Genomic DNA, 288,358 nt, shown 5'->3' on the forward strand with positions numbered 1-288,358 from the left:
AAATAAAAGTTTGCTATGTAAAGCTAGCTTAGGCAGATGCTCATTCAGTTCAAGCAATCAGGCCTTCTTTTGGTGTTGAAGGTCCCAGGTTCAATCCCCATTGACAACAGTGGGATCTGTATGCATTACACCTATGTAAATTTTGTCCTAAAAACAATACCTTTGCATAGCTCATTTGGTAATCTGTACCTGTCTCTCCTTTGCCCAGGTTTTTGTTTTGTTTTTTACCTTTGCACATCAACATCCAGACAGAGAAGCAGAGCTCTGCACTTTCAATAGCTACTGTATTTGAAGGCCAAAGAGTGACAGTGTTTAATAAAAGAAAATATACATTTAGGCACCAATCCTGCAAACACGCACACACTTTTTTCCACCAGATTTCAGCTAGACCAGCATCCAAACTGGCCAGCATGGGTCTGTACCATTGCCCTCACTTGGATAGAATCAGAGCTTCTTAGCTGTGAATAGTTCTGTTTTGGCTTCAATGGAAGGGATCATGCTTTTGCAGCCAGTGGCTTTGACTTCTATCCACACTGTTGCCACTACGTTCTGAACGGCCATGGTGTGTAGCACACTGCAAGCCATGAGTTCAGTTATGCACATGGATTGAGGGCTGGATTTTACTTTTTTTTCTGATCAAAACAATATTATAATAAGCTTATGTTTTAAGTTCTGGTGGACCAGCTATTCTCAGGGACAGGTACAGTTCTGATAATAAGCAGTTCTCCTGGCATGCCACATCTAGAACTCAGAAGCACTTGGCATACCACCTTTCTCATTTTAATCAATGTAGTTATAATGGATTTATTACGCTGATACTATACCTTACATCAGCCAGCATATTATCTGATCACAGCTCACGCACCACAGTTGGAAAACCGCAGAACGATTAACTATCACACATTTGTTATTTCCTTTTAATTAATTAAAATGTCTTTGTATTTAGCTACTATCCTTGAATATTAAATATTTTCAGAGTCATTTAAAAATACATTACAGATGAGTCTGAGCCTCAAAATTCAAATCTAAATGCAAAATAATTGACATGAGAATGGAATGGATCTTGTAGTATATATTGTTAGTTTCTGTCTCTATCCCATTCTAGAGCACAGATCAGACTTGCATGTAAGAGTTGCCAAATGATTCTCATTAAGAGGATGAACATATTTTCAGTGACATATGTCTGACCGACTTAACTTACTTGGCTGGGCACTGCAGCCAGTGACACCAAAATAACATACAGCTGGCAGTCTTTGTTCAAATACACCTAAATTAAATTTAACACCATTAGAAGATGGCCTCACCCTGGAGTAGGTTTAAGGTCATCTGCAAATCATTGCAGTGTTAATCACCCCCTTGGCCCTTACAAGAGTTGTATTCATTGTAATATATGTAGTTCCTCATTCTCCAAAGGCAAGTAATGGAAAACACACAAACTGGCAGGTCTCAAGGTTGATTTCTGTTGCACTCGATTTATTTGTAACATAGAATGGCTGATAAACATTTTCATGATTAAAAATGTACTTTGCCAACAAATTATTATGAGGGGGCTCAGAGCATCACATCTCACTTGTTATTCTGCATGCACACAATCCACACAACATAGAATCATAGAATTGTAGGACTGGAAGGGACCTTGAGAAGTCATCTAGTTCAGTCCCCTGCATTCATGGCAGGACTAAGTATTATCTAAACCCTCTGAGCCACATACGACAATCTTCAGAAGTTCGAGAGCCAGGGCACACCTGCCGGGAGCCGGGGGCTAGGGCTTCAGCCCATTCCTGCTGAAGCCCCGAGCCCTCGCAGGTGTGCCGCACAGGGCTGAAGCCCCAAGACCCCCCCCCTCCCTGTTTCTGGGACACCATGTTGTTATAACTACTATTACAGTACTGCCCCTGCACAATCACATAGCAAAGCAGTCCCAGCCTTGGTGCACTTCCAATCCAAATAGAACAGACTGACAAAGGATTTTCCAGATGAGGACAGAGGTAGAGAGATTAAGGAAATCATCCAAGGTCACACATGAAGTCTGTGGCAGAGCCAGCAATTGACACCCCCCTCCTATTCTCCAAGCGCTAGGCTACTGCCTTAACAGCAAGACCATCATTCCGCCACGTACAACTGAGTCTCTTGCAAGGTCCCAGGATTTATTCTTGGGATGCAGAAGCAAAGCTACAGGCGTGGCTGACAAGAGCGGGGAAAGGGAGGGCCCTGAGTGCAGGGTCTGTAAAATCTGTGTAAATACAGTGAAATCGGAGGGGCCCCAAATCTCTCTCGATGGGCCTGGGTTCAGGGCAGACTTACAGTTGGTGTTTGGAGTTTTAAATGAGTTGCTCAAACTAGCTGGCATTCAAGGTTTGATTTTTTTTTCTTAACTTCAGCATTCCAGCTTCCTCACTTGCAAACATTTCTTTGTGTAACCTGTGTGTGTGTGTGAGAGAGAGAGAGAGAGAGAGAGAGAGAACACATAACAACTTCTCTAGCAAGTGTCAGTTGTTGCAATCCCACAAATCAGCAGATAACTCAGCCCCCTCAGGAAAGGTTGACAATGTGACTTGGATTATGACAGCTAGGCCACTGTGGGGGTGTTTATCTCTCTCGCACACACTTATACAAGCAGCCTAGCTCCTTTATTTATTTATTTACCACAGAGCACTGAAGTGGAGTGAAACCATTCATCAGCGAATCAGAGCACTTGCCTGCTTGGTACAGTTTAACATACAACAGCAGCTGTTCCCAACCTAGGGAGAAACATGGAACACCTGACAAACAACAATGCAAGGACAGTTATTCACAATTTTTTTTTCTATTGACACTTCAGATTCTTTTACTGGCAGAATTTCAAAACAAACACACACACAACCAGGAAATGCCAAGAGTACATCTTTTTGAAGATCAACAAATAGCAGCGAGAAAATTATTTCAAATCCACTGTTATTTAATTAAATTCATTTGCTAATGTGTTTATTTTCACTGATTTCAAGGATTCATCCTCTGTTCGGGGTGCTTGTTTTTAACCAACATTCAAACAAATCATTATCTCTATAAAATAAACTCCCCTGGCTGGACTTTTTTTTTAATGTGTTCAAGTTCTGTTTATGATCATAGAGGTCAAGTTCTAGAGAAACAGCCAGGTCAGCTACCAAATCAAAAGTTCATTAATATAGATGACATACGCAAATTACTGGCACCGTCTGAAAATCCACACCGGAGCATGGGAAAATTTATTCTAAATTATTATACCATCCTCCCACCGTCTAATATATTATTTAGCCCCCAAATCCATCCAATCTGCCGGTCTCTGTAGCTTTCTTCCATAGGTATCTAATCCCATAGCTATCTATCCAATCAATCTATTTAGCTCCCTGTAGCTCTGCATCTACGCAGCGTATCCATCCGTCCCATCAGTTTATCTATCGATCTATCTGCCCACCTTAGGAAATAAAGACTGCAACGCCCTGCGGAAGAAGAAGGGGGAACGGCTGGAATTAGATGGGATGTTTATTGACAGACATTCATTTTTATTCTTGTTATTCACACTCGCTCGCGGCAAATTCAGGGACACTTGGCAGCCCAGCGAGCACAGAGGCCGGGTCTGAAGTTTCCACTGGGGATGGATTGTGCAACAAGCAGGAGGAGCCGAAGAAGACAGTCGCGAGCAATAAACAAAGCCACGTGTCTCCCCCCTGATCTAGGGGCCGGGCTAACGCCGCTCTTCCGGCAACAAAGAGCCCTCGGATAAATACAGCCGCGGCCGCTGCGAGGACACGGACACGGATCGGAGCGACGGTCGTACAACCCCCTCCCCCAGCCACGCAACTGGGGACCCCCCCTCCCCGGCGCGCCCCTTCCAGGCTCCGTAGGGACCGGGAAAGCTCCTTGGTAGAGCTCCCCGCGCCGCGATGCCTTTTCTGGGGCAGGACTGGAGGTCCCCGGGGCAGAACTGGGTGAAGACGGCGGATGGCTGGACCAGGTTCCTGGAGGAGAGACACAGCGGCTATGTCAGTGATATAAACAGGTGCGTGGCACAAAGATGTTGCACTAGGGGGAGGAGGGAGTTGGAAACGCTGCTGTTGAGCGGGGGGGGGGGTTATTGCATTATGGTGGGTGGGGGGATTATTATTATTATTTGGGGGGGGAATGCGGTCTTTGCAAATATTGCGATGTCCCACTCTACAACGATTGTTTAAAAAAAGCCTGTTTTGCCCTAGGTGCCAAGCTGCCCGTTGTGTGCGTGCGCGCAGTGCCTTTGTTTCTGTTTGTGTGCGTCATTAGGAGAAGGAAGCTCATTACCAGAGCTAAAGCCAAATACTAAAAAGGAGAGAAGCAGAGGGGACAGGAGCAGCTGGGCTGCATGGGGAGGGAATGGCCCGCTGTGTCCGAAAGCTTCCTCGCTCCAGATGTGGGTTGCGCTTATCCGTGTGGTGTGTGTGAGTTCTGCTTTTTTAAACGGGCTAAGGTTTGGGAGACAACACGTCAATAAATTCCCAGACGAAACCTCATCCTGCTGCTTTGTTTTTTATTTTCTGCTTGTTAACTGTAGTTTCAGTAAAACTTAATTGTGGGTATTTAATAAGCAGCGCTGTTTTTAGAAAGCTGCTGAAGTCAGTAATATCTTGTCAGACCTCTGAGTTCACTGCAACGTTCCCAGTGAGAGCTGGAGAGTTTTGAAACACCAGACTACAGATGGTTGGTTTTTGTTGTGGGTTTAGGCTGAACATCTCCTTTGGCCACCAGGGGGAGCTCTTTGGAGAGGGGGATCTAAATTACTCCACATTTGGCTGAGGAGCAGGAACTGGGTCTGGCAAAAGCCCGTCTTCCATTATGTCTGGTTAAAGTTGGCAATGAGCTGTCAGATGGTCTAAGATGGCTTCACTATGAGAGCCAGTCTTCCAATTTATTAGAGCCTTTGAAATATTTTTGGATGAGTGCACTGTATTAGCCTACAAGGAAAACCAGCAGAAAGTGTGGTTGTTTTTGAAGGTTTTAACCGCTGGAGCCCTCATCTGCTTATTGTTTGTAAGGCATCACTCCTTTATCTCTGCGCTCCAAAAAAAAAAAAAAAAAAAAAAGGCTAGTTATTTAATCTGAGGATTAGTTATACAATCCTTTATTCTGTAGTAGGCACTGTGGCAACTATGAATACAGAGACCAATTTGGAGCACTTGTCCCACAGCAATTGAGTTACAAGCAATCCGTACTAATTTGAGTGGCTTCTGTAATTTCAAAGCATACCATATTTAAAAACTGAAATTAAACAAAATGTGCAGGTTCTGTTTTTAAACATTAGGGGACTTTGGTTTTTTTTGTAAGCATAACTGACGTAGGCTTGTTATGGCAAGCTCTCCTGGTTTATTGCTTTGGCATATACTTGAACATGGGCCATTAAACAGAGATCTGCTTTTTGTTCATTAGATGCTCGGATGCATGAAGATGTCTAGTCACTTTTAACTCTAAAAGTAAAGATACATGTTTTTATTTTATAGCCATAAATGTAAAGCTATTGAAGGGTTAGGATCTCTACCTCTTCTTAATCTGTTTAATGGCCATTTTTCTTCTAAATAGGGGGGGAATTTTGGGCTCCCCACTTTAATGCTTCATGATCTTCCTATCCTCTGATGTTTGCAGCCTTTGGCACTAGTGACTTTTGTGCTCTGTCTGAGTGAGTAAGTTAAACTCCATTACCAACGATAACACCAAGCAAAAGCATGTAAGGATAGTGAAGCACTGAAACGTCTGGAGCTTATTTATCCTGGAAGGGTTGGCTCATATACAGCATCTCACTGTCTGTGAGGTCCTCTCCTAGTTGAATAATCAAGGTCCAATGTAATTTGCAGGGTCATGTGGTCAGTCAGTGGCTCATGCCACTCTAGAACCCAAGATCTGCTTGGGTCTTGGGCCTTTCCTTTAGCTACTAAATCAGGCATCCATGGATTTAAAAGAAAGATTGATAATCTACAGCCAAATTCACTATCTACATAATTCACATTTACGGGAATTGTACCTGCTCATGTCAGGGCTGAAATTGGATCCAGGGTATTTACTGACTGAAAATTTTATCCCAGCCTCACCACCTTGACAGCATAGACCTGGGCCTGGAATCTTAAGACCTCTATTGTAGCCAATTTTGGATTATGTGGTGCCATTCTGTGGAGCACCAGTGAGTCATCTGGTCTGCTGACGTTTCTGTGTTCCAGTAAAATAAGCATGTAAACAAAGATACAACTTCTGTTGAAGAGAGGGATTAGTAAGACTCTGACTCTGGCTAAACACATTGGGCCTGATTCTCCAGCTACTACATGTGTGCACTTACCATTGGGAGGTGCTTGTGTTCACCAGCTGCAGGACTTGGTCCAGTAAGTATATGGGCACTAGAGAGCTACTCCACTTCTCGCTGGCCACCCAAGTGTGTGTGGTTCTGCCTTCTTATGAGAGAGTGAACAGTAACTTATGTCTGAGAAAAGCAACAGAGGGTCCTGTGGCACCTTTAAGACTAACAGAAGTATTGGGAGCATAAGCTTTCGTGGGTAAGAACCTCACTTCTTCAGATGCAAGTAATGGAAATCTCCAGAGGCAGGTATAAATCAGTATGGAGATAACGAGGTTAGTTCAGTCAGGGAGGGTGAGGTGCTCTGCTAGCAGTTGAGGTGTGAACACCAAGGGAGGAGAAACTGCTTCTGTAGTTGGATAGCCATTCACAGTCTTTGTTTAATCCTGATCTGATGGTGTCAAATTTGCAAATGAACTGGAGCTCAGCAGTTTCTCTTTGGAGTCTGGTCCTGAAGTTTTTTTGCTGTAAGATGGCTACCTTTATATCTGCTATTGTGTGTCCAGGGAGGTTGAAGTGTTCTCCTACAGGTTTTTGTATATTGCCATTCCTGATATCTGACTTGTGTCCATTTATCCTCTTGCGTAGTGACTGTCCAGTTTGGCCAATGTACATAGCAGAGGGGCATTGCTGGCACATGATGGCATATATAACATTGGTGGACGTGCAGGTGAATGAGCCGGTGATGTTGTAGCTGATCTGGTTAGGTCCTGTGGTGGTGTTGCTGGTGTAGATATGTGGGCAGAGTTGGCATCGAGGTTTGTTGCATGGGTTGGTTCCTGAGTTAGAGTTGTTATGGTGCGGTGCGTGGTTGCTGGTGAGAATATGCTTAAGGTTGGCGGGTTGTCTGTGGGCGAAGACTGGCCTGCCTCCCAAGGTCTGTGAAAGTGAGGGATCATTGTCCAGGATGGGTTGTAGATCACTGATGATGCGTTGGAGAGGTTTAAGCTGAGGACTGTAGGTGATGGCCAGTGGAGTTCCGTTGGTTTCTTTTTTGGGCCTGTCTTGTAGCAGGAGGCTTCTGGGTACACGTCTGGTTCTGTTGATTTGTTTCTTTATTTCCTTGTGTGGGTATCGTAGTTTTGAGAATGCTTGGTGAAGATCTTGTAGGTGTTGGTCTCTGTCTGAGGGGTTGGAGCAGATGCGATTGTACCTCAGTGCTTGGCTGTAGACGATGGATCGTGTGGTGTGTCCGGGGTGGAAGCTGGAGGCATGAAGGTAGGCATAGCGGTCGGTGGGTTTTCGCTACCCCTCTGATACTTATGTCTGAGAGTGGGGTTGATCACATTTTTTGATGTGCTGTAATTTAGAAATATACATGGCAGCATCAACAAGTAAGCCCTGATCTTGGCTCATTGAGGACTGTGTCAAAACTACCATTGACTTCAGTGGTGCAGGATTGTGCCCTTAACAAGTGTCACTGAAAATCTTTTGAACCACTGCCAAACTGCCCCTGGAGAACTTCCAGGGAACTGCTTCCCCTCCTCCCCCTCTTTTTCCAGAAGTAAACACTTCCTAAGGCTTCCCAGTTCCTGAGTTTAAGAAATATGATACCCCTGAAGCCATTAATCCTTCACAGATCATAAATAATATTCTTCGTGGCTGAGTGGCTTGATTACACTGCATTCAAAGAAAACATCGGAAGGCAGGCAGTTAAGCTGGTTACAGTGTTGCATAGGTTGTAGGCAGGAAGACTTTGTTGCTACTTGTGGGGTGATGACCAACTGGCTTTGAAACAAGGGATTGGGCAGACCTTTCTTGCAAGGCCAATTCTTGTTTTTAAGGAGCACAGAGCGAGGATTGTGTAGGCTGATGACCTGGTCTGGAGATGAAACAATAGCATGCATTCGCACACACTGTCGTGATGGAAACGACTAAAGATGACTTGAAGGAAACATGATCTTGCTGTAAATTGCAAAGGGAACATGATCTCTTTGCAGTGGTGGTTTTCATCGTACTTTTTTTTAACAAGCTTTTTAAAAGAAACTTTGGATTATAAACTATCAGATCGATATGTAAATAGGAAGAATGTCTGGACTGGTAGAAATAACTGTTGTTAACTGCAAAATAATTAGATTGGTGCTGTTCTTAAATTCACTTTGAAAGAAAGGGTCTGATCCAGTTAACAACAGTTCCTCTTTAAAGTTCATCTAGTCCAGTATCCTGTCTCTGACAGTGGCCAGACCAGATGCTTGGCAGAAAGGTGCAAGAACCCCTTAGTAAGTAGATTGGCATGGGTGTAAATCTGCCCCATGCACTAGGTCTCAGCCACTAATGGTATAATAAAGGTTTCAGATTATAGAATCATCAGTAAATTCACAGTCAGGGTTGTTGAGATTTTAAGTTTTAAATCGGGACTGAGATCCCTCTCTTTCACAGTTTAATTATTTGAATTTAATCTCTGAATCTGGCACAGTAATTCATCATAGGACAATTACATGTTCTGTGGAATTTGTTTTTAGTAAAGTTTTGACTTTTGTGCAGGAATTTTCTTAAAGTGCTCCCTTCTTGATATTTTATTCTGGCATTCTCTCACTTTTCTTTTAGTTCCTCTAGTTAAACCACAGTTACCACAAAATCCAGACTTCACACACACCTGTCTCCGTCTCTGACATAGACCACTTTTAACCTTCTAAAACCAAGTGCCTAGAGAAGTATATCCCTAATTCAGAACATCCTAATTGAGCTGCACCGGTAATACCCAGCGGAACTGCAAGTTCCGTCAGCTGTTTCCGTTTTCCAATGCTGCCAGCCTGACTCACTAGCTCCACTCCTTACAGAGGTAGGAAGCCAGGGAGGCAAGCTAGACAGCAGAGGATATAGAGGTGGGCTCCCAGAGAGGTGCTGCTGTAGGGGGCCATATGGATAAGAGTGGTTGTGGGGAGCAAGTAGAGTGAACAGGAGGGTAGAGAAAAGAGTGAAGATGTGTGGGGAGCCACCAATTATCCCTCCTTATATCCCATTAATACCTCCATGTCCCCAGGCTCTGGGGGAGGTCTTCATTCTCTCTAGCTGCAGTCTCGTGGATCCACTTATATGCATCAGACCAGAACACTCCTCATGTGCTTACTACAGGAAGACACTGCCTCAGAGGCAGAGTCATTAGCTCTGTACAGTATTAGTCAGATGACTAAGAACTAGACTTCAGACTGTCAGAGCAAGGATCTGTCATGTAATTTGTCTGCACAGCCCCACATTCTCAGTGCCACTGCAGAAAAGCTGATAACTAACCTTCCATACATTACTGTGATACACTGTCTTTTGTTAGTTATATATCCTTAGTCTACACTTGTTTTTGAGCAAGCTGATCTCTTTAAGTTACTTTGTTTTGCAGCAGAGAGAGGTGGGAGAAAAATTCTATCTTTATTGGGGCTTTTCCTTTTTATTTATCTAGCATCAGATATTTTAAAAATGTTATTTAAAAACTGGAACAATAAACAGCACACAAGTGCCCAGCTAAGGTTAAAGGTGAGCTTGGTAGGAAGGGAAACAGCTTAATTATTTAACATCATACCAAAAGGGACTGCTTATGTGCACACATCTCAGACAGGAAGCTCTCAGTGCAGTGTACAAAGCAGTAGATTGGAGCATTTTTTGAGCCTCCAGGAGTGTAATGAGATTGGCCTCTCTCTTGAAAGAGGAAAGCAAGAAACAGGTACTTTACAGGCCCGTATAAGTGTAACTGAAGCCAGTGATGATAAAACCGAAAACACAGGACCAGACTTTCAAACCAGGCCCCTCCAGTACAGATCTCCTTCTCCTTTCTTTCTCCAGGCTCCTAGAAAGGAGGACGCTCTTTTTGTCACTTCTATTTCCAGCCCCAGAGTCCCCTGATGTGATGCTTCTCTAGCTGTTCTGTAGCCACCTGATTCCTGCCAGGATGTGTGTATCTCTACTACTCTCCCCATCACCCGCAATCCTCCCATTATATAAACGGCTTCAGTGCAGTGTCACCTCCGCTGCTGCTGCTCACAGCTCTCCCTAGCAGCCGGAGCATCTGCTGACTTTCCCTGCTCTCCACAGGATTCTGAACAACAGCAATGAAACTGACCAAAGTCTTCTCGGTTTCACTCTGCAGCTTGGCAGTGCTTATTCAGAGTTAAGCAAACATCATTGGGCTTTGGATCAAGCTCTTAAAGTCAGTGAGTCTTTTTCCACTGACTTCAGTGAGTTTGGGATTATACTCTTAAAAGGAAAAAGAAAGAGCTCTAGGTCCCTTTGCCAGATATTCTACATTCAAACAAAAAGACATGCACAGCCTTTCTAAATGCAGGAAGGGGAAAAATACACTCTGGCCACAGATCCCAACCCTTCATACATATCACCCACTTGTCTACAGGTTCTGGAAGACAGCCACCGAAACATGAGTCAGGGTTATGTTATCTTTGTATTCATAAAAGTTAAAAGTTATGGTTGGTTTGTTTGTTTTTAATTAAAGCTTAGTTTTCTCCCCAGCCCTTCCAGTAATTGGCAGGAAAAGCTTCTTACTCACAACTAGATGGTGAATTCTTCAAGCACTCTGGTTATACGCCTTCATAGGTGTGCATTGCGCTTTATAAAACCTAGCATACCCCTGCGGGAAGGAGTTGCAATCTAAGTTAGGTAGAGCATATGGTAGGAATTGATGACATCAGACAAGCAGGCAGAGGTAAAAGGAAGGACAAGAGTGCTCTACTACAAGGTCATGAAGTTGATTGTGTAACATGCTTTGGGTGTGCTCCTATTCACTATAATTATGTATATAATCTAGCACAAGAATTGGGTGGGTGAGGTATTTGAATGTTTTATGGGAAAAGGTCTTCATTATTGGACTCTAAAACTGCTTATAGTTTTCTATAGAACAGCACTAGAATGAGCTGTTTAACAGCAAACAAACATGGGTTCCTGGAACCAGATATGTGGAAAGAGTAAAATATAGTTCTTACAGTAAAAAGTTCCCCAGACCAAAGAATAAACAGACTCTCTGCCTTGTGTCATTCACAGTTACTGCAAAAAGGAGGATTACAACAAGGAGAATCTCTTCAACAGCATGAACTATGATGTTGCTGCCAAGAAGAGAAAGAAGGACCTGCTGAATAACAAGACAAAGATCCAGTGTAAGGCAGCAAATGGGGGACTTTTAAAACCAAAGTTGCTTGAGGATGATTATAAAACACACACACACATATATAATCTCTCAGAAAGTGTATGAGACACTTGTGTGTGCTGCAGCACCTCCAGAAGTCTCTTGAGAGTCTCTGCACCCATGTTTGACCTAAGTAGAGAACTTGGATACATTTTAATATGAAGATATATGCCTGTATTATTAATCCCTTCTCCAAGTGTTTGTACTTGTGTTCAAATTTTTGTCATTTGTATTTGGCAGAGGGAGAGTAATTTTTTCCTATGGCACATTCCAGTGAACCAGTTCCAATTTTTCCCCTCCTATAGACTTCCTTGTGTACAACAGATTGAATTCATTCTCCTGTCCACATATGCACTTAAAACCCATTTATGTTAATGGAGGTTCCAAGCCTGAGTGTGAATTCTGATCCTACCTCTGCTACACAAAATGCATGCAAAATGAAATCTAGGATTCAGACTCGCTCTCAATAGAGGACGGTTTGAACTCTGTTATATGCACAGTTAAGGCCCCTATCTCTCAGTTGGCTTCATGTGGTTGGATCCATGGTATTCTGCACAGACAGAAGGGTCTGTGTGGATCTGATTGCAGGATTGATACCTAAATGTAATGCATGTGAAGGCTACAAACATCAACATACACAGAGAGGAAGTGAAATAGGTTATGATTCTCACTGTATTATTGGCTCACTATGCAACCTCCAGGATCTTTTCAACAGCTGATGTGAGACTTTAGTCCTGGATATGATTGTAGTTAAATGTGCAATGTGAAGAAGTTGTTACTGTGACAGTCTTTGGCCAGATATGACCTTAGTCACTGCTTTAAATGGAGTGATTCAGGATCTGCACTGGTGTACACGTGTAACTTTTGTTTCCAGACTTGAGTGCATATATCTTTGCATTCAGTTTCCTCTCTGTGGAAATCAAGTGTGTGTTTCTGGGAGTGGGGGGAAGTGGGGGAGCTTTTCATCTCTAATAATGTTAGTTGATAAATGGCTACTGTGTAATACACTGAATGTCCTAGTTCAGTGAGGTGAATGGGATGGGGAGAGGGCTGCGTGGGTTCCCATCTCTTGGATCGGCTATTATATAGCTGGAGATATCTTTCTGCACGGTTGGGTTAACAATACAACAGCATGATGTGTGTTTGGGGGGAAGGCGGTGGTGTCACACTAGGGAGGAGAGGAAAGGTGTTTATAACTCCTCTTTTTCAGAGGGCTGAAAGGGAAGCTTTTGGGAAGGGACCTCCCACAAAACATGGAATGTTTCAGGCCCAAATGAGATTTTTGGTTTTCTGTTTAGAAAGGATCATGCAAGTGATGAAAGCCATTTCTAATGGAACTGCCTATATAATTCTAACTCTAGCACTCGCTGTTATAAACACTATAGTGACTGTTAGTCTAGTGTCTTATGACACGTTAATCCAAACTCTGTAACTGAGGTAATGAGTAATTAATGAAATCAATAATAAACTCTGGCTGTCAGCCACGCTTATTGTCAGAGAGCAAAGAAAACAAGGGGCTGTAGTATGTTCACAGCATATAGATTAAATATCTACAGTCTTGGACTGTGTCACTGAAACACAAATCTTTTCTAGGATCCTGGCTGTTGCCTTAGATAAACGAATGTGGAAACAAAGCAATTCATTGATGGTCTGATTCTGATCTGTGTTACACTGGTGTAAATCGGAAGCAACTCCACAAGGGTCAGTGGAGTAGTGCCATTATAGAACTGTTGTGAGAGTAGAACTGGGCTTCATCTTTCTGCAAAGTTAGGTTTTTATTATATATAAAATAAGTGAAGAAAATCTGTCTTTGTCTCAACAGATTTCCATCAAGAAAAATGGATTTATGTCCACAAGGGAAGCACAAAAGAAGTAAGTACCCACTGTTTTATTTCCCCCATACCATTTGTCCAAACATCGTTTTTTATGGGGCCAAATCCTCAGGTGGTGCAAATCAGCAGAGCTCCGTTGAAATAAATGGAGCTATGCTAATTTATACCACCTGACGATCTGGCCTATGATTACTATTGCAGTAGTGACTACAAGCCCCAATTAGGGCTACATTGGGCTAGTCTCTGTACATATTTAAACCAAAAAGATGATGTTGTTTGCTTGCTTTTACCAAAATCTAGTGGTAAACTAAGCAGCAACACAACTGTTGCAGTTCAGCAGCACAGGTCTGGTGTGTGGGGGGGGGGGGGAAAGGGAGGGAAGAGGAGCAGCTGCAAGAAACCACATTGTACATAGGCCCTTCATGTTGAGCCCTAGGAATGTATTCCTTTCCCTGTCTTGTGAAATTATTGAAAGAGATCAAATTGAGCTATTTGGAGGTCATGGATAGGGCCGAGTTCTCTTCTTAGAAACAGTCATAACTCCCATTGGGCTGCATTCTCTGGGGACATAAATAGACACAATTCCATTGAAGTCATTGGAGATGTGCCCACTTACCCCAGCAATGAGTTTGTCCTGTAGCATGCCCACATAAGTATGTTAAGATGCTATGCTGGCCTGGACCACATACACCCATGACTCTCTCTTCAGACTACTAAACAACAAAACGTGACCCAGCTTTGTTCTTTTTCACTCTCAGCGTCATGGCTACTGCACCTTGGGAGAAGCTTTTAACAGACTTGACTTCTCAAATGCTATCCTAGACTCCAGACGGTTCAACTATGTTGTAAGGGTGAGTATACGGCCATAACTTACTTCGCTGTAACTTCTAGTGCAGACACCAGTTGCTTAACTTAACTGAGCTGAGAACAAATTCTGCACTGGAAAAGATCTGCACGACTATGCTGTGGTCTCCTTGAGTGCAAGAGGGAAGCTTCAAGAACTAGTTAATGAAGCATTTTCTGATGCATGGAAAGGAGGGTCCATCTGTTAGAAATTGCTGCATGGGCAGGATAGATCACACATAGCCTTCCTTCAGATCCAGTGAAAATGGGGGCTAGTGTGGGGGCGTGGAACAAGGTCTACACTTCCTCCAGATTTCCTGATCAAACTGTTTATTTTGAAACTTCTTAGGTGTTAAGTCTGTATGGGACCAGGGTGGAGGCAGTGTTTGTTATTGCCATCTGCTCAATGGCCTCTCTGAAGTGAGATGGCCATCTCAGCTGTGTTCCCAATGAACAGGTCTCCATGTCACAAGCTGATAAATGAGGTAGCAATTTTCTTGGCAGTCTCAGCAGAGTGTGCAATAGTCACAGGAACTGACCACGTCCTTGCTTCTGGAGGTGGTCCATTCAGCTCATGGTTGAAGCACTCTGGCAGGGAACTGTGGAAGAACTTTGTAATGTTGATGCTTGTGCTGTATCTGCTCTTGGAGAGCTTCAGGTTGCCAATCCGACTCCTTACTGAAAGCTAAATTCAAGTTCTGGTTGATGTAACTCCACCTTTGGTGTATGCTACAAAGTATGAGATGAAATCCTGGGCACCGCAGAGGGCCCACGGTTCCCCTGCATGGCGCGTTTGAGATGCAGGTGAAGGTTACAGCTCCCTGAATGCCATGGACACTAAACCTGCGGTGACACACTATGGGATGGGAGAAGTTTGAGAGTGGGGTGTATAGGATCCTGGCTAACTTCAAGGAATCTCTGGCTACAAACTGTGAGAAAGCAGAGCTGCTATTACAGCTCCATATGTTATGGCAGCTTTAACAGACCAGCTGTTCTGTTGCCCTTGCATAGCCTCTTATTTAATCGAAGGATAAATTAGCCCCAAGCTTCTGTGTAGGTTCCCCATGCCAAGCCCTCTTACTCTGGGTTTTCACAGAAGACCAAGAGTTCATCTCACTTTCGCAGCATTCAGAAGGTGTCATTTTTATTCCATGATTCTGTGTGCAGTAATGTGTTTATGTGCACATTATCCACAAATGGATCCGTAATTTCAGAATATGCTCATTGAGACTGAGAATTCTATCAGCTAGTTTTTAATGGCAAAAAAGCAGCTAGAAAATCTGTTTAAAAATTCAAGGTTGTCTATAAACGGCTCCTTTTCACATTTCATCAGCCGTTAATCTTTGGGGGAGCACCAGCTGTTTAGGTTTTAGATTCTGGTGCAGAGTTTTTGCTGGCATGTTGCTCTTCCCCAGTGAGCCAAATGTTATAAAAGAGTCAGCCAAAAAGATGATACTCGTTAGGCTAGCCTTGGATCCCTCACCTGTTGTCTAGTCAGATGTAGGTCAGGCATCCCAAACGTCCAATCAAAACCTCGCAGTGTAGGATAGAAGTGTCTCTGTTACTCAAATCACCATGCGGTTAACCTCTTGCTGCCCAGTGGGGTCACTGTTAATTGCATGAAACTTAATTTAGGCCCCTTTTTATTTTTTTTGTCCTCTTTAATTCATTTTATAATCAACCCCTCTGTGCTACCCTTAGTGTAGTATGTTGCCCATCACCCACCTGTGTAATGAAGTGGCATTTCTTTTTAAATACCAGTTATGGAACTAGTTAAGCTATTGTGCAAGCTACCACAAATCGGGTCAAATGCAGTTTCTAGACTCATGGCAGATTTTTATGGGCACCCCTCCAACATAATCATAATCCTTCATTGCCTAGATGTTGGGCATGATACTCTCTTGACATTTTAAGAAAGGACATTCAAATAGCTTCTTAAATTTAGATTGGAATAGGGATGGGAGGTTGACCTGATGTCTTTCCCCTGCCCCCCTCTTTCACTTGTGTTGATAATTGATGATGGGCAGGGGAGTAAGGGAATCGCTTCTCAGCTCCTGCTGCCCATCACTTCCCTAGTTACGCACTTATGATTCATCACTGAAAGTTGAGATATTGTCTTCTAAAGCTTCCGTGCAAGTGGAAAAACTCTGGTATAGTGAGTATTCCAGGTGGTGTCTAATGCTGTATATCTAACATTACATGCAGCTTTGTACCCTTTGATTAAGGTAAGCTCCGGAGGCAATCTTAGTAGGAAGAGCTACTGAGGAGCCATTCACTAAGCACCCTTGGCTTGATTTTTCAGAGGGGCTGAGCACCTGCCGCTCCTGCTGACTTGAGTTGCCATTGTGGGTGCTCTGCAGTTCTGAAAATCAAGTCCCATATGTGAGACACAGAATTCCTAAAGGATGGTTGTTCCTTCTGTTTAGAAATGTCTCTAGCACTTCAAAGAACACTCTACATGGTCTGAGATACCATTTGGTAAAGAGAAAAGGGCCTGACTCTCATTTACATGCCTCTTCACATTACAAGAGTGGCATAAAGGGGGCCTTAGTGTGAATGCGAGTCAGGCCCAAAACAGTGGAAAAGCATCTTTCTGACATTAGGCTAAATTCATTAATGGAGTTGCACCAGAAATCAGCTTGGCCCATGAAGTTTTAAATCTTGTTAATTTAATTTTGCAGGGCTCTGCTCTGTGACAGCTTAAAGCTTTGACCAGGAGATAAGTAAAATGAACTGTGGCATTTCCATAGTGGAAGTAACAACATTAAAGACTAAAATCAGTGCATGTTCTCATTTGTCTGAATGACCTCCCACCTGAGCTTTATGAAGTTTTTTCCAGTAGTCTTAACAAAGTATGAAACTTTCTAATTTAAGATGACTGGTGGTTTGTTTAGTTTTTTTAATCTGCCAATCTTAAATGCGGGGACCATGGTTCAAATGTAAAACTGGTTTCTTCAATGAAAGCTTTCATGAGCCAAGTCTCTGGTGGATAATAGCTCATAAAATACCACGTGCACTGGAGTTGCTCATGAAAGGCCCTTCCTGGAGATGGATTTCCTCTTTAGATCCACCATACGGTCTGTTGCAAGACCGGATGAGGACTTCTAGAGCACACAAATGAGCCATACACTCCCTGGAACATGCCTTGACTAACAGCAGGCTAACGTCCCCTCCTACCCCTTTCCCCAAATGTCCATGGAACTACAGGAGTCTGATTAATTCCGTGGTAGCATGTGGAAGTGCTTCCCAAGTAGTAGCATTTCCGTATTGGAGCTGGGAAGCAGAGGGGAGAAAAGCCACAGATGAGCTTGGAGAAGGAATGGAGAGGCAAACAGTGATAGGCCTAAAACATTTTTACTATTGTATCTCTAACTTTTAGTCCACAATTTTTGTAATTATCTAAAATGTATCAATTTTTGTATAGCTCAGTGGGCTCTCATGCTAACAGTTCAACGTGCTCATGGACTGCCTCTAACATATTTACTTTGCATGAATTTTATGCAAAAGAGTCAACATAAGAAACATATACAGGCTTAAGACTTCTTACTTTCGGCTGCTGGATCTTATTAGATAAGTAGGTTACAAAAGAAGAATCATGTTATTTAGGAGACTCCCGGACTAAAAAGCCTAACAGTGCATTGATTTGCTAAGTTTGAAGGTTTTACAGGCTTATTAGCGACTTGTTAGATTGAGGTGGAGGTGGTTTGGAAATATTCAACAGGTGTTACTATTAATGCCTGAAACAAATTCTTGCAAGTGTCACGTTAAAATGACCCATGTCTTGCTATACATTATTTAGGCTCAGAGTAAACCCTGCATATTTTCAGCTAGTTGGGTCTACATAGTAATGAGAACAATTTGGGCCCAGTGTTTTAATCCTGATGTGGTCATGGTTACAGTGCTATTAAAAATGGAAAAGGCACAAAAGTACATGCCATATAAACAAGTAAAATGAGATGAGACCTTTAAACAGTACAGCAGCCTCCAAAGCTGTTGACCATTTTCTGAAATGGTCACTTATCAGATGACAGTGAGATTTTGCAGACTTTCCTTGCTTCGGAAGGATTTACCATGCGATAGTTTCATAGCAGCATTTTGCAAGAGATGACAAGCTGTCACTGTAACACTGTATTTCAGCACATAAAAGCTCAGGGCTTGATCCTGATCTCAGGTACGTGGGTATAGATCAGTAGAATTGTACGATCTGGACAGCTCATAGTTAGCCTAATGTGCACTCTTCAATTGATGTATTTTTTAAATTTCTGTTAGACTTAGTATTGGTAGTCCTGGATTTATGCCACATAGCAGCATCTGTTAGTTAAATTATTATAACTCATGGTACAGACACTGACATATTCACTATCACATTCACTTCAAGCTGAAACTTGGCATATGAGGCTTCAGCCACAGAGCAAATAGAAGTGCTGGGAGTGGGGGAGATTTGTTGTAGTTTGGATGTTAAAAGCCAGATCCTCAGCTGGGGGAAATCAGTGTAGTTCCTTTGATTTACACCAGCTGAGGATCTGGCCCTAGATGTTTAATTTTGCCCTCTGACTTTTCTAGTTTGACTCGTTTTCACACTTCTATAAGCTGCCCTTTAAGAACCACGTAATGCATATGTACTTCATGAAAACTGGGCTTTTAATGAGTTCAGTTCACTTACCTGTGCAGTTCAGCAGCAAAGGTTTTAGAAGCTCTAGCTAAGCAGTGTTTTAGAGTACGGCACTAGGGCATATACATCACTACAGGAAACTAAAACTGTTCCAAAAGTAGCTATTCTGTTCTCACATGTCAATTGCTGATGCTGTGGTCTGTACTCTGGCATATGCCATAATGGCTTTAATAGGAGTCCCAAAGTAAGGTTTGACTAGTGCTGGGCAGCCCTTTTTGTATGTTTGTTTGTTTGTTTGTTTTTGGCTGAAACCAAAAGTTGCCTGGCTTCACCTTTGGAGCACATTTTGTTCCCAGTCCCAACCCACAAGTCTCTTCACTTGTGGCCCCTCACACATTCAGCCCTTGCTGCTGTTTGTGGAAGGAGACCCAGTAGCCTTCCCACTCTTAAGGTCTTCAGGAGGCAGCAGCAAGCTGGCCTGCTCCCTTTTAAACATTCCAGTCTGGGACTTTCTGGTTGGAGCTCAGGGGTTGTTGGGCTGGAGTATCTTCTCTCTCCACCCCTAATAGCCTAGAAACTCTAAAGTATCTTGTACTGCTACAGGATAGTTGCCCTCCTACCACCTACTCAAAAAATCCTAGACCAGGGAGATTAGGAGGTGTGGAGCTACCTGCAGTTTCTCATTTACTCCTCTTACCCTCCACAATCCCCTCAAGTAAAAAGCATCAGAATGGGGCAAAGAGGCCAGAGGGCTCTTCCTGGAGACGTTGGATGGGGGGAGTCACCAAGCCTCTCTTTCCCCTCCCCTATCACTAGGAGTCTGAAGTCAATAGGAATTGTAGGTGTTTAGTGTTGTCTTTTAGGATTTGGTCCTTAGTACCTGTTTTTTCAGAGGTGCTGAACACTCACAATTCCAGTTAAAATCAATGGGAGCTGCAGGTACTCAGCATCGCAAAGAATCAGGCCCTAAGATTGCTGTTACTAACCTCTTTTCCCCTGCACTCCCTCCTACCATCTGTCTTCAAACAGTGTTACTGGAGCATGGTCTGGAATTAACGCAGCCACATATACAGTTACAAAATGCTAGCAGGTCTAATATCTCCTTATTCCACCAGGCATTATTCAGAGTGCTCTAGCCTTTTTGTTTGGTTTTCAGTTTGCACAATCCATCACTCAAAGACATTTTAGGTGGGTTTTTTGTTTGTTTGTCCAATCTGGAATGACACCATTGGCTTTGAAGGAATTACACCAGTGTATATCTGGAGTAACCGTGAGCAAACCCTACATACACCTTTATTACTGCCCTGGTACGCACATCATTATACTGGACAAGAAAATTAGTTTTGTTCACACATCTGGGGTTTGTTTTTGTTTGGGTCTTTTTGTGTGTTTGCTGTTCATTCTTGGCATAGCAGTTTGCTATGGAATGCAATACCCAGGAGGTAGTCACGACATAGTAGTCATATAAAATTTCATCCTTTACTTATTGCTGCTGAAAAGGTGGTACGCTATAGCTGTGCTAATTTACTTTCTAAATGTAATTGACCCTTGATAAACATAGTGAAAGGCATGGGCTCTAATGCATCTTGATTGCCTAATTTTATTATTTAATTTCCTATATACCAAAGCACAAAATGTTGGTAACACAAAGAATCTAACTTTTATTTTAATTTGAAAAATCAGCTACAATTTCTTAATTTTTTTTTTAATGGTATTGCACCACTTGGTGTTTTTGACCTGTGCAAAGATGACTGATTTTGAACATATTTTTGAATATCCGCACAGTTTTGCTTACATATAGTGAGGAAACTGTCCTGTATGGGAGTTCTAGAACATTACAAACTGGGGACATAATTTGTGTATACATAAAGAAATCCAAAGAAGCTGACCTGGGTGCTCACATTACTGTGTGGACAAATGGAGTCTGGCAAGTTGATCATGATAATTGAAGGTCACAAGGTTAAACAATTCAGTACTAGGAGATTATTACTAAGGCTATTTTGGGGCAAGGACATGTTCTTGTTTGTACATTCATTGTTCTAAGAAATCTTGGGAAAATTTAAAAATATTTCCAACGTCTTGCTAATTAATTTATGCTTCAGAGCATGTAATACGCCAGACCCTCCTGTTTAGGTGAGAGCCACCATGGAGTTTTGTTACAATATATGTACTAAATATTACCTCACAAGACTATTCTTGCATATTTTCTCCCCACCCCCACCCCCCAAATGATGTGTCATGATAGAAGGCAGACTGCCCTCCATGAAAAATGTGAGACTGTGTAGGGTTTTTTTTTTTTCTTTCCTCTTGCTTTATACCAGTCATGTGAGGTTTAAGATATTAATAGAAAGTAAACTCAGAAAGCCATCTGTTGACGTTTAAAGTTGGCCTGGAAGATAAATGGAAGAGGAGACCAGTCACTCGGGGCACTTTGCAGCTCCTAGGTGACAGTCACATGCTGGTAACAGAGCTGAGTAAAATGGGCAAATGGTTGCAATAATACCCCTATGAGCTCATGGTTTATGGCAAAGTACCAATAATTTTATGGCTACATTCCTGTCATTCTTATAGCTAGGCAAACAATTCAACTCAAGACTTACCAACTCTTGTCAGTAACCATCTTAGCTATTTGACATAAGGAATTGCAAGTTCTCTGCACTCATCCTTTTTGCCAGCAATGGGATAGCATAATCGCTGATGATAACGGATGAATAGGCTAGTCCTGTGATAATATGTGTAGATTGATTGTAAGATAAAGGTTTTCTTACTCCTTTCTAATTTAGAAAGGAATCTAAACAAGTGGAATGGTATGTAGAAAGTGTGTATTTTATAAAATACGTTAAAAGGCTTAAAGGGTTACTGCCAATTAACATTTTGGCCCACAATTTTACAAATCCTAAAGCCAACAGAAAAGCTTCCTATAAAATTATTTTTCTACTGGAATTAAAAAAAGGAGAGGAACATCTTCAGTAATTGTAACCCAAACACTGCAGCACTGAACGAGTACATGGGAACCAAAAAGTCACACTGACTAGGAGTGCATCTTAATCAAAAGGGAAACTGAGACAGTGAGTTAGAAAGTAAACCAAACAGCATAAATAGGGAAAAGTGAATTAAATTGTTAACATTTTTTCAGATCTAATAATAACTTAATAAAAATGAAGGAACTTTGGTTTGTCTTTTTTTTTTTTTAAACATGACTCTTAATCTTTCCTCTTAATGAAAATTCCAGTATAAAACACATATAACAAAAGAGTGAATTGGATTATTATATGTAAATTGTAGGATTAGGTTTATAAATAAGATTCTCTCAGAAACGAGTCTCTGCTTCTTGTTCTCTTATCACACTATTTGTTTATGTACTAGTGAAAGACACTGACATACCATTGTGCTTTCAGTATGACTAGTCATTGTCTGTTAGTCTGAACAGTAATTCATGGCTTCCCTACACCTTTGAACCATGAAGCAACATTTCGGTTTAAAGAAAGTAGTTTAAATAACAACCTGTTTTCCTCCACTGTGTGCTTAATTGTTTGGCTCTTTTCTCCCCTTGGATCTGTCTTCATTGTGGTTCTGCCTGCCCTCTTTTATTCCAGCAGTAAACAAGTATCTGAACTGTTTTGCTGTGTCATGTGACTAGAAGTCAAGATTAGAAAAATATCTTTGTACTCTAGCTGGCAACTTCTATTTTTATCCACAGCTGTTGGAGCTGATAGCAAAGTCTCAGCTAACATCACTGAGTGGAATCGCCCAGAAAAACTTCATGAACATTTTGGAAAAAGTGGTGCAGAAAGGTAAAAGAAATGTAACAATCATGGTTTGTATCTAGTGTATCCAATGATCACCATGTCCATGTTGATCAGTGTGCAAGAGTTTTTTGCAGGGAGGGGCATGAAAACAAAACACTGGGCTAGTTCATTTTCCTCTGTCCCCTTCTGGAAAGGGACTCTCAGGGGTTTGAAGGGGAGATCTTAGTAGATCCCCCTTGTGGAGATTCTTCCTCCTCTAACTCCTGGGGGGGATTCTGCACCAAAAAATTAAAAATTCTGCAAAATTCTGCAAATTTTATTTGTCAAAATAATGCAGTATAATCACACCAGTTTCAATTGTTTTGATAAGTTATTTAAACTACAATACAGAAAAAAGTCACTAACTATTCATTTCCTAAACACATGAAAGTTAAGTTATAAAATACTTGGTAACTAATACTCTGCATTCCAGTTACAATCCTGGATTTTCATTTAAATTACATTACAAAACAACAAACGGAGGGCGGGGGGAAGTAGAATGTCATTTTAAATTACTCAGACTTTCACACATGAAAATCATACAGTTTTGCTAATCAATGTCCTGGACCTAGCTGGGTACTTTGGGAAGTGCTTGGTTCTGATTGGCCTGACATTTTATTGACTGGCTTGGTAAATGTTTTATTTGTCCTCAAAAGTCTTTTTTTTTTTTTTTAGAAAAGCTATTTTCTTTAACTTAAAAACAAACACTTTTCAGTAACATGATACTACTATTTAATTAAGTGGGTTTTTTTTTTTCAATTCTCAAGAAGTTACATTTTACTAGGCAGGCAGGCGGCTATACTTCTGCCTCGGGGACAGAGTCTTCCTCCTGCATAACAAAAAGACCTACCCTCCTCCATGCCCCTTGAGCCACAGTATCAAGAGAGAGGGACAGAGTCTCTCGCGCTTGTTGGCCAGCCCTGCCCCCTGATGGTGATCAATGTCTCCCCCACAGGCACGCACACCCAACCCCCCCCCCCCCCCCTGCAGTGATTTGCGTCTGAAGCTGCTCCAGGTATGCTGGAACAGATGCGCTGCCTGGACTGCCGGGGAACAGATGTGTCTCTCCCTCCTCCCCCAGATTTCTTTTGCATTTTTCTGCATAGGGGGCACAGAAATATGCAGGCCATATGAATTCTCTGCCCCCGCATGGGCACAGATTTCTGTCAGGAGTATCCTCTCCATCATCCAATTGGGAGGAAGGTCAGGGTCCCACACACCCCTATCTGCAGAATAGGCTGTTTAGTCCTGCCTCAAAAGCTGGCAGACTGGAGAGGAACTGCAGGAGGCCAAGGCTGGCTGCATAAAGGCTCTGTGCTTCCTTCTTAACGCTAGGCCCTAGTCACTTCCAAGGCTTCCTAGCAGCTGCACCACCAAGGGCTCCCACTGGCCAGGGCTGCCCACCAAGGGAAAGGAGTGCTTCAGGGCCGACATTACTTTTTTTCTGGAAATCTCTGTGGGGTCACAGTGTATTTAGTGTTTTGGGGGTTCCCCCTTCCCTGGTCAACCCAATCTCCACCCCCTCTCCTTGTGTGGACTCTCAACCTTCAGAGCACCCTTGCATGAGTGGGGGGGGGCGGGAAGAAGAGCTATAGAGGTGGCTGAGCCCCTGTTTCCACATGAACTGGTTGGAAGCAGGGCAAGAGCTGTGTGTGGAAGGTCTCCTCCAAGCACCGATCTAAGGGGGACAAGTTGGCCAGTGTTCCTAGAGTGGCTGTTAGAAGAACTGTAGAAAGGCCAAACATCTTTCCTCAGCAAAGTTCCCTCTAGCTGCGCGGCCAAGCAGCAGGCTATCAAGGGCTGCGCAGGAGGGGAGAAGCGCCTCTCCGCCGGTCCCAGCCTTGGAGCTGCCGCAGCAAGAGGTGCCTCTCCCCCAGTCCCAGCCTTGGAGCTGCCGCAGCTGGTGGAAAGGGCTGGGGGGAGTCCTCTCTCATCTGCCACAGCCCCAGGGAAGCCTGCACCCCAAACCCAAAATCCCCAGCTGCAGCCCTCACCCCCCCACACACTCCAATCCTCTGCCCTAGCCCTGAGCCCCTCCCACACCCCAACCCCTCATTCCTGGCCCCACCCCAGAGCCTGCACCCCCCCCAGCTGGAGCCCTTATCCGCCCCCACACCCCAACCCCCTGCCCCAGCCCTGAGCCACCTCCCACATTCTGAACCCCTCGGCTCCACCCCGGCTACACATGACCTCCATATGTAAAAAATTAGAGGGAACATTGTTCCTCAGGTCAATCTCTTGTACAGTTATTAGGGGTTTCAGAGTAGCAGCCGTGTTAGTCTGTATCCGCAAAAATAACAGGAGTACTTGTGGCACCTTAGAGACTAACAAATTTATTAGAGCATAAGCTTTCGTGGGCTACAACCCACTTCTTCGGATGCATAAAGAGTGAACCATATATTGAGGAGATATATATACACACACATACAGTTATTAGGGGACATCTCTGACAAATGTTTCCTATCTGATAACCTGTCATGTCTAGACAGAGCAGTCCTCCTCTACCCCCTCCTTCCCCCCAGGATTCCAGATTTGATACCTTTTGGCCTAAGATCATAGAGAGTAATTCTTACAAAGCCTCCAGAAGAAAGTAGATACTGAGAATGTATTTAAACATTATAGTCCCTTTTTAAAATATTTTTTTCTTCTTCTCTCTGCCTCCAAAGTCCTTGAAGATCAGCAGAACATCAGGCTAATAAGGGAATTGCTGCAGACTCTCTACACGTCACTGTGCACCCTGGTGCAAAGGGTTGGCAAGTCTGTTCTGGTTGGAAACATCAACATGTGGGTACACAGAATGGAGACTATTCTTCACTGGCAACAGCAACTGAACAGCATCCAAATCACAAGAGTAAGCAAGAATCCAGGCCCTCACTTAGAGGCAAATGATACATTGGCTCTTTCATGCAACCTTATCATGCAGCTGCAGCTCCTGCCTGTGTAATTGGATCATAATGAGCATTCCTAGACTTCACACAGAGCCTGCTGGTGGAGAGAATTTGGATTAAGATTTGAATTCAATTGGATTAGACATGGGGAGGCTTTTTTTAATTATTACTTTTATTCCAACTTTCAAGTGGAAAATTAAACCAAGATGCAAAATGTTTTTCGGAGTTACATGCCTAACATTGCATGTTTCTCTGAAAACAGCTTCATTTAGAAAAGCTGACCGCATGATGAAGCCTGGCATCTTCAAGTGCTCCTCAAGGGCCCAGTCCTGAATTACATGTGTACTCAAATCACCCACTAACTCCACAGTCAGACCTGCTGTTAGTAGTAACCAAAACCAGTTAGGCCTCTAAATGGTCATCAAATGCTGTGTGAGTAGAGTTTGGTCTCACTTCAGTTTCTTTTGGATAGATGCTCACGTTTCAAAAATCTCCACTACACTGGCCGTCTCAACAGAGGGTCAGAGTCAGGGCTAAGGCAGAATGATGAGACTCGAATAGCACTTGTACTGGTATTGTCTTGTCTGTGACTCAGTACTGGACTTTAGTTTCCAATGTTGCCAATATATCTGTCCCCTTTCCTAAGAGTCCCACTCTCACATTGAAGTTAATTGCAAAATTCCCATTGACCTTAGTGACATGGGCCTAAATTAATTGAAAAGCAAATTTTTTCCCACTAGGCTGCTAAAGAGGCATCATGCTTGGCTGCTGCTAATAGGCAAGAAAGGTGCTTGTGCTTGCCTAAGTAATTTCAAAATGTGTGCAGGGTAAACACTATCTAGGGAACCCTGAAAGAGCGTAGCTGCAGTGCAAGGACCTTGGGGTGAGGAGAGGGAAGTTAAGGGACAATGGGGAAAGGAGGCTTCTCTGGACTCTGTGAGAAAGTCTTAAGTAAAATCCACAGCCCCAATTCTGCAATTATCTCTGACGCCAGACACACACTGACTTCCATGGGACCATAGGTGCTGACTCCATGGGTGCTCCAGGGCTTGGGCACACACACACACACAAAAATTAGTGGGTGCTTAGCACCCACTGGCAACCAGCTCTCCCTCTCCCCCCTCCCCCCCCCAGCACCTCCTGCCCACTGGGGGCCCTTCCAATCAACTGCTCCCCCTCCCTCCCAGCACCTACAGCCTGCCGTGATCAGCTGTTCCATGGCGTGCAGGAGGCACTGAGGGGGAGGGGGAGGAGCAGGGATGGGGCATGCTCAGGGAAGGGAGCGGAACTGGGCAGGAAGAGGCGGGGCAGGGTGGAACAGGAGTGGGAAGGGGCGGGACAGGGGGCTTGGGATAAGGGGTCCAGGGTGGGGGGTTGAGCACCCCCAGGGCCCAGAGGAAGCTGGCACCTGTGCATGGGGTTTCTTGAGGGTGCAGGTTTCTGCTTGCACAGAGCTCACTGCAAGATCAGGATCCAGCTGCTTGACTCAATACTTAAAACTATTTTATCTCAGCACCGGGCCAGTATACCATCAGGTTAGAAAATCCTGAAGATCAGTTCAAAAATCTATCAATCCCAGCCAAGGTTCTGTCATAGCACCACTTGTGAACTGAAGTGTGTGTGTGTGTGTGTGCGCGCATGAATGTGTTACATACATTTATTTACTTTTTGGCCTAAACGTGGTTGGCTGGCCTTTCTTTTAAAAAATTGTTTAATGTCTCAAGCTGTAGAGCTTGCAAAAAATGTAATTTTCATACCGCTGAAGATGATTTCTTGTCAAGCTTGAACAAAAGCAGCTGTGTTTAAAGGGGTGGGGGGGAAGAGCAGTATTACAGGCAGTTGGCCACTTACTGCAAGTAGACCAAGTGCTTTTGGTATTTCAGAAGGAGAAAAAATGTCTTAACAGCCAAGGAGTCTAAAGCTTGAGAAATATATACTGAGCATGTGTAGTACTTACTAGCTTAAAAAAAATCCTGTCAAGAAAATGAAAATTAACATAGGACTCCTCTGATCTAGGGTGTGTTCTTTTTAAAAAAAAAAAAAAAAAAAAAAAAAAAAAAAAAAAATCATGTTTGAAATGTAGCAGAGAAGTCTTTGGCCCTGATTCAGCAAAACCCTGAAGAATGTGCTTTAGTCACATGGACTTCGTTAGTAAGCTGCGCAGGTGTCTTATTGAGTTCAAGGCATTTGAGCCTAGTCCTGCACATTTTACTCATGTAAAACCCCCGTTGATTTATATGGGTATTTCATCTGTAAAAAGTGCAACTTTATTAGTGAATGGAATTTGAGGGCACTAGTAAATTATATACAAGACTTCTGTGTTATCCACAGCAAACTTGACCTAAATTCTGCAGCCTGGGATAGAGATCTCTCACACCCCAATGGAGCAGACAGGACTGTTGCACCAACTCTAGGTCAATAAAAACCTTGCTGGTTTTTTTTAAATTTAATTGAAATACACAAATGAAACAATCTTTACAGTATGCTCTGTGTTATTTAATTCCATATGGAATTTAGTTATGCAATGTACTTATATTTCTAATTTGTAGTGTGCTTCAGAGTTTTGTATTGAGGATGCCAAAGTGCATTGTAGAAGTTGTCAGAGGGAAGTTGAGTAAGAAACCGTTTAGGTTGGGGGGGGGGGGGTGTATGTGGGAAGCTGCTTGGGATCCTGGGATAAGAATATTGGCTAGATGTCTCTATTACAATGACCAGCAGCAAAATAGTTAACAGTAGTTCTCCTAAATTATCACCCTTAGAGTTTAGAGTCAACACCCCACTGAGATGAGTGGGATTGTTCACTCCTTTTGGAGCTATTGTTTCAGGCTACTGGCAGATGCAATTGTGTCTGTTTATGGTGTTCCTGGCAACCAGAAGGACTAGAAAATTAATTATTAATGAAAGATTAGCAGAGTTTTGTCGCAATGGATGGGCTGTGCAGCATATGCTGCTGCTGTGGAGTTGCAGAGTACACCGGGCCCTGTTATAGATTAATAACTATGGCTTACTGAAGGGTTAAGAAATGGGAACTTTTGTGTCTAAATAAATATTTATATTATGCCTTTGAGTGGCCAGACACCATCCACACACTGGAGACAGGGTCATATTTTTAAAATAGTCCCACAAAATTTTACTTAGCTGATCAGCTATTTGTATTTTGTTTTAAACAGTTAACTGCCCTGCCAGTTGCATGTAGGGTGATGTGACTGCAACTTAAAATAGAGGCATCTCGGTGCAGGGCAACTAAAGACTTGGCACATTTATTTGACTCTCTTAACATTGTTTCACTGTTGGAGCCCAAGCCTGCAAACCTTTACTCACGTGAGTACGGAGTGGGCACTAGTGTAGCAGTTGGAGCCCATTTCCTGGTTCTTAGGTCTTGATGGCAGTGGGATTTTCCCTGAATTCAACAGTCTGTATCCTGTTACCAATGTAACTGCACAGGTGCAAACCTCTAGTGTGACAGACAGCCACTGTATGGAGCCCAGCGGTAAGGGCCACTGGTAGAGATAGTGACTTTCATTGTCTAGATCAGGGATTTGCATTGGTGTAGCTAAACTGGTTACTAGGCAATGATGACTGTAATTGAGGCAAATCCACAATGTAGACACAGTCCTAGAAGTATCCCCTGTAGGAACAATTTAAAAAAAAATACTCTTAAATATTTCCTGGGTAACGGGTAGCATTGCCAGCAATGTTGTAGGAAACAATTATAGGGAAATCTTGATTGGTACCATTACTAGTGAACATCTCTACTTGGTTAATATAGGATCATGTGACCCTGCAAAGTAAAACACGGTTGTCTTAGTAGAACATGAAATTTCCAAGGGACTTAAACTGTATAGACTGGAGGTTTAACCTGTTAGGGAACAGTATTGCCCCTCCAGTTATCTGAAGTGACCTACAGACAGTAATGCCCTGGTCCGCTATAGTGGAGCTTTGGCACCATAAACCTCCTCTCCAGTGGTGAGGGGAGCAAACCGTGCAGTTAACGTTTGATAGCACAACACAGTTGTTGCTCTGCCACAGTAAACCGTGGATACGGGTCCTTTTCTCACTGGAAGTAATGGCTCAACAACACCACAGCCCATCATAGGATCTCCTAGGAAAACTGATCTGTCCCCTGGATGGGAAATTATCCAGTGTCACTGCATCTTGTGTATATAAAATATTTAGCAAGTAGTACATTGCTCCCATTTAGAATTGCCTGCTTTTCACTAACTGAGCTCTTACACTCTTTTTCCAGCCTGCCTTTAAAGGAATGACCTTTACGGACCTGCCGTTGTGTTTACAATTAAACATCATGCAGCGGCTAACTGATGGAAGAGACCTTGTCAGCCTTGGGCAAGTGGCCCCTGAACTGCAAGTGCTCAGTGAGGACCGGCTGCTGTGGAAAAAGCTCTGCCAATACCATTTCACAGACCGACAGGTAATGGGATGAAAGTTAAACCTCAATCAATCTCCTATTGTAACCCATTTGTGATTGAACACACATAGACAGATCTTCCTCGTTTGACTGCTTCTTTGTTCTGAGGGGCATGCTGTGAGTTTCTAATATGGGCTGACAAGACAATGGCGATAAAGTTTGTCCCTGAGGGGAAGTTTTGATAGTGTTGTAAATGCCACAATACTGGTGCCTGAAATAGAAGGCTGCAACATCAATAACATGCGCACACACACCTCCTCCAATCTAGGCTGCTAACCAATCCACATGGCCTCGGATGGTAACACTGCTATTTGTACCATAGGTTTAGGGAGTTCTGTGTCTGTGTAGTTCCCAACAGTAACTGCCCACATCAAAAAACCCATCATCACAACTGGCAGCGTTGCTGACAGTCTCCATGGAATGGCCAAGGATTGATTGGACCATGAACTATCCTCTCTTGCCCTTTAGTGGGAAGATTTCCCCCCCCCCCCAAATCTGAGTTGTTCACCATTGGTGGCAAGCTAACTCTGTTGCTATACTGGATCTGTTTTGAGGGTAAAGGTTTTCAGTCTCTAGGGCTGCCAGTCTGGCACCATTCATAAGCACTAAATATACACACACAAACTGGGGGACCAGATCTTCAGCTGGTGTGAATTAGCATTGTTCCAGTGACTTCAGTAAACCTACACAGATTTACATCTGCTGAAGATCTGGCCCTGGATTCTGGGAAGGTGGTTTTTTTCCCTATATTGACTATATGTCACATGGTGTGACAAATAGATCCAAATCTGATCTCCACCGCTAATGAACATGTCCTAAAAGTGAATGTCTCACAAGCAAATATTGCAACTCCAGGTTTAAAGATATATCTGTGCAGAAAAGAAACGTAGTTTCATTCCTGAAACCACTAGATGGGATAAAGTTTGTTATCCTGATAGTCATTTTTAGAGTTTCTGAATCATGGTGATGTGTGGTAGCATGAAGCCCTTGGAGCCATTGTATAGCAATGTGCAACAGGAAGGAATCTGTGTAAAAGATAAGATTGGTCTCTAGTATTGATATTGTGTAGTGTATTTAGAATAAGGAGACTGTTAATGTGGAGAGGCTCAGAACAGATTATCTTGCCACTACAGATGAGATCATGTGGAGATCAGCAAAAATTACATGCTGGCTACTATGTGCAGGAGGAGGAAGGTCTTGAAGTGATATTGCCAACAAAACTAAGCCCTCGTGTACACTCAGTCCACTCTAACTCTGATTTTTAGATTCGTAAACGGATAATCTTATCTGAGAAGGGGTTGCTGGATTGGAAGAAGATGTACTTTAAACTTATAAGGTGTTACCCGAGGAAAGAGCAGTATGGAGACACACTGCAGCTCTGCAGACATTGCCACATCCTCTCCTGGAAGGTATGGCTATTTTGCTGGTATTTGACTGAGGGCCTGATTTCTCAGAAGTGCTGAGTGCCCACAACTCTAATTCAAGTTAACAAGAGTTGCAAGTGCTGACCTCCTCCAAAAACCAGGCCAACACCACTTAAAGCTTGCTTGCTCTCTATCTTAGGAAGTTCCTTCACATTTTTCTGTTACTCCCTGGGGCCTTATCTTTTCCCCACAGGATCTAGTGGGGGTTTCTCACCCTGTGATGGGAGAAGAGGGTCCTTGGAGTGCCACAGCAAATTTGAGGCATTTACAGAAACCTGGGGCCAAATTCTGCTGTCCACTACAGTGGTGTAAATCTGAAATAACTCCATTGACTTCAGAGTTACTCTGGTGTGACAGTCAAATCAGGTCTCTGTCCTTTGGAGATGAGTGAGAGAGTGATTTTGAATCCTTGTCCTTCATCTCCCTTGAACTGATAACTGACCCTAAAATCTAAAGCCCAGCCTTGACCTGTTTGTTGCCAAAGGAGAGTATAACATTTGTTATAGAATCCTATAAGAGTAGAACTGGAAGGGATCTGAAGAGCTCATCTAGTCCATCCCCCTGCACTGAGGCAGGACCAAGTAAACCTAGACCATCCCTGACAGGCATTTGTCTCACCTGTTCTTAAAAACCTCCAATGATGGGGATTCCACAACCTCCCTAGGTAATCTATTCCAGAGCTTAATTGTCCTTATAGTTAGAAACTTTTCCCTCATATCTAACCTAAATCTCCCTTGCTGTATATTAAGCTGATTACTTCTTGTCCTCCCTTCAGTGGACATGGAGAACAACTGATCACGGTCCTTAACGTATTTGAAGACTGTTCTCGGGTCCGTCCGTCCCCCCTCCCCCAATCGTCTTTTCTCAAGACTAAACATACCCAGGGTTGGATGGTTTGTTTTTTTACTTCATAGGTCAGATTTTTTTAAACCTATTACCATTTTTGTTGCTCTTGTCTGGACTCTCTCCAATTTGTCCACATCTTTCCTAGTGTGTGGCACTCAGAATTGGACACCGTACTCCAGCTGAGGTCTCACCAGTGCCGAGTGGAACAACTACCTCCCATGTCTTAGATACAGCACTCCTGTTAATACACCCCAGAATATTAGCTGTTTTTGTATCTACATCACATGGATCACAAATTGAATATGAGCCATCAACTATGACCCCCATCAGAGGCAATGCATAGGGGGGCATGTGGGGTCAAGTGCCCCCCCTGCTGGGGAGAGAGGGAGAGGGGCTCTGTCTTCCTGCTGCACCTGCCCCCCAGCATGTTCAGCCCCAATCCCTGGCAGCTGGGCCTGGGCGGGGAGCGGAGGGGGGCGGGACCAGCTGCTTCTCATGCGAGCCACTCTGGATCCAGCCACTCTGGATCGCTGCTCCGTGGGTCACTCCCTGCCTGGGCCTGGCTGACGGAGACATGGGCTGAGCGAGCCAGAACCCCCTCCTTCCCCCATCCCCCAAGCACGTTTCTGGCTCGCTCGGCCCCTGTCTCCGTCAGCCAGGCCCAGGCAGGGAGTGACCCACCACCGCCTCCCCAGTCAGGCTCTCTCAGGCAGCTGCTGCACTGCACGGAGCAGTGACCCGGAGCAGCCAGCTTGAACCGCATGAGAAGTGTCTCCCTCCCGCTCCCCGCCTGGGCCCGGCTGCCAAGGAGAGCGGCCAAACGTGCTGGGGGGGAGGGTGGCGCAGCGGGAGAAAGACAGAGCCCCCCCCCCCCCCCCCCCCCCCGCAGATAACATGGGGAGTGGAGAGCGTGGCGGCCCTGGGCTGGGCGCAGGGGGCGGGGTCACTGGGCAAAGGAGATAGGTGGGGCGATCACGTGTCCTCCCCTTTACATTATGCCACCCCCCCCCCCGCCAGTATGGGGAGGCACAAGTCATCTGTGAGCCTCCAGATCCTTTTCAGCAGTGCTACTGCCTAGCCAGTATTTCCCCATTTTGTATTTGTGCATTTGATTTTTTTTTTTCTTAACTGTCGTCCTCTGCACTTGTAATTATTGAATTTCATCTTGTTGATTTCAGACCAGTTCTCAAATTTATCACACTCATTTTCAAATCTGTCCTTCAAAGTGCTTGTAATGCCTCCCAGCATGGTATCATCCCCAAATTTTATAAGCATACTCTCCACTCCATTCTCCAAGTCATTACTGAAAATATTGAATAGTACCTGACCCAGAACAGACCCCTGTGGGACCCCACTAGATACATCCTTCCAGTTTGACAGTGAACCATTGAGAACTACTCTTTGAGTACAGCTTTGCATCCAGTTGTGCATCCCCCTTATTGTATTCTCAGTTATCCACTCTAATCTATCAGTTTGCAAACTGGATGTGCAGCATGTGGCACACAGAGCATTGTAAACCACTTAAAGCTGTGACACTAGTTCTGTAGCCTCTCTAACCGGATTATTTTTTTTCAGGGTACTGATCATCCTTGCACAGCCAACAACCCAGAGAGCTGCTCCACTTCTCTTTCCCCCCAAGACTTTATCAACTTGTTCAGATTCTGAACCCTGGTTCTTCACAGCATATCCTGTTCTTACAAGACACTTGATAGCGCTCAGCTTGGACACTGAACTTGTAAATAGTGTAAATGTTGATGTTTGTTTGAAGTTCCTGAGTCAAGCAAACAAGAGGATCTTAGAGACGAAAGGTGAAATTGCTCGTTGACATGGACTTCTAACAAGACTGGTGTGTATAGGCAATATTGTAAAAAGTCACCTTTTTATTATCCGAGTACAAGATACAGGGCAGACATTTCTTTCTGTTTAGAAGTTAAAACTGAATTTGCCCCATGGCCCTTTAAAAACTTTCTATATTTTTTTTCAGTTTCTAATAAATGAAAAGAAAGCAGTTTGAGACTAGGACTGTTTAACTGCTCCTCCGTCTGGTTTTATTTACAATAGATATTTATAAATATGACATTTTAAAAATGATATTTATGGGGAAAAAATTCCCTGCAATGAGTTTTAATAATACCTGTATGTAAAAAAAATTGGATGCATTCAGAAATATGCATAACATCTAGGATTTGATCCTAGTTAAAAATGAAAATAACACACCACGCCATTTTCTACCTCGAATAAATAGAGTACCTTTGAAACAACAATCCATTATGCAATGTGAACTATTATACTTTGTACAATGATTTAAAGAGAAATGATGTTTATGACCGTAAGCAAACTTCTTCTTATGTTAATGCTTACTTTTTTAATTCGTTTTCTTGCTGTACTCAGTGCTTGAATGCCCAGAAGATGAGCGCCTTAGAATACCTAAGATTTTACTCCATCCTCCTTTTAATTTTGTTGTCTTTATAAAAGATTAAGCAAAAAAACAAACCAAGGGTGAGGATTTGTATTTAAGGAGGGTGCATGATGGATGACTGATAAGGGGCCAGATCTAACCTCTCATTAGTGTAAATTCATAGCTCCACTGATTTCAGTGGAATTAGTCTGGATTTACACCTGTCTGAGATCAGCATCTGGTTCACTGGGTCTGACTCCCCCCACCCCGTGTAACTCCACTGAAATAAAGTCAAAACTGGTGTAACTGAGAGATGACTCAGCCCCATAGGACCAGGTTCCTGATAGGTTTAAATAGGTAAATCTCCACTGGGGCCAGTGGAACTGTGCTGGTTTACATTCACTGAGGATCTGGCTCATAGCATGTAAGATAAATACTATTTGTTTGTAACTGCTGTTAGAAACAGAAAGAGCAGCGAGGAAAGCCAGCCATAGAGTCCTAGTGTAATACGGGTACAGTCAATCCTTAGGGTAAATAGGATTTCTAATCACCTGACATCCCATATCATTTCTATGTATCATAGAAATGGAAAATAATTTATCTAATCCATCTCCCTGCCAGTGCCAGATTAACAGAGATACAGTGAGAATTAGTGCTTACAAATCTTGGTCCCACTGAAATTAATGGCCAAACTTCTAATCTCCTTTATTATGTATAACTCATGAATTTGACAAACTTGATCTGGCAGATTCCAGTCCATGTATAAAAGTTTGGAAAGCCTACACAGGAAAAATCCTTGCAGTTGTCCTATAGCAGCGTTCACATACAGCACTTTCCCAACACTGTACGCAGAGCGCGTAAGCAAGGTGCCTAAGAAAGACAAACATTAATAGGTTGTATGGTATGGACAAAAGAGTTGTGAGGATGAGGAATACTCAGGATAAATCAGGAAGAACTACTTGAGTTTAATTAATTAAATAGTCTGTTCCTTTTTTTACAGGTTTTATAATTGATCTCTAACACTTTTCTGCAGCTGTTTATATATATTTTTGCAACAGTATTTGCATTTTTACAAACTAAATCACTTTGCATGCTCTTTGAGTAGTTGTGTGTGGGGGCGGGGGGAAATCAGTGTTTAGATTGAATAGTGGGGATGGGGACTGCAGCCCTGGTGAGGGGAGATCCAGGAGAATGCTTTAACAGTAACTGCCATTTGTTGCATTCCAAAGGCAGAAGGTTTGATTCTTCCAGAAATCTTTCAGAGACAGGGCAAGAGACACTCCCATCAGAAATCATTTTGCATTATGCAGAGAAGGGAATAAAATAGTTTGAAGACGGAGACCTTGCCCTCCCTCCATCTGCTCTCAACTCAAAGACGGGTCAAAAGAGTAAATTTGATCTCAGGGGGGAAGAGGGCGTATGTTCATGTGAGTGGAAAGTGATTCCGAGATAGTTAACCTGGAGAAATGAAACTCTAGTTGTGGGTGTTAGTGTCATTGAGTAAGGGAGGCCAGCTTCTATTCTCATTCATACCCATGCAACCCTTGTTGATGTCAGTGAGGTTGTGTGGGTATAAATGAGACTGGAATTTGACTTGGTGAAAGAGGAGTGTTAAGGGAAGTGACTGAAGTAGTGATGTGTGTGAAGACCCATGTTAATCCTTTCTCTAGCAGTTAAAAGTACCTTTATAACCTTTGTGCCCTCTGCTTGGAGGTCTGATTTCCCCCCGCCCCCCCCCTTCCCCATCTATCTGCCCCATCTACTCCCAGTGAACCAACCTAAATAGAAGTTGTGATTTGCAATGTCAAATTTGACATACCAGCAATTGGTGTTTCAACCTGTAAAATACTTATTTTAGGTTGTATTTATTGGAGCAAGTTCCTCCTCGGTGAAACTGACATCAAGTGAATTTAACTCCAGGACCGACTCTGGAGTTACATTCCATATATAATAGATATAGTCTGAGCACAGGGTTCTGAGTCAGGAACTTATGAATTCTAGTCCTGGCTGTGCAACTATTTCCTTCTGTGGTTTTGGGCAAAACACTCTCTCTGCCTCCATTTCCAGTCTGTAAAATGGGGATAATAACTACTTATTGCAGTGCCCCACTGTAAGGATCAATTAGCTAATGTTTGGTAAAGCAGTTGAAGTTTAAAGTGCAGGTTCTGCTTTGAAAGCACTACATGGGCCTTAAGTGAAACATTTGTCTACACGTTGACATTTTCAGATTGTGTTGTTTCGAGAAACTATTCTTACGTGGTTACTTGAGGCAGAGACCTATAGCATGAAACCAAACGTACTGCATGCTATTAAGGAGTATAACTTTTTAAATGAGTCTGCTAGAGAAAGAAATAGAACTTGCCTCATATTGTTATTTTATTGCTGCATTCGTTACTGATATCGATCTCCTCATGAGTCTTTCCTATTCCCAAAATGGTTTATTACTGTCAAATATTGTTATGAGTCAAACGATTCCTTTTTAACAACCACTGTTTGTGCCCAGATACCTTAGCCTGACCACTTACAAAGGCATCGGTTTTATTTAAGTAGATTATTTGCATCTGTGTGACTTGGGCTGACAGGAGGATGAAAACTGAGTGGTAACAGTGTTTGAGGCAGGAAGGTGCAAGGCTATTCTGGCATAAAAGGGACCTCTTTATTTTCAGGGTAATTCTGGCAAAGTTATTGTAAGTTGAAAACCGGCTTTCTGTGTTTGAACATGACATCGGTGATGATGATCTTTCCAAACAGCCTTTCACCTGGGTTGCCGTTAGGATTGCATTAGTTTCAATACTATGAAACAAGGTCTGTGCTCTGCCTTTACCATCATAAATGCAGAGTGATTCCATTGAAGCCAATGGAGTTGCTCCACATTTACTGGTGCAACAGAGCTGAATATGGCTCAATACAGATATTTTAAAACCACTCCATACAGTGGAGGGGGCATGGGAAGGAAGAGAGGAGAATTTTGCATTTCAGTTTCCCGGGGGAGGTGAGTATTTGAGTTTTATTTGAATGTGACAGTCACTTCAAGACGCTGAATTTCAGTTGTACATAAGCTGAGCAGTTTATACTAATGATGGTTTGGTATTTTAATGTTTGATTATAAAATGTGTGCACCTCATATTATTTCTTTTTTTTAATTGTATTACTTCTGTTTTGCAAAATCGTTAGGAAACCTTGTACTGCTCTACAGACATGCTTCATATGTAAACGTTTAATTGCACCATACCACGTTCTGTAAATGGGAAGATTGCTATCCCCCTGTTTTGAACTCCTGTAGTGACTAATGTTTGTGTTCCCATTTCTGTTTGGCTGCACAACCAACTCCTAGAACATACACAGGTAGTTGACTAGCTTTTTCTGCCCAGCCAATTCTTTGGCCCTGAGTAGCTACAACTGAAATAGACCAGGACCATTTCAAATACTGTAGAGTACCTAATAAATATTGGATGATGTCTCATGCTTAAACCTTCTGTTCGCTACAATAAACCATCCTGTACTTTTGGGGGGCTCTTAGTAACCTGTTGCACAGCTTCTTCTCACAGATCAGCACCTTGCCAAAAAATAGCTTTAAATTAAAACGCTAGTCTTGCTTGCTGGCTTGTTGGCAAAAACACACCCTCCCTGTGGATATGATGGGTAATCAGTTTAAAAGTTTTCCTACAGCATTTGGAGTTCTGCTTGTCGTCTAGCACAGTAATGTGTACTGACAAGCTAGGTTTTTATAAATGCTTTCCTTCTACATGTAATAGCTCTTGTAAAAGGTCCCTTCTTCTGAGCTGACTAGCCCTCTGCTGCCTCTGAGGTTGAGAAGTTCCTAAGTGGAGACTAATCTACAATGTACTCAGCACCTCTTTAGTACTCCCCACTCCCATTGACTTCATTGGTAGTGGAAGATGCTCTGGATCATTCAGCTCTCTGCAGGGTCTGGCCCCAAGGACAGTAAATCTTTCCTCTTCTTGACAATCTCCACTATATTAATAGCTTGAACACCTAATTAACACCCCTGTTCTGGCACTCTATAGAGAACACACAGCCCTTTCGCCCGGGTGACCCTGCTGCTGTAACTGAGGATAGTCTGGCCCTTTTTGGCTATCACTTGCTGCATATAGTGCCAACAGGCCAGCTCCAGAGTTAACATTTTAATTAGAAATTGCAAATGTACTAATGTTTTAGGGGCTAATCTACAGTAATAATGAATACCTGCTTATATGTGAAAAGGAAGTTTGTTTTTCCTTTTTAAATAAAGCTGTAACTAGATAAGGTATGAAGTGAAAAGCATACCTTGTGTATTAAGACTCCTATTTAATATTATTGTGTGATTAAAATCCTTCCGTATAAATTATTTGCACACACTTTTTTTTTTTTCTTTGCATGTTCAACTCTGATTTTTACAGCGGTTTGGTACAAACAGTGATGTATTTTTGTAAAATGTCTTTGACACTGAATTGCAATAAATGTTCAAACAATGTGAACCTTGGTATTTAGTTGTTTGTTGCTTTCAAGTGAGTAGGCTTCTCACAAATGTAAATTGAAAGACTCACCTGCAAGTCTATCCAGAGCTTAAATACCATGGCAACAGATGCGGTGGTAATACCCAGAATGGATAAATCCACTGTTTTTTGTAAATCAAAAGAAAAGAAGGTTAATGCAATTGTCTTCAGTAAGGGCCAACAAAAGGTCAATGGTTAAATGGGACTTAAGTGATGAATAGGCCTTGCAAAGGTGCATATTTCACCCTAAATAAGTTATGATTCACATGTATCCAGCTGCTTCCAAGCTATGTAGTTTCCACATTGGTACTCCAAGTTGGGGGATTACATAAACAATATATCTTCTGGCCCTGGGAATCTGAAGACTTTTAATCAGGCAAAACTCCAATTGAAATCAAAAGGACTTTAGCCCAAGTTGGGACTGCATGGTCATAAAAAAGGTGTCTGATCAGATGATGGGGAATATACATAAGGAATACCTTAGCCTGACATGTTAACTCTTCAGGAAGACAAAACTGAATGACAAATGGGATCAGCCTCATGGTCATTAAGACAGGAAGATTATATAGAAGAGGATGCCTGGCTAGGTTTCATAAAATTATACTAGGAAATGGGAGAAAATACTGGGTTTTGTGCACAAAAAGACTTAAGACCTAGTTTACAAGTTTCAGAGCAAGTGTATCAGAGGTTTCTGAAACCCATCTCCAGAAACTACAATTACCTTTGGACGGACTGGGAAAACTTACCCTGAGACTTCTGCACTAAGTTAGTAGGGGCTGTGTAGCTAAAACCCCATAGGTAGCAGTCTTCAAGGTGCCAGATTTCTTCTAAATTGGGGGCAGGGAAAAACATGCTTAGTGCCCTGATTCAGCAAATCTCTGGCTCAAGTTCCATTAAAGTCAATGGAATTAAGTATGTAAGTGTTTTGCTTAACTGGTGCCTAGGACTTGGACTTGGATCCACAAAGGGACGTAGGTGTTGCAACGCTCAGTGTTTCAAAGCCTGATTTTAGGCACCCAGAAAATCACTGGAACAACAATGGAATCCACAAAACACTGGGTTAGGTGCCCAGGCGCCCTATGCAATGAATGGGAAGAGATAGGTGCCTGAGAATGGGATCCATGAAAGCCAGTATACTAGGCAGTTTGTCACAACCAGGATGTGGGCAATCCTATTTAGTGGTCGGAACAGGAGTCAAGCCGAATCAGGTACTGAGAGTCAGAGCCTAAGATAAGACAAAGGGCAAACGGAGAGTCAGGCAGGGTCACAAGGCAGAGTCTAGGGTCTCTCATGAGCAGGGTCTGGAGCAGAGGCAGGCAGTCTGTTGTTGCTCAGACAGCTCCCCATCCTGGCTTCCTGGCTTAAATACTGGTGTCAGCCAATCAGGGGCTGTGAAGAGTGGCCACTCAGGTCCTGCTGGGCAGCATTTCCTGCTGAGCCAAGCTTCACAGGCAGGGCCGGTACAAGGATGTTTCGCGCCCTAGGCGAAACTTCCACCTTGCGCCCTCCCCTTTCCCCGAGCCCTGCGGCAGCTCCCCTCCCTCCGCCCTGAGGCACCCCCCCCCCCCGCAGCAGCTCCCCACCCCCCCTCCGCCCTGAGGTGCCCCCCTGCAGCAGCTCCCCACCCCCCCTCCGTCCTGAGGCACCCCCCCGTGGCAGCTCCCCACCCTGCCCTCCTCCCTGAGGCGCCCCCCCCCCGTGGCAACTCCCCCCCGCCCGGGGAGCAGTGCGGCAGCTCCCCGCCCCAGCTCACCTCTGCTCCGCCTCCTCCCCGAGCACGCCATCGCTGCTCCACTTCTCCCGCCTCCCAGGCTTGCGGCGCCAATCCGCTGTTTGGCGCCACAAGCCGGGAGGGAGAGAAGCAGAGTGGGGCAGCGTGCTCAGGGGAGGAGGCGGAGCAGAGGTGAGCTGGGGCGGGGAGTTCCCCTGCGTGCTGCCCCCCCCTTACTTGCTGCAGGCAGCCCTCCCTGTGCCCCCCTGCCCCAGCTCCCTCCGCCTAAATGTCGCCGCCGAAGAAAATGCCGCCCCCCAAATGCTAGTGCCCTAGGCGACCACCTAGGTCGCCTAATAGGTTGCACCGGCCCTGTTCACAGGGTCCTCCCGCAGGAACCCAGCCGAAGCCTCCTGTGGTGATGTGGAGGTGCCAATGGCCCATAGTCCCAGGTTCTAGTCCTGCAGGTTCTTACATCATCTCCCCACTTCACCCCCTTTGAGGTGGTGTCAGGCTTGGCTGGGTGAGTTTTGTGGAGTTCATCCAACAGGTTAAGGGTGTGGACATAGGCAAGCTCCCAAGTTCATTCTTCAGGGCCATAGCCTCCACAGTCCACCAGATAGTACAGACAGATGCATTGCCATCAGGAGTTGAGGATGGCATGCACTTTGTATTCCTCATAACCCTGGATTTCTACTGGTGGAGGAGGCAATATAGTTAAGTCGGGGAAGGGGTTCTCAGTGAAGGGCTTCAGAAGGGAGATTTGGAAAACTAGGTGTATTTTGAGAGAAAGGGGAAGCTGGAGCTTGAAGGTAACTGGGTTAATTTGCTGGCATATCAGGACAGATTCCAGAAACTGGTGGTCCAGTTTGTGGGAGGGTCACCTCGTCTGGAGGTGTTTGGCAGCAAGCCACACCTTTTGGCTTACTGTAAATGCTGGCGCTTCTTGTTGCCGACCGTCTGCATGCCTCTTGTAGGCCTCCTTCTCCTCTTCTCGGTGGTTCTTGAGCTCTTTCTGAATGAGATGGATCTGTTGGACCCAGTGAGTGGCCACAGGATTCAGGGAGGCTGCTGGTAACACTGGGTGGAAACAGGGATGGAACCCATCATTAGTAAAGAAGGAGCTCTGACCTGTGGAGGCATAGTCAGCGCTGTTGTAAGAAAACTCTACATATGGCAGGAGCATGGATCAGTTATCTCGATGATAATTTACAAAGCACCTTAAGTACTGCTCTAGTACTTGGTTCACCCATTCAGTTTGCCCAGCTGTTTGGGGATTATATGTGGTGGAGATAGTTCAGTGTGCGATTGTCTACACAGAGGCATAATGACCCATCCTTCTTCTTCACTGAGGCCTGGTCTACACTAGGCGTTTATGTCGAATTTAGCGCCGTTACATCGAATTAACCCTGCACCCGTCCACACCACGAAGCTATTTAGTTCGACATAGAGGTCTCTTAAATTTGACTTCTGTACTCCTCCCCAACGAGGGGAGTAGCGCTAAATTCGACATGGCCATGTCGAATTAGGCTAGGTGTGGATGGAAATCGACGCTAATAGCTCCGGGAGCTATCCCACAGTGCACCACTCTGTTGATGCTCTGGACAGCAGTCCAAGCTCGGATGCTCTGACCAGCCACACAGGAAAAGCCCCGGGAAAATTTGAATTCCTTTTCCTGTCTGGGCAGTTTGAATCTCATTTCCTGTTTGGACATCGTGGCGAGCTCAGCAGCATTGGCAATGATGCACAGCTCTCCAGCAGAGATGGCCGTGCAATCTCAGAATAGAAAGAGGGCCCCAGCATGGACTGATCGGGAAGTGTTGGATCTGATCGCTGTGTGGGGCGATGAGTCCGTGCTTTCCGAGCTGCGGTCCAAAAGACGGAATGCAAAGATCTACGAGAAGATCTCTAAAGCCATGGCAGAGAGAGGATACAGCCGGGATGCAACGCAGTGCCGCGTGAAAATCAAGGAGCTGAGACAAGGCTACCAGAAGACCAAAGTGGCATAATGACCCATCCCAGCCACAGACATCCCGTTTCTACGAGGCACTGCATTCCATCCTAGGTGCGGCCGCCACCACTACCCCACCACTGACTGTGGACTCTGAGGATGGGATATTGTCAACGGCCGGTTCCTCGGACATGTTAGCGGACGGGGAAGATGAGGAAGGAGATGAGGAGGACGAGGCAGTCGACAGCGCTTACAACGCTGATTTCCCCGACAGCCAGGATCTCTTCATCACCCTTACAGAGATCCCCTACCAACCGTCCCCAGCCGTTAACCCGGACACAGAATCAGGGGAAGGATCATCCAGTAAGTGTTTTAAACATCTAAACATTTATTTTTAACAGAACAGGAATATTAACAATAACAACAATGGGTTTCTCATGATTAGTGTGCCCTAGGCGCTTAACGTTTCAGTCCTGGGCAGTGCAACTATTGAAAAAAAATCTAACAATGTCCGGTTTTGCATGATTGTTCTGCCCAAGCCGCTCTACTGTTTAGTCCCTGCCAGTGCAGCTACAGTAAAATGCGGTCTATATGTCCGGGGATAGAGCTGAAATCCTCAATGGACATCTCTACGAAGCTCTCCTGGAGGTAATTGGAAAGCCTTTGCATCAGGTTCCTGGGGAGAGCGGCCTTATTGGGTCCTCCGTAATAGCAGACATTTCCGCACCAGGAGACAAGCAAGTACTCCGGGATCATTGCCCTGCAGAGCATGGGGGCATACGGCCCTGGTCTTTGCATGCTTTCCCGAAGCATTCTTTGTTTTTCCATGTCTGAGATCCTCATCAGGGTGATGTCGCTCATGGTGACCTGCTTTGAATTAGGTAGGGGAATGTTAGTATTGGGACTGCTTGCCCGTTCCTTTACAGAACTGTAACCGGCGGTTTACAGCCACGTGGTGGAGGCGGGAGAGGGGCAGATCTTTCCCTGGGACAGCCGCGAGGGGGTGGGACAGGGGCAGAGCTCATGCTTGCCGGATTGCTGGCAGCAGGGACTGGCATTGCTTTCAATGTGAAAGGAGGCCAGTGCAACTATTAAAGTTTTAAGCAGCCACAAGTCTACGGCTTACCATGTCGGCCTGCTACACAAATTCCGGTGTCCTGCCCCGCTTCTCTGATCTGCACTGCAAGACCCCAGGCACTGAATGCGAAGGCCGAAAATTCGACCTTGTCCTGAGTGCGCATGTGATAGGTGCTGTGCATGGTCTTCTTTACAGAGAAAGACTATGTTCTTTGTTCACAACTAAATTTATCTTTCTGAGGAATTCACTCCCTTTTTCCCATTCCCACAGCTGCGACTGTCTCCCAACCCAGCCTGGCATCACACTCCCAGAGGCTAGCGCAGATTAGGCGTAGGAAGAAGAGGACACGGGAGGACATGTTCTCGGAACTTATGGGCTGCTCCCGAGCCCAGGCAGCACAGCAGACCCAGTGGAGGGAGAACTTGTCCCAAATGCACCGTTCACACATGGAACGGGAGGAGAGGTGGCGGCAGGAAGACCAGCAGGCGACTCAAACGCTGCTTGGACTAACGAGGGAGCAAACGGACACGCTCCGGCGCCTTGTGGATGTTCTGCAGGACCGGAGGCAGGAGGACAGAGCCCCGCTGCAGTCTCTCTCTAACCGCCCTCCCCCTCCACAAATTCCCATACCCCCCTCACCCAAAGTCCAAAGAAGGAGGGGCGGCAGAGTCTGTGAAAACTCTCACTCCACCCCTGCAGACTGCTCTACTACTAGAAGGCTCTCATTCCCCAACATTTGACAAGTCCTTTCCTTCCCGCCTCACCCAAGCCCCCGTCCCAGTTTCACCCCCCAGTTTCATGTGTAGTTGATAATAAAAAATACGTTTCTGTTAATTACTGTTTCCATCATGTTCTTTAGAGGAGAGTCTGTCTGAAGTGGGGGAAGGGGGTTGGTAATTGGACAGGACAGTCACCTTTAGCAGGGTACAGAGGCGGGGGCAGGTTCAGCAGCAGGGCCCACACACATTGCAGTCACTAGTTACCCTGGTCAGTCTGGGAGGTGGTTTTAGTGTTCTGTGGGGGGTGGGGGGTACTCTGTGACTTTGTGGCGGGGGAGGGCAGTTACAGATCTTATGCAGCGGTCCTTATCCTGGATCACAGAGCCACGCAGCAGGGGATCTGTAACCGTCCTCCCCCTGCCACAAAGTCACATAGCCCCCCCACACACAGATTCCCGAACAGGAGGGGTGGCAGGCTCCGTTGAAACCACCAGTCCACCACCGCGGAGCCTGTCATTCCTGGAGTTTGGAAGCGTCATTTGCATCACTACACTACACCCGCTCCCCACCACAGTCTGCGTCCCAGGTTCAACACTTTCCCACGAAAACAGTAATAAAGAAAACGGTGTTCATTAACAAAATTCAAGTGATTTTATTTTTAAACGTGTGTTGGAAGGGGGGGAACAGGGTATGTAACTGGAGAGGATACTGAACATTTAGTGGGTAAAGAAACAGGGGCAGGTTCAGCTTCTCTGTACACAAACTGAAAAGTCACTGGTTACCCTGCTCACTCAGGAACCTAGCTTTCAAAGCCTCCCGGATGCACAGCGCATCCCGCTGGGCTCTTCTAATCGCCCGGCTGTCTGGCTGGGCGTAATCAGAAGCCAGGCTACTTGCCTCAACCTCCCACCCCGCCATAAAGGTCTCCCCCTTGCTCTCACAGAGATTGTGGAGCACACAGCAAGCTGCAATAACAATGGGGATATTGGTTTCGCTGAGATCACAGCGAGTCAGTAAGCTTCTCCATCTCCCCTTGAGACGGCCAAAAGCACACTCCACCACCATTCTGCACTTGCTCAGCCGGTAGTTGAAGAGTTCTTTTTCAGTGTCCAGGGCGCCAGTATAGGGCTTCATGAGCCAGGGCATTAGCGGGTAGGCTGGGTCCCCGAGGATGACTGTAGGCATCTCCACATCCCCAAGAGTTATTTTGTGGTCCGGGAAGTAAATACCTTCCTGCAGCCGTCTAAACAGACCTGAGTTCCTGAAAACACGAGCGTCATGAACCTTGCCCGGCCATCCGACGTTGATGTTTGTAAAACGTCCCCTATGGTCCACCAGTGCTTGCAGAACCATTGAAAAGTAGCCCTTTCGGTTGATGTACTGGCTGGCCTGGTGGTCCAGTCCCAGGATAGGGATGTGAGTTCCATCTATAGCCCCACCGCAGTTTGGGAATCCCATCGCGGCGAAGCCATCTATGATGGCCTGCGCGTTTCCCAGGGTCACTACCTTTGAGAGCAGTACCTCAACGATTGCGTTGGCCACTTGCATCACAACAACCCCCACGGTAGATTTGCCCACGCCAAAGTGGTTCGCGACTGACCGGTAGCTGTCTGGCGTTGCAAGCTTCCAGAGGGCTATGGCCACTCGCTTCTGGACACTCAGGGCTGCTCGCATCCGGGTGTCATTGCGCTTCAGGGCAGGGGACAGCAACTCACAAAGTTCAAGGAAAGTCCCCTTCCGCATGCGAAAGTTTCGCAGCCACTGGGATTCATCCCAGACCTGCAGCACTATGCGGTCCCACCAGTCCGTGCTTGTTTCCCGGGCCCAGAATCGCCGTTCCACAACATCCACATGACCCATTGCCACCGTGATGTCCTCGGCGCTGGGTCCCGTGCTTTCTGACAGGTCTGTGCTACTCTCAGACTTCAGGCCCTCACCGCGGTGCCGTAGCCTCCTCGCCTGATTTATCTGCATCTGCCTCTGGGAAAGGTGGATGATAAGCTGCGAGGCGTTGACAACGGCCACAACTGCAGCGATGGTCGCAGCGGGCTCCATGCTCGCAGTGCTGTGGCGTCCGCGCTGTCACTGACCAGAAAAGTGCGTGAACTGATTTCCCGCCGGCGCTTTCAGGGAGGGAGGGCGGGAGTGACGGTTGGATGACGACAGTTACCCAAAACCACCCTCGACACATTTTTTTCCCCAGAAGGCATTGGGGGCTCGACCCAGAATTCCAATGGGCAGCGGGGACTGCGGGAACTGTGGGATAGCTGCCCACAGTGCACCGCTTCCAATGTCGACGCTTGCCCCGTTAGTGTGGACTCACAAAGTCGAATTACTGTCCTTAGTGTGGACACACACGTTCGACTTTGCAATATCGATTCCACATATTCGATTTAAGTAAAATCGAACTACTCTCGTAGTGTAGACATACCCAAAGTGAACTGGTGCCCCTGCTGGAGAGGTAGACTGCCGAATGAAGTCCTTGGCAAGGTTTTCCTGGACGTATCCCCGGAGCGTCTCCAGTTCTGGTTCAAAAAATTGAGTATATCTGTCCGTAGGGCACTTTTGCCCTGGCTGTAGGTCTATTGGGCAGTCGTAGTTTCTGTGTGGGGGTAGTGAGTCTGCATTTTTCTTTTTGAACACATCCAGGTAATTGTGATACTTGTGGTTCTGGCCTGGGGCCACTTCCATCTGGCCAGCCCCTCCTGTCCAGAGTTCTGCTTCCATCCTGGAGCCCTGAGTGCGGGTCAGTTGGAGATTGATTGCTTTGTTACTTTCTGACAGTATTCAGCAGAGAAGCTAATGCTCCTCCACCACCAGGAGATGCACAAGTCATGCCACTCCAACCAAGGAATGCCAAGAATTATCAAGTAGAATGGGGAACGGATCACATCAAGGCATACTGTTTCTCAGTGCCCTTACATTACGGCTTTTGTGTCCCAATGATAGGGGTGACCAACCAATCGTCTCCCCAAGGTCTGGTGTGAGTTTTAGCCAGAAGGGGATCAGGAGGGTTTTGGCCGCTGGTTGGAGGGCAGCCTGCCCCTTCCATCATCTGTGGATGCGTTGGATGGGATGGAGGGGTCGGGACGGCGAAGATGTCTGAGCAATCTGTCATGACCAGAATGTGGGAGGTCAGATCTAGTGGTTGGAGCAGGAGTCGGGAGTCAGGCTGAGTCAGGTACCAGGAAGTCAGAGTCCAGGATAGGCCAGAGGGCAAACCAAGAGTCAGGCGTCAGGAGGCAAGTAGGGTCAGGTTACTGGAGGTCTGAGTCCATGACGGGCCAAAGAGCAAACCAAGAATCAGGAGGCAGGCAGGTTCAGAAGCCCGAGTCTAGGGTCTCCCACAAGTGGGGTCTGGAGCAAAGCCAAGCAGGCAGTCTATGTTGTTGTTCAGACAGCTCCCGGTTGTGACTTCCTGACTTAAATACTAGTGCCAGCCAATCAGTGGGCTGTGAGAAGCTGCCACTCAGGTCCTCCTAGACCATATTTCCTGCTGAGCTCTGCCTCACAGGGTCCTCCCACAGAAGCCCAGCCTAAGCTTCCTGGAGAGATGTGGAGGCATCAATCGCCCAGAAGCCCCCTGGGCCCAGCTTCTAGCCCTGCAGGTTCTTACACAATGTCTCATGATCAGTGGACCTGGAATCAGAGGGCCAATGTTCCCTGGAGGGACTATTATTGACAAGACATCAGTGGGACAGGGAATGTGGGGACTTAGACTGGAAGCAATTCAGCCACATGGGCAGAGCAGTCCACAGGGATTAATAAAGTTTCATTTGTTCACCTTAACCTGCAGTCAGCTTTGTACTTTGTGAATGAAACATGGTGGCAGCATCTGAGCAGGGAGTTCTCTGAAGTGCAACAGCTGGCAGCATGAGCCACAGAATTCAATCTGAAGCCCCCAGAGCTCTAGATTTTACAGACAGAAACATAGCCCAGCGAGGTACCCGGCGGAAGAAGGAGTTGAGCTATACAGAGACCTGGCCATGTAGGAGGATGATAGCAGAAAGTAAAACCATTATTTTACCATATTGGGGAACAAGGCAGAGGGATCTGCGCCACTCTGAAGCTCACCACTGCCTCAAGCCTCACAGCAGTCCTAGGAGCCAGAGAGAACTATTGTCCTCCTCCAAAGGGACCTATCATGGTTTCATACCCAGTTCAATCACAGCCAGTCACGGCACTGAAATCTCCAACCACTAGCAATGTGACATGTGACGTAGCTGACTGGATTTTTGCTGCTAGCTGATGGTAGAATGCATCCTTTCCTGCTAGTGATGCGGCACATAGGCCACAACAACAGGTAACAAGTATCAGAGGGGTAGCCGTGTTAGTCTGGATCTGTAAAAAGCAACAGAGAGTCCTGTGGCACCTTTAAGACTAACAGATGTATTGGAGCATAAGCTTTCGTGGGTGAATACCCACTTCGTCAGACGTGCTTCCAACAACAGGTAAGTGTCAACAAGTTGGAGCCAAGCATAGAGTAAGCATGGATAGATGGTGTTCCATGTGGCTGAAAGCTGTGCCAGAGGTTGTCTAATAACCACACCTTAAGTTTGGGGTGGAACACCTGTGTGGAGGAAGGTTGCTCCTTCAACAGGAACTTGATTACTTTGTGGCAGACCAGCCTCTGTGATGCTGGTGATTACGCTCTTGTAATGGGTGAGTCTTTGACAAGAGCTGTCTTGTATCCGGTGCCGCTCAGTGTTAACACGTTTCATGTGGTAACATGGAATGCATCTCTAAGGTCCAGTTTGGACTTCAGGAAGTTGGGGTCAGGGGGGCTGTAGTTTCCCTAAGTGAGGTTTAGGTCACATCTGTCCTATGCATGCAGAGCACGGTCCACCTCCTGGAGTTGGCAATAAGGGGGCTTTAATCCTGGTGCTGTTGTCATGGTCGATTGTCCCTTGATTTCACTGTGCCTCCTTGGGAATGGGAAGACATAGAGGGGTTTTATTGTTGGGGACACCATCCCCCTTCCCAGGAACTCTTCTGCCAGATGCTGTTGGTTCCTGAGAGCACGGATGACCGTTACGAAGATCTAGCTTTCCTTCTGCCTATGTTATTCACACAGGGCTGGCTTTAGGCCAATTCCTCCGAATCATTCACACATCCATAGTTGTGGCTCCTCCACCTTCACCACTGTTGGAGAACCTGGCTCACGTCCGTTGGGTCCATCATTGGCCTTTGCTCGTTACCCTGAGCAGCAGCCCTTATCAGGGCCAATTGAACCTGAGGCTTGCATGGGAAGATGACCACACCTTGAAGCAGAGCCGCTTACATGGCCACTACCCACTACCCCAATATTTATTACTACTCATTAGTTACCACTCCCCCAATTCTTTTGTCATCTGCAAACTTTATCAGTGCTGATTTTATGTTTTCTTCCAGGTCATTGATAAAAATGTTAAATATCATGGGGCTAAGAACCAACCCCTTGGGACCTCACTGGTAATACACCCGCTTGATGACAATTCTACATTTACAATTACATTTTGAGACCTATCAGTTAGCCAGCTTTTAATCCATGTAATATGTACAAATGTAAATTTTATATCATTTTAGTTTTTAATCAAAATGCCATATGTTACCAAGTCAAACACCTTACAGAAGTCTAGGCATATTACATCAACACTATTACCTTTATCAACCAAACTTGTAATCTAATAAAAAAATGTTAGTTTGGCAGGCTCTATTTTCCATAAACCCATATTGATTGGCATTAATTATATTACCATCCTTTAATTCTTTATTAATCAAGTCCCGTATCAGCCGCTCCATTATCTTGTCTAGGATCAATATAAAACAAATAGAAAAAGAACTTCTGGCCATGGTATTTGGAGTGGAGTGATTCCATCAGTACACCCATGGCCACACAGTAATAGTGCAATTAAACCACAACCCTAGAGACAATCATGGCAAAACCCCTTCTTAGTGCTCCAAACAGATAGCAGTGCATGTTGATGCCCCTTTCATAGAGTTTAAGGCTAGAGGAGACCATTAGATCCTTTAGCCTGACCCCTTATATATCACCCATTTACCCCTGGGTAACACTGTACCTCAAAATAGCATCCTGGAAACCCCATATTCATCAATGTGATATGAGTATATGTTTTGTACAAAGTATGCCCTGTGAGGTATCATTTGAGAAGTCATGCTCCATTGAACATGACTACCCTGTTGAATTATGTGTGTTACCATTGTATCTGAAGTTACTAAGTATTGCTATGTGTGTGTTACTGAAATATGTTGTGAGGCTGGAAGATGCCCACAGCCAGTCTTTCAGTGGCAACAAAGGAGCACCTAGTAAGACAGATTTACATCAGGACCAGCCAGACATGTGTTGATGGCCCATCAAGAAGAATCCACTCTCCCAGAAACATCTCAGAAAGGGCACGTACACAATGGGGGCTGCCTAATCCCAATGTCACAGCAAGGATCTTTCTAACAGCTGGAAGAAAGTATAAAAGGGGACAGTGACATCATCACTTGGCCTCTCTCCTCTCCCATCTCAAAACCTCAAGATTGCTTTGAAGACAAAGACTTTGAACTGGGGAGATTGGTCCCAGGCTGAAAGGGAATTCAATCTGTGTATTAAGAACTGTGATCTGCTGCTAACATCTATTAGGATGAGAAATTGTTTGATTCAAATCTTGCTTAGTGTGTAGAATTTAGATTGCGAATTTATTTTTATTTCTTATATAACCAACTTTGATCTTTATGCCTGCTACTTATAATCACTTAAAACCTATCTTTCTGTAGTTAGTAAATCTGTTTTATATTTTATCTAAAACAGTGTGGTTTTGGTTGAAATGCTTGGGGAATCTCAGCTCACCTTAACAAGGGCTGTTGCATAGCCACTATCCTTTGTTGAAGTGGCAAACTAATTAATGACCTTGCACTGTCCAAGGGAGTCTTGAGCAGTGTAAGATGTCATATTTCTAGGGTGCAATGCTGGGGACCGGGGTGATTGCTGGTGCCTCTCTCTGTATAATTCATGAGTGGCAATTTATCTGGGTGTGGGTCTCCACGTGCTGATGGCTGAGTGATTACAGCACCTCAAGAGGTTTGCTGTTTGTCACTGGCATAGCTTTGTGAGACACAACCCAGGCTGGAGAGTTAAGGGGCAGAGCAGTCCCACAGTTTCAGGTTGTACCCTGGGGGTCCCATCACACCCTGCATTGAGCCAAAGACTCACATTGAAATTATTTGAAGCCTCTGGTATTTTTCATAGGGCTTTTATTCCAGATAAATATGTAGAGCTAGTAGACAATTTGCTGAATCTTTTTTCCATGGAAAATTAGGTTTTCAACTAAATTAAAATTTTAATAGAAAGTGCCCTTCCTTGAACACTTTTAATTTTTTTTATCAGAAAACCAAAAACTACCAAAAATCAAAATATTTTTTTCAACAAAAAAGCAAAAGTTTCCATTAAAATTTTTGGTAATTATTTTTTGTTTGCATTAGGGTTGTCGATTAATCACAGTTAACTCACATGATTAACTAAAGAAAATTAATCGCAATTAAAAAAATTAATTGTGATTAATTGCACTATTAAACAATAGAATACCAATTGAAATTTATTAAATATTTTTTGATGTTTTTTCTACATTTTAAAATATCTTGATTTCTATTACAATACAGAATACAAAGTGTACAGTGCTCACTTTATATTATTATTTTTATTACAAATATTTGCACTGTAAAAATGATAAAAGAAATAGTATTTTTCAATTCACCTCATACAAGTACCATAGTGTAATCTCTTTATCGTGAAAGTGTAACTTACAAATGTAGAAAAAAAAATTTTTATATAACTGCAGTCAAAAACAAAACAATGTAAAACTTTAGTGCCTACAAGTCCGCTCAGTCCTACTTCTTGTTCAGCCAATCGCTTAGACAAACAAGTTTGTTTACATTTACGGGAGATACTGCTGCCTGCTTCTTATTTACAATGTCACCTGAAAGTGAGAACAGGCGTTCACATGGCACTTTTGTAGCTGGCGTTGCAAGGTATTTACATGCCAGATATGCTAAACATTCGTATGCCCCTTCATGCTTCAGCCACCATTCCAGAGGACATGCTTCCATGCTGATGATGCTCGTTAAAAAAAAAATTGTTAATTAAATTTGTGACTGAACTCCTTGGGGGAGAATCGCATGTCTCCTGTTCTGTTTTACCCGCATTCTGCCATATATTTCATTTTATCATAGTCTCAGATGATGACCCAGCACATGTTCATTTTAAGAACACTTTCACAGCAGATTTGACAAAACACAAAGAAGGTACCAATGTGAGGTTTCTAAAAATACCTACAGCACTCAACGCAAGGTTTAAGAATCTGAAGTCCCATCCAAATTCTGAGAGAGAGAAGGTGTGGAGCATGCTTTCAGAGGTCTCAAAAGAGCAACACTCCGATGCAGAAATTACAGAACACAAACCACCAAAAAAGAAAATCAACCTTCTGCTGGTGGCATCTGACTCAGATGATGAAAATGAACATGTGTTGGTCTGCTCTGCTTTGGATCGTTATCTAACAGAACCTGTCATCAGCATGGACGCATGCCCTCTGGAATGGTGGTTGAAACATGAAGGAACATATGAATCTTTAGCTCATCTGGCACTTAAATATCTCGCAATGCTAGCTACAACAGTGCCATGCGAACGCCTGTTCTCACTTTCAGGTGACATTCTAAACAAGAAGTGGGCGGCATTATCTTCTGCAAATTGTAACTACATTTATTTGTCTGAATGACTGGCTGAAGTAGGACTGAGTGGACTTGTAGGCTCTAAAGTTTTATATTGTTTTATTTTTGAATGGAGTTATTTTTTGTACATAATTCTACACTTGTAAGTGCAACTTTCATGATAAAGAGATAGCACTACAGTACTTGTATTAAGTGAATTGAAAAATACTATTTATTTTGTTTTTTACAGTGCAAATATTTGTAATCAAAAAAAAATATAAAGTGAGCACTGTACACTTTGTATTCTGTTTTAATTGAAATCAATATATTTGAAAATGTAGAAAACATCCAAAAATATATAAATAAATGGTATTCTATTATTGTTTATCAGCACGCTTAATCACGATTAATATTTTTAATCGTGCAATTAATCACGATTAATTTTTTTAATTGCTTGACAGCACTAGTTTTCATCAATCTTCTGCAGGGAAAAAAAAGTTCCAAAAAGTTCTATAAGTAAATCCTGGGGGTTAAATTCCTTCTCTAACTGGAAAGACAGAATTGCATCCATTTTGTTTCTTATAGTGTACTATTCTGTACTTGTAAAATAAACAATCTAATGTTAATATGTTTTACTTGGATCATTTAAGTCGTGGTCAGAACTGGCCTTGAACTGATGGCAGAAAAGCTGGAGGAAGGAAGTGGGAGGAAAGCAGGAATTCTGAAACTGAAATGGAATGTCTATTCCTCCGCATTCTTAGATACCAACTGCTCTTTAGGCCTTCATCATACTGTCTGCTTGATAGACTTCTATCTTTGCTGTTCTTTGTGGGCATCAGATCCCACACAGTGGCCTGAGCAGGTCTGTCTAGACTGCTATTTTTAGCCCCATTGTGCGAGCCCAAGTCAGTTGACCTGGGCTCTGAGACTCATTGCCGCAGGGTTTTGTTTGTTTGTTTCTTTTGCAGTATACATATACCCTTTGCTTTCTGAGAAGAAACTAAGATGGAAAATGTACTAACTAATATGAAATTTAAACATGGGTGAATACATTACATGCCACACCACTTAGTGACAGATGATTATATACTGGAATGATAGCAGATTATACAAAAACCTGTATGCCTAACTCTCAAGTGGTGTTCAGTCCCATAGACTGAATTTTCTCTATTTTGAAAGCACAGTGTGAGTTTCATCCAGCTTTACAAACATTTTTAGTCTTTATTATTTTAATCAGAAATCATATAGTTAATGAAAGTTGCATTCATGTGGGAATGTGGGTTGGTCAAAAAAATGAGCATGCTATTGATAATCTTTACCATAGGCGCTGACTCTGTGGGTGCTCCGGGGCTGGAGCACCCATGGGGAAAAAATGGCCCCTCCCACCAGTGCTTTCCGCCCACCGGCGGGCCCCACCGATCAGCGCCTCCCCCTCCCTCCCAGTGCCTACTGCCTGCCGTGGATCAGCTGTTTCACGGCATCAGGAGGTGCTGGGGGGGAGAGGAAGTAGCGAGGGCGCAGCATGTTTGGGGGAGAGGGCAAAACTGGGTGGGGAAGAGGGGGGGAGGGAAGAGGTGCGGAAGAGGTGGAGTGGGGACGGGGTGGGAAGAAGCAGGGCAGGGTTCGGGCATTGGGGGAAGGGGTGGAGTGGGGGTGGGGCCTGGGCAGAGCCGGGGGGGCACCCCCCGGCAGATTAGAAACTTGGTACCTATGATCTTTACTATCAAATAACAGATATAGAAATCTGAGTTCCCCCACCACCTCCTCCTTTCCCCTCCTGGTCCCCCTGCTGCTGCCTTATAAGTAGCTCACTGTTGAATGGCAAAATGGTGACATCAGCTATAGGGAGGGTTTCAACATGTGACATTGGCCATGAATCCCTCCCTGATCTGTCTGTTGCATACTACAGTCAGGTTTGTTGAAATGAGTCTGGCAAGGGTACAGTCCAAGTCCTACCTCTGTATCTGGGGTCCAGATCTGCTGATTCAGCAAGCAGATGCCCAACTTTAAGAATACAAGTATTCTCATTGGCTTCAATGGGATATTCACTTGTTTAAATTTAACCCTGTGTTCAAGTACATTGCTAAATCAAAGCCCTAGAACACCATGACTCTGTCCTCTTGGCCTTGCCCTGGAAAAGCTCTTCAGGGCTTCTCTTTTGGTGATCCTGCAGAGCACCCTCTTGTGTGTGTGAGGTTGATATGGAAAAGACAGGAGAAGCAAACACCTACTCTGCTCTCCCAAGGTTGAGGCTGGGAGCCTTTTTTTTTTATGGGTGGCCATGTGCAATGCCTCTCAGAATTTGACTATAACCCCCTTTCCTTCCCAGGTTACTTGGGAGGAGGCAACTCTCGCCTGTTGCCTGGGCACCTTAGGTCATTAAGGATAATGGAGATCCTGGTGGTCCCAGCTGAGATAGGCAATTAGGTAGGAATCCTCTAGTTACCCCTCTGCAGTAGGACTCTTACTCCTATAAATATTTATGGTTGGTGGTGCCCCTGGGGAGGCACTGTATATACCTGTTGGTGTACCTGGGTTGCCTGTTGGTGTACCTTGGTTGCCTGTTGGTGTACCTTGGTTGCCTCCAGGAACAAAAATATAAATAATGGATCTTATGCAGGCAATAAACACACAAAATAAAACCAACACAATTTTACTTAAATTATCCTAAAAACATACAATAAAAAATGTAACAAGTTAATATAGATTTCTATTATGTCTATACCCAGTAGGTGGCACTGCAATAGCTCAGCTAATGGCTGCAGTTTTCAACAAGTTGCAACAAAAACCTAACCCAGTGGTTCTCCACGTAGGCTGCGATCCTGCCTTCGTTGCCCAGCCCACTGGCTCCAGTATCTGATTTGAGTGTGGAAGGCAAGGATTATGGCCTCACTAAGCATGTTCATTTATTTCATGTTATCATTATTTTTTAAGTTCTAAGGAATATGAATTTGTGGTGTACAATATGCTGGAATAATATTGTAGCTAACTGTACAGCACCATTAGTAAGTCCATCAAAAAAATGGAGATAGAACAACTCAAACCAAGGTCTTAAAGCATTATTGTATTTTGCAAATATTTGTCAGTGTTTGTACTGCCTGCTTAGCTTCCTGCAGGAATCTAGTCTTTGACCTCTTTTAATTAAAAAAACACAAAAAACAAAAAACCTTAAAAATTATCTTAATCAGTTTCAGTTCCTCAACATCTCTATCTTGTCCAGGTTCTCTTATCACCAAGACCACTACCTGTAAAACAGGATTAATGCTAGTCTTAGCTGTCCTGACATGCACAACCCATTGATGTCACAGGACGTTAACAGGAGTTTGAGACTGACGGATGAAAAGTGTTATTCAAGTGCAAATTAGTTTTCACAAATGTGACACTAAACTGGTACTATCATACAGCCTCTGAGATCAATGGTCAGAGATGACAGCCATGCAGGCAAGCCAAATATACACCACTTGCTTGAGAGTAAAAATTTCAGTAATTCCCCTTCTCCCTATTGAATAATTCTCTCATCTACCTGGTGTATTTCTCCTTCCACCCCCTAATCCATATCCTGTATCATGTTACAAAAGGAATGACACCACCTAGGATCTTGCATCCTGGTTAATACTTAATCAGCTTTTGTCATTATTTTCCTAAGTTGACAATGAACGACTGGCTTATCTGAATGAGGTAGCAAAACAGCAGATGGAAAGCTTGATAAAGTCCATCAGTATTGATGGCTGCACTGTTTGACCCTTATAAATCACCCTCCAAATTTTATTAACCAAATGAGTTCTGTCCTGCCACCTGGCAAGGTTTTAGTTATCCAGTTTTGTGAGAAATAATGGAGTGCTCCAAGCCCGTCATTTTGCTTACCTGCAAAAATTATTGTTGTTAATTATTATTTGTGGTAATTGTGGTAGTGCCTAGGAGCCCCTGTCATGGACCAGCACCCCATTGTTCTAGGTGCTGTACAAACACAGAACTGAGTTTGAAGGTTAAGGGTATCGATAAATATATTTTTCAATTTTTTCAGTACTGAACATAAGCTGAGCCACAGTAAAGATTCTAGAGCTAATTTGGATCTCCGATCTGTGCTGTGGATCCTAAGAATATAGTTGGCTACAGAGCAAATTACATTACTGATTATAGCTGTGATTTTACTGGTTAAGTCAGTGTGTTTGCATCACCACTCCACAGCTTGTAGGGAGAGGATAACTTCCCCTCCTGTCCCTAGGGTGGTATCCAGCACAAAGCCTACTACTTGGGCTAGGTGCTGGGTCCCTGGATTTGGGGTCTGATGGCAGCAATTCAGCAGCAGCATTTCCACCAGAATGGGGTGGGCAGCTGTGAGCTTGGCAGAAGAAGTGATTTTTAAGGAGGGTCTTGAAAGAAGAGAGGGAGGCTACCAGAATCACGGGGGTATATAGCAATGCATGGCTCTGAGAACTAAGGCCCTAGCTTGGCTTTTGAGTTTTCAAAAAAAACACAGCCAAACTATTTAAAAAAAAATCAAATCAAATAAATGAAACTAATCAGCAAAATAATAACAAAAATACTAGTGCTACAGATAGTGAGTGGAACATTGCAAATCCCCAGTGGAAAATCAGGGATCCCTTTCTCTCAACCTTTTGGTTCAGGACAGGTATAGGGTCAGTTTTCTATCTAATACTGTATTTTTGGGGAAGGGTTGTACCCTGTCAGGCAAGGGGTGGACTCATTCTAATAAGCCATTCCCAGCTCTAGCTACTATGGAGCTCTATGATCATTATAAAATTTCATACTATTAGAGGTTTCAGAGTAGCAGCCGTGTTAGTCTATATCCGCAAAAAGAACAGGAGTACTTGTGGCACCTTAGAGACTAACAAATTTATTAGAGCATAAGCTTTCGTGGGCTACAAGTGGAAGAAGTGGGTTGTAGCCCACGAAAGCTTATGCCACAAGTACTCCTGTTCTTTATACTATTAGAGATCCACTGAGTTTGCAGCAGCTACATAAAACAATGATTTTGAAGACAAATTCTTACCAGACTTGCGTGCCTTAAAAATATTAAGAGGTGCTCTTAGAGACTCTGCACACTGGGTAAACTGTTTGTTTTCAGTTACTCTGTAAATCCAGAGTAACTCTATTGACTTCACTGGAATTCCTCTAGATTCACACTGATGTAACTGAGATTAGAACCTCCCCCACTAACTAATGATGCAAAGCAACTACATTTACTCTGTGCATGAAGTGTAGGGCCAAACACAGCTCTGGTATAAGTAGATGTGGCTCTGACATCAGTCAACTTGTTTCTACTTATATCAGGGTAGAATTTGTCCTGTGAAGTTTGAATTGTTGAAGAAATAGCCTGTCATCTAAAAGAAAAATACTATTTCTAAACTTTGTGTCATTCTGTTGTGCCTACTTTATTATTCTTATATTGAGAGTGTGGATATAAATATTAATGTGTATGCTCCATATAGTGAAGAGCACTGTGATGAGTGCAGTATAAATATCTAAACAGATTAGATTAGATGTAATCATGTGCTGGAAAGTCCTTGCTTTGTTTCCACAAGTTAGAAGTAATAGCAGCATCTAGAGCTGTAGAAGCAATAGTTAAAAGCTGTGTTGCTGCCACAGAACATTTTCTTTGGACGGCTCCACGCACAAACTGGTGCACTGCCATTTAAACAACAGAGCTAGGGCAACGGGAAGAGTGCCACCAAAATTACATATTAAAAAGAAGGGAAGGCTGAGATAACTACCATATTCTTACTGTGTAGGCCATTTTAAAAAAATAACATATAATAACTCCTGCCTTATTGCAATGTTAACGTTCCAGATATAGTCTCTTCTGGGAAGATTGGTATTACATAGAACCAACCCACATGAGGATTTCCTGCATTTAAGTAACATAAATTACAGGAGCCCAGCTCACTGGAGACTCTGCTCGTCTCACTCCCTGGTTAGCACAAATGTCAAATATTTAGTGTACACTTACAGCCCAGTCCTGCAAACCCTTCCTGAGATGAGTAATACCACTCACAGGTGCTGACTTTTATTTTTCCCAGTGGGTGCTCCACCCCCACTCCCCCTGAGGCCCTACCCTCGTTACACCTCTTCCCACCGCTGCTAGGCCCCCTCCCGCCCGCGGCTCTCTGCTCTCCGCCCTCCCCCAGTGCCTCCCACCAGCCGCCAAACAGCTGATCAGGTGGGTGCTGAGCACCCCCTATTTTTTTTCCGTGGGTGCTTGAGCTCCGGAGCACCCATGGAGTCAGTGCCTATGATTCCACTGACTTCACTAGGACTTTACATGTGACATCTAACAGTTCCTAGGGCCCCATCCCTGGAACTGTTAGATCACAATGGTGACTCTTAGAAACTTGCCAGTTGCCTTGGATAACTAAATAAGATTTGCATTTAGCTACCTTCAATCATAGAATCATAGAACTGGAAAGGACCTCGAGAGGTCATCTAATCCAGTTCCCTGCACTCAAGGCAAGACTAAGTATTATCTAGACCAGAGGTGGGCAAACTATGGCCCGCGGGCCACATCCGGCCGCGGGACCGTCCTGCCCGGTCCTTGAGCTCCTGACCAGGGAGGCTAGTCCCCGGCCCCTCCCCTGCTGTCCCCCATCCCCCGCAGCCACGCAGCTGCCCGGGCAGTGCTCTGGGCGGCGGAGCTGCGCACTCCTGCCGAGCAGAGCGGCAGCATATCTAGCTCCAGCCAGGCGGCGTGGCTGCCAGACATGCTGCTCTGAGCGGCATGGTAAGGGGAGGGGGTTGGGGGGTTGGATAAGGGGGCCGGGGTCCCAGGGGGCAGTCAGGGGACAGGGAGCAAGGGGGGGTTGGATGGGGCGGAGGTTTGGGGGAGGCGGTCAGGGCACAAGGAACAGGGGGTTTGGATAGGGGGTGGGGTCCCAGGGGGGCGGTTAGGGGGTGGGGGTAACAGGAGGGGGCGGTTAGGGGACAAGGAGCACAGGGGGTTGGATGGGTCAGAGGTTCTGAGGGGGGCAGTCAGGGGGCGGGAAGTGGGAGGGGGCGGATAGTGGGTGGGGGCCAGGCTGTTTGGAGAGGCACAGCCTTCCCTACCCGGCCCTCCATACAGTTTTGCAACCCCAATGTGGCCCTTGGGCCAAAAAGTTTGCCCACCCCTGATCTAGACCATCTCTGACAGATGTTTGTCCAACCTGCTCTTAAAAATCCCCAATGATGGAGATTCCACAACCTCCCTAGGGCAATTTATTCCAGTGCTTAACCACTCTTGACAGTTAGGAAGTTTTTTCCTAATGTCCAACCTAAACCTTCCTTGCTGCAATTTAAGCCCATTGCTTCTTGTCCTATCCTCGGAGGTTAAGAAGAACAATTTTTTCTCCTTCCTCCTTGTAACAACCTTTTATGTACTTGAAATGTTCCAGGTATATCCTATTGTAAGTATAGGGAAACAATGAAGATTCTGACATAGCTGTATTTCCCTTAGGTCAAAATGGAGAGTTTTTCTGATATCACCACTGCAGATACACTTAACTCTGCAAAAGTCTACATTTATCTGCAGGATTACTTTGCTTACTTCCATGATAGTTGAAAACAATATCTTCACTCTCAGCTAAACTCCAAATTGAGAGGCACATCCAGCTGCCAAGCACTATGAATTCATGCAAAGTTGCACATGTGTTTTCAGGAATTCCTGGATATGCTTTATTGAACTAGATCAATACTTTGGCTCAAGTCACCCCTGCTCATGGAGAAACTGACAAGAGGGGGCCAGAGGAGAATGAAAACTTCACAAGCTTGCTAGAATTTCTTGTACAGAATCCCCTCAAAAGGGAGGGAATTGGGAAAGTGATGCATAGTGGGGAGGAGATGTGGTCTCCCAACCCTGTAAATCCCGGGGTCCTTGGAAGGGCACCCCCACCGTTGCTGAGGCAGACGCAATCTGCATGGATGGTGATTACGGCTACATTTATGTCACGAAGGTCATGGAAGTCATGGAATCCATCCATGACTTCCAGAGACCTCTGTGACATTCTCTGCTTCAGCCCGAGGGGCTGCAGGACTCTGGAGCTGACAGCCAGTGGGGCCCTGGCAGGGTTCCAGCGACAGGCTCAGGTGACAGCAGCAACAAGAAACAGGGAGCCCCCTGCAAAGTTACAGGACAGGTGACAGACTCCTGAGGGGGCCCTCCTCAGGGTTAGCGCAACAGGCAACAGCCTCGCGCGGGGGGAGGAGGACCCCTTGGTCGAGCAGCTGGGGTCTCCCATTTTCTCTTTGGGAAATATGGTCACCCTGCAGCTCCTAGCCGCTGTGGGCAGAGGGGGAACCCCACAGCTCCCAGCCACCACGGTGGTGGGGGAAAACATGGAGCCGCAACAGCAAAAGTCACAGACAGGTCACGGCTTCCATGAATTTTTGTTTATTGCCCCGTGACCTGTCCATGACTTTTACTTAAAAATAACGATGACAAAATCTTAGCCTTAATGGTGATAAATGGGCTGATGCTGGTCCCACCCATTGGCAGCATGGCTCTTTTAGGTCACTGGCTGGGTCACCTATGGCAGCTCAGCAACAGTTGTAGAAGGTATCTGGTGGGAGTTAACAGTGAAAACTGACTATAACAATGGCATTCTAGGGTTTCACCTCTATTGTCTTTCAGTGACTCCCAGATCAAGTTTTCTCAGCTCGCCATTCAGATTGCAGCTGGAATTTGCAGGACAGACAGGTAGAAAAACCACATAATTTTACTTGTAAAGTGAGAACACTCAGTATGAAGTTATTAGAAGGGGAAGGGTGGGCCCCCACAATGCCATTTTTACAGTCAGTGCTCAGAGCAAAGCAGCACTTTAAAACATGCATCAGGTTTGGGCTAAATTGGTAATGGGTAAAAGGGGAAGGCCAAAAAGGTCAAAATTATCAAACTTGGTCCCTGATCCTGGAATCTGATCCATACAGGTGGACCTCTGTGCCCATGGAACTGTGTGCAGATCAGATTGCAGGGCAGGGCTCTCAGTGCTGAGTTAGCCACCTAAATCCATATTTTGGCATCAAAGTAAATGGCCTGATTTTCAAAGGTGCTGAGCACTGGTTTTAATAGGAGCTGTGAGTGCTCAACACCTCTGAAAATCAGAGGTGCCAAACTATGGAGTCTGAAAATATTGGCCTTACAGTCTTTGATCTCTAGAAAGAACTCCTATTGACATTAATGGAGTTGTGCAGGCAGACAAAGGCAGTACATACCCCTTAGTGATGAAGAATGATCTTGCAAGATGCAGCTCACATCAGTACTGGTGCCAGAATTAAAAAACTTTAGTTGTTACTGGAACAAATAGAAAAAAAGAACTCTCTCTAGCTAAAGTGTCCGAACATGCATGTTTATTGAATGGCACCTGCTCCCCCTGCTGGCCAGCTGAAAAACTATATTTTACAAAATCAGAATGTTTATAAACTCGCAGAAAAGTAATGATAGGGCAAATGTACTCCAGGAAACCAGCTTTCTCCTTTTGGGCCCTGAACAGCTACAGTAAAAGCAATTATATAAGTATTCACTAAACACCTTATGTTACCAATGATTGAGAGGCAGCAAAGAAGAGAAGGCAGGAAAGACGTTAGTTTTCATCCAAGCCAACAGGACTTGTGACAGGATAATCAGCCCTTAAGGGTTGTAGGGCCTAGCCCATCGCATCACATGGCCCTGTAAGGGTTTTGTTAGGCCTAATAGATATAGCTATATAAGGGCCTACCGGGGATATGGATAGACAGGAAGTGGTCCTGGGAATGAATGGTGCATAGGAGACAAAGCTGTCACTGTATCTTTAAGGGCCTGGGGCAAGGAGCCTGGCAGGGAGACTGGGGCAAGGCTCCCCTCTCTCCAGCCAACTGGAGAGAACTGGGAGAAGGGGACCACCATAAAGGCTGCCTCCTCCCTTGTACCAGGTCAGACACCAGGAGACATCAGTAGGGAAAGGCTGGCCTGCTGAGCACCCTGAAGCCTCAGGGCTCATGAAGGAAAAGGGGCAGCTGAGGGAGAAGCTGGCAAAGGCCCTACAGTTGCTTAACCCACAGCTCAGCTCCAGAGAGGTGGCCTCAGGGTTCCTGCTTAAAAAGGACCAGATAATGTGATTAGCAGAACCCAGCTCCAGAGTGGAGGGGAGAACCCTGTTTAAGGACTGAGGGACTAACTAATACAGTTCAGCTCCAGAGAGGAGATCTGAGGACTCCTGCATAAAGAGGGACTGAAAAGGAGTAGCCCAGGGAAAGAACTGGGAAGGGATCCAGGAACAGAGACTGTTCACAGGCACAGGAAAGAAGCATCTCCCGCAGGAAAGAGCCGGAGATTGCTAGTGGGACTGAGCCTGAGATGATGAATGTGACCTCTGTGCTATCACAGGATTACGTATGGCATTAGATGCTATATAAGGATACCAGAATCTGTTCCATAACTGATAAAAGTATTGGAAAAATTCAAATGTACTAACATAACTTAGTCTAATTAAGACTAAGCAGGATTATGAGGCACTCACAAGGACCTTACAAAGTCAGGCAATTAAGCTTGTTAGGGAAGAGATCTTCTGTTTGTACAGTGCCTACGCAATGGGTCCTGGTCCATGACTGAGGCTCCTAAGTGCTACATAATAATAGTAGGGCCACACAATGGAAGTTGGATTTCATTATAGAACAGGAAAGGCAATGAACACCGAAGAGTGAATAAAATCTTAAACTGTACTGAGAGAGCAATACAGAAAATGAGTCATGTAAATTGACGGTATACCTTCCCCTAGAATTGTGTGTTCAATTTTGGTCACTTCTCAACAAGCTCATAGCAGAAATAAGAGAGATCTCTTCGCCTGCTCCCCCACAAAGGAGTAAAAATTATAAGAGGGATTAGGCAATGTGGAATCTTCTATACAAGAAGAGGTTTAAAAGCTTTAGGCTGCTTAGAGCGCAATTCTACCACTTACTCATGTTGAGTAGACCCTTCTCTGTGAGTAATTTCATTGACTTCAGTGGTACTACTTATGGAGTAAGGTCACAGAATCTGGCCCTTGAATTTTCCTTTAGTACATCTATTAGTCCACACTGGAAAGCCTCTTGCATCTTAGGTGCTCAGACACCACAGTGATGACCACTATATAAACAAATACTGAGGTCCTTCAGACTATTCTTCCCTTTCCTCACTTAGAATAACAGGTGCAGTTCTCCATTTTTACTTTAGAGACAGATATTTGTGTAGATATTTCCCAGTATCTTACTGAATGGTTCCAAATAATCTGTGGTTTTCAATCTAGCCGGTTACAGGGGCTTGCTCAAATATGGACATGCAGAGGAGTAAGATGCCTGGCTGTGGTCACCTACATTTCAGCTCCACATGTGGTAGGAACAGCAGGTCTCAGACAACCTTTACTCCACTGCAAACAAGCTGGTAGGGAGAGGGTGGAGAGGAGCAGGGAGTGAATGGAGTGTTGACTTTGTCCCTCAGTTGGTGTGTGTGGTGCAGTCAAAGGACTGGCATAAATTACTGCACCCAGGAAACATGGGTTGAGCAGGGATGAAACTGAGGGCTTGTCTACACTACTGCGCAGGGTCGATCTAAGATATGCAACTTCAGCTACGTGAATAGCGTAGCTGAAGTTGGCGTACTTAGATCTACTTACTGCGGTGTCTTCACTGCGGTAAGTCGACAGCTGATGCTCTCCCGTCGACTCTACTTGTGCTCCTCGTTCTGGTGGAATACCAGCGTTGAGGGGAGAGTGCTCAACGGTCGATTTATCGCGTCTCTATACTAGACGCAATAAATCGACCCCGCTGGATCGATTGCTGCCCACTGATCGGGCGGGTAGTGTAGACAAGCCCTGAGAGATGCATGCAGTTCCTTCCCTGGCCTCACAGGCCAGCACTGTATTTAGAACATTGAACTCTAGCCCTAAATGTTGACATTCTAACAGCATACGTTCTGGAAATGTTGATGAAATGCTGCCAGGCTTCAAATAAATATTACCCTGATCTGAGTACATTCAATGCTGAGTGAAAATGTTCCTTGCCCTTTATCTTGACAGAGTGACGTTTTTTATAAGAGCTACAGGAATAGGCAGATTATTTATTCTATAACGGTTAACAGGGATCATCTCTAATATCCATCATGCTCTATATGGAACTAAACATCTGTTCCAGACTGATTAGAGAGGAAAATCATTGTGGTATATTTCCAAGTTGATTTTTTTAACTTTGTATATTCTGAAGAAAATATTGAATGTACTCATATCTAAGGCCTTGATCCTGCAGTTGGATCCATGCAGGCAGATCCTTACATTGCTCAGACTCTCATTAAAGTCAATGGGCTTCACACAGGCAAAAGCTTCTACCTATAAGGATGTAGCTGCAGGACTGGGGTCCAGTAATCTCAGCTGACAGATTGAAGTTTAAGTGTAGTAGGGTCAATACAGATGCTGTAGAATTAGTCCGATCCATTATATAATTTTTAACTCTTGTTATATAGTCAAAATAAAATATTTTATTCAGTTCATTGCATTTTTGATCAATTCTTGTATTTGACAAAACAATAAATTTCATAGAAATAAACCAATTTATAAACAGAATGACAAGAGCAACCACAACAAAACAAAAAAGGGAAGCTGATGTGTCCTTTGTTTACATCACTGTCCTTTCAAAGTGAACCTGAAATCAGCTCTGTCTGCCATACCGATCCACAAAGTCAGGTAGCAGAAATACTGAGCCCCATCCCACCTTGGGATTCATACTGATAAAATCATCCAGGTTCATCTTGGAATCTAGATAAGGAGCACAAACAGAGAATGTTAGAGTCCTAAATAAGGCATCTATTTAGCACAGGAATGCATGAACATTATTTGTCAATCAAATGCAGACAGAAACTTGTTTTGATGGTAGGGATTAATATACACATACATACCAGTAAAGAGCTCATGTCAAGAGCTTCTTCCCTCTCATGAAAAGCCATTGAATAGGGAAAACACTACTCAGAGGGAATTCTGCAAATTGTAAGATACCTTCATAGTCTTCATTTCCCGTTTTCAGGATGTAGCATTTGTCTCTGATCCCTATCTGCTCATGTCAATAATTTCGTTACCTGACCAGCATTTTCACTGATTGAAAGAAAGAGTATGTAGGAAAACGATAGAGAATTGCAGCAGTCCTAGAGGGCACTTATATCATGCCACGGAGTTGTAGTGCAGGATAAAGGGTGACCAAAACTAGAGAATTAAAAAAAGGACTGTTATAGTAAAAACTACGGGTCCTACGGCATCTCTCTATTCAAGAAGAGCCTGATCCTGCAAGGTCCTGCGAGACCTTGCTCCTATTTAAGGGCCTGATCCAAAGCCTATTGGAGTCAACGGAAGCTTTTCCATTGACATCAATGGGGCATTAGATCAGCAATTAATAGGAATTAGAAGGTGCTGATCACTTCCTATGAGATGCTGATCAGCCTCGAGATCATGCCCCAACTAGGAAAACAATTAATGGACTTCATCAGGTCCCATGAACTCATTTGAAAGACTCCCACTGACTTTGAGTGCTTTGGTTCAAGCCCTAAATTCTGAAACCAGAGCCATGATAACTTGGGGGAGACAGTTGGGAGATGCTTGTGTAATCTCCACGTCTGATTTTAACATTGAAAGGGAGGAAAATCAAGTAAGAAAGAATACAGCAATGGAGAAAGGAACAGTAGTGGGTATGAGAATGGACCTTAAGAGAAAAGATAGCGCCGATACCAATGAAGCTAACAGTCAAGTAGGCGATACTGGCAGTAGAATGACAGTACCTAATAGGGCGAGGACTGTGGGCAAAGCAAAGCAGCAAAAGCAAAGCAGCAAAAATTAAGATGTTTGTACACCAATGCAAGGAGCCTAGGTAACAAAATGGAGGAACTCGAACTACTGGTGCATGAAGTGAAACCAGATATTATAGGGATAACAGAAACATGGAATAGTAGTCATGACTGAAGTCGAGGTATTGAAGCATATGTGCTGTTCAGGACAGAAATAAAGGTGATGGTGTAGCATTGTATATTAATAATGAGGTAGACTGTAAGCAAATTAGAAGTGATGAAATGGATAAAACAGAGTCTATTTGGGCCAAAATCACGTTGGGGAAGAAAGCTACTAGAGGTTCCCCTGGGATAGTGCTTGGGGTATGCTACAGACCCCCAGGATCCAATTTAAATATGGATAGAAACCTCTTTAATGTTTTAATTAAATAAATACTACTGGGAATTGTGTGATTATGGGAAACTTTTACTTCCCAGATATAGATCAGAGGACAAGTGCTACTAATAATAGTAGGGCCCAGATTTTCCTGGATGTAATAGGTGACAGATTTCTTAACCAAATAGTCGCTGAACCAACAAGAGGTGATTCCATTTTAGATTTGGTATTGGTGAGTAGTGAGGACCTCATAGAAGAGCTGGTTGTAGGGGACAAGCTTGGTTTGAGTGATCACGAGCCAATTCAGTTTACACTACATGGAAGAATAAACAAACATAGATCTGCAGCTAGGGTCCTTGATTTCAAAAGGGCAAACTTTAAAACATTAAGGGAATTAGTTAGGGAAGTGGACTGGACGGAAGAACTCAAGGATCTGAATGTGGAGTAGGCTTGGAATTACTTTAAGTCAAAGTTGCAGAAACTATCTGAAGCCTGCATCCCAAGCAAGGGGGAAAAAATCATAGGGAAGGGTTGCAGTCCAACCTGGATGAGCAAGCATCTCCAAAGCAGAAAGCCTACAAGGAATGGAAGATGGGATGGATCAGCAAGGAACGCTACCTCTTGGAGGTCAGAAAGTGATAAAGGGATAAAGTGAGAACTGCCAAAAGCCAAGCAGAGTTGGACATTGCAAAGGGAATTAAAACCAATAGTAAAAGGTTCAATAGCCATATAAATAAAAAGAAAACAAGGAAAGAAGAAGTGAGACTGCTAAGCACTGAGGATGGGTTGGAGATTAAAGATAATCTAGGCATGGCCCAACACCTAAACAAATACTTTGCCTTAATTTTTAATAAGGCTAATGAAGAGCGTAGAGGTAGTGGCAAGGTGGCAAATGGGAACGAGGATACGGAGGTAGAAGTTACCACATCTGAGGTGGAAGTCAAACTCAAACATCTTAATGGGATTAAATTGGGGGCTCCAGATAATCTCCATCCAAGAATATTAAAGGAACTGGCACATGAAATTGCCAGTCCAATAGCAAGGATTTTTAATGAATCTGTAAACTCGGGGATCGTACCCTATGACTGGAGAATTGCAAATATAGTTCCTATTTTTAAGACAGAGGAAATAAAAGTGATCTGGGAAACTACAGGCCTGTTAGTTTGACCTCAATTGTGTGCAAGGCCTTGGAACAAATTTTGAAAGAGAAAGTAGTTACGGACATAGAGGTGAACAGTAATTGGAATAAAATACAACATGGTTTTACAAAAGGTACACCGTGCCAGACTAACCTGATCTCCTTTTTTGAGAAGATAACTGATTTTTTTACACAAAGGAAATGCAGTAGACCTAATCTACCTGGATTTCAGTAAGGCATTTGATACAGTTCCACATGGGAAATTATTAGTAAAATTTGAGAAGATTGGGGATTAATATGCGAATTGAATGGTGGATAAGGAACTAGTTAAAAAGTTCTGGAACAGCCTTCCAACGGGAGCAGTGGGGGCAAAAAATCTAACTGGCTTCAAGACTGAGCTTGATAATTTTATGGAGTGGTAGTATGATGAGACTGCCTACAATGGCATGTAGCTGATCTGTGACAGCTAGCAGCAAATATCTCCTATGGCTGGTGATGGGACACTAGATGGGGAGGGCTCTGAGTTACTCCAGAGAATTCTTCCCCAGGTATCTGTCTGGTGGTCTTGCCCACAAGCTTAGGATCTAACTCATCGCCATATTTGGGGTCAGGAAGGAATTTTCCCCAGGTCAGATTGGCAGAGACACTAGGGGGTTTTCGTCTTCCTCTGCAGAATGGGGCATGGGTCACTTGTGGGTTTAAACTAGTGTAAATGGTGAATTCTCTATAACTTGACATCTTTAAATCATGATTTGAGAACTTCAGTAACTCAGCCAGAGGTTAGGGGTCTATTACAGGAGTGGGTGGGTGAGGTTCTGTGGTCTGCAGTGTGCAGGATAATCACGATGGTCCCTTCTGTCCTTAAAGTCTATGAGACACAAAAACCCCTTCCGTCACTGTCGGTAGTATCAACACTACGGTGCTACCTGCCGCTGTAGCATAGTCATAGCCCTAGTGTATTTAGTGTAGTGCCCTACTGCTGTATTTGTGCTTTTTTTAAACATGGATTATTTAGATACGTCAGAGCCAAAGCCTACTGTTGTTTAACTGATAGATCTACAAGTACAGTATATAGGGTAAAATTCACTTCAGCTGCATAAAGCCCAAGTAATTAGGCTTATACTGGTGCAGTGCACAAGGGATTTAGGGAGGACAGAAACCACTCAACGGCAAGGTAGGGCTGCAGCCCATCCATAATCCAACCCCTGCAGGTACTATTCAATCTCTAGGCTGGAATATCAGCTTCCGCCCCTCTGCACGCACTATGTACTGGGATTCGCAGTTTGTCTCCATCCAAGTACTAGCCAGGCCTGGAACTCTTTAATTTCCAAGATCAGATAAGATCAGGTGCATTCAGTCTGGTATGGATGTCTTACACATTATATAACAGCCCCTTGGATCCATCTAATCACAGTTCCCATAGCCCCTCCTCCAACTCCAGTTTTCACTCCAGCCTATTGTAGGGTCTATGCATAGTGACAGCAAAATAATTATTTTAAAAGTGTTCCTTACATGGTAAACAAGTCCAGAGAGACATTTTAGAAGTTGAGTTACAAACTTCGGGGGTGAGGAGGAAGAGGGTGATGGGGGACGGGAGAGAGAAAGTATTTTTAAACAAGGGAACACAGGTGCAGCTGTAAGCAACGTGAAAGGGTGCTACCATATAATCTTTTAAGGGAGTAAAAAGACTCTCCTAAACTTAGCTGACCAGAAAGGTCTTGGGCAGCCTATAAAAACAAACAATTTTAATTAAGGGATTTTTTTCTTTTAAAAAGCAGGACAGAACTTCCAAGTCAACTGTGATCAACACTGTTTCATGGATTAGTCAATAAATGGCACTGAAGCTGCATGACAGCTGGCTTCCTTTGCATTGCAAGATATGCAATCAGACCTCTCAATTTTTTTTATTAATAAGGAAGCCCTGCATTCTGATAAAATTCCCTCTTTCCCATTATTATATCTATTTGTTTTAAATCTATATTGTGCCATAAGTTTACAGTGCCTTACAACTTTAAAAAACTGCTAGGCAAAAGATATTATCATAATCCAGATAAAGTCCTTCATCTGAGGTTCTAAGGCCTAAAGTGGAACGGGAGAGCTAACACACAAGAACAGAGTGCAGATGTTATTGCTGACAACCCACGTGGTTTTTCAGAAGGGACTGGAGTGAGAGCTAGTAGAAAGGCTCTTCCAAGCATAGGGGGTGGCATAGAAGAAAGCAGGGGTGAGAAAAGACAAATTGTGTTTACTTTCTGGACCCAATCCTATTTAGGAGCAGGACCAGGCCCTAAAGATGGAAAATGTTGCCGAGACACTGATTGAATGAAATGGCTGTTTGATTTGCTTGTTTTTGCCTATCCACATAGCAACACTTATTCTGACAGAACCATTTTAGTAGAGCCACGCACAATATATTTTATTACTGCGGCCATGCCTGTGCATTCTGGGACTCTTAAGGCATGTTGTCCATTATGCCTAACACACTTGCTATGAGCAGGGGCTTATGGATACTTTACAAATACTAGGCCATACACTGTCGGATGGAGTTAGTAACTAATACAGCTGCAGTGCTTGTGGTTTCTGTCCATAGTGAGTAGACTGCAATGATTCAGCTGAACAAGAACTAAAGAGCTTACTCCAGATTTAACAACCCCATGCTAGAGCTATTCCAGGTATTTACAGGCATTGGATGCAAGGTGCTGTACATCCTTATACTAGTTACAAAGAAAAGACAGACTGTGATTTTCCAAGGAGCCTAGACGTGGGCTATAAAGGAGATGTTGGGTGCTTTTGTAACTCACGTGCTTCATAAGGATATCTCGTTAAGAGATCTATGGGGAGTGGGTAGGAATGAGTCATTGTTGCTAGGCAGATGTACAATTAGCACTCAACACTCAGAAGTTTCTGGAATTGGGTGTGATAGTTTTTGATATGCTCAATAGGATTGAAGTAGCTGGACTCAAGACTCCATGAAGGCAAGTAATCAGGCAGCTACTTTACAAAAAGCCATGTGCCCTGTGTGGGTTGAGAGCAGCTGAGCACAGGAGCAGAATGCAGGCTGTTTTACCCTAACTGTGAAGCATTTAGGTTAGTGATATTTTTAACCCCCCAACAGGGAAGCCCTGGCAGGGTTAATTATAGAGAGGAGAAATTGGGAGGGAAAACTTATTTCCTTCATTTTAATTGTATGCTTGGAATGTTGCTTGATTTTAGCCAAATTGGTTTTTTATTTAAATTCTCTCAACTACTCTGATGGACCTATTTTTCTCTTATTTAAATGTGATCATGGGTAAAGAGTCATTTACATTTTGCTATTCTCAGTTTTGTATTTTTCTTGTAATGGGTTTATTTTAAAATCTATATACCTACTTAAGTGATTTCAGCAGAGGAGGAGGAAGAATGTGCATGGATTCCATTTGAAGATTTCTACCAGCAAGTGGAGGGAAGATGTTAATTTTGACTCAGCAGACTGTATAGATTTTGGTGATCAAAGACTATAACTGAGACAGGTGAACTCAACCTAAGATTTTGGGAACTCTGAGTTTCTTCTCACTGTATTTCTGTGGGGACTGATCTGTTTAGATTTGTTTTCTTTATTTAGGTATAACTGTGAAGCTAATGGATGTGGATTATAAAGTAACCATGTTATGTTGTAGAAATTGTTGTTGTTATTATTAATAATAATTATGATTCTTTAGAATAAAATTTTATAAATTTGATACTTAAGTTCACTCCTTTTGTTCTTTTGGACTTGATTGTAGAGGTTGACCCTGTGCAATCCTTGTTGAAAATCCTCAATGACTGAATTCTGGGTCTCCATGTGCTTTTCTATGGCAGTTGTTTTTAGGCATTAGGAGAAGGGCAGTGAAGTAAACTCTAGTCCACCCAAAGGTTACTCTTTGAAAGTGGGAAGTTTGACTAGTGCAGCATGTAGACTATGGGTAGCCAAGTACTGAGATTCAAGAAAAGGGAGGCTCTGTAGACATGATCAGAGCAGCGGGAGAAGAGAATCTGCAGTTAGATAACAATAATAGTGTGGAATTATTAAATGGCACATTAAACTTGCCTCTGCTGTGTTCAGGTTTACTTCAGCAGGGCTTGTTCCAGGAAGTTTCCAGTTTTTTACCACTGAACCTTTCAGTCACCTTTAACTTCTAACTGTGTAGTTTTAATAATAAGCTCTACAGCATGTAAAGAAAGCATGTAAAGAAAGTTCTAATGTTATGTCCTTGGTTGCTTTCATCCTGTTTTTCTCCTTTGCTCACACAAAGCTCATATAACCATTTTTTTCCTTAGATAAAAATAACAGCAGGTTAGACAGCGTGTATGTGCTGCTCTTTTGCTCACTGAGGCTTTCTTTGTTGGGTTCACTATGATTCTACTATCACCACTGGGAGAAGACAAAGGCGGAAGCTGCAGATATCTACATAGCTTCAGTCTAGCAGCCTGCATGTCTAACATATGTGTCAGATACAATGCCCTCCAGCTTTTGTTTCTCAGCTGTCTTATCCACTCTTTTGGAAAACAAAATGCATCATTTACGATCACCCAGGGACTCTAACCAAGAAACCTGCTGCACCAATCTTGTAGTGTGCTACCCAAAACCTGGGAAGACTTCAAATTTGAACCATGGTTTGCAATGTAATATTCAACTGTTCGTAACAGCTCTAAGTAGTAAGGCCATCTGTTCCAGGACATTTTGAAATGCTTTTTGGAAGATATATTTTATGTGGTCCTGCAGTTAGAACTGTGATCATATCAGAGCTCACAAGCTAAGTAGGATTAGGCCTGATCAAGACATGTATGATAGACTCCAAAGGATAACCCAAATGCAGTATTGCCAACCCCAAGTTTTTAAAAATCATGTTATCCTTCCCCACCCCAAATTAGGGAACTGATTCTTAAAAATCATGATTTTTAAACCAATACATTTTGGGTTCTTTTTATTTGCATTGGGCTTTCTGAGCCTTTTGGGAATTTACTTTGTTCATGTTTTCAAGCTTTTTCTTTGCAATGATCAGGATTAGAAACTTTAATTTTTAAAAATTGAAAGTGAGATTCTCATATAATCTCCTGATTCCAACTTTAATTAATTAAGCTGGGGCTGTAATGGAAATATCATGAGGCTTGTGAAAAAATCATGAAAGTTGACAATCCTGCAAATGGTACAGGAAGTTATATTGGTAATGGCTGTTGGCAGTCCTCTGCCTTCTGAGTCATTATTGAACCAATGCCTCATTAGGTAAAGGTTTCAGAGTAGCAGCCATGTTAGTCTGTATCCACAAAAAGAACAGGAGTAGCTCATCTTAATGGCTCAAAAGCTTTTCAAAAACAGACTCCAATGAGAAACTGCTGAACTAGAATTAATTTGCAAACTAGATAACATTAACTTGGGCTTGAATAGAGACTGGGAGTGGCTGGGTCATTACACAAATTGAATCTATTTCCCCATGTTAAGTATCCTCACACCTTCTTGTCAACTGTCTGGAATGGGCCATCTTGATTATCACTACAAACATTTTTTTTTCTCCTGCTGATAATAGTTCATCTTAATTAATTAGCCTCTTAAAGTTAGTAAGGCAACTTCCACCTTTTCATGTTCTCTGTATGTATATATATCTTCTTACTATATGTTCCATTCTATGCATCTGATGAAGTGGGCTGTAGCCCATGAAAGCTTATGCTCAAAAAATGTGTTAGTCTCTAAGGTGCCACAAGTACTCCTGTTCTTTTTTATTAGGTAAAGGCACTGTACCATTATTCAGAGGAGATGGAAAACAACTCCTGACCACTTGGAATCATTAAAAATCCATGCCATTTTCCATAAAAGTGGTGGTGGTAGTCCCAGTGTCCTGGCCTAGTCAAACTGGATAACTGCATTTACTGTATCTACATTTCCATTTGACATTCTTTGTCACTTCCTGTTCTGAAGTGCTATGAGCCATTAAGCAGTTAAAGTGGAAACATTTCAGTAACAGAAAAAACAAATTCCTGTCTTTTTCAAGTTTTATAAAAGCTTTTGAATCCTTCAAAATGAAAGGAGCTATAATGTAATTAATATTGAAAAATACAAATATTTTGTAGGAGCAGAGCAGCAAAACTATGTTGATCTTCATCATTAATAAAGTGTAAACAATTCCTAGATATTATGGTGATAAGTGCTTTAGAAATACTGATACATTTAGAAATGTATCAATCTTTTTAATATATTTTAAAAGGGTGCTCACTTTAGTAACATCCCAAGGGAAAATATAGAGCATGCAGCAAACAGTACTAATATAAAAAGGTCTTCTCTGTGACTTTGTAATTATCTTTTTACTAGCTGTAAGGAAATCAACTACTCTAAATTATGAAAAAGAATACACTAATACAAAAGTAGAAAAACAGATATGGTGCCTTATAAATAAACTGATATAAAACAATAAGCAGGAACCACTTTGCCGACCACTGAAATGCAGTAAATGCTAGAGTGAAATGTGTTAGCAATTTAATGAAGAAAGTGAAATACCATATCTAACTGAATGAAGCTGCATGGAGAATGTAGTTACCTGAACTGGAATTTGGTCAGGACACTGGGGTGAACACCCATAAGCTCTTTACTGATCACAGGAGGTCAAACCCCTCAGTTTTCTATCCCATTTGGGGGGGGAAAGACCCCTCCAGTAGAACAGTTCCCCTGTAACACAGTGCTGAAATTTTGGCCTGGTCTACACTACGACTTTAATTCGGATTTAGCTGCCTTAATTCGAATTAACGCTTGACCCGTCCACACAACGAAGCCATTTAATTCGAATTAAAGGGCCCTTTAATTCGATTTCTGTACTCCACCCCGACGAGCGGAGTAGCGCCAAAATCGAATTTGTCAATTCGAATTAGCGTTAGTGTGGCCGCAATTCGATGTTATTGGCCTCCAGGAGCTATCCCACAGTGCACCATTGTGACCGCTCTGGCCAGCAATCTGAACTCGCATGCACTGGCCAGGTGGACAGGAAAAGCCCCGGGAACATTTGAATTTCATTTCCTGTTTGCACAGCGTGGAGAGCACAGGTGACCACAGAGAGCTCATCAGCACAGGTAACCATGCAGGCTGATAATCGAAAAAGAGCACCAGCATGGACCGTACAGGAGGTACTGGATTTGATCTCTATATGGGGAGAGGATTCAGTGCTAGCTGAACTGCGTTCGAAAAGACGAAATGCCAAAACTTATGAAAAAATTTCCAAGGGCATGATGGAGAGAGGCCACAATAGGGACACAGATCAGTGCCGCGTGAAAGTCAAGGAGCTCAGACAAGCCTATCAAAAAGCAAAGGAGGCAAACGGTCGCTCCGGGTCAGAGCCGCGGACATGCCGCTTCTACGCTGAGCTAAATGCATTTCTAGGGGGGGCCGCCACCACTACCCCACCTCTGACTGTGGATTCCGAGCTGGGGATAATCTCATCAGGTACACCTGATGATTCCGCGGAAGGGGAAGAGGAGGAGGAGGAGGACGAGCTGGCAGAGAGCACCCAGCTCTCCGTTCTCCCCAACAGCCAGGAACTGTTTCTCACCCTGACTGAAGTACCCTCCCAAGCCTCCCAAGCCAGCACCCAAGACCATGACCCCATGGAAGGGACCTCAGGTGAGTTTACCTTTTAAAATATAAAACATGGTTTAAAAGCAAGCATTTTTAATGATTAATTTGCCCTGAGCACTTGGGATGCATTCGCAGCCAGTACAGCTACTGGAAAAGTCTGTTAACATGTCTGGGGATGGAGCGGAAATCCTCCAGGGACATCTCCATGAAGCTCTCCTGGAGGTACTCCAAAAGCCTTGCCACAAGGTTTCTGGGCAGTGCAGCCTTATTCCGTCCTCCATGGTAGGACACTTGACCACGCCATGCTAGTAGCAAGTAATCTGGTATCATTGCCTGACAGAGCCTGGCAGCGTATGGTCCCGGTGTTTGCTGGCATTCAAGCAACATCCGTTCTTTATCTTGCTGTGTAATCCTCAGGAGAGTGATATCGCTTAGGGTAACCTGGTTGAAATAAGGGAATTTAATTAAGGGGACTGAGGTGGCCGTTCCTACTGGGCTGTTTGCCTGTGGCTGAAAAGAAATCCTTCCCTGCATTTAGCCAAGTGCAAGGGGGGGGGGGGGAGGATTGGCCCAGAGCTTTTCGCGTTTTGCTAGCAGGGATCTTCCCTGATACCAGCCAGGCGGTGGGGGGAGGGATAAAGCACTCATCCCAGAGAATTCATGGCGGGTGGGGGGGGGGGGGGTGTTAGTTTGGTTCCTGCAGGGATCTTCCCTGATACCAGCCACGCGGTGGGGGGAGGGATAAAGCACTCATCCCAGAGAATTCATGGCGGGTGGGGGGGGGGGGTGTTAGTTTGGTTCCTGCAGGGATCTTCCCTGATACCAGCCACGCGGTGGGGGGAGGGATAAAGCACTCATCCCAGAGAATTGGATGGGGGGGGGGGGGTGTTAACCTTCAGCAGCAGAAAACAAGCTAACAGGAAAACTGCAGCACAACGGGCTTTGCTTGGTATGTGGGAAAGCAGGGCGCAGAAGCCTAAAGACAGTGGCTTACCATGGCAGCATGCAAGGTGAATTCTGTTGCCCCGACCTGCGTCTGTGATCTCTAGCAGCAAAGCCACAGGCACTCAATATTAAGAGGCAAAATGCGACCTTGCACAGAAATCACATGTGCTATGTAATGTGAATAGTATACACCGTGAAAGAGTATAAGCATTGTTCTGAAAAATGTATCTTTTAAAAAAATTCTCTCCTTTTTTCACTCCCTCCAGCAGGTGCAAATGTTTCAAGCCTCCCTCCTCCTTCCCGAAGGCTATCCCAGATAAGGCGTCGTAAAAAAAAAACGAGAGAAGAGATGTTTTCCGAAATCATGCAATCCACCAGGAATGAAAGAGCTCATCTGAATGAGTGGAAGGAGACGGTTTGCAAGTATAGGAAAGAAGCCAGTGACCGTGAGGACAGGAGGGACCAACGTGAGGACATGAGGGACCAACGTGAGGACAGAAGGGACCAACGTGAGGAGAGGAGAGACGCTCGAGATGAGAGGTGGCGGCAGGAAGATCAGAGGAGTCGGGAAGCAACGCTGGGGCTGCTGCGTGAGCAAACAGACATGCTCCGGCGTCTGGTGGAGCTTCAGGAACGGCTGCTGGAGAACCGAGTGCCGCTACAGCCCCTGTATAACCCCCCTACCTCCTCACCATGTTCCATAGCCTCCACACCCAGACGTGTAAGAACACGGGGGGGGAGGCTCCGTACACCCTCCCATTCCACCCCAGTGGACAGCCCAAGCAAAAGGCTGCCATTTTTTTAACCTTTTTTTACTGGGCTTTTCCTTCCCGCAGATCCTCCTCCCAAACCCCACTCAGGTTCTGTGCCGCTACAGCCCCTGTATAACCCCCCTACCTCCTCACCATTTTCCATAGCCTCCACACCCAGATGTGTAAGAACACGGGGGGGAGGCTCCGTACACCCTCCCATTCCACCCCAGTGGACAGCCCAAGCAAAAGGCTGCCATTTTCTTAACCTTTTTTTACTGGGCTTTTCCTTCCCGCTGATCCTCCTCCCAAACCCCACTCAGGTTCTGTGCCGCTACAGCCCCTGTATAACCCCCCTACCTCCTCACCATTTTCCATAGCCTCCACACCCAGATGTGTAAGAACACGGGGGGGGGAGGCTCCGTACACCCTCCCATTCCACCCCAGTGGACAGCCCAAGCAAAAGGCTGCCATTTTCTTAACCTTTTTTTACTGGGCTTTTCCTTCCCGCTGATCCTCCTCCCAAACCCCACTCAGGTTCTCTCCCTCTTTTTATAATCAATTAATAAAGAATAAATGATTTTTAAACAATGGTGACTTTATTTCCTTTGAAAGCAAGCTGGGGGAAGGGGGAGGGTGGGTTCCTTACAGAGAATGAGTCAATAAAGGGGGCGGGTTTTCAGGAAGGATAAACAAACATAAATTTCACACTGTAGCCTGGCCAGTCATGAAACTGGTTTTCAAAGCTTCCCTAATGCGCAGCGCTTCATCGTGTGCTCTTCTAATCGCCCTGGTGTCTGGCTGCGAGTAATCAGCAGCCAGGCGATTTGCCTCAGCCTCCCACCCTGCCATAAAGGTCTCCCCCTTGCTCTCACAGAGATTGTGAAGCACACAGCAAGCAGTAATAACAATGGGGATATTGGTTTGGCTGAGGTCTGAGCGAGTCAATAAGGATCGCCAGCGACCTTTTAAACGGCCAAATGCACATTCTACCACCATTCTGCACTTGCTCAGCCTGTAGTTGAACAACTCCTGACTCCTGTCCAGGCTGCCTGTGTATGGCTTCATGAGCCATGGCATTAAGGGGTAGGCTGGGTCCCCAAGAATAACAATTGGCATTTCAACATCCCCCACGGTTATTTTCTGGTCCGGAAAGTAAGTCCCTTGCTGCAGCCGTTTAAACAGATTGGTGTTCCTGAAGACGCGAGCGTCATGAACCCTTCCCGGCCAGCCCACATGGATGTTGGTGAAACGTCCCTTGTGATCCACAAGTGCTTGCAGCACCATTGAGAAGTACCCCTTGCGGTTTATGTACTGGGTACCCTGGTGCTCCGGTGCCAAGATAGGAATATGGGTTCCATCTATTGCCCCACCACATTTAGGGAATCCCATTGCAGCAAAGCCATCCACTATGACCTGCACATTTCCCAGAGTCACTACCTTTCGTAGCAGCACCTCCATGATTGCTTTGGCTACTTGCATCACAGCAGCCCCCACAGTAGATTTGCCCACTCCAAATTGATTCCCGACTGACCGGTAGCTGTCTGGCGTTGCAAGCTTCCACAGGGCTATCGCCACTCGCTTCTCAACTGTGAGGGCTGCTCTCATCTTGGTATTCTGGCGCTTCAGGGCAGGGGAAAGCAAGTCACAAAGTTCCATGAAAGTGCCCTTACGCATGCGAAAGTTTCTCAGCCACTGGGAATCGTCCCACACCTGCAACACTATGCGGTCCCACCAGTCTGTGCTTGTTTCCCGGGCCCAGAATCGGCGTTCAAAGCCTATAACCTGGCCCATTAACATCATAATCTCCAAAGCACCGGGGCCCGCGGTCTCAGAGAATTCTGTGTCCGTGTCCATGTCCTCATCACGCTGGTCGCTGCGCTGCAATCGCCGCCTCCTCCTCCTCCTCGCCTCTTTTTTCTGGTCCTGTGTAAGCATAAACTCCACGAGAAAGCGCGAGGTGTTTATAATGTTCAAGACTGCGTTCTGGAGCACAACGGGATCCATGCTTGATGCAGAATGGAGTCTGCAGAGTTCACTCAGGAAAAAAGGCGCGAAATGGTTGTCTGCCGTTGCTTTCAGGGAGGGAGGGGGAGGCTGTACCCAGAACTACCTGCGACAATGTTTTTTGCCCCATCATGCACTGGGGTCTCAACCCAGAATTCCAAGGGGGGTGGAGACTGCGGGAACTATGGGATAGCTATGTAAAAGCTACCCACAATGCAACGCTCTGGAAATCGATGCTACTATGGTAGCTTGGACGCAAACCACCGAATTAATGGTGCCTAGTGTGGCCGAATACATTCGAATTTACAAAATCGGTTTCCTAAATTCGAATTATATAAATTCGAATTAATCCTGTAGTGTAGACATACCCTTAGTTCACTACTGACTGAGGGAAGAGTGCCACCTACTGATTAACTAGTAGCAAAGGAGTTCAGTTTCTTGTCCCACTTCTGTCGTCTAAGTACAAACTTTGAGCAACAGTGAACTCTAACAAATTATGTGTAGAACTTTAGTGATTTACAGGGGTCACACTGAGCTTTAGGGTTGAATCATTGGTGACTGTGGCCTCAGTTCAGCAAGGTAGTTAGGCATGTCCCTAACTTTAAGCACATGAGTAGTTCCATTGAAGTCAAGCTTAAGAACCTTAGGTAGCTGTTGAGGTACAAATACATATGTATATGAATATCTCAAGTGAATGAAGGAATAAGGCTGGAGGAGAAGAAACTGAACCTGGCTGAATAAGGAAAGGAAAGAAGAAAGTATCAGGATAGCACATACTTAAGAGAGGAAGGGAATGGAAACAAAACAAAAAAGGAAAAATATCAAGTGTTTACTAGATCAGGGTCAGAATGTTCAGGACCAAACTACTTAAGCATGTGCTTAACTTTAAACAGATGAGTAATCCCACTGACTGTAACAGGACTAGTCACATGCTTAATGTTAAGCATGTGCTTAAGTGCTTCGCTGGAGTGGGACCAGAGTGCTCAGCAGCCTGTGGGATCAAGCCTGATGGGACACGATTCAATAAAGCATCCCTACTCAAGATAAGTACATGCTTAAATGCCAAGCCCCACTGAAGACAGTGGGACTTAAGCATGTGCTTAAGTGCCATCCTGAATAGGGATGAACATCTGCACATATTTAAGTGCTTTCCTGAATTGGGGCCTGAATGATCTTTTAAAAACAAAAACAAAAAACCACCCACCGTCCTTTTTGAGCCCCCGGGCCAAATTAAAGCGTAGGCACTATAGGCTTATTCACAAAGCCCCAGCTCTTGGAGTCCCATGATGAGGTCAGAATCTTGGCTCTCTTTTTAAATTATGTTTCTACTACTCATGTATGTAAGGAAAAGCTTGAAAATGTGACCCGAGTGTAACTGATGCCCATCTGATTGGCAGACAAACCTAAAACATTAGTTCTGAGAGGTGTGAACTGTCCCATTCTTCTTAACTCTGATGCCTGTGCCACCCCAAGGAGAGGCAGGGCCATAGCATGGGGCCAACATGTGGGATGTGCCTACAGTCCTGGGTTATCTTAACTCAGCCCTGTGGATGACATGGACACATACTTTCTTCTTGTGAAGACTGACTTGCATATGAGAGGCACAATCTGAACACAAGTCTGAGACCCAGGAACTCCGAAATTCCAATCCCAAGTCTATCAGAGAATCACTATGTGATTGTGAACAAGTCACTTTATCCTCTCTGCATCAGTTCCTAATGAGGGAACATTAATGCTTACTTGCCCACCTCACACAAGGTGTTGTGAGGATTAGCTAGTTAATGTTTGATAAATGCCAGAAACAGTGTTGAACATTATATTATCCCATAGGTACATGCAAGATGCGAGTTCATATTTTTTTCTGATGAAATAATAAAGCACTTTGTCTTGAAAGGAAAGGTGGCAGTGCTTTCACAGTATATTATGGAAGCATAAATATCACTTATGCAATTCTTTGGCTTTATTTTGTTTCATTTCCTCGACTCAAAAGGAACAGGATTTTTTGTTTTGGGTGTGGAATGCTATTTACCTGCAGTTTCAATGCAAGGGTAGAAAGGAGGAGGCTTCTGCCAGTGTCCACTGGCATCTTTCATGTGGGATCGGTCAGAAGCAAATGTCTTCAGATACAAATCTGCTCGAATCAGTCTGATTTTTCTAAACAAACATATAATTCAAGAACGTACTAAGTGATGGAGTCATGTAATACTGTATTAGACATTACTAACCCAGAGCCTGTTCCTGCCCTTTAAATCAAATTCATATAGTTTAGTGGTATATTAATAGTGTCAAGTAGCTGAATGACTAACAGGAAGCAATGCAAGGAAATAGAAAGTTTTATTGATGGATGAACGATTGTACCTTTAAGGTCAGGATCATTAGAAGAGCAGTGTGGTGTATTTAATTTCCTGCACAGTAACAGATTATACGTAGGTGACTATGCATACAAAGAAAAATATCAACTGCATCAATTGTTGGGGCTTGCTTTTGTAAAATATTCTGTACCATATTTGTTTTAATTTTCTCACCTTCTAAATCCTGGAAGAAGAATATCATCTGATTTAAAGGCCTCCTCAATGTAAGTGTCAAATGGACATGGAAATGGCAACACTGTGTCAAGATCATAAATGAAGTTCTGGTCTCCACTTGAAACATGAAGTAAAACAACATGGTAATCCTAGGAGTAAAGATCATTGACAGTTAACTAGACAGTTGTAAATGGTCATAGAGAAACCTCAGAGTTATTAGGAAAAGGGAACAGAAATCACCCCCAAAGCATAACCCATAAGTGATGGCGCAGAGATGAGCTGCAACTGTGATCTCCCCCCAAGTCTGTCCAGTGGATACTCTTTTCCAAGTGGAATTCCACAGCTTATCCCACTTTAGCCTGGATCACCAGGGTGAAATGCCATCTACTCTCACCATCCTGCCACAGGTACAAGGCAAACAGTGCTTTATACCCTCTTGTCACCTGAATTGCACTCATGAGAGGCTGCAAGTTTCACTACCTTCACCTCTCTCTGGCCCACAATTCTACCACTCTAAGACTGGATCCCAGGATAGCAGCCTGCCTGTTTTCAGCTGTAACAACACGACAGAGCCAACTGCAACTGGAACCAGCAAGACACTCCTCTTTGGGTACCTGTGACCCAGGGCTGATTAAAGTGACTCCAAACAGCTTGTGTCCATTCACCCAAAGGTACACAGCACACAGGGAGAAAAAGTTAAACCTACAACAGTCCTGCACACCCAAAGTTTGCCTGCAAGTGATCACCTCTCTCAAGCTTAGGCAGCAGAGCTGTCTCAGGCACAGCCTTAGTTCCAGAGCCCTGTTGAATACACCACCAAAATAAGTTTTGTCTCCCCAAGCAGCTGCTGCCTGCTTCCCCACCCCCCTTTCCTCTAGGCTAGGGGTTGTAATTGCTTAGGCCCAGATACGTTGATTTCAGTGGGAATTAGGAACCTAAATACCTTTGAGGATCTGGACCTTAGTGTTCTTTTGGTCTTGGTCTCTGGCCTTGAAAAAGCAGGACTGTCACCTTTCTGATCACAGGCAGGTAAGGAATTTTCAATAAATAGTTCACCCATTCCTTCTGTTAAGGTCCCTTGGTATTCTCCCTAGAGATACCTTATCTTTGTCAGTTTCATTTCCTGTTTGCTGCCGCCTAACGCCTCCCTCCCCAGTTTGATTTAACTCTAGGCAGTCAGACAGAATCTCAACCAGGGAAACCATACAAAATAATACAGATATCTCCTTAATTTCCACACCCTAATACAATAAAATATTTGAATTGGATAACATGTCCTTTGTGTTCATCTCAATCCCAACCAAAGGCTGGCACAGATAAAAGACGACAACTTGCCTCTTTATGAAGTGATTAGCAGGTAATTTTAATGCTGTGTTTGACTCATTTTGTACAATTAATCACAAAGAACTGTAACCTAGTAAAGTGAATACAAAATCCACTTATGGAAAGAGTTTGAGGAGCTTTCTTATGACATTTTCAGTGCTAAACAAGCCTAGCTATTTGGAGCAAGAAATTGAAAAAATCTTAGGCAAATTATTTTGCAATACTAATACACGTATTGGAAATGGAGTTGTGTGAAACAACAAAATTTAAAAAAGACGGAATAGTGATGATGAGAACAGGGAAACCAGCTATAAGCTTATGCAAGTTTGCATTTCTAGTTGCATTGTCTACCAAAAAACTTCAATTCAATACATTTTGGTGGGAAACACTTAAAATCTGTAATGGCCTTCTCTGTCCCTCTTCTGCCTTAGATCTCATTCAAAACTAATATTTGTAAAGTTGGTTTGTTTTTAAACTATGTTATTTTTGAGTCACACTTGGGGGCAGGGTGGAGAAGGGGTCTTGCAATGATATAATTAAAATGGCTCAAACAGGTTTTTTTCTGATTTTCCGAAACAATTCACTCCCAGTCTGAGATGGCATGTGCCAGTTTTAAAAAAAAATAAAGTTATAGGTACCTGAATAGGGCATTTATACTGAAAGTGCATCTTAACCGTCACTTACTAGAATATAAGATTGCTGCACCAAAATTGGACTAGTGCTCCAGTACTGGACAATTCAGAGAAAAGTTCAGTGATAATTATATCCAAAAAGGAAATTTTCTCCTAATACCATCCCACAGGGCATATCCCCTGACACATGAAGTTGTATAACGCTCATGTTTTTCTATCCCATGTACTATATAGGTTGATATTTTCATTATCCATGTAAATATCTACACTTTTTTTGGATCCAACTAGGCTCTTGGCCTCAATGCTATCTTGTGGCAATAAGTTCCACGGGTTTATTATGTGTTGTGTTAGAAGTTTTAAGTTTGTTGACTTTTGATTTCATAGGCTGTTCCATTGTTCTTTTACTATATAAGTTGTCTACTCTTAAAACGCTACATTGGTGCAGCTGCACTGCTGGAGTGCTTAAGTGAAGACACTCCTATGCTAATGGGAGAATCCCGTCAGCATAGTTAATCCACCTCAGTGAGAGGCAGTAGCTATGTCAACGGGAGAAGCTCATCTGCTGACATAGCGCTATTTACACCAGGGGTTAGGTCGATATAACTATGTCACTCAGGTGTGATTTTTCACACCCCTGAGTGATGCAGTTATATCAATATAAGTCTGTAGTGTAGACCTGGCCTTAGAAAAGCACACATGGGATGTTTTTAAGAACCTAAGAATGACCATACTGGATCAAACCAATGGTCCATTTAACCCAGTATCCTGGCTTCTGACAGTGGCTGCTGCCAGATGCTTCAAATGGAGTGAACAGAACAGGACAATTCATAGAGTGATCCATCCCCAGTCATCCAGTCCCAGCTTCTGGCAGTGAGAGGGTTAGGGACATGCAGAGCATGGGGTTGCATCCCTGACCATCTTGACTAATAGCATTGATGGACCCATCCTCAATGAATTTATCTTATTCTTTTTTTATCCCAGTTATAGTTTTAGCCTTCACAACATGCCCTGGTAATGAGTTCTACATGTTGCCTGTGTATTATGTGAAGAAGTACTTCCTTATATTTGTTTTAAACCTACTGACTATTAATTTCATCAAGTGACCCCTGTTCATATGTTATGTGAAGGGGTAAATAATACTATCTTATTTACTTTCTCTACACAGTTCCTGATTTTTTTTTACCTCTATCATATCCCCCTTTAGTTATCTCTTATCTAAGCCAAACAGTCCCAGTATTTTTACTCTCTCCTCATATGGAAGCTGTTTCATATCCCTAATCATTTTTGTTGCCTTTCTCTGTACTTCTTCCAATTCTAAAATATCTTTTTTTCAGATGGGGCAGCCAGAACCGCACCCAGTATTCAAAGTGTGAGTGTATCATGGATTTATATAGTGGCCCAGTGATATGTCTTATTATCTATCTTATGTTTAATGGTTCCTATCATTCTATTAGCTTTTTTACACTGCTGCTGCATATTGAGCTGATGTTTTGAGAGAACTATCCACAATGATTCCAATATCTCTTTCCTGAGTGGTAATAGCTAATTTAGACCCCATCGTTTTGTATGTATAGTTGGGATTCATTTTTCCAATGGCATTACTTTGCATTTATCAATGCTGAATTTCATCTGCCATTTTCTTGCCCAATCACCCAGTTCTGTGAGATCCTTTTGTAACTCTTGACAGTCAGCTTTGGACTTAACTATCTTAAGTAATTTTGTATCGTCTGCAAACTTTGCCACTTCACTGTTTACCCTTTTTTAATTTATGAATATGTTGAACAGCACTGGTCCCAGTACAGATCCTTGGGGAAACCCTGACATTTACCTCTCTCTACTTGAAAACTGACTGTTTATTCCTATCTTTTATTTCCTATCTTTTAACCAGTTACTATTTATTTTATTTAGTGTTTGACTATTTGCCAAGCCAAGCAATAGCGTTCTTAGTGGCCAAGTTACTGATACATGAGAGGACATTCCCTCTTATCTAATTACTCCTTACTTTGCTTAAGAGCCTTTGGTGAGAGACCCTGTCAAAAAGACTTTCTGAAAGGTACACTATATCCACTGGATCACCCTTGTCCATATGTTTGCGGACACCTTCAAAGAATTCTAATAGGTTGGTGTGGCCTGTTTCCCCTTATTGCTTAATGTGCTAGAGGTACTAGGGAAATGAGCATGCTATAAGGATCTATATAGAATAGAATGTCTTACCCAAACTACAGGTTCATCTCCACATCCTGACTGCTGCTTCCAGAGCGGTATCTGCAAATTACAAGTTAGAAGCTAATTTTAAGTAAACTAAACAAACATGTAGGATTTCAGTCTAATACAAGATAGGTCGGTCTTCACTGAATGATAAAATTAGTCAGCTAACGTTATATCTGCGATGCAATAATTAAGCTTTTATCAGATTGTCTTTTGGTCTTTTTGAGCTCTTAGTTGGGGACGTTGTTTTGGACCACACAGACCATTCAGTCTCGTCAGCTGATTGATAGCAGCAAAGGGATCCCTGCCATCCTCCGGTAGATGATACTTCTCCAAATGTCAACTCCAAGGCCCAGACTGCCATATACAACTAAAAGACCTGCCTTTTAGGATCTTTTCCAGTATCTGTCTGACCATGGGGCCCAGGTTAGCTACAAGGCTCAGGCCACCTATATGCCTGGACAGTGAATCGGTTTTGACCTTTGTTCCATATCACAACTCATCAACTTACCATCCTTCTCTCATTGGATATGAAAACAGCATAAAATTCTTCTAAAGGGTATTGATCATAGCTTCTGATGTATTCACAAAGTTTCCAAACATTTTCCTCACTGTAAAATATAAAACAAGAACTGTAAAAAGCTTGTTTCTGATTTATACAATAAAAACAGGATAGATGTTGTGATTATTCCACTTTTGGATTCATTTTTCTGTTGAAGACTTTTTCCCAACTCCCCTTCACAAATCTATTTTTAATCTCTAAAATGTAGGTCCAAGCTCTTATAAAAATGTTTCCACAAATAATTCATAGACTTTTAGGCTCAATTACTGTTTAACAGACAGGAGGAAGCATAATTTGGTTTACTCTGTCATGAAATGCTTTGTAATACCAAATGACTGATGTATCTAGTGTTTTGTCTTTTCCTCATTGTTTATGGCAAAGAAGTTTTGAGTCAAGTATCAACAAATTATATTATGCAACAGAGGGTCCTATGGTACCTTTAAAACTAACAGAAGTATTGCAGGTCTGCACAGCAAGCAGGAGGCTCCCAGGAACAGCTCCAAGGCAGAGGGAAGGAGCTGCTGCAATACTTCTGTTAGTCTTAAAGGTGCCAGAGGACCCTCTGTTGCTTTTTACAGATTCAGACTAACCCGGCTACCCCTCTGATACTTAACAAGTTATATTAAATACAGCAACTCCTCGCTTAATGTTGGAATTATGTTCCTGAAAAATGCCACTTTAAAAGGAATGATGTTAAGGAAATCCAATTTCCCCATAAGAATTAATGTAAATGGGGAGGGGGTTAGATTCCAGGAAATTTTTTTTCGACAGACAAAAGACACACACACACACACACGTGTGTGTGTGTGTGTGTGTGTGTGTGTGAGGCTACATTAAAAACAATGTGTTAACCCTTGAGGGCTCAGCCCAGTGTTAGTTCATCATTTAGCAGCAAGGCATTCCCTGGGAAATATCCCACCGTCTGATTCCACCACGTCAACCAAGCTTCACAATCATCGTTGCTGTATACAATATTAAATTGTTTGTTTAAAACTTAGTGTGTGTGTATATATATATACAAAAGACACACACATATATATACAGAGACACACACCGTGTGTGTGTGTGTGTGTGTGTGAGTGAGTCATGCATTGCACCTTTAAGTACGCTGCTAACCCCACTCTAAGTACACTGTCTTTTAAGTATATCAGCAAGTTGAGACAGCAGCTACTGCCAGCAAGCTCCCTCTGTCCTGAGACCTGTCGCGTCCCCCCCACACACATGCTCTGTGGAGATAGGGTACAGGAACAGGGGGGCAGGAACAGGGGAAGGGGGACACCCTGATATCAGCACCCCTCTCCCCCCCCCCCCCCCCCGGCCCTGCACAGCAAGCAGGAGGCTCCCAGGAACAGCTCCAAGGCAGAGGGAAGGAGCAGCACATGGCAGTGGGGAGGAGGGACACCTGAACTGCCCTGCACTTGATAGCCTGCTGGATGGCTGCCGCACAGGGAACTTAGGGGAGCTGATGGGGGGCTGCCAGTCCACCCTAGTTCCAAGCCCCCACCAGCTAGCTCCAATGGGCTGCTCTTCCTGCAAGCAGTGGACAAAGCAGGCAGCTGCCAAACAACGTTATAAGGGAGCATTGCACAACTTTAAAAGAGCATGTTCTCTAATAGATCAGCAACGTAACAATGTTAACCGGGACGACGTTAAGTGAGGAGTTACTGTAAAAATCTTACCTGTAAAGATAAATGTTATCAAGTGTATGTAACAGCTTTAAAAATATTTGTAATTTTTAAATAGACTTCCATCTGATGCTAGTGAAAAATATTAACAATCCCTGTATATAAAATCATTATTGCCTAATATTACTATTGTAATAGTTCTGTACAATTCCAAATAAACTATGCCACTGATAACAATAACTGGGCATGACACACAATAAATACTAATGGAACCACAAATTATTTTCTAAGTGATAAACTATCCAGGAGGCTGTACAATGATCCTGTATATTGTTATTCCCCAGTATATCATCTTCCAATAATCCCGATTAGGACACTCTGTAAATTATAGTACTCTCTAACCAATGCACCCTTTTATCCTATAATACCAAATGTTACTGTAAAAAGAATACTCTCTCTCCTGGCTCTTACGACCTAACTTCTTCCACTTTACCTCCTGCAAGAATACGTGCAGAATTTCTAACGAGAAATGGAAACATGGGAGATTGCAATAGGGAACCCTGACCCTCAGTGCATCCTCTCTTGGTGCACTTATTACTTGACCAGTCAAGAAGAAAGCAGATGTACCCAGCACGCCGCATTTCTTACATGTCTGTTGCTCCTTACCAGTAGCAGCTGGTGTACACACAGGCGTGCCGAGCAGGGGCAGCTGGCTGATAACTAGCAGCAGCTGCTGCTGCTACCCCTGGCTGTTCCATAGGTGACCCACATCCAGGTGTATGGGAGTACTGGCTAGGGGAAGGTTTAACAGGCTCATATACCAGAAGACAGCACTGGCACTTCCCCCAGCTGTATAAAGCAGCAGTTTGCTCAGGAAGTGTTTGTGGGTTGTGCAGGAAATTGGTGAGTTACAAGCAATTTCTTCCCCTAGGAAAGCCGGCTGTTATTGCATGACTACTAGGAACTCAGGCAGGCAGGAGGCATTTTAACTTGGACACAAAGCGAGATCATTTATATTGCTCTGTTAAGCTCCAGCATGCTGCATCAAAGGCAGGAGAGAGGGGAGCAGGTTGAGCCAGAAGAGTGGGGAAGGGAATTTTTTAATCCAAACCAGAAAGAGGGCAAAGTTTGAGCCAAGGTGGGCAAAAGGGGAAGCTTAAGCTCAGTCAGACGGTGGGAAGAGAGGGCTTGAGTGGGGAGAGAGATGAGACCAGGAGAGATCCTGAGAATCATAGATTATTAGGGTTGGAAGGGACCTCAGGAGATCTAGTCCAACCCCCTGCTCAAAGCAGGATCAATCCCCAACTAAATCCCCAGATGGCCCCCTCAAGGATTGAGCTCACAACCCTGGGTTTAGCAGGCCAACGCTCAAACCACTGAGCTATCCCTCCCCTGTTTACAAGGGATGTGAGGGAGAGACCAGGACAGAGGCTGAGCCTTAGCAAGAGGGTAGGGTGGGCTGGCACTGATCAAGAAGGGCAGAGGAATGGAATCTGGAGCTCTTAGTGAGGGAGAGACTGGCCCTGAGCCACAGGGAAGAAGATAGTTTCTAAGGTGCCACAAGTACTCCTCATTCTAACAAATTTATTTGAGCATAAGCTTTTGTGGGCTAAGATGTTGAGGATGAAAAGTAAGCCTGTTCACAGGGTGCAGGGAAAACATCCCCAGAGAAGTGTTTTACATCTTAATTGTACATGGCCAAATAGAGATTTGAAGTTAAATACAATACCTTTATTTCTGGTTGTCTTTTTGCTAAATCAGCGGGAAGAGATTCTTGAGCTAGTTTTAAGCCCTGAAAACTGGCAGCTTTGCCAGGTTAAGCAAGCTTTTAATGGCTGCACAAGGGCCTTTCATCTTGTGGGCCATAAAATACACAAAACAGTTTATAAAGTGCACCACACAGTCATGAGGTTTAATAATGTAAAAGACTATTTTTTTATTTTAAAAAGCTGTATTCATTGCTGTGCACTTCTCTACTAGCTATTATGTCTTGCCCCATAGTTTGGTGATGGGTAGGGCTACCTACAGGAAGGATTGTGTGGAAAGTTTGGTTTTTTTGTTTTTGTTTGCTTGTATTTTTTCCCTAACATCACAAAAAAATGCTTAATTTATTTCCAGGCCATGACACTTCAGCAAAATGCTGTTGTCACATCAAAACTACAGTAGGATCTCAAATTTTTGTGGATGAGAACACATCAGCATTTGCAGTGTTTAGCTATGAGCTTTGTAGCTGACAGTGTACTTTTAACTGAAATGTGCTAAACTTTTTTGAGAGAATGAAATTTCAATATTTAAAACTTGAGTTTGGTTTATTGTTCAGGAGGATGGAAGAAAACAGAGGAAGCAGGGGAGGGACTTTAATGAAAAATTAACCTGTTTTGCTTAAACAGTCTATTTTGGAATGAAAATGTAGTTGCACTCTTTTTGTGATGGAATATGCTGGCTGCTAGTGTTATGTCCCCATCTTAGCTGGGCCCACGAGAGCCAAAGGCCAATGTTTTCTAAAATAAGAATTTACAGATAAGCTACTAAGTAAATACAGTAACTCCTTGGATTTGCTTAAAGTAGCATTTTTCGATTTCCCCATCAGAATTAATGTAAAGGGGGGAGGATTAGTTTCCAGGGAATTTTTTTTTTTTTTGCCAGACAAAAGACATTATATACACCGTATAAGTTTTAAACAAACAATGTAATGGTGTACATAACAATGGTGATTATGAAGCTTGGTTGAAGTTGTGGAGTCAGAGGGTGGGATACTTCCCAGGGAATGCCTTGCAGCTAAATGATGAACTAACACTGGGCTGAGCCCTCAAGGGTTAACAGGTTGTTAATGTAACCTCACACTGTACAAGGCAGCACAAATGGAGGGAGGAGACAATAGACACAAAATAGACGCATGGCAGTGGCTGCAAACATTACCTGTGGAAACTTGATAATGAACCTCTGAGAGAGAGAGAGAGGTGGGCATGCCCCTTTAAGTATGTGGACCCCACTCTAAGTACACTCAAAAAGAACAGGAGTACTTGTGGCACCTTAGAGACTAACAAATGTATTAGAGCATAAGCTTTCGTGGGCTACAGCTGTAGCCCACGAAAGCTTATGCTCTAATACATTTGTTAGTCTCTAAGGTGCCACAAGTACTCCTGTTCTTTTTGCGGATACAGACTAACACGGCTGCTACTTTGAAATCTAAGTACACTGTCTTTTTAAGTATATCAGCAAGTTGAGACAGCAGCTGCTGTGAGAAAGCTCCCTCTGTCCTGTGCCCAGTCCAGCTGCAACATGTGTGCACGTGTCCTTGCGTGCCTGACTGTGCGTGGCAGAGTGTGTGTGCATCCCTGCCCCTGAATGCCCCGCACCTGGGCATTGACAGGGGGGTAATGACAGAGTGACAAGGACCCGTTGAATTAGAGCCCTGGCCTTTACAGCAGGCTCCTACAAGACCCGCACCTGCCTGGCGGGGATCTGGCTCCTCGAGGAACAGCTGTGCGAGATCTCGGGCAGTGTGTCTTTAAGGGACTGGCATTTGAATCCCCTTTCCGCGGGAAGCGATGGAGCAGGCGGGCTGAGCGCGTTTCTCTTAGCCAATCAGAGCCGGGCAAAACACTTCCCCCAACTTTGCACGCGCCAAAAATTCCAAAAGGACTCAGTACCGGTACGTGTCTCTCCGCACCCTGTCCGGGACTAACCGACAAGGGGAAAGAGAGTCCCAAGGGAGGAGGGGGTGGAACGATCTCCTCTGGTGGGGCCGCAGGATGAGTGAGTGTAACAGGAACAGCAGGTACCACACGACCTGCTCTCTCTCAGTAGTCGCACTACCCCTCTAATGAGGGGTGGAGGCGGAGAGATACGACGGAAAGGCGGTGAAGCGACGGCCCGCGGTTTGTGGCGCCAGAATTCGGAGAGAAGCCGCCGCCCCCCTCTTCAGCCGGAACAGGTCCGGCCATGGTGATGCTACGGAGCAACACGGGCAGCGGGCGCGGCCGTCCCGTCCCGTCCGCCGCGGCCGGAGGCGGCCAGGGGTCCCTTTACGACCTGATGGACTCGAGCTCCGAGTTCCTATCCCTGAACTCCCCGGCGCCCCGGAGCCGCAGGATGGGCACCCGCTCGGCCGCAGCCGCCTCCGGCAGCAAGTGCAGCAGAGGAGCCGGGAGAGCGCCGGAGGCCCCGGGCAGCGTGAGTAGCGGGGCAGCCTTGCTGCGGACGGCTATGCTGATGCGTTCTCCCAGGCCCGCCTGAAGAGCTCGATTTCCCCCGCCGCCGCAGTGGCCTCGGCGGTGACTGGGCGGGTGGGGGATGGGGGGCCGAGCTCTCCTGGCGCCGGCGAGCGGGAAATGGGGGGTGGTGTGGTGTCCTAAACTCCGCCCAGAAAACCGGGCCCATCCCCGTGGTGTGGCGGGGACTAGAGGCTGAGGGCACTCTACCTCGGGAGCCTGTGGTGCGATACTTCCGGCTTGGCTCCCCTTTGCTGGGGTCGGCTCTGCTCTGGCGTTAGGTAACCGGATTATCCGCGAAGCTGTGTTCGCTCCCCACGTGCTGGCTCCGGAGCCTCCTGCTCACCTACCGTTTGAGGGTCAGAGCTTTAGGCCTTGTCTTTAGGGTTTTAACTGGTGTGTGGGTGGGTGTGTAACATCATGGGCTCCACAGTGGAGATAAAGCACTTCAGTCTCACTCTGATGTAAACTTGGTGAGGTCATTACTATCCTCCTGCTGTGGTTGGCCCTGCTTAGTTTATCTCCTGGTCTCCACTGTTTGTGGGTTTGTTTTTGTTTTTTTAAACTGAAGGATAGTTCATGAGTTAGTCACCCCAGATGAAAACTCATCTTGTAGCAGTGAAGACAAGGCCACTGCAGTGAGATGTTACTGTGGTGGGTTGTGCAGATTAACATGTAGTCAGCAATGAAAGTTTTAAATTTTGTTGTTAACTGTCATCGTTCGCCTTCAGATTTAACATTTTGCATAAATCAGTGAGGGCAAATCATATCTTTACACAATGACTGAAGCTGCTGGAGCACAAAGTTGTAGCATCCTAAAAAGTACCAGCTTGCTGAGCCCATCTGAATTTAATCCATTTCCCCCTTCCAGAGGGGAAGGATTCCCTGCTCAGGAGGGAACTGCTAAGACCTGAGCCTCTTTTCTAAAAGAAAACTTCTGGAAACTAGGGAGGGTAAATCTTGTCAGTTCCAACTGAGACAAATGCACAGGCATATCCTGCCTCCTCTGAACACAAACTATATAAAATATACCCATATGTCACGCACTAGGGTTCTCTTCCCCCCCCCCCCCCCATATGTCTCACATCCCAGAGCTGGCCATGCTCATCCTGGTTTACCTATTTAAAAACAATTGACAGAGTATACATAGAGTACAGTAACTCCTCGCTTAACGTGGTAGTTATATTCCTAAAAAGTGCTACTTTAAGTGAAACTATGTCAAGCAAATCCAATTTCCCCATAATAATTTATGTAAATAAGCGGGGTTAGGTTCCAGGATTGGATTCGCTTGACATCGTTTCACTTAAGTAGCACTTTTTAGGACTATAACTACCACGTTAAGCGAGGAGTTACTGTACTTCAATTGCAACTTTCTCGCTCCCATATCAGCCTGTAATGGGCTTTTACAGCTGCTGCAGCAGTATGTTCTGAGTTGATTACTTAGAGACCCCTTCACAGGTAACAAATTGAAAAGTTAAGGGATTATTGTGAGGAATGATGTGTAAGCATGGTTTATCCTAAATAAAAGATCTAAGCTCTTTATTGGTTATTCAGAATATAGCTGTTTGAAACCGAGAAAGTCATTTGGTCAGAAAGTTAAACTGGGTCAAAATGTTCGACCCAGATCTGTCCCTCTGTAAATTCCTCTGGAATCCCTTAAATGTTGCCATATCCACAGTGAGAACATTAGGTGTCTCACTGGTACATGCTTCAACTGGAAAGGAAAATAACCAGTATGTGAAATTCAAATGTCCAAAACTACTTCACAACTAAATGCCTTTCCCACTTAAGGTGTATGTACATGTATACCAGAATGTCATGTCACTTCTGAAGTGCAAAACAAAGGATTTTTCAGTTAATTGCAGAACAGTTGTAAAGCTTCGTATTTGCATAATTTAAAAGCAGAACTAAAATTTAAACTTTCCCCAGCAGAGTAAGTACGAGATCAGCCCAGAAGGAACATTTGGGAGCTTGATGTTTAAAGGGATTTGAAGTGCCTAACTAAATTCCAGGATCACTACCAGTTAGCAAAACATCACAACAGAATGAAATTCTAACTTGTATGTTAGAACTTAGTTTTAGAAATGTTAGGCCTCTGTGGATGAGTATCTTTTGAAAACTAAGTTCTCAGTGGGGCATTCGCTGTCTCCATAGCAGCTGGAGGCAGAACAGATCTTTGCTCTGAGCCTGGGCTTTGTACTGTCCTTCGGGAGGAATTCTCCAGAATTCTCTGCCTCCGAGCAGCACACGTGAGATTTCAGGTCTCCCTTTTAGCAGAGCTTTCGCAGGACTTTTAACAAACTGTCAGTTTCTTCAATGGCTTCAAGGCTTTTTTCCCTCAAAACTTCTAAACTTCAAAAAAAAAAAAAAAAAAAAACCAACACCCAACCTTCTGACTTTCTGAGGTGGGTTAGAAAGACAGAATCTCTCCTCCCCATAGAAATGGCAGTCATAGACAGCAGCCCCAGGAACCCAGTTCCCAGATGGCATGCAGCCAAGGTCCATGCAGACACAGTTGAGCAGGCTCCAGCAAAACTCAGCATGGGAGCAAGATCCATGCTGAGATAGTTGAGCAAGTTGCATGAAAGCTGTGTTCACTGAGACCAGGCCATCATTAGTGGCATGAAACTCGAGGTAAGGTGTTTGTGGTGGTAGTGGGGGTGTTTTGTTTTTCCCCAGAACCTCCCTCCCATGCATGGGATCCTTATTCTCTCAGTTTGCAGAACAAGCAGGAAAGCATCACTTGGGCCTCCTGAATCTCAGGGGAAGGCCAGGTCCCTCAGAACAACCAGGAGGAAGAAATTCCTGCTCCCAGCCATTACATAGGCCATGTCCATGCTGTTGGTTCCTGGCTAATGGGAGCTGTGAAGCCAGCACTGTGGGCGGAGGCAATGCGCAGAGCTGCCTGGCCACACCTCTGCCTAGCAGCTGAGCAAGGGGATGTCCCTGCTTCCGGGGAGTCCCCCAGGTAAGCTCTGCCCAGAGCCTGCCTCATCCTGTCCCGTGCCCCAACCCCTGCCCCCTCCCACACCCTAACTCTGCTGCTGCTGGGGCGGAGGAGCGGTGGCCCAAGACTGCTCCAGCAGTGGCTGGTGCGTCTGGTGCAGGGGCTGTCTGAGCTGCCCCTGAGCCAGCTGCTGCAGAAGTCAGGGAACCCATGACAAACTCGCAGCCTTACTAATGACTCATTTGTCTCCAATGGCTCTGGTTCGTTCCTCATTCTGTGCAGTCAATCCCCACTCTAACAAGGAGTCCGGTGGCACTTTAAAGACTAACAAATGTATTTGGGCTTTTTACCCACGAAAGCTTATGCCCAAATAAATTTGTTAGTCTTTAAGGTGCCACCGGACTCCTTGTGTTAGTCTGTATCCACAAAAACAACAGCTACCCCCTAATACTTAATCCCCACTCTGAATCACTTCACTCCATCCTGCTGATTCCCTTCCCTGTTCTATAGGCCTACCTCCTCTTCCCCCTTCCAGTGATCCTACAGAAGTTCATGAAGTGGCTACTATTTTTGTAAGGGTGACAGTGGGATACATGCTTGCGACTCTCTCAGCCCTGGTCAAGTTCCCCCTGCTGGACACTTGGCAGGCTGCTCTGTTTGGACCCACATGTAGGGCCTGAGTCTTCTTATGCTCCCTTTTGTCTGCACAGGCTTAAGTCACCAACTCTGGTTCCAGACTTTCTGGCATATTTCCAGCACACAGACTTCTAATCCTTCCCTAGGAGTGGGAGCTGATGGTCCAGCTGCCATTGGCCCTGTGAACCAGTGCTGATCTCCCCTCCTCCAATATCACCTCAGCACTGGCTTCTAGTTTACCTCTTTGGAGATGCATCAAAGTTGAAGCAAACAGACACAAGCTTTTCTAGAAGGATTTCCAAAACCAATCACTCTTTACTTTAGACAGCACAAGAGGATTTTTGGGGTCCCAACCCACAGTTTGAGAACTGCTGAGCTAGATACCTCAGACTTTCAACCAAGTTTCTCAGTGCTAAGCATGAAGGGGGAAGGCAACTTTACAGATGCATGTGTAGAAAATGAAACATAAACCTCAAAGGTGAAAAACTGTAATTCTTCCTCAACTGTTTTGAGGAAGTGATTAAGGTGGATTGGGAATTCCTTATCAAGACCTACTTCTACTGAAGGTTAAACCTGCTGTGGCCTCCTTAGTAAAGGGCATAGTCATACCAGCTGAAGTGTTCTGCCAAACCCCCAGACAGGCAAATAAGATCTTCAGCTCTGAGACTATTTGCAGTGATCTAATTGTAGAGGTCTGTGTTCAAATGGGAGGCCCGTGAGCATGCATAAAAAAGCCTACATAAAATCTTCTTTAAACTAGATTTCCCTAGCCTACTTTTCCAAGACTGATGTTTCACCAGACTCTGATTTGCTGTGCATTTAAAACTCCCTGAGGAATGCCATAAGTGAAAGGGAAATGTGTCTGTTCTTGTCTGGATTACAGGGCACAGCAGCCATTGCTAAAAGCCTTCTGAAGCATGGTTTTGAGTGAACAAGTGGAAGGGCCAGTTACAGCCCTCACAAAATTGTAGCAGCTAAGTTATTGGCCAAGACCATCTTTAATTCAGGAGAGAGACAGAAGATAGGGTATGATTTGCCAAACGTTAGCACACCCTCCTAAGATAAAAGGCTCAGATTCAACTCCAGGTTATCCTTGTATGGATTCTCAGCATAATTCTAGCTTTGTATCTAGCCTGTAATTACAACAAATCAGAATATAAAGAACTTCATCAGAGGTCCAGTACTAGCATCTTTGGTGAATTAATTCTTAATTATTTAACAGCTATGAGATGTTGGGTCCAGATAGAAGACCTTGTGCATGGGGAACATACCTGGATTCCATCATGATGTGGGGCAAGGCAAGGTGGGACATGTAGCTCAAGAAGTAGACATGGAGTATAATCTGTCTTGTACTATGGACTGTCAAGTGCACCCCTCCACTTTCAGCAGATGACTCTTCAGGAACGTGGTATGGATGTATGTATACCATCTTCCTGAAGAGAAGCAGCCTTGTTCGATCCAGAAGTGGATGCTCTATTCCTCAGAGTTCTACATCAAGAAAGAAAATCCAGGCCAGCTGGCTCAGCAAGACACACTTAGAACCAGGGGAATGCAGTCTAGATCATTTAGCCTTTTGTTGGATCACAGACCAGTTTGAAAGCCTGTTAATCAACCTATAGGCATTTAAATCCAGCTTGGAAAAAAAAATCAAGAGGTACTACATGAGTACATGATCCATTACATGCATCCGACAAAGTGGGCATTCACCCACGAAAGCTTATGCTCCAATTCATCTGTTAGTCTTAAAGGTGCCACAGGACTCTCTGTTGCTTTTTACATGAGAGAGAGACACCCAAAATCAGAGGGTGATTTAATCTCATGAAGTTGGCAAAAAGGCCTCCGTCAAGGAGTATAGGCCTGCTCTGCAGCATCTCCTACAGGTCGCTGGTGACAAACTCAGTCTTTCACAGTCTCGCCCTCTCTAGGCAAATAAGACTACCTCTGAGAAGAACTATAAGTTGTTCAATGCTGAATATGAACTCCAGCCTCCTCAGCTATTTCCTCAGCCCTCTTTCCTGTAGAAGGGTGGGAGGATTCCCAGGACTCTTCTCCTGGGCCATAGTCTCTTACAGCTGCAGGCTGCTCCTTAAGGGAGCAGTTTGCTCCATTTTGGTTCAGCCTTCCTTAAGCAGCTGGACATAAACTCCAGCCTCCTTGGCTATTTCCCAGCCTTCTTCACTGTTGAGGTGTAGCGGCTTCACAGCACCCTTCTCCTCATGTAGTCTCACCCAATTCCAGGCTGCTCCACAGAGTCTCCTTCTAGAGCTCAGGTTTTGCTGAGTCAGCCCTGAACTGGTCCTGACTGGATTTAGGAGTACTCTCCAGCTGCTGTTGAGCTCCCAGCTATGCTTATTTCTCTTCCTGTTTCATTCCTCACAGCAGGAGTTCATTTCCCTTTCCTAGAAGGCACTCATCCCATTATTATAAGACTCAGATGCCCTCCTCCTAGGCCCAATCAGTTAACAAAACTGGGGTGTACTAATAAGGCACAGATGCACTTAGCCCTAGCTCACCCTTAAGTGCTAGTCACTCTGTGACTGCCTCCTTTATTCCTTTTCCCCCTTAGTCACTGAGAGTAAAGATGGTAATGGAGATTATGAAGAAACAGGCCACTGTGAATATAATCACCTTCTCATTAACTCAGGTCTGGGGTCTCAGACCTGAACTAGGTGTAACTGGAACTGCTGCTCAAACTCATGCACACACAACAGAGTGCAACAGGGACCTATCCTGAATAGTATCCACTAACCCATCAGCTGGGAAGCTCAGAGCAAGGAGCTGTAGTTGTTCTTTCTAAGAAAGTGATAAAAAACCCTCCTAGCATCTCAGACATTGTGAGTCTTCTGAGGTTTAGATGTTGGTATTACAAGGGACACCAATTAGCTGAAGCAAAGGACATTCTATGTTTGTTTTTTTATAAGGTGGCCTGACCCTGGGGCTAAAGGTCAACATTTCTTAGAAGGGCAAGTCAGCAAGGCATATTGCATTATAAGAAACCAACCCCTCATCACCATCACATAACACATTCCTGAAGATCACCTCTCTTCTCAGTCCTCTGGCAATATGCATATTTGTGTCATGATCTTGATCTGTGGCCTGTGAGTCCTAATAAAACCATGTAGGTGGTAGGTCTCTTTCTGACTGAAAATAAGTTGCCTGCTCATCATCTTCTTGTCCAACTGGGATTTTAGAGCTTGGTATGCTCTCAATGAAACTTGAGTCAAATTTTCTGTCAAAGATGGTAGTTCTGTGAACTAACCAAGCCTCCATCACCAAGGTGTCCACAGTGTCATATAATATGAAGTAGTATTATTGCCCTTCTGACTGAATCCAAACATCCTCAGAAAGTAGAAGTGCATAAGTTAGATGTGCCTATTTATTCAATGTCTCAGGTACAACTTCACATTACTATGCATTCTGAAAAGAGCAACAGTTTTGTGAGCAGAGATCACACATCTTATGAGGAGGCCTAGAAGGCTACCACAGAGACCTCCATCCACACTTCTGTAACATGAGACATCCTCATCCCTGCAGATGCAGTGTTTTGTAGAAGGCTGTTACAAAACAGCGTGTTCCAGTAACCCTTAATGCATGGGTAAATTGAATTCTCCCTTGGGATGACCTACTGCGTTCTACATCCCATAGTGAAGACTGTATGCCATGGAAGGGACTGAGGGAAAATTCTGTGTCTTACCTGTGAATTTTCATTCTAGGACCCTCCGTGTCCAACAGTCTGACCCTCGGAGGATTGCATTATGTCTAGGGTTTCTTCTGGCTGTTGCTCCCTTAAGTATTTTGAAAAGGAAGAGGGTGTTCCTCCAGGAAATCCCTAAATTTCAAGTCAAGGCTCTGCTGCAAATGGTTTGAATTGACTAGTACTGAGACCTGGTCTACATTTAAAAATTAGATTGACCTACCTATGTTGCTCCAGGCTGTAAAAAGTGGTAGTTAAGTTGATCTAATCCCCAGTGTAGATGCAGTTAGGTCGATGGAAGAATTCTTCTGTTTACCTAGCTACTGCTTCTCTGAGATGTGGATTTTTTCCATCGATGGAGTTAATCCATTCTGGCAATATAAGAAGCATTTACGCCATAGTGCTACCGCGGCATAGTTGCGCTGCTGTAGTGGTGACATACTCTTGGTATTTTTCCATTTTGGAAGTTATCGTTCTAGAGGGTTCTTCCCAAGGAGCAGTCTTAAACCCAGGCTATTAATAAAGATCATGGTGATGTAAAATACTTCACTGTGAATACTCTCTGACTTGGAGGGTCCTAGAATGAAAATTTGCAGGAAAGAAGTAATTTTCCCATTTTACTAAATGTACATGCTTTAACTAGAACATTTTCTTTTTCATCTATCTTCCTAGGAATTTTCTTCTGGAAAAGCTGAATGTTTTACTGGACATTCCTTAAGACCAATGAGAAAAAGTAACCTGCACTCTTCAGACTCTAGTTTTGACAAAAGTATGGAAATGTTAAGTGAGAATGTTAATGGAAGACACTTTACAAGGTAACTGCTCTCTTTCCATGTCTCTTAATAATCACTGTTAAATTGAAATCTAGTCACTTAAAGCTGGGGAGGAGTAAAAGTAATTTAAAATATCCCATCAGTTCCTAGATAGTCTTCCTAATTTTTGCTCTTTTTCAAACAGGCTTTTTTTTTAATTGTTTTTTTTTTTTATTTTTATTTTGTGGGAGGGGGGAGGGAGGGAGGAAGGAAATGTCTCTCTTCCATTGCTGTGTTAAGAATCTCCGCAAACAGGGAAAGGTGGAACTAATTATACACAATGTTATCCTACACATAGCAAAAGAAAATAAAGATACACTTTTTTTTTTTTTTTTCCAAATCCTGTTCTTATAGTAATATTAACTGTAATTTGAAACAATGGTAGGTTAATTTTTCAGACATAAGAGTGGTATATAAGATGATGGTGTCCCTTTAATTTTAAGGTGGGAGACTCTCTTTTTTTCTAACAGTCAAATGTTTAACTTTCTGAGGAAAAATACTTTCAGTGGTGAAGTTTTTTGTCTTCTCAGCACAGTCACATTTTGTGTCCTTGTCGGTGGCTGAGAATAGACTTCTCCATTCACTAACAGCAAGTTGACTTGGCTTATGCATTCCTGCCTAACTGGTTCTTCCATCTACTTTCTGATCAGTTTATGCTTCATTTGAGCAGGGAATGGAGCAATATAAGGATTGAACAATGCTTTATTACATTTTTACAGTTAAAACTAAAAAGGAATAGAAAAGATGAGTGTACCATGGCCAAGTGAATTTTAATGTTCACTTCAGAAATAACCTTACAATTAAATAACTTAATTTTTTTTTTTTTTTTTTTGCCTGTAACTACTGTTGCTTGTATAAGGAGGGTGTACTAACTCTGCCTTACCTACCATAGTCAAGCCAAGAAAAACTCCACAGTTATAGATGTATGCTTCACATACCAGTCCTTTTTTGACTTTAGAATTGGTTTTTCAAACTTTAAAACTTCAGTGGGGCAAATCAATGATCTCTTTTCAAGTCTGGAATTACAAATGCTCTCTCAGACCTATGTATGTGCATACAGTACCCAGATCCTTTTTGTGGTCTTTGGGCCCTATAAAAATAATAGATCTTTTGTCTGCATAAGACGGTGTTTTAAGCTAGTGAAATCTAGAACTTGATACCCAAATAGATTAAGCAGGTGCAATAACTCTTATATTTCCCCTTTCTTTATATAGGCAGTTGGCTAAGCTGCAGGCTGACCAGAAAAATGAAGATTGTAAAGCAGGTAAAGGAAGAAAATAAAAATCTTTCCAGTTTTTAGCTAGTGGTAGGTTTTAAAATGCCTGTGTTTTTGTTTAACTCGAATTGTTTCACTTGAAATCAACCTGCAGTGCTGAATAAATTAACAGTGTTCTTAGCTCATTTTCGGGCAACTAACTTTAATAGCAGAACTAAAATACACTGTATGCAGTATTGCATCAGTCATTGAAAGTTACTGATTGGGCAACACTAGGGTGTCTGAATTTTATATGCAACCTTATGACGACGATGCTGCTGATGATGATAGAAGCCAAGAACAGTACTTGGAATATGTAAAACTCTAGGTTTTGTAATCAACTCCTCCTTGTTTACAGTAAACTGGTAATCCTATAATTAAAACCTGTGAGTTTATAATCAAGTTTAGGTTTTGTAAAGTGTTTTTGATCTAAGGTGATTATTTTGTGTACAATTTTAACTGTGTGGTACAGTAGTGACTGTGTGTGTGTGTGTGTGTGACTATTTTAAAAACATGCCTTTTTAGTGTGAGGTTAACGATGCCATGTATAAATGTTTGCCAGGTTTTTCAAAAGTGACTTGAGATTTTGAGTGTGTCTGTATGTGGGTGCGCAACTTTAGACAAATTAAATCTCCTGAAAGCATGAACATTGACCCTCTGTATATCTGATCCCTTTTAATCTGTCAAGTTGAGTACTCAAAGATTTACACACCCAAAATAGCTAGTTACTTGTGAATAGCTTGCCTCCAGTATTTATATAAATATTTGTATGATACAACTTTGTATAAATCAGTGAAGGAAAACATCTTAAAAGTAGAATATGTAGACTAAAACTGTGCACAGCTGTGTTTTGCAAGATAGGAATAATTATTCCAGTTTGCTCTTACCTAGAATATAAACTGCATACTTACCTTGGCTGGTTACGTTTTTTTTAAATCTGTTACAAATTATATCTCTATCTGAGTGATTTTAAGTATAGAATATAATGTGTAGAAGTACTTTCAACTTTAAATTAAAATAAGTGATAACAGTAACAATCATGTATTTAAACTAACGTCCAACATTGGTGGATTTTTGCAAGATTTTTTTTTCTCCATATTTGAGGAAAAATATGTTCTTTAATATTGTATATTTATAAACATAGTAATTCCAGTCACTAGATCTTTGAAAACCAGAGCTGATGTGAAAGCTGCTGAACAAGTCCATGGAGAGAGTGGGGATGTGGAGGTGCGTCGCAGTTGCAGAATCAGGCGAAGCCGTTATAGTACTACAAACCAATCCGTTTTGTTTGACAAACTTATAACGAAGTAAGTGTTTTTCTGTCCTTCAAAGATGGTAAAATGGTTCCTAAAGGCTTACTTACAAGCATGTGCTTGAGTACCATGTGGGCTAAACTTATTAAAAAAGTTTGCCAAAAATAAATTAACTATGAAAATTCTTTATATATGTTCCTACGGCGCTGCTGAGTTCCAGGAGCCTTCTATAATGCAGTACCTATTGGACTGCACAACCACCTGCTCACAGCACCAAGTGTTCAGAATCAAGCTTATAAAAGGACCATGTGGTCCTAGCCACATCGTTTCCTTCCTGCCTCTAGTCAATTGTAAATGGTAGGGCCTTTCTTCCCTGTTGGGATAACTTTTCTTGACCTGTAGTTAGTATTTTTAGACTTTTTAATTTAAAATTTTATTATAGTCTTCGCTGTTGTGCAGCTAGGCCAATTTGACCCTGGTTTTAGCCCCTGGAGAGTTATGACTAATCCAGTCTTCAAAGGTCTACCAAGACTGAGTTCAAAGGTGTGTTTTATGTCCTTAGAATCTGATGCATATATCTTTTGTTTAATTTGCTTTGGAGACCCTGTTCCTGGATTGTTGCTTGATGTAAAGCCTGTATACCTCTAAGCCAGTGGTTCCCAAACTGTGGGGTGCACCCCTTAAGGGTCATGGAGGAACGTTTGGGGAGGGGGGCACGGCAGGCCTGGGCCAGCCTCCTTGGGGGTGCAAGGAGGGAGCCCCGCTCTGTCCCCAGCTCTGCCCTGGCCCCTGGCTGCGGCCTCTGCCCGCTTACCCTGTCTGCATGCCCTCCTTTTCACACCCCCAACCCCAGGAGCCGTGGCCCTGCTCCAGGCCCCGGTTCCCGACCCCAGCTCCAGAGGAGGGTGGATTCGGACAAGGGTAAGGAGGGGGTGCAACATGACAAGTTTGGGGATCACTGTTCTAACCCTTGCTTACAGGGTGAGGTGGCTCTAGGCTTGTCTTATGAGCCAGGGCCCCAGTCCACTTTGCAATCTACAACTGGTTTCGCTATCCTCTTCAGCTCAGAAAATGCCAGTTATGAGGAAGCCAGTTGCATGGTACCAAAACACCAAATTCTGGCTTGCATCTGTTCTGATTTAGGAATAAACCATTCCAAGAAAGGAGTTGGTTGATTCTGGGACCCTAGTGTTTCTGTCACCATCTTAGGCATCGAAGAAGCATACATCCAGACAGTAATGGATTGGTGTAGCACAGGGGTCGGCAGCCTTTCAGAAGTGGTGTGCCAAGTCTTCATTTATTCACTCTAATTTAAGGTTTCGCGTGCCAGTAATATATTTTAACGTTTTTTAGAAGGTCTCGTTCTGTAAGTCTATAATATATAACTAAACTATTGTTGTATGTAAAGTAAATAAGGTTTTAAAAATGTTTAAGAAGCTTCATTTAAAATTAAATTAAAATGCAGAGCCCCCCGGACCAGTGGCCAGGAGCCGGGCACTGTGAGTGCCACTGAAAATCCGCTCGTGTGCTGCCTTCGGCACACGTGCCATAGGTTGCCTACCCCTGGTGAAGCAACTTCTTTGGTGTCAGGAGTTCCTTATGTACTAAATAGATCTCATGCCACATGTGTACAAGTTGTGGGGGCTTAAGTGATGGAGTTTCTCTTTTGACTGAGGAAAGAATTGGTTGACTTAGTGACCATATTAGTGCTGGAGTTTTCTTCCTTTTATAGCCTGTGAATGTTTGGTGCTATAGGATGGCACTTGTGCAGCCCCAGTGGGCATTGCTTTCCTGACGATTCTCAAAGCTCAACAGCAATAGGGTGCATGTCTAGTAATTTAAACTATGGAAAAACAATACTAAGTCTAGAAGTACAGTTAAGGGTGAGTAAACATTTTGTCTTGTTGTCTCTTAAAGTGACACTGTCAATTTAAAATAATGCTTCCGACTGAAACTTGTGATAGTACTAAGTGAATAATTAGCACTAAAAACTACTATAACTGTAAGACATTAGAAAAATATTTCTCTATAGGGTTTGTTTGTTTGTTGTTGCGTCGTCCCCCCCCCCCCCCCCCTCTCAATTTAGGTGGGTTTTTCACACAGCAATAGAGGAAAGAAACATCTCTTATTAAAAAAAAAAAAAAACGAAACTTTTTTAAAACTTATTTTTTAAAAACTGATTATGCATCAGTTTAACAGTGTCAATTTAAGCACATCATATTGAAATGTCATGCTAACTGATGCACATTTTTTCATACTGTCTGAACTCACATGTGTCGCACTTTTTATATCAGCACTGCAGAAGCAGTATTACAAAAAATGGATGACATGAAGAAGATGCGTAGACGCCGAATGATAGACTTGGAAGATCTTGGGGTGTTCAATGATGCCGAGGAAGTAAATATGCACTCATAATGTTTCTCTAGATTCATAAGGAGACTGTCTTTTAAACAGCCAAATGACTTGTTCATTTGTATTTTATTTTTAATATTTTCATATTAGCATTTCATATTAGCTATATTGAGAGGGGTAGAGAATATAATGTTATCACAGTGAGATGTTAGCCATAAGCCAGTATTTTTATATTCTAACTTCTGAATAGCCTTATTACCACTTTTGAATGGATATTTTATATTTACTAACAATTGTTTCAATCTTTTAATACTTTAATTCTTATTAAAAACTAAAAGAAAATAAACCTGACTGAAATCTGTAAAAGGATTGCTAGCTGATCAGGCTTCCAATGAATAAGCACAAGCAATATGTTTACCGGTTGTAGCTTTGATCCTCAGCTATCAGTTTCTATCCTATTTTGCTGGTTAAAGCAAACATAGAGGATGGTGCTGGTCTGGAAAGTGTGTGTGTGTGTGTGTGTGTGTGTGTGTGTGTGTGGTTTCAGTTCCTCTTTGCCAGCTACATCTTGATATGTTACCACCTCAAATAGTCTCTTAAAGGTAGATTACATACAGTTGAGGAACTTGCAGCTTACGTGTGCAGCTCCACACTTTTTTCACTGGTGCTGGAAGAAGTTCTTTCAGGGTGCTAATTATCCTCCTTCGTAATTTTATTGTCCGTGAACGAAGGTGCTAACTGAGAAGACCGAGGCAAAGCGGATAGTGAACTGACTTTAAATAGATGGGCCTTTTCTAATTCTTGGATTACTTTACCTAATATTGAGCAGAATAAATGTTTATAGTTTTCTGATTGGGTTTAATTTGTTACATAAACTGAAATGGAGTATACTTGATGTGAATATTAAGAGACAATAAACTTGGCCTTCCAATGCCACTTTTAGTTCTGCTAAGTACAACCACACTTTAATTTAGCCTTTTATGCATGTGCAATACCTTGATAAATTTGCTGTATATATGATGTTCATGCTGCAGGGACTGGAGCATGTGCAAATTTGTTATATAACTGTCAATGATTTTTTTTTTTTTTCCCCCGTCCCGTAATTAGGAAAATCTTGATATGTATGCTCGAGGAAAGCAAAAGAGAGAGCAAAGAACTGATGAAGAAACCACTGATAATCAAGATGGCAGTGCAGGTCACTATTTATCTTAATTTTCTTTGTGTTATATTTAACACTTCTAATATGGTCTGTTGAAGGGTTCTACACTACAGAAATTTTTTTCGTAAAACATGGCTCTCTGTGTTGTGTGCAATTGCAAGCTTCCATCTTTCCTTGATGTCACAAGTTAATAATAGAGGCAAGAGCTGTCCCTTGAACAGAGTAGAAATAATGTTCTAAATAAAGCTTGTCATGCTTTACTTTCACCTTAAGTGAAAGTAGGAAAATGTTAGATACTGCACTGTACAATATAAACAAAGTTTCAAAACACATTTGAATATCCAGAATTTTTTTCATTCTTAGCCAGTGTTGTTGAAATGAACTATCAAAACTGCTGATGCTGAGAATATTAGCACTGTTGTAGATGTACTTTTTCTTCACAACACATTGGTAGGAGTTTCTGCCCCATCTGCATAAGGATGTTGCTAAGGGCATTAATCAGAAAAAGGGAACTTGCTGTCCTAAAAGTAAATTCAGCTTGCTAGTTCTAGATTCTCTGTTTACAGTTCTTGAATCGCTCCAGCCCAAGTACTGTAACTACTGGAAGGCCAGTGCTTTATTTCACTTTTTTAATCTAAAATGCTTTTTAGAATGTTATCAATTTGAGATCTTACATGTGTAGACTTTAAACTGCAAATATATCCAAAAACAAAATAGGAAATTTCAAATAACTCAAGACCCAGTTTTCTTGCAACTATTGCTATTGAACACTTGTAGTTATACTACATTTACCTACAGTTTGTCTTAGCTGTTTTTCAACAGTACATGCTTTTATTTCTCCAATGTGTGCACATTCAGAATTTGATTTAAATGTCAGCAGTTCTTCAGTGTGTGCTAATGTAGATTTTTTTCTATTATATCTTAAGGCATATTTTACAGTGCCTTTATGAATCACCCCACATCTAATTCTTGTTACATAACATTTTCAGCACATAATGTTGGGGTGCTAATAAAGGCTTGAAAAAGCAACATGAAAAGTTATTGGCAAGTAGGAAGCTATCTCCAGTGAGCAGAGGGATGTAGACAATCAATTTTTGCAGAATTTAAGCTTTCACTTAAAAAAAAAAAAAAAAAAAAATTGCAATAACCATCTGAATGTAAACTGATATTGCGCTACTAGCTTTTGAGAAAACAAAGCAAGTTCTTCATTTAGAATCTCAAACAACCACGAGTGTAGATCTGTCAACTCTTGAGTGAACTTTATTCAAATAATTATTTTCATGGCCTTATCAAACCTTTCTGTCCATGCTGGTTTTGAGGTAGGGGGCTATCTTTTCCTGTATATTTGTATATCCTGTATATTTGGCTCTACGGTTCTGATCTGGTGTAAGGCTCTAGGCACTACTACAGTATACATAGTAGAGGTTAATCGTGTTCAGGTCTTCATTGTGCTTCCTCTTCTCCCCTTATTCTATTCACAGTAGTAGAAGAAATTATCAGATTCTAGTCCCAGATCAGCTATTTAACAAATTCCTGGTGAATGTGGGTAACATTAAAAATATTTTTTTACTGTACCTGTAAACTCTAAATAATTTGTCATATGATTTAGGATTTCTTCCTACTATTTCCATTATCAGCAGGCAGTAATTCTATGAAAAATGTTAATGTTTTCAAAGGGAGGATTGGGTAAAACTTTTTATCAATTATAGTGAGCGAGTTGGTTGTATAGATAATATGAATTACTCTGTAGGGCATCCAGCTAGTACTATATATTTTGGCTTATCTCTATCAGTTCAGCTCATCTTTAAGATGAGGATATTTTTAAATAAGATACCAGATAACTATACTTGGGTTTTTCCCTTTTACTGCCTTTCATCAGATGACCTCAACTACTTTACGAAGGCTAATAAAATAAGCCTCTCTCCTATAGGTAGATATCCCCATTTTATGTATGGAGGAAAATGAGCCATAGAGAAGTTAGTGACTGGTCCATTGTTGCTCATAATCTGCAGTGGAACTGGGAATAATTTGTATCTCCTGAATCCCAGTCCTGGGCTTTGTTAGCCACGAGAATTTTTTCTTTACGGTTTGGTCTTGGAATAACAGAAATACCACACCTAAGAAGAGCCCTAGCTTGTCTCTCTCACCAACAGAAGTTGCTTCAATAAAAGATATTATCTCACCCACCTTGTCTCTTAATATCCTGAGACCATCACTGCAAACAGAAAATACAATTATCACCTCTAATGGCATTGACATTTCATCTGAGACAATTAACAGTGGGTGAAATCCTGGACTTACTGAAGTCAATGCGTGTTTTGCCGTTGACTTTAATGAGGCCAGGATATTACCCGTTGTTTCTATATGAATGTCCCTCTTTACTGATTTCCTAATCCTGGACTATCTCTTGCGTAAATTGCTCTTGGAAGTCTGCAGTCTTTCAGGTCCAGTATGTAGTGGAATGTAACACAATTTTAGAAATCCACGCAGAGAGAAGTTTAGTATAATTGATTTTAACTCATAGAAACTAGTCCTGTCATAACAGATATTTGTTTTGCTGCCTGTTTTGAATATTCACTGGCAAAAAGCTTCATTAAGTCAGAGTTAAGGTTGCCTTGTATCGTCTTGTGCCCATCTGCAATGTCAAGTTCAGCAAAACTGATTGAAAACCAGGAAATACAGAGTTAAGGTATGCACAAATGCAACCTTAACTTTGTCTCCGTGGAACAGGCAATAATATCCTGGGAATTATATGCATCACCTGCTGTTGTATTCATTGTGTTAAATATAGCTAGCTGTATTGAATGGTGGATGGATTAGATTGAGCGGGTTGGCTGAGTTGTGATAAGAGATCTGGGGACCCTGCCTCTCAGAGACCCTGAACCTTTCTTCCTGACCCAATTGCCTTCTCACATCAGTATGTGATCAAAAGAAAGCGGTGCATATGTATCATGTCTAGACTCACTTCAGCAATGAGATCTGAAGGTTGTCACTAGCAGTGCACAGGGGTTTTCTTCTCATCGGGATTGTCAGCAGCAAAGTAGGATGTGAGTGGTCTGTCCGTTTAATGATAGTATGTGGGAGTATAGTATTTTCTAAATGGATAACCTACCCTAAATGCTCAAATACTGAGGGCAATCTTCACTCATTGCTATATTTGCTTTCTACAACCAACTCTCTATATAACTTTTCATGAGTAGTGTACCCAAATACTTGGATGCTAATAACTAAACTGTATTCTTAAATTTATTCCCTAAATGTGGGTTATTGCTGATTATGCACTACATGTATCTTATGAGTTTTAAAACAAACTTTATATTTGTGGATAATCTAAGCACTATACCCAGATGTACAGACACTTTTTCCCCCCAACCTATGCATTATATAATTTTTTAACATTAGCTTTAATAAAAATATTTAAATGGCATCCTGTACAAAAGGGTGTAACAGGGTTGCGAAATTTAGCAGATGTGGTGGTGTTTCTATGCAGTGTAGGCTAAGTGGTTGAGAGTAGGACAGGTATAGGTCACATGTCCTATTACATGAGTGTTCTGCAATATTTATAAAGGCAGTGTGTAAGTACACCTCTACCCCGATATAACGCTGTCCTTGGGAGCCAAAAAAATCTTGCCGCGTTATAGGTGAAACCGCATTATATCGAACTTGCTTTGATCCGCCGCAGTACGCAGCCCCGCCCCCCTGGAGCACTGCTTTACCGCATTATATCCGAATTCGTGTTATATCGGGGTAGAGGTGAATGTGTTATGGGCATATTGGGGCATTGCTTAAAAAGGGCAAAGTTAAGGTTGTATTGTCCTGTACCTTTAACTTTGTATTTCCTACTTTTTCAGAGGTTTGAGTTTTTTGCTGAACTTAACATTCTGGAAGGGCACGAAATACTACAGGCAACCTTAACTATTCATTAACCAAGTTTTTTGTCAGTGAATTTCCTAGGTTCTTTTTTTGTTTAACTGAAAGAAAAGTGTGTTTTGTAGGAGTTAGTGGTCATTTAGGCAGTTGTCGTTCTCACCTATGTTTGGAGTTGAGGTGCTACTGTGGCTAGCAAAGGATAAACAATGGTACGTGATTCCTGAATGGCTCTTCCCACCTACTGTTCAGTTTGTTATAGTGGAATGGTATAATGGTTGTGCTTTGAAATGTTTGGAGGGTGGAGGTGCTTACAGGTCAGAGAGAAATCAGACATAATCTGTTTCTCAACATCTTGACATTTTTTATTTTTATGTTGGTAACAGTAACTTAAAGAGCATGAGAAGACTGGCATGGTGTTGTTCTTCTCTCCCTTCCCGTATCATATAGCCTCCTTGCCAGCCTTTTCAGCTCTGCTCAGCCTTCCCTTTCCATCCCATTAAGCTGTTAGCGCATAAAAAGTTGCTCCTTGTTGTCTGGTGCCCTCTGCTGATACATACGGATCACTGGCAGCAGCTCACTGGAGGCTTGTGTGCTACCTGGTTAGATAAGTCAAGCTGCACACTGTGTTAGGCCCCAAGCCCCAACTATGTCCCCCCCCCCCCCCCCCTCCAAGCTGGCTGCTTTCTCCCACACTTTGGCCAGCCCCTCTACCCCATGTGGGGATGGCATGTTCTTAACTCTTCATTCACTGCTTTTCAGAAGTTTAATTTGATCTACTTTTAGGAACTCCCTAGATCCCAGCGCGCGCACAAGGGAGGAAAGGAGAGAGCCTCTGATCCCCTTAGAAAGGCATAGCCCTGAGAGCCTGTGTAGATGGCAGGGAGAGGAGCTCCAACCCACCTATAGGATCAGGTCCCCCTCCCTCCAAGATCCTGACACGCAGCTGGGAGGGGAGAATGTGGTGTGTGTTGGCTGGCCACCCACCCCATCTCGCCCTCCCAGTCTGCCTGAGCCCTAGCCCCTTTTTTCCTCATAATCCCCCAAACCCTTCTCCCCATACTCCCCAACTGCCCAGAATAGCATTCACATGTGTAATTTTATTTTTCTTTTGAAAATTAGTTTGACTGCCTTCTGAATTATCTGTTGTACTCAGTTTACATTTCCCCAAAATAAAAGCCCTTGACAGGCAGATTTAGTAACGTGCCTATAGTTTTCTCAAATTTCTGCAAAGAAGGGGTTTCAAACTTAAGATGCCTCAGTGTAATTCAGATTTCATGGCCACAGCATGTCCCCTTGAGCCATCCAGGTCAAGTGACACTGTCTGGCTGGAAATTCTCTTGGGTAGTCTTTCTGCACATGTCCATGTAATGTATGTTTTTAGTACATACTAAGCTAGAGAGCTAAACCCTTTCCTTAACATTTTCAGTGTTGCTTCCCCAAAGGGGTAGTTAGTGCATGGCACCATCTGGAATAACAGTCAAATGATTGAGACCATTTGGGTGATGATCAGATCCTTAGTTTGACCACCAGGAATGTGCCAAAAAAGTTGGTAGTGTCTCAACCTTAAGAAATACAGCTTCCCACCAAAAACTGCATCTTGGGAACCCTGTGCTCAAATGACCCCATATTTGCATCACTCACTCTACCCAGCACCCCTATGAGGCACACCAAATTTCAATGCAATCTGAATAAGCATGAGGATTTTAGAGTACTTGGAAGAGTCATCCTTTAAACAGAAAGGGCTTCTAAACCTTAACATTGCAGAATACAGAGGGCATTTCTATTATATCAGTTAGCTAGGTTTATTATGAATGTTAAATATGGTTGGTGGTATTCATGGTATATGTAATCAATGAATTAAGACTCTGTTGTTTTCCATTAAACTAAGGGTAAGTGTAATTTACAATTATAGAGTCATCTGAAGAAGCTGAAGACCAGGAAGATGAGGATGGAGAAGATAATCAAAAGCGCTATGACCTTAGACAGAGGAAAACTGTTGTACGCTACCAAGCCCCATTGGAAAGTAGGTTGTATATATCCTTTTTTTTTTTTTTTTTTTTTTTTTTTTTTTCTCCCCCCTTCTGGTAGCCTTGTTTCTTGTCTGTGGTTAGAGGCTACAGAAACACCATCTTTGGCAAAACAAACTTTCATTTTCTTAGCTTTCCCTCCTTTCTTCAGAGAGATCTGGCCTCTTTAATCTCCCCTGCATCTTCTCCACTGTTTTGTGCTCAGCAGGCTAGTAGCACACCACTCTGTGTCCTTGAATCCTGTGATGCACGGTTTTTCCCAAAAGGATTTAAATACTGTATTATCTGTTCAGTATTGGCTTCCATCGTGTTAACTTACAAAAGATCTTGTGGTTTAAGATCACTGCATAATTCAACCTATATATTTAGTTAGTTCCTGTTTACAACACGATTACTCTTCATATTTATTTTATAAGCTTCTAATAAATTACAAATGAATTCTACATATGCCTGCTGTTTCCTGATCTTGATCTAAAATCTTCATTAAGAAAGTCCTCCTGAAGGAACAGTAACAAATAAAAACGACTTGCCAACCAGTTTTCAGTGTTACTGTTTTCAACTGCTTTTTAAATGCAAGTTTTTATGACTTTTCTTAAATCTAAACAAATTTGGCATACATTGCTTTTGTCAATGTAATTCCTAGTTATGACTTTCATCTGTCCGATAATATTTCACTTGTTTCCTGCTCTTTGTGTTATGTACTCTGACTTAAAGATCTACTAGAACTATATCCTAAATTAAACTTTTTTGCTTTTAATAGAGCCAAGGCACCAAAGAAAGCCCAACCTATTTTATACTGGTCCATCCTCTCCTGTGAGACGAAGATATCCTTTTAGCCCTGCAGGACCACGAAGTCCCTACTGTAAAAGGATTAACAGGTTGGTATATGGGATGTTGATTGTTCTCATTTATCCATATTGGTGGCAGTCACATCATGGAATGTTGCTTAAAATGACTTTCAGAATAATAGTAATTATGGAGGTGCTGGCTACGACTCTGTTAAGGCTGGTTTCCATTTTGCACATAAAGCAAGAATTCAACTTCTCTGTTACATATGAAAGATACAGTCTATCTTGGGTATAGAATTAATTTTCTGAGAATTTATAAGTAAATCTAGCCTTATATTATAATCAAAAAATGAGTTGCTTAAGAAATTTAGCATGTCAATCTTTGTTTTGTTCCAAACAATTTTAATAATGAAATAATGTATACTTTTCAAATTTCCATATAGATAACATTGATATCTTTTGAATAGGTTATTTGAAGAAATTAGGATGTAACTAAGTTATTTACAATTGTATCTAATTGTTATGATATAGGCTAAAGGTGAGGTCAGGTCAACAGCTCAGGTAACCAGTTAGTGGGGCCATTGTGATATTAGAAGCAACTTAACCAATACCTAGTCTTCCTCCCCAACTAATCTGCATACAACCGTATGTTATGGTCCTATGGTGCAAGGGAGACTGAAGAAGTGTCGAGTTGTCATTGGTAGATTACTTAACCAAACTGTCACTGGTCTTTGGAGAATCCTACTATACTATTTAAGGCTACATACTAGTGTGGGCATTGGTGCTTGTGAGGCTCCACATGTTTCTGCTGTCTTGTCTCACTGGGCACTGAAGCAGCGCTGGTGTAGAGAGGTAAAGCAGAAGCACAGTGGGAGCCCATAAAACACAGAGACCTTGGGACTCAGGAACTGAGTCCTCCCAACCCACCTCCCCCTTTCACATGGTGCTGGTCTTGGTAGCAGCCCTCTGAACCAGTAAGTCCAGTTGCAGGTTAAGTGCCAGATTTTCCCAGTACAGTTTGGCTGATTTGTGCTGCTCTGGTGTACATATGAGTCTGCCTTTAAAAAAATAATTTAAGGTTGATACTATATATCTTAGTAGCACTCTCTTTGGATTTTTTGTTGTTGAATGTATAAAATTTTAGAAGATTTAAAAAAAAAAAAAAAAAAAAACTAAGGGTATGTCTACACTACGAGAGTAGTTGGATTTCACTTAAATTGAATATGTGGAATTGATATTGCAAAGTCGAACGTGTGTGTCCACACTAAGGACAGTAATTCGACTTTGTGAGCCCACACTAACGGGGAAAGCGTCGACATTGGAAGCAGTGCACTGTGGGCAGCTATCCCACAGTTCCCGCAGTCCCCGCTGCCCATTGGAATTCTGGGTCGAGCCGCCAATGCCTTCTGGGTAAAAAAATGTGTCGAGGGTGCTTTTGGGTAACTGTCGTCATCCGTCCGTCACTACCGCCCTCCCTCCCTCCCTGAAAGCGCCGGCGGGAAATCAGTTCGCGCACTTTTCTGGTCAGTGACAGCGCGGATGCCACAGCACTGCGAGCATGGAGCCCGCTGCTACCATCGCTGCAGTTGTGGCCGTTGTCAACGCCTCGCAGCTTATCATCCACCTTTCCCAGAGGCAGATGCAGATAAATCAGGCGAGGAGGCTACGGCACCGCGGTGAGGGCCTGAAGTCTGAGAGTAGCACAGACCTGTCAGAAAGCACGGGACCCAGCGCCGAGGACATCACGGTGACAATGGGTCATGTGGATGTTGTGGAACGGCGATTCTGGGCCCGGGAAACAAGCACGGACTGGTGGGACCGCATAGTGCTGCAGGTCTGGGATGAATCCCAGTGGCTGCGAAACTTTCGCATGCGGAAGGGGACTTTCCTTGAACTTTGTGAGTTGCTGTCCCCTGCCCTGAAGCGCAATGACACCCGGATGCGAGCAGCCCTGACTGTCCAGAAGCGAGTGGCCATAGCCCTCTGGAAGCTTGCGACGCCGGACAGCTACCGGTCAGTCGCAAACCACTTTGGCGTGGGCAAATCTACCGTGGGGGTTGTTGTGATGCAAGTAGCCAACGCAATCGTTGAGGTACTGCTCTCAAAGGTAGTGACCCTGGGAAACGCGCAGGCCATCATAGATGGCTTCGCCGCGATGGGATTCCCAAACTGCGGTGGGGCTATAGATGGAACTCACATCCCTATCCTGGGACCGGACCACCAGGCCAGCCAGTACATTAACAGAAAGGGCTACTTTTCAATGGTGCTGCAAGCACTGGTGGACCATCGGGGACGTTTTACAAATATCAACGTTGGATGGCCTGGCAAGGTTCATGACGCTCGCGTTTTCAGAAACTCTGGTCTGTTTAGACGGCTGCAGGAAGGTATTTACTTCCCAGACCACAAAATAACTGTTGGGGATGTGGAGATGCCTACAGTGATCCTCGGGGACCCAGCCTACCCGCTAATGCCCTGGCTCATGAAGCCCTATACTGGCGCCCTGGACACTGAAAAAGAACTGTTCAACTACCGGCTGAGCAAGTGCAGAATGGTGGTGGAGTGTGCTTTTGGCCGTCTCAAGGGGAGATGGAGAAGCTTACTGACTCACTGTGATCTCAGCGAAACCAATATCCCCATTGTTATAGCAGCTTGCTGTGTGCTCCACAATCTCTGTGAGAGCAAGGGGGAGACCTTTATGGCGGGGTGGGAGGTTGAGGCAAATAGCCTGGCTTCTGATTACGCCCAGCCAGACAGCCGGGCGATTAGAAGAGCCCAGCGGGACGCGCTGTGCATCCGGGAGGCTTTGAAAGCTAGGTTCCAGAGTGAGCAGGGTAACCAGTGACTTTTAAGTTTCTGTACAGAGAAGCTGAACCTGCCCCCGTTTCTTTACCCAGTTAATGTTGACTATCCTCTCCAGTTACATACCCCCTTCACCCCCTTCCAAAAAAATAAAATCAGTTCTATTTTGTTAATGAACACCGTTGTCTTTATTACTGTTTTCGCGGGAATGTTTTAAACCTGGGACGCAGACTGTGGTGGGGAGCGGGTGTAGTGTACTGATGCAAATGTCGCTTCTAAACTCCAGGAATGACAGGCTCCGCAGTGGTGGACTGGTTGTTTCAACGGAGCCTGCCAGCCCTCCTGATCGGGACTGCGTGTATGTGGGGGCTATGTGACTTTGTGGCAGGGGGAGGAGGGTTACAGATCCCCTGCTGCGTGGCTCTGTGATCCAGGATAAGGACCACTGCATAAGATCTGTAACTGCCCTCCCCCGCCACAAAGTCACAGAGCAACCCCCCCTCCTCCCCCCCCACACACACACAGAACATGAAAACCACCTCCCAGACTGACCAGGGTAACTAGTCACTGCACTGTGTATGTGCCCTGCTGCTGGACCTGCCCCCGCCTCTGTACCCTGCTAAAGGTGACTGTCCTGTCCAATTACCAACCCCCTTCCCCCCCCCCCCCCCTTCAGACAGACTCTCCTCCAAAAGAACATGATGGAAACAGTAATTAACAGAAACGTATATTTTATTAGCAACTACACATGAAACAGGGGGGTTGAAACTTGGGCGGGGGCTTGTGTGAGGCGGGAAGGAAAGGACTTGTCAAATTTTGGGGAATGAGAGCCTTCTAGTAGTAGAGCAGTCTGCAGGGGTGGAGTGAGAGTTTTCACGGACTCTGCCGCCCCTCCTTCTTTGGACTTTGGGTGAGGGGGGTATGGGACTTGGTGGCGGGGGAGGGCGGTTAGAGAGAGACTGCAGCGGGGCTCTGTCCTCCTGCCTCCGGTCCTGCAGAACATCCACAAGGCGCTGGAGCGTGTCCGTTTGCTCCCTCATTAGTCCAAGCAGCGTTTGAGTCGCCTGCTGGTCTTCCTGCCGCCACCTCTCCTCCCGTTCCATGTGTGAACGGTGCATTTGGGACAAGTTCTCCCTCCACTGGGTCTGCTGGGCTGCCTGGGCTCGGGAGCAGCCCATGAGTTCCGAGAACATGTCTTCCTGTGTCCTCTTCTTCCTCCGCCTAATCTGCGCTAGCCTCTGGGAGTGTGATGCCAGGCTGGGTTGGGAGACAGTCGCAGATGTGGCTGTGGGAATGGGGAAAAAGGGAGTGAATTCCTCAGAAAGATAAATGTAGTTGTGAACAAAGAACATAGTCTTTCTCTGTGAACAAGACCATGCACTGCACCTATCACATGCGCACTCAGGACAAGGTCGAATTTTCGGCCCTCGCATTCAGTGCCTGGGGTCTTGCACTGCCGATCTGAGAAGCGGGGCAGGACACCGGACTTTGTATAGCAGGCAGACATGGTAAGCCATAGACTTGTGGCTGCTTAAAACTTTAATAGTAGCACTGGCCTCCTTTCACATTGAAAGCAATGCCAGTCTCTGCTGCCAGCAATCCGGCAAGCATGAACTCTGCCCCGTCCCACCCCCTCGCGGCTGTCCCAGGGAAAGATCCCTGTATGCTGCCCCTCTCCCGCCTCCACCGCGTGGCTGTAAACTGGCGGTTACAGTTCTGTAAAGGAACGGGCAAGCAGTCCCAATACTAACATTCCCCTACCTAATTCAAAGCAGGTCACCATGAGCGACATCACCCTGATGAGGATCTCAGACAGTGATAAAGAATGCTTCGGGAAAGCCTGCAAAGACCAGGGCCGTATGCCGCCATGCTCTGCAGGGCAATGATCCCTGAGTACTTGATTGTCTCCTGGCGCGGAAACGTTTCCTACCACGGAGGACCCAATAAGGCCGCTCTCCCCAGGAACCTGATGCAAAGGCTTTCCAATTACCTCCAGGAGAGCTTCGTGGAGATGTCCCAGGAGGATTACTGCTCTATCCCCGGACATGTAGACCGCATTTTACTGTAGTTGCACTGGCAGGAACTAAACAGTAGAGCGGCTTGGGCAGAACAATCATGCAAAACCGGACATTGTTCGATTTTTTTTCAATAGTTGCACTGCCCAGGACTGAAACGTTAAGCGCCTAGGGCAAACTAATCATGAAAAACCCGTTGTTGTTGTTGTTAATATTCCAGTTCTGTTAAAAATAAATGTTTAAATGTTTAAAACACTTACTGGTTGATCCTTCCCCTGATTCTGTTCCGGGTTAACGGCTGGGGACGGTTGGTAGGGGATCTCTGTAAGGGTGATGAAGAGATCCTGGCTGTCGGGGAAATCAGCGTTGCAAGCGCTGTCGACTGCCTCGTCCTCCTCATCTCCTTCCTCATCTTCCCCGTCCGCTAACATGTCCGAGGAACCGGCCGTGGACAATATCCCATCTTCCGAGTCCACGGTCAGTGGTGGGGTAGTGGTGGCGGCCGCACCTAGGATGGAATGCAGTGCCTCGTAGAAACGGGATGTCTGGGGCTGGGATCCGGAGCGTCCGTTTGCCTCTTTGGTCTTCTGGTAGCCTTGTCTCAGCTCCTTGATTTTCACGCGGCACTGCGTTGCATCCCGGCTGTATCCTCTCTCTGCCATGGCTTTAGAGATCTTCTCGTAGATCTTTGCATTCCGTCTTTTGGAGCGCAGCTCGGAAAGCACGGACTCATCGCCCCACACAGCGATCAGATCCAAGACTTCCCGATCAGTCCATGCTGGGGCCCTCTTTCTATTAGATTGCACGGCCATCTCTGCTGGAGAGCTCTGCATCGTTGCCAGTGCTGCTGAGCTCGCCACGATGTCCAAACAGGAAATGAGATTCAAACTGCCCAGACAGGAAAAGGAATTCAAATTTTCCCGGGGCTTTTCCTGTGTGGCTGGTCAGAGCATCCGAGCTCGGACTGCTGTCCAGAGCGTCAACAGAGTGGTGCACTGTGGGATAGCTCCCGGAGCTATTAGCGTCGATTTCCATCCACACCTAGCCTAATTCGATATGGCCATTTCGAATTTACCGCTACTCCCCTCGTTGGGGAGGAGTACAGAAGTCGAATTTAAGAGACCTCTATGTCGAACTAAATAGCTTCGTGGTGTGGACGGGTGCAGGGTTAATTCGATGTAACGGCGCTAAATTCGACATAAACGCTTAGTGTAGACCAGGCCTAAATAAAAAAAATAACTGATAAGATGTGAGTTACTGATATGTACCCTCATCCTCAACATAAGGGTAAAGAACGTAACAGGAATGTTGTAATTTATCCCAAAAACAAACCCAGGAAATTCAGAGTTAAGTGTACACTGAAAAGAAATCCAAATGTGTTTAAAATATGGAAATACAGTTGTGGCACTCAAAAAAAAACTTTAACTCGACCTTGTCATGACACCATGCAGTAAAGAATTTATTTGGGAGCCACAAATTTGTGCTTTCATACTTTAACACATTTTTAATTTCTTTTCAGTGTAACCTCCTAATCTCCTGGGTCTGCAGTGTTTGTTTTAGGAATAGTTACAACATCCATGTAGTGCTTTTTACTAGGGCTGTCAAACTGGGGGGGTGAGGGGAGGAGGAAGGAGAGATCAGCCTCAGCCGGGGGAGGTACGGAGCTTGGGGAGGGGAGGGGGACATCAGCCTCAGCCGGGGAAGGCGCCGAGCTCGGGGGGCGATCGAGCCCCAGCTGTGAGGGGGGTGGGAGATCAGTCTCAGCTTTGGGCAGCACAGGACTGGGGGGGGGGGGGGAGGTTCAGGCCCCAGCTGCGAGCAGCACAAGGCTGGGAGGGGGAGCCCCCACCGTGGGCAGTGCGGAGCTGCGGGCAGCATGGGGCTCAGCCCCAAATGCAGGTGGCACAGGGTGCAGTGGGGGGTCAGCCCCGGGAGGCATGGGGAGGGCAGTTCGGGCGAACCCTGCTGGGGCTGGGGGGCAGCTCTGGCAAGCCCCTGGCTGTACTGTTTTTACTGTACTTTAAAAACACTGGGATGGGAACTGCTTTACTTTCTCTAGCCTCTTCTCTTCCTGCCCTCTGGTAGCGGCTTGCATTACTGTACCTGACCAGACAGGTTCTCCGGAGCCGCTCATGCTGCCCTCCTGCCCAGAGCGTCTGCAATTAACGCACGTTAAAAAAATTAACGTGTTAATTGTGCTGTGCGTTAACATACGCGTTAGCGGCAGTTAATTGACAGCCCTACTTTTTACCCTTTAGTTACTGATCTGTACTTGCAATCTTAACTTGCATCTTAAAATAATGGAGGAGATTTTATTTCCTGAGAATTTATATTTAATACTTTTTGAGTATAAAAACTTAGTCCAGGATCTTCAAAAGTGACTAGTGGTTTTTGGATGTCTTAATTTTTTATCCCCAACTTGAAAATCTTAAAGGGCCCTGAGTTTCTGAGAATGTATGCTCAGAACTTTCTGAAAAACAGGATACTTTAAGGCAGTGGTGGGCAACCTGGGGCCCACATTCGACCCATCAGGGTAAGCTGATTGCGGGCCGCGAGACATTTTGCTGGTGTTGACTGTGTGCAGGCATGGCCTCCCCGGCAGCTCCCAGTGGCTGCGGTTCGCAATTCCCGGCCAATAGGAGCTGCAGGAAGTGATGGGCCACAGGGACATGCTGGTTGCCGCTTCCTGCAGCTCCCATTGGCCGGGAACGGCGAATCACAGCCACTGGGAGCTGTGGAGGGGCCATGCCTGCAGACGGTCAACGTCAGCAAAATGTCTCGCGGCCCACTATCAGATTACTCTGATGGGCCGCATACAGGTCACAGGTTGCCCACCACTGCTTTAAGGTGTCAGTTTGAGTAACCAAAATCAGTAGTTGCATTTGAAATCTTGGCCTTATAATTTTGTGTGTTTTAAGTAAACATTTTACCTTTTTTGGTATAAAAACAGTTTTGCTCCAGTGAGGATTCCTATTCCCCCCCCCCCAGCCCCCCAGGGAAGGATATTACAAGTAGGGAAGCAATCCTACATTTACAGGGAATGGACTAGATAACCTAATGGATCTTTACCCTCTGTAAATTCAGAGGTGGAATTTGGAATGAACAGTTAATAACTTGACCTTTAGCTTTTCAGAGTGAGCACATACTTAAGCTTGTTACTGTTTTTCTTTAAACATTTTATTATAATACAGACGAAAGCATGCAATCCATAACAGTGATTCCACATCTTCCTCCTCGTCGTCTGATGATGAGCAACGTTTTGAAAGGCGTAGGAAATGCAGTCGTAACAGAGCATTAAGCCGGTAAGTATAATTACGTAGCTTCTCTCCTTCCCCCTTTTGGGAGAAAGGGCATCTGCACATATGTAAAATGTTGGTCTCTTAATTCTTATACTGCAGATACTCTACATTGTGACAACTTGTAGTCAAATCTATTGGTATATTTGATGTTAGTCAATTCCAAAAGTCAAAAATTATCAGAAACTGGACTTGTTTTTAAAGAACCTCTTACATAGCATGTACTGAATTTATTTTGTAGTGTATACGGTTCTGCTGCTGCCCTGTTTACAAGGGTGTTTTTAGCATGGGAGAAACAGTGATACTGTACTGTAAAATGCAAAAGTAAACATAAAAAAATCAATAAAATGATTTTGTTTAATTACACTGCTCTACAGCCAAAATGCTTCTGAAATAAATGTAGTCAAACTTTACTAATTCTGGGTCACTGAGAACGAAAATGATGCTTAAAATTGTTGATTGGCTCTAGTTTTCAAGATATGCTATTGGGTCAGTATATACGACCCTTGACTTGGGAATAGCGGAGGATAAGTGAGTTATAAAGGGAAGGGATCTCAATTTAAACCAGAAATGACTAAAATACATCTTTGACTGGATCTATGAATAAATCTATGATTGGGTTTGGACAGTACTTGCTTTTTAGGCAAAACAATGAATGATGCAATCTGAAGCTGGTATTGCGTCATACATGATATGAATTGCATCATGTTATTCCTAGAAGTCATGGATGATGCAATCATAACGAAGCTTACATCACTCTGCTGAACAAATTGCCCTATATCAGCTCTAGAAATCATACAGTGTCGTGCTCTCTTATTTGTCAGTGTTTGATTTTGCAAAGGGACACATTTCTGTTTAGCCAAAGTGAGCAGAGATGCCTCGTACTTGTGTGAACAGTGCAGATAACTTCTGCTATGTTTGTGGTGAAGTGACTTTTGCATCACAAAAGCGCAGTATAACCACTATGGTTAAGAAAGCCTATCACCTTTCTTTTGGCTGCAAAATTGGAGATCAGGACAAGAGGTGGGCCCCACACATATGCTGCAACACTTGTGCAACAAATCTTCGCCAGTGGTTGAACAGGAAAAGGAAATCTATGCCTTTTGCAGTGCCAATGATTTGGAGAGAGCCAACAGATCATACCAGCAATTGTTACTTCTGCATGGTGCCTCCAGTTGGGAAAGGTGTGTCAAAGAAGAAAAAGTGGACTGTGCATTATCCAAACATTCCATCAGCTATATGCCCAGTACCCCACGGAGAAGGACTGCCGGTTCCTGATGCACCAGAATCATTCTCACTTGAGTCAGACGAGGAAGAGGATGAAACTTCTGGTCCTGAACCATCAATGTCACAGGACCCACATTTTTCCCATCCTCCTCCTCTGAACCACACCTCATAACACAAGGTGAACTGAATGTCCTTGTCAGGGATTTGGAACTACCCAAGAGTAAGGCAGAGCTGTTGGGCTCCAGACTACAGCAGTGGAATCTCCTGGCAGGTGATGTTAGGGTTTCCATGTTCCGTGACCGTCAAAAGGATCTTGTCCCATTCTTCTTCATGGAAGGTGATCTTGTAGCCTGCAACAACATCGATGGTGTGATGGCAGCCCTCAACATCGTTCACGATCCAGATGAGTGGAGACTGTTCATTGATTCATTGAAGACGAGTCTTAAAGCTGTTTTACTGCATAATGGCAATGTTTTGCCATCAATTCCAGTTGGTCATGCAGTCCATATGAAGGAAACCTATGACAACATGAAACAACTTTTGAGGTGCATAAACTATGACCAACATCAGTGGCAGCTTTGTGGCGATTTGAAGGTTGTTGCTCTCTTGCTTGGTCTGCAGACTGGATACACAAAGTACTGCTGTTTTCTCTGCGAATGGGATAGTCGTGCAAGAGATTCCCACTACATCAAGAAAGATTGGCCACTCCGACAGTCATTGGAGCCTGGGAGGAAAAGTGTTCAGCATCCACCACTTGTTGAATCAAGGAAGATTTTGTTACCACCCTTACACATCAAGCTGGGTCTGATGAAGAACTTTGTCAAGGCCATTGACAAAACACAAGCAGCTTTCAAGTACCTGCGTGGAAAATTTCCAAGGTTAAGTGAAGCTAAGATAAAGGAAGGTGTCTTTGTTGGTCCTCAGATTCGTGAACTTCTTCGAGATGATGCATTTGACCATGCACTGCGTGGCAAGGAAAAGACAGCATGGAAAGCCTTCCAGTTAGTGGCAATAAATTTTCTCGGAAACAACAAGGCAGACAACTACAGGTTGTTGGTGGAAAACCTCCTCAAGGCATACAAAAGCCTTGGTTGCAACATGTCACTAAAGATACATTTTTTGCACTCTCATCTAGATTTTTTTCCACCGAACTGCGGAGCAGTGAGCGACGAGCACGGCGAGCGATTTCACCAGGACATTGCAACAATGGAGAAACGCTATCAGGGCAAATGGAGCCCATCAAGGCTTGCAGACTATTGCTGGACAGTGACAAGAGATTCTCCATTTAATGAATACAAGAGACAAGCCAAGAAGCGCCGAGTAGACACTGAATAGGACTAAACTATGTACAGAATAATTTTTTGCCTTTTTTGTTTCATAATAAATTTTATTTATATAACCGTTTTGCTGATTTTTAAAGTGTTACATAAACAGGACAGGTGAAATATTATCAGGTAAAGCAACCATAAACACATGAAAAGACCTAGGTTTACAATTTATGATTAAAACTCTACTATCTACACAATATACATAGACATAAAATGTAAAAACTTAAATATCTTAGAAACAGTAGCCAGTCAGTTGTTTTAATTGTCATATTTGAATTCAGCACATCAAAATACATAATAAATAGCACATTTTATCTCTGAAGCAGACGACTTCTCAAAAATTGTAGACCAGTGTTATTTAAATACTGTTTCTAACCATCGTAGGTACAGATTTTTCAGGCAGATCTCAGGTGTGATGTCCAAGTAGAATGGTGTTACTTTAATGAAAATTGTGTATTGTTGTGTGCATTAGATTCTTCAGTCTGCCACAGAGCTAGCATGTAACATACATTTGGGGGGATTTGCTACAGAATTTAGGTCCATTGTTGCACAACAAACTTGGGATGGTGCAGCAATTGCAGGCCTGATCCAAAGGTCATGTGGATCCACAGAAAACATTGAAACAACAAACCTATCATGTTGCTGTTCCAATTCTGAGTATAGAAATAGTCAATCTGTGAGAGAATGATTTTCATCATTAAAACTAAGCTTAAATTCACAATGTCCAAAAGTGAACAAAGGGAGAAGGTTAGTTAATCCAGATACCACCGAACTTCGTTGAGGTGGGATTTTCAAAAGTGCCCAAGTATGTAGAAGCACAAATCTGTAGGCACCCCAGGGAAGTTGATGGTATTTAGGATAACTGACCCTCTTCCTTTGTTCATATTTGGACATTGGAACTTAATTCAGTTGAGGGATTTGGTAGTGCAGGAGTGCTTATCATAAGCTTGTATAATTTGCCAAGAAAAATCTGGTTATCTTATTTTAGTCTGTCTTCCCATTTCCTTGACTTTCAAATCAGGTGTCTTCCACTAAACTTTCGGAAAGACGAATTAAAAGGAGTTCACAAGGATCGGATGAAAATTGGAGCAAGCCTGGCCGATGTTGATCCAATGCAAATAGATTTTTCAGTAAGTACTTTGTCTCAAATACTGTCAGTTACCCACTGATTGAAAGAGTGTTAACTTAGTTACAGAAAAACTGTACTATCTGTTTACCGCTGCCTTTGCACATAAGCCTCTCCTCAGTATGTTCCAAAATTGCCATGATTACCAAGTACATTTTCTTTTGTAGTTGCATATGAAGTCTATTATTGTAGGGTTCTCAAACTTTTGTGCTGGTGACCCCTTTCACATAGCAAGCCTCTGAGTGCGGACCCCGCTCCCCTAAATTAAAACCACTTTGTATATATTTAACACCATTATAAATGCTGGAAGCAAAGCACGGTTTGGGATGAAGGCTGACACCTTGCGACCCCCCCCTCCCCCCATGTAATAACCTCGCGACCCCCTGAGGGGTCCCGACCCCCAGTTTGAGAACCCCTTTATTATTGGATGCTTAGTAGAGTCGTCCTGTTGACCCTGCCTGTATGAAATATGTGATTTGTTTTGTTTTTAATTCTCCCTGAATTAGGTACGATTTGATAGTGTGGGTGGACTATCTAGCCATATTTCAGCTTTAAAAGAGATGGTGGTTTTTCCATTGCTTTATCCAGAAGTATTTGAGAGATTCAGAATTCAGCCTCCAAGGTAATATGACATGTATTGCAACTTGAAAACTCATGCTCTTGTTTATAGAAGAATATTGCATTTTAAGTATCTTTTTCATGTCCTAAAGCATTTATGTGCAAACTTTATCGAAGTAACATTAAAAGACAAAGACTTTAAACAGACAAAACCCAGAACGTACAGAGTTTCAAGATTCATATAGTGCCTAGACAAAACCAGAGACATAGTGTCTGGTCTTTAAGGTGTAAAGGTATACTCTGAAAAGTGACTCAGTAAAAATGCCATTTTTACTGTCTATATTTGAGTTTTCTATTTCATATACAACTTGATTAGTTTACAAGTGAAGAGGAATTTTCTAGCTACCAGCTCTGCAAACTTTTCTGTCATCTGCAAGTCAGTGCTGAAGAAACTGCTATCGGAATCCTAGCAATATTGTTTCGTTATCCATGGAACAAAATAAAAATGTTAGCTTCCCCTCTGAGAGCAGTATGCATTGCTAGCTGGTATGCAGTAAAAGGTGACTACTTTAGATAGTAAGATGATACTACTATTACTGTATGTATGTATGTTGTAGTAAGTGTTCCGTAATTCTGAAATATTGGAATATGACTTCAGACAAATACAGTGAGCAGATATAATTAAGAAGGAGCCACTTTTATATAGTCTTACTACAAAAAAAAGACCCCTGCTGAATGAAATGCATGAACACCTACCACAATATAACTTTAATCTACAGCATCACAAATAATTTTTAAAAACCTCAAATGTCTGTTAGGTTGTTGTTGTTGTTTTCTTGAATGTCTTTTTTTTGTTTTGTTTTGTTTTTTTAAATGACTTAACTGCCAATTCTGAAACTTCTAAAAGTATCTGGAAATCTGTTAGTAGTTTTTTTTGGTCACCTTCAGAAATCTTCCTCATATAATTGTCAGCAGATTCTGGAATCAGAACCTCGAAATTTAAGTCTTTTAGGGGAGGAAGAATTAAACATTTTATTACTAAGTTGTAATTCTTTGAAAACAACAGCTTCAAATTGAATCAGTCTGGATCTGATTTATGGGGTTGGACTGAATGTTGGGCATAGCCTGCTCATGGTCAAGTCACTTATTCTAGGCTAATAATACTTCCTCTACCTTCGCCCCCATGTATCTGATAAGGTTGTAATCTCTTTGGAGCAAGAACTGTCTGCTGTGTGTATGAACAGTGGCTTACACAATGGGGCCCTAATCTCAGGTGGGGCCTCTATTAGCTACTCTAATACAAATAATATCATTTGTATTGATGGGCCATTGGGACCGCAGCCACTGGGAGCTGCGGGGGGCCGTGCCTGCGGACGGTCAACGTCTGCAAAATGTCTCGCGGCCCACAATCAGATCAACCTGCAGCCCGCATGCGGCCCATCAGGGTACTAAACAAATGGCTGTTAGACTCTTTCTCAAGAAACCATGTCTATATGTAATCTCTTCAGTTTCTGACCTGTCTTAAGACTTCCATTTTTTGATGGTAGAAAATGTCAAATTGGAAATAAGATGCAACCTAACAGTGAGCATAATCAACCATTGGCACAGCTTACCAAGAGAAGTGAGTTAATTCGTCATCAGTTGGAGTCTTTAAATGAAGATTTGAATGCCTTTATAAAAGATATGATCTAGTTCAATCACAAGTTATTGAACTCAATAATGTTCACTCACATATTAGGAAAGAATAATTCTTGGAGTGTATCCTATGGGTACTCCACCGTACGATGTGCACATGCCCATGCACTCTCAATCAGAGTCTGCAGAGTAGTGTCTGTGGCCTGCTCTTGTGCAGTGCGCGCTGAACAAGGACATATAGGGAGGTGCTAGCCCACTGCCACTCAGTTCCTCCTCAATTGCATGCAGGTCGAGGTAGAAAGGTCAGCTGTCTGCTGTATTCAGCTTCCTGCCTTCAGTGTGTGAATTCTCTTTTGTTTTAATAGTTTTTTTTCATTATTTATTTTCATTCAGTACCTATTTATTTTATATAACACTGTTGTGTTGGTAGAAGAGGGATTTTTTTTGTTTGCGTCAGAGCACTATTTGTTATGCTCCAGGATTTCAGACCCGTGAGACTTGCCATGGGTCTTTTCCACTCTGTAGTGGACACTCCAGCTGCCTGCAGTGTTTGGGGGACTCCCACAACCCTTCTAAATGCAAGGTCTGTCAGGGTTTCAAATGCAGATCCAAGAAGGACGGAGACTAGACTTAAGCTCTTATTAGTGGATCATGCCATAGCTCCAGAGAGGTCCACTTCCCCCCCTGTACATCAGCCTCTACATCTCAGGCTGCCACAGTGCCAGTTGCTGCCTCATCTGCAACAAACAAAACTCTAAAGAAGAAATATACAACTTTTCTTCATTTTCTGGTTTGGAGAGGTATATCACCCTGTAAGACCCACTGTTGGGAGACCTTTTGTCCCTTTGATGGTAGGAGTTGGTACCACTGCATCAGTACAGGAAAGCAACCCCATTCAGAGATGCCTACCACCAGAACAACTACTGCTGTTGTTAGCACCATCTAATACCTTGCAGCACTGAGAGACACAGGGCTACCATCTGTGCCCTAGTACCAGAATCTCACCATACCTCTGAAAGGGGAGATGACCCCACAATCACTGTGGTACTGCAACAGCCTCTATCTTACCAGATGGTACTGGCCCAGACTTTGTGTGAAGGCTGTCAAAACTCTCTACCTTGTTCCAGGTTCCGTTCTGCATAGGATCTCATTATCTCTGATAAACCTGAGTCACTAGTACTGGAAAGATCCAACAGTGCCACCTCCCCAGTACCACTATGAAAGCAGCAAGTTGAGACTTGCTTAAGTCTCCAGCCTTCGATACCAGTCAGAACACCCGCACACTTTTAGTTTACCTATCCACCCCCCCACAAGCATTTCCTATGCTTCATAATAGGGACAGATCACTATCGAAATCAAATTCTCCCCTTTTGGACTCTCCGTGTCCCAAGGGTGTTCAGAGATTCTCTCAGTGGTAGTGGACCGCTCCATCAGGGGAAATATCAGTGTTTCCATATTTGAATGACTGGCTTCGCTGGGTCTGGTCACCACAAGAAGTTCAGTCGACAGCATCCAGAGCATTAATGCTATTCCAATTTCTGGGCCTCTATCAACCTCAAAAAATCTATATAAACTCCAGTACAGAAAATATACTTCATAGGAGCTACTCTTGACTCCACAACAGCAGGAGCTAGCCTACCCAAGAAAAGATTCTCCACCCTATCCACACTAATCTCAACATTAGAGTGCAGTCCACTAACAACAATGAGGATTTGTCTACAGACCTTGGGCCACATGTTGCCCACCATGTATGTGTTTCCCCACACAAGGATGCACTTCAAATGCCTCCAGATATGGCCAAGAACAATATATATCCTAAATAGACACAGCGTCTCCAAATGTGTGTCAGTATCTCAGAAGGTAATACTCTCTTACATGGTGAAGAACCTATGGAGGGTCTGCATTAGAACCCCATTATTTCATCCAGCACTGTTGAAGACCCTCACAACAGATGTGTCTGTTAGGATGGGGAACTCACCTACAGAGAACGACAGCACAAGGCAAATGCTTGACACAGGAATCGACGCTCCATGTCAGTATTCTGGAATGGAGACCAGTATGATATGCATGCCAACACTTCCTTTAAGCCATGCAAGGAGCAAGACCCCAGTCCTTATGTTGCAGAGGTGCTAAGGCTGTGGAACTGGTGTATTTCCCATCAGAAATATCATCTGTCTGTCTACCAGGCCTCCAGAATACAATTGCAAACTCCCTGAGTAGACACTTCTGGCAAGGTCATGAATGGGGGATCAGAGACTGGCATCTGCCAGATGTGGGGTATAGTAGGAGTGAAATGTCACCCATTCTGCTCCAAGGGAGGTCATTGTTTCAACTCTCTCAGGGATGGCCTGATAACACCATATCCCTATATCCTTCTTTATGCTTGCCCACCTGTACTGTTGATCCTCAAGACCCTTCTCAAGATAGCTCTCATTCCTTCACGGCATATCTTTCTATCGCGTGGTTGGCCAAGACAGGTATGGTAGTCAAACCTCCTGAATTTCATGTAGGCATAACCCCTCAGACATCTTATCAACAAGGACCTCCTGATACAGAACTCGGGAACCCTCACCCATCCCAACCCCTCCTCTCTGAATATGAGGGTATGGCCCCTCAGTGGTTCTCAAGCATGGAATTAACCTGTTTTGGATTGAGTTCAGTCAGTTCTTTTATCCAACAGGAATCTCGGTACTTGCAAAACCTACCTCCAAAGGTGGAAACGCTTCCAATCCTGGTGCTCCCTCCATCGTCTCGAGCCTCATGAGTCCTGATTTCTAAGATCCTGGACTGCCTATTAGAATTAAAAACACAGGGTTTCTCAATGAACTCTCAGGATACATGTGACCGCCCTCACAGCCTTCCACTCACCCATACAAGGCTTCTCAGTTTTTGCCCACCCTACAACAACCAGATTTCTCAAGGGCCTATGCAACTTGTTTCCTCCTGTTCGAGTCCAGTGGGACCTCAACCTCATTCTAAACATCCTAAGGAAACCCCCATTCAAAGCAATGGTGACCTGCAACCCTCTTCCACCATGTCCTCAAAACTTAATTCCTGACTGCTATCACCTCAGTGAGACAGATGGGGGAGCTAGGGGCACTCCTGACGGACCCACCATATACCACTTTCTACAAAGACAATTATGCTATGTCCTCTTTCTTTCTTTTTCTTTCTTTCGTTCAAAGTCTCCTTGAAACCTGACATTAACCAGGAGAGTTTTCTACCCAAAACTTCATGTACCCAGAGAAGAATAAAAGTTTTTGTGCACTGGATGTCAGAAGTGCCCTTGCCTTCTATCTGTACAGGACTAAACCATTCTGGGCATCTCTCAGGCTATTTGTATCAAGTGCAGATAGGATGAAGGGCCAACAGATTTCAATGCAAAGAGTGTCTAAGTGGGTTTCATATTGCATCTTGACTTGTTATGAAAATGCTGGGGAGCAGTCTCCTCACAGAGTAACAGTATGTTCTACCAGAGCTCTACTCCACATCTATAACTCTACTGAAGGACGTGGCCACAGCAGAAATCTGCAGTTCTTGTAATTGGTCTTCTATCCATATATTTGCTAAACATTACACTATTGTACCTGCTTCCAGAGATGATGCTGCCTTTGGCGATGCAGTCTTTCAAACTGTCCTGGACTTACACCATCAGCACACACCTTCTCATTAAGTTACTCCTTGGGAGTCTACTGTGGTGGAGCACCCATAGGGACGTATACAAGAAATAGTAGAGATTACTCAGTTTACAGTAACTTGAGTTCTTAAAGATGTTTTGTCCCTATGTTGTTCCACTTGCCATCCTTCTTTCCTTGTGTTGCGGAGTTCTGGCTTCATGGTCGAGAAGGAACTGAGTGGCAGCAAGCTCGGTCCTCCCTATGTGCCCTCATGCAGAGCACAAGGTGCTGTTCTGCAAAGGTATGGGTACACAGATGCTACTTTGCAGTCTCCCATTGAGAGCACACAGGGGCGCGCACACATACTACGGTCTGGACAAAACATCTCAAAGAATTCAAGTTATTGTCAGGTAACTAACCTCTCCTTCTCTCCATTCAGTGAAATTCTATGGCCTTTATTATGCAGGAGATTAGACTTAGATGATCATAGTAATCCCTTCAAGCCTTTAAATCTGTGTATCTAACAAAATACATGAATATATTTTTTGTTAAATAAAATTGTATATATGTATATCAAATTTGTACTTATATTTTTATTTTTAATCTGTTATGCCCCCTTCTCTATTCTTCTCTCCCCCCCCTCCCCCCCCCCCATCAACCTTCATATATTGCTGTTTTGTTGTCTTACACCTCAAGCTCTTTGGAACAGTGTCTGTTCCTTTCTAATGTATCACAACTGAAACATGGGAACTCTTGTATTTTACAGGGGCTGTCTATTCTACGGTCCACCTGGTACTGGAAAAACCCTTGTTGCTAGGGCACTTGCTAATGAGTGCAGTCAGGGTGATAGAAGAGTAGCCTTCTTTATGAGAAAAGGTGCTGATTGCCTCAGTAAATGGGTGGGAGAATCTGAACGACAGCTTCGTTTATTATTTGATCAGGTAATATTAGAATTAGACTATACACTTTTTTATTATATGTGGAGCTGGTATTGACATCTGTAGTTAAGGTTGCCGAACACTTTCTATTATAAGGCTCTGTTTTCACTTGCTTATAACTTTGCAACACTTTAACTCTTGGGGCTGAAATTTTCCATGGTGGTGCCTGTCTGAATTTTTTAGAAGTTCAAATAAAAATTGTTCAGATGTTTCAGGGAACATGATTGGGGTAGATGGGGAGGAAATATATTTTTGCCTGTTTTAAGATTTAAAAAAAAAAAAGTGTTTCATTGAGAAGCTCTAGTGCCTCCATGCTTTGGTGAGATACTTGAAATTTGGCAGGTGCATGGGGAAAATATAAAAAGGTGCAGAGGAGGGTTGCAGGAGCTGGGATGATATGAATGGGGAGCAAAGGGAGAAGGACACAGGCTGAGAAAATGTGGTCTGACAGGCCAATATCTACTAGAATATGCTCACCTCCAGGACCTGGTGCTGAACCCCAGGAGTCATGTGTGTCTACATTTCTCTCTCATCAGCAAATAGCTGTGAACTGGCAAAGGGTGTCTCATCTGTTCATAGTGGCTGGTCCATCTAGAAAATAACTGCCTACTATTGCTACCAGTTACTCCGTTACCTCAAGTGGTCGAGGTTGGTGCTGTGGCTATAAAGGCCTGAACCTTTTCCTGATGTTCCATGTGGTGTAGGAGGGTCAATATGGTTGTACATGATAAAATTTGTTTTATCAGGGTTTTTTGTTTTGGGGGGATTTTTTGAATCTGAAATTACATCCAAGAATGTGTGGCATTAATTCTGGCATTTCTTAACTTCTGAGTGCTTAATGTTCTTCTAATGTAGTTTTTTTTGGATGCATTATATTTTACATATATTATAGTTTCAATATTCCTGAGTCTGCACTTTCCTTTTAGGCTTATCAGATGCGTCCTTCAATTATTTTCTTTGATGAGATAGATGGTTTGGCTCCTGTACGATCCAGTAGACAAGATCAAATTCACAGGTATTACACTTTTTTTATATTTTAAAAAATAGAAGAGAGTTAAAATCTGCTTGAGCCTTGTAAGAGGGGGAGGCTATAGTGTTAGTAGTCTTTTATTTTTATGTATATATAGGGGCATCAGCATTCAGAGGCCTCTCTAAACTTGAGTAGTAGTAAGTTGCAAGTAATTAGATCTTGTAGTGATACCAAGCTCAGTGTGGTGTTTTAATTTTTTGTAATGTAGTTTCTCTGACACACTCCTATGTTTGTTTGTACAACCCTCCAAATGAAATTCTATTTCCAGTCTGTCAGTTTGCTTTCCTTGTGGATTTAACCCTTTTCAAGCAATATCATAATCAGGGCCCCATATATATCCACAGTTGTTGCCCTTTGAACTGCAACATTCTCTTTGAATCTGCCTTATAATTGTGTGGCAATATCCAAAACTTCATTTTAAAACAGTCTTTAGCCTTTATGGTTGCAATGAAAACCTTCAAATGAGAACCAAATGTGAACCAGTGCAGTTATGTCTGCTGTCTGAGTATGCAGCCTGAAACCATAGCTCTGAAAGAAGTGTGACTTGCTTCCATTCATCCGCTTAGGGTGTCCTCTTTTGAAGTCTAAAAACCATCAAGTTAATGTACTTTGCCATTGGTGTATTTTGTGGTAGGGTGAAGTTACTGTCAGAGCTTGCTGAGGTAGAGTTATAAGAAGTTCAGTCCTACATCCCGCACATCTGAAGTTGCATGCCCCCAGATTCAAAAGGGGAGGAAAAGAGGTGGTATATTTTCACCATAGCACTGAGAATCAGCTGCCTACTGGTTGCTTTTAAAAAAACAAAAAACCCCCACCACCATGGCCTAGTCTGCACTAGCATTCTACTCAGGGCCGGCTCTGGCTTTTTGGCCGCCCCAAGCAAAATCAAAAAAAAAAAAAAAAGGGGGGGGGGCGGCCAGAACGGCAAAGCAAAAAAAAAAAAAAAAACCTGCGGCCCGGCCGGAGCGCGGGTACATGGGGGGGCAGGGAGCGGGCGGAAGAGAGAGAGAGAAGGGGGCGGCCAGGGCTACAGCAGGGGCGCTGCCACGCGGCCCCTCCCGCTGCGCCACCTCCTGCCGCCTGCCGAGAGGGCTCCTCCGCTCTGGTCGGCGGGGAGGGAAGGAAGAGGACTGCCCTGCAGGGCGCTCTGGTGCCCCCTACAGGGCGGCAGGAGCGGAACAAGAAAAAAACAAAAACAAAAAAAAAAACGGCCGTGCCGCCCTAGGATTGGGCAGAATGCCGCCTCCAACAATCTGCCGCCCCAAGCACCAGCTTGCTCAGCTGGTGCCTGGAGCCGGCCCTGATTCTACTTTGGTATAGCTACATCTCTCGAGGTGTGAAAAATCCTCACCCCTTAGACATGTAGCCGTAACAACCTAACACCTCATATAGACAGCACTAGGAAGAATTCTTCCGCTTACCTAGCTACCACCTCTCTTGGAGGTGGATTACCTACCCTGATGGGAGAATCGCTCCTGTTAGCATAGGTAGTTTCTACACTGAAGCGCTACAGCTTTTTAACTGTAAACAAGCCCCAGGTCTTCTGGGGTGCCAAAAGCTCCAGCTGTCAACACCTCCTAGCTTTCCTGCAACAACTTTACCATTTGGCACTTTTAATACAGAAATTGGCAATACATTGAAACTTTGGGCCAGTATAAAAATGAATAACATTGTCATCCATAGTTATTTTTTATACAGGCCAGCACAGCAATAAATGGAAGAGAGCTTGGAGAGGGGTATTTGCATAACTTGGGATTCCCTGCTGTATAAGTATCAGAGGGGTAGCCGTGTTAGTCTGTAACTGTAAAAAGCAACAGAGTCCTGTGGCACCTTATAGACTAACAGATGTGTTGGAGCATAAGCTTTTGTGGGTGAATACCTACTTCATCAGACGCATGTGTCCCATGCGTCTGACGAAGTGGGTATTCACCCACGAAAGCTTATTCTCCAACATATCTGTTAGTCTATAAGGTGCCACAGGACTCTTTCCTGCTGTACAAGTTAGGCTTGACCAAAGTATACTTATTACAAGTAATACTCTTGTTTGTATTGAGTAATGCCTAGAGGCCCTATTCATATTGTGCTAGGTTCTGTACAGACATGCCCTCTTTGGGGTGGGCATCATATTGTTACTTAGATTGCAAGTAAAATCTTTGCTTTTTGAATCCAAAAGGTAAACCAAGGCTTGTTCAAAACTTGATTCTATCATGGTGTGGTTTTGGTCTTTGTTTGCTTATCGGGGGGGGGGGGGGGGGAAATGTTCTGCACAGAACATCATAAAAGACTCTTGACTGAACACTTTTACTAACCAAAAAATAATTCCAGCAACAAAAGCTTTTCCTTTCTTGATTGAAACTTGGGAAGCGAGGTTACGCTCAATGTAACATAGGCTTAGTTAACTGAGTGAATAAAAGCATTTCTCTATCAGTTCTATTGTATCTACGCTACTGGCACTTATGGATGGCTTGGATAGCAGAGGAGAGATTGTGGTAATCGGAGCTACCAACAGACTGGATTCAATAGATCCTGCTTTACGAAGACCTGGGCGTTTTGACAGAGAATTTCTTTTCACCTTGCCAGATAAAGAGGTAAAATCTTTGATTCAACCCTAACAATAAAGTGTCAGATTATTTCTTTATAGCATAAGCTACAGTGTACTGTGGAGTAATGAAGGATGTTTGGGAATGGTGAAGTTGGGATTCTGTGCTTTAATACTTGAGTGATAAAGAGGTAATATATTGTTTCTTGTAGAGTGTAGGTAGGATACTGAAAACACCACTTGTACAAAACGCTTTCATTGTAACACTAGTTCCACTCTGATCATGCAGAAAAGTTGAATGTCACCAAATAATGACACTTAATGATGCAATTACAGTGGCCTTCAATTAGCAGTAAAATATGGCAGTGTATATAGTAGAGAGAACCTGGAAATGAGAGAATGCTATATGTGACAGATAACTACATTTAATTATGAGCCACCCTTGGATTAACTTTTTAAATGCGCTCCATCTTACTTAAAACTTCTGATTGTTAGCCCGGCTCAAAGTTGCATTTGTGAAAATTTAATTTGTGTTATTTACATCTGGGTGGTGGCCAACCCTGCTAGACTCATTTTAATCTGAAGTTTGTGTTTTGATATGGATATCAGTTCTGCTGTTTTGAGGTTTTTGGGATTGTGTGTGTGTGTGCGTTTTAAATCCCCATCTAGTAATGTATTTAAACAAACGTTTTTCTTTTAAGTGTGTGAATAGTCACATGGTGAAGTTGGGCGCAGTGCTTAAAGTGCTATGATGTACCACTGCCTAAAACATTTGAATTCATCATTAACATTCTGTGGTTAGGCTTGGCAGCATTTTATTGTAATTGATGTGTGTCAGTAAAAAATATTGACTGGTAACAGTCAGTGGGAGTGCAACCTCCCCCGACCCTCTTTGCACCTGCAGAAATCTAGTGTCAGTGGCCCTGCAGCAGTACAGAGAGCCCACTGCAGCTCCATTGTCACAGCCACACTCCCATGGCAGCAGGGCTGCAGAGGGCTTCTTGCACAGCTGGTGACACAGTCCCTGCAGGCGGAAGGTGCAGGGAAGGCTGCTGTCTTGGTGTGGCAGAGCAGAGACACCCTGGCCAGGAGAACGAGCCTCCAGCCACACAGGGGAGGCCACCCCACTGCTGAATGGCTCTTGGCTGGGGACACAGCTGGGGACAGAGCCATTCAGCAGTGGGGTGGCCTCCCCTGAAGCTGGGGATTTGTCTTCCTCCTGACAGCCCTGGCCCTGGGTCTCTGCTCTGTCCCACCAGCAGGGCCGGCTCCAGGCACCAGCTTAACAAGCAGGTGCTTGGGGCGGCCAAGGGAGAGGGGCGGCACCTGCGGCAATTCGGGGGCGGCAGGTCCCTCACTCCCTCTAGGAGCGAAGGACCTGCTGCTGAACTGCTGCCACCGATCGCGGCTTGCTGTTGGGTGTTTTTTTTTTTTTTTTTTTTTTTGCTTGGGGCGGCAGAAATGCTGGAGCGGGCCCTGCCCACCAGGATCGCAGCCTTTCTCTCACTTGCAGGAATTAGGTGTCACCAACCCCATAGCCATGCAAAGAACCCTCTGCAGCTCAACTGTTGTGGCCCCACTCACTCACCAGCCAGTATTGTGGGGGACGTCCCCTGGCGGGAATGGTTCATTAGCACCCCACGGCTGAATGATCATCCTCCTCCTTTCAGTCCTGGCCTGGAGTTTCTGCTTCCACTGTACCTTGGGCTCCATGTCCATGCAGGCAGCCACCTGCAGGCCCACTGGCAGTGCTTGGTGCTCCTGCAGCCATGCTGTCAGCAGTGTTCTAACCCTAACCTTACTCCTCTATAATTTCTAGCTACTGTAAAACACTTATAAAAATAAAACAATATCCTTCATATTTTTTTTTTTATTTTTAATCCTGGTACCTAGTGACAGATATTTCTAACCATACTAAAATAATTGAAACCCAAGGAAAGAGGTGCAGGTTAGCTCAGATTCAACACAGAATATGATTAGGTTACCTATTTGGCATTATTGGATTGAAGTTGTCTAGTGTAATAGTCATTTTTGTTGGTAGATTCTCAGTGCTTGTTCTCTTACATACTTGAACTGGGCTGTGGCAAACATTCAAATTCAGCTGGGATGAAGAGCTTTAAATTTTGTTCCATTTTGTTGAAAATGTTCCTGCTGTTTAATCAAAAGTATGAGTTGAAATATTAAATATTAATAACTCAGAATAGCTAGTCCTTCTCCTTGATGTCAAAAACATTAAGCTGAGGGTTTTCTGTTTCATATAAAATAAAAATTAAGGAAATGGGAGTTGCACTATAATAAATTTGGGGATAGCTTGACACTGTAGAAGTAGATGGCTAGGTCCAAAGATCTATAATCCAGATTTTTCCCTCCACATGCTGCAAAAGGATGAAAGGCCTGAAGGTTCTTGTCCTAATTGTACGTCAGTCTCACCTCTACTTCCCTGATGCACGTGTCTATAAGTCTACCAATTGAGGCATGTGGAAATGATATCTTCCTCTTACTGTATTTTTACTTCTCTCTCTGTTATCACCTTTTAAAAAGGAACTGGTGACACAGTTGTTCTATGGAGCAGAGCTGTCTGGGCCACTCAAGGCTCTAAGGCATTGTGAACTTTTGAATTTTGTCTTAGTAAAGCATAACTCCTGGGGAAATGGTCTGTTAAGATCTTTTAGAGTAAACATCAGTATTGGTAAAAATCATTTTAAAGTAAATGACACTTGAGATTGAAACCAACTTTCACTGTATGATGAGGTTTACAGACCCCATACTAACCTAGAGCAAGGCATGGGGCAGCACTGAGCAAGGGAGGCCACATTCCTTAGCAGCTGCCAGGCATGCTGCAGTTGGAGGGACAGCTTAAAAGGGCATTGGGAGCCCAGAGGCAAGGGGGGGGGGGAAGAGCTACAGGCTGTACCAGGAAGTGAGGCTGACACTGCGAACTGTTGGGAAGAGTGACTACAGCATTAGTAAGGCCACTGTGGAAGCAGTGATCCATATTCTCCACCCCATTTTGCAGTTGGGAACACAAGAGAGGCCTCAAAGGAGTAGACATTGTTCCCTGGTGGACTGTGCTGATACTGTACTGCTAAGACTGGGACCATGTCCCAGACAGAGGAGCCACAGCCCAGTAGGAAGTGATCCGTAAGGCAGTGTAACTTGGGGAGGACCAAGTGGTCCAGACAGTGCACCACTCCTTTAGGACCCTGGGTTGGGACCCTGTAGCGAGGTGGTTACCCCGCTCCTGCCCTGAAGGGCTTAAAACAGTCCTGGGAGAGGGCTGTGGCAGAGGAAAAGCTGGGCTGATTGCAGAGAGAGGGGGAAGGGATAGCTCAGTGGTTTGAGCATTGGACTGCTAAACCCAGGGTTGAGAGTTCAATCCTTGAGGGGGCCACTTAGGGATCTGGGGCAAAATCAGTAATTGGTTCTGCAAGTCCAGCCCCCTGCCTTCACTAGATGACCTTTTGGGGTCCCTTCCAGTTCTATGAGATAGGTATATCTCCATATATTATCTTGAACTTGTGATTCTATAAATTTTGGGAAATTTTCCTTAGGGAAAATATATCGTTACCAACCTGAGCTAGAAGTGGAGAGAATTCTTCCAAGATCATTAGGCTTAAACTTAAGAAAACTCACTTTTTGTCCTGGGAGCTTTCAATTGCTTTCCTTGTTAAAAGGAACACCTGAAAAGAAGTGTGTCCACACTTGCTTCTTATCAAACTGTCTGTACTGGGCTATCTTGATTATCACTTCAAAAGTTTTTTTTTTTTTTTTTTTTTCTCTTACTTAATTGGCCTCTCAGACTTGGTAAGACAACTCCCACCTGTTCATGCTCTCTGTATGTGTGTATATATATATCTCCTCAATATATGTTTCACTCTATATGCATCCGAAGAAGTGGGTTGTAGCCCACGAAAGCTTATGCTCTAATAAATTTGTTAGTCTCTAAGGTGCCACAAGTACTCCTGTTATTTTTGCGGATACAGACTAACACGGCTGCTACTCTGAAATCTAAAACCTTAAATTTGTTGAAAGCAGCAGTCACTATTTTAGGCAAGTAAATTCTAGTAATATATCAACATTTCACTTTTAAGAAGAGGTGATTATATTGTCATCTACTTTAAACTAAAGATTTTTACAGGAAAAACAGGATGTGCTCTTTTTTTTAAAAAGTCTTTATTTCTAGGCTAGAAAAGAGATTCTCAAGATTCACACGAGAGACTGGACCCCTAAGCCACTGGACATGTTTCTTGAAGAGTTAGCAGAAAAATGTGTTGGTAAGATTAAGAACCAAAAGAGTTATCAGAGAATACAAGTGACTAACTTCTAGGTTAGCACATATAAAAATAACAATTTTCATCTAAAAGCTTAATACTAAGATTATTAATTAAAATACTTATTTTTCTTTGATTTTTTTTTCATCCACTAATTGTTAGGGTTTTCTTTTATATGAAGATAGACATTTATTTTTACCAAAACTCACACTTTCACCATTCTTCTGGCAAAGGGGGCTGGATGCAGTTCTCCTTTTAGAAGTCCATCTAGGCCACTAAGAACCCAATCTTGTAATGAGTCTGCTCAGGGCCCCACTTACCTCAGTGGGGCTTTGCACAGGCAGAGAAGACCACCAGCAGAGTAGTTGGGCAGATAGCAGAATGAGGCATTTCCTACCTATATCCCTTCCTTTTTTCCCCAGAAGGTCGAGCCAGTTGCCTCTGTTAGGCTTCATCTCCTGCTGGGCCAGATAGTTACATACTCTAGCTTTGTATATGCTGCTTCTAGACCTTTTTTGGTTGTCTGAGACAGAACTAAATTTCACTTATTTGTTCATAGGATATTGTGGTGCAGATATTAAGTCCATATGTTCTGAAGCTGCTTTGTGTGCTTTGCGCCGACGTTATCCTCAGATATACACTAGCAGTGAGAAGTTGCAGTTGGATATCTCTTCTATTAAAATAACAGCTAAGGATTTTGTTGTGGCTATGCAGAAGACTATACCAGCTTCTCAAAGAGCTGTGACTTCACCTGGCCAAGCACTCTCAGCCATTTCGAAACCACTGCTTGAAAAAACACTTCACAGAATTCTAGGAGCCCTACAAAGAGTGTTTCCACACGTGGAGCTTGGAATAAAAAAAGGACAAAAGACAGGTAGAACACTCCTTTATTATTATTTTATTAATTTATTTTGAATTCTTGCATATCTCTGTCAAGGTAAAGGCTTTTCTTTAATTTGTGACATTAACACATTAAATCTATTTACATTTCCCAGTTTTTGTGTGTGTGTGTAGACTTTTGGACAGTAGAACTTTGGTTATTTGTGAGGGCTGAGTTTTTTCCATGGTTCTGTGACACTGGAATCTACCCCAGATACAGAATTTTGTTGAAAGAAATTTAGGCTTAACTGCATACCTTATATTTACAAGAACATCCCATATGTAAAATAGTGCATACAGTAGAACCTCAGAGTTATGAACACCAGAGTTACGAACTGACCAGTCAAACACACATCTCATTTGAAACCAGATGTACATAATCAGGCAGAGACGAAAAAAACCCCAACCAAATACAGTACAGTACTGTGTTAAACTTAAACTACTAAAAAAAAAATAAAGGGAAAGCTGCAGAAGAAAAATGCTTAGTAAAGTTTCAAAGCGGCATTAAGTCAACGTTCAGTTGTAAACTTTCGAAAGAACAACCATAACGTTTTGTTCAGAGTTATGAAGAACCTCCACTTCTGAGGTGTTTATAACTGAGGTTCTACTGAAATTGTATTCCTTTGTCCTGAGATATCATGAAATAACAGATCTGAGAGGTATGAACCACACTCATTCATCTCAGTGTGGTAATGCTAAAGCCCAGAACATGGGAATTGTCATATTGGAGCAGACCTTGATTCATCTACTATAGTAGCTTGTCTCCAAAAATGGCCATCACCAGATTCTTCAGAGAAGGTGCAAGAAACCCCCCAGTAGGCAGATGTGGAATAATCTAGATGCCTGGTAAAGTCTCCTCATAATCCCTAATAGGTAGGGATTGGTTGCAGAACCTAAAGTATGAGGATTTTATGTCCCTCCCCAAACCTTTTTAACATTAACTGTTATAATTCTGGAAATTTTGCTTATACATAAACATCCAATCCCTCTCTGAACAACTTCAAAACTTTGTCTTTACTGAGAATTAATAGTCCTGATTTCAGTCATGACTAGCAATCATTGTATCGTGATGTGTACAAACCTCTGCCCACCAGCGGTTAAGGAAGAGGAAATTCCTTCCTTCCAACTGCCATATATCCAGCTCCTTTTCTGCCCTTTTCTGAAGCTAAAGCCTCCAGTTTTCCACTTGATAACATATACGCTGCACTTGCATTTGAGCATACAGAATTGTGCATTTGAAAATTTGAAAAAAGCATAAAGTAAACTGTAAAATACTTAACAATTAAGATTTATATCTAATTTAATTATTACTCTACAACTTGCATTCAGAGCTATTCTAATAAGCATCACTCCTGCAGAATTAGAGTTCATGTTATGCAGAGTGCACAGGGTCTACTTGTCTTCAAGTATAATGGCTCTTTTCAGGCATAGAAACAATGGAATTTTTGCCCTGAGGAATTTTATAATCCAATTTATAATTGTATTTAGTATTTGCACTGTAAGTGGCAATCCTTCACATAGTCTAACAGCTATATGTTATTTGCACTTTTATATATTTAGTCTGGGAACATGATGTAGTAAAATCTCATTCCTTGGGCAAATTAGTGATCAAAAAGTAAGAGAGGTGACATTTAATTTGTAAAAATACACAGAATTTTAATTTCAGTTGTCACCCTCGGTGGTCTGGTGGGGAAGGCAGTACTCGCTGCCTTCCGAGCTCCAGGTCCTCTGGCTGGTGGAAATTTTGATAATAGTGTCATGGGAAATCGGCCAAGTTGGGTATCATTCGAAAGCCCTGTCTCCCACAAACACAGTAGTACCAAACATGACAAGTTTAGAACAACTATGTAGCTATATATTCTAGAAAATGTTTTAAAATAAACTTTTTAAAATTATACTTTAACACGGGTGCATTACAATAATAATAATAAAAAAATACATTGATACTCTTAGGAAAGTTAGCCTTGATGTATAGGATTGAAAACATTTATTCGTCAAAGTAGTCTCTGTCTAGGGACACCACTACTAGACACATTGTTACACTCATCCTCATCTGTGCTGCACTCTTTTTCACTGGCCAAAAAAAAAAAAGGTAGGATCAGAGTCTAAAATAGGGAAAGAACAGGTCAAAAATTACTTAGACAAGTTAGATATCTTCAAATCACCAGGGCCTGATGAAATGCATCCTAAAATACTCAAGGAGCTGACTGAGGAGATATCTGAGCCATTAGCAATTATCTTTGAAAAGTCATGGAAGACGGGAAACATTCCAGAAGACTGGAAAAGGGCAAATATAGTGCCCCTCTATAAAAAGGGAAATAAGGACAACGCGGGGGTTACAGACCAGTCAGCTTAACTTCTGTACCCGGAAAGATAATAGAGCAAATAATTAAGCAATCAATTTGCAAACTCCTAGAAGATAAGGTGATAAATAAGTCAGCATGGATTTGTCAAGAACAAATAGGGTCAAATCAACCTGATAGCTTTCTTTGACAGGGTAACAAGCCTTGTGGATGGGGGGGGGAGGGGAGTGGTAGATGTGGTATATCTTGACTTTAATAAGGCTTTTGATACTGTCTCGCATTACCTTCTCATAAACGAACTAGGGAAATACAACCTAGATGGAGCTACTACAAGGTGGGTGCATAACTGGTTGGAAAATTGTTCCCAGAGTAGCTATCAGTGGTTCACAGTCATGCTGGAAGGGCATAACGAGTGGGGTCCCGCAGGGATCGGTTCTGGGTCCGGTTCTGTTCAATATCTTCATCAATGATTTAGATAATGTTAGAGAGAGTACACTTATAAAGTTTGCGGCCGATACCAAGCTGGGAGAGGTTGCAAGTGCTTTGGAGGATAGGATTAAAATTCAAAATGATCTGGACAAACTGGAGAAATGGTCTGAAGTAAATAGGATGAAATTCAATAAGGACAAATGCAAAGTTCTCCACTTACGAAGGAACAATCAGTTGCACACATACAAAATGGGAAATGACTGCCTAGGAAGGAGTACTGCAGAAAGGGATCTGAGGGTCATAGTGGACCACAAGCTAAATGAGTCAACAGTGTGTGTAGTGTGGTGTGTGTGTTTGTTTGTTAGTTTAAAAAAAACCAAACAAACATAATTCTGGGATGTATTAGCAGGAGTACTGTAAGCAAGACATGAGAAGTAATTCTTCCGCTCTACTTCGCGCTGATTAGGCCTCAACTGGAGAATTGTGTCCAGTCTGGATGCCACATTTCAGGAAGGATGTGGACAAATTGGAGAAAGTCCAGAGAAGAGCAACAAAAATGATTAAAGGTCTAAAAAACATGAATGAGGGAAGATTGAAAAAATTGGGTTTGTTTAGTCTGGAGAAGAGACGACAGAGAGGACATTAAAAGGTTGTTACAAGGAGGAGGGAGAAAAATTGTTGTTCTTAACCTCTGAGGATAGGACAAGAACCAATGGGCTTAAATTGCAGCAAGGGTGGTTTTGGTTGGACTTCAGGAAAAACTTCCTAACTGTCAGTGGTTAAGCACTGGAATAAATTGCCTGGGGAGGTTGTGGAATCTCCATCATTGGAGATTTTTAAGAGCAGGTTGGACAAACACCTGTCAGGGATGGTATAATACTTAGTCCTGCCTTGAGTGCAGGGGACTGGACTAGATGACCTCTCTAGGTCCCTTCCAGTTCTATGATTCTGTATCTCTGTACAAGGCAGGCTGCTGACTAAACATTTGCAGGATGGTGAGCATCTGTTCTTTGCACACAAGCATTTGAGTAGCTGCAGAATTAATTCCAGGAGTAGGTGGTATTTCACACACAATTGGTGTGATCAGACATATCCATGCCTGATAAAGGAGGATAGTTTTGGATGCTCTGAGTCATCCCGGAGCCATTCCATTGCTTGATGATTTGCCCTCTTGATAGCAGGTATAAATGCTCCCCTTGTTGCGGGCCATTTTTCTCTGTCTGCTTCTTAGAAAACATCCACCAATGTAGCTCTGCATGTGTCATAATGTTGGTCTTCAAATGATACACTCAACATATGAACTCCTCCAGTGCATTTGACGGTCTCTGCCATTACAAGCACCTTTAGAGTGAGGAGAGTCTCTTCAGAGGCTGAATCAAATGCTTTCCAGCAAGATAATTTTTGGTCTTTCCAGCCAGCCTTCCAGTAGTGTCGTATCCTGAAAGAGCGGCTTTCAATGGTCAGAGTGCTAGGAACACCTCTCTGAGGGATATACAGCAATTCCGTTCCCCAGTAGCACAAAAACAGAATCTTGAGGAAGTCTTGGGTAGCGTCTCGGAGAGTACTAGAACATTTGTCTTGTGCAAAAATCCGGAGTTTAGTAGCACACCTCTCTGTGGCATTGATGGCAGTCAAGAAAACTTTAGTGTCAGCCTCCTCATGGGAACCAACAAAGAAACTCCACTGAACAGCACAAGTCAGCAGCTTCATTATGCCATGTGATGACAAAATTTGTCAAGCAATTCTTCATATGTTGGAGCATTTTTCTTGCAAGGTATGTGATTAACTCGTCCTTCATGCAAGTATGAGACACTAGCTTCTTCGCTGTGACATTGGAGATGTTCATGGAGTCATTGATTTTTGTATTGGACAGATGCAATACCATGGAGTCACTTCTTCTTTCCAGTGATATTTTTAATTGATTCCTCTGCATACATATCAAACATGAGGTTGACTTCTTCACAGTCCAGTATTTTCTCTGTAGCCTCTGAATGAAGTGTTCCCACTCAGTCTGTCTCTTTTCCCCCTCCCCTCCACCATGTGTCCTACGCTGTCCAGTCCTCCCATGTCCTGTGCCTCCTGACTGGCCCCATAGGCAAGATGCTATGAGGAATGCAGCCTCTTCTCTTCCCTATCTGCAGCTGGGCCTGCTCCCGCCTGTTCTAGCGCCACAGCAACTCCTGGTGGGCAAAAGTGCTCCAGCAGTACGTATTTTCTGTGGAGAAAAAAAATTCTGCATGGGACATGAATTCTGTATGCGCGCAGTGGCTCAGAATTCCCCCAGGAGTAGCAGTTGTATTTGTTCATGCATTCCATCTGCATAAGGAATGTTAACTGAACTGAGTGATCAGTGGGGCTAGCAGGTATCATTGGCAGGATACATACACAGTCATTTGCTACGGTACCTCGTGGATTGCTGAGTTAAAGGCTGACCATAGTGGAATATACCTTTCTCCTGAAATGATGTTGTATGGTATGGCCTGGGTGTCTGGAACATTTGAGGGTACATCTATCTCTTCAGCTGAAGCCATACTTAGTAATTTTTTGCCTCTGGAGTGCATCCCATTTCTGCACAATAACAAAGTTATTGTGAATGTTAGTGGGATACACTCCCACTAACATTCACAATAACTCTGGGAAGGTTAACAAGGTTAGTGAATGTAGAAAGCTCTACTGTAGTCGATTTAGCTACTGCTTCATTGAAAACTGGACTTACTGGTTTCAGAATTATTGGACCTTGATAAGAAAGTGAGTGAGTCATGAAGTCAGGAAGCTACTTCAAGGAATGGTTCTTTGCTGGTTCAGAGAGAAATTGAGGGACTGATCCTCATTAATATGCTCCTGATAGCAGACCATAACAGTAGCATGGAGGGTACCTTTGCTATCAAGGAAGTCTAAGTAATCGGCAGGACAAAATATAAAACTACCCTTGATGAGGTCTAGAGGAATGTACAACCCGTCATTGAATTCCATGTGGCAAAGAACCTTGTTTGCAATTGTAGTCTCCAGACAGAGTACTTTGGTTCCTCCACAGACTACAGCAATGCTGAGCATAAACTGCACAAGGAATTTATTATAGGTTTTGGAATTAATTGTTAAACCAATGGCCACTTGTAGTGGTAGATTATGCATATGCGTGTGTGTGTGTGTGTATTGGAAACCTGTCTTTTACTCAAGCACTCGTGCATGAGGCTTTGTGATAAAATGAAACCCTTGTACTCCACTTGCTTACTGTCATGTTTTGCTGGTGCTGAAGTCATTGCAACCACCAATGCACCATTTAAAGTACAGGTCTGTCGCATCTTATGCTGGGGTTACGTTCCGCAGTCAGCGTGTAAAGTGAAAATCGCATATAGTCAAAATTACATTGAGTGTAAGGGTGGGTGGAATCGCCCACACTACAGGTACAGTATTAAAATTGTTGGTTTTTCTTTTTCTTTGTTGTTGTTGTTGTTTTTGCCGACCACGTAAAGCTAAATTGCGCATGTTAAATGTGCGTAAGATGCGACAGACGTGTAGCAATACAGGTCACATGTATTATTTTTTTCAGGTTTGGCATCGGGTATGGATTCCTAAAACTCCCACAAACTGCAGGACAAAATGCTTTTCCATAAAACATTTGGTAGCTGCAAATAGAGTCTTCTCTTGTCAGGAAAAAAATGATGTATTACTATTGACATAAGCACTTTCACTACCATGGCTTTTGGGGCTTTTAAGGATATGTACTGTGATTCATTGTTGCAGATAGGATTACTAAAAACTACATCCATATCCCACAGCTCATCTTCAATAAGTGCTTTAAGAGCATTTCTGCTAACCATTTGTTCCTCTTCAGTGCCATTCAAAGCACGTATTTCTCTGTACTTAGCCTCTGCATTGGCCATTGCTACTACTTTCCCATCCATTAGAACCTCTGAAATGCAGTTTATAAACTCTATCTGAGTTGCACAGTTCGCAGTAATAAAATCAGTATTTTTCTGTTGCTTTTACCTTTTCATGCAACACGTTACGTATGTTCTTGGTGTAGCACTCAATGTGATACGCAATGTCATATTCATGGGTGTCTTTGGGTCAATGCACACACTTAACTCTACTTTCTGTGGAATGTTCTCACCTGAGAGTCACTGCTTCATACAATTTCTTACTGTCTCACATGTTGAAACTATGCTTAATGGATGCCTTTGGGCTTCCAGCGTACTGCAGAAGAAGCAGGTTTTCTTCTCAAAACACACAGAATGGAGTCTTGCCCACAGCTGGTACTTGTCCTGGAGTGATGTTCGATTGTACTTCCTTTACAACCTTGCCAAATTCAGCTTATGGGTGCACTTTTTATACCATTTAAGGTGCCATGAGCATTGTGTTTAATCAGGTCCCCTCTGGTAGTATTCTCCAAAGATTCAGCTACCAGTCAGTATTCTTTGTCTCCCTGTTGATGCCTAAAAATGATCAAGACCAAAGCAAAAACAAGGGTTTTGTTATAAATTTTCTTTGGGATTGTAATTAATTGTTTATGATATAACTATGTGCATATCATTTGTGGGTGGATTCCAGTAATTTCTGGCTGGATGCTAATGTCTTAACCAGTGCCTCATCACAACTCTTGACCTAATAAAGATCATAAGCAATACTACTGAATCACTTCTTTTTTGTCCTTGATGGCAAATCACCTTGAAGTAGGGCTGTCGATTAATCACCATTAATTTACGTGATTAACTCAAATTAATCATGATTAATCGCAGTTTTAATCACACTGTTAAATAGAATACCAATTGAAATTTATTAAATATTTTTGGATGGTTTTTCTACTTTTTCAAATATATTGATTTCAATTACAACACAGAATACAAAGTGTACACTGCTCACTTTATATTATTATTTTTGATGACCAATATTTGCACTGTGAAATTGATAAAGGAAATAGTATTTCTTCTTCGAGTGCTTGTTCACGTCCATTCCACATTAGGTGTACGCGCGCCGCGTGCACGAACGTCGGAAACTTTTTCCCTCAGCGGCTCCCGTCGGGCCCGCAGGGTCTCCCTTCCCGCCAGAGCGGCGCCCCGCCCCAGCGTATATATATCCCTGCTGGCCCGACCCTCCCTCAGTTCCTTCTTACCGCCCGTGGCGACGTTGGAACAACTCTTCTCTCGCTTGAGAGTGTCCTTTAGCATAGCCATTAGCAATAGTTATCAGTTCATTGTTTAGTAAGTGTTAGAGTTAAGTAGTTGTTTAGTTGTCACAAAGACCAAACAAACTCTTGGTGATAGGGGTTTGGTCAACCCCGGCACCGGCCCTGGGCGGCGGGGCATGCCGCACGCCCAAGGCTTCAAGGCTTGTGCCGCGTGCCGCAGGCCCATGCCAGTGAGCGACCCGCACAAGTCGTGTCTCCGTTGCCTGAGGGAAGCACACCAGAAGGAGCGCTGTAAAATTTGTAAGGCTTTCAAGCCCAGAACTCAAAAGGAGAGAGACTTTCGCCTAAAACAGCTCCTCATGGAGATGGCGTTACAGCCCTCCGCTTCCACGGCACCGTCGGCTTCGGTGCGGAGTGCCCCGGCATCGGTCCGCGACCCGACACAGGCGGTGCAGACTAAACCTACGGTGCCGCCTCGGCGAGATCACGCCCGGCACCGGTCTGCTTCGCCGGCCAAGCCCAAGAGCCAGCCCAAGGCCCGGGGTCGCTCCCCACACAAGAAGGTGGCACCAACGAAGACCGCTAGTGCGTCCAAAGCCGTGCCGGCCCCGGCACAGGTCCCGGTACCAGTGGCTCCGGCGCCGAAAGGCCCGTCGAGCCCCGGGACAAGCGCGTCGAGTGAGGAGGAGGGGCTGGAGGAACTGTTGGAACAGCCCTCCACCCCGGACACATTTGAGGCGGCGAAGGACCTCATTGAATTGTCCTCCGTCAGCACACTCCGCGCCAAAGACATTCCGCCGAGACTGCCTTCCAAGGGCAAGCCGGCGATGATGCGCCCATCGCGGTCGCCATCTCGGCACCGCTCCCGGCGCCAGTCCCGGTCGAGCTCCGCCTCGGTGGACTCCCGGCTGCCCGCCGCGCAACGGGCCTCCAAGCAGACAGGCCCCGGCGCGAGCGAGGCACCGTCCCAGCAACCCGGCCCGAGCAGGCACCGGGACGCTTCGACGGCGAGGACCCCAAGACCGTCCTCCCGCAGCCGTTCCCGGTCCCGCGGTCAACGGTACCGTTCTCGATCCAGATCGGTACGGCGCTACTCACGGTCCCGGTCCCGACAGCACCGCTCCCCGACACCGGACCGGCACCGCTCCACGGCACCGCCGTGGCCCTCCAGGTCACTGTCGCTTGCGTCGGAAGAGAGCTCGGGGCTGTCGAGATACGGCCGCAGAGGGCATGCCGCTACACGGCACGAGGCCTCTTGGCAACCGCATTGGAGCCACCCGGGAAAGTGGCCGTTCTGGACCCCGTGGGCCTATCATCAGCAAGGCCCGCCATCCAGAACTTCGAGATCGGGCCCTTCAGGGGACCGGTCCCGCTCCCCACGGTGCCGCCCCACCTCCCGTGCGGAGGCCACGGTCTCCAGACCACCTGAGGCCGAAAGGGCGGACTCGGCACCGAGCCCGGCACCGTCCGTGACCCAGGGCAGGGGACGCACCCCGGAGGGCCAGCCCGCTGAGGAGGACTTACAGGAGGATGAGGACGCTCAAAAGGCCATGACCTCCTCCTCCTCCCCACCAGATGAAGCCGTGGCGGGCACAACAGTGTCCGGCCCTCCCCCAATTGACCACCGGGCACACCAGGACTTGCTCCGCCAGGTGGCCCTCAACTTGGGGTTGCAGGCGGAGGAGACGGTCGAGCAGGAGGACCCCATGGTAGACCTTCTCAGCCCGGAGGGTCCCTCCGGGATTGCTCTTCCGTTAATAAAGACTGTACAGTCGAACTATAAGACGGTGTGGCAGACGCCAGCCTCCTCTGCGCCGACCGCACGGGGCGTCGAGAGGAAGTACTTTGCCCCATCCAAAGGGTTTGACTTCCTCTTCTCCCATCCAGCCCCATGTTCGCTGGTCGTTTCGGCGGTCAACGAGAAGGAGCGGCATGGCCAGCAGGCCCCAGCCCCCAAGGCCAAGGAGGCGAAACGATTAGACTTGTTCGGCAGAAAGGTCTACTCGTCGGGAGGCCTCCAGTTGCGGATCGCGAACCAGCAGGCGATCCTCAACAGGCATAACTTTAACTCCTGGGCGTCGGTGTCTAAATTTAAGGAGGCCTTGCCTCAGGGATCGCAACCCAAGTTTGCGGCCATTGTGGATGAGGGAAAGGCGGTGGCCAAGACCTCGTTACAGGCCTCGCTCGACTCGGCTGATGCGGCCGCTAGGACTATCGCGTCCGGCGTGGTGATGAGACGCTCAGCGTGGTTGCAAGCGTCTGGTCTTCCTCCAGAGGTGCAGAACACCCTCCAAGACCTTCCGTTTGAAGGGACGGGGTTGTTTTCGGAGCAGACAGATGCCAGGCTCCATGGCCTCAAGGATTCGCGGGCTACCCTCCAGTCCTTGGGGATGCATACCCCTGTGACACAGAGGAAACCCTTTAAACCACAGCCTCCACAGAGGCAGTACCAGCCTCGCCCTCGACACGAACCTTACCGTAGGCGGGGCAGAGACAATAGGCGTAGGCGCAACAATACGCCTAACCAGGGTCAAGGCCAGGGCAACAACAACAAGCCGCAGCCGGGCAATAAACAAGGATTTTGAGGACGCGATCGAGGACAGCGTACCGATCTCTTCCCCGGATCCTCCCCTGTGTTTCAGGGACCGCCTATCCCGTTTTTTCTGTGCCTGGTCCCATATAACATCAGACCATTGGGTCCGCCGCACGGTAGAGTCAGGATATGCCCTCCAGTTTTCCTCGCCCCCCCCCTCCCACCCACCCCCTCCGTCCCTCTTCAGGGACCCCTCTCACGAGCAACTTCTTATGCAGGAGGTACGGACCCTCCTCGCTGTAGGGGCGGTGGAAGAGGTTCCTCCAGACCTCAGAGGAAAAGGGTTCTATTCCAGATACTTCCTCATTCCCAAGGCAAAAGGGGGCCTCCGTCCTATCCTGGACCTTCGCAAGCTGAACAAGTACTTGCAAAAACCACATTTCCGTATGGTCTCCCTCGGTACCATCATTCCTTCCCTGGATCCGGGGGATTGGTACGCTGCCCTCGATATGAAAGACGCTTACTTTCACATCGCTATCCGCCCGGCTCACCGGCGGTTCCTGCGCTTCACTATCCAGCAACGCCATTTTCAGTTTGCGGTCTTGCCCTTCGGCCTCGCAACGGCCCCACGTGTCTTCACGAAATGCATGTCCGTGGTGGCGGCCTTCCTTCGGAAACGACGGATGCGCGTCTACCCATACCTAGACGACTGGCTCCTAGCGGGCCGGTCAGAGGCAGAGGTTCACGCCCACGTGACATTGGCGCTACAAGTGTTCCGCGATCTCGGCCTGTTGGTCAATGTGCCCAAGTCCTCACTAGTCCCCACACAGAGACTGGAGTTCATAGGGGCAGTCCTGGACTCGGTGGCGGCGCGGGCGAGCCTTCCCGTATCGCGTTTCCTGGCAATCTAGGAGGCCGTGACCTCCATCCAGAGATTCCCCACGACCACGGCCGGACGTTGCTTACAGCTCTTGGGGCACGTGGCGGCATGCACCCACGTGGTTGGACACGCCCGCCTCAGGCTCCGGCCTCTGCAGCTGTGGTTGGCCCAAGTATATCGCCCCAACAGCGACCCATTAGACATGGTTGTCACGATCCCGGCTCGGGTATCGAACGCCCTCTGTTGGTGGCTCGACCAACAGCAGGTCTGTGCGGGGGTCCCGTTCGCCGCCCCACAACCAATTCTGACGTTGGTGACAGATGCGTCGGACCTGGGTTGGGGGGCGCACCTAGGGGACCTACGCACTCAGGGCTTGTGGTCCAGGGAGGAACAGTCGCTTCACATCAACCTGAAGGAGCTGAGGGCGGTTCGCCTCGCCTGCCAGACCTTTCACGCCACCATAAGAGGGCACGGCGTGTCAGTTCTGACGGACAATACTACCGCTATGTTTTACATAAACAAGCAGGGCGGGTCCCGGTCCTCTCCTCTCTGTCACGAGGCTCTCCTCCTCTGGGACTTCTGCATAGCCCATTCAGTGTACCTTCGGGCGGCATATCTCCCCGGGGTCCAGAACGGATTGGCGGACCGTCTCAGCCGGTCCTATCTCACACACGAGTGGAGGCTGAGGCGGGACATCCTCCGTTCAATCTTCCTGAGGTGGGGGTTTCCCCAGGTGGATCTGTTTGCCACCATGGACAACAGCCAGTGCCCACAGTTTTGCTCCTTCCAGAACCGCAGTCCGGGCTCTCTGGCGGACGCCTTTGCAATCCCGTGGGGCGGGAGCCTGCGGTATGCCTTTCCCCCGTTCCCACTCATCCACAGGGTCCTTCTAAAGACGCGCAGGGACAGGGCGAAGGTCATTCTCATCGCCCCGGCGTGGCCACGTCAACACTGGTTTACAACTCTCTTAGAGCTGTCCGTGGCCTCTCCGATACCCCTCCCCCTCCATCACGACCTCATCACACAAGACCGAGGTCGCCTACTCCACCCGAACCTGCCATCGCTGCATCTCACGGCATGGCTGCTCTCTGGCTAAATGAGACGGAGCACAGATGCTCTCAGGAGGTCCAGCAAATCCTCCTGGGTAGTAGGAAACCCTCCACAAGGGCAACCTACCTGGCCAAGTGGAAGCGCTTCTTCCTCTGGTGTGAGTCTCAGCGCGTCCAGCCCTTGCGGGCCTCGATACCGATGATCCTGGATTACTTGCTGAGCCTGAGGTGCCAGGGCCTTGCCCCCGCTTCTATTAAGGTGCATCTAGCCGCCATATCGGCGTTTCACCCGGGGGAATTGGGGCTGTCCGTGTTTTCCAACCCCACTGTGGTCCGATTCATCAAGAGGCTGGATAGGATGTTCCCCTACACTCGCCCACCTATACCCCCGTGGGACCTCAATCTGGTCCTCATTAAGCTCAGGGGGGCCCCCCTTTGAACCCCTGGCCTCTTGCTCCCTCATGCACCTTTCATGGAAGGTCGCGTTCCTCGTGGCTGTCACCTCGGCTAGGAGGGTGTCGGAGCTGAGGGCCCTCACCTCGGAGCCTCCCTATACTGTTTTTTATAAGGATAAGGTGCAGCTTAGGCCTCACCCTAAGTTCCTCCCTAAGGTGGTCACGAGTTTTCACATGGGGCAGGACATCTGTTTGCCGGTGTTCTTCCCCAAGCCCCATACGGACCCACGCCATCGTAGCCTGCATACCCTCGATGTGCGGCGGGCGTTGGCTTTCTATCTGGACCGTACCAGGCCTTTCCGCAAGTCGACTCAACTATTCGTGGCCATTGCGGAGCGGATGAAGGGCCAGCCTATTTCAACGCAACGCCTGTCGGCGTGGATCGTGCTTTGCATACGCACGTGCTACGAGCTCGCCAACGTGCCTGCACCTCCGATCCGGGCTCACTCTACTAGGGCCCAAGCGTCCTCGACGGCCTTCTTGGCGCAGGTCCCGCTTCAGGAGATCTGCAAGGCAGCCACCCGGTCATCGGTTCATACCTTCACAGCCCACTACGCAATCCACCATCAGACCAGAGATGACGCGATGGTCGGCAGGGCGGTGCTTCAATCAGTTATTCCTTGACTCCTACCCTCCTCCAATGGTAAGCTTGTGAGTCACCTAATGTGGAATGGACGTGAACAAGCACTCGAAGAAGAAAAGACGGTTACTTACCTTCTGTAACTGTTGTTCTTCGAGATGTGTTGTTCACGTCCATTACACTTCCCACCCTCCTTCCCCTCTGTCGGAGTCACCGGCAAGAAGGAACTGAGGGAGGGTCGGGCCAGCAGGGATATATATACGCTGGGGCGGGGCGCTGCTCTGGCGAGAAGGGAGCCCCTGCGGGCCCGACGGGAGCCGCTGAGGGGGAAAGTTTCCGACGTTCGTGCACGCGGCGCGCGTACACCTAATGTGGAATGGACGTGAACAACACATCTCGAAGAACAACAGTTACAGAAGGTAAGTAACCGTCTCTTTTCAGTTCACCTCATACAAGTACTGTAGTGCAATCTCTTTATTGTGAAAATACAACTTACAAACGTATGAATTTTTTGTTTATTACTTAACTGCACTCCAAAATAAAACCATGCAAAACTTTAGAGCCTACAAGTCCACTCATTCCTGCTTCTTGTTCAGCCAATCGGTAAGACACACAACTTTGTTTACATTTACGGGAGATAATGCTGCCCACTTCTTATTTACAATGTCACCAGTGAGAACAGGCGTTCGCATGGGACTTTTGTAGTTGGCATTGCAAGGTATTTATGTGCCAGATATGCTAAACATTCGTATGCCCCTTCATGCTTCAGCCACCATTCCAGAGGACATGCTTCCATGCTAGTGATCATTAAAAAAAAAAAAAAAAAAATGCGTTAATTAAATTTGTGACTGAACTTCTTGGGGGAGAATTGTATGTCTCCGGCTCTGTTTTACCCGCATTCTGCCATATATTTCATGTTATAGTAGTCTCGGATGATGACTCAGCACCGGTTGTTCATTTTAAGAACACTTTCACTGCAGATTTGACAAAACGCAAAGAAGGTACCAATGTGAGATTTCTAAACATAGTTACGTCACTCGACCCAAGGTTTAAGAATCTGAAGTGCCTTCCAGAATCTGAGAGGGACGAGGTGTGGAGCATGCTTTCAGAAGTCTTTTTAAAGAGCAACACTCCGATGTGGAAACTACAGAATCCGAACCACCAAAAAAAGAAACTCAACCTTCTGCTGGTGGCATCTGACTCAGATTATGAAAATGAACATGCGTCGGTCCACACTGTTTTGGATTGCTATCGAGCAGAACCTGTCATTAGCATGAACGCATGTCCTCTGGAATGGTGGTTGAAGCAAGAAGGGACATATGAATCTTTAGAGTATCTGGCACGTAAATACCTTGCGATGCAGACTACAACAGTGCCATGCGAACGCCTGTTCTCACTTTCAGGTGATATTGTGAACAAGAAGCAGGCAGCATGCTCTCCTGCAAATGTAAACAAACTTGTCTGAGTGATTGGCTGAACAAGAAATAGGACTGAGTGGACTTTGTTTTATTTTTTAATGCAGCTATTTTTTGTACATAATTCTACATTTTGTAAATTCAACGTTCATGATAAAGAGATTGCACTACAGTACTTGTATTAGGTGAATTAAAAAATACTGTTTTTTATAGTGCAAATATTTGTAATAAAAAATAAATATAAAGTGAGCACTGTACACTTTGTATTGTGTTGTAACTGAAATCAATATATTTGAAAATGTAGAAAACATCCCAAAATTTAAATAAATGGTATTCTATTATTAACAGCATGATGAATTGCAATTACGTTTTTTAATCGCTTGACTTCCCTACTTGAAGCACTCTTTCCATTTATAGTATTCTGTAACATTTAAATTATACTTTAATACAAGCCTGTCAAACATGTAGCCCTCACAAAGTTAAAATGTGACCCTTGACTGACAGTACTGTGTTATCAGCTAATGCTCAGAACTTACCTGATTAATTTTTTTTAAAGTGATTTTTTAAAAAGAAAACATTTTCTTGAATATATATCTACACAGTTGTTCTAGGTTTGTCATGTTTGGTACCATTGTGTTTATGTAGAAAGGGCTTTCGCATGATACCAAACTCGACCCATTACCACCGACCAGAGGACCTGGAGCTGTAAGCCGGGGGACAGCAAGTCCCCCACCGCCATGCTGCAGAGGGTGACACCATTGAAATTTTTTCTGTAGAATTTTACTAATGAAGTGACACCACTTTCTTTCTATCATTAATTTGCCCACAGAATTACATGTGCTACCAGACTAATGGCTGTTTCTCTAAAGTGTTTTAAAATTATTGTCTTTGGATTGAATAAACCACCACAGACTAGTATGTTGAATTGTGAATACAACTTTTTTTCTTTGCAAGTTGATGATACAAAGTTCCCAGGAGAGTTAACGAACTTCTTTGTTTTTCAGATGTTGCAAGTGCTATTTTAGAAAGTGACTTAATGTATAGTGATGAGGAAATGCCTTCAGTGTTTGAAAATCCGCTTTCCCAGAAAACACCTAATAAGCAGAAAGCAAATGTCCTTAATTTTAACAGGTACTTGTCTTTTTGATCTTCAAATTGATTTAGGCTGCTGAATCCTTTGGTGCAAGGGAGATGGTCTGGGTTTTGTTTCCTTTTTTGGTTGGGGGAAGGGTTTTGCTTTCTTGCACCAGTCTTTGCCAGAAATAAACGTAGAAACAAGCAGATAAAATTGTTGGAAAGTATCATCTGATTAGAACTGACCAAATTTAGGGGAAAAGGCCCCTAATCCTTCAAGGAGATTCTCAAGCTTGGGGCACAGAGATTTGGAGATTCATCCCACTCGCCCCTTGGAGCACCTTACTTTAGATCTCAATCATGTATGTAGTTTGGCCTGTCTCTAAATCACATTGGTAATTTTCTTAGACATTTTTGATGCCTTTATACTTTTAGTTTCCAAGTTTATATATTCCATTGTAACTAACAGATTGTTGTTGGTTTTTCCCCCCCTTCTGTTATGTAATTTGCTATTTAATTTGACAACGGCTATGCTAATCTTTTAAAAAATATAATCAATTTTACTGATTTATTATGAGAATCATCAAAAACTTGTTTGAAAAGACACATTTTTTTGGAGTCTTAGTTTGGGTTGGACCACCAGTCATTTCAGTGAGAGATACTGCCAAATTCCTATTACTATGGTGGTTGAGGAGATGTTCTAATTTACGGAACTTAAAGATGTACACCTATTTCATGTCAAAGATTCTAGCCATTAAGTGCATTAATAGTATGATTGCAAAAACCAGTACTACACTCAGAAACATGGTTCAGAAGAACAAAACAATTAAGGAACTGGAAAGACTTTGCTGACTGTATTAGATTAACGACCAAACTGTGTGGAAAGACTGAAAAAGTGGAATGAATGAAATAAAAACAAATCTGTGATAGAAGTACAGTAAGTATATATATTTACTGTAATCCATAACCTATACTATTGCAGCTTTACTATTTTTTTCTGGTATATCTGATGCCTTATGTAAGAAAATAAGCAGAATTGTTGACAATACAGATTTATTTATTTGCATTCTAAAATTATGGTAGAATAGAGAGAGACTCAACACCTATGCTTTCATACATTGATGGAAATTTTTTTTGTTTTTAGTTCTTGGGTTTTTTTAATTATTTAAAATTTCCTGGTTTCACAATTCTTGTTTTAGAAGTGCTTATCGTCAGCCAACATCTTACAGACCAAGGCTCTTGATAGTTGGAGAGCCCGGTTTTGGACAGGGCTCTCATTTGGCACCAGCAGTAATACATGCTTTGGAAAAGTTCACGGTGTACACATTGGATCTCTCAGTTCTGTTTGGAATCAGTACCACATCACCCGAAGAAACATGTGCACAGGTGTGTGTGTGTGTGTATATTTATTTATTTATTTATTTATTTTAAATCTGGTAGGAATAATAAATTCTGTTTTCCAGAGTGGTTTTGGAGCAAAATGATTCAAGTGAGGCTAGCAAAACTATGACTTGTGGTTCAGTTTTAATGGTGTCTTAAAACTTTTTTGTAGGTTTTTGTGTCTGTCTGTGTGTCCTGTTTAATCTCAGTCTGAAAGGCCATTCCTTTCTTTGGGTAATGATCATACAGATAAAATGGGACATTGTCCTGTTTAGCCTTCTGCAATGAAGAACTTGTTTATAAAAGAACAGTAAGAGGATTTTCTTCTTAGAGTGCTTGCTCATATCAATTCCAATTAGGTGTGCGCCGCGTGCACGATCATTGGAAGATTTTTACCCTAGCAACACTCAGTGGGTCGGCTGAGGCGCCCCCTGGAGTGGCGGCCTTATGGCGCCAGATATATGCCCCTGCCGACCCAGCGCCCTCTCAGTTCCTTCTTTTAATCAGCCATCATAGCAACTCCTTTCTCTCATAGACTCATAGACTTTAAGGTCAGAAGGGACCATTATGATCATCTAGTCTGACCTCCTGCATGATGCAGGCCACAAAATTTGACCCACCCACTCCTCGAATAATTCTCTCCCATGACTCAGCTGTTGAAGTCCCCAAATCATGATTTAAAGACTTGAAGTCGCAGAGAATCCTCCAGCAAGCGACCCCTGCCCCATGCTGCGGAGAAAGGCGAAAAACCTCCAGGGCCTCTGCCAATCTACCCTGGAGGAAAATTCCTTCCCGACCCCAAATATGGCGATCAGCAGAACCCCGAGCATGCGGGCAAGATTCTCCAGCCAGACCCACATTGACCATTGATACTCATTACCAGCGATGGCACGTTATTGACTTATTGACTAAAATCACATTATCCCATCAAACCATCCCCTCCATAAACTTATCAAGCTTAATCTTAAAGCCAGAGAGGTCTTTCGCCCCCACCGTTTCCCTCGGAAGGCTATTCCAGAACTTCACCCCTCTGACGGTTAGAAACAGTCGTCTAATTTCAAGCCTAAACTTCCCGACGGCCAGTTTATATCCATTTGTTCTCGTGTCCACATTAGTACTAAGCTGAAATAATTCCTCTCCCTCTCTCAATCCTCTCCCCTTCCCTCTGTCTCTCTTCTCTTCCCCCCTCCCCCCCCCCGTTATTGAGAACCGTTTTGAGGACATATTCTAATTTACCAAAGAAAAGGCTTATCTCCTCCTCCTCCTTAATACACATAAAACAACTCATGTTTTGACATGTTCTAGCCATGTATTTGAAAGAAGCCCTCTTGTACTGATAAGTTGTTGTTAAAACTCCCAAACAGACTTGATCTCCCACGACCATGACAGTCTCTGTCATCCGAACCTCAAGTCCCTTCATCTCACAGCCTGGAAGCTCCATGGATCAACACTGCAGAGCTAGCTTGCTCTGGACTGGTTCGGGGAAGTGCTTTTAGGGAGCAGAAAACCATCCACTAGAGCCGCCTACCTGGCAAAGTGGAAAAGATTCTTCATCTAGTCTGTGCAGAAGGGGTCTCACCTACACAGTTGACACTACCTTTCATTTTAGATTACTTGCTCCACTTGAAACAAGAAGTCCTAGCATTGTCATCTATTAGTGTTCATCTGGCGGCAGTTTCACCTTTCCATCCATGGGTGAATGGCTGTTCTGTTTTCTCAAACTGTCTGTAGTCATTTCCTTAAGGGCCTAGAGATTGTACCCCCCAGGTACAGCAGCCACTCCCTCCCTGGTACCTCAAATTCGTGTTGGCAAGGCTAACAGGTCTTCCATTTAAACCACTGGCAACATGCTCTCTGCTCTAACTATCCTGGAAAGTGGCCTTCCTGGTGGCCATTACTTCTGCTAGAAGGATCTCGGAGATCCAAGCCCTTATGTCGGAAGCACCTTCTACAGTCTGCTTCAAGAACAAGGTTCAGATGTGGCCACAATTGGCCTTCCTTCGAAAGGTAGTCGCAATTCCATAGTAACCAGAATATCTTCCTACCTGTTTTCTATCTGAAGCCACATGCCAACAGATAGGAACAGAGACTCCACTCGCTGGTTGTCAGACGTGCACTAGCCTTCTACATAGTGTGACAGACCCAGACCAGTGGGGTACAGGAGTCTGGTAGAGGGCAAATATACTGGTCACTGGATGAGTAGTTTTCTGTTCCCTGAGTGACCAGAGCAGGGGCTGCACTAGAGTAATCAGGAACCTGCTAGAACCAGTTAAGGCAGGCAGGCTAATTAGGACACCTGGTGCCAATTAAGAAGCTGCTAGAATCAATTAAGGCAGGCTAATCAGGGCACCTGGGTTTTAAAAGGAGCTCACTTCAGTTTGTGGTGCGAGTGTGAGGAGCTGGGAGCAAGAGGCGCAAGGGGCTGAGAGTGAGAGGGTGTGCTGCTGGAGGACTGAGGAGCACAAGCGTTATCAGACACCAGGAGGAAGGTCCTGTGGTGGGAATAAGGAAGGTGTTTGGAGGAGGCCATGGGGAAGTAGCCCAGGGAGTTGTAGCTGTCATGCAGCTGTTACAGGAGGCACTATAGACAGCTGCAGTCCACAGGGCCCTGGGCTGGAACCCGGAGTAGAGGGCGGGCCCAGGTTCCCCCCAAACCTCCCAATTGACCTGGACAGTGGGTTCTTCCAGAGGGGAAGGTCTCTGGGCTGTTCCCCAACCCACATGGTGAATCTGAGGCAAGAAAATCCACCAATAAGCGCAGGACCCACCAAGATAGAGGAGGAACTTTGTCACAATAGAAAGGACTAAGTCATTTCGGAAGTCTACTCAGGTTTTTGTAGCCTTTTCAGACAAAATGAAAGGCCTTTCAGTCTCGGCTTAGAGAATTTCTTCATGGATTGCTTCCTGTATCCGCACATGCTATGACCTGGTGAAGGTCCCCGCTCCTCCTGCCCTGGCGGCGCGTTCCACAAGGTCTCAAGCATCTCCAGTAGCGTTTGTAGTTCAGAGGACATCTGTAGAGCGGCAACGTGGTTGTAAGTCCACACCTTTGCATCTCATTACGCCATCAACCAGCAGGTGAGAGATGACACAGGTTTCGACCGAGCAGTATTACAATCAGCATGCCAATGAACACTCAACCCTCCACTTGCGCAGCTTCTTGGGAGTCACCTACTTTGGAATGGACATGCGCAAGCATGTGAAGAAGAAGAAAAAATGGTTACTAACCTTCCATAACTGTTCGTCGAGATGTGTTGCTCATGACCATTCCAAAAGCCCCTCCTCCCACCCATCTATTGGAGTTAGCCATTAAGAAGGAAGTGGGGGGGATGCGGGTTGATGGGACCCTTTATACTGGTGCTGTGAGTATGCAACCCCACGAGGCACCAGAGCCAACCTGACAGATACCACTGAGGGGAAAACTTTCTGGCCAGCGGTGCTTGGGGCAAGCACACATCTACTTTGGAGTGGACATAAGAAATACATCTCGAAGAACGGCAGTTACGGAAGGTTCGTAACGGGGTTTCCTTTGCTTCTTTTTTCCTTTTTTTTAAACCATTCAGCAATTTTCTATCTTTTAATATCATAGTTCAGTACATATGTAACATCTTAAATTATTCGTTAACATAATCTTTATTTAGGTAGGGCGTGGTGTTTTCCATAACTTTCCTAACTCTCATAAGCTAATGTCAGCATGTTTTTATCTTTTCCAAATGTGGGTTTTCAGGGGACTTTTTGCTCAAAATTTAGCAAGCCTTGTCAGCAATTTCACCTGTTGCATTTTAAGGGGCTTATTCAGGTAGGACTGTGTTTAGCTGTTCCCCAACAATTCTATTAGTATAGTTATAAAAGTGCCCCTTTCAGAAATCTGAAACCATGATTTTTGCTGACTGAATCTGTGGTTATGTCTGTTTTTCACTTAAGTGGCCCCCCATCACAGTAATATCCGAGTGCCTTGTAATCTTTAATCTACCTCTGTAGGGAAGCACTATTATCTTAATGAGTTACTTGCCCAGGGTCACACAGGATGTTTGTGGCAGACCAGGGAGTTGAACCTAGGTATTCCATGGACCAAGCCAGCTCTCTAACCACTGGGCTGGCCATCCTTCCTCCCTGTCTGATCTCCGGCAGCATAGGTTCTCATCTTAAAATGATTCATCTTTTCTTGCTCCCAGTTTTTCATCTTTCCAGAAGGAAGGTAGGAGACCGTTTTCCAAAATACACATTGATCTTTCATTAGAATCCATGCTGTCAGGCTAACAATGATTATCCTCATCCCATCAAAATTAATTCTTTTCCCCCATACCACTTTCTTGGTGTCTGCACTGGTAAACTGTGCACAATAAGAAGGTAATGAAAATCCCCGAGCAAAGTGTTGTGTTAAAATTCCTTGACATACATCAATGCACATTTTCTTAATGTTTCTACGGGTATGTCTACACTACGAGAGTACTTCGATTTTAGTTAATTCGACTATGTGGAATCGATATTACAAAGTCGAACGTGTGTGTCCACACTAAGGACAGTAATTCGACTTTGTGAGACTTTGTGAGTCCACACTAACGGGGCAAGCGTCGACATTGGAAGCGGTGCACTGTGGGCAGCTATCCCACAGTTCCCGCAGTCCCCGCTGCCCATTGGAATTCTGGGTCGAGCCCCAAATGCCTTCTGGGTAAAAAAATGTGTCTAGGGTGCTTTTGGGCGCCTGTCGTCATCCGTCCGTCACTCACGCCCTCCCTCCCTCCCTCTCTGAAAGCGCCGGCGGGAAATCAGTTCGCGCACTTTTCTGATTACTGACAGCGCGGACGCCACAGCAGTGCGAGCATGGATCCCGCTGCGACCATCGCTGCAGTTGTGGCAGTTCTCAACGCCTCGCAGCTTCTCCTCCACCTGTACCAGAGGCAGCTGCAGATCAATCATGAGAGGAGGCTACGGCACCACCGTGACGGCATGAAGTCGGACACTAGCGCCGACCTCTCTGAGAACATGAGACCCAGCGCCCAGGACATCTCGCTGTCACTGGGTCTTGTTGATACTGTTGAACGGCGATTCTGGGCCCGTGAAACAAGCACGGACTGGTGGGACCGCATAGTGCTGCAGGTCTGGGATGAATCCCAGTGGCTGCGCAACTTTCGCATGCGGAAGGGGACTTTCCTCGAACTGTGCGAAAGGACACCCGGATGCGGGCAGCCCTGACTGTCCAGAAGTGAGTGGCCATAGCCCTCTGGAAGCTCGCAACGCCAGACAGCTACCGGTCCGTCGCTAACCACTTTGGTGTGGGCAAGTCTACCGTGGGGGTTGCTGTTATGCAAGTAGCCAGGGCAATCGTCAAGCTACTGCTATCTAAGGTAGTGACCCTGGGAAACGTGGAGCTCATCATAGATGGCTTTGCCGAGATGGGATTCCCAAACTGCGGTGGGGCTATAGATGGGACTCACATCCCTATCCTGGGACCGGACCACCAGGCCAGCCAGTACATCAACCGGAAGGGCTACTTTTCCATGGTGCTGCAAGCACTGGTGGACCATCGGGGACGTTTTACCAATATCAACGTTGGATGGCCTGGCAAGGTTCATGACGCTAGGGTGTTCAGGAACTCTGGTCTGTTTAGACGGCTGCAGGAAGGTCTTTACTTCCCGGACCACAAAGTAACTGTTGGGGATGTGGAGATGCCTACAGTCATCCTCGGGGACCCTGCATACCCGCTAATGCCCTGGCTCATGAAGCCCTACACTGGCGCACTGGACTCAGGGAAAGAACTATTCAACTACCGGCTGAGCAAGTGCAGAATGGTGGTGGAGTGTGCTTTTGGCCGTCTCAAGGGGAGATGGAGAAGCCTACTCACTCGCTGTGATCTCAGCGAGACCAATATCCCCATTGTGATAGCTGCTTGCTGTGTGCTCCACAATTTGTGTGAGAGCAAGGGGGAGACCTATATGTCGGGGTGGGAGGTTGAGGCAAATAGCCTGGCTTCTGATTACGTCCAGCCAGACAGCCGGGCGATTAGAAGGTCCCAGCGGGACGCGCTGTGCATCAGGGAGGCTTTGAAAGCCAGGTTCCTGACTGAGCAGGGTCTCCAGTGACAGTTTACTTTGTGGACACAGATGCTGAACCTGCCCCCGTTTCTTTACCCAGTTACTGTTGACTATCCTTCCAAGTTACATACCCCCTTCCCCACCTTCCCAACAAATAAAATCTGTTCCGTTTTTTTAATGAACAAGGTTCTCTTTTTTACTGTTTTCGCGGGAATGTTTTAAACCGGGGACGCAGACTGTGGCGGGGGGCGGGTTTAGTGTTTTGATGCAAATGATGCTTCTAAACTCCGGGAATGACAGGCTCCGCAGTGCTGGATTGGTTGTTTCAACGCAGCCTGCCAGCAGTCCTGGGCGGGACTGCATGTATGTGTCGGCCAAGTGACTTTCTGGCAGGGGGCGGAGGGTAACAGATCCCCTGCTGCGTGGCTCTGTGATCCAGGATAAGGACCGCGGCATAAGATCTCTAACTGCCCTCCCCCGCCACAAAGTCACAGATCAACCCCCTCGCACCCCAGAACATGAAAACCGCCTCCCAGACTGACCAGGGTAACTGGTGACTGTACTGTGTATGTGTCCTGATGCTGGACCTGCCCCCGCCTCTGTAGCCTGCTACAGGTGACTGTCCTGTCCAAGTAACAAACCCCTTCCCCCCCTTCAGACAGAATCCCCTCTAAAAGACACTCTCGGAAACAGTACTTAACAGAAACAGATGTTTTATTATGAACCGCACATGAAAAGGGGGGGGGGAGGAAACTTGGACGTGGGCTACTGTGAGACGGGTAGGAAAGGACTTTTCAAACTTTGGAACGAGAGCCTTCCATTGCTGCAGCAGTGTGCAGGGGCCGACTGAAAGTTTTAACGGCCCTTGCCGCCCCTCCTTCTTTGGACTTTTGGTGAGGGGGGTGTGGGACTTGGTGGCGGGGGAGGGCGGTTAGAGATAGACAGCAGCAGGGCTCTGTCCTCCTGCCTCCGGTCTTGCAGAACATCCACTAGGCGCCGGAGCGTCTCCGTTTGCTCCCTCATTAGTCCAAGCAGGGTTTGAGTAGCCTGCTGGTCCTCCTGGCGCCACCTCTCCTCCCGTTCCATGACTGCTCTGTGCATTTGTGACAAGTTCTCCCTCCACTGTGTCGTCTGGGCTGCCTGCTCTCGTGAGCAGGCCATAAGTTCATAAAACATGTCTTCACGCGTCTTTTTCTTCCTTCTCCTAATCTGCGCTAGCCTCTGGGAGTGTGATGCCAGGCTGGGTTGGGAGACAGTCGCAGATGTGTCTGTCGGAATGGGAAAAAGGGAGTAAATTCCTGAGACAGATAAATGAAGTTGCTAACAAAGAACATAGTCTTTCTCTGTGAACAACACCATGCACTGGACCTTTCACATGCGCACTCAGGACAAGGTCGAATTTTCGGCCCTCGTCTTCTGTGTCTGGGGTCCTGCAGTTGCGATCAGAGAAGCGTTGCAGGACACCTCTACTTCTGCTGCAGGATAACATGGTAAGCCGTAGACTTGTGGCAGCTTAAAAATGTAATAGTAGCACTGGGCTCCTTTCGCACTGAATGCAAGGCCACTCTCTGCTGGCAGCAATCAGGGAAGCATGAGCTCTGCCCCTGTCCCACCACCTCGCGGCTGTCCCCGGGAAAGATCCCTGTATGCTGCCCCTCTGCCGCCTCCACCGCGTGGCTGTAAAGCAGTCCCAATACTAACATTCCCCTCCCTAATTTAAAGCAGGGCGTCATGTGTGATATTACACTCATGAGGATCTCGGAGACCGAGAGAGGAAGGATGCTTCGTGAGACCATGCAGAGGCCAGGGCCGTATGCCGCCATGCTGTGCCGTGCATTGATCCCGGACTACCTGATGGACTCATGGCGTGGGAACGTGTGTTACCACGGGGGACCGAACAAGATCGCCCTTCCGCGGAACCTCATCCGCATGCTTGAGCGGTACCTCCAGGAGAGCTATGCCGAGCTATCCCAGGAGGACTCTCTGTCCATTCCCGGGCACATTGACCGTCTTTTCATTTAAGTGCAGCATACGGGACTACAGAGTGGAGCGTCCTGTGGTGGCCTAATCATGAATATCCGGACAGTATTTGATTTTCTATACATAGTTAGGAGTAAATAGTTCACTAAGCCAACTAAATCATGAACAACAAATTACTAATATAGTTAATATTCCTGTTTTGTTATAAATAAAAGTTTCTATGTTTAAATGAGTGACTGAAAAGCCCATTCTTAACAATATAAATATTCCGGTTATGTTAAAATTAAATGTTTAGATGTTTAAAGCACTCACTGCTTGATCCTTCCCCTGATTCGGTGTCCGGGGTAAGGGCTGTGGACCGTTGGTAGGGGATCTCGGTAAGGGTGATGAAGAGCTCCTGGCTGTCGGGGAAATCAGCGGTGCAAGCGCTGTCGACTGCCTCGTCCTCCTCATCTCCTTCCTCATCTTCCCCGTCACCTAACATTTCCGACGAGGAACCGGCCGTGGACAATATCCCATCCTCGGAGTCCACGGTCACTGGTGGGGTAGTGGTGGCGGCCGCACCTAGGATGGAATGCAGTGCCTCGTAGAAACGTGATGTGTGGGGCTGGGATCCGGAGCGTCGGTTTGCCTCTTTGGTTTTTTGGTAGCCTTGTCTCAGCTCCTTGATTTTCACGCGGCACTGCGTTGCATCCCGGCTGTATCCTCTCTCTGCCATGGCTTTAGAGATCTTCTCGTAGATCTTTGCATTCCTTCTTTTGGAGCGCAGCTCTGAAAGCACGGACTCATCGCCCCACACAGCGATGAGATCCAAGACTTCCCGATCAGTCCATGCTGGGGCCCTCTTTCTATTAGATTGCACGGCCATCTCTGCTGGAGAGCTCTGCATCGTTGCCAGTGCTGCTGAGCTCTCCACGCTGTCCAAACAGAAAATGAGATTCAAATTGGCCAGACAGGAAAAGGAATTCAAATTTTCCCGGGGCTTTTCCTGTGTGGCTGGTCAGAGCATCCGAGCTCGAAGTGCTGTCCAGAGCGTCAACAGAGTGGTGCACTGTGGGATAGCTCCCGGAGCTATTACCGTCGATTTCCATCCACACCTAGCCTAATTCGATATTGCCATTTCGAATTTAGCGCTACTCCTCTCGTTTTCGAGGAGTACAGAAGTCGAATTTAAAAGAGCTCTATTTCGAACTAAATAGCTTCGTGGTGTGGACGGGTGCAGGGTTAATTCGATGTAACGGCGCTAAATTCGATATAAACTCCTAGTGTAGACCAGGCCTACCTCTCTCTGGAAGAGTCATGCCTATAGTAATATTCAAATAGGTTTCAATCCTGGGGTTTTTTTTTTGTTTTTCCCTCTACTCTAGGCAAGACATTATTAATTTTAATAAAATTATACAAAATCACCTGTAATTTATGACTGGGTTTGTTTCATAGTTGACGCAAGGCAGAAGCTTGCCTCAGTATTAAGAATTGTTCTTTCCCAGTTGTTGCTTACTTAGTATATCAACTGTGAAATAGGAGTGACTAGTTGATCTTTAATTATTTATTACTGACCTATTCACGTGTTTCTCAGTATTCCCAAATCAATACTTTTCTTTTACTAGTTGATCCATGAAGCCAAAAGAACAGCACCAAGTATATTATACATTCCACATGTCCACTTATGGTGGGAGACTGTTGGATTCACTTTGAAAGCTACATTTACAACATTATTACAGAATATTCCATCATTTGCTCCAGTTCTGCTGCTTGCAACATCAGATGTACATCATGCAGCTCTACCAGAAGAGGTACTGTTTGCCAGTGCATTTAATATAATCTTCATCTCTTCAATTCAAATAACTTTTTAATATTAATCTGGTTCTGGTGGTTTATGAATCTGTCAAGATTGTGATCTTTTGGGCAAACATAGCAGAAGCAGATAGAAATATCCTTGCTTACGGTAGATTTCATTTGTAGAAAAATACTGTTTCACGGTAGATATCAGGAGAGCAGTTATGTAAGTGAACTTGAGTGTTTACACTTCAAAAAAAAAAATTTATTCCGTAATTGCAGGACTCATATAAACAATATGATTATGCAGCCACATGTTTGTGTTCCAGAATCAGTGTTTTTAAAAGCTGAGAAGGAAAAACTCCCGAATGTTAACAAATGTAATTAAGTCTAACTGAGCCTGTAGATACTCTGAAACAGTATCTCTCAGAGAAGTAAAGTCCTCCCATTCATCACAATGTAGTGTTAGCATTGAAGTCTAATGACAGTTTAAAAATATCAGTATAAACTATTCCAGTACAGGTTTTACCAGAATCATCATACTAATGTGCTTATCTATTGTTCTTGGATGTGCTGTAGTGGTATATATTGGACAAAGTGAATTGAGAAGCTAATTGCTGTCTGGGATTAGTGAGGAGGCAAAGATAACTTTTTCAGACATTCGCTAAACGTAAAGTTGCATCTGCCCTACTCAAAGGAAATGCATCCCCTTCCCAGTACTAAAAGACCCAAATGTCTTCTGGATAACAAAATTCCAAGGAGCCTACCAAATCTTGAATACCAAACAGGGTACAGTGACTTAAGTCAAGAAGCTTTAAATCACTTGTAGTTTTTCTGTCATTGATTTAAATCATGTTGAGGTTTTGTGAACTAATTTGAAAACCTGTGCTATTGCAACTTTCAATTTAAATTTTTTAAGGAACAGAATTAGAAATGCTGTTTTTGTTTTAATGCCCCTACTGGTAGGGTAGCCTACTTGAATTTTATAAAACTGCTGCTATAGGAGAGACAACCAAAATATTGAAAATTAAGGCCCTGACCCTGAAAACACTCAGATAGGTATGGAACATTACTCATATAAACAATTGTATCAGCTTCAAGGGGACTACTTATGTGCTTAAAGTTAAGCATGTGTATATGTGTTGTCAATATCATGGCCAAAAATCGTATTACTTATTACAGCAAACCCTGATGGAAGACTACAACCTTGTTGAAATATTTCAGCTTTCTTGACTTGTAGAAGGTGGTGTAGGTTACAAATATAGTACAGGCCATTTGCTTATCAATGTTGTCTTTTTGAGTTTGTGGTGATCTCACAGATGATGATGCCCTGGATTTGTCTTTCAGCGAAAATGTTTCATACTTAGAATTCTCTCTTTAGTAGAAGAAATATCTTTATGTAGAATCTGAATTTCTACAGATTAGGAAACTAAAGAAACAAGTACAAAATGTCCACATTAGCAATTTAATTTCTCTGACATGGAGAAAAAGTAAAAATTAGTAACATGTAATTAAAAATATCAATTTATGATTTAAAAAAAAATAACTTTAAAAAAAAAAATCTACATTAGTGCAGAACCCCCAGTTGTTTCCTACTTAGCTGTTGGTGTAGTGCAGTCTGCAGTTCAGTGACGCACTTTAATACAACAGTCTTCAGTTTGGGGGGCCAAGTGAAATGAATTTATTTCATATTCCACATGTGGCCGCTTCAACGAAGGCCTAATTTTAAGTCATTAAGGAAATCTAGCCTTCTAGAGCCAAGAAGCTAATTCTTTTATCACTGATGCTTCTGTATTGTGCTCTTCAGTTTGTCCTTCAATTTAGTATAAAAATGCACATAAAATGCACTTTTTTTGTGATATCACAGGAATCCTGTGACTTGTATTTTATAAATAATCTTTTTCCCCCCTTAGGTGCAGGAATTATTTGTTGATGATTATGGAGAAGTTTTCAATGTCCAGTTGCCTAACAATGAAGAAAGAAGGAAATTTTTTGAAGATTTAATTCTGAATCAAGCTGCTAAGCCTCCTGTATCAAAAAAGAAAGCAGGTTAGGATGTGCTACAAACATCATTTTACCAGCTGTGCTCTACCGTCACTAAAATAAATATTGGAGTGTTGCAGAATGCATTGATTGAAAAACTAAACCCTGTAAATTGGCTTAAATCCTCTGTTTGACTTAAGTTTTGCAGGCCTTAGAAGTCCTTCCAATAGCACCACCGCCTGAGCCACGACAGTTGACAGTCGAGGAGGTGAAACGGCTTGAGGAGCAAGAGGAGGATACATTACGTGAACTTAGGATTTTCTTGAGGAATGTTACACACAGACTTGCCATTGACAAACGTTTCAGAGCATTTACAAAACCCGTTGACCTAGATGAGGTAAAGTTAAGGTTGAGCTAAACGTTTAGCATTCAGTAAAAGACCCTTCCTTGCCTTTTTGAAACTCAAATTGGTTGCCACCACGGTTTGATCAGCAGAAAGGTTTTCATGTAGGCATGTATGTAACAGCAGTAAAAAGAATATAGTTTTCTTTATTTAGAAGAGAGTTGTTAATACTGTTCTTAGTTAAAAAGAAAACTTAAAGCTTTCCTCACTTTTAGTAGGCCATAAGTCATTTCTGTGGGAACAAGAGTGGAACCAGCAGTCAACAGAAGTGTTAAGACTACACTCTCTGTTTTAGCATGTTCAAAGTTCAGCAGCAAGTGCAGTGTTTTCAAATGGCAACTGTGATTTTAAGGACTGAATAGAGTCCAAATAGTAACTTTCTGATACTAGGGACAAACGTTGCATTCTTCAAAGTTATATGTGGGTCTAATATATCCAGATCTTTGCTAAAGAAAGATAGCGCAATATTACGTAAGAGAACAGTGGACACAGAATTCCAGAGTTGCTTTGGACCAAAACTCAGCAGGTAATAAATGACAAGTTGTGGCTATTTTGTCTCACTGAGGATACAAGTTGACCGTATTACCTTTTTTCCCTGGAAGATGGACTACAAATGGCTTAGCACTCTTCAGATATGTACATGCTTCAGGGAGAGAGGAGCATAGTTTAAGGACTACTGAGCACCATGAAGAACATCAGTAATGCTCCAACTCTAATGGAGGAAGTAGGAGAGAAAGGAAGGCTACTACTTGGAGATCAGAAAATGTAGGGGGAAAATGAGAATTGCTAAAAGCCAAACAGAGTTGGACCTTGCAAAGGAAATTAAAACCTATAGTAAAAGATTCTTTAGCCTTGTAAATAAAAAGCAAACCAGGAAGAAGTGTGACTGCTATGCACAGAGGGGGTAGAGATTAAAGATAACCTCGGCATGGCTCAACAGCTAAACAAATATTTGGCCTCAGTTTTTAATAATAATGCATGGGGACAGTGGCAGGGTGGCTAATGGGACTGAGGATATAGAGGTAGAAATCACCATATCTGAGGTGGAAGTCAAGCTCAAGCAGCTTAATGGGACCAAGTTGAGTGGCCCAGATAATCTGCATCCAAGAATATTAAAGGAACTGGCATGTGAAATTGCAAGCCTAGTAGCAAGGATTTTTAATGAGTCTGTAAACTCAAGAGTTGTACCCTAGGACTGGAGAATTGCAAATGTAGTACCTACATTTAAGAAAGGGGGGTGGGGTTATGTGGGAAAATACAGGCTCATTAATTTGACCTGAGTTGTATGCAAGGTCTTGGAACAAATTTTGAAAGAGAAAGTAGCTAAGAACATAGAGGTAAATGGTAACTAGGATAAAATACAACATGATTTTACAAAAGGTAGGTCATGTCAGATCACCTGATCTTTCTTTGAGAAGATAATCTATTTTCTAGACAAAGAAAATGCAATAGATCTAATCTACCTGGATTTCAGTAAGGTGTTTGATACAATTCCTACCCCTGGGGGAATTCTGTGCACAATATTTTAAAATTCTGCATGTTTTATTTCTCAAAATAACACTATAATCACACTAGTTTCAATTATTTTGTAATTTATTTCAAAAATACCTATCAGCAGTTATGCCTGTAACAATACAGAGAAGAAAAAAATTCCCCCAGGAGTAGAGAGTTAAGGAAACCCCTACGACAACCTAGTTCCTGTTTCTCTGCCCCCTCCCTCTCCGAGCCCAGCAGGGGGACCAGACACCCACACACCCTATCCCTCCAGAGCCCAGCTGTGGGGTGCCCCCCAGCCCAGACACCTGAACTGTCCACCCCCCCCAGAGCCAACCTGCCCCCCCCCAGCCCAGACACCTGCAAACCAACCCCTTCCCCCCCACCCCACCCCCAGCTCAGGATCCAGAAGGAGAAACAGCCTGATGCTGGGTCCCAGGCTTGTAGGGAGTTTCCTGCACGCTGCCCCCTTCCTTAAGGGTGTGCTGGAGTACTGCAGCTGCAGGCAACCCTACGGGTACCTCACCCTGCCCCCAGCAGTGTTGTCTATTCGTGAGCTAGGCTCTGCCTGGTCCAGTGTCCCCTAGTGGCAACCAGGAGCTCTGCAGCCCATTTCTGCAGGAGGAAAAGGAAATTCTGCACATAACATTAATTTCTGCACAAATTCTGCATTGCACAATGGCGCAGAATTCCCCCAGGAACATGTTCCAGATGGGATATGCACTTAGAGACTCACAACAAGGATTTGTACTATAAGCTGGGGATGTATCAGTTGGAAGTAACAGAGGAGAAAGACATGGGTGTATTAGTCAATTACAGAATAACTATGAGCTTCCAGTCTGATGCGGCTGTGAAAAGGGCTGATGGAATCCTAGGATGCATCAGATGAGAGATTTCCAGTAGAGATAAGGAAGTATTACAAGGCACTGGTGATATCTCATCTGGAATACTGTGTGCAGCTCTGGGTCTCCCATGTTTAAAAAAGATTAATTCAAACTTCAAACAGGTTCAGAAAAGGGCTACTAGGTTGATCAGAGGAATAGAAAACCTACCTTATAAGAGGACAAATGAAGGCTGAGGGGAGAGATGTGGTTGCTGTCTATAAATACATGAGATGGATAAATACCAGGGAGGGAGAGGAGTTATTTAAGTTAAGGGCCAATGTTGGCACAAGAACAAATGGATATACACTGGCCATTAATAAGTTTAGGCTTGAAACTAGATTAAGATTTCTAACTATCAGAAGAGTGAAGTTCTGAAACAGCCTTCTAAGGGGAGTATTGGGAGCAAAAAACAACTTGTTTCAAGACTGCTTAATGAGTTTATGGAGGGGATAGTATGATGAGATGTCTACAATAGCATATGGCCTATCTGTGACTGCTGTTAGCAAATATCCCCATCCCCAACGGCTGGAGATGAGACACTAGATGGGGAGGGCTCTGAGTTAGTACAGAGTATTCTTTCCCAGGTGTATAGTAGGTCCTGCCCATATGCTCAGAGTCTAACTGATTACCATATTTGGGGTCAGGAATGAATTTCCCCCTAGGTCAGATTGGCAGAAACCTTGGGGGGTTTCACCTTCCTCTGTGAGTGGGGCCTGGGTCATTTGCTGGCTTAAACTAGAGTAAGTTGTGGATTCTCAGTAACTTGAAATCTTCAAATAAAGATTGAGGACTTCAGTAACTTAACCAGAGGTTCTGAGTCCTCTATTACAAGAGTGGGTGGGTAAGGTTTTTGTGCAGGAGGTCCGCCTAAATGATCGTTATGGTCCTTTCTGGCCTTAGAGTCTATGAGAGAAGCTGAGGAGAAATCTCATTGCTGAGCTAGGTAGTACAATATCTAGTTTCCCTCAAGGGCGATGAAGGTAATTGGTTTAGTTTTTTGGGTTTTTTACATTATGAAATGATGGGAACCACTTGCAACTCTTGACAGAAGAAAATTGAACTTAGAAATATAGTTAGAGGGAGAGAAGGGTTAAAACTTTGAATGTTTGATAAAGAAAATGTCAGATTAAATATGCTGCATCTCAATTAGATGCCAACTATAGGTTATTTAGAAATAAGTAACGAGGAAACCATTACAATACAACAAGAATATATGGTAAAATAACACCAGATTTCATCTTCAGTGTAAATAAGAACTTGGAAACTGTATATAACATGATATCAAAACTTCCATTTTCAAGAAACCTCATAGTAAATCTGAATAACTTCTGCAGACAAACAGCATATATACTCAGCATTGTTTGGGGCAACTCATTTAACTGAGGGTGTATGATCCTTAATTTGTCAGCTGTGAAGAAAGTTTAATTACAAAGCTTTTGAACACATTTTTATATTTCATTTGTAGGTACCCGATTATGTCACAGTTATCAAACAGCCAATGGATCTTTCAACAGTTATCTGTAAAATTGACCTGCACCAATATCTGACTGCAAGAGACTATCTGAGAGATATTGATCTAATCTGTAGCAATGCTTTAGAGTACAATCCAGATAGAGACCCAGGAGGTGAGGATTCATTTTATTCCATTACTGTAAACAACCTTTAAAAATGTATAGTGTAACAATACTGTAGCTTTAATACTGTGGATTAAATAACTTAAATGTCCACTGGGGAACATTGCTCACTAGATTTTAAGTATTGTTGTATTAAACTTTGGGCCTGAATTATCTGATGCTAATTTAAACTGATATTTAGCATTTTCTTCTGGTTTAATTTTTGCTATCCTTTCTATGTCACCCTATTACATAATATGTTATGCTAAAATTATAAACTGAAACAATCTTTTCAAAACACAAATGTAATTAATAGCGAAGAGCTGAACTTTTGTCTGTGATAAAAGCAAAGAACATTGTTGGAAAGTATTTAGTTCTGTCCATAACTTTCAGATCGTCTCATCAGACATAGAGCCTGTACTCTGAGAGATACAGCATATGCAATAGTCAAGGAAGAAATGGATGAAGACTTTGAACAACTGTGTGAAGAAATTCAGGAGTCTCGCAAGAAAAGAGGTGTGTGTTTAATGCCAGGGATAATAAAGTTTGTCTAAATATCTGTATCAAGAAACAGACAATCCTTTACTGTATAACTGTTTTTCATTTCAAGGTTGCAGCTCTTCAAAATATGCTCCATCTTACTATTATGTGATGCCAAAGCAGAGCTCCATATCTGAATGTAAGAAATTGGATCTTGAGTGTAGTGAAAAAATGAAGATACCTGCTATGCCTGTGGATTCCAGCTCACCTTTCCTTTCTAATGGCAAGTAGTCTCTTAATAAGAGTTTTCACAACTTGACCAAGCATGTCCATACTTAAAACAAAATTTTCCATTTTAACAGTTTCTGAAGACTTCTCAAATCTTTCTTTCAGTTGGAGACAGCCTTAATCCTTTTCTTCCCTGCCATGACCTTTCCCTCCTCTCCTCCCCCAAGCATGAGCCATAATACTCCTTGTAATGCAAGTCTCCGCTTTTCACTGTAACCCCAAACAAGAATGACTAAACAGCTGCAAAATAAGCAAATGAATGTGGGAGCATAAGCTGTAGATGTCTGAAGGGAAACCAGTTCCATGTTCACCACCTTTTCCCTACGCTGTGAAAAGGACTTGAAGCACAAATAAGTTTTTAGCTTCCAGTTCAATTTAGGTGTAAACCAGATTAGACGATATATTGTGAAATCCTGGGCCCACTGAAGTCCAATGGCAAAACTCCCATTCATTTAACTGGGACCAGGATTTCACCTATGTTCTTTGGTATTGCACTCAATCATGACAAAGGGTCCTTCCATTATGGAAGACATAAGCAAACTCCATTTCATGCAAGTTAAGTAGCTCTGGGTAGAGTTTCATATACAATCTGGAAAGTGTCCAGTAGAAAGACTCCTAAACCTTGTACAGTTGCAGTCACTTCTTCAAATCGGCCCATAAAACCACCTACTCCATGAGATGTTCTGATTTTGGTTGTCTTATTAATGATCTATCTACATCTGCGCTTACCTGAATAGTGGTCCCAATTTTTTGTCTTGACACTGGCATAAACTGTTTGTGCAAAAGAATGGGTCTTATTCAGTGTTTTTGTAAAGTGCTTATTTTGTTTGTCACCACATATAATTTAATAACGTATAAGAATTCTCCCCACATAATGATAACATTTTGTGAATGCTATTGCATAATTAACTTTTAATGCTTTTTAAATCGAATAGCAAACCTGTGACTTGTCAAGACAGGTCTAGCATTAAAATACTTAAATTCTTCTTTGAGTAGTGTCCCTATGGGTGCTCCGCTGTAGGTGCGGCAGCACCTTCTGTGCCTGAGATTGGAGATCTTTGATAGCAGTGCCCATTGGGCCCTGTCTTGCACCATGGGCGGCATCAATATATAGCACTGTGCGGTCCAACCACCCTCAAGTTCCTTCTCAACAGCCTTTGGTCTGGGACCAATCAGGAGCAGAGCCCTTCTACCTCCTTAACTTTTAGAGATTCTCTCATTAACTTACTTTACATTAGTAGTTATTAGCCATTTCCATTAATTTTCTCCCCTTTAAAAAAAAAAATTATATATTTCAATTACTCTTCCCTCCCCATTACCTTATGCTTCTGTGTTTCCCGTCCTCCCAAAATGAGAGCTCTCCCCCACCCCTCTTGGGACTGTGCTGGGATCCCTCAGGTTCAAGAGGTGCCTCTCTTTTCGGGAAATCTTTCCCAGAGCGAAGTGTAACTCACAGTGCATCCACTATCTCAGTGAGGGCCACGTTGCATAGAAGTGCACCTGCTGCATCAGCTTGACCACCTGGGCCCGAAAGGACTGTGAACTCAGACTGAAACGTCTTCTCATGGAAAGTTCTCTGTGGCCAGCTTCAGACCCCAGCCCTGATACCTCTCCAGCGCAGCTCTCACGTTTGGCTTGGTCATCAGCTGAACCCCACTCAGAAATCCTCTTTCCTGCTCAGACAGGAAGAAACAGGCCACTACATCGCCTTCCAAGGAGCTGCCTCAGAGAAAGCCATCTCTTATGAGGTCAGTAGCCTCAACATCATCAGAGGTGAAACTTAGCTCCCATGACTGTCTGGGTACATATGGTACTGGAGATAAACAGAAGTCCAAGGATCCTAAATGAGCAGGACCACAGATGGACACACTGTCTCTCGGGACCAAGAACCACAGTGCAAGAGCTTCTGAAACAGTACCAAGTGCCTCATCCAAGACAACCTTGGGTGCTTCAGCCCGACCAAGTCCTTGGCACCAATGAGGCTCTCGGCACCAGGCAAACCATCTATACCATCTACTGGCCGCTCAAGGGAATACACCCCACCCTTGGCGCTGATAGTTCCTTCACTTTCCAGACAACCACCGGTGCCGATTGCTCCTGTCTGCTCCACAGGAGTACAGATATCCATGGGACTTGGTCATCTCTGATACGCCTGAGTCTCCGCTTCTCTGTAGCAAGCTCCTGATAGCTCATGCCTCTTCCCCGGAGTCACAACACTACTCCCCTTCACCACCGAAAACCGTTCCACCCTTCCCCAGCGAGGAGGAAGAAGATGAAGAGTACTCCATTCTACCCACATTTCCAGAACACCTACACAGACAATCCTCTGCTCGTCCACGTTATCCAGAGCCTGGAACCAAACCAGGACCCTGGTACAGTCCCCCATGGATGCAACCCCACATGCCAATTCTTCCACATTGGCGCTACTGGGATCCATGGGTTATGTACAGGGCGCAGTTTCCCAAAACACCCATAGAGCAGAGCCAGAAACACGCATGATCGCCATTCTCATCTATCTCTTGACCACGTCGATCCAGTACCAATGGAGGAACAACAGGAAGAAACGGAGGAAGAACTTACACCACCACTTCACTTTCCTTGATGAGGACCATCGTGCTACCATCTCCTACATCAGTAGATTTCAGACACTTTCAAGAACTATTCCACAGAATTGCAGAATTTTTCCAGATCCCACTGGGGAAGTCGAAAGCAAAAACACAGGCTGCTCGATATCCTACACGCCTCCACATTGGCGAAGATAGCCCTCCCTATTAATGAGGCTCTGTTAGACCCTGTCAAGGTGCTCTGGTAGACTCCATTGTCCATCCCACCAACCTGCAAGTGAGTGGACAAAAAATACCATGTCCCCGTTAGGATCTAGAAATTTTTTCCCTATCCTATTCCAAACTCCCTGGCCATCAATGCAGTACACAAGAAAGGAGTCCACCACCCCAGGACAACGCCCCCACAACAGGGTCTGGACGCAACTAGACTTGTTCGGTCACAAAGCATGTTCTTCTGCGATACTCCAGGTTTGTATCACCCATTATGAGGCTCTCCTGGCCAAATACAATAATATTAACTATTCTGAAATACAGGACTTCTGTCTACATCTGCCAGATAAGAAGGAGCAATTCCAGGCATTCATGTCTGAAGGACATCTTCTGGCCCGCATGGCACTACAAACTTCCCTGGATTCTGCATATAAGGCTGCTCACTCCATCGCAACAGCCATGGTAATGAGAAGAGCGTCATGGCTTCACCTCTTTGGATTCCCTAAAGAGGTGCAGAGTACAGTGGAAGAGCTACCCTTGAGGGTTCCAAGCTATATGCCGAATGCAAGAATGAGTCCCTACATTCTCGAAAGGGCTCCAGAGTGACTCTCTCTGCTTTCTCGGCATATATACACCAGTGCCGAAGAGATGTCGGGTGAAATACCAGCATACCTAGAGATCCCGACCTCCACCTTTCACCCCTGATCGTCAGTATGACATACAACAGAGATGACAGAGACCCTCACCGAAGCGCAGACAAATGCCGCCTCAAGGATCTACCTCTCATGCAACTCTCTAAACAACAATTTTGAAAGTTTGGTCGAGGCCCCGAGAAGCCTCCCCTGTTCCAGTTGCTGCAGCCATCTTTAACAACCCACCAGTTTGGGGACCATTTAGCCCCCTTTTATCCATCATGGGGTCAAATCACTTAGGACAAGCGAGTCCTGGAAATAATCAACGAAGTGTAATCCATTCCAATCCCTCCCACCACTCCTCTGCATCCCTCTTCAGGGACTCTTTTAACAAACACCTTCTACGAGAAGAAATAAATCACCTTCTGTGACTGGGAGCCATAGAACCGGTCTAATCCCCCAACACAGAGGGAAAGGTTTTTATTCCCACTGTTTTCTGATCAAAAAGAAATCCAGAGGATGGAGACCGATCCTAATCTTACAAAATCTCAACAAGTTCATCAAACTGCAATGCTTCAAGATGGTTACACTATCAACCATTATCCCAGCACTGGAACAGGGGGACTGATTCTCAGCCTTTGACCTCCAAGACATGTATTTTCACATCATTGTACACCTTGCTCACAGACTATTCCTCAGATTCATCCTGGAGACTGATCATTTCCAATTCAAGGTACAGTAGAATCTCCGAGATATGAACACCAGAGTTACAAACTGACCAGTCAACCACATGCCTCATTTGGAACTGGAAATACACAATCAGGCAGCAGCAGAGACCAAAAAAGATGATAGAAATACAGAGTAGTATTGTGTTAAAAGTAAACTACTTTTAAAAGGGGGGGGGGGGAGAGCAGCATTTTTCTTCATAGTAAAGTTTCAAAGCTGTATTAAGTCAATGTTCAATTGTAAACTTTTGAAAGAACAACCATAACGTTTTGTTCACTAACAACCTCCCTTCCTGAGGTGTTTGTAACTGAGGTTCTACTGTACTACCCTTTGGACTCTCTACAGCCCCCCGAGTATTCTCCACAGTCCTCACAGTGCAGCCTACCTATGCAAACAAGGCATATTCCCATACTTAGGTGACGGTCTTCTCAAGGCTCATCCGAATCCAATGCAATTCATGCCATATGAAAGATAATGGACCTTTTCTCAAACCTCAGCCTTCAAATAAACATACAAAAATCGACACAGTCACCAGTACAACATCTGGAGTTTATTGCGGCACACCGGGATGCAATACAGGCCAGAGCCTTCCTTTCAGCTCACAGATTTCTACAATAGTCAACCTCGTATCCATTGTGAGAAACAGCCCACCGATCTCAGCCAAGACATGCCTCCAGCTGCTCAGCCATATGGCAGCAGCCACGTTCAGGGTAAAACTCGCCGGGTTGCACATGCGTTGTCTCCAGGTGCAGCTACACAATGTATGTACCTCACAGACGCAGTCTTCACAAACTCCTAACCATGCTTATCAAGACCAAGGACTCTACACTGGACATAACCCCAGAACGTCTGAACAGGGGTCCCTTTTCTCCAACCTGCACCATCCCTGATTCTAACAACCCATGCCTCCCTAATTGGTTGGGGAGCACACCTTCAGACCCACACGATGCAGGAAAGATGGTCTCCGGCAGAATCCTCCATGCACATTAACCTTCTAGAACTGCGAGCTGTTCACAATGTGTGCCGACATTTCCTCCCACTAATCTGACATCGGGCCATAAAAGTAATGACAGACAATATCACCTGCATGTTCTACATCCACAGACAAGGCGGAGTGAGGTCACGCTTGCTATTCTCGGAAGCCCTAAAATTGTGGAACTGGTGTATCCACCACGACATCAACGTTTCAGCCGCATATCTGCCTGGACACCAGAACACCATGGCAGACTCGCTAAACAGACGATTATCACAAGACCACAAGTGAGACCTAGATACAAGAGTTCTTCAGCACATATTCAACTGCTGGGGATTTCCCCACATAGATCTCTTTGCCACAACAGAGAACACCAAATGCCCTCAATTCTGCATACAGGCAGGTCTAGACCATGGGTCTCTGGGAGACGCCTTTCTTGTTACATGGGACTACTACTCTACACCTTTCCCCCTCTTGTTCCAGGTACTTCACAAAATACAAGTGGAATGAGCCGGAGTCATACTCATGGACACAACAAATTTGGTATCCTTACCTCCTACGTATGACGGTATGTTCTCCGATAACCCTGCAACTGATTCCATACATCCTCCTGCAGGACATGGGCTGAATCCTCCATCCCAATCTGTCTCCTTCATCTAAAGGCATGGCTCCTTCATGGTTTTGGAATTCAGATATGACCTGTTCAGAGGCAGTAAAAGAAATTATCTTAAATAGCATACGTGACACGTCTCGCCATACTTATCTCCAAAAATGGGAAATATTCCTATCCTGGTGCATAGCCACTCGTGTCTCGGTGATGAACTCCCCGTTACCTCTCATTCTAGATTATATTCTAGATCTTAAGATTGTGCCTATCCACAAGCTCCATTTGTGTGTACTTGGCCACCATCACAGCATTCTACCACAAGATAGATGGCTATTCTGTATTCACCCCCAGCTCATGAAGAGGATCCTTAAAGGCCTTTTGAACCTTTACCCTCACGTACGACATCCCTCTCCACCCTGGGATCCCAGCCTTGTCTTGCGCTGTCTCACCAGACCACTGTTGGAGCCGATGGCAACGTGCACCTACGTTCATCCTTCCATGAAAACAGCATTTCTTACAGCCATCACGTCTGCCTGACGAATAGGAGGAATAGGTGCTCTCGTGGCATACCCCCATACACAATTTTTCATAAGGATAAGGTCACGTTATGCACACATCCAAAATTCCTACGTAAGGTGCCGTCGTCCTTCCATTTGAACCAACCTATCCACCATCCCTGCTTCTTCCCGAAGCCACATACCAATCAACATGAAGCAACGCTACACACCTTGGACGTTAGGTGAGCATTAGCCTTTTACATTGATAGAACAAAATCTTTCAGACAAACGCCATGCTTATTCCTCTCAACGACCGAACAATCGAAGGCAGCTGCTGTATCTCAACAACGTCTTTCCGAGTGGATTTCTTAGTGCATATACCTTTTGTTATCAACTATACAACCAGCTACCTCCACCCGGAACTCGAGCGCATTCCACTCGCTCTCTCTTCACCTAGATTGCCCTCCTCAACAACGTGCTGATCACTGACGTTTGCAAAGCGGCCACCTGGGCATGCGCAGACGCTTTTAGACATTTACCCATGATGCAGCATCAGATGCCCCACTAGGATGCACTGTGCTCTTCTTATTGGATGCCACTCTGAAGCCCCAGCCCCAGTCACCTACAGTGGAACACGCATAGGGACATTACTTGAAGAATAAGAGTAGGTTACCCACCCTGTGTAGTAACTGAAGTTCTTCGAGATGTGTGTCCCTATGGGTGCACCACTACCTGCCCTCTTCCCCTCTGCTTCAGAGCTCAAAGGTAAGTTTTGTGGTAGAGAAGGAATAGAGGGCAATTGGACTGCACAGCGCTATATATAGATACCATCCACAGCGTGAGATGGGGAGGAGCATGTGTGTAGCCCAGTGGGCATTGCTACCGAAGATGTCTGATCCCAGGCACGGGACACTGCCGCACCTTCAGTGGAGCACCCATAGGGGGAGACATCTCGAAGAACCTCCGTTACTGCACATGGTGAGTAACTTTCTCTTTGGTCATTTTTCTTGCTCATCAAGTAAGAAAGACTTGGGATGTAGATATCAATATTGAAAAATGATTTTGACAAATATTTTTGGGTTACTCTTGTGGTTTTGTTTTCGTTTTTTTTTAACTCTTTTGTAGCTTTATCAAAGAAAAAACCTCGCAGAAAGAATAGGTGGTCCTTGGGTAGTATAAAAAAGAGGAGGAAGATTTTTCAGTTCAATAAAGAGAACAAAATTCCAGAGGAAGAGCAGGATGAAATTGAGAGTGATGGAGAAGTGTTGCTGGAAAATCATGATTCCAGTGTAGATCAGACTGAAGCTGAGGTCACACGTGATTCTTCAGTGGAAGAAGGGGAAACTGCTCTTCAGGAACGGCAGACAAATGGTTGTGAAAACAAATCTGAGGCAGAAGGTGGGAAAGAGAGAGCCATCTGTGACAATGCTAAGCATGGATCTGAAAAGGAAACCAATAAGACTCCTGTACTTTTAGAACTGAGAAGGGAAAGTGAAGGATGTAATGGAGAAATTCCCAATTCTCAAATAATAGAAAACTCTGAAGAGAGAGATTGTAATGGTAAGTGAACAATCACAGAATCTAGAGATGAAAAGACCTAATAGCTCATTGATCCCCTCTTCTTCTTAATGAAATATTGTTTCCTATTGTACATTTATTAATTTTAAACTTCTCAATTTCATCCTATTTTATTTTATATTTTTATTATTCTAAATAATGCTTCTCCATTCTTAATGTTGATATCCTTCAAATATTTTTATAAATGTTCCAACCAGGCCAATCTCTTGTCATCACTTAGCCAACTATGGGCATGGCTACACTTGCAGATGTAGAGTGCTTTGAGTTAAACCAGCCTTCGTAGAGCACAGTAGGGAAAGAGCTGTAGTCTGTCCACACTGACAGCTGCCAGCGCACTGGCGTGGCCACTTTAGCAGCTCTTGCAATGGCCAGAGAGAGCAGTGCATTGTGGTAGCTATCCCAGTATGCAAGTGGCTGCGACGTGCTTTTCAAATGGGGGGTGGGGTGGGGTGGAGTGTGACAGGGAGTGCGCTGTGTGTAGGGGGGGGGGAGAGAGAGAGAGAGTGGGTTTTTGGGGGGCTGAGAGCATGTCAGCATGCTGTCTTGTAAGTTCAGACAGCAACAGACCTTCCTCCCCCGCCTCTCTCTCTCTCTCACACAGCATTCCACAGTAATGGTTGCTTTGTCTCGGAGCAAATAAGCATGCCGGCTGTCAAACGGACCTTTTAAAGGGCATATCCAAAACAATGACAAGAGTGGCCACTTGACTTAAGGGGATTATGGGACATTTCTGGAGGCTGATTAGAGCACAGTAATGCAACACCTCATTCACACTGACGCTGGGGTGCTCCAGCGGGGGAGCATCAAATGTTGTTCTACTCGCCGAGGTGGAGTACCAGGAGCGCTCTAGCCGTGGAGTCCGAGCACTCTACGTGCCTTGCCAGTGTGGACAGGTAGTGAGCTAGTGCGCCTGGGGCTCCTTTAATGCGCTGTAACTCGCAAGTATAGCCAAGCCCTACGTTTAACTTTGTTTAATTTTAAAGTCTTTCCTCTTAAATCAGTCCTCCTAGCTGCGCCTAATCATCTGTTGCTCTTCACTCAGTTCCTTTTACTATATTAGTATTTTCCTGATAACACGGTGCCCAGAATTAAATCAGATATCCCAGGTGGAGTTGTACCAGAGATAGGACTGTTATCTCTCTGTCCTGTGATGTGATGCCTTTGTATTCTTTTCAAACTTGCCTTGCCTTTCTTATGCTGCCATATCACTGTGCAAACTCGTGTCTAATTTGCCATCCACTCTTACCCTGCCTCTTCTGACATTACTGTTTTCTAGACTTGTGTCTAATTTGCCTCTTCGTGAGGCGTCCGGTTTTATTTTTTTCTTCTTCTATTGCTGCGGCTTAATTTTTTACCGTCAGATTAGCATCTTCAGATGTATTTACATGTATTTCTTCAAGTTGAAATCTCACTTTGTTTTCCTATCCACTTTATTAATTTCTCCTTGATTCCTTTATCTTTATTGGCCTTCAAAAATGTTTGCATCTCTTCCCAAATTAATATATTTTATTTTATTAATAACCTGTTTATCCTCCTTCCTAGATCCCTTTTCAGTATCTATTTAGAAACATTTCTGTCATCCCGATAACTGGTCATTTGTAATAGCCCTTTGTGTGTAGTCCTTCAGCCAGATTCCAATTTATCCAGTATTGCTCATATCCAGGCAAGTGGTGGTATTGAGAGATTTCAATTAAATGCTTAATTAAAATCTACATACTTTACTTCCTCCCTTATTTTTCTTTATATCCAGCACCAACATCTTTATAAAATATGACAGGTTCAGCATGCAGTTCTCATCAGAAGTAGCCTTTGGAAGTACAATGTTCCAAATGATAGTTTCAGTGGCACTAATTTTTAGGAAGAAGCGGGGGGGGACTGAGTTTTTCCCTCTTTCTTGTCCATAACTGATTGCTATATCCCAGATGTCTGTCTGGTCAAAATCCAGAGTATAAGTGTGAAGTGACTGAGCTGCTAACAAAAATATGTCTGTCTGTCTGTCTGTCTGTCTCTCAAAAACAGCTACTGCACTAGCAAACTGAATGGTAGCAAATGTTGTCTATATTGAAGAGGCACAAGCAGTGATCTGGGGAATTCGGACCAGTAAGTCTTAGATCTATAGGTGGTATATTGATTGAAAAAATAATTTGAATAAAGTAGTGTCAGTAAAGTAGTGAATAAAGTGGAACCAGTTGATGTACTGCACAAAAGTCTACTGAAGAAACTAAATAGTGAGGGGGTTGGAGGGAAAGTATGGTCATAGATCAAAAACTGCTTAAGAGACCAGAAACAAAGAATAGGAATAAAGGGTCAGTTTTCATCATGGTAAAAGGTTAATTGTAGGGTGCATCCTGGTTCCATCCTAAGTCCCATATTATTTAATACATTTATTAATGTTTGTGTGCAGTGAGGTAGCAAAACTTGCACATAAGACAAGTTATTTAGGTTAGTCAAGTTGAGAATAGATTGAGGAACTTCAGAGGGACCTTATCAAACTAGGAGAGTAGGCAACAGGATGGCAAATGAAATCCTTCATTCTTCTTCGAGTGATTGTTCATGTTCATTCCAAGCAGGGGTGTGTGCGCTACGTGCACGCCAGCCGGAAGATTTTTCCCTTAGCGGCGTCTATAGGGTCGGCCTGGGCACCCCCTGGAGTCATGCCTTCATGGCACCCAGTATAGAGCCCTGCCGACCCTCCACCCCCTCAGTTCCTCCTTACTGCCAGTGACAGCTAGCTGGAACATCGCTCGCTCCTGTAGCAAGCACTTTAGCAGTGTCTTATAGCATACCGTGTAAATAGTTTTCTTAGTTAATAGTTATTTCTTTAATAGTAGTTAGTTTGTTTGGGGGGTCCCGTCCCCCCCGACAACGTTTCCCCTTCTGCGGTATGCCTGGGTCTCCAGGGTTTAAGCTCCGTGAGGACTGCGGCAAGTTTATGCCTAAGAGTGACCCTCACTCATCCTGTCTGCGGTGCCTCGGAGAGAGTCACTGGAAAGAAAAGTGCCAAATCTGTAAGGGTTTCCATCCCAGAACCCTCAAAGACCGGCAACAGAGACTTAACCTTCTGTTAATGGAGGCAGCGCTACGGCCACACTCCAGCCCGGGGCCCGCCAAACCAGCGCCCAGTACGTCTTCATCGGTGTGCAGTGCTCTGGCGCTGACGGTGTGCGAATTGGCATCAACCAAGGACTCTAAGGCCCCTCAGCACCGCCACAGCTCAGGCCATAAGAAGCCGGCCTCGGTGTGGCACCGCTCTCAATCCCCGGTGCCGTTAAAGAAGAAGAGGCAGAAGAGGGGTTGGTCTCCTCAATTGAAACCCCAGGGGTCAGCGGTGTCTGTGAGTGACTCGGGACAGACTGCCTCTTCCCTGCAGCCTTCCAGGGTATCGTTGACTCCTGCCCCAGCCAGGGTCCAGTCGAGTCAGAACCCTCCTCGGTCCCCAGATCTCCAAGACGACCACCTGCAGCTACCATCGATGCTGGAGGCGTTCGAGGCTGCCAGAGACCTGATGCACCTCCCGGTGCCATCCTCCCCTCAAAAGAGGGACAAGTCGCCGGTGACTGCGTGCCCCCTCCCTTCACTCTAGGGGCAAACAGGCAATGATGGCCTACCGTTCTCCATCCCCAGCACGGCTCGCGCAGACAGAGGAACCGCACCGATCCTCGGCCCCTTGGCACCACTCACCGGCGACTCAGGGTACTGCTCCTCCATGGTCCTCCTACTTGGAGACCTCAGAGTCGGAGGCAGACTCTTATCGCTCCAGCAGATCGAGGAGCAGGAGGTCCAGGTCATGCCGGAGCCACCAACCCTACCTGGCACCATGGCCACAGCAGTGGCAGCCATCCTCCCAATGGCCTTTTTGGACACCCTGGGCATACCACCAGAGCCAGGGTCAGGACCACAGTCCAAGATCCCAGTCAGCGTCAGTGTCTTCGGCATCCTTTTTTCCCGCAAGCACTGCCGACACCGGCACCATCGACTGAAGTGACAGCCCCGCTGTTACAACCAGCTCTGGCACCGACCCTCCAGTCAACGGCACTGCCAAGGGCTCCAGCTCCGGCACCGACAAGCTCAGCACCACCAGAACTAGCAACCCCGGCACCGGCCACGGTACCGAGTCTCCCACCACCGGCACCGTAGCCTTTCGAATACCGTGTGCTGAGGGACCCGAAGGGTGCTGAGGGTAGTGAGCAAGGTCCATTGCCAGTCTTCTCCTCCTCATCCTCACCGGATGAAGCGGTCGCGGGGACATCGGCGGCCCCAGCTCTCGAGGACAATCGAGTTCTCCAGCAGCTTCTGCGACAGGCTGCCAAAAGCCTGAGGATACAGGCAGAGGAGGTGGCAGAGGAGTCGAACCCTGTTGTGGACATTCTCGCTCCCTCTGATCCGTCAAGGGTTGCCCTGCCACTGATAAAAACAGTAGTGGACACAACAAAATCTCTGTGGCAGACCCCCTCTTCTCTGGCCCTATGGCCAAGAGAACCAAACGGCGCTATTTCGTACCATCTAAAGGGTACGAACAGCTATATATCCACCCTCCCCAGACTCTTTTTGGTTGATGCGGCCAATCAGAGGGAGCGCTAGGGTTTCCAAAGCTCCATCCCAAAAGATAGGGAGGCGAAAAGACTGGACCTGTTCGGTAGGAAGGCCTATTTGACAGGGGGCCTGCAATTCCGCATAGCTAACCAGCAGGCCATTGTAAGCAGACATGGGCAAAATACCTGCTCTGCGATGGCCAAGTTTCCAGAACTCCTGCCACAAGACTCTTGTGTGAAGTTCTCCACACTGGTGGAGGAAGGGAAGTTGGTCTCCTAGGTCTCCCTACAAGCGGCTTTAGACGCGGTGGACGCAGCCTCGCATACTCTGGCTACGGGGGTGGTGATGAGGCGGGGTTCCTGGCTGCCGGTCTCTGGGCTGCCACACGAGGTCCAACAGGCTATACAGAACCTCCCTTTTGAGGGCTCGTCCCTCTTCTCTGAAACAACTGATAAGAGACTTCACAGTTTTGAAGGACTCTGGGGCTTCACACGCCTGCTACCCAGTGCAGGCATTTTAGCCCTCAGCCTGCTCCGCGAGCCTACCAGCCGCAGAACCACCAGGACGCTCCTCGTAGGCGAAGCAGGAGTGGTAGGAGGAGGAGGCAGCATCCCTCCTCGGGGCAGAACTCTGGTCAGCCCAAGCCTCCGCCCGGGCCCAGACCCCCCTTTTGAAGGTGCGGTCGAGGACGGCTCACGAGTTTGGACTCTGGATCCATCCCCTCTTACCTTCTCATCCCATCTATCCCCTTTCTACCGTGCCTGGTCCCGTATCACCTCACACCGTTGGGTGCTCCACACAGTAGAGAGGGGATATTCCATCCAATTCTGTGCCCTCCCACCCCTCCACTCCCCTTCCCCGTCCCTCTTCAAGGACCCCTCTCATGAGCAACTTCTAATTCAGGAAGTGCAGTCCCTCCTCTCGGTGGGGGCAGTGGAGGAGGTTCCTCAGGAGCTAAGGGGCAAGGGCTTCTGCTCTCGGTATTTCCTAATACCGAAAGCCAAGGGGGGGCCTCAGACCCTTCCTGGACCTGCAGCAGCTCAACAAGTTTGTAAAAAGGCTCAAGTTCCACATGGTCTCGCTAACCTCCATTATCTCCTCATTGGATCCAGGAGACTGGTACGCCGCCCTCTACTTGAAGGCCACGCATTTCCTAATAGCAATAGTTCCACAACACAGACGTTACCTCAGATTTGTGGTGAGCAACAGCCACTAGCAGTTTGCCGTCCTCCCTTTCGGCCTGTCAGCAGCCCCTCGAGTTTTCACCAAATGCATGGCTGTCATCGCGGCGTTCCTGTGCAACCGCCAGATACAAGTTTTCCCATACCTCAACGACTGGCTGATCAAAGGCCGCTCCAGAGCCCAGGTGGAGGATCAGGTCGACTTCATAAGAATCATAGAATCATAGAATATCAGGGTTGGAAGGGACCTCAAGAGGTCATCTAGTCCAACCCCCTGCTCAAAGCAGGACCAATTCCCAACTAAATCATCCCAGCCAGGGCTTTGTCAAGCCGGGCCTTAAAAACCTCCAAGGAAGGAGACTCCACCACCTCCCTAGGTAACGCATTCCAGTGCTTCACCACCCTCCTAGTGAAATAGTGTTTCCTAATATCCAACCTGGACCTCCCCCACTGCAACTTGAGACCATTGCTCCTTGTTCTGTCATCTGCCACCACTGAGAACAGCCGAACTCCATCCTCTTTGGAACCTCCCTTCAGGTAGTTGAAGGCTGCTATCAAATCCCCCCTCATTCTTCTCTTCTGGAGACTAAACAATCCCAGTTCCCTCAGCCTCTCCTCATAAGTCATGTGCTCCAGACCCCTAATCATTTTTGTTGCCCTCCGCTGGACTCTTTCCTTCCTCGTTGAAAAGGAGACCTAGTTTGAGGCCAAATCCACTATGTCCCCTGTGCAGAGGGTAGAATTCATAAGTGCAGTACTGGACTAGACCCAAGGCAGGGCGTACCTCCCGGAAGCCAGGTTCCGGTCGCTAGGGGACATTATACGGGGCCTCGGGCAGTTCCCCACGACCACAGCAAGGAACTGCCTGAAACTGCTGGGACACATGGCTGCAGTCCTCCTGAACAACACCACGGCGATGTTTTATATCAGCAAACGGGGGTGCACGCTCCTCTCCCCTGTGCCGGGAAGTCCTCGCACTGTGGGACTTCTGCGTAGAGCATTCAATACACCTGCAGGCTTCATACATCCCCGGAGTACAGAACGAGTTGGTGGACAGTCTCAGATGAACTTTTCACAGCCACAAGTGATCCCTCCAGCCGGACGTAGTGAGCTCAATTTTCCATCTCTGAGGCTCTCCCCAGGTAGACCTGTTCACCATATGCGGCAACAGGAAATATCAACTGTTCTGCTCCTTCATGAATCACAGCCCAGGGGCCATCGCAAATGCCTTCCTTCTCCTGTGGGGGGGACCGCCTGCTTTCCCACCGATACTGATGGTCCACAAGGTACTCCTCAAGATCCGCAGGGACCGGGCCTGGGTCATACTGATAGCTCCACCATGGCCACGCCAGCACTGGTTTACATCACTCCTGGAAATGTCCATGGCGACCCCGCTCACCTTGCCGTTGGTCCCAGCGCCCGAACCTAGAGTCGCTCCACCTCGTGGCCTGGATGCTCCATGGCTAAATACTGCGGAACTGACCTGCTCGGATCAAGTCAGGCAAGTTCTCCTTGGCAGTAGGAAGTCCTCTACGAGGGCAATGTACCTTGCCAAGTGGAAGAGGTTCTCTCTCTGGTCGGAGCAATGCACTCACTCACCAATGCTCGCCCCGATACCATTCATACTGGACTACCTCCTTCACCTTAAACAACAGGACCTCTCCTTGTCATCAAGAGTCCACTTGGCTGCCATCTCCGCCTTCCATATGGGCGCAGATGGCTTCTCGGTCTTCGCAAACCCTATCGTCAGCCGTTTCCTCAAAGGCCTCAACAGACTCTTCCCACAAACACATCAGTCTGTCCCGGCTTGGGACCTTAACCTGGTCCTCACCAGGCTTACAGGCTCTCCATTTGAGCCGCTGGCAATGTGCTCCCTGCTCTCTCTCTCTCTCTCTTACAAGGTGGCATTCCTTGTGGCAATAACCTCAGCTAGGAGAGTGTCGGAGCTTAGGGCCCTTAGATCTGAGCCCCCTTTCAGTTTTTTATAAGGATAAGATCCAGCTCAGGCCTTATCCGGCCTTTCTCCCTAAAGTTGTCTCCCAGTTCCACATGAGCCAAGACCTCTTCCTCGCAGTGTTTTACCCCAAGCCACACTCCTGCAATAGGGAGCGTAAGCTTCACTCATTGGATGTACGCAGGGCGCTGGCCTTCTATATAGAGCAGAGGTGGGCAAACTACGGCCTGCAGGACCATCCTGCCTGGCCCCTGAGCTCCTGGCCGGGGAGGCTAGCCCCCGGCCCCTCCCCTGCTGTCCCCCCTCCCCTGCAGCCACGCTGCTGCGTGGGGAGTGCTCCGGGCTGCGCGGCTTGCGCCCGCCCACCTTCTAGACTTTCCAATAAGCCAGTCCTGCCGCTCTGAGCGGCATGGTAAGGAGGCGGGGAGTAGTGGGGTTAAATAAGGGGTAGGGGGTCCTGAGGGGCAGTCAGGGGACAGGGAGCAGGGGGTGGTTGGATGGGGTGGAGGTTCGGGGGGCGGGGGTTGAATAGGCATGGGAGTCCCGGGGGGCCTGTCAGGGGCGGGGGTGTGGATAGGAGGCGGGTCTGTCGGGACAGGGAGTGGGGGGTAGGGGATGGTCAGGGGACAAGGAGCAGGGGGGGTTGGATGGGTTGGGGGCTCTGAGGGGCGCGGGAAGTGAGAAGGGTGGATAGTGGGCAGGGGCCAGGCTGTTTGGGGAGGCACAGCCTTCCCTGCCCGGCTCTCCATACCGTTTCGCAACTCCGATGTGGCCCTCAGGGCAAAAAGTTTGCCCACCCCTGACATAGAGGACTAAGCCGTTCCGGAAGTTCATCCAGCTTTTCATAGCAGTGGCGGACAGAATGAAGGGCCTCCTTGTCTTATCCCAGCACATCTCGTCGTGGATCACATCCTGCATTCGGGAGTGTTATGACCTGGTGAAGGTGACTGCCCCGCCGATCACTGTTCACTCCATCAGGGCTCAGGCCGCCTCAGCTGCGTTCCTGGCGCAGGTCCCCACCCAGGAAATCTGCAGAGTGAAAACGTGGTCCACATTTACGACACACTATGCGATCACACAACAGGCTGGAGACGATGCAGCCTTTGGACGAGCTGTGCTCCAATCAGTAGATAACTCCAACCCCACCTCCTGAACTTTGGCTTGTGAGTCACCTGGTTGGAATGGACATGAACAATCGAAGAAAAAACGGTTACTCACCTCGTAACTGTTGTTCTTCGAGATGTTATTCATGACCATTCCAATACCCACCCTCCTACCCCTCTGTCGGAGTAGCCGGCAAGAAGGAACTGAGGGGGTGGAGGGTCATCAGGGCCCTATATTGGGCGCCATGATGGCGCGACTCCAGGAGGCGCCCAGGCTGACCCTACGGACGCTGCTAAGGGAAAAATATTCCGGCTGGCATGCACGCGGCACGCACACACCTGGTTGGAATGGACATGAACAACACATCTCGAAGAACACGAGTTAGGAGAAGGTGAGTGTGACGTTGTGCAGTCTATATGGTTTTATAAAAACATGATAATAAGTGAATATGATGTAACTGGGATAGTTTTATAAAGATTTGATAATAAGTGACTATAATGCAAATGGGATATGCTTCGTGCAAAAGGTCTCTTGTAAGGTATCATTATGAGCTTTGTAATCTACTGAGTGTGATCATCATCCTATTTGTAGAAATGTACCACTCTTGTATCTAAAACTAGAAATATAAAATGTAACTCTGAGGACCTATTGTAATTATGTAAAGTGTGGGCCATTAAGGATGGTTTGGAATCTTGATGACTCCCATTGTCTGCAGATGGCTGTATTTACCTGTGAGTCTTCCTGTATATGTGTGTGCTGGCAAGTGAGTAGTGAAGTCTTGCAGTGACATGTGATCATGTCACCTGAACTGGAATCCATCTTTAACCTGGTGCTTTTCCGGGGGGGGGGGTGTGGAAACCCAGAGGGACAAAGGGTTCCCGCCTTATGCAAAAGATATATAAAGGGGTGGAAGAGAACAGAGAGAGGGAGAGGAGCCATCATGAAGAATCCCCTAGCTATCACCTGAGCTGCAACAAGAGCTGTACCAGGGGAAAGAATTGTGCCCAGGCCTGGAAGGTGTCCAGTCTGAGAAAAAACTTACTGAAGCATCTCTGAGGGTGAGATTATCTGTATTCAGTTTGATTAGGCATAGATTTGCGCATTTTATTTTATTTTGCTTGTGACTTACTTTGTTCTGTCTGTTACTACTTTGAACCACTTAAATCCTACTGTCTGTATTTAATAAAATCACTTTTTATTTAGTAATTTACTCAGAGTATGTATTAATACCTGGGGGAGCAAACAGCTGTGCATATCTCTCTATCAGTGTTATAGAGGGCGAACAATTTATGAGTTTGCCCTGCATAAGCTTTATGCAGGGTAAAACGGATTTATCTGGGTTTAGACCCCATTGGGAGTTGGGCATCTGAGTGCTAGAGACAAGCACACTTCTATGAGCTGTTTTCAGGTAAACTTGCAGCTTTGGGACAAGTGATTCAGACCCTGAGTCTTTGTTAGAGCAGACTGGAGTGTCTGGCTCAGCAAGACAGGGTGCTGGAGTCCTGAGCTGGCAGGGAAAACAGAAGCAGGGGTAGTCTTTGCACATCGGGTGGCAGCTCCCAAGGGGGTTTCTGTAATCCAAACCGTCACAGTGAGTAACCATATTTTGCTAAGGGTATGTCTACACCCAGCCGCTAGTTCGGCGTCTGGGAATCGAAGTTCTGGGTTCGACTTATCGCGTCTTGTCTGGACGCGATAAGTCGAACCAGGAAGTGATCGCCGTCGACTGCAGTACTCCAGCTAGACGAGAGGAGTACCGCGGCGTCGACGGGGGAGCCTGCCTGCCGCATGTGGACCGAGGTAAGTTCGAACTAAGGTACTTCGAACTTCAGCTACGTTATTCACGTAGCTGAAGTTGCGTACCTTAGTTCGAATTGGGGGGTAAGTGTAGACCAAGCCTAAGTGCAAATTGAGGCACATCCGAAAGAACTTTTAACTACTCGTATACCTTATAGTTTTCTAAATTAATTGTGTCAACTTGGGAAGGGACCTGGGTGTCATTGTGGACAGCTCAGTGAAGACCTCTGCTCAATGTATAGCTGCAGTCAGAAAAGCAAACAAGATACTAGGATGCATTAGGAATGGGGTGGAGAATAACATGGAAAATATTGTATAACTCAACAGTGCAGTCTCCTCTAGAACAGTGTTTCTCAATGACTGGTCTGTAGACCAGCGCTGGTCCCTGAGATTTCACTGACCCAGTTTAGAAAAGCAGCAAGCAGGTCCCTGGTATCTCAAAGGTTGAGAAACACTGCTCTAGAATACTGTGTGCAGTGGTTGATCACACCATCTTAAAAAAAAATTATAGACTATGGGGTTCTGAAAAAGGCGATAAAAATGATTAAGGGCATGGAAAAATTCTTATATAAAGAGAAATTGTAGAGGCTGGGATTGTTTATCTTGAAAGAATATACTTTTTCAAACTATGCAATTAAACTGTAGAACTCATTGTCACAGGATGTTGTTGAGGCCAAAAACTTAACTAGATTCAAAAAGAGATTGGACACTCTTATGGATAATAGGAATATCCAGAGGTGTTATAGTTAATGCAAACAATTCTTGGAAGAGATATTAAGCCTTATGCTCCAGTATTTAAATCGTTTAACTGCTAGGGATTAATTGGGGGGGGAGGGTGTGACTTATCCCACATCTGCCTCATGTAAGTTGTTTGCACCTTCCTCTGAAGTATCCAGTGTTGGATACTGGACTAGATGGACTGTGGATCTGATTCAGTATGGCAATTTGTGTGTGCCTATGTTACCTAATTATGATTTTCTACCCAGTCTTTCCCATTTGAGAAACCATTTGAGTGATTTTTACATTAGCTGCTTTGAAATCCATGTATATAGTTAAGAATTTATGCTTAATCAGCTAATAAGATTTTAGCATTTCATTACAGCTTTAGATGCTTTCATCTAGAGAGGGTTGTTTGGGACATGGCATGGTGAAGTCTGAACTGCCTCTTGTGTGTACTGGAAAAGAAGCACAAACCAAACATCTCAAACTGGGAAATGCCAATAACAGGAAATCACTGGGCAGTGCAATTTCCATTTTGAAGCCCTGCCTTTCTCACTCCAGAGAGAGAGGACATCCTAGTCTAGTTCAACAGAACTGTTGGATCTTTGGTCTATGAATTAATCCAGATAATTTGACAGAAATCCTGATTTTTAAAGTTTTTAATTTTTCATCCTAGATGTGTGTGTACTTCGTATGACCCGTTGTAGACGTTCTCAAGTAGAACAGCAGCAGCTCATCAGTGCTGAGAAAGCCATAGAGATCCTCACTGAGCCAGCTTCCCCTCTTATTGTGGACTACGAAGATCTTAAAGTATGTATACTTTCTATTTTCTGAACACTGAAGTAGGGTTAAATAAGCTAATAACTTGCTATAACTGTCATTGGTTAATTGAAGATTGAGATAATTATAGCTCTTTTTCCCTGATGAAAATGGTGGTGGCCTTCTATTTCTGCTTTCCACTAAATCCTAGAAAAGATCAGTTACAGTCCAGATTTTAATTCATAAAAGGACTTGTTAAATTTTGGAACCACATATTTAAAAGCTCTTAGTAGTGGTAGCTATTAATACAGTGTTTACTATGATCATGAAACTTTTTAAACTTAGGTTCCCAATATAAAGATCTTATTTCTGGTAGGAATGCATTCAAAACATAGTAAAGTAGCTTCAGGCTCCAGTTATCTCTCTCACACCAAGTTTATTTGGATAAGGTGGTAATATGTACTTAATTGATTTATTTCAAAACATGATGTTACAACTTTTCTTTGAGTGATGGTCCCTATGTTTATTTCATACTTGGGTATGCATGTGCACCATGCTCCTGAGTCTTGAATTTTTGGTAAGCGGTGGCCGTTGGTCCATACATGCACCATAGCTGTCCTCGTACTCCAAACTGAGCGCATAAAAGGTGGCCTGATGCCTCTCCAGAATTTGAGAGAGTCAGGAACCAAGGCTTAATTACTTGATGGAGAAAGCAATGAGACCCCAGTCAGATCGGGGCCGGGGCCGCCTCTCCTTCCCCCCCACCCCCAATCCCTGGTACATTAATCTTATCAAGCAGTCAGTGCCCCTTTAAGCACAAGTGCAGGGACGGAGGCTAAGACTGTTAAGCCTAAAAAGGCGGCTTCCCATAAGATTAAGGGGCACGTTCATAGGCATAGGGATAAACAGTCTTCAAAGACTGCCCAGAAGAAAGAGGATCTCTTCCTGGCCATGTCAAAGTCAGGAGAGCCTGCGCATGTGGGCACTAGGGACTTAGGCACAAGTAAATCTTTTTAGCAGGAGAAAGTGGCATTCAAGGATACAGATCTGTCAGTTCAGCACTAGTTCCAGTAGCTAAGGACAAACAGCCTCTGGTGCTCCCTTCATTATCTAGAGTCAACGTGGTGCCTATAATGTGGCCCCAGATGGATCCGACTTCTACTCTGACCAAAGAAGCTTCGGATCCGACGGTCCACCAATGGACTCTCCCTTCATCCCAGCGCAGCCTGAGACCTATGTCTCCCAGAGAACATTTTTGCTGTCCCCGTCCTCATTCATCTCTCCTATTGGAACCATCTCTGTTCCGGGTCATTGTTACGCCAAAGGAAGAGGCTATCCCAAGGATGCAGGTTGTTCTCCCATCCCACCTGCCAGCCTCGGTATGCAGACATTGCTATTCTGTCCCACCAATAATCCAGGATCCAGCCTTTTCTTCCCATGAGTCGGAAGTGCCTCAGGCATCTCTGTAGCAGCAGGTAGAGGCGGCCCTGCACCTAAGCCCTTAGAAGATCTGGGTCTGGGCCTTGGGCCAGACATGATTGGCAAGGGACAGGTAGTACCCTGTGCTATGGGGTCCTTCTCCCGTGCCAGTTGATCTCTCGTACTGGCACTGCTGAGGGCTATGGGAGCCCTTTCCTAGACACCCAGGATCAATACATGAGCCCTATTTACCATTGCCTGGCCAACACCAACCAGCCCGTTGGAGTATTTAGAAGATGAAAGCAAGCTAGCTCTGGGGACAATTTCATTGTTTTCACTGGATGAGGCAGTTACTCCATCTTCAGACAGTAGGAGGTGCTCCTGCACAGAGTGGTGTCCGAGCTCCAGATTCAGCTTGTGGAAGTTCAGGAGCCACAGCACAATTGCTGGACATTGTGCAGCCTTTCACTCCCAGCTGGATGACCCTCCAAGTCAACAAGGCCATCAGGGACCCAGCAAAGCTTCTGTGGCACACTTCTGCTTCTTGTGCTCCCACTGCAAAGAAGGCCAAGAAGCATTACTTTGTTCCATCCACTTCATTTTATTCTCGCACCCACTACCTAACTCTTCGGTGATACAAGCAGCTACGAAGAGAACAAGGCAGCAACACCCAAAGGCTATTCTGTCTAATAAGGGACACAAGCAGCTCAACCTCCTAGGAAGAAGTCTTCTCTTCCATCTCCCTCCATTTCAGGATCTGAAACTATCAGATTCTTCTAGCTAAATGTGATTTTACCAATAATGCCAAGTGTGACGAAGTGGGAATTTTCTATAATAATTGTGTGTGCCTCAGTTTCCCCTATATGCTGTATTGTTACCCATTAAAAGGGAGGAAAGGACTGTTTTCTCTCAGCAGGCTTGTGGACGAGGGGGATCCAGTGGACATAGTGAACTTAAATTTCCAGGAAGCCTTTGATAAGGTCCCTCACCAAGGCTCTTACGTAAATTAAGTTGTCATGGGATAAGAGGGAAGATCCTTTCATGGATTGAGAACTGGTTAAAAGACAGGGAACAAAGGGTAGGAATAAATGGTAAATGTTCAGAATGGAGGGGTGTAGACTAGCTGGACTCACCCCTGCGGCGCCTCCTGCTGGTCTCTCAGGGAATTAGCTCGACCCAGCCTCCGGAGCGCCCTCTGCGGGCCGGTGATCTGCCTTGCTCTCTACTTCTGGGCCCCGTGTCCCTCCCAGGACCCCGGTGCCCCTTGCTCGGGGTGCTGCGCCCTGGCAGTACCCACACACTAGGTCTCCCCTCCCAGGGGAACCCCACCCACTAACCCTACCTTGCCTCAGTATCAGGCTACTGCCAGTCACCATCTAGCCCCACGCCCAGGGGCAGACTGCAATATCAGCCACTCATCACAGGCAAGGTTGGGTTTGGGCCTGCTGCCTTGGCCTATCTCTGGGCTGCCCTCTGCAACCCCCAGTACCTCCTGGCCTAACTAGGCCACAGCCTGGGGCTTTCCAGGCTGGAGCTCCCCAGCTCCTCAGCCTTTCCCCAGCCCTGCTCCACCCAGGTACTCTGCTCTAGTTCCCTGCAGCCAGGCCCTTCTCTCTCTGCACTCAGAGAGCGACTGCTGAGCTTCTGGCTGCCCTGGCCTTTATAGGGCCAGCTGAGCTCTGATTGGGGCGTGGCCCAGCTGCAGCTACTTCCCCCAATCAGCCCAGGGTGTTCTCTCTCACCCCCCACCCCATCCTTTCCAAGCACTGTTTTTAAACCCCTCAGAGCAGGAGCGGGTGACCACCCCGCTACAAGGGGTAACTAATGGTGTTCCCCAAAGCTCAGTCCTAGGACCAATCCTATTCAACTTATTCATAAATGATCTGGAGAAAGGGGTAAAAAGTAGTGGGGCAAAGTTTGCAGATGATACTAAACTGCTCAAGATAGTTAAGACCAAAGCAGACTGTGAAGTACTTCAAAAAGATCTCACAAAACTAAGTGATTGGGCAACAAAATGGCAAATGAAATTCAATGTGGATAAATGTAAAATAATGCACGTTGGGAAAAATAACCCCAACTATACATACAATATGAAGGGGGCTAATTTAGCTACAACTAATCAGGAAAAAGATCTTGGAGTCATCGTGGATAGTTCTCTGAAGTCGTCCACGCAGTGTGCAGTGGTAGTCAAAAAAGCAAACAGGATGTCAGGAATCATTAAAAAGGGGATGGAGAATAAGATGGAGAATATATTATTGCCCTTGTATAAATCCATGGTACGCCCACATCTTGAATACTGCCTACAGATGTGGTCTCCTCATCTCAAAAAAGATATACTGGCATTAGAAAAGGTTCAGAGAAGGGCAACTAAAATGATTAGGGGTTTGGAACGGGTCCCATATGAGGAGAGATTAAAGAGGCTAGGACTTTTCAGCTTGGAAAAGAGGAGACTAAGGGGGGATATGATAGAGGTATATAAAATCATGAGTGATGTGGAGAAAGTGAATAAGGAAAAGTTATTTACTTGTTCCTATAATATAAGAACTAGGGGCCACCAAATGAAATTAATGAGCAGCAGGTTTAAAACAAATACAAGGAAGTTCTTCTTCACACAGCGCACAGTCAACTTGTGGAACTCCTTGCCTGAGGAGGTTGTGAAGGCTAGGACTATAACAGGGTTTAAAAGAGAACTGGATAAATTCATGGTGGTTAAGTCCATTAATGGCTATTAGCCAGGATGGGTAAGGAATGGTGTCCCTAGCCTCTGTTTGTCAGAGGGTGGTGATGGACGGCAGGAGAAAGATCACTTGATCATTACCTGTTAGGTTCACTCCCTCTGGGGCACCTGGCATTGGCCACTGTTGGTAAGCAGGATACTGGGCTGGATGGACCTTTGGTCTGACCCAGTACGGCCATTCTTATGTTCTTATGCTCAGGCTAAGAGACATAGGTGGGGATATAGATTTCCCCACCTTTCTGCAGAGGAGCTAAGCAACATTCATCAGCTCAAGAACAAAGGACTGGAGAGGTGGGGGATAAGAGTTGGCTGCTGGAAGGAGTCGGGGCTCTCATCTGGAATCTGGCCAAGCAGGTCAGACAGAGACACACGCACAGCTTGAACAATGAGGTTCATTACAGCTTCTCTGGGCTAACCAGAGTGGTCTGTTTTAACCTTCAGTTCTTCTTTGAGTAATTGCTCATGTCCATTCCAAGTTGGTGTGTGCGTGCCATGTGCACAGTTGTTAGAAGGGTTTTTCCCCTAGCAGTAGCAGTCAGGTCAGTTTAGGTGCCCCCTGGAGTCGTACCTTCATGGTGCCGCATATAGGGCCCTGCCAACCTACCGCCTCCTCAGTTCCATTTTACCACCAGTGATGGTCATTGGAGCTGAGTGTCTCGTCTCTTTTGCTTCGGCAAGTGTTCCCCTAGTGGTTTTTATTCTTCCAGCCTGTAAATAGTTAGATGGTACTAGTTGTAGTTCAGTTAGTTAGTTTGTGTTTGGGGCCCTCCCCCACATTTGTTTCCCCCTCTTAGGGGGGGGAACATGCCTCGATCCCAAGGTTTTAAACTGTGCGGGACCTGCCATAAACTGATGCCAAAGGGCTATTTTCCCGACACCTGCTTGAAGTGCCTGGGGGAATCCCATCAAACAGATCAGTGCAAGACTTGCAAGGGATTCCACCCTAGAACCAAGAAGAAAAGGGACTTCAGGCTTAAGCAACTCCTCATGGAGGCAGCCCTTCATTCCCCAACCGGCCCCGGGCCAGCTGGACCCGGCACTCTGCACATCCGGAGTGCAGTGGCCTTGGTTAGAGAGGCTACAGCACGATGGAAACTCTATGCATAGAAAACCTCAACACTGTCCCTCCCCGGCATCGAAGTCCGCATCTTCAGCGGCAGCACAGCATGCTTGCACTCACTGGTGCCTCACAAGAGGCACAAGAAGACTTATAGAGGGCACTCACCCACGATTAGAGCAGCTGGGACAAACCGCTAACTATGTACGTCCCATGCAGGAGCACCTGGTGCTTATCTCTCAGGAGGCGGCACTGGTGACTTCGGGCCAGCACAGGTGTCCATTGAGTCCAGTGCCAATGGCTTCTCCTGTTAGAGTGTGTCAGGTGGAGGAGTTGGAGCTCCCTTCCACCCCAGACACATTCAAGGCGGCTAGGGACCTGATTGCTATGACTGCACGGCAGTCCTCTGCCAGGCGAGACAGACCTCCAGCACCTCAAGTGAGCGCGGCGCTGTCACCTTCCCCTTGGCACCATTCCCCAACACCGTCCCACTGGGCACTGCCATGGTCTCCATGCTTGGAGTCTCAGTCATTGGACTCAGAGGTGGAGTCCTACTATTGAGGTGCAGCCAGCACTGGTCAGAACAGTGCTGCTATATACAGGAGGCAGGTCAAGCCCCCCCCCGTGGTGCTGCGGTCGGGAAAGTGGCCATTCTGGACCGTGCGGGCGTGCCATCAGGCCCATTGTCCCTACTCCAGAGGGTCCCAGTCCGTCGCCTCGGAAGTGCGTGCTCCTCCACTGCCCAGGGACCTTCTCCCACCACGTGGCACTGCGGCAGGTTCGGACCTCGGCACAGAGACTGGTGCAGATGCCAGCACCGAGGCCATCAGTTCCATCGAGCTGACCTGTAATCATGATACAGGCCTCTTTGGGCACCTCCACCACCTATGTCCTTCCCCCTCCCCCCGACCAATGGCTGTATTGGGATCCTTGGGCGGGCATATAGTGTCTCTTGAGAGTCTGCCAGACTGTCTCCTACAGCATCACTGTCCAGGATCATTATCAGTACAGAGTGCTCCCATTCAACATCTCGTCCGCACCCAGGGTATTCTCCAAGGTTCTCTGTCATAGTGGCGTGCCTGCAAACACTGGGTATTGTTATCTACCCATATTTGGATGACTGCTTCCTTAGGGCTTCCTCATTCGAGGACACAGTACGAGCCACCCAGACGACCATGCGCACATTTTCACAGCCTTACCACTGCTATCCCAGCTTCTAAAGCTTTTTTGGGGGTGATGCAGCAGTGAGAAAATTCTTTCCTCCTTCTGCTCCTCTTTGAGGGACCAAAATTTCTGGGGCTTTTCAGCCCTGAATGGGACCACCTCCTAATTGAGCTGCTTCTGTTTGTTCCGTCATCTCCTGTTCCACAGTAGAGCAGACCAAATGGGGCAAGTTGAAGAATCTCAGCCCCTTTCCCCTGGAAAAGTCTGTGGCTATACTTACCTACATGCCTCCAGCTTTCATCCAGACCACACCACACGATCCATTGTCTACAGCCAAGCTCTTAAGATACAACCGCATTTGCTCCAACCCCTCAGACAGAGACAAACACCTACAAGATCTCTATCAAGCATTCTTACAACTACAATACTCACCTGCTGAAGTGAAGAAACAGATTGACAGAGCCAGAAGAGTACCCAGAAGTCACCTACTACAGGACAGGCCCAACAAAGAAAGTAACAGAACGCCACTAGCCGTCACCTTCAGCCCCCAACTAAAACCTCTCCAGCACATCATCAAGGATCTACAACCTATCCTGAAGGACAATCCCTCACTCTCACAGATCTTGGGAAACAGGCCAGTCCTCGCTTACAGACCGCCCCCCAACCTGAAGCAAATACTCACCAGCAACCACACAACAAAAACACTAACCCAGGAACCTATCCTTGCAACAAAGCCCGTTGCCAACTCTGTCCACATATCTATTCAGGGGACACCATCATAGGATCTAATCACATCAGCCACACTATCAGAGGCTCGTTCACCTGCACATCTACCAATGTGATATATGCCATCATGTGCCAGCAATGCCCCTCTGCCATGTACGTTGGCCAAACCGGACAGTCTCCATGCAAAAGAATAAATGGACACAAATCGGATGTCAAGAATTTTAACATTCAAAAACCAGTCAGAACACTTCAGCCTCCTTGGCCATTCAGTTACAGACCTCAAAGTCGCAATACTCCAACAAAAAAAACCTTCAAAAACAGACTCCAATGAGAAACTGCAGAATTGGAATTAATTTGCAAACTGGACACCATTAAATTAGACTTGAATAAAGACTGGGAGCGGATGGGTCACTACACAAAGTAAAACCTATTTCCCCACGCTAATGTTTTTTTCCCCTACTGTTACTCTCACCACCTTGTCAGCTGTTGGAAATGGGCCATCCTGATTATCACTACAACAGTTTTTTTTTCTCCTGCTGATAATAGCCCACCTTAATTGATTACTCTCATTATTGTTAGTATGGCAACACCCATTTTGTGTGTGTGTGTGTGTGTGTGTGTGTGTGTGTGTGTGTGTATATATCTTCCTACTGTATTTTCCACTGCATGCATCTGATGAAGTGGGTTTTAGCCCACAAAAACTTATGCTCAAATAAATTTGTTAGTCTCTAAGGGTGCCACAAGTACTCCTCGTTCTTTTTGTCTCCCAGCCCACTGACTCTCTGGGTTATCTGGCTATATTTCCTTGGGGTGAATGAAACTTAAGGGCATCTTATGGCCTGACACCCACTCTTGAAGGCACTGCATTTCAACATCCATTCCTCTTGTCAAGTGAGGCAAGATGTAGTTACTGCTGGAATGGCTTAGTCATTTACGAGTCACTTCCTGCTGTTCTGGGAGAAGAGTTAACTTGTAACAGTAATCTCTCACATGACAGTGTTGTGCTATTGCTGGTCTGGCTCAGAATTTTCAGGCTTCCTTTTTCTTTGAAGTATAAAAAAATAACTCTTTTTGCTTAACACTAACAGGCATAGCTCAATTCTTTCTGAAAACTATTCTCTTGTGTATTACTTTTTTGTTAATGATACAAAAGTCCCCAGTTATTTTGCCATTGAAATGTCTTGTCTTTATTATATATGTTCAGATTGTCAAAAGCCAATGCAGATTTTTAACACAATTTTAAATGTATACATTTCCCCCCCAGAAACTGTTAAAGATTGTCACCGAAAAAAGTAGAGACTACAATATATTTCACTTGGAAAAACTTTATGCAATACTCAGCCAATGTATTTATCGACATCGCAAAGACTATGACAAGACCAAATTAATACAGGTAAACATATTTAAATATTAAATATTAAATCACTTTTAAATGTTAAATAATCAACTGCATTCTACTTATAAAACTGATATTTATGAGTATTCCTGATGTAAAGATTATCTTGTTTCATTTTCACTAATCTCTCCACATCTTAGTAGCCTGTCTGAAATAAATTATTGATCTCAGTCTAACGGACATGTATCCATATCACAAAACCACCATCGTATTTGGCACAATTGTTGGCAGATTCAGCAGACGACAAAATTGAACATGGAGACAGTCTCACCCACACAATTTTTTTCAAAACATTAAACCACATATGTACTCTTCAGAGCCAGCATTTTGGATCAAAAAGTATACAAAAAGGGCCCCACTCTGTTATTTCCTCTCTTTTAGCCTGCCTGTGCAGGCACAAAATCCAACTTGTCCCTGTGGCGGATTAATCTTTTATTATTTTGCAAGTATAGTCATTTAAGCTTGTTTTTTGTGGGTAGTGTTTAGGTTTGTGTTCATGAAGGATTCGTCTACTTTATTAGACATGGAGCAGAAAGGGGCGTTTCTCTTGCTCTTCGAGTGATTGCTCATGTCAATTCCAAGTAGGTGTGTGCGCACCGCAAGCACGATCGTCGAAAGGTTTTCCCCTAGCACCCGATACAGTTGGAGGCGTCGTATCTGCTGGGTACACAAAACGAACTGGCTGATTGCCTCATCAGATCCTTTCACGGCCACGAATGGTCTCTCCAACCGGATGTTGTCAGCAATATCTTCCTGAGGTGAGGATCTCCCCAGGTATACCTGTTCACGACATGAAGCAACAGGAAGTGCCAGCAGTTCTGCTCCTTCCTGAATCACAGCCCCAGCTTGATCGCGGACGCCTTTCTCCTCTCGTGGACAGGTCGCCTGCTGTACACGTTCCCACCATTTCCTCTCATCCACAAGGTCCTCCTCAAGGTCTGGCAGGACAAGGCATCACTGGTTCTCATAGCCCCGGCGTGGCCCCTCCAACACTGGTTTTCCATGCTGTTGGACCTCTCGGTGGACATGCCCATGACCTTGCCCATGATTCCAGACCTCATCACGCAAGACCCTGTCCGCCTTCAACACCACAACCTGGAGTCTCTCCACCTCACCACGTGGAAACTCCATGACTAAATTGTTAGAGCTCCAGTGCTCCAATGTGGTTAGGGAGGTTCTCTTTGGCAGTAGAAAGCCCTCCACTTGCGCCACTTATTTGGCCAAGTGGAAAAGGATCTCTTTGGTCCTCACAGAAGGGCACTCCTCTGCTGCAGTCCTCAATCCCCTTTATACTGGACTACTTACTCTACCTAAAGCATCTAGGGCTGGCAGTCTCATCAATCAAGGTGCACCTGGCTGCTATTTCTGCTTTCCACCCGGTGCAGTGGGGCGGTCAGTATTTCTCACCCCATGGTTGGATGCTTCCTTAAAGGGCTAGACAGGTTGTACCCACAGGTGCGGCAATCGGCCCCTCCATGGGACTTTAACCTGGTCCTCTCAAGGCTCATGGGGTGCCCCCTTTTGAACCTCTAGCAACTTGTTCTCTGCTTTATCTCTCTTAGAAAGTGGTGTTTCTTAGGGCTATAACTTCAGCCAGAAGAGTGTCTGAGCTCAAAGCTTTAATGTCTAAGCCCCCTTACACAGTGTTTTATAAGGACAAGGTGCACTTGCGGCCGCACCCGGCCTTTTTCCCCTAAAGTAGTCTCACAATTTCATGCAAATCAGGACATTTTTCTACCAGTGTTCTTCCCAAAGCCACCTGCTAATGACAGGGAACGCATGCTCCATTCCCTACATGTTAGACTGGCACTGGCTTTTTACATTGAGCAGACAAAGCTGTTTAGGAAGTCCAATGCAACTCCTCATCGCCATTGCTGACAGAGGGGAGGGATAGCTCAGTGGTTTGAGCATTGGCCTGCTAAACCTAGGATTATGAGTTCAATCCTTGAGGGGGCCATTTAGGGATATGGGGTAAAAATCTATCTGGGGATTGGTTCTGCTTTGAGCAGGGGGTTGGACTAGATGACTTCCTGAGGTCCCTTCCAATCCTGATATTCTATGAAATTAAAGGACTGCCAGTCTCATCCCAACAAATCTCTTCTTGGATCACGGCCTGTATCAGGACGTGCTATGACCTGGCAAAGATACCAGCCCCAACATTGACGGTGCACTTCACGAGAGTGCAAACTTCAGCTGCACCGTTCCTAGCTTAGGTCCCCATTCAGGATACCTGCAGGGCAGCAACGTGGTCATCTATTCACACTTTTACGTCTCACTTCGCCATCACACAGCCGGCTAGAGACAATGCCACATTTGGTAGAGCAGTGCTGCAGTCTGAAACTCAGTGAACTCTGACCCCTCCTCCGGGCGACTGTTTGGAAGTCACCTACTTGGAATTGACATGAGCAATCACTCGAAGAAAAAATGGTTACCTACCTTTCGTAACTGTTCTTCAAGACATGTTGCTCATGTCCTTTCCAAGACCCACCTGCCTCCCTTCTCTCAGAGTATCCGGCAAGAAGGAACTGAAGAGGCGGCAGGTTGGCAGAGACCTATATACACTGCCATGAAGGCGCCACTCCAGGGGGCTCCACAGCCGACCCAACAGGTACCGCTAGGGAAAAACCTTCCGACAACCTTGCATGCGGCGCGCGCACACCTACTTGTGTTGCTCATGTCCATTCCATCTCAAAGAACAACAGTTACAAAAGGTAGGTAACCATTTTTCCACTAAACGATCTCTCGCACGCTCTCAAAATTTTGGGCTAACTTGTCCAATGCTTGAACATCTTTAATGTCTTTCTTAAAGACTGTTTTCTGCCTGTGCAGATGTACAGTAACTACACAGAGAGCATGATTCTCAAACTCTTTCTCATGAAGAGACTTCATGTTCAGCCAGACTTGTGGACTTTTGATGCCTCCTGAAGATTTCTGCTCATCAGGCAATTCCAACATTGAGACTCTTAGGTGGTCTGAAATCTAGTCTTTAGAGCCAAAATACATGGATGTTTGTCCTAGTGTTTGAGCTGTTCATCTATGAATGGCTCCAGTTGCTCTGCTGATCCTTCTACATCTCTTAAAAGAAAGATTTCCTCCTCCAAGCACTGGTCATCCAGAATCCAGTCTTCTGCATCTGATGATCAGAAAAGATCCTCTGTTCTGATTGTGCAACAATGCAGGTGGCTTCCTTGGATCCAAACAATGTCCTGTAATGGATGCCATTCTCAACCCAGAATCCATCCATAGTGATATGTTTCGAGCATGAGAGGGGAACTCATTTAGAACATTGGGCTCAAGGAATGCAGAATGCACAAATCTTTTGGAGTTTAGGGCTATCGGGGGTTGTTTTATGTTTTTCCTCTAATCCAAAGAAGGAAAGGCAGTGCAGATTGCCCTAGTGTTGTTTGGGAAAACGTGGTGGTTGAACAGGCAAGGGGAAAGCTCTGTCTTATTCTTGTGTCAAGAGGCAGAATGTCTGGGAATAATGATACTATCTGAATAGAATAATTCCTTCAGCTCTGGTTGTGTCCTACCTACAACTGGTTGTTTGCATGGTCACTGAAAGTATTGCCTCTGCGGATCAACCCTTGACTCTCCATCTTTCCCTTTATTTTGGATATGTAAGGATGTGTCTGAAGCTAGAGAGGAAAGGACAGTTAGGTGGCTTTTATGCCATTGATTCTAGAATCCTGAATGTGAATGTGTCCAGAAAGGACTGTCTCTCTCATGTGGAGGACACATAACTCTACAGTGTAGATAATCAAAAGCAATACATTTTGGAGAAAAACAGTTACTGGTGAGTAACCTTTTTTTCCTTATAGTTACTTTAGCTGAATCTGTCAGATATATACAACGGTTAGTGATATTTACAAATCTTTTTAAAAATATATATATCTAAAATAGGATTTCCAACAGTTTACACTTATGCTTGTTGCTTTTTGTTCTCTTTCAGGAAATGAAAAAAGAAATTGCAGTCTTCAAGCAAACTGAAGATCATAATATCTAAAATTAACTGATTTCTACTTTTCTAACCTTTTACTTTAATTTTATGCTCCTTTGTAACCTGTGCATAGTTCAATATCCGAGTGCATATACATGTATAAATATATTAAAATATATTGAGACAAGATCAAGTAAAGGCTTTACATTGCTTATATCTAATTGTGGTTTTTGTATGATAAATAGTAAACTGGAAGAGCAGGAGGGCTTTTGGTCTATTGAGATCAGTCTGCCCTGCAGTCCCCTCCCACATGTGTTCACTCAAAGAGCTGCATAAGTCAATTAAGATATACTGTACAATTATTACAACAAAAACATGAAAAAATAATGTATTTAAAATTGTAAAAAAATATTTGAGAAATATTTGATTATGTAACTAAGGAGTTGAGTAATGCACAAGCAGAAAGGGGCAGTCGCAAATTTGCTTGCAAATTGACGTAGCACCTCCTTTGAGGATGTTATAAGATCTAAATAGAGATTTCTGGATAAAACCAAATATTAAAAGCCTTACATAAAACCAACAAAAATTCCTAGGTTTTGGAAACCTAAGTTTGGTGCAGCAGTAGCTGTACCAGTGAAAGACCTCACACCTTCAGAAAAGGATTTCTTTTCCAAAGATCCTATAGGCCACATAAAGTAAAGCTCCCCCCTCCCCCCCGAAATTTCAAAGCCTCAACTATAGTCATTTCCTACACTTAGGCCTGGTCTACACTCTAAAGTTGGCTCAACGTAAGTCGCCTTGCATCAACCTACTTGTGCGCTAAAATTTGTCTCTGGCTAGCATAAGCACCCCATGATGGTGACAAAGTAAAACCACCTTCCCTAATGACATAGAGCTATGGTTGACCTACTGAGGTCAACTCTGCGCGAATGTAGACAGTGCATGACCTGTGTTGACCCTATAGCAGCAGTCCCACAATGCCCCCGTTCCCTGCGACAGTGACCACTCTGGTCACAATTTTAAACTCCACTGCCCAGGGGTCACGGAGACTGGAAGCCATTTCCCCAAGTCCCCTGCATATTTTTGAAATCCTTTTTCCTGATTTTCCACCTTGTTGAGTGCACCTAGGAGCTCTCCTTTGTTATGTGCACCTGACCATGTACAGCAAGCTTCAGAGCTTCAGTAAAACAGTCTAATATTTATAAATGCTCAATTACTAACAGCACCCAAAGCTTCAGGCCCAGCGAACAGTCCAGCAGAGAACACTAGTGAGGTGACTGTTAAAAGTGTTCTTTCAAAGCCTTTGTCAACTGCATAGCTGTTCTTGCATCGGGTTCTTGCAATGGCCCTTGTGTCTGGCTGCTCAAAGCCACTCCACCTCCACCCGAGCAGCAGCTTTCCCCCTTTGCATGATTGATATTACACAGGACGCAACAACAGCTATAACCATTGGGATGTTTTTCTCACCAAGATCCAATAGTGTGAGTAAACGTTGACAGCGTTCCTTTAGTCTTCCAAAAACACATTCAATGGTCATTCTGCACATGCTAAGCTGGTAGCTGACTCTTCCCTTGATGCTGTCGAGGTAGCCAGTGTACAACTTCATGAGGAAGTGGTAGGCTAGGTCCCCCAGAATCACTATTGGTATTTCAATACCAATGGTAATCTGCCAGTCAGGAAAGAATGTCCTGCTTTCAACTTTCTGAACAGCCCTTTGTTCTTAAACATAAGAGTTTCATCCATCTTCCCTGATCAGTCCACATTGATATCAGTGAATCTCCCCAATCCACCAACCCTTGCATAACCATGGAAAAGTAGCCCTTTTGGTTGATGTGCTCTGTGGCAAAGTGGGCTGATGCCAAAGTAGGTATATGCGTGCTGTCAGTCCCCCTACCACAGTTTGGGAACCCCATTGCTACAATCCATCCACTATGTCCTTGCACACTGCCTGTCCTGTGTAGCAGGAGAAGATTAATGGCCATACATATTTGCATGACAATGGCCCCCACTGTGGCTTTTCAAACTGTAAAATGATTTCCCACTGACCAATAGCAGTCCAGTGTTGCAAGTTTCCAGAGTGTGATCACCACTCCTCTGTCAATGCCGCTCTTATTCTGGTGTCCTTGCACTGGAGGGCTGGTGCAAGCTCTGAACACAGATCCAGGAATATGGCCTTCCACATTGGAAAGTTCAGCAGCCACCGCCTGTCATCCCAAACCTGCATTATGTTGTGATCCCACCAGTCAGTGCTCATTTCTGAAACCCACAAATGGTGCACCACCATCTGCAAGTGCTCCATGAATGCCACCACCAGCCTTGTATTGTTTTCGCTATGTCCCTTAGCAAGCTGTCCTAGAAGAAAATGGCATACCCCTGTTGTTGCAGTACTTCCTGCAAGTCTGTAAATACAAGAGCATTGTGCATCCTGTACATTCATGATGATAGTGCAGATCTCTGTTGGCTCCTTGCTTCTGGCAGAGATGGCAGGGGGAGGCATAGCTCAGTGGTTTGAACATTGGCCTGCTAAACCCAGGGTTGTGAGTTCAATCCTTGAGGAGGCCACTTAGAGATCTGGGGCAAAATCACTACTTGGTCCTGCTAGTGAAGGCAGGGGTCTGGACTCCATCTTTCAGGGTCCCTTCTAGTTCTATGAGATAGGTATATCTCCATATATATATATATATATATATATATATAGACCAAAAAGTGCCATGTGGATTTTTTTTTTAAAGGCACAGTAATTATGATATATGGGTGGCATTATGGGATGGAGAAAGTTGCATTCTGGGAACTTGACCCCTTACTCCCTGGACATTCCTAGGCAAGTCCTTTCTATCCCAAAAGGTATTGTACTATGCAGCAGTGCATGGCACACTGGGATAACTACCCATGGTGCATCAACTTTGCATTTACCCAAGCATTCCTGGTGAGTACTTGCAGTGCTGAAGAAAGCACTTATAAAAATTTTGGCAGCCGTCTGCTGACATAACTGACCACCAAAGATTGTAGGGTAAACATGGCCTTAGTAAGGAAAACCTACTTGGTGGTAAACAAGTGGCTTATCATTTAGGGATATATCCTTGCTTTGAATATGACAGGCCTCAGGTTCATATTGTGGTAAAATCTTTGATGTAATGGGCGGTGGGGGATGGCTCCTACCTCAGAGGCTACAAGAAAGCTGTGTTAAATCAGTAGCAACCAGTCATCATAACCAGATATTCTGTGCATCCAAATGCACAGGTCTGAGGATGTTTGGGGAAACATCAGAGAAATTAGTAGTGGAGAATACAAAGAGACCTCATCCCTCACTGTCAAAACCAGCATAGCAATCCGTTGGTCTCTCTCAACGTCAATGGTATTCAAGAAGGGACTAATCCCCTAACAAAAGAAAAAATCTGGAGCTGGATCTCCAAGGAAATCTTGATGCATTTTCTTCCCAAACTAACACAATCCTCAATATGACCAGACAAAATGAGTGTCTATCAGAGCTTACAATTCCTGTGCAAGACTACCTTTTTTTTCTACCTGCTGCACCCAATGTCTTAAATGGCTATTAGAAGACAGCAAGGCTTAGGTTGCAAGTAATGAATCTAAAGCCATTCATGGACAAGATCACACTCAGTACCTGTTCATAGAAACATTCCCTGGCTGAGTCCTGGAGCCTCCAGCAACACTACTGGCTCACCTCTGAATTCCACAGTTGACAGGCATTACCCATTTGTGATGAATTAGGAAAGAAGGTGAAAAAAACAATTATCACTCCCCTCATTCTGAGAAAGATTGAACCAGTTTTTCTGAAATGTTAACAAAAAAAATCACTCTGAGGCAGATGCCGGGCATATGACATTTCTGCCCAACCAGCTGAAATGTGGTAAAGTTCTAAGTAACTGAAAGTCTTATAATGGAAAGTGGTAAGTCACTTCACTAGAGTTGTTGCTCCAGCTCTACTGGTAAAGAAACAAAAAGAGCACAGATCAATGGATCTTTTTCCTCCTTGAAGGTCACCTGCGGTGCCCACTCTTTTCAGTGTTTCCAACACAAAGAAAAAAATGTTTGAAACGCAGACATTGCAGCACCCTGCTAATGTGTAAAATGAAACTATCTAATTGGCTTGATTGCATTTATTCATTTCAGACACTTACAAATAGCACAAATAGTGAAAAGGAAATTAGACAAAAAAAGTTATAATAATCTGCTGCCTTAGTTAACACAACTACATTGTAACCTGAGAAGAGCTAGGAGAGAGAGAAACACACACACACAGCCTTGGGACCGGATAGGCTTTGCCTCTTGGGTCTTAGCTTAGCAGTTCCGTGGGTGAGATGTGTGGAAGTCATCCATGTGATCATTAGCCTTGTGCAATCTCTTGCCCTGATCCCTATGGCTGGAATGGAACCTTACTGGGACCAATCACGGGGCAGCCTTCTGTTGTGCCAGCTTTATAAATGGTGGCAGCTACCACTCCCCAGCTTCACACGCAGAGGAGAGGAGATTGTATCACTGCTGGAGCAGCTCCTCCCCTCTCTGCTGCTCCTGCTCTCTGCATGCATGTATGATTGGGTGAGTGAGTGAGTGAGAGACACTGCCTATTGCTACACTCTTTTCCCACACTCAGATCATAGCGTAGATAGAGTCCGGGGGAAATGCAGTTTTAATTAAGGGATAAAATCAGGGTCTGTGTGCTTAGGGTGGGTGGGTTTAAAGTGCTGTGTGAGTTCAAAGTTCACAGTTCAGTTACCCACCCCTCCCCAAAAAAAGTGCAGTAGTTTTTTAAATGCAAGATGGCGACGAGGCAGTAAGAGGAGGAGGTACTGACACAGGCTGAGTGGGAGAGAGGCAGAGAGCAGCACTTCAAGGTAGGGATTTTAGCATTCGTTGCTTTCTCAGCTGGGGGGTGCAGGGGCTGATTGGAGTGTGTGAAAGAAAGACTGAGTGAAATCTCTAGTGGAAGCTGGGAGGTATTTCTCTCTCACATACACATTCACACATATCTCCAGTCATTGCTTCTGTAACTGAAATTTGTGAGGGATTCCCCCCTTCAGTTCTCAATCACTTATAATATGGGAGAAGGGTGTTGGGATCAACAAACTCCTCACACCCTGGATTAGTGTGGGGAAATGTTACAAGAAAGAGACGTCTCCCCAAGGTTTAGCCAGAAGCAAGAAGAAAACTCCCCTATGGTTTATTCCTAACTGCCAAAGACAGGAAAGAGGGGGTGTCTTCATGGAGATGTTTGGATACTTTTAAGATTTTTGCGGTGGGAGGGGTTGAGTGTGTATTTCTCCCCACCCTTCGCCTCCCTATTGTTTGTCTGCAGCTGATGAGAGCTATGCTGTGCGTTCTCCCTATGGTGATTTAGAGGAGGCCCTAAATACTGCTGGGGGCAGCTTTTTGGGAGAGTTGAAGGCTCTATGTTGGGGGGGGGGGGGGGGGCGGGGGCGGAAGCAGTACCTAAAAACTAATTACAGTTTTGAAATGTACAAACCTGATTATTTCTCCCAGTCAAATGAGATTTTTTTAATCTCCTGGGAATTTGCTGTAAAATTCTTCATCGTGAAGTAATGTTAGGTTTTGTTTTGTTTTAAACTGCTGTAAAATTGCTGAAGAACCAGGGAGATTTTCTTCTTTCCCCACTTCTCCCTCCCTCCCACGTCCAAATATGAGAGTTTGGCAGCTGTGCAGAGAGGATCTTGTGTATGTTTTTGTTTTTCACAAATGGTGGAGGAAAATTGGACAAGTCAGATGAAAAGCAGTGTAATGAACTTTAAATTTTCATAAATTTGAGGGTCCCAGTATGTGTTTGTTTTAATATGCCAGTATTTACCCGTGTGGGTCTTTTATTTAACTAATTGTGGTTATGGGCTCAGATCAGACAGTTCTAGCTTTCTTTAATCATCTTAAAATGTAAAACGAGTTTGAGTTTGAAAAGATGGAACATATAGTGTTTTCATGCAAAGTTTGTGATATGTCATTTTTACTTTTGTTTTCTGGGATATATAGATACCCAGTTCTGCATTCTGATTTTCAACTCTTCCCCAGATCAGGATGCACAGTAATAGAGATCCAAAGCAGCATCAATAAACCACATACTTTGAAAAGGTGCTGGGCCTCTGAAAGGGGTTAGAACACCTGCAGTAGTGAACGCTAACTGGTAGGTACCTATGCTTTACCTCTGAGCACTTTAATCTTTCTGGGAGGACAATTAGTCATACCAATGATAGAGCAGTTTACCTTTCTCTATTTGTCATTTAAAACATAAGAAGCTGGGATGTAAATGGATTTGCAACCAGAAATAAATAGCCCTTATTTTAAAAATAATAGCACCAGGACGCAGGGAGCATGTTGGAGTTATTCAGAAACATGAATTTCATGACAAAAGCTATGAAGTGCAATCTAAATCTTCTTTTAAAGGCACCGTGATGAAGAGGAATTAAAACCACAGTCAGTTTAGACCAAAAAATTGTTTTGTTTACAGGAATTTTACAAAATCTAATATGGCAAAAAAATATTTTTTTAAAGTAGATTCATAGATGATCTAGCCAGAAGGGACCACTGTGATACTCCTGTACAACACAGACCACAGTACTTCTCTGAATTAATTTCTGTTTGAATGAGAGCATATCTTTAAAAAAAAAAATCCAAGTTTTGATATAAAAATTGCAAATGATGGAGAATCCACCATAATTCTTGGTAAATCATGCCAATGGTTAATTACCATCACTGTTTAAAAATGTGTCTGTCTTCTAGTCTGAATTTGTCTAGTTTCAACTTCTAGCCATTGGACCTTGTTATACCTTTGTCTATAGAGTGAAGGGTCCTTCTATTACCAAACTTCCGTTCCCCATGTAGATACTTATAGACTGTGACCTAACTTAAATCACCCCTTAATCTTTTCTTTGATAAACTGAACATCCATCAGATCAGGATTAAACAAAGACTGTGAATGGCTATCCAACTACAGAAGCAGTTTCTCCTCCCTTGGTGTTCACACCTCTACTGCTAGCAGAGCACCTCAGGCTCCCTGATTGAACTAACCTCGTTATCTCCACACTGATTTATACCTGCCTCTGGAGATTTCCATTACTTGCATCTGAAGAAGTGAGGTTCTTACCCACGAAAGCTTATGCTCCCAATACTTCTGTTAGTCTTAAAGGTGCCACAGGACCCTCTGTTGCTTTTGACCTCCTTGAGTCTTTCACTAGAAGTCGTGTTTTACAATCCTTGAAAAATGTTCATGGATCTTCTGAATCCTCTCCGATTTATTAACATCCTTCTTTAATTGTAGATACCCAAAGTGGATATGATAATCCAATAGTGATCACCCCAGTGCCAAATACAGAAGTAAAATAACTTCCCTCGCCCTACTTGATATTCCTGTTTATACATCTATACATCACATTAGCCTTTTTTGTGTGAGCTCATTCAGCTAATTATGCATCATGATCCACCCTCAACCTCTTTTTTTCAAAGTCATTGTTTCTCAGGATAGAATCCTCCATCCTGTAAGTATGACCTACATTCTTTGTTTTTGTATGGCTTCACATTTTGTTGTACTGAAACACACATTGTTTGCTAGTACCCAGTTTATCAAGCAATCCAGATTGCTCTGTATGAGGCCTGTACCCTTCATTATTTATAACTCCCCCAATCTTTGTGTCATCTGTAAACTTAATCAGTAAGTATTTAATGGTTTCTTCCAGGTCATTGATAAAAATGTTAAATACTGTAGGGCCAAGAACTGATCCCTGTGGGATCCCTCTAGAAATGCACCCACTTGATGATGATGATGATGATAAGATTTCCCCATTTACAATTACATTTTGAGACCTGTGAGTTAGCCAGTTTTTAGTTTATTTAATAAGTGCCATGGTTAAGAGTAGTGATGAAGTACCATGTTACCGTTCCTCTCAAAAGAACTGAATTCAAATTTTGTTTAAGATCTTCAGTTAAAGTACTTGGATCTTAACTTAGTTTCATGTTCATATTGCAAAATTGCATCATGCAGGATCCAGTCTTGTAACCTGCTGATCACTCTCCATATTTATTGATTTCAGTGGGAGTTGAACAAGCTGCAGATCAAGTTCACAGTTTGTAGTCACTGTTCAGGAGAGTCATGGGGCATGGATGACTGGAAGTAATGTCTGTCAATATGGATGGACAGAACTGAGTGAGACAGCATGCATAGCATTGTCTTCTTTCTTTGGTCCAGCCAGCATTGCTCTGCAAGTGTCATGAGCACTATATTAACACAGTTCGTGGAATGGAAGAAACAGGCTTTTGAACACACATTCAGTCACCTTCCAAAATAATAGAAATAAAAATACTTGGCAGTTGCATAGCACTCTAAATCATCAAAGCATGTTACAAACCTTACCTAGATGTTATTAAAGGTCAATAATGGTAGTTTTTGACTAAAACCTGACAATTAGGAACACTTTTTTTTCCCCCTGTAAATTTAAAAATTAACCTGAACTTGAATCCTTATGTCCTTACTTTTGCTATTTGTGTATACCCTCATCATTATTTTATTGTTCAAGCTTCCAAAAGTGCGCAGATTCACAGAACTAATAGAGACAAAGTCTGTACCCCAAAGAGCTTTTTAACTAAGGGTATGTCTACACCCAGCCGCTAGTTCGGCGGCTGGCAATCGAAGTTCTGGGTTCGACTTATCGCGTCTTGTCTGGACGCGATAAGTCGAACCAGGAAGTGCTCGCCGTCGACTGCGGTACTCCAGCTAGACGAGAGGAGTACCGCAGAGTCGACGGGGGAGCCTGCCTGCCGCGTGTGGACCGAGGTAAGTTCGAACTAAGGTACTTCGAACTTCAGCTACATTATTCACGTAGCTGAAGTTGCGTACCTTAGTTCGATTTGGGGGTTTAGTGTAGACCAAGCCTAAGGCTCTGTTCCCAGAGGCTTGTGCATGGGCATAAGGGATCACCTTGCAGGAACGGGGCCTAATAATGTTCTATATAATGAGTCAGGTTTGTGGGGAGAGAATAGGGGTAGGGAAGGGCCTATAGTATATTAATAAGATTGTACTGTGTTTAGACTTGCTACAGCAGTATACATCTTCAAAGGCCTGTACAAATTACCAGTTAATCCTTAAAATACCTACAAAGTATGAAACTATTTCCTGTTCAAATAGGAGGAAAGTCAAGCAAGAGGGAGGCCTGATGATGCATGGTGCTGAGTTGAGGGTGCTTTTCACCTCCCAAGGTGGATCAGCACACTGGTTAAATGTCTGGGCAGAGATCACAGAATGAAGTCTGGCCTACACTCCAGGGATAGGTTGACGAAAGTTGCCTTGTGTCAACCTCGCTGTGGAAGTGTCTTCACTTAAATTTGGCTCCTGCCAATGTAAGTGCCTCTCTACACCGATGTAGTAACACTACCTGCCTGAATGTCATCAAGTCATAGTTGATGTAATTAAGTTGATGCAATGTCAATGTAGTAGACACTGTTGCTTATGTGGACTATTACTAGCTTTCAGGAGCCACCCCACACTGACAATACAATCGATACAAGTGCTCCTGGTAAGGACTCTGACACCCTGAGCCAAGTGTGCAGACACACAAGTGATTTAATAACTGTGGTGTCTGTATGCCAACTTAAGTTAGGTCAATATAATTTTGTAGTGTAGACCTGGCCTTGGGTGAAGCCAGAATCGAAACTCCGGAGTTCCTGACTCCCAACAGTGGTCTCAGCCCACTGATTACATTTAGCATCCACTGATAACTTGTTAAATACTATGGGTGAGATTTTCAAAAGCACTCAGCATTGGCCTAGCTCTGCATTAAACCCACCAGTAACTATTAGTAGTAGGATTGGATATTTATTTATGCCCTGATCCTGCAAATTGCTCAGTGGAACTCTGCATGGATACACAGGTTCACCCACACAGAAGTCTGGGTATTCCACGTGGGTGCAGCATCCGGATCTTCATGCATAGAGCAGTTTGCAGGTTTGGTGCCTATAACATATATCTGCTTGGAATATATCTGTAAAAACAAGTGGAAGTTAAAAATAAATATCCAGACCTCTTTATACATCAAACAAACAAGTACATTTTCTAAGCCTTTGTAGGTCCTATATATATATATATATATATATATATATATATATATATATATATATATATATATATATATATATATATATAAAATAGGCCTAAGGGGACCTACAAAGGCTAAAATATGCACTTGTTTGTTTGATGTATAAAGAGGTCTGGATATTTATTTTTAACTTCCACTTGTTTTTACGTAGGATAACTTGCATATCTTGTTTTTGCTGGAGGAGTCTATGGGTGACTAGAGAACTAGTGAAAATAAAGCATCACAAGAAATCAAAACCTGAGCAATTTAATGGGGGAAGAGATTTGCAGTTCAAAACTTTAGGGATTTAATATTTTTTAGTTAACAAGCGTTAAATTTAACCCAGAATCTTGATAAACTGCTCCCCAGTTTTCTGGTTCTCAAAGTCCTCCAGCAAGAACAAGGAAGATAAGACCTGATTAATTTTTTTTTAAGGCAAATATATATATATATTAACCCATACCCTTTTTCAGACTTTTTTCTCACATCAGAAGGATTCAAAATGGATTCTTCTCTTCCCCCCCCCCCCCCCCTTGGCAGTCACCTGTAAAGCTTTTCAAATATTTTAATATCTATGGGTTTGATCCAGCTGAAATTATCTGTGACCTGGTGCAGAGGGGAAGTGTAGGTGCTTACTGGTTTTTACTCATGGGTTAGTGAATGGACTGTGTCCCCAAAATCAGTAATCTGTCTTGTCACCTATAAGCACTTAAGTCCCAATACTGCAATGAGCTTCTTGCAGACGGACCATTGCATCAGTGTTGATCTTATTGGCAGATCGGGGCTGAAGACCGCTCTAGCCTGGAGTAACTTCTCTGTGCTGTTTTGCATGGAGATGTTCAGTAATTTCCACATAAAACAAGAAAATATTGTTTACTCAAACATTTTATTTAGAAATACCCCCTTCAACTGTATTAAAATGAAAATGTAGGATTCATAGTTTCCACTGATGGATCTGACACTTCTCACTGGAATCCAATAGAACCAGGTTTTTGCAAAATTGGATTTAATTTCACAAGTGGAAGTCTTGGGAATTACAAAGTCATTTTACTACTTATTTTTATTACCCCTGTGAACGTGTGGGGGAGAAAAGAGTTGATCTTAAAAGTTTACCTTTGTCCTGCATTGTTTTTTTTTTTATATGTAATATATAAAAGGGAAAGAGGGCGCACATTATTTTAAATGATTCATGCTGCCTCACAGCACAGTGCCTTCTAATTGTGTGCTGCTTCCCCAATGGAGGATTCAAACAAAAGAAGAAGTATTTTCGACTTCTTCAGTTTTCAACTTTTTCAGTTTTCCAAGAAATCCTTAGCTGTGCAGGGATATGCAAATAGCTTTGAATTTTAAAAGCACTCTTTCTGAATTGTGTATTGATTGGATATAAAATAGTAGCACTGCAATATGCAGTTTGAAACAAAGGTCAGGTTTTGTTCATTTGATGTTAGCCTTTTTTGTTTTTCGGGGGGGGGAGGGGGAGTGGTTTCTGTTTCCATAAAACCAAATTTGCAAAATCATCATGAACATTTTTTAGTCTAGGAACCAAATTTTTTTACTCACCCTTAGCTTGATGATGGTGAAAAAACTAATATTGTACTTGGCTGTCAAAAAAAATTACTCGCCCCAGGCAAGTGAGCCAGTAGAATTTTGCTAGGCTACCTTTCCCATGAGGAACCCACAGTCTGCCTGTTTTCTTATGCTAAACTTGGACAGTCTCATAAATGTTCTCTTTGAATACCACACCCCTGTTTTATCTTGAAATGATTTAATTTGGGCTGATTTAATAATGAGATTAGGTTTCTCTGCCTTGCCTCTCCCTTTCCCAATCATACCACCTCTTCCCCCACCCCACAAAATCACCTATCTAATACAGTAGTATAGAAACATTCCTAGTACATTTAACCCAGAGTGGACTGATTTAAATAATTATTTAAATCAGCAAGCAGAAAACCTTGATTTAAATAACCTATTTTAATCTTATTTTGCATTTGTACTTTTTAATTATTTTCCTAAAGGAAGGCTGATTCTCCTTGGCTGGTATAATTTGATACTTCCTTTTTCTAACCAAAACAATACACTATATCTAGGGCCCTACCAAATTCACGGTCCATTTTGGTCAATTTCACAGTCATAGGATTTTAAAAATCATAAATTTAATGATTTCAGTTATTTAAATCAGAAAATTCTCAGTATTGTAATTGGAGTCCTGACCCAAAAAGGAGTTGGGGGGGGGGGGCCACAAGATTATTGTAGGGCAGGTTGCGGTACTGCTACCCTTCAGAGCTGGGCAGCTGGAGAGACAGCAGCAGCGCAGAAGTAAGAATGGCAATACTATATCATGCCATCCTTACTCTTCTGTGCTGCTGCCTGCAGAGCTGGGCCCTCAGTCAGTAGCTGCCGCTCTCCGGCCACCCAACTCTGAAGGCAGCAGCACAGAAGTAAGGTTGGCATGGTATGGCATTGCCACTCTTCTGCGCTGCTGCTAGCGGGGCACTACCTTCAGAGCTGGGCACCCGGCCAACAGCCGCCACTGTCCGGCCACCCAGCTCTGAAGGCAGCGCAGAAGTAAGGATGCAATACTGTGTCCCCCCTAAAATAACCTTGCAACTCCCTTTTGGGTCAGGACCCCCAATTTGAAAAACATTGGTCTCCCTCCATGAAATCTGTATAATATAGGGTTAAAGCACACAAAAGACCAGATTTCATGGGGAGAGACCAGATTTCAGGGTCCGTGACATGTTTTTCATGGCTGTGAATTTGGTAGGGCCCTAACTATATCTATACACATTTATTTAAGCAATTATATAACCTAACATAAATTTATTCAGATTCTTAAGTTTTACATTTTTTTTTATGATAGAGAATGGTGAATGATCCATATCTTTATATACCAAGTGATTTATTTTTTTACTCATGATTTGTGTCAAGCTGCACTTGGATGGAAAGTGGAATTCAATTAAAATGCACAAAAACATTTTAAAATTGCTTTTATTTGTTAATTATAAACTTAAATCTTAAATACTTTTCCCTTGTGAATCCAGCGTATGTTTATCAAAACATGATTTGCTTTTAAAAATAATTGATGTATTAAACAAATGAAGTATTATCTGTAGTTAATGAATTGAACTGATAGTTTTGTCACTGTGTCCTTCAAGATTTTAGAACTAGTAGATCTTCTCCTCTCTCACTTTTTTTTTTTTTTTAAATAGATTGTAAGAGGAAAATGAGCTTTTCTGCTTTTTCGATTCCCAATTGGTTTCTCAACTTTGAATCACCTAGTCATTGAACTGAACGACTTTGAATAAACTGAAATGAAGAAAATGTTCATTCTGTGCCTGCAGAAGAGGCTACTCCTGTCAAAAGCTGGTTTAGCACTTCGAACACCAGTCACAAGTGCTTAGCCAGTGACTTCCACCAGTGCAGTGGTTTGACTTCAAAATTTCACCAGCAAACAGGTACTGCTTGCATATTTTTTACTTAATTTAAATTATTTTAATAGATTATAACAATTTATGTTAAATCCTAAACTTTAATTTAATCTCATTTAATTTTAAATAGGTTTACTTTTAAGGAAAAAAATTAATTTGAAAGTTAAAAATAAATTTACTTATTTAATTTTTATTTTTATCCACCCTGATTTAAACACACTGTCCCTCTACTCTAAGATTATTATTTACCTGTTCAATATAGGAATGATGCTTCATCTATTCTAAAATAATCCTCAATTATGTTACTGACAATAGTAGTTTTAATGTTGACATATAGAGCAACACTGTAATATATAATTTAATGGAATGTTTTTAGTGTGTATTCTGTTTGGAAGGCAAGTATAACATCAACATTAACAAAGTGATTTTTATTAAAACTGATTTGATTATTTTAATGTCAGATAATAGAAGATACAATTTTAGGTTTAGACACTCTTCTTCTTCTTCTTCTTCTTCGCCACCCCTCAGTATTATGTCATTTGGGTCTTTGAAATAAGAGTGGACTCTGATTTCCTTGGGCAGTTGCATTTTCTGAGTTCTTTTCTGTTGCTTTTTAAAGGTGAACTGCAATGGTTTTAAAGTAAATACAGAATCTGTTTATAACATTCTAGGGGCCTGCTCCTGTTTAAGTCAATGGTAAATTCCCTTTAACTCCAGTGGGAGCAGGATTGGGCCTTAAAAGCATGAGCAGGCTGCACAAATAGATTTAAATTGCCAATATATTTTAAAACAATCTTTAAAAGGGATGCTATTGGGTATCTAAAAATTTTTATTTAAAAAGAACACAGATCTAATTTTAATAAAAATGTTGGCATAAAATTAACAACAACAAAGATTTTTTTCACATCACCTTTCCTGTGCAAATTTTGCAGCATTATGCTAGTGCATGAGAACCAGAGTCATTAGTCTATTTTGTGTATTCAGTGTAACAAAAAAAGTAAATGAAAGTAAGCAAAAAGTAAGCCACATAGATGATTAAAATAAAACTTTTTTTTTTTTTTTTTTTTTTTCAGTTTTCACTATTCTGCTGTGGTGCTTAAAAACTTGGGTAATATAATTTTTGAAAAACTAACTTCCTTATTTTAGAAAAATTATAGCATCGGGTTAAAAGGGATTTCCTCTTTTACTTTCCTGCTAGGAGCTAAGAGCAGGGTTCTCTTGTTCTCCTACAAGAGTTGGTCACATGAACAACAGCTACTCTGCTTTAGAAAAAGGATGCAGCCCCCTGTATTGCCTGAATGTTAATGATGTCACCAACTCTTTTTTATGAAAAACGGAATCCTGAACTCAGGTCTTGGCAAGTACTCTGTTGCCTTGTTAAAATGGATCTATGTTATATTGAATATAGCTAAACTTAAAAATATATTAACTGTAAATGTTTAAATTCAGATACTTTTTTCCAGATGAGAAATTTTTTTTCTTCACAGGTGTTGTTTACATGGGAGCCGTATTGGTTTAATTTAAACTGATTTAGTTAAACTGGTGTCCTATGTGGATACTCTCATTTCAGTTTAAGGCCTTGTCTACACTTTAGAAGTTTTTCCATTTTATCTGTGACAGTATAGTTGCAGCTGCAAAAACCACATTAGATGCAGTTATATGAGTATAAAAGTGCTTATATCGATATAATTCTAATTTGTGACTTGAAATAAGCTATATTGGAATAAAGCATCTTATACCAATATAACTATATCTGCACTAAGGCTTTTATGGGCATAACTACCTCAGCAAAAATCACATACCCCTTGACAACATAGTTATGTTGGGAAAACTTTAAATATTTAGTTTAAACCTGTTCCCAATTGACTTAAGCAAAACTGAAATAAGCATGTCCACACAGGGCTTTGCACTGATTTAACTAAGGCTACATCCTCACTACGGGGGGGGGTCGATTTAAGATACGCAAATTCAGCTACGCGAATAGCGTAGCTGAATTCGACGTATCAGATCCGACTTACCCTGTTGTGAGGACGGCGGCAAAATCGACTGCCGCGGCTCCCAGTCGACGGCGCTTACTCCCACCTCCGCTGGTGGAGTAAGCGCGTCGATTCGGGGATCGATTGTCGCGTCCTGACGCGACGCGATAAGTCGATCCCCAAGAGATCGATTTCTACCCGCCGATTCAGGCGGGTAGTGTAGACCTAGCCTGAATCAGGCAACTTTCTCATGTAGACAAGACCACAGTGGAATGCTGTGGCCCTGTCTACATTACAACCGTCTACACTACTATCGTAAAACAAATCTGTTACTACCATGATTGGCTCTAAACATGGTGTATAGCCATACTCAATGCAAATAATACTCAATGCCAGATTCTGTCACATATTGAGTAGCCCATTATTCTTCAAGAAGTCCCATTGAAATCAATGGGAGTACTCATGGTGTAAGGTGGCAGAATCTGGCCCTCGGGTGCTATGGCAACTAATTGTGTTTTGCCTAAGGCAGAGTTTAGATTGCCAAGTGGTTGTCTTATAGTAACTTTTTTTTCTGAGTGGAGGGGGACCACCTGCCTATGCAGCCAGTTTTGGTAAATCCTTCTTTCTTCCATCTCCTTCTGCCCACCCACTTCCTGGATCCCAATAAGATCTTTCTGAGATAGGGCATCCCAGAATGCACTGCCACTTGTGCTGTTGATGCTGCTCTGTTGCATGTTCCCCTGACATTCTATCCCAGGGGTCAGCAACCTGCGGCATGCATGCCAAAGGCGGCATGCAAGCTGATTTTTAGCGACACTCTGCTGCCAGCCGGGGTCCTGGCCGCCAGCCCTGCTCAGCCCGCCGCCTGCCTGGATGAACGGGCCTGGTTATTCACGTAGCTGAAGTCGAACTATCTTAGTTCGAACTTACCGCGGGTCCACACGCAGCAGGCAGGCTCCCCCGTCAACTCCGCGTACTCCTCTCGCCGAGCAGGAGTACCGGCGTCGACGGCGAGCACTTCCGGGATCGATTTATCGAGTCTAGACAAGATGCGATAAATCGATCCCAGAAGATCGATTGCTTACCGCCGGACCCGGAGGTAAGTATAGACGTACCCTGAGACACTGTGATACCTGCCCAGATTTTCCTAGAGCACATATGTAGATACTCTGTTAGAGAACTAACATATGGAGAGACAAACTTAATTGACATGAGGATATGTTCTGAAAAAAGCTGCTGTGTGGACCATGTTTTCTTTACGAGGTCAGAGGAGTGTATCCCAGACTGGATCTGAAAACACCATTGTACCTGTAGTGTGGACAGACTCTATCTAACGATTCAGTATAGAAAATATTTTTGTGTTGACTTCTTAAAAATCAAAGATCAAATCACAATCTCTATTTTCTGCATCATAGAAAGTGGGGAGACTAGTCTTGAGGTGAAGTAGGTAGGGGGATCAGAGCGGTCTACCCTGCTCTGACCTCTAGGATCTTGTGCAAGTCATTTGACCTCTCAGTCCATCAAAACAGGGCCAATCATGTTAACTGGTTGTGTTTGTAGCCTGGCCAGTATGCGTTCAAAAATGTTAGCCTGCATTTTAGCAAGCATTAAGAGGGCTTTTCAATCATATTGAGCTAATTCCACATTAGCTAACACAATTGAAAAACCTCCTTTTTGCCTGTCAAGAGAGGGCCTAAGTGCCTACGTTTTCCAATCTGTGAAAAGGGGCTGATGAATTCTCTCATAGAGGTGCTGAGACTTAGTAATTCAGCATCTATAATGTGTTTTGTGATTGTTGAAAAGTTTTTAAGTGGAGAGTATGGGATGTGTGACATTTATACACTTGTAGCTGTAGTGGAGCATGTAGTGGTGCCTATTGCTTTCCATTATAAACTGTTGTTACATTACACTGAATATGCTTCCAGACTGCTCTAAAGACTTCATTATTATTCCAAAGTGATGTCATGCAGCTATAGCTCTATTTGTGGTGCAGGCAAAATGGGTCCTCTTCCTTCATCTGTCTTGATTCTTATATTGGCAACTATCACTGTGGTATCTGAAACGATGCTGCTTATGTACCTGCAAATGCCATTTTTTGTAGAAGAAGGAGCACCAACTTGGGAGCCAGGAGTCCATGAGTTCTTGTCGCACCTATTCCACTGACCAGTGTTAAGGGTTGAAAAGTCTACAAAACTATTATTATTGAGCTAGGTTTCACACTACTGCTCTAGGAGAAGGCAAATATCAGTACATAGACCAACACAGGTTGCAGAAGGTCACTGCTGTCCGAGTCCATTTCCAATATAGCAGGCACATCTCATTCAGTTAGCCACACTGGCTCTCAGAAAAAATGGGAGATCTGTGCTTAGCTATGCTGTTTGTAAAATGAAGCTACTTCTGTATGCCCACTTCTCAAAGTGCATTGAGATCAACAGATGAATAAATACAGTGTAAATGCACAAAGTATTGTTTAAAAAAAAACCTCAGTAGTCCTAACTATGAATCCCTTGTTCTAACCACTACACTGCAATCCCTTACCAAAGCCAGGAATGGACCCCAACAATCCTGATGTCCACGTTCTACTGCTGTCTAGAATATAGTTGCATATGAAGGACTTTCTTCTATTCATTTTTCTTTTAAAAAAATATAGACTGGATGATGTAATTATCCCTTCTGGCCTTAAACTCTGTGGGAAAGAAAACAAAACAAAGAAAAGCTGCTCTTATGGAGCCTGACCATTAAAATTAATAGGAGTCTTTCCATTGCCTCCAAGGGGCTTTATCTATTAGGCTCCTAGCCCCCAATCTCATCACAGTTCAGGTGGTGGCTTGGCAATCATCCCTTACTGCTTGTGCTAAAAACATAAGAACGGCCATACTGGGTCAAACCAAAGGCCCATCTAGCCCAGTATCCTGTCTTCTGACAGTGGCCAATGCCAAGTGCCCCAGAGGGAATTAACAGAACAGGTAAATCATCAAGTGATCCATCCTCTGTCGCCCATTCCCAGCTTCTGGCAAACAGAGGTGAGGGATACCATTCCTGCTCATCCTGGCTAATAGCCATTGATGGACCTATTCTCCATGAATTTATCTAGTTCTTTTTTGAACCCTGTTATAGTCTTGGCCTTCACAACGTCCTCTGGCAAGGAATTCCACAGGTTGACTCTGCATTGTGTAAAAAAAGTACTTCCTTTTGTTTGTTTTAAACCTGCTGCCTATTAATTTCATTTGGTGGCCCCTAGTTCTTGTGTTATGAGAAGGAGTAAATAACACTTCCTTATTTACTTTTTCCACACCAGTCATGATTTTATTAGACCTCTGTCATATCCCCCCTCAGTTGTCTCTTTTCCAAGCTGAAAAGTCCCAGTCTTATTAATCTCTCCTCATATGGCAGCCATTCCATACCCCTAATCATTTTTGTTGCCCTTTTCTGAACCTTTTCCAAGTCCAATATGTCTTTTTTGAGATGGGGCAACCACATCTGTACGCAGTATTCAAGATGTGGGCATACCATGGATTTATATAGAGGCAATATGATATTTTCTCTCTTATTATCTATCCCTTTCTTAATGATTCCAAACATTCTGTTCACTTTTTTGACTGCCGCTGCACATTGAGTGGATGTTTTCAGAGAACTATCCACAATGACTCCAAGATCTATTTCTTGACTGGTAACAGCTAATTTAGACACTTTAGACACTTTATTCATTTTATATGTATATTGGGATTATGTTTTCCAATGTTCATTACTTTGCATTTATCAACATTGACTTTCATCAGCCATTTTGTTGCCCAGTTACCCAGTTTTGTGAGATCCTTTTGTAGCTCTTCGCAGTCTGCCTGGGACTTCACTATCTTGAGTAGTTTTGTATCATCTGCAAATTTTGCCACCTCACTGTTTATCCCTTTTTCCAGATCATTTATGACTATGTTGAATAGGACTGGGCCCAGTACAGACCCCTGGGGGACACCACTATTTACCTCTCTCCATTCTGAAAACTGACCATTTATTCCTACCCTTTGTTTCCTATCTTTTAACCAGTTACCAATCCAAGAAAGAACCTTCCGTCTTATCCCATGACTGGTTACTTTGCTTACGAGCCTTTGGTGAGGGACCTTGACAAAGGCTTTCTGAAAATCTAAATACACTATATCCACTGGATCCCCCTTGTCCACGTGCTTGTTGACCCCCTCAAAGAATTCTTGTAGATTGGTGAGGCATGATTTCCCTTTACAAAAAACTATGTTGACTCTTCCCCAACAAATTATGTTCATCTATGTGTCTGACAATTTTGTTCTTTACTATAGTTTCAACCAGTTTGCCCGGTACTGAAGTCAGGCTTACTAGCTGTAATTACCGGGGTCACCTCCGGAGCCCTTTTAAAAAACTGGCATCACATTACCTATCTTCCAGTCATTTGGTACAGAAGCTGATTTAAATAACTGACAGACAACAGTTAGTAGTCCTGCAATTTCACATTTGAATTCCTTCAGAACTCTTGGGTGAATACCATCTGGTCCTGGTGACTTATTACTGTTTAGTTTATCAATTTGTTCCAAAATCTCCTCTGACACCTCCATCTGGGACAGTTCCTCAGATTTGTCACCTAAAAAGAATGGCTCAGGTTTGAGAATCTCCCTCACATCCTCCACCGTGAAGACCAATGCAAAGAATTCATTTAGTTTCTCTGCCATGGCCTTATCGTCCTTGAGTGCTCCTTTGGCATCTCAATTGTCCAGTGGCCCCACTGGTTGTTTAGCAGGCTTTCTGCTTTTGATCTACTTAAAAAAAATTTTGCTATTACTTTGAGTCTTTGATTAGCTGTTCTTCAAATTCTTTTTTGGCCTTCTAATTATATTTTTACACTTCATTTGCCGGAGTTTATGCTCCTTTCTATTTTCCTCACTAGGATTTAACTTCCACTTTTTAAAGGATGCCTTTTTGCCTCTCACTGCTTCTTTTACTTTGTTGTTTAGCCATGGTGGCTCTTTTTTGGTTCTCTTACTATGATTTTTAATTTGGGGTATATATTTAAGTTGAGCCTCTATTATGGTGTCTTTAAAAAGTTTTATGCAGCTTGCAGGGATTTTACTTTTGGTGCTGTACCTTTTAATTTCTGTTTAACTAACCTCCTCATTTTTATGTAGTTCCCCTTTCTGAAATTAAATGCTACAGTGTTGGGCCGCTGTGGTGTTTTCCCCGCCACAGGGGTGTTAAATTTGATTATATAATGGTCAGTATTACCAAGCAGTAATATTCACATCTTGGACCAGATCCTGTGCTGCACTTAGGACTAAATCAAGAATTGCCTCTCTTGTGGGTTCCAGGACTAGCTGCTCTAAGAAGCAGTCATTTAAGGTGTCAAGAAACTTTATCTCTGCATCCCTTCCTGAAGTGATATGTACCCAGTCAATATAGGGATAGTTGAAATCCCCCATTATTATTGAGTTTTTTATTTTAATAGCCTCTCTAATCTCCCTGAGCATTTCACAGTCACTATCACCATCCTGGTCAGGTGGTCTGTAGTATATCCCTACTGCTATATTCTTCTTATTCAAGCATGAAATTACTATCCATTGAGATTCTGTGGCACAGTTTGGTTCATTTAAGATTTTTACTTCATTTGATTCTATGCTTTCCTTCACATATAGTGCCACTCCCCCACTAGCACGACCTGTCCTTCCGATATATTTTGTACCCTGGTATTACTGTGTCCCATTGATTATCCTCATTCCACCAAGTTTCTGTGATGTCTATTATATCAATAGCCTCATTTAATACAAGGCACTCTAGTTCGCCCATCTTATTATTTAGACTTCTAGCACTGGTATATAAGCACTTAAAAAACTTGTCACTTTTTAGCTGTCTGCCATTACATGATGTAATTGAATGGGATTTTTTTTCTTTTGACTGTTTCTCATCAGATCCTACCTGTATTTTATCATCTTCCAACCTCTCCTCCTTATTAGGACATAGGGAATCTCCATTTATAGATCCTCCCCTAAAGGATGTCGCTGTCCGAATTACGTGCTCCTCTGCACCTGTTGGTTTTCCCCCAGCCCTTAGTTTGAAAACTGCTCTACGACATTTTTAATTTTAAGCGCCAGCAAACTGGTTCCATTTTGGTTTAGATGGAGCCCCTCCTTCCTGTATAGGCTCCCCCTTTCCCAAAAGTTTCCCCAGTACCTAATAAATCTAAACCCCTCTTCCCTACACCATCATCTCATCCACATTGAGACCCTGCAGTTCTGCCTGTCTAACTGGCCCTGCACGTAGAACTGGAAGCATTTCAGAGAATGCTACCATGGAGGTCCTGGACTTCAATCTCTTACCTAGCAGCCTAAATTTGGCCTTCAGAACCTCTCTCCTATCCTTCCCTATGTCATTGGTACCTCATGTGCCACAACCACTGGCTCCTCCCCAGCACTACACATAAGGCTATCTAGATGTCTCGAGAGATTCCCAACCTTCACACCAGGCAGAAAAGTCCCCATGTGGTTCTCCCGGTCATTGCATACCTAGCTATGTATGTTTCTAATGGTGTGAGTAAAGGCTCTGCAGCTCTATGAATCCTGCAGCCATGCTTAAAGAGCACAAACGTCTGTTCATTACAAAGTACAGCAGTTTGTGAATCTGGGGTGTTATTGTTAGTGTAAAGAAATGAAAAAAGATGCATGACAATGATCAACAAACTGAACACTTAAAAAAAAAAAAAAAAAAGTCCATATATACCAGTGTGACTCTTACATACAACACTGCTTAGCTTTTTTTACTTAAAATGTTTTTCTTTGCCTTTTGGGGGGGGGGAGAGAAGGGGGAATGCGCTTTTTGGGGGGGGGTGGTTTTTTTTTAAATGTGGGAGTGTCGTGATTTCTTGTCACATGTTCAAATTTGAGATTCAGGATGTCATTGACAAGTCTCCTAAAAATAAACTCCTTGTCTGAAATGACACCACACTGCTGATTGTCTAATACTGCAGCTTATGAAACGAAAGGTTATTTTCACTTCTTAATTGGTGCAACTTCTCTTCCATTTCATGAAGATTTAAATTTAGGTAAAGTGTCTATTAATGGAGAGGGGGAAAATGAAAATGAAAATTGCAATAAACTCAGAAATATGTGCAGAGTGCCCCACTAACTGGCATTCAGCACAGAAAAAACATTCTAACTTTTAAGAATTTATGCTATAAGTGTGAGAGGCCCCTAGAGGCCTCCTAATTCAGCAAGAAACTTGAGCACATGGCTAACTTCAAGCATGAGTAGTCCCACTGAAGTCAATTCATGTGCTTAAGCAGCTTGTTGAATCAGGGCCAGAGCTCAGTTAGGAGGGGAATTTTGTGAAAATTTCTGGTCCTTAATTCAGTTTTCAGTTTTACTTTGCACTTCATCTTTAAGCAATAGTGCCTTCAGAGCCAGGCAGTCAGTGAACACCTGGAGGAATTGACGCTATAAGACAAAACTAAAGACAATTAATTCAGCCAATCAATAATTGATAAAAGATGACCAGCCTGGGTGATCGTCGATGCTATTAAACCATGAAAATACAGAAAGCGTAAGGCATCCTGCTACTCCGGACTGACAAGGTGAAATGTTATAGGCAGCTTGACAGCTGGTCAATTAAAACAAAAAGTGAAAAGTCGTTTCAGGTGCTTCAGCCTCTCCTGAGTCACATGCTAATGTTTCTATTTTTACAATCACATTTTGGGTTTGTTTTTTGTTTTTGTTCTTTTTTTTTTTTTTTTTTTTTAAATTCTCTCAGCCCATACTAGGTGAAAGTTCCATACAAACAGGGAGAAATGACTAGTCACAAAGTAAACTGTATGAACACAGGGAAGAAAAAAATCTTTCATTTCTGACAGTGTAAGCTGTTTCTTGTCGAATTACAAGATAAAAATTAAGATAGAAATGTGACTTTTTCCCCCCCCCCCTTTAAATATTTTTCCTCTGTAAATTCCCATTTTCTTTCTCCCTCAACTTCTTACCTGTAGGAGGCAGCAGGCTTCTGTCTGTTTCGAAAATATTTATATGCAGCTTCATGGTTCACCCAACTTTTGACATTAACTGAGAACTTTTTGAGACTTAAAATAATAGGAAAGGGTTAACTGGTAATGTGAACCTTTTCTTTTTCTTTTCTTTTTTTTTCAGTTTTCTGAACATCATTGTTCTCAGCAGTTTCCCCTTCAGCTTTAAAAGTTAAGGTTGGAGGCTGTGAACCTGCACAGATTTTTCATATGCTGTAACTTTGAAGTCAGTGGGATTATTCATAGTACATAAAATTAAGCACAGGTGTAAATCTTTCCAGGATTGTGGCTCAAACCTGAAAGTTCAAGGTAAAATTACAAAAGTAAGGAGTTTTTAGCAATGAGTAAACCTTCAGGGATTAAAAAGCCTGATTTTTTTTTTAAAGGTATTTAAGCACCTAACTCCTATTTAAATCAGTGGGAGATAGGCGCCCAGTTATGTTTAGAAATCTGACTTTAGTAATTTCATTTGCTGTTAGCCGCATTGTGTCAAAATAAATACGATTTTCTAAAATCACTTTATCTCCTTTCATAGAACTGCTTGCACAAAGAAGCATGTTGCTTTCCTGGTAAAAAGGCTAGAGGGATGGCATAGTATGTTTTAAATTTAGGCACCACAAACCAAAATAGAGACTTCTGCACTCACTGACACCATCTACCACTTGAGAATTGGTCGGTATGTTGGTAAGACTCTTAATTCGCTATGGCAGCCCTGTGTGAAATAACAGTTATGTTTTGTGATCTAGAAGAGAGTAACATTTTCAAAAGTGATCCTAAGTCTCATTGAAAGTCAGTTGCTTGATATTAAGAGTTGAGGCAAAGGCTATCCTAAAATTTTGGGAGTAGGGTGAACTCAAATTAGACATGTAGGATGGAAGTTTCAGAATCATGCAGTTAACCTAACTGATCCCATTGAAGTCAATAGTTTTACTATTGACTTCGGTGGGAGCGGAGGTAGGCCATTGGTTGAGTGTTTCTGACAATTTTACCCATAAACTCTTAAATACAAATTAAAGTACTTTGCAATATTGCCATCTCTTTTTTCCTAAATGTAAACTGTGTGTTTTAAAAAGAACAGGAGTACTTGTGGCACCTTAGAGACTAACAAATTTATTAGAGCATAAGCTTTCGTGGGCTACAACCCACTTCTTCGGATGCATATAGAGTGAAACATATATTGAGGAGATATATATACACACAGACAGAGAGCATGAACAGGTGGGAGTTGTTTATATTTTATCTCTTGGTTCTAAATTTGGTGGGGAAATCATTTTGGAATATGATTTTGTAATGTTCTGTTAACATTTTATTTTTTTTATTTATTTTTTAGTCAATCAGCCTAACTATTTCATTCTTTTTTTTTTGCAATCCAAGTAAATAAGCTAATGCCGGATATGCTCAAATGCATTTTTTAAATTAACATTCTGATGAAAGGAATTCTCTGAATATAATATATAATGTACACTACAGGGATATACTGGCATCTCTTTTGAAGGGTCTTATGTAAAGATTACATTAACATAAATTTCTCGAGTGTTAAATCTATTTTTTTAAACCGAGGAAAAAGGTATGTGTACAGAAAAATATTCCAAAGAAGGTACACGTGTGGAGTTGTGATTCAGTAAAAGAAGGCATTTGATTTAGACCTCTGTTCAGGAAAGTGTTTAAGCATATGCTTATGTACTTTCCTGAATCAGGACCTTAATCAGTAAACAAAAGAATTTGTAAACATCTGTACATTTCATACTTTAAACAGAGACCGACTTTGTTCACTCCTTGAAAAGACAGGACATGCTCAGATTTACATTTCAAGCAGGAGAGGTTCTTCTAAAAACAGCAATACATTCTGTGTTCACAAGCAACAGACTTAAGATAAACTTTATCAAACTGTGTCTTTGCCAGCTTTTTCCTTTACAATCTATGATTTCATGTGCTGTATTATGCAGCACAAGGGGACAGTACTTCTTGCTAGCAATCGCAGTGCATAACTGGATGCTGATGATTAGGTGAACTGATTCCCCACAGGCTGCTACCAGTGTGATAGTGTTGTATTCTTTCAAAAACTGAGTGTGTTGTACAGCACTATGTGCAGCTAAGTATAATCACTTGTTTCTCCTTTGCATTGAAGAAAAGTTTGAAGCTAAGGATAATTACTTTTTTTCAAAATGGGGGATAAGGAATCAAATGACTATACTATGTATAACAAATATTTCATTCCCTTTCTCGTTTTTTCAGTTTCCATTCCTTTCTTCCATTTACACTCTTCTTTCTCTCCTTCCTCGAAAGCTGAAGACACTGTCCTTCCAGTTGAGGTCTGCTACATACTATTCCCTTTGTAATGCTATCTGAAACAGCCAAGATGTATTGTTGCTCCGTGTTCTTCTCTGAGTACTCTGCCACCTTGGAAGCCAAGGACCACATTCAAGAGTCAGACTCTAATCCTCTGGCCGTAAACTCGTGTCTCTGAGGATTTTCTTGTGTAGAAGCTAACATTTGACTATATTTCAAGGAGAAAACAATTAAAGAGATTACAAGTTTGTGGGACACTTTCCTATGCACTGTGCTCACAGGATGAAACTCAATCCTTTGGCACCTTTTAGGAATACAGTATATGAAATTGCTCTCTTTCTTAATCTATGTAAATCTGCATAATTTGGTGTATTTTTAATTGTAGATATATTTTGTATCTGTTCATTCTTTCTCGTCTGAGAAATAGACAAGGATCTCTGTGCCTGAAGTGCATAATTCTGGTTAGTGTCCCTTCGCTGTTTCAGCCCATGTTTGTTCTGGTGTAATTCAACCAACCATGTTCTCAGTAGTGCACACAGTGATGCATGCAGGCACACTTTAATTAACCAGCCTGTGTAGCAATTAACTTAAACTAGTTTGGAATAGAATTTTCAAATCCTGAATTTCTGTGATATTTAGGGGACAGAGGATGAGGTCCTTACCCCCTCTCTGCCAGAGTGCCATTAAAAAGGGCTCTAAAAGTCCCATATTCACACTGGGGGAAGATGGCCCCAGCATAGATACTGTGGAAAACCACCATAAGGATGTTTTCTGAGGCCCCTCCTCAGAAGCCCTGGCATATGGGGGTGTGCCAGGCAAGGTTGGTCAAGAGGGTTGGGTCAAGAGAGGGGCCATAGCAGGCAGTGCTATGGCTCATAGAACCCCCTGGCAAGGCTTCAGTAATTTCAACAGAGCACCCTGGGCTTGAGAAGGTGCAAACGTGGCTTAACGCTTCTGATCTCAGAATTGCACCCAGCATTGAAAGAAAAGGAAACAATTGGAAAGTCACTGTTCTGATGCCATTCCATGTTTGATGTCCTTCATCTGCGTTGATATATATTAGAAATCTTTGACACTGTTAACATAAAGAGCCTGATCTTGTCACACTTACTTCTGTTGAGTAGTACCTTACTCCTTGATTAGTCCTATTAATTTCAGTGGGTCCACTTCGGAGGGAGTAAAAGTGGCGGAATCAAGCACATAGTGTTAAATTAATTCTATTCACAGAATATTTTTCTGGCTAATGAATATAAATTACTCATTTCTAACTTATATAATGATTTCTCTCCTTTACTGCAGGTGGTGGAAATGGACTTTAAGAAGCTGTGACTCAACATTTCATCCTTGAACTACAACGTTTTTTTTAATCTGATTGCACTACAAAAAAGCTGCTAATGGGATAAATGCTGAAAAGTTTTCAAGAATTGACTTGAAGTACCAAAAGCCATTGTTGAAAATCAAGAAGAGCTTGAACCTACATCAGTGTCATTCAGTCAATATTATTTCCTCACAACAACAGAATGGCAAGTAAACGAAAATCAACTACCCCGTGCATGGTCCTAGCAAGCGAGCAGGATCCAGACTTAGAAATGATATCAGATTTGGATGAAGGACCTCCTCTACTTACACCAGCAGAGAATGCTACAGCTGAGAGTATATCAAGTGATGAAGACATTCAAGAATATATGGATTCAGACAATCAGCAAAATAAAAAAGTTGAAGGTGGCTATGAATGTAAATACTGTACATTTCAGACACCAGATCTAAATATGTTTACTTTTCATGTTGATTCAGAACACCCTAATGTAGTATTAAATTCATCCTATGTCTGCGTGGAATGCAATTTTCTTACCAAAAGGTATGATGCTCTTTCAGAGCACAATCTGAAGTACCACCCCGGAGAAGAGAATTTTAAACTGACCATGGTGAAACGTAATAATCAGACAATCTTTGAGCAAACAGTGAACGATCTCACTTTTGATGGGAGTTTTGTGAAAGAGGAGAATGCTGAGCAATCCAACACCTCAGAGATCCCCTCATCAGGAATCTCAATTAGCAAAACCCCTATTATGAAAATGAAAAACAAAACTGAGACTAAACGAATTGCTGTTTTCCACAATGTAGCTGAAGACATTCCTGGTGAAGAAAAGGAAACTGAAAATGAGCCAGACTGTGAGGAAGTAGTCGAAACCCCACAATCAGCAGTTTCCGAGTCCAAAATGAACAATCCAGCTGCTTGCAGTGCAGCAGATACAACTAGCACCGTAATGACTCCAGCGCCAGTGATTCAACCTGGGGTGGCACAGGTAATAACTACTGTCACAGCTCCACAGAACTCTAACTTGATTCCAAAAGTCTTAATACCTGTAAACAGCATTCCAACCTACAACACTTCTTTGGATAACAATCCTCTTCTGCTCAACACCTATAAAAAATTTCCCTATCCAACCATGTCAGAAATCACCGTTCTCTCTGCTCAAGCTAAATATACCGAGGAGCAGATTAAAATATGGTTTTCTGCCCAACGTCTGAAACATGGTGTGAGCTGGACGCCAGAGGAAGTGGAAGAAGCGAGGAGGAAGCAATTTAATGGCACTGTGCATACTGTACCACAGACAATTACGGTTATTCCAGCACACATTTCAGCAGCTGGCAATGGTTTGCCATCCATCTTGCAGACATGCCAAATAGTTGGTCAGCCAGGTCTTGTCCTCACTCAAGTCGCAGGTACAAACACTTTGCCAGTAACAGCCCCTATAGCTCTGACAGTAGCAGGAGTCCCAAATCAGACACAATTACAGAAGAGCCAGATCCATACCGCCCAGCCTGTTGCAGAAACCAAGCAAGTAGCTGCCATTCCAGCCCCTCAGCTTATCAAACACGAAACCACATTAGTAAATCCGGATTCATTCGGCATCCGTGCAAAGAAGACGAAAGAACAGTTGGCAGAATTAAAAGTCAGCTACCTTAAAAATCAGTTCCCTCATGATTCAGAGATTATTAGGCTCATGAAAATAACAGGCCTGACCAAAGGAGAAATCAAAAAGTGGTTCAGTGATACACGATACAACCAGAGAAACTCAAAAAATAATCATGGCATTCATCTCAACAACGATTCTTCCACCACCATTATTATTGATTCAAGTGATGAAACAAATGAGTCCCCAACAGTAGTCACGCCACAGCATAAGCAGTCGTGGAATGCTTTCCCTGATTTCACCCCACAGAAATTCAAAGAAAAGACTGCTGAACAGTTGCACAACCTCCAAGCAAGTTTTCTCAATAACCCTGTCCTGACAGACGAAGAGCTGAATAGGTTAAGGACACAGACTAAACTGACCAGAAGAGAGATCAATGCCTGGTTTACAGAGAGAAAGAAAACAAATGCTTTAAAGGAAGAAGAAGCTGAGTTAAAAGAGAGCAATGCAAGCGGCTCAAAAGATGAGGCTGGAGAAACTTCTCAGGGAGAGGGATCTGTATGGCTAAGATCAGGGGGTTCTGCAAGCAAGGTGGGTAAAAAGTCACCAGAGCAGTTACATATGCTTAAAAGTTCATTTGTCCGTACTCAGTGGCCATCCCCACAAGAATACGACAAACTGGCAGAAGAAACTGGCCTTCCGAGATCGGACATTGTTAGCTGGTTTGGAGATACTCGTTATGCCTGGAAAAATGGTGGTTTGAAATGGTACTATTACTACCAGGGTTCCAGTGGGAATTGTATGAATGGTCAAGCCTTTGTCAGAAGGAGGGGGAGAGGGAGACCGAAAGGAAGGGGAAGAGGAAGGCCTCGTGGGCGGCCTCGGGGAAGCAAAAGGATAAACAACTGGGACAGAGGATCCTCCGTCATCAAATTCAAAACTGGAACAGCAATCCTTAAGGATTATTATATGAAGCACAAATTCCTCAACGAGCAAGACCTTGATGAACTTGTAGCCAGATCTCACATGGGATATGAGCAGGTCAGAGAGTGGTTTGCAGAAAGGCAAAGAAGATCAGAGCTAGGCATAGAGCTGTTTGAGGAGAATGAGGATGAAGAAGAAATGCTGGATGATCAGGAAGAGGAGGAAGAAACGGATGATAGTGACACTTGGGAACCCCCCCGACATGTTAAGCGTAAACTCTCTAAATCAGATTGACATGTAAGTTTGGGGCTTGGGGCAAAAAACCCGTAAATTATATTTGACATTATTGTGAAGAGCCAAATAGTTTTTAAAGGCTTTCCGTTTTAGTGAACACCTTCCTAGCACGTTCCCTCCACCTGAGAGAGTGGACAAGATGCTACCTGTGCAGCCACCAAATATTTGCTTCCTGGCTAGCAGAGATGGACATGCTCAGTGCTAGCCCAGGGTTTGGAACTATAAATCCAACCCAAATTCTGCTCCTGCTCCTCCTCCTCCTCCTCCACATCACTGCTGAGGGCTCATCATTTAAGTGACTATTTATAAATATTTAATTGCCTTGTGTTTAATTCCAAAAAAACACAGCTGCATTTTTCATTGTTATAGGAGAAGATTACCCGCTCTTGGAGGAGGAAAATACAAAAACCTAATATGTCTTTTTGCAAACCTTGCTTTACCTCCTAAGGCTTCAGAGCTTGGGGGTGTTTGTTTTTTAAAGGAAAGAATTCAAAAACAGAAAAGAAGGGGAAAAGTATGACAAAGGAATCAATAACCACAGGGGTGAGAATTACTTGGTTTTAGAAACTAGGTGAAATGATTGTCGTGTTTTTCAAAGTGTTTCGGGTTTACGGAACTTGTGCTGAAAATGTCTGTTATGAGCTGAGTCAGTTTAAATGTAGGGCTATAAGATGCTGTTCATTAAACTTAATCAGCATATCCAGAAATCCATTCTAAATCCAGGTAATTTAAATGCATGGTAGTCCTGATGTGATCCATATCAGCATTCATTTTTTGCTTACGCATTTGCTCTTATGTTGGAAAATGGTAACATAAAAGTCCTTGGAAATCAAATGCTGTATTCTGAAAAAGGTCAATATGCAGACGAGTTAGGAAAGTTGCTTTAAAAACTGTTCAGAATCAGCTGCTTTGTTTAGAAACAAAGACATAAAAAGACAGGGCAGAGATTAAAAACATCTGCAAATTCACTGAATGCTAGGAAAAACACTTCACCGTTTAAAAGTAGCTAAAGAGCCCCGTTTTTTAATTCCTATAGAAAATTAAAACATGACTGCTATTGCCTCTTAGTCTTTGGGAGTAACAAACTATACGTACACACGTCTCATTGTTCATCTCTAGTGGCAGCCCAGCTGAACGATTTGCATGCAAGTTTAACCAGACTTCATCCTAATGGATTCAGCCCATCAGTGTGATAATTACTTCTATGAATGTGCAGGGCAATAAAACGACATGGTCAAATATTCTGGTTTAAACTCAGTTTGACTTACCTGGACTGAACTCCAGAATTGTTTGAATTTGATAGGGAATGTCTTCTTCTGAATCTTAAATATTAGTTTCTCTAAAAATCAACCAGTTGGTCCCAAGAAAAAATAATTTCCAGTGCTTGAGCAGACCACTTTAAAACAGTGGCCTAGATTCACTAAACACAGCTCAGGAAGGTGCCTCACACTAAGGATAGGCAGTCAGTATTTCTACTGCCATCTTCCCTTATATCCTGCTGGAAGGAGAAGCAACTTAAAATTTCACTGGGTCTTTTAATTCCACCATGGAGAGGAGATGCTGAAACAACATTCCTGGTCCCCTGGCCAGTGATGTCTACTTTTTGGGTGGGCATTAGCCCCCTACAAAAACATCCTATTATCACGTACATTCTCCTTTTGTGCCTTCTCCCCAGTGGGCACCCTACTTCCAGGGGCCTGTAGAAGGCAGCGTAAACCTGAGTCAAATCTAGCCCAGTGTTTCTGCACCTTCAGTACCCAAGTTCAGAACTCCTGGGGCTCTCTTCTTCCTCACAGAGATAAGTGGTGACAAAGGGTACGTCTTCACTTACATCCGGGTCCGGATGTAAGCAATCGGTTTTCTGAGTTCGATTTATCGCGTCTGGTTAAGACGCGATAAATCGATCCCGGAAGTGCCCCGGATCGATCCCGGAAGTGCTCGCCTTCGACGCTGGTACTCCAGCTCGGCGAGCGGAGTACGCAGCATCGACGGGGGAGCCTTCCTGCCACGTCTGGACCGCGGTAACTTCGGACTAAGGTACTTCGAATTCAGCTACGTTATTAACGTAGCTGAATTTGCGTACCTTAGTCCGAAGTGGGGGGGTTAGTGTAGACCAGGCCAAAAGATCAATCACTTTCCCTCTGACCATGAGCTTGGAAGCTATGGAAACCTTAGTAGCAGTAGCTCTTACAAAGCGCACGCGCGCTCTCTCTCTCTCCCTGTTTCTCTGATTATGGCTGACACCCAGATGAAACAAAAAGGAAGGGCAAAATATGCTTTGTCTCGAAAAAAAATCTTGCAACTGACTATTTGTGTTTAACTTGTGCTCCCTCTCCAGACATATCTGCAGCCACCTCTGTAATTTCATGTCTAAAGTGCTGACTCAGCTGCAGGAGGATATTCTATCTGAAATTCCAAAGCATGTGATTGAGTGTGTTCTCCTTGTCTGTTCAATATTACAGACAAACGTTAAGGCAGTATGTATTTGAGCAGATGTTGCAGGATTCAACTTTGAAAGTATCAGGTGGCTTGAGGGACCAGAACAGAGCACCACAAGTCCAGCAATGTGATTGATCTTTTGTTGGTACCTATCATTGTGAGGATGAATTATAACCCCTCCAATCTGAACTGGAATATTGATAAATGTAATTACCAGTTACAACTTTGGGGGAAGCACACTGATGTTTCCAGGGGAGCTCATGACACTGGATATATGCTAGTTTGCCACAGATCAGTATCTGGCCTATTCTTTTTGGGCTTCAGCTTCTAAAAGTGTCTCAGTGATTAACAAATACCCTTGTTAGGCTGATGCTGATATAGATGAGGCTGTTGCACAAGCTAGAAAGAACTCTTTTTTAAAAAAAAAGCCATGTTAATTTCAAGCTCCATTGCGAATGTAGGGTCAAAAATTAGTGTTTGCCAAATGGGAAACGATAAAACCAGTAGGGAGAGAAACGCTATTTTTAAACTTCCAAGAATATTAAATAAACCCTGAAACTCCTTAGCACTGTCTCTAATAAGCAAAGTCTGGACTTGCCCTAATATTTAGGGGTGACCAGAAGTTTAGATTTTTCTTTTAACATATGTTAAAATAAACTTTTTCCTGTTTTCTTAAGAGATTGTTTTTAGGCCAATATTGAACTGAACTTTTTTTAAAATGTGGTATGATCTAATTGGGAAGATCTCCAGATCATTTTGGTTGTGGTCTCTTAAATATCACCACATATGAGATGAGAAAGACATGAAGGGATAATAGATTTAAGTATTTATTCTGATACTCCTGGGATGAAAGTCTTTCAGTAAAATACTCTGAGGATTACTTTTAACATATACTGGGACAGATTCTCAACTGGTATAAATGATCTCGCTCCATTGACTCCAGTGGCGTTACGGTGATTTACATGAGCTAAGGATCTGGACCACTACCTCTTTGAATTCTGGAAGGTGTAAAACAAAACAAACACTAGGGGCCTGCTCATGGGAAGCGCTGAGCATCCACCACCCTTATTTAAGACAAATGAGCGTTCTGAGCCTCCCAAGCCTGAGCATGATGCTAAAATGCTGACTTAGATTAACCAGTGAAGTTCCTAGGAGTTGTGTGCGCTCAGCACTGCTCATAATCTGGCCCTATTAACAGACCCTTAAAAGAAATAATTAGCATTTATACATTTCTGTGGAGAGGAGGGGGTTCCTTCTTATGGATGCTTCTGTCATCTCACCACAACTGACATGAAAATGAATCACTAAAAAGTACTGTCTGTGTGGAAGACTGCAGGATTGTCTGTTGTTTCTGTAATTGTAGCAATGGCAGGTAAGAAGCAAAATGTACTTTACAACAGTGGCTCCAAAGTCTTGTTGCTTAGCCCTGCGATGCGCTGCTGATGCTTGCCTGCCTCTGAGGGTTTGTCTCTGCTTGGAAATTGACTGAAATAAACTATTCTGGAATAATCATCACTTGGATTAAGCTAAATCAGAGAAAGGCACTCTTATTCTGGAATAAGAGTGTCCATACAGAGGCTTATACTGAAATAACTAATTCTAATATTTATTTGGGAATAGCTATTTTGGTAAATTTCCAAATGTAGAAAAGCCTTTAATATGCTCTCTCTGTTTCTGTAAAGCGTGGACTGTCAGGATCAGAAGTAGCCTAGGTGCTCTGTGATGGCATTAAAGCATGTACTATTGAGTGGAGATGGGGAACTACCTGGGAGAGCTCAAGTCTTAGCCCTAGGTAAATGGCGGAGTTGAACAAAAAAAGATTAAGAACCACTGTTTTAGAACGCACCTGTGGATGTGGCTGGCTGAGAACAAATACAGAACTAAAATTTTCTCCTTCCTTTTGCTCTGATGTTTCTACCAAGAATATCTGATCTGATTATGTAGTTGCTGCTGCCTTTGAATCTTAGCTGATGGAAGAATAAAGAAGTTTCCATGCCAGAATGCAGAGAGACATGAAGTAAAAGAAACTGGTGCCTGGGTGGGCTCATGGTCCAGTGTTACCATGGTATGCTGCCTCCTGGGAAAAGCCCTCAAGCACTGTGCAACCAGCTCACTTCGTTCTTAAGAAAGAGGGATGTTTGATATCTTTCAAGTGATCCTCTCCTACGGTCCCAGAAGTGCTGTTGGCTGGCTGTAGAGGGAGTCAAAGCCAGCCTTCTAAGACCACATGGATGAGAACCAGCCAGATATAGGCCCAAGGGGGGAAATGGAGAAGCCTGGAGAATTTTTCTTCACTTACTCAGAAAAAAAATCCACTTCTCTAAAATTTCATAAGCAAACCATGATCCATTTCTTGTTCTGTCAGAACCGCAAGGGGTAGTAAGCTAGGTTTTGTGCCCCTCTCCTCCCTCACATTTAACTATTCTGAACCTCTGCATAGCGTTGAACGCAAAGAAGGAGCTAATTCCTTTTCTTCCCTTTTTTCTACATAGTGATTGAAGTTGAGTGATTTTCCCCAATACATTATAAAAGTTGGGCCACTCAGTGTGTGCATTTGTCCATCAGAATATTTAAATTGCTTTTGAATAAATTCATATGACGCTTCCATCCCTAACTGTAATATTGATCGCTGGCGATAATGTGAATGAATTATGCCTCCCCAAGGAATCTTTCACCTATTGCTTACTGACTTTGGGCAAAATCCTGTCCCCTTTGTGACTGCTGGGGATCTCTGATGCAGTTGAACAGATTTCTTTTTGCTGTACAGAGTTGGGGCAGGATTTCTGGAGCCACCACACAAGAGGTACAAAGCCCAGAGATGTAGATCCATTAGCTGTTCTCCCCCTGAAGTGGGAGCAGAGCAATAGCTAGGACAATTACAGTCTCAGGCCATGTAATACCTGTGCTGCCACTCCTCCGCTCAGGGTAGGAGAGGGGCATTGCCCCTTTTTGCACTAATGGATTACTGTAGTTGGATCCTTAGTGTTTCCTTCTGTAATTATGACAGGCTTGGCTTCAGCCACCTGACTCCAGTGGAGCCAGCACCATATCTGTATATGTTTGTAGTACCTCCCAAGGAGAGAAGGCAAATTTTCAAGCTGCTGTCTTGCTAATACCCAAACCCTAACCTGGAAGCTTGAAAACTGGGCATGCAGTAAAATAATATTGACTGTCAGGGATTTAATTGGGCTTTGCTTGGCAATAGGGCTTAAAAAACATTACATACTAATGAAGCGACATGAATATTAGTGATCAAGAGATCAATAAATATATTGAAAATCGTTCAAACTGGTAGAATCATATAAACTACAGATGGAAAAGATCTATAACGGATTCCATTCCCTCCCCCTCCCTATGCAATGCTGGGTTGTTTCCTGCTCTGTCTAGGTTTTAAATACCTTGTGTGTCATAGGATAAACAGACAGCAAATAGCATGGCAGGGGCTTCTTGGGTCAAGTTACTTTGGAGCTTTTGTACTGTATTATTAATATTATGGAGAAAATGACTCAAAATGAGGACAGTTAAAGCAGAAAAAAATTAATAGTTCTTTGCACTTTATATAGCATTTTTCATCCCACTATCTCAAACCAATTTACAGAGGTGTGTGAGTATTATCCCCATTTTAAAATGGGAAAACTAAGGCTTAGAAGGATTAAGGCCTATATTCTTAAACTTTATGGCCTGTTGTTTCCCAGGTATTGAGTTCCTGTACATGTCACTGACTTCAGTGAACTCTCGGGGTGCTCAGCACCTCTGAAAACTCAGGGCAGTTTTTTAGCTCCTTGAATGTGAGTACTAAAATTTGAAAATTTTGGCTTAAGCAATATTCCCAAGGTCAAGAGCGGTCATTAATAATTCTGTGGCACTCTTCACAGGAGTATGGATTAACTTGTGTCCTGGCCAAGTTCCAGCTTTGATCATTGCATTCTGTCTACCTAAATTCTCTCTGCAGTTTGTTAGATATGGTACTTGCCTTCCTCTGCTCTCCTAAACTGTTGTGTGGTGGTGTGCCTTTTTTTTTTTTTTTTTTTCCCCCCATGCTACCACCACATTTTACCCCAGAGGTGGCAGCACTATAGTTGTGGATGAAATGGTGCCTGGATCTAATAGTCTGGCTTATATTTCAATGTAGAGCATTTGGAGGTGAAAAGTGCTATAGACATCTCGGGTTTTATTTATCACAGCACAGCAAATTAAGTTGTGATATTATTTGCCTTCTGTTGAGTAAAGTGTTCCATATACCTCTTCGGATCAAAAATATTCCATGATACTTTTCCTAAATTATCTGCTAACATAATGTGAAAGCATGAGTTGCAAAGCCATCAGCTGTGTTCTGACAAGACAAACCACAGGAATTCCTGCTACGTTATGACTTCCAAGTAGCTTTCTTCCCTAGTCCCAGCTTCTGAAAATGTTTCTAGATATGTCAAGTAGTCTGATCTGGGCATATTTGCAGTTTGTATAATACCAATATTAAAAATTAGTTGTCCTCCCTGGGAAGGCTTTATTTCTAGAAAATGTTGCACTGGATTCCACTCTTCATGTGCACAGGAGAGTTAACAGGAATCTATTTGGTTAACGTAAATGATCGTGCTCTGCAGTTTTCAGTAACTGCAGTATATTTGTCTTGTTTCACATGTGAAATGCAATTAAGTTAATACTTTGTAGGGTATTTGAAGTACAAGAAAAGTGATTGACTAATGACCAGCAAGGTTCTGGGAGGTGACCAGCAAGTAGCAAGCTGTATGATCCTTGTCTGGTGTATGTAATCATGTTAAAGGAAGCCATCGTGGCATTTTAGAAAGAAGTGTTTCTCTTGAATGATTCAGTAGCTTACAGTGTCTTTCCTTTGTAGCTGCCCAAAGTGGTGAAGGGGAAGCAAGATATCTGGTTTACTGTGAATGGGCCTAATCTTTCGTGAAACCAAGAAAATGTTGAGACACACACAGGATTGAATACTCAAAAGGATTGGAACTTAGTGTTGTGCCAAAGTTAAACTACTGCAGCTGGCAGAAGTTCTGCACTGTAAATAGAAGACTGATTAAAAGACTACTTGTAAAACAAATTTTAATACAGTACATTTTTATTCTGATACATGATGGAAACTTTCTGTTTTAGACCTTTTTTGAAGGGGCTTCAGTGACCACTAGATTTTGTCCTCTATTTTGTCCAGCTTAATACTGTACGTTCTAGTAAGATGGGCTTTATTGCCTGTGTTCTTTGATATGTGATTAAGCTTATAGCTTTGAGTGACCAAACATTTTACAGAGTAAAAGTTCTTAGAAAAAGTAAACGTAACTGATATTTGTGTCTTATTTATCAGGCTTTGCACAAACTTTGAAAGTTGTGCATGCACTTGTACAACTTACACATACAATTGGGAATGCGTGGGATTCTTCTCAATATTACAAAACTAAGCCTTTGTGGCATTATGGATCATTATGGATCTTGTCTTTGGAATTCTTTTTTTTTTTTTTTTTTAAGATGAAGATATGAATGAGTGCCGCTGTTAAATATTCGTAATATTTCCATTCCTGCTTTCAATAGAGGCCTATTTTGCTTTAACACCTGAAGAAAATAACAAGAGAGAGAGAAAATAAAAAGAAGCTGTCAGAAGAATGAATACTGAGGGAACCACTGAACATAAACTTTGTACCAAAAATTTGAAAACAGAAATAATGTAATATGTCCTTACTGAGTGAGTGAGTGTGTGTGTGTTTATAAGGATTATGCAGAAACTAGGAACTGTCTTTGTTCAAATATTTAGCAGTCCAGAGCTTTTCTAGCATTATTTTCTCTGTTCATTGTTAACTACGTTGCCATGTCAGGAGGCCTGAACATTCATGTAAACTCTTTCTGTTAAGGCAGATGCTCTTCATTCATATTTTTAAAATAATTTTGGGAGGATATTTTTAAAGATGACAAAGGGGATTAGGCACCCAATTCCCCCTGAAAGTCATTGGGAGCTGAGCACCTAAATCCCCTTTGTGCCTTTTGAAAAATCTCCCCATTTGTGGCTACAGGACCATTTTTTAAATGTGCTTTTTCTTCAGAGAAATTTTTTTGAAATGAGCATGTTCCATTTAAAGCCCAGCTCATGTACAAATAACTGCAGAGAAAATCCTGCTCGCCTTCATTCACACAAACTCCCAGTTGGAGCCAGTATGTGAGCTTTGCATGAATAAGACTAAGGGCTTGTCTACATGCACAAGTTGTAATATTTTGACTATACTAGTATACTTTAAGTGGAACAACTCCCTAGCGTGGATACACTAATATCTATATAAGGGTGGTTTACACTGGTATAGCTATTCCCATACAGGAAGAGGAATAAGCTATACCGGTGTAAAATCAACCCGATTATTGATAGTTATACCAGTCCAAAAACTATAGACAGGCCCAGGAGTTATTAGCTCCCTACTCTTTGCGCAATCTGTTCTACACAACTCATAGAATGACATCGTAAAGAATGTTTTTTACTGAAGCATTTGTCAGCTAACAAGAGATACAGAGGAGCCTTGAATATGCATGCTGCTTTCATTTTTATAAATGGTCACCTTTTTTAACTACAGCTTTATTAGTAATTCCAAAATACTGCGATTTAGTTGATATTTTCGCAACAGACCAGCTGGCTTTGTGAGTTGGTGTCTTTTTTTTATTTCTTTTTCATACTGCTGTCAACTACTATTTTTTTAATAATGTAAAATATGCAGAAATTTTGTGCACTGCTTTATTTTTCTTTTTTACTCCATAGAGCACTCAGAAGTATAATGTTAAATTGCTGTTTGGGGTATTTTGTTTTGTTTTTTCTTTTTTTTCAGCATTGCTGATTGTGGTCTTTGATCCATTTGACAGTAGTTTCTTAACATTTTCAGCTGTTGAACAGATTTGTTGTGCTTCAGGTATTGTAAAATGAAGCCTTTGAATATATTTATATTATCTGTTTCCACTGCAATAATGTTTAACCATCTATAGTTGTAAATAATTCTTACCAGTGTGTGTTTCCTTACAGGCTTAATGCTGATCTGATGTTTGCTAGCTTACAATATTTATTTGACAGAGAAGAAGGAAAAAAAAAATCTGTCTCACCCAGTTGATTTGTGTTTTTCGGTGCATAATAAAGGTCAGCATTCAGTAGTAATTTTCTTCTTAGTGATTTTCCATTTTCTTAAATGAAAATCAAATAGTTATAAAAAGAATTAGTGACGCCTCTCTTAAGGGATAAACAAAAATAGGTTGCTTAACAGAGATGGTCTCTAATCAAAGTGCGGTCACGTGGTATTTGAAGCCTTTAAAGATACTTTTAAGATGGAATGTTGCCTAACAAGACCCTGACCTTGCAATTTGTTGCATGCAGCAGACTGCTGCGCCCATGTGGAATCCCACTGATTTTAATGAGGCTCAGCATGGGCACAGCAATCTGTCTGCACAACAACAAAGTGCAGGAAGAGGCGCTATAGCTATATTATGTTTGTGCATTTGATGGCAGTACTTTGGGCCCCATTTTCCACTTGCCTTGTGTAGTCACTTACACCCGTGCAGAGTGAGTTGTCATTCTGAGTTGTTAGCAATTTACACTTGCTTTGCCTAGGAGTAAATTACTATGCAAGGTGTAAGGCAGTGGAGAATCAGATCATACAGATATATCATTAGTTTAACTGTTGCCTCTGTATAGTGAGTTTCCCCTGTGGTCTCTTCACACGAGAGGGGAGAGAAGAAACAAATAAAACAAAAAAAAGGAAAATCTGACTAAAAGCAAAAACATTGGGAGGGTGATTCGGGTAGGTATAGTGTCTGGAACTACTTTTAAATTGTCTAGCTTGTCTGAAGGTGTCCCTTTAAGACAAGAAACTGAGACAAGGTTGTAGGAAAGGCAGTTCAGTTTAATAGATGCAGTTACAACTTCTAAGCAACTAAATATGGCTACCAGTACCCAGAAAAAGTTTTATATAAGAAATGGGCGAAGCTCTGAGCTGCTACCCAGGGGCACTCCTGGTCCACTTCTGGCTGCAAAGGCTCATAAAAGAGTTCTGGAAGAGTTTTTCTGCAGGACGGGAACAGACCTTTAAAGTAAAGTGCCCATACAAAGACACCGATTCAACACAGGCTTAGTATGTGGGTTCATTCAAGTTCTTGTGATGCTTTTTGAAGAACTTTCCTGGTCTTCTAAGTTTAAGACAAGAGTTTCTTCACTGAAGGTCTGATCAATGGGCTTGATCAGGCCCCGAAGGAGCAGAGATCTAGTCGCACTTGTTTAGAGGCAGTTCCTTTGCCCTGTTACAGCAGTCAGCATGTTTTCAGAGGAGGGTTTCCACTGGACTCTGTGCCCTTGCTAGGTAGTCCTTATGCCATAGTAGTTCTTTAAGTAGATGTCCCTACAGGTGCTCCACCATAGCATGTGCGCATGTCTGTGCACTCTGAACTGCAGAATGTAAAGCAAGGTCTGCACCTGCACAGAGCAGCTCCTCATGCTCCCATATGAGGGCATATAGGAAGGTGTGGACCTGCAGCTACTCGGTTCCGTCTCAACTGCCTGCAGCCCCGGATGGAACACATGGTATCAGCTGTTCTACAGCTTCCCATCCTTTCTCACTGTGAATTTTTCTTATTTTTATTTAATTTCAGCACAGTTGTGCTTTTTCTGGGGGTCCTCCGCCCTTTTTAACTGTTGGTTTAGTGTTTCGGCACACCAGCCAAAGACCCTGGGGTTTAAGCCCTGCCAGATGCACAGGTCTTTTTTCCCATAGCGACAGCCATTCTAGGTGACTCAGAGACGCATACATCCTGTCAAAGTGCAATGTCTGCTTTGGGTTTAAAGGCAGATCTAGAAAAAATAGGCTAGTTTGAAGTTCCTCTTAATGGAACCCTCTCTAGCTCCAGCGGGGTCTGCTTCTCCCATCACTCCACCCCCTGGTAGATGAGCCTCAATATCTCGGATTCCTCTGGTGACAGCTGGCGCCCCAGCAGCAGCTCCAGAGGCTGAGACTTCTAAGAAGAAACCTCCCTCTCGTACTAGGGGAAACAAAGAGGAGAGGTAGGTCACCCCATAAATATCACTCCTGGGAGACTTCACATTCTTCAAGGAGCACCACTGAGGGGCCGACTGAAATTGGTCCCGAGGCACAGGTAATGCATAGGAAGTACATAAGAACGGCCATACTGGGTCAGACCAAAGGTCCATCCAGCCCAGTATCCTGTCTACTGACAGTGGCCAATGCCAGGTGCCCTCAGAGGGAGTGAACCAAACAGGTAATGATCAAGTGATCTCTCTCCTGCCATCCATCACCACCCTCTGACAAACAGAGGCTAGGGACATCATTCCTTACCCATCCTGGCTAATACCCATTAATGGACTTAGTGTGCAAAGAAGTCTTCTACCCCACAGAGTGGTCTGTTTGACTATGGGGCCTAAACAAATGTCTTTCACTGTTGTAAGCTCAAATATAAGAAGTGAGAGAAAGTTCATAAGATGTTACAATAACCTATAATTTTTGCCTACTTGGAAATTAACCAATAAAAATAGGCTGAGTTGTTTTCAATAAATGAATTTTATAATCAAGTCCAAGAGAACCAGACAAAGAAGCTAGATTAGTCCAAACAGAAAGGACCTGCTAATATGATTCAAGGACTGTTGAAATCATGTTTGGTGGAATCAGAAGTCAATGGACTGAAATTGGTGTGACAGATATTAGGCCTACTTAGTGGACAAAATAAGAAGGAGGGGATGAACCATTTCTCCCCTTTTTGGGTTCCTTATATAAAAAAAAATTGGGGTGAAAAAAAGCATTTTCATCTCTCTCATCTTGCATCCCAGTTCATCTGGTCTTGTCACATCTCATCTTTCCTGACCCCAAGACAGAAGGAGCACTCCTTCTCCAAGAGGAAGGCCTGCTGGCCGTGCTTTTGTTTAAGTAACTTTATTTTCATCTGTGAGTGCAGCAAATCATCATACCATGACATCCAGTCTTCATCCCATCAGGGGGTTACCTCATTGCCAGCATTGCAGAGACACGCAAGATCCTGTTGTGCCTCCCTTCCCCGTTGTGTTACTTTCTGTCCTACTATTTCTTTCCTCCTGTTCCCCCTCTTGCTGCTTTTCATCGAATCCAAACTGCATCAACCCAAGCCTGCCCTGTCTAGAGAGCCCCCCACCACGTGACATCCCTGACCAGAATGTGCATGCATGTCCAAGTGACAGGTGCCGTGGTCGATCTGCCAGCCAAAGCATCCATTCCTGACTGACCTGCTATCCAGTGTTCCAAAGACATCAACAAAAGCCGTATTTCCCCCCACCTTTTCTCTCTCTCCTCCACCTTCTGTCTGTTAGAAACAGGAGAAGTGAATACCCTTTACACATCAGGACTGAAAGTTAAATGAACCCTTTCCTTTTCATCAGAGGAAGGTTATTTTGAAAATAAGAGGCTGATATTTTGCCTCTGAAAGGAGAGAGACTTTCAAGATTTTCATTGTTTTGCATAATCACTCCGTTTCAGTTGCAAAATAAATGCTTGTTTTAATTTCTTGTTCTTGTCTTTTTGAGCAATAACTTTCAACTTTAGAATGAATGCTTCTGGGTGTTTGCCAAGAAATCGAGTAAACCAAGGTCTCCCTAGGAAAAATAAGCCTGAGCCACTTTGTACCACTGTTTTGATGTTAGATAGTGAAAGAGTTTATAACCTTAACTCTCTTGGCCCTTGAAATTAATACAACAGCTCCTACCTCTGTACCCTCTGAGGTTGAACAGGGGCTTCTCCCTGCACTCTGGTACCATCTTCCTGCAACTCCAAGGTCAGAGTAGCTGCCCCATTGGCCTCTCTGGTGCCACGCACACCACCTCCTCCTTGGTGCCAAGCCATGTTCCTGGCTCTGGCACCAACTCAGGGTATGACTATAGGCTATCATAGCCCTCCACCACCCTCCAGTTTCTTTTCCCTGGAGAACCTTCTCATTTTGAATGAACTGGAATCTCCCCTACTCAGAAGCTCTACCAGAACCCCTTGCCCAGCACCACCTGAATCTCAGTTGTACTTAAAACCCTCAGTACCAGCACCAATACCTACGGTGCCCCCACCCCCTTAGCCTAGGGGATGGTACTTCTGACTCTCAGGTCTCAGTCCAGGGCTCTACCTCACTTCCGCACCATCACACCCCTCTGGGTACGTCTATGCAGCAATTAAACACCCATGGCTGGCCCAGGCCAGCTGACTTGGGCTAGTAGGGCTCAAGCTGCAGGCCTAAAAATTGCTGTGTAGATGTTTGGGCTTGGGCTGGAGCCCAAGTTCTGGGGTCCCCACCAGGGGGAAGGGTGCCAGAGCCTGGGCTCCAGCCAGAGTCCAAACATCTACACTGCAATTTTTAGCCCTGCAGCCTGAGCCCTGCTAGCCCAAGTCAGCTGACCCAGCCCAGCTGTGGCCGGGCCGTGGGTCTTTTATTCCAGTGTAGAGGTACACTGTGAGTCTGTTACAGAATAGGATGTTCTGGAGCCTACCCGGTGCCCTAGACCTCAAGGATATGAATATCTTTGGGGACCTTTCCTCTGTCCCTCTCCTCAGAGGGCTTACTGAACAATTTTATGGGGTACCAGCTAGAAAGAAACCCCAGTGCTCACTCCGTACCTCCTCATTCACAGGCATCAATAGACCATCCTCCAGGGCTGCATGCCGCCCTGGGACGGGGAGAGGCACTAGAAGAGCAAGAGCTACAGCTTCAAGGAAGTTTGCCCCCATCAGCCAATTATTTAAAGTTCACAAACTTTATTGAACACCTGCCATAAAACCAAAAGCACCAATTTAAATCCCTTCACTCTGAGAGTCAGTGGATTGGGAAAGTCTCCCTGCAAGCTGCTCTCAATGTCACCAACATGGCTCCTAGATCCCTGGCTACTGCTGTGGTTCTTCGAGTGACGGTCCCTACGTGTATTCTACGCGTCAGATATGCATGCGCACCATGCGCCTGAGTCTGGAATTTTCTTGTAAGCTCAGTCTGTTGGTCTGCACATGCTCCGTAGCTCTTCTCGTGCTCTGAACTGATGACATAAAGGAGGGTGCAGGTTGATGCCTCTCCAGTTCCTCCTTACTGCCGCATGGGCTGAGTTGAACTCTTCGGTGTCCTCAGCTCCTGTCTATTGCATCAGGCCTGAAAAGAATTTGTTTTAGTATTTTTCTAGTGTAGCGCAGTTAGATAGTTTCTCCTTTTTTCCTCACCCCAGGCAATTGCCCCACCTTTAGGACCTCAACTGCCCTTGTTCCTAGTATCTGATGCATCAGCCCTCAGCTGCGGAGCCCACCTAAGGTCCCTCAGAACCCAGGGCCTTTGATCCCAGGAAGAGCTCTCCCTTCACATCAATGTCAGGGAGCTCAGAGCAGTCCGTCTGGCCTGCCAGGCATTTCTTCCTCACACGGGAGGCAGGACTGTTTCGATTCTCACGGACAATCCGATGGCTATGTTCTACACAAACAGGCATGGTGGCACGCATTCTTCCCCACGTGTCAGGAAGCAATCTGCATTGCTCATTGCTCTGCATTGCGCTTTCCATCATTCCATCCAATCGTGAGGGACATTTTCCAACAGTGGGGGAACTTCCCTTATAGACCTGTTTGCCACGTCCAACAAGGTGCCACCACAATACAAATAATAATACTGTAATTAGCATTGGGCGAGAACTGGCACCTTCTCTGACATTCTGAATTCATTTTGCCTTGTGGTTCATCTGAAGGCTGAGAGAAGCAGGGTCAGGTTTTGAGAGGCAGATCTTTGGCCACTCTTGGTCTGTTACATCATAATGTCTCTTTTCCCCCTACTACAGTTGTGACAGTTCAAACATGTCAAAAGTAAGGCCACCTCTTGGCACAGTGACAGTCCATGAGAACTCTGTTATAAGAGGAATGGAACCTATCTGCTATTCAAGTCAATCTATTTTATGGCCTGATTTCAGACTTCAGCTGTGGTTCCCTCAGCAACTCTGAAAATCAGGTTGCTACTGAAAGAAGAACCTGGCCACTAAAGGAGTCAGCTTGCTGTTGAGGCTTTTCAGTTGTTCGTTTTCACCTGCTAAGGCCTTGTCAACAACATGGGATTTTACCCATTGATGGCCAGCCAGTGGAGTAGCTGTGTAACACTGATAGACCCCGATCGTCAGCAGGCGGTATCGAACCTGGAACCTCTGAAGCTTAATGCATGAGTCTCTACTGCATGAGCTAAAAGCCATATGACTCTTAGCTAAGGCTGTAGCGCAGACTCATTAATCTCTCTCTCTAAGTAGTCTCGGTACCACTAGATGGGACAGAACACCACACCCAGGAGGTGTGTGGGTTACAGCTGCACTACACCAAAGTTCCTACTGTAGACAGGCAAAGACACTGTTTGCATGGGTACCGCTTTATCCCTGTTGAAACCAGGGTCAGCTGAAAAAACAACAAGGAGTCTGGTGGCACCTTAAAGACTAACAGATTTATTTGGGCATAAGCTTTCGTGGGTAAAAACCTCACTTCTTCGGATGCATAGAGTGAAAGTTACAGATGCAGGCATTATATACTGACACATGGAGAGCAGGGAGTTACTTCGCAAGTGGAGAACCAGTGTTGACAGGGCCAATTCAATCAGGGTGGATGTAGTCAACTCCCAATAATAGATGAGGAGGTGGAGTGGCTGGCTCATTACAGAAGCAGCTTTTCCTCTCCTGGAATTGACACCTCCTCATCTATTATTGGGAGTGGACTACATCCACCTAAGGGTTTGTACTGGTGCAGCTGCATTGGTGGCTGGCCACAGATGGCTGAAATTGAAGAATCTCCAGTGCTGACAAGGCCTATGAACCCTCTTAAGCTGAACTTCATTCTGCTGTAACTAATACTCTAGGAGCCTTTAATATGCCTAAGGGAGGAGGGGGGAAATGCTACTCTGTGTCTGACTTATAACTCCAGGCTCCAACAGTCCAGGAAGCTGCCTGGCCCCCTGCATGGTGCTCAGGAATTACTTCTGTACTATCATTTGCCAGACAAAGGAACCATCTGAACTGATGGAATTTCTGCATTCCAGAATGGATACTTTGCAGACCACGCTGGTATCCTTGGAGACAGTAATGGCTGAAACCCTGAACTTACTGCAATCCAAGCTGTTGGCCAACTGGCTGCCCTTGGAGTAGCTCCTGGGAGTGTCTCACACTCCATATTGTAGTTTGGGCTAGCTCCACATTCCATTTGGATTACTCACTTTCCTTCTGTTGTTTGCTCTGAATGGACTTGCTGGACTCTGGTGCTTTGCTTGTGGGCTGAGCTGCAGTGGGACTGGCAGTCCAGAAAGTGAGTAAGGACTGAGTGTGCATGTTCCATAAGATACAAGAAGCTGCACACCCTCCAACTGTACTAATGTACTGTGGGTACAGCACCTCTGTTTTACAGCAGCCACAGGCTGATTCCAGGTATACCACTAAGTATGTTGTTTTCCAGTGCCCTCTGTCCTTTCCTGCAGTGCAGAGGCTCATTCATGCTTACATTTTTTTAAAGGGTGCCGTCTCGGATTTCAGTAGGGCTCTGCATGGACACAGGACAAGATCAGGGCCTAAATGTGACCTTAGTCTTTGCAGACAACATGAACTCACATATTTTGGAGTTTGTAACTAAAAACTATTCCAGTTGGAGGAGCACACCTGCTGATTCCCGTGAGGTCTGTAATGTAATTGTGCATATTCCTTGCTAACCACTAGAGGGCATCTTTATGTATCAAGATCCCCAATAGTGGAGTAGCAGCGTGTGGTGGAGCAAGAAGCAATGCATCAGTTGAATAAAAAAGCAGGTTACTTAGCTCTCTGTCTGTGTCTTAATTGGCAGGTTCCTGGGTCCAGACATAACAGATCCAACAATGGCGATGAAGCGGGAGGGCTCATACACGGCTGCTGGTTTAACTGTCCTCCAGCACCAGGAGCCTGTAAGCAAGTGTGGCCATGCTGAGAATGGGGGTGGGAGCTGATACAGGCCTGGTGCAGAATACCGTTCCCCAGCAGTACACCTTACTGAGGGAAGGAAGGGATCATGCAGTATCCCAATAGCATGACAAGGTGTGTGAGGTGGCCTCAACAGCCCCACGAAGATGTAAAGAGGCACCGTCGGTTTAACAGCTGATAGTGAAAACACAATTTTGTGGGCTGTGACATCATGGGGTCTGAAAACCAATATATAGCAACATTTGACAGCACAGTTGCAGACTGGCCCAAGTACACTGAATGAAGAAAGTGTCTGCATTGCTGAATTATATGGGTGGCAAGACATACCACCTACTTGGCAGTCTGAGTTCTCCAGACAAGCCGCACAGCTAGACTTTTGATGAGTTGGGGACAATATTACAGAAGGATTTTGCACCAAAACCCTTGGAGATAGCTGAGCGCTTTAGCTTCCATAAACACAATCAACAGGGAGGTGAAACCATAACTACATATGGAGCTGCACTACAAAGATTAGCGTAATGCTGCAGTTTTGAAGATATCCCGCAAGCTGCCCTGAGGGATCAGCTGGTATGAAGCAACTCAGAAAAGTCTCCTGACAACAACCACTCTCACATGCAAGAGCACTATGGAGATCGCTATCTCTACGCAGGCTGCAACCCGAGTCATATAGCGTCAATCAATGAGTAACAGTGAACACTCTACATACTAATTACATTAAATTCCCAAGTGAAAAAACAGGACAGAGTCACAGGGAAATTATTGTTGCTGTGGTAAGGGTGGACACAGTGCAAATAATTGCTGTTTCTGGCAAGAGGACTGCCAGGACTGTGGCAAAAAGGGTCTGTAGAAGAAAGAACAAATGCCAAGAAGAAGAGACCAGAAAAACACCACAAGGTGCACTTTTGCAAGCTGAGGATTATAGCAGCTGTAGTAGAGATAGAGAGAGCCTGGAGCACTGGCCTGGTACAAGATCTAAGGCCTGAACCAAAGGCTGTGAACCAAAGTCAGGCCATGCATTAGAGCAGATGTTTACAAATTCACTGTCCTGCACATGAACTTGGCAAAGTTGTTGCTGGTTGTTACTAGGCATTATTCCAGCTAGTACAGATACACCCCAACCTAGTACAAGATGGTTTGACAAAATAATGAATAGGGATGTTTTGTTCAAGATATCAGGAACAAGGGGAGGTAACAAAGAGATGTCATGAAATACATAAGATGGTGTATAAGTTGTTTATTTTAGTTGTTTGTCTTAGCCTATAAATGTCAGGGCACTTCACTTTAATTCTTTGTCCAGCCGAGGGGGCAACGGAAAGTCCTGCCGCTGACTGAGCTGAGTCCATTGTAACAGGCATACGTGTGTTAGTGTACCTGTAACCGTGCTCTGTTGACAAACCTGGCCAAGCACCTTTGTCACCAAACTGTGCCTGTGGTCTTTCTTTGAGTAACATTGAGGTCTGCTGAGTTAACATGCTGCACTATCTTCAAGGACAAAAAGCACTGAGCAGCCTAAATAGCATTACTGAAGTAATGATATTCTAGCCTTCAGCACTTAACAATAGTGGGTATTACTATTGAGGTCTGCTGAACCAGCTATCTGCACAGAGCCAGACAGCACACTGAAAGAACACGCACACACGCAAGCCAACTGACAACAGCAGCGAGGATGACTTAGCCAAGTTAAGTATTGCGTGCAAGACAACGGCAAAGAAGCCATCTGGGTGACACCTGTGGTAACTGGGAAACCCCTTAAGATTGAGCTGGACACGGTTTCAGCTGCATCTGATTCCACACAAAGAATTCCTGGAAAACTTCATCAACAGCACGTTGGAAAGGACTGACATTATGTTGGAGACATACACAGGAGGGAAACTCACCCTCTTAGGAGTACACACAGTAAATGTACAGTGCAATGGTCAGCACCAGGACTTGGACCTCTGTGTTGTAAAAACGGGAGGACCAGCATTGTTTGGATGAAGTTGGCTGAAGAGGATTCACTTGGACTGGTGATCCATCAAGGGTCTTCAAATTCATAGTGTGCTAGCTCACAACAGCAGCTGAAAGAGATTCTATCTAGATATGCACTTGTTTCAGAAGGGCATTGGGCATGTCAAGGCTGAATCCCCACTCTGTCACTCCAAGTGCAGAAGGTGGGGGCCCACAAGGATTCTAAAAATTAATACTTGCCGCTCCAGGCTTGTATTAAACTCCCAAGGTTACAGCTTTTCTCTGACCTTGGCTTGGTAAATGCTGCCACCACCCAAATGCAAACAACCCCCTTTGAACCCAGGAAGGAGCACTTGGGAATTCCTCCCTGTGGAGTACCCTCAAGCCCTTTCACTCTTCCCCCCCCACCAGCTAATTAAACAACGTATGCATAAATCTCTTAGGACACCAAAAATCCAATCCTGTTCTTAAAAAGGTAAATTTTATTAAAAAGAAAAAGAAAGAAAATACATCTGAAATTTAGGCTTTTGCTAGATTTTAAAAGAGCAATTCCAAAAATCAAGCACCCAAAATAGCTTGCTTGGGGGTTCAGCTTAAAGGTTACAAGCAAACAAAAACATCTAGGGTTAGCACAGAGGAGATCCACAAGCCAAAATAAAAAATAAACCTGATTGTGTCTAACTAAACATTCCCTATCCAAACAATTTCTTCTAGGTATGGAAGATGAATTTTCATACCTGGTTCAAGCCTTATGCAGCATTGCTGCTCCGTGTCTCCTTCTCTGGAGAACAACAGACAAAGGGAAAGTTTCTTTCACAGATTTAAAAGTTCTAGCCTTCCCATTGGCTCTTTTGGTCAGGTGCCCACTCCTTCTTTTCTTTTACCTGTGGGCTTGTTAACCCTTTACAGGTAAAGAAAGCAGAGAGCAGACTCCAAGAGGGATTTTACAGCTAACTGGCTGGCTGGGTGTTCATAAACGGGGGCTACACCCCCCCCCCTTCATTTATCACAGGGCATCTAAAGTGCATCAGAGCCAACTACCAGAAAGTAGTTCTTAGTGGTTCACAGTCCTGCTGGAAAGACATAATGAGTGGGATCCCACAGGGATCAGTTCTGGGTCCAGTTCTGTTCAATATCTTCATCAGTGATTTAGATACTTAGATTAAGAGAGTACACTTATTAAATTTGTGGATGATACCAAGCTGGGAGGGGTTGCAAGTGCTTTGGAGAATAGGATTAAAATTCAAAATGATCTGGACAAACTGGAGAAACGGTCTGAAGTAAATAGGATGAAATTCAATAAGGACATTTAGGAAGGAACAATCAGTTGCATACATACAAAATGGGAAATGACTGCCTAGGAAGGAGAATTATGGAAAGGGATTTGGGGGTCATAGTGGACCACAAGCTAAATATGAGTCAACAGTGTAACACTGTTGCAAAAAAAAAAAAAACCTAACATCATTCTGGGATGTATTAGCAGGAATGTTGTAAGCAAGACATGAGAAGAAATTCTTCCGCTCTACTCTGTGCTGATTAGACCTCAACTAGAGTATTGTGTCCAGTTCTGGGCGTCACATTTCAGGAAGGATGTGGACAAATTGGAGAAAGTCCAGAGAAGAGCAGTAAAAATGATTAAAGGTCTAGAAAACATGACCTATGAGGGAAGCTTGGAAAAAATTGAGTCAAATGGAAGTAGAAGGGTTGAGGAAATTCCTCTCCATCAACACTGAAAAAGGCTTCTTCCAGTATAACCGACTCATATTTGGAGTGGCAACCACCCCGGAAGTCTGCCAGAGGGAAACAGACCAAGCTGTTACTTACACGACATTATCACCAGATCCAGTGACGAGGATCATTTGAAGAATCCGGCACAAGTTTTCAAAAGGTTGGAAGAATATGGATTACAGGTGAATCCAGACAAATGTGAGGTCTTCAAGGAAGTAGTTACATACCGTGGACACATCACAGATGCTAAAGGACTGTGCATAAGACACCGGAGAAAGTTGAAGCCATGTCATAGGTTCAGTCACTGAGTTCGCTAACTATTACAATAAATTCTTGCCAAACCTGGCAACAGTGTTGTACCCATTGAATCCGTTGCTTCAGAAAGGGAAATGCTGGAAATGGACTACAGCTGTTAATATGTTCAATGTGGCACAAATTAGCATACTTCCTATTACTCAGGCAATACTGAAACAAGAAATAAGCAAAGACATTATTTTAGCAGACGTATATGAAGCTACCTTAAAAGACTGGAAGACACAACCAGTGTAGAGTTTAAAGCTATTCTTCCACTGAAGGAATGAAATCACAGTTGTTAAAGGTTGTCTGACGTGGAGAATTTGTGCCATCGTTCCTTGTTGCTGCTGGCTCCACCTGGCAGAAGGGTTACACTTGAGTTTACAGAGTGACCACAAATGGGTTCCTGGTACTATCCAAGCTCAGAAGGGACCTTACCATCACAGTGACATGAAGTGATATGGCACCACCACATCAAGCAGATTTGGGATTTACCTCCACAATAAAGTGTTGTGACACCATCTGTACCTGATCTGGTTGATCCAAAGTCTGAAGTTCAGGACACTGTAGTTCCATTGATTCCTAGCACAGAGGAATCAGAACCTGAATTTTTACCTGAATCATCTGTTTGGGTGTCTACTCCAAAACCTGAGAGGCGCTACCCTGTGTGCCAAAAGAAACCACCTTGGTGACTCAATCTGTAGTTGAAAGTTTAGGCTGACAAGTGTTACGGAGGCAGAATAATCCTCTCACTCTGTCTGGAGTGCTCAGATTGTGTATTCTGACCTTATTTACAGTTGCAATTTATAATATTAGTTTTCCTCCCTTATTGACTTGTGACCCCATGCCACCACTAACGTATGTGGTGCAATTATACATGCGTGACACTGGCAGACCAGATGCCAGCTCATGCCAAGATCCCTATGACTCCACTGAACACTGACAGATACGCAGCTGGAACCAGTCTTGCTCCCCCGTGTGTTAGAATCCTAAGCGTACGTCTACACTACCCGCCGGATCGGCGGGTAGCGATCGATCTATCAGGGATCGATTTATCGCATGTAGTGTAGACGCGATAAATCAATCCCTGATCGCTCTCCCGTCGACTGCTGAACTCCAGCTCGGCGAGAGGCAGAAGCAAAGTCGACAGGGGAGCCGCGGCCATCGATCCCGCGCCGTGAGGAAGCGAAGTAAATAATTTTAAGTCAATCTAAGATACATTGACTTCAGCTACGCTATTCTCGTAGCTGAAGTTGGATATCTTAGATTGATTCTCCCCCCCTCTCCCCAGTGTAGACCAGGCCTAAGAGTGTATTTAGTGTTTAGACTTTATTGAATGTTTGTGAATTGCTGCATGTATTAATCTCACTCATAACCTCTTTATCCCATATTGTAAGGTAATATTTGAGCATTTGTAACTCTGTAAATCACCAGACAGTAGAGAAACATTAACTAGTATGAAATGCTAGTCTCCAACAGAAGGTGTTTATATCCTACCCAACAAGGGAGGCCCCTTGACACCAGATGGACTAGAGTAGCACATTAAAAGGGACCAAAGACTTTGTTGTTTACTCTCCCTCCCCCACCACCCATGAAGATAGACTTGCAAGTGAATTCCTCCCATTAGCTGAGTTTGCAAATCAAAGCAGAAGGGGGGAGGAAATAAAAACCCCTAACATGGAAGAACTGGATCTTTATGCTGCTTGAACTCTGCGAGGCAAGGATTACTAGGCATAAGCAAAAGAACCTCAGTGTTTAGCTCAGTTTAGCCCTAACAGACATATAGCGCTTGCTTATCATAGAAGCTTTTATTACTTTTTGAAATTTAGAATTGGAACTCACTTGTGTATGTATATATGTTTACCTGCTTTAACCTTGTAAATAACTCATTTCCTTTTCCTATAAAATAAATCTTTATATAGTTTATTATAAGATTGCCTACAAGCCTTGTCTTTGGTGTGAGACCTAAAGGGCAATTGATCTAGGGTAAGTGACTGGTCCTTTGGGACTGGGAGTAACCTGAACATTGCTGGGAACCTTGGTATAAGGGACAGTCTGACTATTTATCACAAAAGTAAGCTTACATGGGTGGTGTGATGGGGTGGCCTAAACCCGAAGGCCCCCTGCTAGAAGCCTCAGGGTTCTGCCACACCCGTCCCAGGAAAGGAGCCGTGAAGAGGTCCTCCAAGCAGGCTAGAGTGACTACCAGGGGAAGCAGCCAATCAGGGTGCAGGAGGGCCATATAAAAGGAGCAGCAGAACAGAGCAGTAGTTAGTTGCTGCATGGAGCAGGAGAAGAACAGACTGCAGGCCTGGCTGCCTGGAAGAGCACCAGACTATGGACAGTTAAGTCTGCTGGCAGGGACCAGGTGAGTGAAAGGCTGCTAGGGACTAAGTAAGGACTGAGCCTGGGGAAGGCTACAGAAAGGTAGTGTCTCCAAGGAGGAAGTTCTGGGGATACAGCCCTATACCAGGGCTGGACTACTTAAGACTAAAGCCCAAGGAGGGCTAGAGAGATACAGGCCCTGTAGACTGTATACCCTGGAAGGGGTTTGTGCTAGCTAATGTGTAGACAGTGTGACTCAGCTGGAGGGCTGAATCACTGAAAACTTGCCTGAGAACCACCAAAATGGGTCTCCAGACTTAAAGAACAGAGACAAGCCCAATCAGAAGGGGGCACTTGCGAGAGGTGGGTGTCAGCCCCGTTACAGGTGGTAAGACAGATTGGCGTACCCAAGGAGACTGTCTGTGACTCCATGTTAAGGTTGTTACAGTGCCTGAGGAGTTTATACCTGATGACTGGTTGGTGAAAGTATAAAATTCACAACTAACTTCAGGTTTAAGCCCTGCTACCTAAGTCTGCCCTGATATTAGTACTTCTGCAGCCACTCAAGAGCATGACAGCTTGACAGCATGTTCTATGCCTTACTACTAGAGGGCATCTCTATGTCTCAAGATCCCCAGTGGTAGAGTGTGGTGGGGAAAGAAGCAACGCAGCAGCTGAATTAACAAGGAGGTTACTTAGTTCTCTGTCCATGTCTTAATTGGCAGGCTCCTGGGTTTACATATAACAGATCCAACAATTCTTTTAGGATGTACTCACTTTACACACATAGCTCTCGTAACCAGGCAGGCAGCACTCACTTGCCATGCTTAATAGCAAACTGTAAAGACAAAAAATAATCCTTTATACTGTACAAGGATGGCTCCATTTCTTCCCGCCCCCACCCCCAACCTACATGTTTATTATAGATATCAAGCCTTGACTTCCTTGGCTTCAATGACTTGACAGTGAGAGAGGGTAAGTGACATCACAGTAAGCAGAGAAACTTTAAAAACAAACAAACAAAAAAACCCAGAAAGTGTAGGACTAAATCTAGCTATCTGCCATGTCCCTTTACACATGACTCTATGTAGAAAAATGTAACTGCTTTAGTTTTCTTTGCATCAAAACTACAGTTGGTCTTTGCAATATAAACTTATTTCTCTTTTAAAAACTAAGTCAGATAAGTCTGACTAGGAAACTGGAAAGTTAAATGCAAAAGTGTGCATCCAGATGTATTAGCCTCCCTATAGTCTTGAAGCCTGTTACAGGTAAGGCTATAGAAATGTGAAGTTTAAGTACGTTTTTCTTTTTACCTTAAATAAAAACCTTTTTCTAAGATGTATATATTACTGAATTAGGGGGGGGGGGGGGAAAGAGACATTAACATTGAAGTTCTGCCCTGGGTGAGCCTTTTATCTGTCTGCTCTTATGAGGAAGACACAGGTGTTGGTTTTTACAGGTTTGCATTTGCTGTAGGTCTGTCTATAACAGCAGCCACTTGGTTGCTCCCACTGCAGTTACCAGACAGTGACCATTATAACCCCTTCTTCACAAACTCGGAAATTCAAACAGGAAATGCCCACACTTAGAGCTGGATGCAAATCCTTTCCTATTTCCCTGATGCCTGTGCACTAAAGCAGTGGTTCTCAACCAGGGGTCTGGGGCACCTTGGGGGGCCTCAAACAGGTTTTAGGAGGTCCACCAAGCAGGGTCAGTGTTAGACTCACTGGGGCCCAGGGGAGAAAGCTAAAGTCCTGCTGCATGGGGCTGAATCCTGGGGATCTGAGCCCTGCCACCAGGGGCTGAAGCCAAAGCAACTTAGCTTTGTGTAGGCCCCTGTGACTTACTGCACTGCTTGCTACCCCCTAATGTGGGCCCTGGCTTCTATAAGCAGAAAACCAGCTGTTGTGGCACAGGTGGGCTGTGGAGTTTTTATAGGGGGGGGGGGCGCTCAGAAAGAAGAAGTTTAAGAACCCCTGCACTGTGGTAAAGTACCCTCCCTACCTGTGCCCATGGTAATACTCGGGCCCCTAATCATAGAAAATTAGGGTTGGAAGAGACCTCAGGAGGTTATCTAGTCCAACCTCCTGCTCAAAGCAGGACCAATCCCCAACTAAATCATCCCAGCCAGGGCTTTGTCAAGCCAGGCCTTAAAAATCTCTGAGGGAGATTCCACCGCTACCTCCCTAGGTAACCCATTCCAGTACTTCACCATCCTCATAGAGAAATAGTGTTTTGTAATATCTAACCTAGACCTCCCCCCCCCTGCAACTTGAGATCATTGCTCCTTGTTCTGTCATCTGCCACCACTGAGAACAGCCGAGCTCCATCCTCTTTGGAACCTCCCTTCAGGTAATTGAAAGCTGCTATCAAATCCCCCCCTCACTCTTCTCTTCTGCAGACTAAACAAGCCCAGTTCCCTCAGCCTCCCCTTGTAAGTCATATGCCCCAGCCCCCTCATCATTTCCGTTGCCCTCCACTGGACTCTCTCCAATTTGTCCACATCCTTTCTGTAGTGGGGGTCCCAAAACTGGCTGTAATACTCCAGATGTGGCCTCACCAGAGCTCGCAGAGCATTGCATGCTGGGAGTTGTAATCTCCGCGTCTGATCCCCCCCCATTGGCAGAGGAAGGTGTGTTCCCATCAGCGTCTCGGCTCTTCCCCCTCAATGCCAGCGCCGCCCCTGGAGCCCTGCCCGAATCCGAGATGGCTACCGCAAGCACGGGGTGGCACTCTAGCTGCCGCCAGTGTCTCTCTATAGCCAGGGAGGGACTCTCTAGCCGCGTCCTCCTTGATTTTTACCCAATATCCCATCAGGGGAGGCACTCTAGCCGCGGCTCCGCGCTTCTCTATGGTCCCCGTGGGGGAGCACACTAGCCGCTGCGGGTCACCTCCTTCTGGCTAGGCTCAACAGGGGACACTCTAGCCATGGCTTTATCCGTTCCGGGACGGGGGGCGCTCTAGCCGGAGACTCTGTGGCCAGGGAGGCCGGTTTTGCGGAGGCGATGGAACTGGCGCTGGGGTTCGGGTTCGAATTCGAGGATTCGGTGTTTGCCCGGAGCAGGGACAGGGGCCGGGGCGGCGGCTGCGCGGCCTACACCGCCAAGCGCTGCGAGCCTCAGGTGAGGGGCGGCGGCTCGCGGGAGCCCCCGGGCCGGGCCCACGAGGAGCAGGGAGGCTGGGCTGGGGCACTTGTATGGGCAGTGGGGGCTGGGCTGGGGGGTCACTGTTAGGGGGCTGGGGGGCACTGTTGTATGGGCAGTGAGGGTTGGGCTGGGGGTACTGTTGGGGAGTTGGGGGGCACTGTTGTATGGCAGTGGGGGCTGGGGGGCACTGTTGGGGAGTTGGGGGGCACTGTTGTATGGGCAGTGGGGGCTGGGCTGACTGTTAGGGGGCTGGGGTCACTGTTGTATGGGCAGTGGGGGGCCATGTTATGGTTGCTGTCTGTCTGGGGTTTACCCAGACAGTCAAGTTTTTGGCTTCTGTGTCTGGGTGCCATATAGGGAAAGTCCAGTTGAATAGGGGACCTGGCAATGTCCAGTCAGATGTATTGACTGGACACCAACAGTCTGGTTACCGCAGGGCAGGGGGAGGCACCAGATCATTAACCAGCACCAGCTCCTGCTCAGCAGAGGGAGCCCAATTTGGGGGGAGGGATGTGGAGACGTCCAATGAGCAACAGGATGGGGGTTTAGGGGAAGAGGCGGAGCAGGAGTAGGGCCTGCAGGGCTCTGGTTAACAGCTATTAGGTGGCAATCTTAAGGACTGTTGTACAGGCAGTAGGGACTGGGCTGGGGGGGTACTGTGTCTGGGGGGGCTGGGTCAGGTGAACTGTTGGGGGGGCTGGATTGAGGGGCACTGTTGAGGGGGGACATTGTGGGGAGGGGCTGGGCCAGGGCACTGTTAGGGGATGGGGTTCTTGCAGTGCCTAATCTAAGTGAGAGCAGAATGGGGCCTGCAGTGTTCACACATGTGCATTAGATCATTATCCATTTCTTAGATTGTAAACTCTTCAGGGCTGGGGCTTTTTGTTCTGTGTTCGTATAGCACTTAGCACTATGGGATCCTGGTCCATGACTGAGGCTCCTATGGTAATACAAATAATAATCCATACAGTTTTTCATGGTGTCCAAATGGTAAAATGAGTGCTGATGGCAGATAGTCCATTTTGGCTTTGTGAGTAGTCTTTACAGTGTTTCTGAGTTTAGGCCATTTGTCTGCTCTAACATAAATATATAGTGGCATGTACATTTAAAAAAACACACCCCTCTAGCCTCCACCCACACCCTACCAAACCAAAACTCTCCATTGAACACATCCTGAGGAGAGGATGAGAGAGAGAATGAACCACACATGGCAAATGTTAGTTATGGTGATTAAGGCACTACTGGAAGATGCTCAGATACTATGGTGATGAGGATGGTATAAGAATCTGTCGAATAGAATAGTCATGCTGCTATGGCACTTTAGAAGGAGCAGAACTTTGTGGAAACTTTTCAGTGGCATGTCTCTAATCTTTCTTAGGGGAAAAAACCGAAAATGACTGTGAATGCAACATTAAAATTCAGAAAACCAAGAATGTGAATCAGGAAATTGAAAAGTGTAGATTTCTACTCTATTTGTTGACTATACACTTCAGCCTGCCAGTACTTAAGGTATGCTATAAAACAGTGGTTCTTAAGGAGTCCGGGGGCCCCTAGGTGGTTGCGAGCAGGTTTCAGGGGGTCCGTCAATCAGGGCCAGAATTAGACTCGCTGGGGCCTAGAGCAGAAAGGCGAAGACCACTGCCTGAGGCTGAAGCCCCGAGGCCTCCACCAAGGGCTGAAGCCTGAGCAATGTAGCTTTGCGGTACAAAAGCCAGGGCCCAAGCAACTGCCCTGCTTGCTATTCCCTAATGCCGGCCCTGGCTTTTGTATGCAGAAAAGCAGTTGTTGTGGCACTGGTGGACCATGGAGTTTTTATTGCATGTTGGGTGGGAGGGGAGGGGAGGGGGCTCAGAAAGAAATAAGTTGAGAACCCCTGCTATAAAATACATAGGCTGTGTAACATACCTGAGATAAATTGCTGTTGAAACCTTAACTTTTTAATTTCCTTATTTTTTTTAGATGTCTGGTTCGCAATCTTAACTTATTGTACCATAAATGTTTGCATTTAATGCAGTATTATCTTTACCCATTATGGTGAACTTACTTGTTTATGAGCTTAGTGTGGTAGCTTCTAAATCAGGGGTGGGCAAACTTTTTGGCCTGAGGGCCACACCTGGGAATAGAAATTGAATGGTGGGCCATGAACGCTCACAAAACTGGGGTTGGAGGTGTGGGCTCTGGTTAGGGGTGTGGGCTCTGGTTGGGAGTGCGGGCTCTGGGATGGCACTGGGGATAAGGAGTTTGGGGTGTAGGAGGGTGCTCGGGCTGGTACCAAGGGGTTTGGAGGGCAGGAGGAGGATCAGGGCTGGTGCAGGTTCTGGCTAGGGGTGCAGGCTCTGGGGTGGGGCTGGGGATGAGAGGTTTGCGGTGCAGGAGGGTGCTCCGGGCTGGGATCGAGGGGTTTGGAGAGCAGGAGGGGGTTCAAGGGTGGGGCAGCGAGTTGGGGTGTGGGGAGAGGCTCAGGTGTGCAGGCTTCAAGCGGCGTTTACCTCAAGCGGCTCCTGGAAGCAGTGGCATGTCCCTTCTCCAGCTCCTATGCGAAGGAGCGGCCAGGTGGCTCTGCACGCTGCCCCATCTGCAGGCACCGGCCCTGCAGCTCCCATTGGAGCACCAGAGGGGGCCGTAGGAGCCGGAGCAATGCCATGCCGCAGCTTCTGGGAGCTGCGTGGAGCGGCCCCCGACCCTGCACCCCAGCTGGAACACCAGGGTGCGGCCCCCGACCCAGCGTCCTGGCTGGAGCACCAGAGCGGCGCAAGCCCCGGACCCTGCTCCCCAGTGGGAGCTCGCGGGCCGGCTTAAAATGGCTCACAGGCCAGATCCGGCCCATAGGCCGTAGTTTGCCCGCCCCTGTTCTAAATATAATGGCTGCATTGGCCCTCATGCTGTGTCTCCACTTACAAATCTACTGCTGTGTAGTCTCATCCTGAAATACTCTACTCCGTCCAGGCGCTGTTAGTTGTTGTTGTAAACTGCTTAATAGCCAAATTGAAAATCATAACTTCAATTTCCACAATACACTTGAATATTTTCCTTTGTGTTTACAGTGGTTTTGTGAGGATGCAAACAGCGAGGACGATGTTGAAATTCTAACTGCCAAAAAATTCAGAGGTGATTTGGCATACAGACAACAAGAGTTTCAGGTATTTTCATGGTTCCAGTACTTTCTGCGAAACGGATATAAGTCAGATTGAGGTCTTGGATAATTGAAGCTTTCTGCATCGACAGCTTGAATGTTTATGTCCTGTAGTTCTTAAGGGGAACCTCAAGCAGATAAGGCTCAAAACTTGAAATATAGCAGGTTCCACTTAAAACAGACTGGGTCCAAATGAAAAATGGTTTCTGTAATCAAATATATTTTGTAAGGATTGACTTATCAGCTGAGTTATAGAACAGATTTCTCCAGATGTTTTCTGATACCTCATTTACATCAGTGATAGTTGAGATTGTTCATCAGTCTGAAGGCTTGGGTTTAACACTTTTTATATTCATCATCCTGATTAATATTTATTCATAATAAAGAAGTTCACCGTTTCCCTCCACACCCCCTCCAAAAAACCAGCTCATGCCCATTTTTTCAAAGTACTTGGCAGGTCACCTTAAACAAAATAAGTTGTTAATTTGATCTTCAAATTCCTATCCATTCAGATTATAGCTGTAATTGTGGTGCATATTCAAGTTATAGCTTTTGATCTTTTTCGTTTAGTTCTGCTTAGTCCTATATCCTGTTGCTTTTCATTTTAACTTTTATTTTTGCAAACATCCTACTAGAAAGCCCTGTATGAGTACTCGAGCTGCTTGCTGCTGTTACCTTCCAGTAACGTTGCAATGAGAAGAGATGTCCAAGAGGGCCAGGCTCGGTGTTTAGCTCACCTAGGAAGGCACAAGGAGGCTCTGGATATTGCAGAAGAACTGGTTAGTTATGCAGTCCTTTTCTCCCCCCCCCCCCCCTCCCCACAACACCTACATACCATGATAAGTACTCTCTTTTTTTTACACATACTGTTTTCCGGAAAAATTTCCTTCTCCTGTAAAATAACTCCTTTGTGTGCGCTCAGTGCAAAAAACATTTTGCCACAAAGGTGTTGGTGGTAATCTTAGAGAGGAGTAGAATCTTGAGGGATTGCTCAGTGGTTAGGGGGGAGGGATAGCTCAGTGGTTTGAGCATTGGCCTGCTAAACCCAGGGTTGTGAGTTCAATCCTTGAGGGGGCCACTTAGGGATCTGGGGCAAAATCAGTACTTGGTTCTGCTAGTGAAGGCAGGGGGCTGGACTTGATGACCTTTCAGGGTCCCTTCCAGTTCTGTGAGATAGGTATATCTCCATATATTATTATTATTATTTGCTCTGCTGGCCAGGATTAATGTAATTAAGAAAGGGGGTAAATGAATAGTCCATACCTTTTCACCGTAAGTGGCACCCCCAATTTGAACACCCCTCTTACTCCCAAGCATTTACTACCAACCCCTTCCACACACCTCCAAAAATCTTACCCCATGCAGAGTTCTGATCCTGTAAAAGGAGAAGTGCCAGAGACTCCATGAAGTCCACTAGGGATTTTGCTTTTGCTATTGTTTTATGTGGAAGGCACTCAGATACTGTGTCGATGGGTGGCAGTATAAAACTATAAAAAAGATAAGTGGTGATAAAATTCAAGGATGATACTGTCAGGTTGGGATAAGGCAACACTTAGGGGAGTGCATTCTTTGAATCTACTGTGGCTGATTGCACGTAATTATATCAGCTTATCTTAAAAATATTTAACAGAATTTGGATAATTAATTTTGGAAATCATAAGCGGAGAGAGGGAGGGAAAGATTTGTGCATCACTGGAAAAATATCTTCCTGAATAATGATGACTGTTTCCATTCTACTGTGTTTAATCTGTCATAATTTGTTTCTAGAGAAATGGGGCAACTAACACAGATCATTTAACAACTGTCCTCAACCTGCAGTTTGCCATTTATTGTCGCCTGAAAAATATAGAGAAAAAGATCACATGCCTACAGCAACTGATTTCCTTACATCCTTTTAACCCATGGAACTGGAAGCTACTTGCTGAGGCTTATATGAGCTTTTTACAGACTCTGCCTCCATCATTCATTTCAGAAATGAAACTTGTTCAATGCAAAGATTGTACTGCAATTGACCAAGTTTTCCAAACCTCACCAGGACTGTTTGGAAAAGAAATGAACCTTCAATGTCACAAAACGCTCAGCGGGAGAGAAGACGTTTGGTCAACACTTTCTATAAAAACAACCAGAGACAACTCAGTATCTTACAGCGATAGCCACATGGTAGAGGGATCCCTCCATATCACAGAAGAATGTGAAACACGGGACAAAATGAAACATGCTACCTTTGAGTTCTGGGGACAGGAAGCATTGAAAGATGTTTGGATAAAGGCATGTGCCTCCTTTGTTAGAACAAGGTAACTAAATATATAATTAAAGGGATAACCTTAACTACCCTTAGTCCAAAAGGATTTTTTTTTAAATGTAGTATTCGTAAACCTTAATATCAAAATTTGATATTGTCAATTTAAATATTTCCCTCATTGTTGCAAACACACACACATTGTACTATTGCAAGAGAACCAGAAAATAAAACTGACCAGTCTGATTTCACTGTGCAATCTGAGTGAAATGCAAAAAGCAAACCATGCTTGTGAATGGATGAAATGTAAATTAATTCAATTTTTTAAGTTCTTTGCCTTAATACCCTAAAGTGGTGGTATATATTCTCAACAGTCTTTTTAAAAATGATTTTATATGGAAAGCTTCCCATACTTACACTACTAATACTGTGCTATTTCAGTGGTAGGGCTGCTTTTAGTTTTGGAATTCATGGTACAGCAACAACTTGAGCAATGGAGAGGACTAGCTGACTTCCTTCCTGGTGATACAGCCCGTCTTATTTGCTTGCAGCTTAGATAACTCAGAGAAAAATGAATTATTTTTATAATTCACCAGTTTGCACGATGGATGAGGTTGAAAAATAAATGAATTCTGTGACAGCTGACTGAAGAGAAAACACTGAATTGCATAACTGTTTCTCTTCTCCCTTTCTTCCCCCCACAACAAACAAAACCCGAAACATATCTTTGACAAAGTTAATTAGAAATGAGCTCTTATGAATTTCTGTCCTTGCCTCTAAGAAATCCAAGATTTCGTAAGTCATTGAATATGTTAGTCATCCTGTGGAATTTTAAAATGTTCAGTGTACACCTCAGAACGGGTGAGGTATAACTGTCCCTCGAGGGGGCGGGGGGATTAAGAACTCTATAAAAGTATATTAAAATTTATATTTTCAACTGTACCAAGACTGAGACAATGTGACAATTTTAAGTTTGTTTTTCTAGAGATGCACAAGAGAGAGAACACTTATTTGTTATATAGTAACTCCTCACTTAGTCGTTCTGGTTAACGTTGTTTCATTTTACATTGCTGATCTATTAGAAAACATGCTCATTTAAAGTTGCGCAATGCTCCCTTATAACGTCGTTTGGCAGCCGCCTGCTTTGTCCACTGCTTGCAGGCAAAGCAGCACTTTGCAGCTAGCTGGTGGGAGGCTTGGAACTAGGGTGGACCGGCAGCCCCCCTATCAGCTCCCCGTTCCCCTACGTTCCCCGTGTGGCAGCCGCCCAGCAGGCTATCAATTGCTGGCAGTTCAGCTGTCCCTCCCCCCACTGCCCTGTGCTGCTCCTGCCCTCTGCCTTGAAGCTGCTCCCGGGAGCCTCCTGCTTGCTGTGTGGGGGGAGAGGGGGTGCTAATGTCAGGGAGGCCCCCAGCACCCTGCTTACCCCATCTTCCATAGAGCAGGGGGGGACACATGACAGGGCTCAGGACGGAGGGAGCTTCCTCGCAGCAGCTGCCATCTCAGCTTGCTGATCTACTTAACAAGGCTGTGTACTTAGAGTGGGGTCAGTGTACTTAAAGGAGCAATGCGACACACACACCCCCCCCCACACACCCCCTCTGCCTGCCATGCTGTCTCCCCTCCTTCCATTCCTGCTCCCTTGAAGAGTGTGAGGCTACATTAACAACAATGAGTTAACCCTTGAGGGCTCAGCCAATTGCTAGTTCATCATTTAGCAGTAAGGCATTCCCTGGGAAATATCCCTCCCTCTGACTCCACAACCTCAACCAAGCTTCACAATCATCATTGCTGTGTACAGTATTAAATTGTTTGTTTAAAACTTATAGAGTGTGTGTGTGTGTATAAAAATATAGTCTGTCTGGCGAAAAAAATTTCCCTGGAACCTAACCCCCCCATTTACATTAATTCTTATGGGGAAATTGGATTCGCTTAACATCGTTTTGCTTAAAGTCGCATTTTTCAGGAACATAACTACAATGTTAAGCGGGGAGTTACTGTATTAAAACTACATTCAAGGTAAAGATATGCTATGCATCATGTTTCATGCACAGAGTTCAGTATCCGATGTTTGTAAACACTATAATTTAACAATTTGTCCCAGTTTCTCCAAATGGTGTAGTTTATTTTTAGATATACACACATCTGCATATTAAATCTCTTCCTAGGTGAAATTCATCCTTGTGCAGAGTGCCAGCACAAGGCCTATGTCCAATGGAAGTCGCACTGCATTCTTAGGCTTTTCTGGGCTTAAGTGAGACATAAATGGTGCCTGGGTCTTGACTGGCCCTCTACATAGGGGTGAATTTCTCCTTGGGAGAGATGTCCCTATGAATTTCACCCCCCAGCGAATAAGGTTCTGTACTAAAACTGTGGACTTCTTATCAAATCCCCACTTCAGAATGACAAGGGGGGTGAGGTGTAATATCTTTTATTGAACTAACTTCTGCTGGTGAAAGAGCTTGTCTATGAATGTACTAAAAGCATTATGCCCAGGCTTGCAGCACTTCCTCTGAAATGGATACAACTGTAAAAGATTTTAGAACTACATTTGAGGACTGGTTTGTGTGGAAATGAGCATGAGCTCGTGAGATTCTTCAGTTTTAAGACAAAAGGGCACCTTAGATTCTGAAGTTTCTATCTCTTCTGTTTACAGTGATATCTCTATATGCAGCAACATGCTGCTTTCTTGTTAAGTCTGAAATCAGACATTGAGCACAGGATGTACGCTGAAGCTGGGTATCTCCTATCAAATCATGGTGTATCTCGTATCACGGTGTTGAGCATAATATAACCTGCATAGATGTGTACAGATTTCTCCTCTTTCTCTGCTTCCCTGGTTAAAAATCCCAAGAAAAATAGTTTGTTTTAAAACAATACTTTAAAAGTCTTGATTTCGTGTTGTCTTTTTAATATTTTTGACAGTCAGCACTTCTCTGAATTGGCTGCATATTTTCACTGAGACTTTCTACTTTCAGGCTTTTACTTCAGATTACACAGTTGCAACAGTCATCCTTTGCTCTGGAGAAGAATTTAAAGGTTCAGCGGGAAACTGAAGACAAAGTAAAAGGTTTTGGTTTAAAGGAAGAATCCTTGTTGTTGATTACTGAGGTGAGTGTACCATTTCATTGTGAAACAAGAGTTCATAGACACTGTCTTATATTGATCCACTTAGTCTGCAGAGATTTGTCTAATGGAAATGTTCCAGGGGATTGGGGAGGGGGCATTATGTAAGCACCGATTCTTCAGACTTACATTTGCAGGTACTCTGAAGAGGTGCATGTTGTTTTGGGGTATTCTGTTATTACCTGATTGTTTTTGCTTTGATTAGGATACAGGTTTCATTTTAAGAAAAACGTATGCAGGAGAAAAAATTATAAACATGCAACAAACTGAGAACGCATGGAGTTTTATTAAACACTCCAATTTCTTATTAGTTTTTCAGAAAACCAAACTGAAACTTCCTTGCAATAATTATTTTAACAGTATTAATTTTTGTCGTCTTATTCTGTGCACTAGGTTCTACACTCGTTTTAGATGGTTCCATAAGAGTGGGTATATATTCCATGTCTGAGTTCATCGAGATTACAAACATGCAGCCTCAAAGGATTTTGTGGTGTTGAGCTCAAGACACATAGGCATCTATATACTTTGAACTCAAGGAGAATCTCCTTTTGCTGTCACTAGTAGGGCTTTATACTTTTTATTTAATCAGCCACTAAAAGGCAAGTCCATTGCAAGCTGACACATTAGAGCAGGACTGATTCCATCCATTAGAGGGCAATAGGATGCAGATTATCTAGTACATCACAAAGAAATCTGGGAAAGGAAATGTCTCCCTTCTCGTGCATTTCTTGGTATAATTCCCGCCTTCCTGGAAAATCAAAATATTGCTGCTGCTGCCATGTGTGAATTACTTGAATTTATATTTGGCAATGAGGTTTCTCACTTTCATTCTGTGAGCAAAAACACCAACATCAGAGCACAGCCAAGACCAACTGAGAGGAGTTTTGTAGCTATGACACATGGGCCTTCAGTGTCCCATTCTTGTTGCACAATGCAGTAGGTGAACAGTTTGACCATGAGTTGGAAATTTTAGCTCGGTTGTATTATTAGTGTTCCTAGATGTAAGTATATGTTTGTTTACTGTAGAATGTATTATTTTCACTGCTGGTAATTTTTCTGATTTTTTTTCTTCCCCCCCCTTTTTATTTCACCTGCAGGTTATGGGAGAGGATCTCATTCCAGAAAAACTGAAAGAGGATGTTCAGGGAGAGATAAAATGTGTAGGCCCTTCAGCACTGACATCCTTGGTAACTACATCAGCTATAGAATTTGAAGGCAAATGGTTCAAAAAGCTCCAAGACAGTTTGTCACTTTGACAGACAATTCTTTCCAGATATATATATTCCAGCATAAGTAATTTACAGGCTATTGTTGTATTTATTTTTTTATCTTCTCTACCTCTAATGATGACGGAATAACTTTTATGGAATAAAGTTCATATTACTTTATTTTTAAAGTAACGTGATTGTATATCTTTTTAAAACATTGGCTGCATTTATAATCATCAGTCTCCTTGCATACTTGTTGGCTTTTTCTTTCTGTGCTACAGCATTTCCAATAGACGTAACAGATCCAGTTTAAAACTGGGCCACGGCAAGTGACATTCTCAGCCTTCAAAGGCATATTGCAACACTGAACATCACAAAGTTTACTTTTTGGGCACACCTCACCTAGGATTTCTTTGCAGCTCTGAAGTCCTTAGGGGAATCTCACCACAAATATCTAGCCTGAAATTTCTTCAGTATTTGGTTTTATCTTGCTGTATTTAGAGCTGTGGAATTAGCAGTTTCTTATTTTAAACTCAGGTGGGTTTGTTTTTAAAATTAGTATTTCTTTATAAGTAGAGAGATTTCTACTATTCAAATTCAGATAGCTGGGAACCTTAATATATTAAGTTGTATTCAGAATATTTTCAATAAGGAGCAACTCTCTGACTTTCTAAAAATGTAATGCTAAAATGTCCCTTCTGGTCTGCGCAGTGAGTCTCTCTTCAAGACTAATGGGTTTTCTGTGCAAGTGTAGAACTCACTATACATCTCCACTTTTGCTTGTGCAGAGGGCTCAGAGTACTAAGTTTCTGAGGTTATGCATATTGGAGAGAACTTAGTCTGATAGTACCCTTTGTGAAATTGTGCAAGAGAGAAATGCAGTGTTGATCCTACTGCAAACCAGTTCTCTCATCTGTACAGTTTTTTCATGTTAAACCTTGAGTTTATAATGAATCCAGACACCTGTTTGCTGTAAGTTTTTAAAAGTAGTGAAATTACATGGTTTGGACTTGTTCTGTGCTTTGGAAAAGGCAGAGATCTTTATTTGGTTTTCTCTGATCAACATAGTTTGCATTCCAGGCAACCAAGGTGTGCTCTTAATTTTTTTTAAAAATGTATTCCCTACTCCTCTTCAAACATTGAATGTATTCTGTTCTCATTAATTTTTCATTAACTGTTACCAAATCAAAATATACTCTTTCAGCATAATGATTTTGTCATCTTGTGGATTTTCCTTATCTTGTGCTTGCCTTTCTTTTCAATGTACTAGAGAATGCTGAAGCTTTTAAAAACAAATTCACTGAACTGTAATCCCACACTCAAAACCATGCTTCTCTGGTAATTTTAAATGGAGTTCAGAACTTTAAAACAATTGTTCAGAGTTGTCTGTAATGCTCAGTAATCATTTGTGTTCAGTAAAAGTTAAGTATTGGGCTTCTCCGGGGGGGGAAAAAAATTGCCTTCACGTCATATCAAATTATTTATGGTGGTTTTGTAACTTAATGTTCATAAACCACATCCTGGGCAGCGTGTTATGAAAGGTAGTTGTTTGTCAAGAATACTTAAATATAACCAAGTATTCCTTTTAGTCACGTGTATTCTTTACTTTTAAAACACTTTATTGGGCTCTTTTAAAGAGGACACTGAATAAACTGATGCTTACACACAACTATATGTACTTCATTGACTGTCAGTTTCTACTTTTGGATAGGACGATTTATAGAAAGCTAGTTATAATGGTTCTAAAGTGATTGTTGCATGGGAGCACAATCTAACTATATGCTTTTTAATACTGTTAATAAGCATTTGAATGCAGTGATTCTGATTTATGGCAGACATAACCAGTTGTTCACTGCCACAGTTAGCAGAGTTGGAGTGGAGTCTCATGGTGGTGTTTACATGAGCCTTTCTCCTCAAGCACATTTGAGTGGTGTGTCAGTATCTTTATCGGGCTTTGCTGAAAGTTGGGACACTTCTGCAGCTGCTTGTAATTACATGTGCTGTTGATCATTGGCCGGTTTAGCTTGTGGGAGCCTGTTTAAGATTTTTGGCTTAATTTATTGCTGAAATTGTAAACTGCAGTCCCCGGCCTATGAGTTCACAGTAACAAGGAAAATTGTTTATCGATTTGCTTACCAGGAAGAACTCCCAAACCACGCTCCATCTCCTCAGAAAATCCTGTAAATATACCGGCCTGCCAAAGGGTGAAGCAAGTTCTAGAGTAGAAGGACCTCTACTGTGTACCCTCTATAGCCAGCCTCCTGCTCTCTCAGCAGATTTCTACTGCACCAAAAAAAGATATGCAGGACCCAAGTCAGTAAAAGATTAACTTATAAAACTTTATACTTTGAGTTGGAAGTGGAAATAAATGTAAAGCCACTACAGACTTTAGAGACCTAAGCCTAGAATGTAAGCTTGTTGGGCTAGGGCTTGGCTTCTAATAAGTATTTACGCAGTCCCTACCCCTGACTGGGTCTCGTAGGTAATATAAATACCAGAACACAGGTGCAATAAGCTCTCTCTGGCAGCTGCATTTACACTAACTAAATTACAAAGCTGGCACTACCAAAATATTTTATTGACCCCTTTGGCACATCTCTATTAAAGATATGAACAGAACACATTAGCACCCTAAGTAGGCCAATAGGCTATATAGGCTTAATCGATTTCAGTGGAAATAAAATCTAATTTTTCATTCAGTTTTGGTTATGACTATATAGAAACAAGTTATGCTACTGGAAAAGATGGTACAAGGCGCACAAGTTAAGAGGAAAGGAATAAGCAAAGCATTGCTCACAAAGGGAGTTTAATGGAGGTCTCTAAAATCTGTTTTACAAAGAGAATAGGTTATGGTTGTCCTGATGGCTATTTGTAGATAACAGAACAAGGTGTCAATGAAAATCAAATAAAAACAGATGCCACAAAATGTTTTTGCTATATACAAAGAATTTGCAATTTTAGTCAGTGGCTTATCAACACAGTTCTGTGCTCTAATCATTATCATAGATGTTAGTGGTGGAAAAGGCCAAGATGGTTAGAGACCATCTTCCTGCTAGTGCAGGACTGTTCCCTGCAGTACATTTTCTAGTGTTTTTGTCCATTTTACTAGGTAAGAAGGAGCTTCCTGAGGGAGATTGTTCTACAACCTAACACAACTCATTGTCGGGGGAAATTTTCTGATCACTCCCTTTCCTTGCACCACCTCAAACAATTCCATTTCTTCCTTGGTGTTTATACTCTGCAAATGCTTGAAGATCTTACTGCAAAAATCTATTGCCTAGTGTTACTTCTGGGGGAATTCTGCACTTCTGTGCATGCGCAGAATTAATGTCCTCTGTAGATTTGTTTTTTCTCCCCAGAAAATAGATTCTGCCAGAGAGACACTGCAGTTACACCTTTTGCCCTCCAGTAGCGGCTGTGGCGCCAGAAGAGAGGGCAGCTGGCTGCGGTCTAGAGCAGCCAGCCTCAGAGAGGGAGAAGGAGAGGCTGTGTTCCTCACAGCACCCTGCCCACGGGGCCAGGTGAAGGGACACGGGATATGGGAGGGATGGGCACATGGATCTGCTGGGGGGTTCAGAAGGGCTAGTGGGGGGACAGATTGGGAAAGGGGCACAAGAGCTAGTGGGGTAACAGCATTGAGCCAGGGGCTGAATGGGAGTTGGGAGGCAGGGCCTGATGAGAATGTGGAATTGGGGGTGCAGGGCTATATGGGGACAGGGTGGAGGGGAGTGGCTGAGAGGTGGAGAAGGGGTGGCTGAGTGGGGGTGCAGGGCCATATAAGGATAGGGGGGTTGGCTGAGTGGGGGTGCAGAGATGTGGGGAGGGGGGAAGCAGGGACATATGGGTACAGGGGCAGATGTGCATGAATGGGAGAGGCTGGGTGTCAGGGTCTGCATGGGGGAGGCTCCCCAACTCCCTAACAATCCCTCTCCCGCCCCCCCAAAACAAACAAACATACGTTCCATACTTCTCCCACCCACACTCAACAACGTTCCGGGTTCATTCCCAGGCTCCTGCCCGGCAATTACTTCCCTCTCCCCCAGCTCCTCCATTACCCCTGACTCCCCACAAGCCTTTGCACTGCTTCTGAGGGATGCAGGAAATGTGTCTGTATTGTAGTTTAAATGAATTATTACTCAAAGTTCTGTATTCATATGCCTAGTAAGGAATCTATTTGTCAAAAAACATTTCCTGAATCTTCTTTGTAGTCTGTATTGTTAGACATACTTGTGACAGGTATTTTGAAATAAATTACCGAAATAATTGAAACTGACATGATTATATTGTTATTTTGACAAATAAAATATGCAGAATTTTAAAATATTGTGTGCAGAATTTTTAACTTTTTTTTTTTTTTTTTCTCTTCACAAATTTCCCCCAGGATTTACTAGTGTTTTGGGGTAGATGGGGAGTTAAATAGAATGTCCTTTATGTATGCCGCCTGAATTTCCTTATGATTGTTTTATGCCTTCCTCACAGTTATGGAAACTTCCATCATTTCCAAGGATTCTTTCAAATATAGGATATGCCATTTTGGGGCATGATCTCTAGAGGTGCTTAACACCTGTAATGGCCACTGACTTCAATCAGAGTTACAGGGTATGTCTACACTACGGGATTAATCCGAATTTATATAATTCGAATTTGGGAAACAGATTGTATAAAGTCGAATGTATGCGGCCACACTAAGCACATTAATTCGGTGGTGTGCGTCCATGTACCGGGGCTAGCGTCGATTTCCGGAGCGTTGCACTGTGGGTAGCTATCCCATAGCTATCCCATAGTTCCTGCAGTCTCCCCCGCCCATTGGAATTCTGGGTTGAGATCCCAGTGCCTGATGGGGCAAAAAACATTGTCGCAGGTGGTTCTGGGTACAGCCTCACCCCTCCCTCCATGAAAGCAATGGACGGCAGAGAACCATTTCGCGCCTTTTTTCCTGGGTGAACACTGCCGACTCCATACCACGGCAAGCATGGAGCCCGCTCAGCTCAAGACAGCAGTCATGAACATTGTAAACACCTCGCACGTTCTCGTGCAGTTTATGCTGAGCCAGGACCAGAAAAATAAGGCAAGGAGGCGGTGACGACGGCAGCGCAGCGACAAGTGTGATGAGGACATGGACATGGACATAGAATTCTCTCAAACTGCGGGCCCCGGTGCTTTGGAGATCATGTTGTTAATGGGGCAGGTTCTATCCATGGAACGCCGATTCTGGGCCCGGGAAACAAGCACAGACTGGTGGGACCGCATAGTGTTGCAAGTGTGGGACGATTCCCAGTGGCTACGAAACTTTCGCATGCGTAAGGGCACTTTCATGGAACTTTGTGACTTGCTGTCCCCTGCCCTGAAACGCCAGAATACCAAGATGAGAGCAGCCCTCACAGTTGAGAAGCGAGTGGCGATAGCCCTGTGGAAGCTTGCAACGCCAGACAGCTACCGGTCAGTCGGGAATCAATTTGGAGTGGGCAAATCTACTGTGGGGGCTGCTGTGATGCAAGTAGCCAAAGCAATCACTGAGGTGCTGCTACGAAAGGTAGTGACTCTGGGAAATATGCAGGTCATAGTAGATGGCTTTGCTGCAATGGGATTCCCTAACTGTGGTGGGGCGATAGATGGAACCCATATCCCTATCTTGGCACTGGAGCACCAGGGTACTCAGTACATAAACCGCAAGGGGTACTTTTCAATGGTGCTGCAAGCACTTGTGGATCACAAGGGACGTTTCACCAACATCAACGTGGGCTGGCCGGGAAGGGTTCATAATGCTCGCGTCTTCAGGAACACTACTCTGTTTAAATGGCTGCAGCAAGGGACTTACTTCCCGGACCAGAAAATAACCGTTGGGGATGTTGAAATGCCAATAGTTATTCTTGGGGACCCAACCTACCCCTTAATGCCATGGCTCATGAAGCCATACACAGGCAGCCTGGACAGGAGTCAGGAGCTGTTCAACTACAGGTTGAGCAAGTGCAGAATGGTGGTAGAATGTGCATTTGGCCGTTTAAAAGGTCGCTGGCGATGGTTACTGACTCGCTCAGACCTCAGCCAAACCAATATCCCCATTGTTATTTCTGCTTGCTGTGTGCTCCGCAATCTCTCTGAAAGTAAGGGGGAGACCTTTATGGTGGGGTGGGAGGCTGAGGCAAATCGCCTGGCTGCTGATTACGCGCAGCCAGACACCAGGGCGATTAGAAGAGCACACCAGGAAGCGCTGTGCATCAGAGAAGCTTTGAAAACCAGTTTCATGACTGGCCAGACTACAGTGTGAAATTTCAGTTTGTTTCTCCTTCATGAAAACCTGCCCCCTTTATTGACTCATTCTCTGTAAGGAACCCACCCTCCCCCTTCCCCCAGCTTGCTTTCAAAGGAAATAAAGTCACTATTGTTTAAAAATCATTTATTCTTTATTAATTGATTATAAAAAGAGGGAGGGAACCCGGGTGGGGTTTGGGAGGAGGATCGGCGGGAAGGAAAAGGCCACTAAAAAAAGCTTTAAAAAATGACAGCCTTTTGCTTGGGCTGTCCACTGGGGTGGAATGGGAGGGTGTATGGAGCCTCCCCCCCGCCCCCCACGTTCTTACACGTCTGGGTGAGGAGGCTATGGAACATGGGGAGGGGGGTTATTCAGGGGCTGTAGCGGCACTCTGTTATTCTGCTGCCGTTCCTGAAGCTCCACCAAACGCCGGAGCATGTCTGTTTGCTCACGCAGCAGCCCCAGCGTTGCATCCTGCCTCCTCTGATCTTCCTGCCGCCACCTCTCATCTCGAGCGTCCCTCCTGTCCTCACGTTGGTCCCTCCTGTCCTCACGTTCACTGGCTTCTTTCCTATACTTTGAAACAGTGTCCTTCCACTCATTCAGATGAGCTCTTTCACTGCGGGTGGATTCCATGATTTCTGCAAACATATCGTCTCGCGTCTTCTTTTTCCGACGCCTTATCTGAGATAGCCTTTGGGATGGAGGAGGGAGGCTTGAAGAATTTGCAGCTGCTGGAGGGAGGGAAAAAAGGAGAGAATTTTTTAAAAAGATACATTTTGCACAACAATGCTTATACTCTTTCACGGTGACCAACACTATTCACATTACGTAGCACATGTGATTTCTGTGCAAGGTCGCATTTTGCCTCTTAATATTGAGTGCCTGTGGCTTTGCTGCTAGAGATCACAGACGCAGGTCCGGGCAACAGAATTCGGCTTGCATGCAGCTGTGGTAAGCCATTGTCTTTCGGCTTCTGCGCCCTCCTTTCCCACATACCAAGCAAAGCCCGTTGAGTGCTGCGGTTTTCCTGTTAACCTTCAGCAGCAGAAAACAAACTAACCCCCCCCCCATCAAATTCTCTGGATGATCGCTTTATCCCTCCCCCCACCGCATGGCTGGTATCAGGAAAGATCCCTGCTAGCCAAACGCGAAACGCTCTGGGCCAATTCTCCCTCCCCCCCTGCGCTTGGCTAACTGCAGGGAAGGATTTCTTTTCAGCCACAGGCAAACAGCCCAGTAGGAACGGCCACCTCTGTCCCCTTAATTAAATTCCCGTATTTCAACCAGGTTACCATGAGCGAGATCACTCTCCTGAGGATTACACAGCGAGATAAAGAACGGATGTTGCTTGAATGCCAGCAAACACCGGGACCATACGCTGCCAGGCTTTGTCATGCAATGATACCAGATTACTTGCTGCAAGCATGGCGCGGTCAAGTGTCCTACCATGGAGGACGGAATAAGGCTGCACTGCCCAGAAACCTTGTGGCAAGGCTTTTGGAGTACCTCCAGGAGAGCTTCATGGAGATGTCCCTGGAGGATTTCCGCTCCATCCCCAGACACGTTAACAGACTTTTCCAGTAGCTGTACTGGCCGTGAATGCATCCCAAGTCCTCAGGGCAAAGTAATCATTAAAAAACGCTTGCTTTTAAAACAAGTTTTATATTTTAAAAGGTAAACTCACCTGAGGTCCCTTCCATGGGGTCGTGGTCTTGGATACTGGGTTGGGAGGGTACTTCAGTCAGGCTGAGAAAAAAATCCTGGCTGTTGGGGAGAACGGAGTGTTGGCTGCTCTCCGCAAGCTCGTCCTCCTCCTCCTCCTCTTCCCTGTCTGCAGAATCCTCAGGTGTAGCTGATGAGACTATCCCTGCCTCGGAATCCATGGTCAGAGGTGGGGTAGTGGTGGCAGCCCCCCCTAGAACTGCATGCAGCTCGGCGTAGAAGTGGCATGTCCGCGGCTCTGACCCGGAGCGACCGTTTGCCTCCTTTGTTTTTTGATAGGCTTGTCTGAGCTCCTTGACTTTCATGCGGCACTGATTTGAATCCCTAGTGTGGCCTCTCTCCATCATGCCCTTGGAGATTTTTTTCAAAAGTTTGGCATTTTGTCTTTTCGAACGAAGTTCTGCTAGCATTGAATCCTCTCCCCATATAGCGATCAGATCCAGTACCTCCTGTACGGTCCATGCTGGTGCTCTTTTTCGATTATCGGCCTGCATGGTTATCTGTGCTGATGAGCTATCTGTGGTCACCTGTGCTCTCCACGCTGGGCAAACAGGAAATGAAATTCAAATGTTCGCGGGGCTTTTCCTGTCTACCCGGCCAGTGCATCCGAGTTCAGATTGCTATCCAGAGCGGTCACAATGGTGCACTGTGGGATAGCTCCCGGAGGCCAATACCATCGAATTGCGCCCACACTAACCCTAATTCGAAATGACAATATCGATTTTGGCGCTACTCCGCTCGTCGGGGTGGAGTACAGAAATCGATTTTAAGAGCCCTTTATTTCGAAATAAATGGCTTCGTTGTGTGGACGGGTGCAGGGTTAATTCGATTTAACGCTGCTAAATCCGAATTAAAGTCATAGTGTAGACCAGGCCACAGACACACAGCACCTCTTGACTGCCAATTGCTGTCTATTTCATTATCTTCTCATTTAACCAAATGACCACTGGGAGGATTTCGAAGATCCCTGCACTTATAACAGATTCATCCTCTAGGATGAATTGAGCCCTGTAAGCCTAATATCTGTAAGGTGTGTGATTGGTAAGATTTTGCTTTCAGACCGTCCATCTCCTTTACTGGACATTATTTTCCAGTCCGAATCTATGCAAATGTTTTCAAGATAAAATTGTCCTCTAGAAATGGGAGTCTCTCCTAAATGGGAGGTTTCAGTTTCCAATTGTGTAATTAACTGTGATGAGAGAATAGGTGGTACTGGGCTAAGGGGTTAGAAAGCTTTTTACGTACAGGTTAATGGACTAAAGCTAGCCGAAGGTGACAGTAACTGAAAGTTGTTACCATCTACTGGCTTCTGGTGACCTGTGTAACATAAGCTGGTGGTCTCAATCCAATTCATAGTTAACAGGTGTGACACTCTGTACCTCGGGGGAACACCCCCGATGCAAAGTTCGTTATGTCAGGTGTCTTCGGAAGGCTCATGATGCACTGAGCATTGTTGTTATAGTAATGTTACAGGTTGTAATTTCATGTATAAAGTTATGAGGCTGAAAATGTGTCCTCATGGCTTAAAACAAGCCCAGGCAAAACTCTCCAGGAGCAGAGAGGCAGTTAATACCTCATCGGGACATGTATGGGACAAACCCAGCTCAGCCTCACAGGAACAAAGGACACTGGCCTAGGCAGCAACAAAGGATCTGTTGGACTCTCAAATGAGTCACCCCCCCTTCCTTTGGTCAGTTTGGGACTGCGATGAGGTAATGCTCACCTGACTCTGAAGGGGGCGGGGGGCAAAGCCAAGAGGGAAGAAAGAACTTGATAAAAGGGAGAGACGTTTGCCATAGGTGCTGACTTTTGGTTTTGCTGGTGGGTGCCCCATCCTGGCTCTGCCCCCTTCCCCAAGGCCCCACTCCCACTCCACCTCTTCCTACCCCGGCTCTGCCCCATCTCCCAACTCCCCCCGAAGGCCTCCTGCCCGCTGATCCCCACCCCTAAATGCCTCCCACCTGCCGCTCATTCCTTTCTGCCCTCTCCTGCCGTAAAGGCAAGGTGTGTGTACTGGAGGGGTGCTCTGCCAGTTTTGAGGGGAGGCTATTTTCAGCATATTTATACACTTTCATTCTAGTTATTGAAAGTGTCTGTATCACTGGTATCTCCCCTTCCTGATGTTTCCCTCTTCTTGCTCTCCACCCATCTCTCTCTCTCTGCTCCCCACCTCCTGGTGGCTCTGTCTAGCGCCCGCTCCCACCCACGCACTCAAAGTGGCTCTGTCTCCCGCAACCCCACCCCCTGCGGCCAGCCCAGAAACTACCCGCCCTGAGGCAGGGAGAGAAATTTAATTCAACAGCCCAGCATAGAAATGGCCCATTCATTCATCCTGCTGTGTGGCTGCTGTCACTCCAGCTCCTCCCAGTCCCCAGGGCTGCAGCCCCCCCACCCCTTTGAAGCTCACTCACTGACTCCCTCACACACTCTGCAACTTTTGTGAGAGGGGAGCCCCTGGTGGGACCATGGCCAAAGGTGTGTGTGGGGAGGGGGTTTGCTTCCTCAACCAGGTTGCAGCATCCTGATGAAAGAGGAGCTCAGGTGTCCCAAGATGAAGCAAAGCACCTCTCCTGACTTGAAGCTGATACAGGGGGGTGGATGCAACAGAAGGAATTCCTTGGGAGCTGGAGGGGGTGGGGGGTGGATCCAGGGGAAGGAAATCCATCCTTCCTGATGTGGGGAGGAGTGGATGCTGACTGGGGAGGAGGGGTGGAATAAACTTCCTCTCTGGGAGGAAAAGCCCCTCAGGCAGGCTTGATCTGGCCCGGGGAGGCACAGCTTTGAGCTGGGCAAGTGTTACTTTACCAGGCATGAGAGCCAGCCATGGAGAAGAGCCCGCAGGGAGGAAGCGGCTAGAAGTACTGGTGGTGTGTTGCCCCCTCCTGTCCCTCCACACACAGGGGAAGGGATGCGGAGCCCCGGGACCTCGGTCAGAACTGTAGGAGTTGGGAGCTCCCAGAGCCCGCGTAGGAGGGGTCCAGGCACAGGCCGGGTCCGGGCTGGGGGAGGCTGCTCATTTGCACCTGGGGCTGGGGCTGCAGTGAAGCCCCTCTCACCTTTGGCTGGGGCCGGGCGCACCCGACTGGCTGGATGGAGCACGGGGAGAGGGCGAGCTGCTGGCCCCAGCCCAAGTTCACTCCTCAGACACAAGGGCAAACTTTTCTTAAAGGAGCCATGTCCTTCGGTTTGTCCCCCTGCCCAGCACTAGGGGGGTCTGCAGCTGGTTTCTCCTGGCTGGAGTGGGGCACAGGTCCTGGGGGAGACACCAGGGTGGGCTGAGAATGGCTGGCTTGGTCCTCGAGAAACACCCTGGCCCGTACTCCCCCCTGCAGCCAGCTGAGAAGCTGCCCAACCCATCTTCCCCTGCAGCTAGCCCAGAAGCTGCCGTGCCCTGGCTGCTTGCCCCCCCTAGCCCAGCTTCCTCTGCCCTGAAAATTAAAAGGACTCTCACCTGTCTGCAGTGGGAGGTGGGAGCCTGCTGGGAGCTTCAGCAGCCACAGAGGAAACAGCTGATAGGCAGGGACTTCGCACCAAACAGCTGATTGGCCGCAACCAGCCAAAGAGCTGATGGGGGCTGCTGCGCATGCTAAATAGCTGATTGGCAGTTGCCAACAGCTGATCTCCCCGGTGGGTGCTAAGCACCCACTAATTCTTTTCCGTGAGTGCGCCAGCCCCGGAGCACCCATGGAGTCGGTGCCTATGAAGTTTGCCATGGTCTTCCTCTCTCTTCCACCTCCATCTACAGACATCACCACCAAGTGACTGAAGCGCTGATCAAAGGGGAGAGCCTGGCTGAAGGGCAACCAGCCAGACTGTGGTGAGAAGCATCTAAGTTTGTAAGGGCACTGAAAGTGTTAAGACCAGCTTAGAATGCGTTTTGCTTTTATTTCATTTGACCAAATCTGACTAGATTTTAAGTGATTATAAGTCAATCTTTTATAGTTAATACATTTATTTACTCTACCTGAAACAGTGCGTTTGGTTTGAAGTGTGTCAGAGACTCCCCTTGGGATAACAAGCCTGGCACATATCAATTTCTTTGTTAAATTGATGAACTCATATAAGCCTGCAGTGTCCAGTAAGCATAACTGGAGACTGCAAGACGGAGGTTCCTAGGGTTGTGTCTGGGACCGGAGATATTGGCTAGTGTCATTCGGTTGCACAATCCAAGCAGTGGCTGGCCAAAAGTGCTCACTCACGTAGCTGGGAGCAGCTTACGTGTTAGAGGCTATGTGTGACCAGCCCGGGATTGGGGGTTCTCACAGCAGAGCAGGGTAAGCAGGGCCGGCTCTAGGCACCAGCAAACCAAGCACGCGCTTGGGGCGGCACAACTCTAGAGGCGGCATTCCAGGGGCGGCACTTTGCTCTCGGAGAGTTTTTCTTTTTGCTTGGGGCGGCAAAAAAACTAGAGCTGGCCCTGAGGGTAAGGCTGGCTCCCAGAGTCAAGGATTGGAGTGACCTAGCAGATCAACGGTCCAGATAACACCAGAGGAACATCACAACAGGTCTATTCACAGAAAGCACGGCAACAACTGGCACCCTTGTTACCAGTCTCAGCAGAGATGTCAAAGACCAAATGGAGATGGAGGCTGTGCTACTCTCAGCTCTTCAAGTGATCCTTCCAAGTCAGGAAGGATCACTTGAGGCATGTTGGCAGGGAATGAGAGATTGAGACATGTTGGCAGGGAATGAGAGAACTTGCAGTGCTGCTGTCAGTATCTTTAGTGAGTAAATAGAAGACTTCACGAGCACATACAAATCATCATAATAAACTGTTATTTTATCCACTTTCATTTGGCGATGCTAACCCCCTGTCCACGAATACATTATGTAAGGGCAGCTCAATGTAACCGACATTTTAAAGGTTTCAGAGTAGCAGCCGTGTTAGTCTGTATCCGCAAAAAGAACAGGAGTACTTGTGGCACCTTAGAGACTAACAAATTTATTTGAGCATAAGCTTTCGTGGGCTACATCCCAAGAAGTGCTCAAATAAATTTGTTAGTCTCTAAGGTGCCACAAGTACTCCTGTTCTTTTTGCCGACATTTTAAACAATGCTACTACTTTTGTTCCTAAACGGTATCATCATATATGCAACGGTTCAGTGCTAGCAGACTTAGGTTTTATTAATTTGAGAAACATTTGGTGGTGATTGTCCTTTGTGACTGAAACATACAATCATCCCTTAGGCTTGAAAGAAAATAAAGAGCAAACACAATCTTGCAAGTCTCCCCATTTTATATTATACATAATTTCTATGCTGTTCATCATTGAACAGGCTATTGCTAAAATGAATCTTCAATACATTTGTTTGCAATACAAAACAAGGTGGTTATGTAATCAGGTTAGCTTTGTGAAGGCATCTCCACAATGGGTTTAATCTTGACCTGTTTACATCATCTTGTCTAAGTCGCATAGGTTTGTAGATGTTAACATTATTATAAAGGAGTGCTGGGGTGTCAGCAACATGCTGCCACTGATAGTAATTGGTCTGGATGGTCTTCCATGGTTGGGTTGACATGAATGAGGTGTAGCCATGGAAGGAGTTACCTCTATGAAGTGGTGACTGTGATGTTGGGTTGCTGCTGTACCCGTGAGTGCTGGGGGGTTGTTTGGTTTGATATGTGCTATTGGCTGACAAGCTACTGAATGGATCTGAAGGAGTATTGGCACTTCCCTGGTTGCTGCTGCTAGTGAGGCTGCCTTGGGTGGTGGTGCTCGTGTTTAGCAAGAAGGGCACTGTGTGTGTGGGAGATCTCAGTCCCATCACTGGCTTGGACAAAGCATAGAGGTGTCGAAACTCTTCATCAAAGAGCTCTACAACTTGGCCAGTGAACTTGGAAAGGAAGTTCCGGTGAACCTGGCCACACAGCCATGTGAAGCTGGAAGAAAAGAGAACATAAAGTCAGTGTTAACCTTGTCCATGAGGAATTGGAGAACAATGCAAAGATGATGCCAACAGCTTTTGTATTATATTGTTCAACCCTACTGTCCACATGTATTAACAAGATTGGTTTTCCAGATGAGATGCAAGTAACTTAATGTCAGTCCTCTGTCTTTGGTATGATAAACAGTGTTATCACAACTGTCTCTGAAGCCTTCAAGAACCTTGTCAAGCTGATTACCCCTCTAAAGGGAGTAGTGTGAACCAAGTCCGTTATATAAAAGTTAATTCCAACAGGCCTAGTGATAGTTTGGGTATTTGTATAGATAGCAATGAGTCAAATCTACCACTTGAATCTTATTCAAAATCCCTCACCTATTCACACAACTCTTTCACCTTGTCAGAGTGAGGGGACAGGGGTCTTTTTACTATAATATCCCATCTTATTAAAGTGTCTTCCAACAAAAAACAAAACAAACAAGAATTCTGACATGTGTGCAGTGGAAGCCCTGCAGCTGAGATGTGTACCTTGTTGCATTAACTAGTATCCCTAATATGGTGTTAAACAGCAAGTATGTTTGAATATTTCAAAATCTGTACCTTTACATTGGGCTTTTGTGTTGTATTACTCTGGTTGTACGACACACAGACACACACAAAAAGAGAGAACTGTCCACATTCAAAGTTTCATCACTTTAGCCAAAGGAGCGATCTTGAATCAATTTAGTTAAACTAATGCAAAAG

General features: G+C 44.2%; 5 protein-coding genes and 1 long non-coding RNA gene across 9 annotated transcripts; 4 read left to right on the plus strand and 2 right to left on the minus strand.

Moving 5' to 3' along the window:
- Positions 1-3,728: 3,728 nt before the first annotated feature.
- On the plus strand, positions 3,729-34,787 carry FBXO32 (F-box protein 32). The gene is made up of 9 exons (XM_065400134.1): positions 3,729-4,018; positions 11,312-11,424; positions 13,276-13,325; positions 14,044-14,136; positions 22,441-22,534; positions 25,195-25,379; positions 29,663-29,845; positions 31,108-31,251; positions 33,688-34,787. The coding sequence occupies exons 1-9, from the start codon at positions 3,903-3,905 to the stop codon at positions 33,775-33,777; spliced, it is 1,068 nt and encodes a 355-aa protein (XP_065256206.1). The 5' UTR covers positions 3,729-3,902; the 3' UTR covers positions 33,778-34,787.
- Positions 34,788-65,625: 30,838 nt separating this feature from the next.
- Positions 65,626-93,079, minus strand: NTAQ1 (N-terminal glutamine amidase 1). Of its 3 annotated transcripts, none has more exons than XM_065400137.1 (6): positions 93,012-93,079; positions 86,912-87,011; positions 86,407-86,457; positions 82,238-82,386; positions 81,742-81,866; positions 65,626-65,905 (listed from the first exon to the last, which is right to left on the minus strand). In XM_065400137.1, the coding sequence occupies exons 2-6, from the start codon at positions 86,912-86,914 to the stop codon at positions 65,799-65,801; spliced, it is 435 nt and encodes a 144-aa protein (XP_065256209.1). In that variant the 5' UTR covers positions 86,915-87,011; positions 93,012-93,079; the 3' UTR covers positions 65,626-65,798. The 3 variants fall into 3 exon arrangements, with proteins under 3 accessions (XP_065256209.1, XP_065256207.1, XP_065256208.1); XM_065400135.1 differs by lacking the exon at positions 93,012-93,079 and adding an exon at positions 89,254-89,466; XM_065400136.1 differs by lacking the exons at positions 86,407-86,457; positions 86,912-87,011; positions 93,012-93,079 and adding an exon at positions 83,181-83,323.
- Positions 92,533-207,440, plus strand: ATAD2 (ATPase family AAA domain containing 2). Its single transcript, XM_065400132.1, has 28 exons — positions 92,533-92,763; positions 100,751-100,893; positions 102,105-102,154; positions 103,290-103,452; positions 105,693-105,795; positions 106,858-106,945; positions 112,692-112,802; positions 113,567-113,684; positions 121,600-121,710; positions 125,281-125,389; positions 125,892-126,007; positions 131,962-132,136; positions 133,060-133,148; positions 135,592-135,751; positions 139,886-139,976; positions 140,533-140,847; positions 156,629-156,755; positions 157,898-158,084; positions 167,701-167,886; positions 169,783-169,918; positions 170,053-170,249; positions 174,099-174,258; positions 174,640-174,762; positions 174,857-175,009; positions 182,349-182,783; positions 194,767-194,900; positions 203,217-203,345; positions 207,301-207,440. Exons 1-28 carry the CDS (start codon positions 92,533-92,535, stop codon positions 207,352-207,354), a joined length of 4,194 nt encoding a protein of 1,397 aa, XP_065256204.1. The 3' UTR covers positions 207,355-207,440.
- A 27,172-nt stretch (positions 207,441-234,612) lies between these two features.
- Positions 234,613-237,228, plus strand: ZHX1 (zinc fingers and homeoboxes 1). The gene has a single exon (XM_065399697.1). The coding sequence runs from the start codon at positions 234,613-234,615 to the stop codon at positions 237,226-237,228; it is 2,616 nt and encodes an 871-aa protein (XP_065255769.1).
- Positions 237,229-244,354: 7,126 nt separating this feature from the next.
- Positions 244,355-263,619, minus strand: LOC135874124 (uncharacterized). Of its 2 annotated transcripts, XR_010561142.1 has the most exons (4): positions 263,463-263,619; positions 261,680-261,740; positions 246,757-246,834; positions 244,355-245,235 (listed from the first exon to the last, which is right to left on the minus strand). It is a non-coding gene; the product is annotated as an uncharacterized LOC135874124 (long non-coding RNA). The 2 variants fall into 2 exon arrangements; XR_010561143.1 differs by lacking the exon at positions 246,757-246,834.
- Positions 263,620-263,793: 174 nt separating this feature from the next.
- On the plus strand, positions 263,794-275,127 carry C2H8orf76 (chromosome 2 C8orf76 homolog). The gene is made up of 6 exons (XM_065399148.1): positions 263,794-264,024; positions 267,093-267,188; positions 267,817-267,960; positions 268,949-269,475; positions 272,399-272,531; positions 273,644-275,127. Exons 1-6 carry the CDS (start codon positions 263,908-263,910, stop codon positions 273,800-273,802), a joined length of 1,176 nt encoding a protein of 391 aa, XP_065255220.1. The 5' UTR covers positions 263,794-263,907; the 3' UTR covers positions 273,803-275,127.
- The last annotated feature ends 13,231 nt before the right edge of the window (positions 275,128-288,358 follow it).

Source organism: Emys orbicularis, chromosome 2 (assembly GCF_028017835.1).
Source record: "Emys orbicularis isolate rEmyOrb1 chromosome 2, rEmyOrb1.hap1, whole genome shotgun sequence".
Lineage (NCBI taxonomy): Eukaryota > Metazoa > Chordata > Testudines > Emydidae > Emys > Emys orbicularis.

What these genes read in the sequence shown, in the direction of transcription:
- FBXO32 (XM_065400134.1), top strand. Translation starts at nt 3,903, where the DNA reads ATGCCTTTTCTGGGGCAGGACTGGAGGTCCCCGGGGCAGAACTGGGTG. An exon ending in TATGTCAGTGATATAAACAG is followed by an intron (nt 4,019 to 11,311) that starts GTGCGTGGCACA and finishes TGTCATTCACAG; the next exon opens with TTACTGCAAAAAGGAGGATT. An exon ending in TAACAAGACAAAGATCCAGT is followed by an intron (nt 11,425 to 13,275) that starts GTAAGGCAGCAA and finishes TTGTCTCAACAG; the next exon opens with ATTTCCATCAAGAAAAATGG.
- NTAQ1 (XM_065400135.1), bottom strand. Translation starts at nt 89,345, where the DNA reads ATGGAACAGCCAGGGGTAGCAGCAGCAGCTGCTGCTAGTTATCAGCCA. An exon ending in GTGTACACCAGCTGCTACTG is followed by an intron (nt 87,012 to 89,253) that starts GTAAGGAGCAAC and finishes TATATTTTACAG; the next exon opens with TGAGGAAAATGTTTGGAAAC. An exon ending in TATCCAATGAGAGAAGGATG is followed by an intron (nt 86,458 to 86,911) that starts GTAAGTTGATGA and finishes TGTAATTTGCAG; the next exon opens with ATACCGCTCTGGAAGCAGCA.
- ATAD2 (XM_065400132.1), top strand. Translation starts at nt 92,533, where the DNA reads ATGGTGATGCTACGGAGCAACACGGGCAGCGGGCGCGGCCGTCCCGTC. An exon ending in TTCAGAATTCAGCCTCCAAG is followed by an intron (nt 126,008 to 131,961) that starts GTAATATGACAT and finishes TGTATTTTACAG; the next exon opens with GGGCTGTCTATTCTACGGTC. An exon ending in GTTAGCAGAAAAATGTGTTG is followed by an intron (nt 139,977 to 140,532) that starts GTAAGATTAAGA and finishes ATTTGTTCATAG; the next exon opens with GATATTGTGGTGCAGATATT.
- ZHX1 (XM_065399697.1), top strand. Translation starts at nt 234,613, where the DNA reads ATGGCAAGTAAACGAAAATCAACTACCCCGTGCATGGTCCTAGCAAGC.
- C2H8orf76 (XM_065399148.1), top strand. Translation starts at nt 263,908, where the DNA reads ATGGAACTGGCGCTGGGGTTCGGGTTCGAATTCGAGGATTCGGTGTTT. An exon ending in CCAAGCGCTGCGAGCCTCAG is followed by an intron (nt 264,025 to 267,092) that starts GTGAGGGGCGGC and finishes TTGTGTTTACAG; the next exon opens with TGGTTTTGTGAGGATGCAAA. An exon ending in CCTTGTTGTTGATTACTGAG is followed by an intron (nt 272,532 to 273,643) that starts GTGAGTGTACCA and finishes TTTCACCTGCAG; the next exon opens with GTTATGGGAGAGGATCTCAT.